Source organism: Grampus griseus (genome assembly GCF_964374135.1).
Source record: "Grampus griseus genome assembly, chromosome: 5".
NCBI classification, from domain to species: Eukaryota; Metazoa; Chordata; class Mammalia; order Artiodactyla; family Delphinidae; genus Grampus; species Grampus griseus.
In genome coordinates, this window is record NC_138998.1 from 127,943,769 (window position 1) to 128,206,159 (window position 262,391).

The 262,391-nt window shown below is 38.4% G+C and overlaps 5 protein-coding genes across 16 annotated transcripts; 2 read left to right on the forward strand and 3 right to left on the reverse strand.

Moving 5' to 3' along the window:
- The first annotated feature begins 34,413 nt into the window (after positions 1 to 34,413).
- HEMK2 (HemK methyltransferase 2, ETF1 glutamine and histone H4 lysine) lies at positions 34,414 to 49,263 on the forward strand. Its single transcript, XM_082654260.1, has 6 exons — positions 34,414 to 34,556; positions 36,763 to 36,849; positions 38,822 to 38,912; positions 42,599 to 42,682; positions 47,117 to 47,258; positions 48,335 to 49,263. The coding sequence occupies exons 1-6, from the start codon at positions 34,423 to 34,425 to the stop codon at positions 48,439 to 48,441; spliced, it is 645 nt and encodes a 214-aa protein (XP_082510386.1). The 5' UTR covers positions 34,414 to 34,422; the 3' UTR covers positions 48,442 to 49,263.
- Positions 49,264 to 77,476: 28,213 nt separating this feature from the next.
- Positions 77,477 to 143,253, reverse strand: LTN1 (listerin E3 ubiquitin protein ligase 1). Of its 4 annotated transcripts, none has more exons than XM_082654439.1 (30): positions 143,197 to 143,253; positions 136,790 to 136,993; positions 136,170 to 136,268; positions 135,438 to 135,668; positions 133,013 to 133,065; positions 132,128 to 132,308; positions 116,853 to 117,026; positions 115,659 to 115,849; positions 114,791 to 114,926; positions 113,136 to 113,945; positions 112,576 to 112,617; positions 109,842 to 110,031; positions 109,077 to 109,316; positions 108,084 to 108,237; positions 106,923 to 107,067; positions 106,274 to 106,460; positions 104,260 to 104,419; positions 103,219 to 103,323; positions 98,194 to 98,336; positions 94,231 to 94,366; positions 93,891 to 94,035; positions 92,762 to 92,975; positions 92,044 to 92,281; positions 91,636 to 91,710; positions 88,477 to 88,663; positions 84,827 to 84,998; positions 83,734 to 83,954; positions 81,840 to 82,034; positions 80,400 to 80,567; positions 77,477 to 79,806 (listed from the first exon to the last, which is right to left on the reverse strand). In XM_082654439.1, exons 2-30 carry the CDS (start codon positions 136,835 to 136,837, stop codon positions 79,744 to 79,746), a joined length of 5,103 nt encoding a protein of 1,700 aa, XP_082510565.1. In that variant the 5' UTR covers positions 136,838 to 136,993; positions 143,197 to 143,253; the 3' UTR covers positions 77,477 to 79,743. The 4 variants fall into 4 exon arrangements, with proteins under 4 accessions (XP_082510565.1, XP_082510564.1, XP_082510563.1 ...); XM_082654438.1 differs by lacking the exon at positions 143,197 to 143,253 and adding an exon at positions 142,055 to 142,156 and having other exon boundaries at positions 80,400 to 80,440; XM_082654437.1 differs by lacking the exon at positions 143,197 to 143,253 and adding an exon at positions 142,055 to 142,156.
- An 8,078-nt stretch (positions 143,254 to 151,331) lies between these two features.
- On the reverse strand, positions 151,332 to 162,560 carry RWDD2B (RWD domain containing 2B). 3 transcript variants are annotated; one of them, XM_082654300.1, is made up of 7 exons: positions 162,433 to 162,560; positions 157,952 to 158,126; positions 154,447 to 154,528; positions 152,988 to 153,214; positions 152,806 to 152,873; positions 152,318 to 152,680; positions 151,332 to 151,746 (listed from the first exon to the last, which is right to left on the reverse strand). In XM_082654300.1, the coding sequence occupies exons 4-7, from the start codon at positions 153,192 to 153,194 to the stop codon at positions 151,500 to 151,502; spliced, it is 885 nt and encodes a 294-aa protein (XP_082510426.1). In that variant the 5' UTR covers positions 153,195 to 153,214; positions 154,447 to 154,528; positions 157,952 to 158,126; positions 162,433 to 162,560; the 3' UTR covers positions 151,332 to 151,499. The 3 variants fall into 3 exon arrangements, with proteins under 3 accessions (XP_082510426.1, XP_082510425.1, XP_082510427.1); XM_082654299.1 differs by lacking the exon at positions 154,447 to 154,528; XM_082654301.1 differs by lacking the exons at positions 154,447 to 154,528; positions 157,952 to 158,126; positions 162,433 to 162,560 and adding an exon at positions 155,707 to 155,775.
- Positions 162,561 to 162,767: 207 nt separating this feature from the next.
- USP16 (ubiquitin specific peptidase 16) lies at positions 162,768 to 193,972 on the forward strand. Of its 6 annotated transcripts, XM_082654291.1 has the most exons (19): positions 165,890 to 165,998; positions 167,127 to 167,315; positions 169,570 to 169,671; positions 171,327 to 171,505; positions 174,641 to 174,744; positions 175,509 to 175,612; positions 176,505 to 176,692; positions 177,257 to 177,352; positions 177,937 to 178,067; positions 178,378 to 178,465; positions 179,515 to 179,593; positions 180,945 to 181,036; positions 181,389 to 181,445; positions 182,365 to 182,541; positions 184,726 to 185,386; positions 187,023 to 187,117; positions 188,329 to 188,415; positions 192,258 to 192,414; positions 192,531 to 193,972. In XM_082654291.1, exons 3-19 carry the CDS (start codon positions 169,611 to 169,613, stop codon positions 192,653 to 192,655), a joined length of 2,481 nt encoding a protein of 826 aa, XP_082510417.1. In that variant the 5' UTR covers positions 165,890 to 165,998; positions 167,127 to 167,315; positions 169,570 to 169,610; the 3' UTR covers positions 192,656 to 193,972. The 6 variants fall into 6 exon arrangements, with proteins under 6 accessions (XP_082510418.1, XP_082510421.1, XP_082510417.1 ...); XM_082654292.1 differs by lacking the exons at positions 165,890 to 165,998; positions 167,127 to 167,315 and adding an exon at positions 162,768 to 162,861; XM_082654290.1 differs by lacking the exon at positions 167,127 to 167,315.
- Positions 193,973 to 194,109: 137 nt separating this feature from the next.
- On the reverse strand, positions 194,110 to 208,370 carry CCT8 (chaperonin containing TCP1 subunit 8). Of its 2 annotated transcripts, XM_082654297.1 has the most exons (16): positions 208,226 to 208,370; positions 205,743 to 205,833; positions 204,938 to 205,017; positions 203,344 to 203,493; positions 202,696 to 202,876; positions 202,522 to 202,583; positions 201,481 to 201,618; positions 200,148 to 200,326; positions 199,360 to 199,426; positions 199,195 to 199,282; positions 198,990 to 199,105; positions 198,140 to 198,211; positions 197,895 to 198,059; positions 197,459 to 197,578; positions 194,648 to 194,752; positions 194,110 to 194,338 (listed from the first exon to the last, which is right to left on the reverse strand). In XM_082654297.1, the coding sequence occupies exons 1-15, from the start codon at positions 208,283 to 208,285 to the stop codon at positions 194,660 to 194,662; spliced, it is 1,662 nt and encodes a 553-aa protein (XP_082510423.1). In that variant the 5' UTR covers positions 208,286 to 208,370; the 3' UTR covers positions 194,110 to 194,338; positions 194,648 to 194,659. The 2 variants fall into 2 exon arrangements, with proteins under 2 accessions (XP_082510423.1, XP_082510424.1); XM_082654298.1 differs by lacking the exon at positions 194,648 to 194,752.
- Positions 208,371 to 262,391: the final 54,021 nt, after the last annotated feature.

A 262,391-nucleotide genomic window follows, 5' to 3' on the forward strand; every position in this document is an offset into this window, starting at 1 on the left:
CCCATAGGCCTCTTCACTAGAATCCATCTTGGCTAGGAGATGCTCCCATGCACACAGGGGAGGACCCTGAGATAAACCAAATACGAACTCAGGATTGGCCAAAGGAAACCCAGAAGAAATGCCCCATATAAGTGATTTAAACTACCACAACTGTGCGACTCTCTCTCTGAGTCTGCCAGTGTGTGCCTATTCACACATACTCTTTTTCCTCCTAATAAACACTTTTCTTGTTTCACTACAAAATAAATAATTAAAAATTTTAAAAAATAAAGTTATTGAAGTTTTCTGAGACCAAGTACAGTACAAGAGCAAGATCTACTTTGTAAATGTTCTGTAAATATGTGAAAAATATTTATTCTCCCTTAGAAGTATGTAAGGTTTAATACACATCTATTAAATAAAGTTTATTGATTGTATCATTCTTTCTATGTCCTTTTTCTGTTTTTAACTAGAGTTGTCCCAGTATGTAAGATGAATATTTTGTCTTCCAAATAATTTTATTTTTTTCAAATTTTGCCTTTATTCCTAAAATATTTTACTTTGTATAGTTAGCTGCTATGTTATTTGGTGTAATATACTCTTCATAAACATTATTACATAATGTACTTCTTCCATGCATTTAATTTTAAATTTGACCTTGTCTGTCATTAATATTGCCATTTGTTGCATAAAATAAATTGTACTTGTGTCAGAAAATAGATGTTCTGGGTTTTGTAAAGAATGGCCAAAGAACGCTCTCCTTTTGGAAAAAGGATCCTATGAGATACTGTCGATGTTAAGTCTTTATACTGTTTAGCCTGCATTCATGTCACAAAGCTATATATGTTCTAGAAACAGTGTTCTTGAATGGTCAGATGCTCATTAAAAACTTTTCAGATTGTGTCAGGTATTGTGGTTGGTTTTGACTTTTAGACAGTAACAGACTCTTGTTTTACAGGTCACGCTGACACAACTCAGCCTGTAATCCCACTATTAAGACCCTCTATCTTTGTTCTTATCTTCTTGCAACTGGACCACAAAACAGCTGCAAATTTCCACCACACACTCCTTTCCTTTTATTTGAATTTGTCTCATATCTCTTTGTTCAGTCTTCAATTTTAGCCATTAACACTGCCTAAATGAGGTTTTATTTTCTTGTAAATAGCATATAACTAGGTGTTATTTTTACCCCAGTCTATGCTCTCTGTCAATGATGTCCCTAACTGCTCTTTTCCCCCACCAGGATGCTCTAGCTCATCTCTACTTCCTTCTCAACCCTGATAAGATGAGGCCCATAGAATATCTTCATTCCCCTCACTCCTCTCCTCCTGCACCCTCTGCCTCCAGTGAGAACCTTGGAGTGCTTCTACTTCCCACTGTTCTCCACAGTCCCAAACTCCTAGGTCTTTCTGAGTTAGTGTCATACATATTAGAAATTTCAAATTTAAAAACTTCTACACAGCAAAGGAAACAATCCACAAAGTGAAAAGGCAATCTATAGGATGGAAGGAAATATTTGCAAATCTTATAGATAAAGGGTTAATATCCATAATGTATAAGGAACTCAAAGCACAAAATAGCAAAAAACAAAACAAACAAAAACCCCTCAAAAAATCCAATTTAAAAATGGACAAATGACCTGAATAGTCATTTCTCCAAAGAAGACGTACAAATGGTCAATGTGTATATGAAAATGTTCTCGACGTCACTGATCATCAGAGAAATACAAATCACAACCACTATGAGATATCACCTCACACATGTTAGGATGGCTATTATCAATAAAAGAAATGATAACAAGTATTCGTGAGGATATGGAGAAAAGGAAATCTTTTTATGTTGTTGGTGGGAATTTAAATTGATATAGCCACTATGGAAAAACAGTATGGCAGTTCCTCAAAAAGTTAAAAATAGAAATAAATTTGCTTCAGCAATCTCATGTCTGGGCATATATCCAAAAGAATTGAAATCAGGATCTCAAAGAGATATCTGCATTTCCATGTTCATTGCAGCATTATTCACAATCGCCAAGACATGGAAACAACCTGCATGTCATCAACAGATGAATAGACAAAGAAATGTATATACACACAATGGGATGTTATTCCACCTTACAAAGAAGGAAATCTGGGACTTCCCTGGTGGCGCAGTGATTAAGAATCCACCTGCCAATGCAGGGCACACGGGTTCGATCCCTGGTCCAGGAAGATACCACATGCCATGGAGCAACTAAGCCTGTGCACCACAGCTACTGAGACTGCACTCTAGAGCCCGAGTGCCACAACTACTGAAGCCCACACACCTAGAGCCCGTGCTCTGCAATAAAAGAAGCCACTGCAATGAGAAGCATGTGCACCGCAATGTAGCCCCATTTGCCGAAACTAGAGAAAGCCCGCACGCAGCCACGAAGACCCAACACACCCAAAAATAAAATAAATAAAATAAAATAAATAAATTTATAAAAAATAAAAAAAGAAGAAGGAAATCCTATCACACATAACACCGTGGTGAACTTGGAGGACGTTATGCTAAGTGAAATAAGCCAGACACAGAAGAAAAAATACTACATGATCCCACTTACAGGAGGAATTTCAAATAGTCAAACTCATAAAAGCTGAGTGCAGAGGGTGGCACTAGGTGCTGGGGGGAGGGGAAAACAAGAAGGTACTGGTCAAAGCATACAAAGTTTCACTTATGCAAGATGAATAAATCCTAGAGATCTTCTGTACATCATTGTGTCTATAGTTAACAATACTGTATTCTCTACTTGAAACCTTACTAAGAGGCTAAGTGTCCTTATCACAAAAATAAAAAATAAAAATAAATAAAGGGGGCAGGAGGAAACTTTTGGAAGTGATGGATGTATTTATGGTATTCTTTACGGTGATGGTTCCACAAGTATGTATCTCCAAACTCATCAAGTTTTATACATTAAATGTGTATACACAATAAAGTGGTTTAAAAAAAAGAAAGGACATTTACTTAAAGCTTATTCTTCCTGTTTCAAAGACCTTGCATGGTACATATGGATCACATTTTGAGCTATCATATTCTTATTCAGGTAGATGTATAGAGGGAAACAAGGGAGGGAGGGAGGGAGGGAAGGAGGAAGGAAGGAAGGAAGGGAGGGAGGGAGGGAGGGAGGGAGGGAGGGAGAGAGGAAGGAAGGAAGGGAGGAAGGAAGGAAAAAGACATTTACTGCTGCTCACCACTGTTACCTTGCCGCTATATTTTCTCCATCTTAAGACTTCTGTTGTGGTTCATTTGTTGTTCAGTTAGAGGATTTCCACAAGTACTTTTCTTAAAGAGGTGTATGGTTGATATACTCTCTGAATTCTTGTTTATGCTCACATATATTTCTTTCACTCTGACAGGCCAATGATATCTTATTTGAGAATACTTTGGGTTGCAACTCTTTGATTGGTGCTACTCCACTATCTATCAGCATTCAGTAAATTAATTTGAAATATAAATAAAGGATGTCATTTGTCCAGTGCTTCCTGGATATTTGCTTTGGCTGATTGTTTGTTCCTCCTGCCTAGAACATTATAATATTCTCTTCATTATTAAAGTTGGGAGGACTTTATCAGTATATGTGTCTCTCTCTTTATCAGTAATTGTGTCTTTTCTCATCAGTAAAGCCTGTAATTTGGGCAGTCCTTACAACTGACAGTCTCAAGACTTTATTTATTTCAGATAAATATTTTACTAGTATTTGTTTAATTATGCTTTTCTTCCATCTGCTCTTTTTTCCCTTTAGGAATGTTGATTGTTTCCATGATAGTGATCCTCAAATTATATATCCAGGTTGCCTACATTTTCAATTAGGGCTTTCATTTGTGCTTTGAGAGACTCCTTTCAGCTGATCATCAGCTGACCAATTCAAACATCCACAACAACCATCCTTATCTTCAACTCATCTACTGAGTTGTTTATTTCAGAAATCATGTTGTCAAGTTCAAAGAAGCCTTTTATCTGCTGCTCTTAAGCACATTTCCTTTTTTAATTTAATTATTCTTCTGCTCTTCCAACAATTCGCTTCTGCTGAATTTGTGCTCTAGGATTTCCTCCTGATATTTTTTTCTCTCTCACTTATGAGAACCTTAGATTTGTTGTTCTTTATCTTTGACAGTTCACTGGGACCCCAGTCATGGTGTGGAGAATTCTGAATGGCTGGACTCTCATGAGTATTGGAAGGAGAAGCATCCTCTGGCCCCCTAGGCCTGAGTGTGGAAACCTCAGCCTCTTATCCCCCACAGTGTCTCCTTGTAGAGAGAAAAGGAACCAAATTCATGTCACCATGTCCCCAAAAGCCCTACTGCTATCTATCCTTTTCCTCAATGTTTGTTTGTTTTTAATGTATTAATAAATGAACTCTTTGAACTTTAGCTTTTGAAAAAAGGTATACTGAGGTTCCACTTTATTCTATTGGGTTGCAACACTGGGTTGCAATAAGCCTTTATCACCAGGCTTTAGGGAAATAAAGGGTCCTTAACTTCTGGAGGATAACAGGCATCAGGGAGAAACTGAACAAAGCTAGACACTCTTTCTCTAGAAGAAAATGCCCTCTTGGACATTCAGATGGTCACCAGATCTCTAGAAGTACATGAACTTCAGGTTAAGAGATCTCTTTTATAAGGGCACTCATCCCCTTCATGAGGACTCCACCCTCATGAGTTAATCACCTCCCAAAAGCCCCACCTCCTGACACCTTTGCCTTGTGAGTCAGAATTTCAATATATGAATTGAAAACTCAATTTTTATTCATAAGTCAATGACTTATTCATTGAATTTGTGTTTTAATTCATATGGTCAACTGACACCATAGCATTCAGTATGAAGGGAGAAAATAAAACATATAAAAGGAGTGAGCCTGTCATGTCAGTTACAAATATAAGGAGCTGAATCATTTTAAGTTTTCACTAAATTGCTTTTTTAACAATGAAGATTAGGTAGGTGATCTCTAAGATGTCTTTCAGTTATAAAACGTGCTGTATTTGATTCATGCTCTAAAGTTCTGTTATTTCTGTATCAAATATTGTTTTGCAAATCAAATTGTGAAGTCTTTGGAAACAGCAGCTGTGCCTTACACTTGTTTTTATCTGCCACAGAATCTATGGAAATGTCATATACAGAATAGACATTTACACAATGATTGGTCATTCAATATTTTAGTCTCTGGATTTCTCCATATTCCCTTAATTATTTCAATAATTGACATTACCCAAAACAACCAAACTCGATTATTTTTGGCAGATGAAAATGTGAGTGTACTATTTCTTATTCATTTACTCTTTTACATATAAACCATTCATTTATCCTGTTTATTTGTTGAACATTGGCAGCTCCATCTATTTCATGTAAATTTTTGGAGTTATTATGCCTACTCACAATTATGACTTTTTTGTTGAAGAATTACTTTGGCTATAAGACTTGGCTCAGGGAAATTTCTGGGGAATAATAGTCAACTGCAAGGAATTGGTGACCTAAAATGAGTTGGTCATTAATTTTGTTGAAATGCCAAAGCTCATTTCTGAAAATGGTGGGCAAAATAAGCAAATAGGTAACTTTTAATAGGTAGTACACTTTTAATGCTGTTCACATAGAGACTTTAATGAATTTTCACAACCAAAATGACTTATTAGCATTCCATCCAATAAAGAAAATAATTTTTGTTAGTTTCTAAGTAGCTCTCGTATCCAGAGACTATTTAAAGAGTTTACATCTGATTTAAGATTTATTTGTTTTTTTGGTGTCACTTAAGTATTTCAATTTGTACAGTAATGTTATGGACTAGAAGGAGAATTTGTAACAGATGATTCCGATTATGGTCTTGGTCACACCAGAGAGTAGCTATTGGCCTTCATGAAGCTACTGATCCCCTTGTACTCTTTGGCAAAATAGGAATAATAACCTCCCACTCCAGAATAATAGTATAAACTCTAATGACATGAAGAATTTTTACAGATTTGTCTTTCCTGGAAGACATCTCCTAAAGACATAATATTCTTTCTAGAATTCTGTGTTTCTAATGACAGAGAAAGTCTTGCATTTATTTTGTCAATTAAATCTGTTAGAATAATTAAGTTTATCACAAATATGCCTGTAGAGACAAAGGTCACTGATGTTCTAATGAAGTCACAGATTCAAATGAGAAATGATGGATAGTGAGCTAAGGATTATAGTGCTGGCATGTATATTATAAGGTTTGGTGGATAAATGTAACTCCTATAACAAACACATTCTAATAAATATAATTTACTTTAACCAACATATGCAACGCCACATAACAAACCATGATGATAAACACACAGGTTACATTCTACAACCACATTTAAAGTCAGAAGCTCACAAACTTAGAAATTATTGGTCTTTAAAACTATTAAACAAAACTTCTTTCTATTATAGGGAAGCTCTTTTCCATTCTTAGCAAACAGACTTGAAAAAGAAAATTCAATGTTATTATAAAAAGAAACTAGATACAGATAGATATAATTTAGATTTCATACATTAAACTAATTGATTCATTAAACTAACTGACACATAGCTGCTAGATTGAGTTATAATTTCTAGTTAGGACTGAATTAAAATTTGAGGCTTATAATTCTCTATTACTGACCTAGTATGCCAATAATAATCACTATAACAATAATAATAATAAAGTACGTAACACTTACTGAGTACTTACGATGTGCCAGGATTTTTTTTTTTTTTTTTTTTTTTTGGCTGTGTCGGGTCTTAGTTGCAGCACGTGGGATCTTTTGTTGGGGCATGCGGGCTTCTCTCTAGTTGTAGCGTGTGGGTTCCAGTGTAGCGTGGGCTCAGTAGTTGCGGCACACGGCTTAGTTGCCTCATGGCATGTGGGATCTTAGCTCCCAGACTAGGGATCGAACCCGAGTTCCCTGCATTGGAAGGTGAATTCTTAACCACTGGACAACCAGGGAAGTCCCCAGAATTTTAACTATGAATATTTTATTTAATCCCCAGAACACCAACGGATGTAGCTACTATTATGACACTCATTTCACAAATGAGGAAATGACAGTTTAAAGAAGTTAAGGTACCAGAGCTAGGAAGAGGGTGGATTCTCATCCAAGCCATGCCCTTAAGAGTTAAACCATTTGTACTTCTCATAAGTCAACAACCTGAAATGCCCTTTTTTCATAATATAATTTAATATGACAGTGCTGTTTTTAATGAAGTAATCTGCATTGCTGAGGTGGGGTCATCACAGGCTACTTTCCGCAAAATACTACTTTCCAATCTCTTTCTCCTCAGCATACTGCCTTCCTTTATTTCTCTCTCCTTTATCTCTTTTATCGATTATTCCTTCCCTTTACCAATTTCCATTTTCCCAACTTTTCTCCAATTATCCTTGTCTGTGCAATAAGCTTGCCAGGAGCACCCAGAAATACTGAACAATTCCTGAAAGGGGATCCTTGGGGCTTCAGAGGCTGATGATCCTTGAGCCAGAAATTGGAATCAATAAACAGAAGCTGGGAAAACAGAACTGCTTTCCCTGCATTTTCTTTCTTTCTCTCACTGCTTCCATTTATCTGGGCGTAACTTAAAACAAAAAACTGCCTAATATAAAATGAATGGGCTATGGGAATTCCCTCGTGGTCCAATGGTAAAGAATCCACCTTACAATGCAGGGGATGCGGGTTTGATCCCTGGTCAGGGAACTAAGATCCCACATGCCACGCGGCAACTAGAGAGCCTATGTGCCGCAAACTACAGAGCTCGTTTTCTCTGGAACACACATGCCACAACTAGAGAGAAGCCCATGCGCACCAGAAGGAGAGATCCCATATGCCTCAACGAAGATCCCACGTGCTGCAACTAAGACCCTACACAGCCAAAAATAAATAATAAAATAAATTTTTAAAAAATGAATGGGTTATTTGTAAACTTATTTGAATTGGGGGGTTAGAATATTCTGACAAAATAAAGATAGAGTTTGAAGGGGTCATTTATTTTAGCTCATGCCTTCTGTCTGATACACAAGTTATTATTGTACTATATCCAGGTCAACCCCCTTATTTTATACATAAGAAAGCTAAGGCTCAGAGAAGTGAGGTTAAACTCAAGGTGAAATAAACAAGACAATGGGATTTCAAATGGCTGGGAGAGAAGGGGAGAATCACTTTAGAAAAGGTAGTGGGTTATATTAGTTTCCTGTTGTATTAGTTTCCTCTAACAACAAATTGCCAAAATCAGAAATTTATTTCCTTACAATTCTAGAGGCCAGAAGCCTGGAATCAAGGTGCCAGTAGGGCCATACTCACTCTGAGGCCTCTAGGGGTGAATTTGTTCCTTACCTCTTTCATCTTCTGGTGGCTCCAGACATTCCTTGGCTCATGGCTGCATCAATCACTGCAATCTCTGCTGCTATGCCCACTTTGCCTTCTCCTCTGTGTGTCTGTGTGTAATCTCCTGCTGTCTCACTCTTATAAGGACACTTGTTACGGGATTTAAGGTCCACATTTTGGCCTGCTGAAAACAAGGAGGGGGCCCAACCCTCTGAAACCAAGGAGGAAGCAGCCTTGCCCCCCTGGTCCTGTGGTGGGAGTGGCAGCCCTGATGGTCTCTGAATCACCTTCAGGGTTTCAACAGCGTGGATCCATTTACACGCAGATTTTTTTCACTGAATATGATCAGAAGTTGGTTGAACTCGAGGATGCAGGACTGTGGATACAGAGGATCCACTGTAAAAGTTATACTTGATTTTTGACTACAGGGAGGGTCAGTGCCCCTAACTCCCCATGTTGTTCAAGGTCAACTGTACTTCCCTTTTCTTGAAGAGTAAACCACGTTTGCCGCTGAATCATCCAGTCCTGTAGAATCCTAGAAGTATAACAGCCTTCGTTCTGTTTTACTTTCTCTGTCCCCTTTAGTTCAAACTGGCAGTGTCTCTGTTAGTATAATCTCATCGCTATTCCTGTCTTCTGCTGAGATAGTTGATCAAATCTGGAGGCACCCATTATCTCTTTATCAAATGGTTGTTCAGCCACACACTTATTGTTCTTTTCAGAATGCAGTTCCTCATTTTTTGCAACATGAATAAGCTGAGATTTTCCAAATCTTCAAGTTCTGGTTGCTTTTTGCTTAACAATTCCTTAAGTTTATCTCTGTCCTCTCCGATTTTACTATACATGGTAAAGAGAAAGCAAGCTGCTCTCCCAATCCTTTACTTAGAAACCTCCTCAGCTAAATATCCAATTTCATTGCTCACACTGAAACATAATTCAGCCAATTATTTGCCACTTTATAACAAGGTTTGCCTTGCCTCCAGTTTCTAATAATCTGTTCCTCCTTTGCGTTTGAGATCTCACTGAAATTGCCTGTAGCGTCTGTACTTATACCAGTCCTCCATTCACACAATCTAGGCTTTTTCTAGCATGCACCTCAAAACTCTCCCATCCTCTGACTACTACCCAGGCCCAAAGCCACTTCCACATGTTCAGGTTTTTGTTACAGCAGCACCCTTACCTCACAGTGCCAAAATCTGTATCAGTCAGCTTCAGCTGCCATAACAAAATATCATCAACTGGGTGGCTTAAATAAGAAAAACTTATTTTCCCACAGTTCTGGAGGCTGGGAAGTCCAAGATTAAGGTTCCTGGTTATAGCTCTCTTCCTAGCTCATAGATTTTCATCTTCTTGCTGTGTCCTCACATGGCTTTTTCTCTGGGTACAAGCAGAGAAAAAGAGAGCAAGCTCTCTGAGGTCTCTTCTTATAAGGACACTAATCCTATCAGATCAGGGCCCCACCTTTAAAACCTCATTTAACCTTAATTACTTCCTTATGAAAATGAGCAGGACCTTGTGGGGCTCCTGGGCATGGAAGCCTTTCTGTGTCCCACATTGCTTGTTTGTAGGGAGCAGACTCCAGCCTCCATGACCTTCCCTGAGTTCCAAAGGGCAGATTTGAACAGTTGCTAATCAGAGAAGGGAGTGAATGCAGAGACAAGGGAGGAACAGCCAAGAAACAATAGTGCAGCCTTGGGGCAGGGTCCTGGTTCAGCCTCAAGGGATACACATATCAATACCTTTGAGCTCTTTATAGAACTAAAACCCCCAACAAATGGAAGATGTAGCATTCTTCATTCCAGAGAAGACGACCTGAGGCCAGATTAAAGGAATCAGAGAAGCTCATCAAAAGATTACCTGAGACCAGATTAGAGGACTGCAGGCCCTGCACACACCCTAATCTTATCAGCAACCCCTCCCTTGAACCATTGCTATAAAATTCCTCACCAAAACCTCCCGGGTTGGGACACACAGTTTTTCAAGAGCTCGAGCCTGCTGTGTCTCCCTTTGCCTGGCAAAGCAATAAAGCTATTCTTTTTTACTTCACCCAAAAATCTGTCTGCGAGATTCGATTCGCCACCGGTCACAGAGTTTTCAACATCACTTAGAGGCCCCATCTCCAAGTACAGCCACACTGGGGGTTAGGACTTCAGCATGTGTCTCTGGGTGGGAGGAAGAAACATTCTGTCCATGACATACACCTTAACCAAAAAGAAAAAAAAAAAAAAACAGAAAGAGTAAAAGTAAAATGATGGACAAAGCTAAAACATGATAAACACCAAACAAAGCCTAGTGTAGCTATACTACTATCACACAAAACAGACTTTCAGGTAAGAAGCTTTACCAAAGATGAAAAGGAACATTTCACAATGATAAAGATTCAATTCCCCAAGAATACATAATTATTCTGAACTTGGTTGTCTATTAACATAGGTTGAAAATCTATAATGCAAAAATTGAAAAATCTAAAACAAAAAATAGAATATTCACAATCGTAATGAGAGATTTTAACATACCTCTTTCATAACTGATAGAACAAGCAAACAAAAACAATCAGGGCAGAGAAGACTTAAACAACATGAAAGTTGTCTTTAAAAGGCTAGGACCAGGAATTCCCTGGTGGTCCAGTGGTTAGGACTCAGTGCTTTCACTGCCAGGGCCCAGGTTTGATCCCTAGTCAGGGAGCTAAGATCCCACATGCTGCGTGGTGTGGCCAAAAGAAAAAAAAAAAAAAAAAAGGCTAGAACCAAAGAAAAAAAAGATAATATTTGCCCTTAGTGACCTAGAATTATTCTAGAGAATATCAGCATAAGATGTGGGGTAGTGATGGGGGAAGAGAACAAAGTGACATGAGAGCATTACTTGTCTGGTTCAGGGGAAATACAGACACTGAAAATTTTCAGCACTCAATAGAAAAAAATAAATATGACAGGAAGTTCCCTGGTGGCCTAGTGGTTAGGATTCCAGGCTTTCACTGCCATGGCCTGGGTTCAATCCCTGGTTGGGGAGATCCGAGCAAGCCACATGTCCATAAAAGGATAAATAAATATGACAATAAGCTTAGGCAAAGGAGTAACCACCATAAGAATGAAAATAGAATGTACAGCTTTTTTTTTTTAAAAAAAACATCTTTATTTGGGGCTTCCCTGGTGGCGCAGTGGTTGAGAATCCACCTGCTGATGCAGGGGACACAGGCTCGTGCCCCGGTCCGGGAAGATCCCACATGCCACGGAGCAGCTGGGCCCGTGAGCCATGGCCGCTGAGCCTGCATGTCCAGAGCCTGTGCTCTGCAACGGGAGAGGACACAGCAGTGAGAGGACCGTGTACCGAAAAAAAAAAAATCTTTATTGGAGTATAATTGCTTTACAGTGGTGTGTTAGTTTCTGCTTTGTAACAAAGTGAATCAGTTATACATATACATATATCCCCATATCTCTTCCCTCTTGCGTCACCCTCCCTCCCACCCTCCCTATGAATGTACAGCTTTTAAGCACAGAGAAGAAAACTCAATGTATCCAATGGAAAGTGGGAAATTGAAATGATATTCACAAACTTCCCCTCTTAAAAAAACACATCCAGATGGTGAGTTCTGCTAAACTTTAAATAAAAATGCATTTCCCAGCTCCACCACTGGGACTGTGTGAGCTTTGGGAGAGGTTATTTTGCCTCTCTGAGTTTTAATTTCTTCTTCTGTAAAAGGAAGTTATTGCACATAAAGAAACTAGCATAATGTCAGGGTTAGGCATTCAGTAAACATTAACTACATCTTTTACCATTCCTACCAATTTTTACTATTATTTTTACTACTGTTTCTACTCCCATTATTCATGTTTCTTTATAGTCTCCTGAATCCCAGACATAATGAATGAACTCATGATAAGACTATCAGTATTTGTTTTAGCCTGACTTACGCAAATAGGTATAATTAGATCTTGCAGACATGGGGAGTGGCTCTTTGCAAGATGAGATCCAGACCAAGAAAAAAGTTTGTGTGAACTCCAAAGTAAGCCAGAAGTAGTACATGGTGGCACCGTTGTGGTGCAGAATGCATTAAAGTGTCAGTTACAAAGACCCACTGATTTGCATGTGGAAGTCAAATTCTTGCCCAGTTGAAGTAAGTTAGAACAGCAAGCTGAGAAGAGTTCATTCTTGTCCGTGATTTGCTGGTAGGGAATCAGGAAACACATCACTAAGGAGGTCTGTACATCAAGCCCCTACATCCTCACCTCTGTTTAATGGATAGCAAATCTCAAGTTGAAGTTGGCTTTGCATATAGTCGGTGCTCAAGAAATGTTTATTTATCAATTTAAAAACTTTGGTCCTTCTGTCAATTTAGCAATTTCAGTCATTTTATCAACCTGTCAGTTACGTCATACATAGCCTGCCACTCTTCTTCAGATCCCAGGCATTTCCAAAACTGACTTGTTTATCAACATCAAACCTTCAGACTAAGGAGATCATACTCAGTGGAGTAAAATTCAAACCAGGAGCTTGTGTTATTCATTATGGATTAACAAAAGAAAATATGCTTTTATTATTAGTCTCTACAGAGATATGGTGAACCAGTCCTACCTTTCAGGAAGTGTGCCTTGAAAATTTAGTGGAATATTTATTGGCAACAAGAAAAATGAACACCTGAAGAAGCTGGAAAACATATCGAGGACAAATGCCTAAGTTCATAGCAAAATATCTGGCAAGAAAAAGAATATTAATGGTAGTGTGAAATACACAATGGATTCAGTTATGAATTTTCCCGTCAAAGTTTCACTTCAAAAAACAAACAGTGCAGGGACTTCCCTGGTGGCGCAGTGGTTAAGAATCCACCTGCCAATGCAGGGGACACGGGTTCAAGCCCTGGTGCGGGAACATTCCCACATGCCGCGGATCAACTAAGCCCGTGCACCACAACTACTGAGGCTGCGTGCCACAACTACTGAAGCCCACGTGCCTAGAGCCCATGCTACGCAACAAGAGAAGCCACCGCAATGAGAAGCCTGCACGCTGAAACAGAGTAGCCCCTGCTCGCTGCAACTAGAGAAAGACCACGCACAGCAACGAAGACACAATGCAGCCAAAAATAAATATATATATATATTTTTTAAAAAAAACAGTGCAGACTAGTCAGTGTTTCATAATGGAAAAAAGGCATATCTTAGGAACTAGTTCGGGGAGATATTTTAGTCTCCTTGCTTTGTTTTTCAATTACTCATTTGACTATTTTGTGCACTTCCTTTCCTTGGGGAGATATTCTGAATCTGATCTGATTGTTTTCTTAAACTTATTACATGTGTGCAAAATACTTTTGGTATTTGCAAATTTACAAAATGTTCTTAGCCTCAAGAGAAAATAAATAAGTTAGAGAAAATTAAAACAAGGTCCAATCATTAAGCACATTTTTTGAAATCCCTCAAGTGTAGGAAGAATGTAGGTAGAAGAGAACAACAGTCAGACTTGGGCCAGAACCTAGAGAAATCTCTGAAGATGTCAAAAATGATTTCATATGAGTAATTGTGTTTGTGTTCTTTTCTGAGGATTTCTTAAAAAGAAGAGTTGGAGAAAAGCATGAAAGAGGCAAGCTTATCAGAATTCAAATTTGGCAAGGGTATTTTGGTGTAGCTAGCTTTCTCCAGCCCATCAAGTTACCACCTAGTGATAATTCAATTTCTTTCAAATCAATGGGAAGGGACCCAACCTAGCACTAAGGGGGCATAGAAAGATGAACAAGACTGGATTCTCACCCACGCTAACTAGTTAAGATGATGAAACTGGTTAAAATTTTTAAATAATACTATAATATTGTATAAGATTATAACATAACCATATTATAAAGAGAATTTCCAAGGTCATCTTCTCCTAGAAGTCAAAGAGAGATGAATTCTACTTCTCATCTGTTTAAATCCTTCTTACCCCTTAGGCTTTGGTCCTACATCTGTTTCTTACTCTACAAAACTTTCCAGCTTTCTTGTTGTTAATGCTGCATATGTGATTCCATTATAAATACCCTTTGATTTTTAAAAATTTTTTTGGAGTATAGTTGATTTACAATGTTGTATTAGTTTCAGATGTACAGCAAAGTGATTCAGTCATACATATATATATAGTCATTCTTTTTCAATTCTTTTCTCATGTAGGTTACCACAGAATACTGAGTAGAGTTCCCTGTGCCATACAGCAGGTCCTTGTTGGTTATCTATCTTACATAGATAGATATGTGTGTGCATGTTAATCCCAAGCTCCTGATTTATCCCTCACCCATACAACACTCCTTGATTTTAGTTCTAAAAATCATGGAAGGAGTGTCTTTAGCCCTAAGGAAGCATAACATGCAGGGGCAACAGAGCATAGTGGTTAAGAACACAGACTTCAGAGCCAGATGATTTTGAAATAAATCTCAGCATCACCAGTGTGAAACTTTGGCATAGTTACTTAATCTCTCTAAGCCTCAGTTTCCCCATCCTCAAAATGGGTGTATTAATAGTTCCTACCTCATAGAGTTGTGAAGATCAAATGAAGTAGCAATTGTACTTGGAAAACTAGTGGGCGTAAATATTAGCTACATAAGTATTAGCTATAATTAACGTTTGATATAGGTATATTCGTTCATGCATTCCACAAATATTTCCTGAGTGTCTATTCTGTGCCAGATAATGGTCTACGCACTGAACTCCAACAGTGAATAAGACAGATAAGGTCCCATGGAGCTTCTGCTCTTATCTCAACAAGGAAATGGGTTCCTTTAGGAAAGAGAGTATCAAATACCATTTTGTATATCCCATGGTGCTTTGCACAAAATAGACAATAGGTGTTTGTGAGGAAATTATAATCAGTGGAAGAAAAAAGACATGCTTTGAAAATCTTGCACTCCTGGACAAAGAAAATAACAATTATGTATAGACAAACCAATTGTATTCTGCTAAGAAACTCTGGAATCTAGTCCTTTAGCATTTCTTAAAAGAATTCCTTGGTAATTGAAAATATAGAGGATTACACGAAGTTTCCACTGAACCATGCCACATTTTGCTCACAAGACAAAGGAATGCATGGCACAGAGCACACTTCGGCCAGGTGAGCCCAGATCACCTTGGGTTTTGTGGTCGTTCAGTCTGAAGCATCTGACTGTCAATTAGAAGGCTTGGCATTGCTCTCAGCCTTAGAGCCACAGGAGGAAATCATGTGGCCAGAGTGACTGTAAGAGGCCAGGGAGGCCCAGGAATGCCTAGTTAAGGAGTTTCACTTCTCTAAGACTTGAGTTACTAAACACATGTTCACCTAGGACAGTAATTTATTTAACTTTAATTCATTCTTCACAGTAAATAAGAATCAGATATTTTCTTTTTTTAAAAAAAAAATAACCTTGGGAATTTCTACTCTAATTATAAAAATATGTTTTGTTCATTTAAGAAACTAGAAGATATAACTTTGCACACCTACACAGTCTTTCTAAAGAGCAAGTTTTGAGAATTGTGGAGAAACTTAGAGGGAATTTGCAAACACATTGGCCTGGGAAATCAGGAGACCTGGGGTCTAGTTTTGACTGCAATTAAGTAGCTGGTTGAACTTAAACAAGTGAAATAACATCTCTGGACCCCAGTTCCCACATCTATAAAATAAGAGCTCTTAGGTGCCCCTTCGACCTCTGATTTTTTAAAGTATTTATTAAACAATCATGTACCGTATGCCCATCACTTTCACACGGTAGAAAAAACAACCTTGTATGATAGTTGCATTTTACAATGAGGAATTTAAGGCTCAGAGAAGCTCGTTTATTTACCCAAGGCACAGGATATGGGTCAAAGGTGCGATTTAAGCATATCTTCTGATTCTAAGTCACATCCTCTTCTTACCAAACTACAGCTGCCTTTAATGTAATGGGGTATAAAATGGCTCTGGGTTGGAGAAGAAAGAAGGTTCCTGATAACAAAACTTCATTGCCCACTTGACCCTTTTGCCCAGGATTAGCTCTGCTCTGTCACTTCCCTGTAGGAAAACCTCTATGCTTTACATTTGTGAAGTGAATAGTTTAAAAAGTTGAGTCTTTCCTAGAGACGGTCTCTGAGTTTCACTGAATGGACATTCAGAAGATGTGTTCTCAAATAAAGGCCTTTGCCTTATTTCCACCTGTGCCTCAGTGATGGTGGAGAAATGTAATCAGAAAACAGGATGGCATGTAGATCAAATCCAACCATAACAATCTCCCAGGAACCATCAGACATATCAGTCATTGTGCCAGTTATACCAACAACCCCAGCAAAAGTAAGATATCCACCCATTCTCCCTGCTAAAGGGATAGTCCCTTAATTACCACCCAAGTTTGGGGCAAAGACCTGTCCTATGGCTGGCCAATCCATAGTCTTGTCATTGGACTACAATATGGCCTGGCCAGTAAATGCTTATCCAGAACAGAATGCCTGTTCTAGGAATCTGAGTAGTGAAATACAGAAAAAGTAGGTCATTTGGTAGCCATAGAGAAGGTACTGGATATAGAGTGTCTTCATATGGACACATGGTGCCTTCATATTAAAGTTGGACACCCAACAAAATACATCAGGAGCTGGGGTGCCGGTTCTGGCCAAGCAGGTGGGGCCTGCTGAAGGTCCACAGCCTCTTCCCCATGGCTGTGCTCCTTAGACAGTTCCTGGGCCTTGGCAGATGATGGCCATGGCAATACCCACATAACTGTCCTGTGCATCCTGGGTCACTGGTACCAACTGTGGTCCCAGCCCCCACTTACCCACACCAGGATTGCAGCCCCCAGCAGATTACCACACCAGTTCCATAGCCTGTGAAAGGAGATGCGTTCACAATGCAAATGAAAGTCATGGGTGCTCCATCTGGGCAGAGGGAGCCAGAGACAAAAAAAAACTTAGGCACCCAGATCGAAATGAACAGACCCAGGACCTGTTCTGAGAATCCCAGACTTGTGTTAGGTTCCAAATCATTTCCCAGTTCCTCTTCCATTTTCTATAGAGATTCTTCTACTGTGAACCCTGTGCTTGGGTTTCTGAGAGGCTATTTTTCCAAACAATATATGTATACTGCTACATTAAAACTTTTTATATTATTGGAATAGATGACTCTCTAGTCTTTACAACCAAAAGAGCTGAATAAAACTCTGCACAATTATTTTAGTATACTATATACTACTAAATTCTATTTAGTAGAATAGAATTCTATTTAGTAGAATAAAGTCTATTGGGTAGAATAGTAAACTATTTTGTTATACTCTATACTACTAAATTCTGCTATGTTAAATAAGACAGACATTAACAGGGATTTGGTAACCGGTTTGCTGATTTCAAGGCCTAATTAATTTGCTGCATTATACTGCCTTGTCATTCTTTGGGCTGATCGGACTGGCTCAATGATAACCATTGAGATTCTTAAGAATTCAGTAGGATATACCAGGAAGAGACATCTAAAACCATGCTTTATCTATCAGCCCAAAGATCACATTCTTCTAAGGCCAATTCCATAATCTCTGGGAGCAAATTTTGGGCATTTGGTTTTAATTCATCTATACCTTCTATACCAATAAGAAGTTTTTTCAAATGTGATGAAACTATATGTAGAAATATGTGTATTGATTATTTATGAAAGTAATAAATATTCTCACAGTAGGTCAAGCAAGCTTCTCTTTAGAGAAATTTTTTGGCCAATAAAGTTGAGTCAAAGGGTTTCCAGCCTCTGACTTATTCAAGGCACTCAGCCCTGTAAATTTCATTTCCATCAAGAATAATGAGCTCTGCATGACTTAGAAAAGAACAAAACACTTTGTTCTTTCCCTGAATTCTGACTCTCAATGCCCCTAATGCATCTAGCTCTTCTGATGCTCATAGGAACCTTCTTCACATATTTTAATTTAATGTTAACATTTCCCTCATTGGCTCATTAACTGCCCTCCAGTGCAGGTTAACCAATGAACTCTGAAAGAGGTCTCCAGTTGCTCTGCAAGGATGATGAGCAATTCTCACCCTGCACTTCAGCCAACAAAAATGTTCGGCCTTTTTACAAGGAGCAGAAGTCCCAGAAGGTCACACAGTTCCGTGGCATAATATATGCAGAAAAAATAGTAAAAAGTTTTATGGCTCTAGGAGAGCCAGCTGGTCTCAGTAATGCCCCAAGGCAGGTAAACTTGCCGTGTCCTCACTCAGCCTCATGCCTTGACAACGTTAACCAAGGGCACTTAGACTTGAAGTGCTATTTGGGATAACTCCTTGCACCAGGTTCTTCATAAGTGCATTTATATTTAATTGGTGTGTTATCTAAGAAATCAGGAGAATTATTTATTTAAAACATGAAAGTTAAGTTCTTTTAATGAATGAGATGTTTTTGTACTCTTGGCAAGCCAAGAAATATACATTCCACTTTTCACTGGGAAAGAAACAAGACCTTTTGCCAATAGAATTTCAGTTGGATGTTAGCTTCTGGTAGTTGACTTCCATCCAATACAAGTATTCCTTGAAAAGCTTTCCCTACTTCCTGAACATATACCACAATGATAAGCGTACACAGGAATATTATCAGAAAGTGGGGAAACCCCTTCAAAGGTTACCATTTCATTACAGACCGCTTTAGATGGTCAATACTCACACCAAGCAGGAGATACTGGGTGTGGTAGCCCCTACAAAATACAGGGGAGAACTGGAGGTAGGGAAGGATTATCCAAGTAATTTAAGGAGAAATCAACCCACTAAGAATCATTTACAACATTTACTCACTTATTGAAATTGTAATGTTTGTATAAATTTCCTTAATACATAGATTTGCTCAGGTTGAGGGTCAAACCATGAACATCTTGTCCTAGGTGATATTTGGCACCCCAAAATGTCATGGAGTGCCCAGAAGGCAAAGTCTTTGCCTTTTATCAAATATTCATCACTTTGGTTTTGCATTTATATAACTATATATGTATGTGTATTAGGAATATGTGTGTGTATATATAATGTATATATACACATAATATATGTATATTACATAATATATAGGTACTGATATACATATACATAACATATAACACATGTGTTACATAACACATATACTGATATATATATATATACATAACACATATACATAACACATAACACATGCATTCTTTATGCATAATTATGTATATATACATAATATATGTATTTATATACATTACATATATATTCTTAACACACACATATATAGTTTTTTCTTCACTGAACTCTAAGGTAATCATCACCCAAAATATAATTGCTTACAGATTCTGTTTAGTTTCCTAAGATTTCTTGATCCTACAAACATTAATCTGGTCCAGGAAATTACACTGGCTAGATGCCTTTATGAAACACTGACTGGATTTCAAAAGAAATTCTATTTCTTCAGAAAAAGAAAGATGCGATGTCCATGGGGTCTTTGGGAGAAGACAAAAAAAAATCTAAGCGATTCAAAACTATCCTTACTGCCTGCAGGTAAAAAGGCGCATGTATCCCAAATGTCGAATCTGATTATGGAGATCAGACTCTAGGAGGATGCGACTATAAAAAATGGAGATATTAATTGTAAAATGCATTAAATGTATATAAATAAACCTATTAACTCTCGACTGCATTTGCATATTCATTACTCAATAATACATTAATTGGCATGTAAATAATCTATATCTTGTTAATTACATCATTAATAGCATTATCTGTTTAGAGCAGCACTATCCAATAAAAACATATGACTCGGGCTTCCCTGGTGGCGCAGTGGTTGACAGTCCGCCTGCCGATGCAGGGGACGCAGGTTCGTGCCCCGGTCCGGGAAGATCCCACATGCTGCGGAGCGGCTGGGCCCGTGAGCCATGGCCGCTGAGCCTGCGCATCCGGAGCCTGTGCTCCGCAACGGGAGAGGCCACGACAGTGAGAGGCCCGCGTACCGCCAAAAAAAAAAAAAAAAAATATGACTCACCCATATATTTGTAATGAAAATGTTTTCATTTCCCAATCAAGAAGTAAAAAGAAATTGAAGTTTAATTTAATACTATATTTTACCCAATATATTCAAAACAGTAATGTTTCAACATGTGATCAATATTTTTAAATTATTAATGAAATATGTTACAGTCTTCTTTAAAATTCATGGTGTATTTTACACTTGCAGCACGTTTCATTTCACACTGGCTGAATTTTCAGGGCTCAGTAGCCCCAGGTGGGTAGACGGTGCAGGTCTAAGGGTGCTGGATATTAAAGGGCTGCACACTATACCCACTACCATCTCCCCCAGCTTTCAACTGGGGGCCAGTACATGTTAGAACTTTAAATTAGCCTGTCTTTTACATCCGCCATGCTTGTGTCTTTAGAGGTTCGAAATAGGGTCTAAAGTTTAAACTGCTTTTAATTATTAGTTGTACCACACTAAGAAAATAAAATCAATGGTAATTGATGTATTATTTCCCTATTGCGGCTATAACAAATTACCACAAACTTAGTGGCTTAAAACAACACAAATCTATTATCTTATAATTCAGGAGATCAGAAGTCTAAAGTGGGTTGGCAGCCTTCCTTCTGGAGGCTCCGGGGGAGAATCCATCTCTTGGCCATTCCCAGCTTCTAGAGGCCACATATGTTCCTTGGCTTGTTCTCTTCTTCCATCTTCAAAACCAGCATCTTCAAATCTCTCTCAATCTGACTGCTACATCCATCACCACATTTCCTACCTGTACTCTGACTCTGTTCCCTCCCTCTTAGAAGGAGCTTTATGATTACATTAAGTCCACTTGGATAATCTCCCTATTGCAAGATCATTAATTTAATCACATATGTAAAGTCCCCTTTTGCCAGGTAAGTTAAAATTGTCACAGGCTCTGGGGATTAGGATGTTGACATCTTTGGGGGACCATTATTCTGTCCACCACAATTGAATGTAGGCAACTCAGGCCTACAGGGAAAATTCTGTCACAACACATTTAGTTGTGACATAGATCTACATGTGACAAAAACTAGCTATGTCCTAGCTAGCTGTTTCAAGCAATATTTCAAAAGCATAAATATGTAGTACAATAAATATTAGACATGTGCTCGACATTTGTTTTTAATTAGTAGGATTTGGCAATTTCTAGAAGTAACTTAAGCTGGAAGCTTGTACTTTTTGATCACCTTCACCCAATTTAAAAGGTACAAAAGGTCAAATGGTGCAAACTTCCACCTTAAATTACTTCTAAAAACTGCCAAATCCTACTTATTAAAGACAAATGCCAGGCATTTAAGTTCTGGGATGTAATGTACAACATGATGACTATAGATAATAATGCTGTAGTGTATATTTGGAAGTTGCCAAGAGAGTCGATTTTAAAAGTTCTCAGCACAAGAAAAAAAATGTGTGATTATGTGAGGTGATGGATGTTAACTACATTTATTGTGGTGATCATTTCCCAATATACACATATATCAGATTATGATGTTGTACACATTAAAATTATACAATGTTATATGGCAATTACATCTCAGTAAAACTGGGGGAAAACAGAAGTAATTTACATTTATGCTCTGATGACTTACAGAAAGTCAAGATAATAAGTGCCTGAGTCAAGACTGGAGAGAAAAACTCTCCATGTGTATATGAGCTTTTTTTTTTTTTCTTTTTTTTGGCTGCACTGGGTCTTCGTTGCTATGCGCAGGCTTTCTCCAGTTGCAGTGAGCGGGGGTTACTCTTCAGTGCAGTGTGCAGGCTTCTCACCGCGGTGGTGTCCCTTGTTGTGGAGCATGGGCTCTAGGTGCGTGACCTTCAATAGTTGTGGCATGCAGGCACAGTAGTTGTGGCGCACAGGCTTAGTTGCTCTGTGTCATGTGGGATCTTCCCGGACTAGGGCTCGAACCCATGTCCCCTGCATTGGCAGGCAGATTCTTAACCACAGCACCACCAGGGAAGTCCCTATATGAGCTATTTTAACCTGCTTTTCCAAATTTGCCAGGGAAAATTTTCACTCACATTCCCAAGTAATTAGTGCCACTTCTAGTATAAGTGAGCCATAAAGGTATACTCTCTCACAAGAATGTAATAAAGTTTCTGAATAGGCCTCCTATTCTTTGCTAAATTTATGCCATGAAGTAGAAAACATTTTTAATAAAATCAACAAATATTTAATGAGAATAATATGAGGAAGGCATAGGGCCCAGCTCAGAACATTCCATAACTTAAACTATCAATTCAACTTTCTTAAGAATAACAACTACTTTAAGAATTTCATTAGCAATCAGTATAGGCAAAAATGATAATTTTACTTACAAACTGTTAATTGATCCTGCTGGAATGCTGTCCTCTTAAGGCTCTCTCTTCAGCTTAACCATCTTCTGAGGTTCTATTTATACACTAAAAGAGGCAGTAATTGAAATTGTAAAACATGTGTTCCTGAACTGCCTGGAACACCACCTGAATTCCCCACCAGACCCTTTGTGTGTGCTCTGGCTCCAAGTATCTTATCCTTGGAGGACATATTAGTAAGCTAGGGCTACCATAACAAAATATCACTGACCGAGAGTCTTAAACAACATATTTCTCACAGTTTTGGAGGCTGAATGTCTGAGATCAGGGTGCCAGCATGGTTGAGTTCTGGTGAGAGCCGTTTTCCTGGCTTGTGATGGCTGACTTCTCACGAGGTACTCACATGGCAGGGAGAGAGAGAGACAGCAAACTCTCCGATGTCTCTCCTTACAAGGACATTAAGCCCATCATGAAGGCCTGCCCTCTCCTGACCTCATTTAAGCCCAATTATCTCCCAAAGGCCTCACCTCCAAATACCATCACATTGGGGGTTATGGCTTCTACCTAAGAATTGTGGGGAGGGGGCACCACAATTTGGTCCATAGGAGGGGATGTGCAAGATCAGGCAGAGAAAAGTCTCAGAGTGATGGTACATGTTCTGGCAACCATGATCAAAGTCAGCCCTTTAGTCATCCTCCAGCTCTCGTGGGGACTTCTTCCAGACTGGGGACAAAGTAAATGTGATTACTGCTAAAAACTCATTTCTCCAGATCTCTAAACATGGCTTCAATGTACAACCTCCAAAGGGTGTTTTCTACCCAAAAGTGGAGCTTTGGGCTTCCCTGGTAGCGCAGTGGTTGAGAGTCCGCCTGCCGATGCAAAGGACACGGGTTCGTGCCCCGGTCTGGGAAGATCCCACATGCCGCAGAGCGTCTAGGCCCGTGAGCCATGGCCATTGAGCCTGCGCGTCCAGAGCCTGTGCTCCGCAACAGGAGAGGCCACAACAGTGAGAGGCCGCGCGTACTGCAAAAAAAAGGAAAAAAATGTGTAGCTTTGCAGTTAAACAATTACATTCTTGAAATGAGGTTGTAACAGAGAAGAACAAACCTGACTCCATATTGGATGTATTCCTTTAGCTCTAATCTTTGTGCTCTGTTGCCTGTGCTTAGTCATGCTGTCTCTGCACCTTTTGTAAAAGAAAGTTGCCTATAGCCTGAAACATACAGGATAGCTCATTCTCAAGGCTCTAATCTTTAAAGGTACAGTAAGTCCCCTACATATGAACGAGTTCCATTCTGATAGCACATTCATTAAGACCAATTTGTTTGTAAGTCCAACAAAGTTAGCCTAGGTACCCAACTGACACAATCGGCTATATAGTACTGTACTGTAATAGGTTTATAATACTTCACACACAAATAATACATAAAAAACAAACAAAAAAATAAAGAAAACATTTTTAATCTTACAGTACAGTACCTTGAAAAGTACAGCAGTACAGTACAACAGCTGGCATATAGGGGCTGGCATCGAGTGAACAGGCAAGAAGAGTTACTGACTGGAGGAGGGAGAGGAGGTGGGAGATGGTAGAGCTGAAGGATTGTCAGCAATAGGAGATGGAAGGCAAGCTGCAATTTCACTCACTCACATCCTGGGCTTGAAATAAAGATACTGTACTCTACACAGTACTGTAAAGAACACAAAAGCACAACCACTTGGAGAGGATGCACACACGTGACAATGTACACCAGACACGTGAACTAATTTACGTGATTGGACATGGGAGCACAGGTTCGCATCTTTGAAAGTTCACAACTTGAAGGTTCATATGTAGGGGACAATGTATAACACTTTTTCATTCATATAGAGAAAAAATGTTGCAGAACAAAGAATAATTTGTCTTGATTTAGGAACATTGTGACCAGACCTACCATGGACAGCCGCAAGAACAAAGAATTACAGCACCAAGAAGTTTGCAACAATCAGTCACACCCCCTCCCTTTTACTATAAAAGAAGTCTGAATTCTAACTCAAGTAAGATGGTTCTTTGGGACACTAGTCCACCATCTTCTCAGACTGATGGCTTTCTGAATAAAGCTGCTATTCCTGAACTCTTCTCTAGATTTATTGGCTTGTCATGCAGTGAACTGTATGAGCTTGGGACTCAGTAACAATGTCGAGATTGAGTTTTCTTGAATTGACATCTCTACGGAGAAACCAAAAGCCTAGGTAGGAATATGACTTTCTTACCTAACCTCACTTTAAATAGAAATGGATGGGGTAAAGTTTCATAAGCCAGGGGAAAGATTCAGTTTATGATTCCTAAACTAAAATATCACTGTGCAGAAAAGAGAAGTGAATGATGAGTATCCATGATGACCATTTTCATGAAAACTTAGTTTCAAAAAGACCCTGAATTTTATTCATGATTTGTCTTTTTTTACAAAAAAAGGAAAGGGTAATCATTAACCACAGAGATTAACTGGAAATGTTGTCTATTTCTGTGCTTTATCCTGTATAAACACAATGTAATTATGACTTCTGTTGGGAACTTCAATAAAACATGACTTAAGACTACAGCAAGGGTGCCATTAAAATGTGAATATTAACTTTCCAATAATTTCTAGAAATTGAAATGGAATCTGTTTGGCAATAACATGACATTTTGACACCAATGAAAATATTTTATGTGGTTATGTAAGTGATAAAAATGAATGTTTTATAAAAATTTACCCAGAAGGACTTATAACTAGGAAAAACAGTCATAATTAACAAGATTTCATAAAGTACACAGCAGCCAAAGATAATTTTTAGACCAGCTGAAGGTGATGAGGTCATTGCTGATCCTAAGTTCATAAGATCTGAGCACATGTAGAGATTTTTTAAAGCAGTTAAAAGAATTAATTTTCCAACATAGAGAGGCTGAGAGAGTCTCCCTCTTCTACGTGACTTTGCATTGTGCCAAAGTAATGGAATTGAATGCATACTTGAGCTTTTCTAGCAGCCGTTCCTATGGTGCAGAAGTAAATGTGTCAACCCTGGTACTGACCAGCTGGAAAAGAGACGTGAGTCTACTATTTCTGAATGTATTATGGAGCCTAGATTTTGTTTCCAGGGTAGAATGTGTCCAAAGCAACCAAATTTAAGAAGAGGGTTGTGAAATTATCCAGTGGATGAGTAACCATCTTAACAGTTCAACTGGCTGATGCAAAAAGAGCTGTATTGGCAGGTAACCATACCGCTTACTGTGCTGGCTGTGCAGTATTGGAGAGATTCTTTTTAACATTTTTAACTGAGATTTTTATAGCATAAGAATATTAACAACAGCAATGTCAGAAGAACAAAAATCAATTCTGTCAAGTATATATATATGTATTTTTCAATATGAACATCATTGATCACTAAATTTATAAGGTCTACTGAGGATTTTTAAGTCAATAATAATTATGATAATAGTAATAATAATAGAAGGCATTTCATTAATTAAAACATGCTTATCTTTGACTCCACATTTAACTGTAATTTTCATTAAAATATTTAAAATTATACTTCTAAATCTAACCAATAACAAATATATATATATATATGTATTTTAGTGTGTCATAGTATGTTTTTAAAACTGTTTTAGATTCACAGCAAAATTGAGTGGAAAGTACAGAGTTTAAATATACCCCCTTCCCCTACACACATACTGCTTGCCCACAATCAACATCCCCCACCAAAGCGAGATATTTGCTACAATCAATGAACCTTCACTGACACATTATCACCCAAAGTCCATAGTTTACAATTCGGCTTCAGTCTTAGTGTTGCACATGCTATGGGCTTTGATGAATGTATAATGCCATGTATCCACCATTTTGTATCATACAGAATAGTTTCACTGCCCTAAAAATCCTCTAGCCTCTGTCTGTTCACCCTCCTTCCCCACTAAACCCTGGCAACCACTGATATTTTACTGTTTCTATAGTTTTGCCTTTTCCAGAATGCCATATAGTTAGAATCATGCCATATATCACCTTTTCAGTTTGGCTTCTTTCCCTTCAAAATATACATTTAATTTTCCTCCATGTCTTTTCATGGCTTGATAGTTCATTTCTTTCGAGAGCTGAATAATATTCCATTGTCTGCAACGTATCACAGTTTATATATCCACTCACCTACTGAAGGACATCTTGGTTGCTTCCAAATGTGGGCGATTATGAATAAAGCTGCTTTTGTTTGGATATAAGTTCTCCATTCCTTTGGATAAATATCAATGATTGCTGGATCATATGGTAAGAGTATGTTTAGTTTTGTAAGAAACCACAAAACTGTCTTCCAAAGTAGCTGTACCATTTTGCGTTCCCACCAGCAACATATGAAGGTTCTTATTGCTCCACATCTTTACCAGCATTTGGTGTTATCAGTGTTTTGGATTTTGGCCATTCTAATAGGTGTATACTCATACCTCATCATTTTAATTTGAGATTTCCTAACTATACTTACTTACAATCTGTATGTCTTCTTTGGTGAGGTGTCTGTTCAGATTTTTGCTCAGCTTTTAATTAGGTTGTTTGTTTTCTTATCGTTGAGTTTTGAGAGTTCTTTGTATATCTTGGATAACAGTACTTTATGTGTCTTTTGCAAATATTTTCTCCCAGTCTGTGTCATAGTGTTTTAAGTGTAGTGAACAACCCTGAAATGTTGATGCTTTATGAAAACAAACAAACAAAAATTTTTGAAAAGAATTCTTTTGTTGGAAAGATTTAGAGTCATTCTTGAAGATGCACTAAAAATGTTCTATTTTCGACTCGTGTGTTATTTCACTAACTACTAAACTATAGTGGAATTAACTTAAATAATCTACATAACCCCCTTACACCAAGAGGAGACTTGTAAACTAATCAAGGTTGGTTCCACTCTTGGATATCATGAAGAGAGCCAGCTGCAACTTGTGGTTTCTATTAAAATGCAAGCCAGGCTAAGATGAGACAAGAACCAGCTAAATATATCTTGCCAGAAAAAACGAGGAGATATTCTCTCTTATGTAAGAGGCTTATACCAAAGCCTTTTTAAGAGTAGAAATATACCTTGTTGCAATATGCTATTAGACTCCATTGCCACTGAGAAAAAAGAATTCTCACTAAGAAGATGAAATCAAAATGCCTAAGCATTTGATTTTACTACCATACCACCAAAACCACCAGTAATGATGGGACCAAATATCCTTAAAATAACAAATGTAAAACATCTCTGAAATAAGAAGGTATTATCACAACATACCAGAAAATGCAGGGAATCCCCATGTATCAGTGAGGGTTTTGTTGCATACCATAGGATCCACTCCAGTTAGTTCAAGCTAAAAGGAATTTTTTTTAATATGATATCCAATGGGTATTATAATCATTGAAAGGCTTAAAGATCAGCTCTGAGCTGAACTTCCAGGAACACCTCCTAAAGGCACATTACAGAACTGAGCTACTGGCCCTGCCACAGTCAGGAAACCATGGAATCAGGAATCAGCTGCTGCAGCTGCTAACTGCAGACTCAACTCACATATACCCCCATCTACAGCTGCCAAATGAAGGAACTGTGCTCTGCCTCTCGATACCCATGAAGCTAGAGGCCTAACACTGAGAATCCTGTCACAGTTGTTGCAAAAAAATCAAACTCCTCTACAACTCAGCTTGCCAGCAGAAATAACACAGGCAAGAAGTCAGCCTCTACATCAGAGTGTTCCACTCTTCCTTCCAAAACTTACGTGGTTGTAAATGATTGGTGGGATTTAAATCACATCTAAAACTGGAGCTTCAGGGGAATCTAAAAAATGTAGTTTTTGAGGGTTGCAGCCTCAGTAATCCAGGAAGACTTACTATAAGGAAGATGGAAAGGATACAGGGAGTGAGGTGACACAGTGTCCCACTCATCCTAAAAAGGGAGCAGGAAGGATGTGACTGTCAGAGGAAAGTCAGGAGTGACTAGAGAATGCCAAGTGTACAGGTTGTGGACACTAGGAGTTGGAGGGAATCCTGGAGCAACCACCAGGGTGGCTGATTCCATCAATATCAGAGCAGTAGGCAGGCGATTTCTAACTCCCCTCTAACTCCCTCTGTTGAGTAGATAACAGACACAGACTGGAGTATTGGGTATGAGTGTTGGGCCAGAGGCCATGCTTAAGAGAAACAGGGAGCTCCACTTCCTTAAGAGAAGTTACCGGTATGCCCTGCCTGGCAGCACAACACCTCATCTTCTCAAAATCCCTGGAGGCTAACTGTGGTATGCATACTGCTTTCATACGTGGGCTAACAGAACGTCAACTACAAAGATGAGCATGCAACTGAAAATTAAACAACTGAGGTAAACAAACACCATGAAAGAGAAACATACAACATAATGAAAAGAGGAAACTTCACCAAATTCGAATTTATACAGCAAACAAATGGAAACTTCAAAAAAAAGTAAATCTCAAAGGGATGAGAATAGATATTGCCTCCATGAAACAAAAGATTATAATTTTTTAAAACCCTATACTAGGAAGAAAAAGGCTTACCAAATAAAAATCTCACTAGAGAAGGCAAAAAGCAAAATACGTTCAACTAAAGAGAGGACACATTAGCTGGAAGCCTAAATTTCCCTCAAAATGACAGAGATGGTGTAGAGAGTGCTGTAGTATGTCACCCAGATTCCCCCTTAGGGACCAAGGCACTCCACCACCTTTGGCTGCTGACAGCTCACAGCCAAGTCTCTCTGCAGGAATTGTCCTTAGGAAAGAGAACTGCCTGCCCAAGGTTATATGTCCTTTCCCCAAAGGCACACAAGTCCCCTTGCTAGAATTTGGGACAATCTGAAGGGTCATCCCAGCTCCAGAGCTCCATGTAAGGTCAGCTGAGGCCTTGGTTGCAACTGCATCATGGCTCAACTTCTCCCTTTTCCCTACCTTGCCTCTCTCCCCCTCACAGATATTGTTTCTTAGAGAACTTTGGCAGTAAACTCCCTGTACACACACCACAGAGTCCATTTCAGGTAGCCCAATCTAAGACAGATTGAAAGAAGAAAAATAAAAAGACCTGAAGACACCTAGGTGTATCTCCATCTATATGACTGGATTTCCAGGAGACAAGAACAGAGAATGAAGGAGAGGGAAAATCAAAGAAAACATAGAAATACACTTCCCAAAACTGATGGAAGAAAGACTGATAACATTGAAAGAGTCCACCAAGTATTTAACAAAATGAAAAGTATATATACACATATAGTATTAGTTGGTGTTCTCCAGAGAAACAGAACCAGGATGTGTATATATAGGAAGAGTTCTATTTCAAGGCATTGTCTTGCAGAATTACAGAGGCTGACAAGTCCCAAGATATGCAAGGTGGTCCAGCAAGCTGGAGACCCCAGAAGAGCTGATGTGGTAGTGTACATTCAAAGGTTATCTGGTGCAGAATTCCCTTTTGCTCTGGGGAGGTCAGTCTTTTACTCTATTCAGACCTTCAACTGATTGGGTGTCAGCCCACCCACATTGGGGAGAGCAATCTGCTTTAATACAAGTGAACTGATTTAAATATTAATCTCATCTGAAAACACCCTCACAGAAACATCCAGAATAAAGTTTGACCAAGTTTCTGGGCACCATGTCTCAACCAAGCTGACACATAAAATTAACCATCACACAGATAGATATACTTACGGATATGCATCTCCTACCTTGAGTCTTTCAGAAAACCAAAAATATACATTTCCAGGGCCAAAATTAAATTTTCCATAAAGGAATAAGACTCAGATTGGCACTACATCTCATCAGCAGCACTGGATGTTAGGAAGACACCGGAGAAATATTTTCAAAATCCTAAGGGAAAGTGATTCTCAACCTAGAATTCCTTATACACACAAACTACTTCTTAGGTTGAAGAGTAAAATAAAGATATTTGGGATATTACCATCAGTAATCATTAATAAAGGATGTATTCCAGCTAAATATGAGTCCTAGGAAAAAACATGGGATACTATAAATATGTGGGTCAGAGAGCCAGTAGAGTCATTAAATTAAAATCACTGTCAGCTGTTTTTAAAAAAACAAAAGTATCATCTAAATTCTCAGGTGATCCCAACATGGGAAGTGGGGTTGGGAGACATTAGGAGAAACCAGTGAAAACATGCTAAACTTTTTATCTTTATTAAGAGAGGATATGATGCTGATCAGTGGGAACACCGTGAGAACATAATGTCTTTGTGCGCATGTGTGTGTTTCAAAGTTTAAGGGTGAAAAAATTACAGTGAAAAAAGGACAAAGGCATAGTAAGCAAATGGAAACAAAAAGAAAGCAGTGCTGTGTTCTTAATCTTAAGCAAGGTTGAATTCACAACAAAAAGCAGTAAGCAAGACAAAGACATTTTATAGTAAACATAATCCTCAGATAAGATATATTGATCATAAATATCAATGACCCAACTGGTATATCATGAAAAACTACCAAAAAATATATAAGTAGACAGAAGCATGCTAATAATGAAAGACTTTTGATTGCGTCAATTATAAACAATTAAATCACTTCATTCAGGCCATAGAAAATCAAGTACATATAAAATAAGATTCTAGAAGATCTAACGACCTAACTAATAAGGTAGATCCAATTAATATAGTGAAGTCTATACTTTAAAACCAGAAAACAAAGTGCAGAGAGTGGGAAAGACATTACTAAGCACAATGCAAGAATCAGAAACTTTAAAAGTAGATTCAATAAATATTTTTAAATATCTGCATAGCAAAAAATACTGAAAATCAAAATGCAATAACAAACTGAAGGCAAATAATTACCAAACATATGAAAAACTTTCATGTAGTAGACAGGTCATGTTTTTTGCCCAGCATCTATATCAGTACCACAATTTTGCTTGGTGGATCATTCTGGCTCTCTGGTTGTGTTGGGCCCCCCCGCCTCTGCGTCCCAAGAGAGGCGGGGGAGCTCATGTCATCTACCTGGTCACAGGATCAAGTCAATCATTAGCACATGACCTATTCGGAGCCAGTAAGAAAGAGCGAATGACAAGGACTTCTGTGCAAGCAACTGGAAAAAAAGACTCTTCCACTGAATTTGGTGGCATGAAGCTGTAAAGATGCAGCCATCCTGGTACCAAAAGGAGGATTAGCCTGAGAATGAAGCTGAAGAGGCAAAACTAAGGAATGAACCCCAGAGCCATATACTGGTGCCTAAACAGATTAGATAGAAATAATCAGTATTCTCAATGTCTTTAAATATATGTGGGGCGGGGTGGTGGGCAGGCAGAGGATAAACAATTAGAAGAGACTTTGAGGCTGAACTTTGATATGCAGAAAACTATGCAAGTGAAAAAGTACTTATCACTAGGTGTTGTGGGTTGAATCATATTCCCTCAAAAGACATGCTGAGGTCCTAAGCCATCCACTCACCCCCACCTCTGTGTATATGCCCTTATTTGCAAATAGAATCTTTCCAAATATAATCAAGTTAAAATGAGGTCATACTAGAATAGGTAGGGCCCTAAATCTAATGACTGGTGTCCTAATAAGGAAAGATTGGGAGATACAAAGACATACAGGAAAGAAGGCCATGTGAAGACTAAGGGAGAGATGGGCGCTACACTGCCACAAGCCAAGGAAGGTCAAGGATTGCTGGTAACCCCCAGAAGTTAGGAGAGGCAAGGAAGGAGTCTTACCTAGAGGCTTCATGGAGAGCATGGCCTGTCGAACAACTTGATTTTGAGTTTCTCACTTCCAGAACTACGGGAGAATAAATTTCTGTTCTTTTAAACCCCTTAGTTTGTAGTAATTTGTTATGACAGGCCTAAGAAACTAATACACTGGATAATTATTAACTTTAAGGAAAAGCAAAAAGTTGTACAAGAAAGCAAATGTAACTAGTATATTACACATCTGTTTTGAGTAGCATTTATATAAAAAAATAATGTAAAAAAATCACGATATAATCATATTGAGAACATGGGGAGAGAGGGAGTGGCAATTACATTTGTTTATTTGAGGCAGAAGAATTAAATTCTTGCCTTCTATCATGAGAACTTTACCTCCTACTATGGGAACTCAACAGATAATGCTAAAGTTGAGAAATCAAGTAATATCATTATAAGCTTGGTATATAGAAAGATGGGAATAGATGGCCAAAGAAACAGCTAAAAGTTGAAAATGGCCTCCCCTGGGAAATGAGACATGAGAAGTTGGGTGCTGGGGTGCTAGAGTGGATTGTTTTTTCATAATAAATCATGTAGAATTATTTGGCCTATGTATGTTATCAACCTCGGTAAAAATAAAAACAAAACCAAAAAGGAAAAATATGCAAAAATGAACAGACAATTCACAAAAGAAGAAACTCAAATGATGAAAATATGAACACATGCCTAACCTCAGTTACCAATTAGAACAATTTAATTTAAAATAAACAAAAAATAAATCTAACAATATTAAAATCTGCCACAAAGAGGTGGCAGAAATATAAATAAGTACAATTAGCTTGGGGAGAAATTTTGAAATTTGAAAATGTCAAGTAAATTTTAAAATGTGTACACATTACAACCCTGCTGATCCACTCTGGGTTGAATCCCAGGAAATTTCTGTAAAAGACCAGAAAAAGCCATGTTTAAGAAAGTTGATTACAGTGTCACTCATAACAGTGAAAACCTGGAAAAAACTAAATGTTTACCAATTGATATTTATCCATGCCAGGTAGCAATTGTTTTATAATTTCCAAAAACCTATGTGGCAATTAAGAGCAGTAAACTAACTTTACATACCAAAACACAAATCCCAGATAATGTTGAGTGAAAAGGAAATTTGAAGAACAATACATCCAACCTATCACCAGTTACACAAATATGAAAACACATAAACCAGATGTTGTCTATGAATGTATGAATAAAAGCATGAAAACATGGGTTAGACGGATCCTAAATCCATGAAATAAGTTATTTTGGATTGAGGATTACAAAATGGAACTGAAGGTGAGTACAGAAAGAACACCCACGTCACTTGTAATATTTTAGTTCTTATATTTTAGAACTATTTTAAGGAAACATGAGAAAATACTACCAATTGTCAATTCTGGGTGTTGGATATTCAAGGTTTTTAAAAAATGTTATCCAAGTACTTTGTATTTTTATTTCTCAAATTTAAATATTTTAGTGAGAAAGAAATTTCAAAAACTGACTCGAAAAGAATGCAAATACCTGAATAGTCTAATAACCTATAGAAGATTCCCCCAAACACCAGAGAACCACCCACTAAAAGCACCAAGCACAATCAGTTTTATGTGTAGTTCTATCAAATGCTCCAGAAACGATGTCCTAAGGAAGCATAACCCTGATACAAAACAGAGCTACATCATTAGCATTTCAAATTTAACAGTGTATTAAATAAAAGAAAAATGCATCGTTTTGCTCGAGTGAGGTTTATAAAAAGAGAGCATTCATGATTCAACATAAGAAAGGCAATTTCTGTACTATATTGCACTACTAAAAAATGAAATAAGGAAAACAAATCTTAATCTTAAGCCTCAACGTTGAAAGTTCAATGGATGTAAAAGAAAAAAAAAAAGGTTAAATTTAGTAACCATTACATTATGTATTTTTTCAAATCTTTGCCAACTAGGAATAGAAGGAAACTTCTAAGTGTAGAATAGAGAGAGAAAACATTCCCCTTAATCAAAAACAATAGACGCTGCCTCTATCCGGTGCTAGTCCACAAAATAAAACAAATTTTAATACTCTAAAGAAGAAAGTAAATGTTAGTAGCTGCAGATTATATAACCGTCTAATTAGACATTCCAGGTGCATCTGCTGACAACCCGTAAGCGAGGTGACCCTCCGGCCCCCGGTGCTCCGCCCCCACTGCAGGGCCTGCGCCCTTGCACGTACGCATGCGCATTGCGCATAAGCGTGGGCCGGAGGAGCGAAAGATGGCGGCGCCTTGTTTCCCTACGCCATTGTACAGGCATGTGGGCCGTGGCTCCTTCAGCGACGTGTACGAGCCCGCGGAGGACACATTTCTGCTGCTGGACGCGCTCGAGGCGGCGGCAGCCGAACTCACGGGGTGCGAGGAGGGCGAGGGTCCCCGCGGGAGAGGGCTCGGGAGTCCTGGAGAGGCGGCCGCGGGCGATCAAGGCAAGGACTGTCGCCGCCGTCCCCGAGAGGAGGCGGTGTCGGTCCACTTGGCGACAGTTGACACCAGAACACCGTAACTGAGGATTTTTTCCGTGGATACACGTAGTCAGTTTAGCGGGGATCTGTCCGCAGTTGCCAAGGTGGTGTTTTGGTTTCAGGGGCTCCATGCTTCCTCACCACGCCGAGATGTATCTTTTCCTATCAGCTGTTAACTGAGGACCCTAAGCCCCTGAGAGTAGCGATATTATAACACGTTCAAAAGCAAAACATTCTGAAAACGCTGCGTCTTAATATTACAACTTTTAGTAGATAACAGTGTCGCATGGCATTAATTTACTCAGTGCATAAAAGCATCCTCTAGCAATGGAAGGGCACAAAAAGGAAATGAGGTTGTAAAATATTGGAGTAGGGGAGTGTATTTAAACCCACTGAATAGCATACTCAGCTATCTAGCAACAGCCATTAGCCCCATGTGACTACTGAGCACTTGAGATGTGACTAGTACTGATTTTTTCATTTAACTGTAAAAAATTTAAAGTTACATGCAGCTAGCTGCCTATAGAATATACCCTAGCTCCTAATAAGTATTAAAATTGATTTGTTGACGTGCTCATATAAGTTTTAAATTAATAATATAAAAAGAGTAAATACTTTACATTGTCATTTTTTAAATGAAGGAAACTTGGATAATTAGATTTATGTAAAGATCAAGAGTTGAAATGGGTTTTCTCAGGATGAAACAAAGAGTTGTCAGGCTTCAAAGATCCATATTGTGTTTATTTATCCCTCTTGGTCAGATTTTTCCACGTGTAAAATGCCCCAACTATTATTAAACTAGTTTTTCATTGTGAACGATGGAACTTTTGGATTTACTGGAATATAGAATGGAACAGTACTGTTTTATAACTTGTCTTTTACTATCAAGATATCACAGAAAGATTTACAAGCACAAAGTGCCTTGCAAAGTGTGCTGTAAAAGGAACTGATTTTGTTTTAAAGTCTTGGGTATTTCTGGTCTTGGAGTTTTAATTATTTATGAGGCCACAATAGTTATTTTCAAGTAGAAGCCGCCTGGTAAGATTCAACAGACCTTCCTACAGCACAGTAAAGGCTTGTCAGATGTGTAGAAATGGTTCCAAAAGTGAGAAACCCCTGGAGTTTGTTGTTTTTGAATAGTTGTTTGGAAAGTTAGGTGCTAGAGAGCCCCCTATATCCTATCAAACCTATTTCTGTAATGGGGATAATTCGTGCCTTTGATGTATATATATGATTATAGGGAAGGACAAGTACAGTAGAATCAAGAATTTATTATATTCAATAGCATTCTTAGGAGTATTATTAATATTCTAAGATCAGATACTCAGATATTTTCCCAATTCAGTGTAAAGCTGTTCAAATATGGAATTTCTTTGCTGCTCTAAATCTATTATCAGTAGAATGGGGGAACTTTTCTTTCCCTGGGATATGCTGATGGACTTATGAATTACTTCAAAGTGACAGAGAAAATGTTTTTCATAAATAAATATTGTAATAATATCCTATCATTTTAGGAAATACCAAACTAGAAGCTCCTTGTGGGAAGGGCTGATGTCTTCCATCTTAATATTTCCAACCCTAAATTAACATTCCATGGTTTATGTAATGTTTTATAGAAATTAATTGAAAGCTACCTGTTATATTACTATTTTACAGACTTAAAATAAATTACATACCCCCAAACAGTTTTGAACTATGCAGTATTAAGCACAAAGTGGTTGTCGGAAATTAGCTTATTTATAAATTTCTTTTATATTTCCATATATTTGTAGGTGAGGGATGATGCTGGAGAAACAGACATAAAAGTAGCATGAGTTATTTTCCGAGATGTGTATTTTTTTTTTTTTTTTCCCGGTACGCGGGCCTCTCACTGTCGTGGCCTCTCCCGTTGCACAGCACAGGCTCTGGACGCACAGGCTCAGCGGCTATGGCTCATGGGCCTAGCCGCTCCGCGGCATGTGGGATCTTCCCGGACTGAGGCACGAACCCGTGTCCCCTGCATTGGCAGGTGGACTCTCAACCACTGCACCACCAGGGAAGCCCCCCGAGATGTGTATTTTAATACCACTACTAATACTTGTTTTATTTTGTTTTTTTAGAGTGGAAATATGCCTTGAAGTAGGGTCAGGGTCTGGAGTGGTATCTGCATTCCTAGCCTCTATGATAGGTCCTCAAGCATTGTACATGTAAGTATACAAATTCATCCACATCTTGGTCTAAGAGATTCACTATGGATATAACTGCTTGAATTAAATCATTTTTGTAAGTAAATAATATGTATCTGATAGTGTCTATTTAAGCGTAGTAAGTATTCAGATGCAAGTTATGCTTCCCTAAAAGTTATAATTGCGTGTTCAAAACCATTCCATCATACTGCATAATTATATAAGAAGCATAATAATTTTAGGTCATCTCTAAATTTGAATCTTTTTTTAAAAATTTATTTATTTATTTTTGGCTGCATTGGGTCTTCGTTGCTGCGCATGGGCTTTCTCTAGTTGTGGCGAGTGGGGGCTACTCTTGCAGTACGCGGGCTTCTCATTGCAGTGGCTTCTCGTTGCAGAGCACAGGCTCTAGGAGTGTGGGCTTCAGTATTTGTGGCATGCAGCCTCAGTAGTTGTGGCTTGCAGGCTCTAGAGAGCAGGCTCAGTAGTTGTGGTGCATGGGCTTAGTTGCTACACGGCATGTGGGATCTTCCTGGGCCAGGGGTCAAACCCGTGTCCCCTGCATTGGCAGGTGGATTCTTAACCACTGCACCCAAGCTACTGGGACCCAGTCCCTCGCTCTCTTCCTCCCCTTCCGAGACCTTTGCCCCAGCTTTGCTGGCCAAGTCGTGGGTCTTTCTTCCATCCCTTCATTGCATGTTACAGTTCACTTTGGCCCTTTTCCATCCATTCCCACCTCATTGCTAACCACACAGTACATTCCAGCCCCTCCCCTCAGAGGCCTTCAGAAGGCCTACACTGGTTCCCTCATCCCCATCCTTGTCCTGCCCTCTTCCCTCACCAGCTGGTTTAGAAGGATTTAGAATTCCCTTTGGTTTTTTTAGTACATTGTACGCACCAAAGTGTCAAGCCAGCCGTTGATAACACCCACCACATTCTGAGCTGCCTCCTCACCATTGTGCAGGGCAGTTTGCCTCCCTCCTGCTTCCCCACCTTCCTCCCTACCTCCTTAACTTTGTACTAGGCCGGCCTGGGCCTGCACCAGCTCAGCATCTTCTCAATTTTTTTCATATTATATATTATTTTAATTTTCTATTAAATTATTGGAATAAAAAAATGAATCTTATTTCAGATAAATAAGTTGATTATCAGAAAAAATTGGAAGTTAATAAAATTTCTCTTTAGAATATTTGAGAATATAGAAAATATAAAGAAGAAAATAAAAATCACCTTGGTGGTTCAGTGTTTAAAACTCCACGCTCCCAATGCAGGGAGCCTGTGTTCGATCCCTGGTCAGGGAACTAGATCCCACCTGCATGCCGCAACTAAGAGTTTGCATGCCACACCTAAGGAACCCACCTGCCGCAACTAAGGAGCCCACGTGCCACAACTCGTAAGACCAGGTGCAACCAAATAATTTTTTTTAATCACCTATAAATTTTACCACACATGGTCCAACTGTGTTTCCTCTATTGTTTTTTCATTTCCCATGTTTTTCATTTAATATTGTATGATGAGCATTTTCCTTTTAAATTTCAGTTTTGGTAGCTACATAGTATTCTCCTGCTGGATTCATAATTTCATAAATTCCTTCAGATATGTGTGCATGTAAGTGTATTCTTCTACTCTTGGACATTATATCAATATAACAATTTTTTTTTTTGCGGTACGTGAGCCTCTCACTGTTGTGGCCTCTCCCGTTGCGGAGCACAGGCTCTGGACGCACAGGCTCAGTGGCCGTGGTTCACGGGCCCAGCCGCTGCGTGGCATGTGGGATCTTCCCAGACCGGGGCACGAACCCGTGTCCCCTGCATCGGCAGGCGGACTCCCAACCACTGCGCCACCAGGGAAGCCCCTGAGTTCTTTTTTTTAATTCACCATTATTAAAGCATTCCAATTTTTTTTATAGATCTACTTTATGTAAAAGGAGTAGAGCATTCCTTGAATTTTTGTCCGTAGACACAGGATGTAGTTGGTTTTTTTCTGTTTATAGGTGCACTGATGTCAACCCTGAGGCAGCAGCATGTACCCTGGAGACAGCACGCTGTAACAAAGTCCACATTCAACCAATAATTACTGATTTGGTAAGCTGTTAGTCCTTGTCCAGTACTGTAATAATTAATTTTCTTTTCAAGTAAGTTAAGGTCAAGGTGATTTAGGTCAAAGAAACTTGAGTCATTAATTAACTTTTAACCTGCTGAACAAAGTAAATTCTTGACTGAGATAATCCATCTTTTCCACAATTCAAGGGAACTTTCTCTTGGCCTGTATAGATCAGGTATCTTTCAGTCAGAAGAATGCTCAAACTGGCTTTAATAAAAAGAGTGAACAGTTTCAGGAACTCAAATGATGTTACAGGCATCTTTTTCTTAACTGTAAACTTCTCTCTAGTGGCTGTATTCCTCAGCAGTCGTTCCCTTCATGGTAACAAGATGCTTGCATGTATGTATCTTGTTTCTCAGCAACTTCACAGGGAAAGAAACACTTTCTATTCAGTTACTCTAGCAGAAGCCCCAGAATGAGTGCCATTTATATCAGCTTTAGTCATACGCCTATCTCTCAAGGGGGATTGGAATATGCACATGATTGGCTTGAGCCTGAGTCATAGTCCCACTCCAGCAGCTCGGTTGGGATAATCCAAGCCACTTGGATTGAGAATGAGAGGAGGTAGAGTTTCCCCAATGAAAGTCAAGGACATGTAATCAGATGAAAGGCAGAATGGGTCCTGGGCAGGTAAAAACAACAAATGACGACTACAGAACCATCATTTTAAGTTACACATCGTACGTTTTTCAGTTCCAGTTTTTAAAACATTTTACATTATATTAGTAAGATTTGGATGATTCTGAACTTTTTTTCAGTTATAAATGTGAATGCCTTTTTATAAGCAAAAATCATAATAGTATGTACAGGTGGGCATAAGAAATATAAAATGCTTTCCATGCTTCTTGACATGTATTATTCTTGTACTGGTAAGGGTATTGAGCTTTTCTCTTTTTTAAACTCACAAATGATTTTGCAGCTTAGAAGGAATTAAGCCAAAGATCTAAGAAGTTCTATACATACCACTAGAAGTTGTTACTGCCATTAAAAATTAGACTATCAAGAAAGATACTCAATCAGTGTGGTGATTTTACTCTTTAAATTTTTATTTTATTTATTTTTTAATTAATTTACTAATTTTTGGCTGCGTTGGGTCTTTGTTGCTGTGCGCGGGCTTTCTCTAGTTGCAGCGAGCGGGGGCTACTCTTCGTTACGGTGCACAGGCTTCTCATTGCAGTGGCTTCCCTTGTTGCAGTACATGGGCTCTAGGCATGCGGGCTTCAGTAGTTGCAGCACATGGGCCCTAGAGCACGCGGGTTTCAGTAGTTGTGGCTTGCGAGCTTAGTTGCTCCGCAGCATGTGGGATCCTCCTGGACCCAGGGATCAAACCCATTTCCCCTGCATTGGCAGGCGGATTCTTAACCACTGTGCCACCAGGGAAGTCCCTAAATTTTTAAAGTTGTTTCTTTAATGTGTCCATAATTAGTATTATATTTTTTTGATAGAACAATAAAACTTTAGAGATACAAGAAATTCAGAATATCTATTTTTGTTAACAGAGGTAAGGGACACTTTTGAAAGTCACATAACTAATAAAGTGATAAATCCAGAATTTAAGCCCACATCTTCTGAATCAAAGTTGAGAGGTCTCACAGCTGTTTTATAACATGACTGGTGGTAGTCAGTTCTAAAGCTGTCAGAATCCATTCTTTCAGTAATGAAAGCTGACCATGATGCGGAGTGTTGACTTGTGGCAAAGAAGGTAGGAAGAGATAGGTATGAGCATGGGTATTGTGATCAGATTACAAAACTCTTTACATTTGCTTGTATTCTGAACACTGGACATAGGGTGTCACAGCTATCATATAAAAGAGAATCATTGTTTTGGTTAACTGAGTTTGTTCACAAAGTAGTACTTTCATTGTATTTCTTTTGTAGTTTTAGAAAAAAACCTTTTTCAAATGTGTCTTATGCATTTCCTTACATTCTTAAAACAAAATGAACATAATTTTACCTTTTAGTGATTCAGGGTCATTAATATGAATATCAGTTATTATTCTGTACTATACGTGATAATGACTAAGGTTTATTCAGGTGTTTCTGCCTTTACATTAAGTAGCTATAGCCTGCAGTGATTTTGAGTTTTTATTTTCTCTCCTCTTTGTCTGTCTTTTCACTTGCTTTATGTTGTCATGTTTCACTGCTACCCATTGATAGCACTTTCCTGGCTCTTTTCATGTGCTTTGTGCTAGAATACCAAACAATTAATTTAGTTAGACTTGTATTTAAACTAAGAGTTAAGGGATTCTGAATAAGTGCTTCTCACACAGAGTACCTTTTGCTGTATGGATTTAAAACTTGCTGTCAGAGGCCTTTTTTGCTTACTTCTTAATTCTTGGGTTTATTCTAGTGCTGTGAGACTATTCAAAAGGTAGATATGGATGAGTGAGGGTTGCCTGTAATTAGATTTTATATCCAGTCCACAGTGACTTCTCATTTAAATCCATTTTCTTTTTAACTCCGTAATTTTCTATTTTTTTAGTATCAATTTGTTCCTTTATTTGAAGTCCAGTACTGAAATGATTATTAGTATATAGTACCTCAGGGCTTACACAGCAAATTCTTTTCTAATTTCCTTACTCAGCATTTCCTGAAAATTACATTTTTGAATTCTTTTTACAATTGGGAAACTTAATTTCTTTATGGAATTGAAAATAAAGCTTTTGGTTATTTCAAATGTACTTCCTCACCAATGTTATTACTAGAAAGAACAGCAGATTAACTAGTCGCCTTTCTACTTGCAGAAGATACACCTGAATTATGTTCCACAAAATAGTTATCTGTTCTCTTTTTAAATGAGTAGAGAAAGAAATTACCTTTGAAGAATAACAGGGTTGGAATTCGTGAGTGAGAGTCAGTGTGAAGTAATATTTGAAGGAAATGGCTTTAGGGGTGAGAACTCATCCGGATACAGCATTTTTACTTTACTGTGCCTGCGAAGGTATAGGATGACATCATCAGACATAATTTTTTAAATACTTAGTTATTTAATTCAATCAGAGGGATGCTTTAAATGACATTTTGCCCTAAATATACTTTCTTTAAAAAGACATTTTTCTTATTCTATAGAAAGTTGTATCAGTTCAAATATTTATAAAATGCCAAACAACTGATGTTTTCAGGTCTCTTCCCACTATTTTTAGTCCTTTGTTTCTTTGATATCTAATTGTTTTAGCCAATACATATACAAGTAATTAAAGACGTAGAAAGAAAAACAAAATTCTGTCTTCTGATATTTTTGTCATTCATGTATGTTTTCTGTCATCTTGTAAAATATTTCCCTTGGTTATAGAAAATAAATGTTTAAGTTAGCAGCTATAACTTTAAAGTTGTGCACAAATCTATGCAGAATATGTGAGAGCTTGCCTCCGTCTTCTAAAAGTGAGCCCAGAATGTAAACATGTGAGCTGTTGAAGAGCAGAGTGTTCATTCTGATAAATAGTTTATTTTCCCTATTTTTAGGTAAATGCATATAATCTTTATCTGAATGAAAGTGTGAAGATATTTATCTCCATTTCTGTCTTAAATTTGGCTCTCTAACACATTTTTTCTAAAAACATGAGGGACTTTATTTAAAGATTGATTAGATGGATATCTATCTATCCATCTACTTATTTATTATTTCTGGGTCCAGCTTAAAATTCTGACTATTTTGAACATTTTTTAGGTCAAAGGCTTGCTACCAAGATTGAAGGAAAAAGTTGATCTTCTGGTGTTTAATCCTCCCTATGTAGTGACTCCACCTGAAGAGGTAAGACATACAACAAAATTTAATTACTAATATTTTCAGCTTTTTTCTACCTAAAAGTCAAACATACTTCATCATATGACATCAGTCAGCCGCTAATAACACAGACTGCTCTCATTTTACTTGTAATTGTCAATTATTGGATACTATTGGTAGACATAGGAAAGGAACCTGAAACTAATGGAAATACAAACTGTGGTCCATATCTATTCTTTAAAATCCCATCCAAATCAAGCCATGGTGTTTAAATTCATGTATCTGTGTGTACCTTTATCATGAATAACAAATTTGCAAAAAAAAAATATTTTTAATCACCTTAAATTCACATAGGAATTATTTCTGAAAGCCTTAGCTTTCCTCCTTTCACAGGTGTCAGGAAGTGGGGTTGGGGGAAAGCAGTCCTCATCTCAGGTAGGAAAAAGCTATAACCCTGACATGCATTGCTGTAGCATTTCCAGTGATGAAGAGGAAAACCGCAGTAACCATTTCCCAGTTTAAAGAAAGAATGGTCAAAGCAGACAAAAGTTTAGTGATGGACTAGCTAGCTTTCCTCTGAATTATTGTACCTATTTTATTCTTTGATGATCACTCTCTGGCAAGGCTGATAAATATTACATTCACCTTTACCAAGATGGGAAGGGTCTATATTGCTGCTGTTACTACTGAGAAGTTGTTGCTCCCCTGACATATGAACTCATGTGAGAAGGAAAGTCATTGTCATAAGGTGAACAGCAGTGGAGGGAAATGCAGCTTAATAAAACTTTTTTTAATATATAAATTTATTTATTTTTGGCTGCGTTGGGTCTTCATTGCTGCGCGCGGGCTTTCTCTAGTTGCGGCGAGTGGGGGCTACTCTTTGTTGTGGTACGCGGGCTTCTCATTGTGGTGGCTTCTCGTTGCAGAGCAAGGGCTCAAGGCACGTGGGCTTCGGTAGTTGTGGCATGTGGGCTCAGTAGTTGTGGCTTGCAGGCTCTAGAGCGCAGGCTCAGTAGTTGAGGCGCACGGGCTTAGTTGCTCCTCTGCATGTGGGAACTTCCCGGACCAGGGATTGAACCCGTCTCCCCTGCACTGGCAGGAGGATTCTTAATCACTGCACCACCAGGGAAGTCCCTGCAGCTTAATAAAACTCTTTAGAAAAGCACTATGGAAATAAATATCAAGCGTGACCAATAATCTCAGTCTTTGAGATCTAATTTAGGAAAATGATTAACAATAGAATATAAACTGTAATTTACAAAAATATGTTTAGTGCACCTTTATTTATGATAACAAGTAATATGAACCTATATATGTAACAGAAGAGAGACAGTTAAGTAAATCATGGTTTATCAGGTCTACAGACTACTGGGAAGACTAGTGAATGAGGAGGAGATTCTGGGAACATGGTGAGATGAATGGGCTTCCTTTCTCCCACATTCCTACTCCTAAGCTGTGTGTGTAATTATGTACATAATTGAGTGTGGGCAATGACTTGGGCTTTGTCACAGTTGCAACAGAGAGAGCTAGTGTCATAATTTCCATTAGCTGAGCAATTAGCTGGAGAGCAGGGTTAAATACAGCACAACAAAGATTTTCTGGAGCCTGAAAATACGTTTTACTATGTAAAACATTAGGAAATGAATTTAAAGATAATGTAGTCTCTGTCAAGACCTGAATCAGTGGTATGGAAACCAAATGAAAATATTTCAGTGCATTGAGCATGAAGATAAAAAAAAGGAAACAATGAAGGTAAAAGTTAAGAGACTTAGAGGTTAGATCCAGGAGACATACAAATAATAGGAGTTTGTAAAAAGTTGTGGCTATACTTACTATTACATCCCTCAACATGAGGTTAGGTACTGTTGGTTTGTACCTGTGACTTATAAAGGATCAGGGGAAGGCACAGCAAAGCCCAGGTAGTAGGCAGTCAGCAGACCACCGAACGTGACTCCTTCCAGAGATGAAAACTTCCCCTCCATGGCCTGTGAGAATGTGCTTGTCGCCAGGAGATCCTCCTGGAGGGTGGTCTCTAGTGCAAGCAGACAAACCTGGCTGAGCATCCCTGGGGGGCGTGTAAACAGGGTCCAGCACAGAGGGCTCCTAGTCCACACTGAAACAGAAGTGACAAGGGACAGGCTTGGCAAAAGCTGTCATCACCATGCACTCTTTCCATGGGTAACTTTACACTGTGAAACATCCAGAGAATGGGCTCCACCAAAATAAGGGAGTAAGCCAAGAAACGGGAAGATATGGGCCCCAGAAAAAGGGAATTCTTGGAATGTTAGAAAAGGGAAGTCTCCAGGATGAAAGGCATGACAAAAAAAGCAGAGGAACTGATAAATTCCCTAGTATTATTAACTATGTGGGAAATTATATTGAGGAGCTTATGATAAATATGAGAATAATTTAAATTAGATACAAAAAAATTAAGCAAATGGACATGCTGAATGCCCATCAATAGCTAAATAAGAAATGATACTCTAACACAATAAAATATTATGCAGCCATTAAAAAGGAAATTGAACTATACCTGATCACATGAAGAGATTTCCATATGGTACTGTTGAGAAAAGCAAGATACAGGCAAGAATGTAGATATAATCCTTTTTTTGTAAAACACGGACAAAAAGGAAAAACGTGTGTGTGTGTATGTAAGATGGGAGGGTAGCAGACAAGCAAAACAGAAAAGGGAAAAGTAGTTTTTTTTTTAAAAGGAGGTATACGAACATATTTCTCTTAATTGTACATGTATATGGTTATAGGTATAAAGAAATTCATTTTTACGGGCTTGTGGGATCTTAGTTCCCCAACCAGGGATCAAACCTATGCCCCCTGCAGCAGAAGTGTGGAGCCCTAACCACTGGACCGCCAGGCAATTCCCAAGAAATTATTTTTAATGGGGAAATATATGCCATGATAAATGAATAAAAGCAGAATGTATAATTGTATGGAAATAATTTAAACTAAAATGTGGACAAAAACCATTAAAGGGATTAGGAAGAAAATAATTGTATTAGGGTTTAAGTAGTTTTTGAGTGATTTCATCAAGATATTCTTTTTTTTAACATTTTTATTGGAGTATAATTGCTTTACAATGGTGTGTTGGTTTCTGCTTTATAACAAAGTGAATCAGTTATACATATACATATATCCCCATATCTCTTCCCTCTTGCGTCTCCCTCCCTCCCACCCTCCCTATCCCACCCCTCTAGGTGGTCACAAACCACCTAGCTGATCTCCCTGTGCTGTGTGACTGCTTCCCACTAGCTATCTATTTTACATTTGGTAGTGTATATATGTCCATATATACACTACCACTCTCTCACTTTGTCCCCTTCCCTGTGTCCTCAAGTCCATTCTCGAGTAGGTCTGCATCTTTATTCCTGTCCTGACCCTAAGTTCTTCATGACCACTTTTTTTTTTTCTTAGATTCCATATATATGTGTTAGCATACGGTATTTATTTTTCTCTTTCTGACTTACTTCACTCTGTATGACAGACTCTAGGTCCATCCACCTCACTACAAATAACTCAATTTCATTTCTTTTTATGGCTGAGTAATATTCCATTGTATATATGTGCCACATCTTCTTTATCCATTCATCTCTCGATGTATTCTTAAGTTTTAGAAACAATATACAGTGTTAAGCATCTAAAGATTTTTAATGCTATATAAACTCATGGGTTTTGTTTCTATACTATAATTAGATCATTGTAGGAAAAAATGCTTCAATGTACTTTTATGTAATAAGTGGGTTCCTGAAAAAGGGCTGTAGTACTCTCAGTAATCTAGAAGACAGCCAGATACAGTGGGACATTTTGAAACTTTGTTTCTGCAAAGTAGATCTCTTATAATACAAGTTCTCCCTTTTAGTTTCTTCCTAATTGTTCTATATTAAGAATTTAAACATTGTATTAATAGTATCAACTATTATTAAACCACATTATTATGCACAGAGCACTGTTCTCAAACTTTAAATATACTTCCTCATTTATTCCTAAAGGACAAAAATAATTTTTTACCATTTTCCTAATTTTACAGATAAAACTGTTGTTTTTCTAATTTTACAGGTAAGAGAGGAAACTAATTCATCAAGATTACAGACTTATCTATATAAGATTTGGAGACATGAAGGGTTCTGTAAGGGAGTTTTCTCCTGTAGTGCCAGCTGCCATAATTAAATGTGAAATGGTGACAGATATTTAGGACCTTTAGCTTTATGTTGCTAATCACACAAAGATTTATCCCAAGGGCAAAAGAAAAAAAAGATTACAGGCTTATGCAAGGTCACACATGCTAGGAAATGATGGGGCTCAGATTCAGCTTTACTGCTGCCTCCTCATCAGCAGTAAAATAAAAAGTACATTACTGTTTGGTGAACGTTACTTGTCAAAAAGATTCAGTTTTTTTTAATGTAACTTAAGTCAAAACAGAACAATCTTTCTAATTGGTCACAGGTAAGGAGTCACGGGATAGAGGCAGCTTGGGCTGGTGGCCAAAATGGTCGTGAAGTCATGGACAGATTGTTTCCACTGGCTCCAGAGCTCCTTTCACCAAGAGGATTGTTCTATTTAGTCACCATTAAAGAAAACAATCCAGGTAATACAGACCAGTTTATCTTTTAACCATTTACTTTGCTGAAATCAAGGCTAATTATGTCAAAGATGGTAGTAACCCAGAATGTTAATGAATGTAATCACTGACAACAGATAATACAGACATAACATTCATGTTGAAAGAGGAGAGAGATTTTTTAGAGGTAGATTTTTCTGATTTTAAAGAGTATTGTCTTTTTTGGAGTGAGGGAGATTTTTTTCCCTAATTTATCAACTAATATTCAAATACAGAATCTATAATCTTCTTAAAACACCTCACCCTCAGTTCACTCTGTGAATTTTCTCTCTATATTCTAGTCTTCATGTCTTGGCAGTTCTGCTGCATACTCTTTAGTTCATCTGAAGTTTTATCATGAAAGGTATCTCCTGATAGGATTTTTATATCTTGGTTTTCAGATTACTTGGTTAACTAAATCGACCATAATCTCTCTTCTCTTTTCTGTACATCTCAGGTTTGATTATTATCTTATATGTTACATTCTCAGCCCCTCAAATCACATCATAATTAACTAGGGTTTTCGGATTGTTTGGTTTTGAGGGTTTGTTTTTTGTGACCCCAGTTTCTTGGTTTCATCTTTTTAGTGTTAGTTATTTAGAAAGAGAAGGTCTTGCTTTTTTCAGTACCTTTAAAGAAATAAGCTACTTCATTTACTACCACTTTTCAATGTCAGTATATGATTTGCACACACGCTCGTTGGCATTTTTCATCCAAAAGGGAGGATATAGGGCAGAGATTAGAGCCAAGCAACTAAAAAATGAATCATTTACTGTAATAGTAAGTATAACTAACGTTTCTGTTGAGTCCAGAGTAGGCTACCACTGCAAAGCAGTTATTCAGTCTGATTAGAATTCTCAGCAACACCCTGAAAATCCAAGGTGCTCTCATCTGTCTGAAGTCCAAGTTCACTTCAATAGAAATTACATGGTATATGCTATTTTCTTAGATAAATAGAATTTGTAAATAGTCTGTCTATCATCTTATTAAACTGTTTAGTGATAATATGTACTTCACCATATGATTTAATTGGATTTTACCTTTTGTTTTAATTTTCGTTTTAGAAGAAATTTTGAAAATAATGAAGACAAAAGGTCTACAAGGGACCACTGCACTTTCCAGGCAAGCAGGCCAAGAAATCCTTTCAGTCCTCAAGTTCACCAAGTCCTAATCTATAGTGTGTGCTACTGAGAGCTGCATGCGTTTGGCATATTTTGAAACAGAAGTCATTTCTTAGTTAACAAATAAAGTCAGAAATTTGTCATATAGAAAAAGGCAGAAGAGTAAGGCATTTCCTTTTGCCCAGGAATCAGGCCTACAGAAATATTTGCACAAATGCAAGTAAATATATATAATATATATATAATTTGAATTTTATATATTACATATATGTGGAGAATATATAATAAATTATATTTGTAGGGCTTCCCTGGTGGCGCAGTGGTTGAGAGTCCGCCTGCCGATGCAGGGGACACGGGTTCGTGCCCCGGTCCGGGAAGATCCCACATGCCGGCGGAGCGGCTAGGCCCATGAACCATGGCCTCTGAGCCTGCACGTCCGGAGCCTGTGCTCTGCAACGGACGAGGCTACAACAGTGAGAGGCCCGCGTATCGCAAAATATATATATATATATATATATGTATATTTGTATATGAAGAGGATGTTCATTTCAGCATTACTTGTAATGGCAAAACAATGAAGTTAACCTAAATGTCCATCAGCAAAGGGATTGGTAAAATAAATTACAGTATGTTCATGTTACTGAACATGAGTGACATATCCAGCCATTAAACACAAGTAAGTTCTGTATATACTGAACCAGAAGAGGTTCATGATGTGCTACTGAGTAGTGAAAAAAATCAAGTTGCAAAATAGTACTAACCTATATGTATATTTTTGAAAAACTAACAAAGAAAGTTTGTGTGTATGTGTGTATAAGAAATTCTCAAAAGGTAAATAACAGGTGGGAATAGAGGAACTTTCATTCTTTTGTGTTGGCATTTGTACAATCATAGTGTATTCTGTAATTAAACACAATCGTTTATTTAAAATGTTTTAAGTTTACCTTTACTTATTGTCTCCATTCTCTTTCTATTATTTAGAATGGCTTCTTCCTCCATTCTTCTCCTTGGTCACGTTTTTCCTACTTTTTATCCTCTATCATATATTTCTGTTTTCTTCTTGCATATATATTGCAGACTGCTTTCATTTTTTTCTTAGGTCCCGGAGAGTTGTATGTAAATAAACCCAGCACTCAAATTAATCACATTTTTAAGAGCCCACATGTATCTTTCAAGAAATGTCAAATTACCTTTACTAAATTTAGGAACCTCTTCTGTAACTTCCCCACCATTTAAAATATACAGTTGACCCTTGAACAACATGGGTTTGAACTGTACGGGTCCACTTATACACAGATCTTTTTCAATAAAGACACACTACAGTATTTCACTATCAGGGGTTGGTTAAAGCCATGGATGCCATGGAGGGCTGACTGTAGAGTTATATGTGGATTTTTGACTGTGAGGGGGGTCAGTGCCCTAACCCCGGTGGTGTTCAAGGGTCAGCTGTATTTATCAAAATCAATTAGCAGGACTGTGTAGGACCAGAGTGAGAGCAATCTATAATTTTTTAATTTGGCTACATTCAGAATCACCTGAGGAAGTTAAAGATTATGCATTCCTAAGCCCCACCATAAACCCATGGAATATTCTGCTGACCAGACCTAAAAACTGTATTTTTTAAAATGTACTTCTCAACATTCTTTAGTCACCCTGTCAAATTTTAGAACTATTGCTTTAGATGGCATGCTCATTTAATCCTTTGGATAATCCACAGAAAGAATAGAATTATCCACCTTTGATGTTCAGAAAGGTTAAATAATTTGTTCAAAGAAGCACAGTAGTAAAGAGTGAAAACAGTATGGCAACATTTCAAACACAGATCTGACTCCAAAAGCTGTCTTTTTCTTTGCTTATGCTGCTTTCAGCAGCAAAAATGTCAAAATTAGTATTATCTTAAATCTGATATCTGTAAATAAATTTCCATTCCCAGAAACAGTGCCATCTGAATGAAGTCTTATAGTAAATAACCTCTTGTATCCCAGGAGAAAAAAAAATTAACCTTAGAATTTTATTGTGGGCTCTTAGTCATAGTTTTGGGGAATGAGGTCCTGAATACTTTTTCAAATAATGTTTGAAATACTTTTAAATGAGTATAGAGGACTTCTATCAACATAGGAAACTAAACATAGAAATGCTATATAAAACACCAAGGACTTCACATACATAGCTGTTGCAGACTGAATTGTGTCTCCCCCGCTACCCCACCCCTGTCACCACCACCAAATGCATGTGTTGAAGCCCTAATCCCCTCTTACCTCAGAATATGACTGTATTTAGAGATAGGGCCTTAAGAGAGGTAGTTAAATAAAAAGGCCATTAGGGTGGGCCTTAATCCAATCTGGTGTTCTTTTTTTTTCTTACTGGGGTATAGTTATTTTACAATGTTGTTAGTTTCTACTGTACAGTGAAGTGGAGTTCCCTGTGCTATACAGCAGGTTCTCATTAGTTATCTGTTTTATACATATTAGTGTATGTATGTCAATCCAAATTTCCCAATTCATCCCACCCCCCCTTTCCCCTTTGGTGTCCATGCATTTGTTCTCTACATCTGTGTCTCTATTTCTGCCTTGCAAACTGGTTCATCTGTACCATTTTTCTAGATTCCACATATATGTGTTAATATATGATACTTGTTTTTCTTTTTCTGACTTACTTCACTCATATGACAGTCTCTAGGTCCATCCACGTCTCTACAAATGACCAATTTTGCTCCTTTTTATGGCTGAGTAATATTCCATTGTATGTATGCACCACATCGTCTTTATCCATTGGTCTGTCGATGGACATCCATTCGTCTGTCGATGAAGGACATTTGCTTCCATGACCTGGCTATTGTAAATAGTGCTGCAGTGAACATTGGGATGCATGTGTGACTGGTGTCCTTTTAAGGAAAGGAGATTAAAAAACATCAGGAATGCTTGCACACAGAGGAAAGACCATGTGAGGACACAGAAGGTGGCCACCTTCAGGCCAAGGAAAGAGGTCTGAGGAGAAAACAACCTGCTTCTACCTTGATCTTGGACTCCTAGACTCCAGAACAGTGAGGAAATAAATGTCTGCTGTTTAAGCCATTCATCCTGTGTTATTTTGTCATGGCAACCCTAGCAAGCTAATAGCCAAAGCCAGGGAAATACCCATATTCTGCAAACAGTCAATTAGAGCGGAGGGAAAAAAATTAACTCAGAATTGGTCACCCAAGGAATGCAGATACTGGAATTGTTATATAGAATATTTGAAATATTTAGAGCTAACATAGTCACGAAGGAGACACACAAGAAGATACTGTTTGGAAAGAAGAAATTCAAGGCAACTTTTAGAAATGAGAAATAGAATTCCTGAAATCAAAAGCCACTATGGGGACTTCCCTGGTGGTGCAATGGTTAAGAATCTGCCTGCCAATGCAGGGGACATGGGTTCAAGCCCTGGTCTGGGAAGATCCCACATGCCATGGAGCAACTAAGCCCACGTGCTGCAACTACTGAAGCCTGCGCGCCTAGAGCCTGTACTCCGCAACAAGAGAAGCCACCGCAATGAGAAGCCCATACACTGCAATGAAGTTTAACCCCTGCTCGCTGCAACTAGAGAAAGCCCGCACACAGCAACAAAAACACAATGCAGCCAAAAATAATTTTTTTTAAAGAAGCTACTGTGGAGAGGGTAAAAAAGATAGCTAACAAGAGAGTTAATGAACTGAAAGAAACTCACAGAATGTAGCTCTGAGAGACAAAAAGAAAACATGAAGAAAAATGATTATGGAGGATAGAATGCAAAGGTCTAGCAAAACAAGAATCCCAAAAAGAATGTAAGAAAGAGACTGTTTGGAAAGGTAATGGCTAATGTTTTTCCTGAACTGACCTTTTAAAAAGAAGATGAGGCCTCTCTCATCTTCTGAGATGGACCACACTCTGTCTTTGGAGTGTGTATCTCCCTGTATAAACCTTTCACTTTACTATGGCTCGCTCTTGGATTCTTTCTGCAACAATGTGAAGAAATCAGGAAAATATAGACCATAACCAGGGGAAAATCAATCAGTAGAAACAGACCCAACAATGATAGATTATAAACTACTAAACAAGGACTTTAAGATAGTTATTATAAATATTATGAATAAGTACAAAGATATAAAGAAAAACTTGAATATAATGAGAAGTAAACATTTTAAAAGAACTAAGTGGAACTTCTAAAGATCAAAAATATGATATCTGAAGTAAAATTATCACTACAAGGGATTAGCAGAGGAAAAGATCAGTGAATGAGAAAACAGTGACAGCATGATCCAAATACAAAAAGGGAGATTTAAAACCAAACAAAAAACACTGAAAATATAGGAACAAAACCTCAGTGATCTGTGGGACAATATAAAGCAGGACAGTATATATGCAGTCAAATTCCCAGAAAGAGAAGAGAAAGAGTAGGAGAACTGAAAAAAAAGTGTTTAAAGAGCTGATAGCCAAAATTTTTCAAAGTGATAGAAATTATAGGTCTTCCCTGGTGGCACAGTGGTTAAGAATCCCCCTGCCAATGCAGGGGACATGGGTTTGGGCCCAGATTCAGGCCCTGGTCCGGGAAGATCCCACATGCTGTGGAGCAACTAAGCCCATGTGCCACAACAACTGAGCCTGCACTCTAGAGCCTGTGAGCCTCAACTACTGAGCCCATGCACCACAACTACTGAGCCCATGCACCACAACTACTGAAGCCTGCATTCTAGAGCCCATGCTCCGCAACAAGAGAAGCCACCGCAATGAGAAGCCCACGCATTGCAACGAAGAGTAGCCCCTGCTTGCCATAACTAGAGAGAGCCCTTGCGCAGCAACAAAGACCCAACACAGCCAAGAATAAATTAATTAATTAATTAAAAAGAAGATGAATCCTGGAAGCAAAAAATGGATAAAGGAGAATCCACACCTAGACATATAGTAGTGATATTGCAAAACACCAAAGACAAAGAGATTTTAGAAAGCAATCAAAGAGAAGGAAGGTACACATCACTATAAAGCAGATGTTGACAAACTGTGTTTGTAAATAAAATGTTAGGACACAGCCACTCCGGTTCATTTCTGCATTGCCTGTGGCTGCTTTGGACTTCAGTGGCAGAATTGAGTAACTGCAACAGTTACCATTGAAACCATATGGCCCACAAACCACAAAATATTTACTCTTTGTTCCTTTAATATGTTTGCCAACCCCTGCTATAAAAGAACTATAATTGAAACAACAACAGAATTCTTAAACAGCTACAGTGGAAGCCAGAAGCCAGTGGAGTAAGATCTTCAAAATGTTGAGAGTAGTGGTCCACCTATTGTGTTTCCAGCAAAACTCTTACAAGTGAGGTTTTAAAAAGTAACATTTACAGGTAAAAATGAAGGCGTTTACCAATAAGAGATCTACAGTAAAGGAACTTCTAAAAACGTATTTCAGAAAAAAAGGAAAAACATCCCAGGGGTCTCAAATGGAAAAAATAACTGATAGCAAATAAAATGTGAAAGATGTACATAAATGCAAACAAACATTATATAAAATACTACTAGTAATTACAGTGTGATTTAATTGGTTTGAAAATAGAAATAATAAATATTGAACAGCTGTGTTAAATTAGGTAGGGCATTTTGATTAGGGTGAAAGTGTTCTAAATTCTTTGCGATGTTCAGGAGGTAAAAGTAGTACTTAATATGTATGTGTGGTAGGCTGAATAATGGTCCCCAAAGATATCTATATTCTAACCCCTAGAACCCTTTGAATGTTACTTTATACAACAAAAGGAACTTGGCAGAAGTGATTAAGGATTTTGAGATGGGAAGATTATCCCGGATTATCTAGGTAGGCCCTAAGTGTAATCACAAGTGTATTATAAGAGAGAGGCAGGGGCTTCCCTGGTGGCACAGTGGTTGAGAGTCCGCCTGCTGATGCAGGGGACACGGGTTCGTGCCCCAGTCTGGGAAGATCCTATATGCTGCAGAGCGGCTAGGCCCTTGAGCCATGGCCGCTGAGCCTGCGCGTCCGGAGACTGTGCTCCACAATGGGAGAGGCCACAACAGTGAGAGGCCCGCGTACCACAAGAAAAACAAAAGAGAGAGGCAGAGGGATATTTTAATACAAAAGAGGAGAAGTTTATTATGACGATGCTGCTGGCTTTGAAGGTGGAACAGGGGACCACGAACTAAAGGATCGCAAGGAATCAGCCCTGGAAGCTAGAAAAGGCAAGGAAATGATTCTCTCCTAAAGCCTTCCAAGGGAGTGAGACCCTGCTGACACCTTGATTTTGGCCCAGAGAACCCCATTTCAGACTTCTGGCCACCAGAACTGCAAGAGAATAAGTTCCTGTTGTTCTAAGCCACTAAGGTTACGGTAATTTGTTCCAGCAGCCATAGGAAGCTAATACAGTATGGTCAAAGTTCAAGGGTAACCACCAAAATACTAGAAACAGGAGAGAAAAACAGAAAATTATAAAAAAAAAGACAAATAGGGCTTCCCTGGTGGTGCAGTGGTTGAGAATCTGCCTGCCAATGCAGGGACACGGGTTCGGGCCCTGGTCTGGGAGGATCCCACATGGCGCGGAACAACTAAGCCCATGAGCCACAACTACTGAGCCTGCGCATCTGGAGCTTGTGCTCCGCAACAAGAGAGGCCGCGACAGTGAGAGGCCCGTGCACTGCGATGAAGAGTGGCCCCCGCTCACCGCAACTAGAGAAAGCCCTCGCACAGAAACGAAGACCCAACACAGCCAAAAATAAAATAAATTAATTTAAAAAAAATTTTTTTTAAGCTAAAAAAAAGACAAATAAAAAAAGGGGGTAAATCAAGGTAATGAGATATAATTTAGAATATCTCAGTTATCCAAGTAATTGAATTAAACTCACTAGCTAAAAGAAAATGTTATAATTTTTTAATTTCAATTATACAGTGATTCTAAGAGACTTACCTGAAGTATAGTACATTTTAAGATTGGAAATAAAAGGATGGGAAAAGATATATTAGACAAATCAACAAGCTGAGATAGCTACATTAATAGTTGACTATACTGGGTTGAATAGTGTTCCCCCCAAAATTCACGTCCATCCAGAACCTGTGAATGTGACCTTATTGGGAAATAGGGTCTTTGCAGATGTAATTAAGGTGACATCATACTGGACTAGGGTGGGCCCTAAATCCAATGTGATGGTTGTCTTTGTAAGAAGAAGGATATTTGGATGTAGAGACACAGGCACAGGGAAAATACCACATGAAGATGAGGCAGAGATTGGAGTGATGAGTCTACAAGCCAAGGAGTGTCAAGGATTGCCACCAACTACCAGAAGCTGGAAGAGGCAAGAAAGGATTCTTCCCCAAAGCCCTCATGGGGAGCATGGTCCTGCTGACACCTTGACTTCAGACTTCTAGCCTCCAGAACTCTGAGAGAATAAATTTCTATTGTTTTAAGCCACCCAGCTGTGTGGTATTTTGTTACAGCAGCTTTGGGAAGCTAATACACTGACAATAAGTTACAAGCGTTACTAGGGATAGAAATGAACACTAAAGAATGATAAAAGGTGTACAGGCAGATATTCACAGTTATAAACTTGAATGTAACTGTAAAAGAGCCTCATACTATATAAAATAAAAAGAGAAATGCAAGTTTAAGCTGACTAATCAGTCATACAGGAAGATTTCAAATCCCCTCTCAATTACCACAACATCAAGATTTACAAAAAACATAAAGGTAGATTTGAACAATAGAAATGTTTGATTTATAGACTAACGTACAATAGAGCTCTGGAGCCAACAATTAGAGAATACATAAGCATACATGGGATGTTTACAAACATAATTACCTATTAGGCCAAAAGCAAGTCCCTGTAATAATCAAAGAATCAGTATCATATAGCTCATATTCTCTGATTATAAAGTAATTAGGTTATAAATCACTAAGAAAAAGATAAATTTTAAAACTCTTCATACATTTGCAAAATTTAAAACATGCTTCTAAATAATTTATAGGTCAAAATTAAGTGATAATGGGCATTTTTTAAATGACTGAATTATATGAAAATTTCAACATCAGAACTTAGGGAATTCAGTGGAAGTAAAACTTAGAAGGAAATTTACAGCCTTAAATGCTTATAAAAGAAAAGAAGAAAGGCTTAGAATTAATATACTAGGTATCCAATTTGAGAAGCTAGAATAAATTCTCTAAAAAAGTAGGAAAATTGGCAATATGATATAGATGAGAGCAAAAATTGACTTCATTTTTATTTATTAATTTATTTTGGCCGCACTGTGCAGCCTGTGGGATCTTAGTTCCCTGACCAGGGATTGAACCCAGGCCCTCGGCAGTGAAAGCGCTGAGTCCTAACAACTGGACTGCCAGGGAATTCCCAAAAATTGATTTTAAAAGAAAGATACAATAATATATCAAAGGACAAATATCTGAAAAATGAGAAATTCTGATTATATTGATAATGAAAAAGAGAAGTCACAAATGAAAAATATGAACACTTGGATGCCACTAATTTTTACATAGAGATGAAATGGACCACTTCCTAGAACTTTCTCAAGCTTCAGTATTCACTACAATATCCTGCATGGGTTGTTAAACCACAAGATAAAGGTAGCACATGTTTGCATCTGAGTCGTTTTCTCAGGCTGGTCCCTGCTTATAGATGTTTAGAGGTCCAAAATCTCTTTTCATTTTGGATGGTCTCAGTCCAAGTTGTATTTCCACTGACATAGTTCTCTTTAAAACTTTAAGTTCTCCTGAAAATCATTTTGGGGTTAACTCGATTAGATATATGCCACACACATAAATCTTTTCAAGATAAGCTCTGCTCTACCTTGGGCTTCTGTTGAGATATCTTAGGGTTAATGCCCTTAAGCTTCCTAGAGGCCCTATTATTTAAGAGAATCTGTGAGGCTCATCCTTAAAATATTTAAAGAGCCTTTATTCTGACTGAAAATGCTCTAAGACACCACCTTTGATCTTTCCGAGGTCTTAGTGAAGGATTTTATAGTCATGCCTTTAATTTCATCTTTAGGCCATGAATTTGATTTTTGCTCCAAATGGCAAAGTGAAAACAACTTAGGCTGAGTTTCACTGTCATTCTCACAGATCTATAAACTCCAACTAGATTGGCTTAGCTCATTGGCATAGGCAGTAGAATTGGTAAGAAAAACCTCATGATTTAAGTGAAGAGTGGGAAAGGAGTGTGAAGTACAGGTCACCAGGGAGACTTGTTTCCAACCTATAGCTCTTGGCTGTGGGTCCTATGACAGTAATTTTGCAAACGTGCCATAACAACATTTTGGGGAGTGGATTACCGTATGAAGGCCCATTGGCTCCAGTAAGCCAGCACTAATGGCGGTTCCACAGAAAACACTGCAGGACATGGCACTGTCAAGAAATGTAAAGGATCTGAGATTTTACCCTACTTGTAAGCTAACAGGTTAACCTGACACACTCTCACTGTTGGCAGAAGAAAGAATGCTTCTCGATCAGAGACAGAGAACTTTACTCCTCAGCTTATCAATTAATACGAGCATCAGCATATTTTCATCAGCTTCTCCTTGCCCTGGAGTCCTATGGGAGTAACATGGATGGACCCAGAAGGATAACTAGTATACACAGTGGGTTGCATTATAGAAGAGAAACCCTGAACTTAAGGGAACCCCAATTTTTCCGTGTGGGCATTAAGCATGCCTTCCCTTTGCTGTGGAGACACTGTGTTTATTAGACTGGACGGTAAGAGTAACTGCTCTTTGAGAAATGTCTTCTCTCTGCTTTGGAGAGAGACACTATCACTATTTTCTAAAGGATTGTCGCTCTACAAATGTATTTTAAAAAATTATTTATTTATTTATTTTTGGCTCCGTTGGGTCTTCGTTGCTGCGCGCGGGCTTTCTCTAGTTGCGGTGAGCAGGGGCTACTCTTCATTGCAGTGCATGGGCTTCTCATTGCAGTGGCTTCTCTTGTTGCAGAACATGGACTCCAGGCATACGGGCTTCAGTAGTTGTGGCACGCAGGCTCAGTAGTTGTGGCTGTGGGCTCTAGAGCGCAGGCTCAGTAGTTGTGGCACATGGGCTTAATTGTTCCATGGCATATGGGATCTTCCTGGACCAGGGCTCAAACCCATGTCCCCTGCATTGGCAGGCAGATCTTTAACCACTGCGCCACCAGGGAAGCCCTATACAAATATTCTTGAAGAGATAATCCAGAACAAAGGGAAGTTAGTGCCTTAATTTCAAGACATGAAGAAACACAAGAGATCCATGAAGATTTATCTTCCAACATGCATCTTCAGCCAAGTGGGGGAGATACCAGGGACTAAGAACAGTGATTGCATGTCCACAGGGCCTTCTGCTGAGACACTGCAGTGAATATCATAGCTCGTGTGACAAAAGAGTCCCACAGACTGGGTCTTCTGGCTCAGAGCCCCTGAGCATAACTGCCACAATAGGGTGATAGTTGAGATTTTGGTTAAAGGTTAGGTCCTACGGGTCCAATCCTATTCAAGACACTACAGCTAGGGCTATGATAACCAGCTGGTTTCAAACAGGTGACAACCAGTGAAATTTAACCATTCACCATTGCCAGAATTCAGAATACATTAGTGAGTCTCCTGAAGTTTGGTGGCACTGACAGAGGCTTCTGTTAACAGCTTTGGGGTGCTATTCATGTTGTGTTGATCTAGTTCAAGGGCTGGCAAACTACAGCCCACAGGTGAAATCTAGCCCACTACCTGCTTTTGTAAATAAAGTTTTATTGGACCACAGCTTTTCATTCATTCATTTGCTTTTGCGATACACTGGCAGAGTTAAATAGTTGCCCATAAAGCCTAAAATATTTACTACTTGGCCCTTTACAGAAAGTTTGACAACCCCTGTTCGAGTTAACCAGGGAGAAAATCGAGCAATGCTTCTTAACCCTCACTGCAGACTATAATTGCCTGAATGTAGTTCAAAATATAATGATGCCAGGAGCCCCACCATACACCATCAAATCAGAATCTTGAGGGATGAGAGCTGGATATCAGTATATTTTTAAAACTCCCCATATGACTCTAATATGGAGCCAGGATTGATAACCACAGGAATAGAGGCTTTGGTAAGGGATGCCCATCCCCCTTCATAGGTGCAGTAATGGTTGTAGAAGTCTGAGCAACTCCCCTGTCTCAGCAGAGGAAAAGGGGGCCCCTACACTGGCAAGGGCTGGGCTTACCCTGAACTGGCCCTAGGAATACAGACACTGGACCTAAGAAGAGAACATGAACCAGTGGCCATTACATCCCTTGCTTCAGTGCTAGCTGAGCATCTCACTAGAGCAGTTTACACAAGAGTCAGAGAACTGGCTGATGGTGCCAACCTCTGCTTTCAGAAGGAAGGCATAACCTACGTTGATGGGCTAAGTCAGTCCTTGATGACCTGGTAGACCTATTCTTTCTAAGGTACAAGTAATCATTAGTGAAGTATGCTCAAATGGAGGGCACAAGATACAGTGACTGGCATGTGTAACATGGCACTAGTGCAGAGTGGGGCTAAACATGCCACAGCTAGGAGTGTAAGTATTAGAGAGCCCAAAAGTGATGAGGTAGACTTTTCAGAGTTGGCCATAAAAGGTATTACAGCTTCTGTCTTACTGTCTTGGGTCACTCTCTCTGGAGGAATTCAGATGCCATGTTTGTAAGAAAACTCAACCCCTTGAAGACACCTAAGTGGTGAGAGGCCACAGTCTCCTGCCCACAGCCATGTGAGTGAATCATTTGGAAGAGTATCCTCAGACCCCGATCAAGCCTTCAGATGATAACTGCAGCCACAGCCAACATCTTGACCTCAGCTTCATGACAGACCCCAAAATAGAGCCACCCAGTTATGCCAGCCTCAAATTCCTGACCCATAGAAATTGTGTTAGAAAATAAATGTTTGTTTTAAATTAAGGTTTGGGGTGATTTGTTACACAGTAATAACTAATAAAACCGTCAAACAGCTTTCTATTCAATGTGGAGCTTTTTAACTTAATTTGTAACATGCACAATGTTGTCAGATGTTGGTTGTATCTTCAACGGAATGAATATCCAAGAGGTTTATTCAGTTCCTTGAATTGAATTTTAAAATTTTTGGACCAATTTTGGCATTGACTTAACTGATTTCTTTTGACATAGCTGATGATATTGACATTATTTAACTGCAACACATCAACAATGATAGCTTTGCTTTTCATGTGTGAAATAAAAATGAGAACAGAAAATAATGAAATTACTTGAGAATAATCACTTAATTTAAATGGAAAGTCATGCTTCACAGACTGAGTGATATATAAATGCACTTTTTGCAGTAGCATGTAATAAAACAATTGTCTATGAGCAGTCACTTTAAAATAATTATACATTTTTGAAGTAGGTGGATGGCTCCCACAGTGTATTGTAAATATCATATTTTTAAAATTAATTTTTATTTTTTGTTTTAATATTAGCTTAAATGTTTAATAGTTCAGTTAGTGTAAAGTGTATGTGTGTGTAAATTAACTACAGGGCTATTTGGCAGTATATCACACTTTAGTTGTTATAATAAATAATACAGTCACTGCAACCAATTTCAAATTCACTTCTGCTTCATAGCTTTGATAAATTAGAAAGAACACTGTTTTTAGCACAACATTGTGCTCCACCAAAATCTGTATGTGCATTATCTCCACTGTGGGGATTTTAAAGTATGTCCACAAATTCTTTGACACTCCTCCTTTCAAAACGTGGAGTCTACTTTTTAACCCCTCGAGTGTGAGCTGGTCTTAGTGATTCACTTCTAAGGATTAGAGTATGCAAAGGGAAAAACAGTAACCACAACAAAGTAGAAATAATAAACACAATGAAGTATACATAGAAATTTATTTCAAAAAGTGAAAATAAAAATGAAGGCCAAAATGCTTTGTATATTTTTTAAACAACAACAAAAAAAATTTAAACTCTCACTTTTAGATAACTGAGTCAAATTAACAGTCATATTGAAAATTATGAAATGAAAAAGTACCACATATCAATACTTGTGGAAAAGGGTTCAAGTAATATAAAGAGAGAAATATATCTCTCAAATACATCTATTAGAAAACAAAAACTATAGAAGATCAATGAATAACTCAAGAAGTTACAAAAAGAATAAACTATTACAAGTATAACAAAATAACAGAAAAAAATTAATGAAACATAAAAGAATCTGAGTGGTTAAACAAAACAAAGACCTGTTCTCTGAAAAGATTACCTAGATATATCTTTAGTTAGGTTGATCAAGAAAAAAGAGAGGGCTTCCCTGGTGGCGCAGTGGTTGAGAGTCCACCTGCCGATGCAGGGGACGCGGGTTCATGCCCTGGTCTGGGAGGCTCCCACATGCCACGGAGCGGCTGGGCCCGTGAGCCATGGCCGCTGAGCCTGCGTGTCCGGAGCCTGCGCGTCCGGAGCCTGTGCTCTGCAACGGGAGAGGCCACAACAGTGAGAGGCCCGCATACCGCAAAAAAAAAAAAGAAAAAAAAAAGAAAAAAGAGAAATAAGGCACAAATCAATAATATTAGGGATGAAAAATCATACAAATAGTGTATAAATACTAAAAATCATAAGAAAATACCATGAATAACTTTATACCAATCCATTTAAAAACAGATGAATAATTTCCTAAGAAAATAAAACTTACTAACTTGTGAAAAAATAGAACATTTTAAAGAGTCTATGACCATTAAAGAAAGTTAGTTGAGTATCTGCCCACTCCACTCCACAAAACAAAAGCACCAGGCCCAGGTGACTTTACAAGTGAGTTTTATCAAACACTCAAGAACCCTAACTCATTTTTTTAATATGAGGTATTATATCATTGATATACTAGTATATCATTGATACCAAAACCAAACAGAAACAGTATAAGAAAGAAAATTATAGGTTAATCTCACTTATGAATATAAATACAGTACAATAAAAATTATCATAGGGTGGTTTGTGAACAAAGAAGCAGACTTTGAAAAAATATCTTTAAAATCCACAAATATATTATTAGTAATAATAGTATTGATCATGACCAAGTAGAGTTTATACTAAGAATGCAAGGATGGTTCAAGATTAGAAAATCTATTTAGGTAATCACCACAAGGATAAAGAGAATGAAAAAAGAAAACCTTGTCATTTAATTAGATGTAGAAAAGTATTTGCTTAAACTCACCATCCATTCAGGACTTAAGATGAGGAAACAAGATGTGAAATTCTATAGGACTGTTCTCAGAACTACTGTCAAGCAGATTATGACAAACCTTGAGTTACACAGGCATGAAAGGGTATTAAATTAAGGAAAGTGCTTTCCAAAAAATGTAACTACTTAATTGTAATCTTGTGACAACTAAAAACTCACTTCTAGTAAGATGTCAAAATGTATACTCTTTTGCTGATAGAAAATGTAACCTTTACATACCTGTGTGGGGCTAGTTTTGTTTTGTTTTTTTTAAAATATACTTCAACCAAAACAACAGATGGCAGCCAATTGAAAGCAGAAGCAGACATGAGAATCCAGCTGCCTTCTAACAAGTCAGACATTAAAGAAATTTGCAAAAATTGTAAAACTATGTTGCTCTCTCACTAAACATTTTATTTCGGAAAATATAATTATTTGTCATAAAAACATGCCAGTTCTATATTAACAGGTGATGGATTTGCTATTGTTATTTAACATAAATTAATAAATATGTATTTTTTAAAAAAAAGAAAATGTAAACTTTTCACTTTGTAAGAGCTGTCTATTCTGTTATTATGGAAGAATTAGGCTTTGACTACATAGAGTTCTGTTTGATTTCTCTCTTTTTTCAGGCAACGGCTAGAATCTTAGCAATGTAGCCTTTGAAAGATCTGACCCAAGCAGTACAGAAGTTTCTTCAACATTTCTAGCACCATGACTTGACTGGCTCACCTGGAAGATAGTGTGACATGCTATTCCTGACAAACTCTCTAGCACCAAATCTAAAATTAAGAAACATTTTAAAATGTCTCTAAAACTATCAATAAAGAGCTGTCTGTGTAGGTCTGTTTAACTTGTATGGGAACCTGCTGCCAACCTTTCTGTTTCCATCTGCCAGAACAGAATTTCCCAAACAAATTTTGGGAAAGTATGTACCACTTCACATATTTTAAAATTGATAACTAAAGTTTATCATCGTAAGTTTAAATAGGTATAAATAAGATAATTTCCAGGGGCATACTATAAACACTTGCATTTTTAAAAATAGAAACTGTTATATCATTCTCTTAAATATACCTAATAGAATCTAAATGCTATAGCAATTTGATTCCCATCATCAATAAAATAATACAAGAAAACTCTTCAACAGTCAGACATTTAACATCATTCACTGGATCTGTATTTTTACTCCATTTCCCTTATAGAATTATAGTATATTTGGAATGCTTAAAATATTTTCTTTATCCCCCTATAATACTGCTGTATAGTAAAAATATGAATATAAATTTAAAAATTTAAATATTGATTTCCTGTGACTAAGCTATAGGTATTAAAAATATTTTTCTAGATTGTTATTAAATAACTATTAGAACACAAATAATAAAAACATAAACATTAAAAATTTTATAGGTAATTAAGCATAAAATATTTTAAATCTTACTGGAAATTCATCTCTTATTAGAGTTGAGACTGGTTTGTAGTTTTATATTTTTTAGTTCATAGTTCCACAGATATATATATATATATATATATATTACTTATAACTATATATTACTATAATTACTTATAAATATATAACTAAGATAGCAGTTGACATAAATTCTATCCCTATTTTTCCTATTTATAAATAAAATCTCTGAGAAAACTCTTCATGTCAATAAGTAGATGAAAATGGAGTTTTATAGTAACTCAGTCTTTGTTACTCAATGTCATTGCATTCATTAAATTTTTCTGAGTAATATGCTAAACATGAAATAATTTCTAATGATGTATTGACTGACAGCTCTATTAGGCGGCACGCAGGATCTTAGTTCCCCGACCAGGGGTCAAACCCATGCTCCCAGCTGTGGAAGTGCGGAGTCCTAACCACTGGACCGCCAGGGAAGTCCCTCTATTAGGCTTTTATTTTATCAAAAGTAAGCAACTGAAAACCACTGAGTTGCAAGAAAGGATTTGTTAGCCCTTACAAACATCTTTCTCAACATATTTAAAATTACCTCTCTAGGCTCCCGGGGGTTTTCTGTTTTCCCTACCTTGGCCACTGTAAAATTAGAGATAGATGGGTGAGAATTATTTCTTAATTCTGTAAACAGAAGGACAAATATGCCAAGAGATGGCAGGAAAGAGAATCAGTCTGAGACAGGTATATTAACAGGAAGATTGATTTTTGGAGAGTACATGGGAGTTGAGAAAATGAAAATAGATTCATTTAAAATTCTCCATGTACAAGTACCTCTTGAAAAGTCTTGGTGTGTTCTATTTGTTAAATTCTGTTTTAGGTAAAATTAGGCTAATTGCTGTATCTCGGATTTAGGAGTAAATGTAGTATCAATGAGGGTCTCTGCTTATGAATTAAAATGCAGCCACTTCTGCATATTGTCCCAAGTTATACTGATAAATTTATCTGAAGGAGAGATGGAGGAGGTGGACAGTGAAAGGCACCCATCATTCAGGAAGCCTTTTCACACTGGTGAGCATTTGGGAGGAAAAAAAGAAAAAAAAAGGTTTAACTCAAGGATTGACTTGGCATATCTATGTTCTTCCCGGCAACAAACTGAATATATACTGCCTCTCAGGGTGAGTCACTTTTGTGAACTAAAATCGATATAGAGTCTACACCAGGCGAAAAGACTAAGCTAAATGCAAAGTAAAACACACAGTGAAAGTTCCTGAACCAAGACAGATCGGATTCTAGTTTGAGATCAAATGAAAACGGAAAGTGTAATCTGCAGCTGGCTTTGCCAGTGCTTCTGCATCACAGCCTCTCTCCATCCAAGCATGAGTTGGTGAAAGTATATAAAAGCTCTACATAGACTGAGACATGACATAGAGGGGTAAAGGGTTCCAGAGCGTGCTCAAGCAGAGATACCCAAATATTGCATGTGTATAGAGTATTGCTATGAAGGCTATAAAGTTTTTAAAAGAAGAGAGAGGAGAAAATGAATGGAATTGATATTCTAGGAATAATCTAGGTACCTGCTTTCCTCTAGTAGGAGTTTTTGTCATGGAACAGATTATGGGGACTTCTGCTTTTGGCTACAGTAGACTAACTTTTATCAGGCCAACTACCCTAGCCAAAAATTAGATATAATTATAGATACAGATATAAAGATGGAGATCTCTGTGGTCTGCTTGAAAAGACCAGGGCCACCAAGGCAGTAAGGACCTGAAGAATCCAGATCATGTGCAGAAGGGAAGCATGGAAGTGAGACTGATATTTAGCATTTGTTTTCCCCTTAAGGCAACGGCCTATTCATAAGCAGGGGCCCAAGGCTGAAAAGCTAAAGGTGGGAAAAGCTGAGCAGAAAGTGGCAGCCCAGAGGTTGAAAAGGTAAGTAGAGTTTAAGGCATTCTTAGAGGTGTGGGGATATAAAAATTGGAGTTCAGGATCAGCCAAGGTAAAAGAGCGCTAGATGAAATGTAAATATACCAACCCTCAAAAGGACTGAAGATCGGACTTCCCTGGTGGCACAGTGGTTGAGAATCCACCTGCCAATACAGGGGACACAGGTTCGATCCCTGGCCCAGGAAGATCCCACATGCCACAGAGCAACTAAGCCCATGCATCACAACTACTAAGCCTGTACTCTAGAGCCCACGAGCCACAACTACTGAGCCCTCACACAACTACTGAAGCCCATGCACCGCAACTACTGAGCCTGCATGCTGCAACTACTGAAGCCCATGTGCCTAGAGCCCATGCTCTGCAACGAGAAGCCACCGCAATGAGAAGCCCACGCACTGCAAGGAAGAGTAGCCCCACTCGCCGCAACTAGAGAAAGCCCACATGCAGCAATGAAGACCCAATGCAGCCAAAGAAAAAATAAAATTAAAAAAAAAAGGGGGGCCAAAGATCAGCTTTGAACCAGCTAATTCTTACACTGATCTGTTCTTATACGAACTGCCTGCTAGAAGCAAAAAAGTAAATCCTTTGTGAAAGAAGATAACATCATCAAGAGTTAATATCACCATCTCAATAATTTTTCATGTACAATGTCAGGCATTCAGGCAAGAATTACCTACCATACCAGGAGGCAACAACAAATGATTGAAAATCAAGAGAAAAAGAGAAACTGGCATTAAGAATTATCAAACATGGGCTTCCAAATAACTTCTAAGTAACTGTAATATGTTCAAGAAAAGACACAGGATGAAGAATTTTAGCAGTGTTCAAATCAATAAAAGAATTAAATAGATATTATAAAATTGAAAAATAATGCAACTGAAATTAAGAACTCAGTAGATGAGTTAAACAGCAGATTAGACACAGCTGAAGAGAAGACTGGCGAATTAGAAGATAGGTCAATAGAAAAAAATCCAGGCTGAACATGAAAAGAAAAAGAATAAAACAACAACAAAACAGAAGAGAATCTAAGACACATATGGTTCATTGTGAAAGTCCTAATTAAGTAGGAGTGGAAAGAAGAATAGAGCAAACATGATATTTGAAGAATTCATGCCTAAGAATTGTCCCAAAATGACTAAAAAAATCAAATTGCAGATTCAAGTACATTTGCAACTCCTAGCAGAAAAGATCTGACACCATAAACAAAACAAAGAGAAAAATCTTAAAAGCAGCTGGGGGTAGGGTGGGGCAAGGGTGACATTTCTTTAAAACGAATAAGAGCACTTACAGATTTTTTGCAACAGAACAATGGAACTCCAAAAGACAAATGAATGATACTGTCAAGGTGATGAAAGAAAAGAACTGCCAAAGATGCAGAAAAGAGTGAAAAGCAATACAAATAGTAATGATGACACATATAAATTAATATACAGACTTAAAAAACAATAACATCTTATGTTTTGTTTTTTGGCTGTGCCATGCAGTTTGCAGGATCTTAGTTTCCCAACCAGGGATCAAACCTGGGCCATGGCAGTGAAAGCGCCAAGTCCTAACCACTGGACCACCAGGGAATTCTCGTTATTAGTTTTAATACATAAAGAAAAATAAAATACTTGAAAATAGCAGTACAGAAAACAATAGTACTGAAGTTATATAAAGGTCCTTGAATTGTCCAGGAAGCGGTAAAGGTATTAATATATGAGATGTTGTTAAGTCAAGTATGAACGTTATAATCTCTAGAATGACCTTAAATAATAAGCTAATACGGATTTTATTTATAATGTAAAATAGGACAATAGGAGGCAATGAAAATAAGTATTCATTAAACCAAAAGGCAGAAAAAGAGAGACAAAGGAACAAGAGACGAGACAACCAGTAAACTAATTATAAAATATATCCACAACTGTATTATGTAAATGAGCTAAATATTACAATTAAAAAACAAAGACTTAAATTGGATAGAAAAGATTGTACTTTTTTTTTTTTTTTTTTGTGGTACACGGGCCCCTCACCGTTGTGGCCTCACCCGTTGCGGAGCACAGGCTCCGGACGCGCAGGCTCAGCGGCCACGGCTCACAGGCCCAGCCGCTCCGCGGCATGTGGGACCTTCACGGACCAGGTCATGAACCCGTGTCCCCTGCATCGGCAGGCAGACTCTCAACCACTGTGTCACCAGGGAAGCCCAAGATTGTACATTTTAATGGCATATGCAACAACAGTGCTTACACAAATACCAGAGGAGCTGCAAGAGACACTGTTAGTTGTCCTCCCATATCTGTTCTCCCCATCTTCCTCAACAATAGAACTCTTGATTTTTAGCTGGATATGTGGCTGCTTGGAATAAAGATTATATTTTCCAGCTTCTCTTGCAGCTAGTGGTGAACATAAGAACAAATTCTTTCCAATGAGAAATAAATGTGTTGTGTGCGACTTATGAGGACAGTCCCTAAGGCAAGCGAGCATGCTCCTCTTCATCTTTCTTCCTTTGTGCTGAGTGTAAAGTACCCAAAATGGCTGGTGCTTGAGCAGTCACCTTGGACCATGAAGTGGAGTCACATATTGAGAATAGTGGAGCAACAACATAAGAATCCTAGGTCTATATTCATACATAAGAAACCTAGGTCCATATATAGACATAAGAAGCCAAGGTCCATATACATACATAAGAAACCTAGGTCCCTGAACTGCTTATGTCTAGACTTCATTTACAAAAGAGATCAATTTCTTTCTTGTGTAAACCATATTTACTTTGAATCTTTTGTCACTCAGAGCCAAACCTGATCAATACTGAATTCTCAAGGACTTCTCCCAAAATTAAAGAATATTAACATCCTTCTAAGCTAGATCTTGGTCTCGTATCCAGAATATATTAAAAAGTCTTAACAACTCAGTACCAACAAAAACAAAACTTTACCCTGATTTAAAAATGAGGAAAGGATTTGAATAGATATTTCTCCAAAGAAGATATACAATCAACAAGTATATGAATAGACAGATGCTCAACATCATTAGTCATTAGGGAAATTCAAATCAAAACCACAATGAGGGCTTCCCTGGTGGCGCAGTGGTTGAGAGTCCGCCTGCCGATGCAGGGGACACGGGTTCGTGCCCCGGGCCGGGAAGATCCCACATGCCGCGGAATGGCTGGGCCCATGAGCCATGGCCGCTGAGCCTCCGCGTCCGGAGCCTGTGCTCCGCAACGGGAGAGGCCACAACAGTGAGAGGCCCGCATACTGCAAAAAAAAAAATACAATGAAATAATATTACATATCCACTAGGATGGCTATATATAATTTTTAAAAATGCAAAATAACAAGTGTGGGAGAGACTGTAAAGAAACTGGAACCCTCATACCTGGCTGAGTGGGAATGTAAAACGTGGCAGCTGCTGTGGAAAACAGTTTGGTGTTTCCTTAGAAAGTTAAACACAGAATCACCGGCAATTCTACTTCTATGTATATACCCAAAATAATTGAAGACAACTACTCATAAAAATAATTGTACACGAACGTCCAAAGAAGTACTATTCACAATAGTGAAAAAGTGAAAACAACCCAAACGTCTATCAACAAAAGAATAACAAGCCAATTGTGGTATATACATGCTATGGAATGTTATTCACCCATAAAAAAGGAATGAAGTACTGATACATGCTACAATGTGGAGGAACCTCAGAAACATGCTAAGTGAAAGAAGACAGGCATAACAGGTCACATGTTATACAATTCCATTTATATGAAATGTCCAGAAAAGGTAAATCCATAGAGACAGAAAGCAGGTTGGTGGTTACTAGGGGTAGGGTGGGAGGTTGGGAAGTCACTGTTTAATGTACTGAATGCTACTAAACTGTCCACTTTATTTTATTTTTTGGCCATGCCCCAAGGCCTGCAGGATCTTAGTTCCCTGACCAGGGATCAAACCCAGGCCCACAGCACTGAAAGCGCTGCATCCTAACCACTGGACTGCCAGGGAATTCCCACTGTCCACTTAAAAATAGTTAATTTTGGGAATTCCCTGGCAGTCCAGTAGTTAGAACTCCACGCTCTCACTGCTGAGGGGCTGGGTTCAAACCCTGGTTGGGACACTAAGATCCCACAAGCCACATGGCACAGCCAAAAATTAAAACTAAACTTTAAAACACTAAAATAAAGTGGTTAATTTTATGTTATGTGGATTTCACCTAATTAAAAAAAAAAACTATACAACCAACAAACCTGTTAGGAATAAAAAAGCCTCTCTCTCCAGTCTTGATAACAGACTGACTGTTCTACAGCCAGTAACAAGTAAATTAGAACCAATTCAAAATCTATGTAATCAACAATAACTTGATTCAGCAACCTTGCCTCTGCAAGCCAATCATTCAGTGACAGTCTCACACTTTTGAAGGTCAACCAGTCAACAATAAACTTATCACTAAATCTTCTGAAAGCCAGCTGGCCAGAATAACCATGACTGTAAGAGTGACATCAACCCACTCCACCTCTGTAACCAACACAACACCAGAACAATACCCGAGTCAAAAACCTTATGTAAAATTAGCAATTGGATTTGCTCAAAATGACGGGCCAAACCAGCATAACTCTCCCTTTCTTAAGTAATATAGGCTTTGTTTCAGATATCAAGTAGTAATCTTGATCTCTTCCTTGGACAATTCTCACATCAAGATTATTTATAATACCTCACTTGGCAATATCCCAGTGGACCCCTGGACCAACAGGAAAGATCAGCGGCCTCTTGAGTCCCAAACTCCAACAGTCCTCACATCTGTTGCCAGGTGAGTTTCTCAAAAACAATCTGAACTTTGACTAGGGTTCACTGAGCTCTAATTGCTGAATTTATTTTATCTAAGAGTTCTAAACAAATAGATCTTCATATAAGGTTACTTAGTACACTTAGTTCTGTCTTTATGATAATCAGACCCACTGCTTGGTTTGCTTTCACTTTCCTGTTCATCTATTTATACAAATTCTTGTCTTATGTTTTCTTATTTTGTCCCTTACTGTCTTGTGTCTGTTGAACATATAAGGAAGTACTTCATAGGGAACAGATGGAGGCATAAACTAAGTCTCCAAATCAACACAAGTTGGCCCTAAAGACTAATGATTCATTAGACTGATGAAAACTGGCTGTTAAAATGATGGGTCAAACTTTGCTTTGGGTCCCCTGTGAGATCCTCTTAAGAGTTCTCCCCAAGACCTGGCAATTTGTGAAAGAAGTTCACTTTGTTTAGTCCATATTTCAGGATCAGTTGTTGGGGTCACTGATCACTTGGCTCCTTCCTATCCTCTGCTTCCTTGAAGAACCTCATCTATCATTAACAAACACACTCGATGAACATAGTTCCTTTTTCTTTTTGTCACTGATTTGTCTGTGTCAAAGACACAACCTCCTCCTGGCACAATTTTCCCTATAATCCTAACTCTTGTGCTTAACTTGATAAAGGCAAATTTTTTTGCTAAAAATGTCTTAGAATTACAATAGCCATTATAGGGAACTTCTGATATATCAAAATTAATACATTTCAAAGGAGCTCTAGAGAAATTAGGGGGAAAAAAGCCTAAAGCATTCAACAGTCAACTTTTGATTGGTATGCTGTGGCCTCAAAATGAAACAATGACTCTTAGAAAGCCTCTGTGAAAGAAATACCAGTTTGTTCCCATTCAAACCTTCTAAACCCATCCTGCTTGCACCTTTCTCTCTACCCAGCTGTAGCTTTACCATCCACTAAAACCCCTTCTATCCTTCTGCACCTTCTTTTACCTCCCAAACAAGTAATCCTTTCCTCAAAGGTTTTCTTAACACAGATCATTTACATTATATATATTCCTTCAAAACTATTAGACCAGAATGCAGAGCTAAACAAACTGATATTTGAACCTTGATCTAGAGTCAAGTTGAGAGCTTTAATCAAGAATTTTCTTACCCTTAGGAAGACAAATTTATGCAGAATTCAGAATTTTTTTTTTAAATACATGGACTCCCATATTTTTTTTTTTAATTAATTTATTTTTGGCTGTGTTGGGTCTTCGTTTCTGTGCGAGGGCTTTCTCTAGTTGTGGCGAGCGGGGGCCACTCTTCATTGCAGTGCGCGGGCCTCTCACTATCGCAGCCTCTCTTCTGGCGGAGCACAGGCTCCAGACACGCAGGCTCAGTAGTTGTGGCTCACGGGCCTAGTTGCTCCGCGGCATGTGGGATCTTCCCAGACCAGGGCTCGAACCTGTGTCCCCTGCATTGGCAGGCAGATTCTCAACCACTGCGCCACCAGGGAAGCCCCAGAATTTTGTTTGATATTTATTGTCCTGGACTACCAGGTTTGTACCAACCAGTTCACTTAATTGTCAGCCCCTCAGATGAGGGTAAAAAGCTTAAAAGCAGCAAAAACAATGACAACAAAAAAACACAAAAAATTAGGTGATGGTTTAAATAACTCAGCTCTTCATAATTCAAGAAATAACCTTGAAAGGGTAAGCAAACAGGAAATGCACTACCAAGGCCAGTTCAGATGCCTTTCCCTTAGGAAAAGTCTTAACAACTCAACAGCAACAACAAAAATTCAAAACTATGAACAAACAAACAAGATGAATAAGTAGCAGACTCCAAAACAAACCCAGAAAAAATTTCAAACAATATTCTGGAGTATCCTCAAGAGCTAATGTAAAGACAGACAGGCTTGTCCTTTTTTCTCTTTTTTCATTTTCAAAAAACAAAAAAAAAAAGGACAAGCCTATTTGTTCATAGTTTTGAATTTTTGTTGTTGCCCTTAAGACTTTTCCTAAGGGAAAGGCATCTGAAATGGCCTTAGTAGTGCATTTCCTGTTTGCTTACCCTTTCAAGGTCATTTCTTGAATTTTTCTGTCTGAAAAAGAAATTCCCTGGCAGTCCAGTGGTTAGGACGCAGGGCTTTCACTGCCCAGGGCATGCGTTTGCTCAGAAATGCCAATTTAGATGATCTCCAACATGTCGTTAAACATTTCAAAAATCTAGAAATCAAAACAAACTTCTGACCTTCAAGATAAAGCAACTGATAATCAAAACAAAAATAAGACCAAAATGTTCTCTGTTCTATGAGAAATGGGCAGTTGTGGCTAGGAATACCATAAGCAGAAGGGCTAGGAAAAGAATTAATGTTCAGTCATGGCTAAGAAACAGGACAACTATCCAAAACCTCTCTAGTAATGTTATTCCAGTAAACACTAGCACTTAACAATTCCCCGACCTTCTTCTAGACCCCTAAGGAGGAAGATCTATAAATACAGATGGACAACAATATACTGATATGGGTAACTTACCTACTACTAACTTTACCTACTAATAATTCTATTTCCATAGTACATCAGACCCATCAGAGTACTGAAACCACTCAAATAATGGAAATGTCCAATAATCTATAACTATTATTTCAGGACCATTATCAGAATATAGTACTTTCCTCATGGTAAAACCATTTAATAAATGGAACTGCCAGTTAAAATTTACTGCAGAATTATTTTTTAAAATTCTGGAAAATGCTACATGTGACCAAAGTATAGCTGATTTTGACATATGACTACACTATGTGTGATTCAAAAATTAACCAAAGGATAAGCTATGATCCCAGAATTTTACGGGTAAAAGGCTCTCAAGACATAGGTAAAAGTATTTGTAGCGGAGTTTGAGTCCAGAGTGATTCTTCTTAGATTATCAAGAACCTTTCTTTTTTTATGTACATGTAAGTTTAGGCCTGCACTGTCCAATACAATAGCCACTAGCCACATGTGGCTAATGATCACTTGAAATGTGGTAAGTGTGACTAAGGAACTAAATTTCAAATTTTTATTTAATTTTTATTAATTAAAATTTCAAAATAGATCCAGTTATTGGAAAACTGTTAAGTGTGTTTGGAGAAAACTTGGGTATATGAATTTACTTTTTTAACAGTAAATTTCCTGACATCTAAATACAGATAAAGTATTTCTGATGAAAATTTCCTATCTAAATTGAAATGCTATAAATTTAAAGTACACTGGATTTCAAAAACTTAATATGAAAAAAGAATGTAAAATAGCTAAACTTTTTAGTTGATTATATGTTGAAATAGTATTTTGGATACCAAGTTAAACAAATTGTGTTATTAAAATTTCACCTATTCTTACATTTTTGGCTACTAGCAAAACTTAAAATACCATATGTGGCTCACACTATATTTCTATTGAATGGTGCCTGATTAGTCCATGCTCTAAGGTAAGTGTTGCCAACTGGGGACAATTTTATCACCTAGGTGACATTTAGCAATGTTTGGACTTTGCTAAATCTTTGGTTCTCATAACTGGGACACTGCACTGGCATCTAGTAAACAGAGGCCAGGGATGCTGCTAAACATCCTACAATGCACAGGACAGTCCCCAGAACAAAGAATTTTGCAGCTCAAAATGCCAACAGTAGTGAGATTGAGAAACTCTGCTTTAATGGTTTTTCAACAGCATCACATACATCAAAAATTTGTTGCCTCTTACAGCCTATCCTTTGATACAATAGCTTACTTTCTCTTGCACTGAGAAACTGCAGCCTAGAGTAATTAGTTGAAGTATCTTCAGAATTTGTACTTAGTTCACCTTTAAATCTGACTTTATCAATAACAGCTAACATCACAATGCTGAAAGACTGAAAGCTTACCCCCTAAGATCAGGAACAAAAAAAAGATATCTGCTCTCACTACTTCTATTCAACACTGGAGTTTCTAGCCAGATGCCTAATAAGGCATCCAGAATGGAAAAGAAATAAAACTGTCTCTACGGCCAATGACAAGATCTTATATATAGAAAATTCTAAGGAATACACACACACTATTAGAACTAGTAAACAAATTCAGCAAGGTTGCAGGGTAAAAGATCAATATGCAAAAGTAAATCTGATGATACTATATAATGTATATTTTCACTTTCTCTCTTTTTTTTTTTTTTTTTTTTTGCGGTACGCTGGCCTCTCACTGTTGTGGCCTCTCCCGTTGCGGAGCACAGGCTCTGGACGCGCTGGCTCAGCGCGGCCATGGCTCACGGGCCCAGCCGCTCCGCGGCATGTGGGATCTTCCCGGACCGGGGGCACGAACTCGTGTCTCCCGCATCGGCAGGCGGACTCTCAACCACTGCGCCACCAGGGAAGCCCTCTCCTTCTCATTTTATCAACCGTACACCAGAACTGTATGCCTTCTCAAATCCAGAAACTCTCTTAACTTTAGCTGATAAAAGAGATTCCCACGATTATGATTCTGCAGTTCAAGAAGTCCGTGCCCAGAACAGAAATTTTGAATACTCCACTACTAAGTTCCTACAGATGTCGATCGTTAATGGGTCTTATCTTAAAGAATGAATGTTATCTGGCTATATAATAGTATCCAGGACTTAACCAGATAGGCTCAAGTGGTCCAACTTATGGTCTTCTATAGGGTACATCACATTACTAAAAATAAAAGAGTAAATCGATATACTGTAGCTACTTTTTTGAAATAGCACATCAATTTGGAATGCCATGGAAACTGAAGTTTCTTAACCTCCTCAGGTACCCCTATAAAATCTGGACAACAAATATACAAATTATTTGATGCCTTGGTGCTACACAAAGAACTTGCTGTCCTTAAAAAGAAAACCACAGATTAAAAAAAAAAAGACTTTAATTGGAAATAGCTGACCCACATGCCAAACACTCTGCTCAGTCCAAAGTCCTTTTTGCAAGGAACTTTTACAAAACAGAAAGAAAAATTCATGGAGAGGTTCAAGGATTCCACCATAAATACACAAAATTTTGGCCTCTACTTTTGAAAACCAAACAAGCAAACAGAATAACTGGACTTTAAAACCTAAAGTATAAAATCTGGTGAAGCCCAAAGAGCCTCCTAAGTTCCACCAGATAAAACCTAGGATGGACACCTGCCAAAATCTTCCATAAGACAACTCACTGTAGTAAGGACAAATTGGCCATGATAGGAAACAAGCAGAAGGAAAGGGAGTTCTTGGATGCAGAGGATGTGACTATCCAAGAAAAGTCTTAAAGGAGAGCAAGAGTAAAAGACTACTCGCCTACTCTTCAAGATTAATTATAAAGCAGTTTTTTAAATTAAAAAAAATTTGTGTAGAATTAACACAGATAAATAGACCAATGGAATAGAATACAGAGGCCAGAAACCAATACACATACAAGATTCGGTAATATAAGAGAGGAGGCACTACAGAGTCAATGGGCAATGGGTGGACTATTTAACAAATAATATTATGAAAACTGGCTATCAATATGGGGCAGGACTTCTACCTTACAACAGTCACAAAATTTAGTTTCAGGTGAATTCGGTATATTTCGAAATTCATAACTTTTAGAACAAAATATGTATAAAAGAATTTTTTTAAGCCTCAGGGAAGGAACCAATTTTTTAAACCTAACACAGAAAAAGCTCAAGCGTAAAGGAAAAGAATGATCAATTTAACTGAAAAATTCTGTATAATTAAAGACAGCTACAGACCATGTTAAAGTCAAGGCACCTACTTGAAGAATCCCTGTAAGAGATACAGCATTAGGATCAAAATAATAATATATAAAATCCATGAGAAAAATAGGCACATAGATAATATATTCACAAAATAATGACCAATAAATATATGGAATAAAGCTAAGATTCATGGTAGCCAGGGAAATATAAACTAAAACAAACAGCTACTATCTCACATCTCTGACTGGAAAACTTCAAAAGTGGTGAGGGCTTCCCTGGTGGCGCAGTGGTTGGGAGTCCGCCTGCCGATACAGGGGACGCGGGTTCGTGCCCCGGTCCGGGAGGATCCCACATGCCGCGGAGCGGCTGGGCCCGGCTGGGCCCGGCTGGGCCCGTGAGCCATGACCGATGGGCCTGCGCGTCCGGAGCCTGTGCTCCGCGGCGGGAGAGGCCGCAACAGTGAGAGGCCCGCATACCACAAAAAAAAAAAAAAAAAAAAAAAAGTGGTGAGACTAAGTGTTTTAGTGATGACTTAGGAAAACCAGAATTCTCTTACACTACCACTGGGAGTGCAAACTTGCACACCACTTTGGAGAGCAACTTGACAACATCTAAAGTCACAGAGCATACATCTAAAATCATAGAGTATCTACCACCTTAAATTCCATGTGGGTGCATATGTCCAGAATATCTAGCACATTTCATTTGCATGAGAAAATATTATCAAGAATGTACACTTGCAGCACGGTTCAAAATGGCAAACAGTAACAATTGACATGACCATTAGTGAGGGAAATGGTAAGCAAACTGATATAATGATACTAAACAGCAGTTATGTTGAATGAGAAAGCAAATTACAAAAGAGCACTTGTGATAGGCTATCATAAACTTTTAAAAAGCTGCTATATATTATTTATGGATGTAAACACATGGTAAAGTATAAAATCTTAAGTAGAAAGGAGTCACACCAACTTCAGAATAGTGGGTTAGCTCTATGGAGGGAAGGAGGAGATGGCCTCAGGGAAGAGTACAAAAGAGTAACATTTTATTTCTTTAAAAATCAGAAGCATATATGGCAAAATAGTTTATGAAGAGTACAAGGGCATTTATATTATTATTATTATGTATATTTGAAGTATTTTGCAATTAAAAAGAATTTTAATGGGCACATATGGTATAACAGTCAAATAATAACATTAAGTATTCACACCACAAAAACTTGTCAAGTAATAATATTAATTATTTTAAGCCACAGAACTTATGTACATACATTACAGCATGTGATAAATATGAGTTAAAAATAAATTCTAAAATTTGCAATTTACATTAGGGTTTTAAATTAATAATTTTCCTAATGAGCTTTGAATCTCATGCAATTTTAAAATGTCCTTATGCTAGAATTTTAAGGGATGCTCTCGAGTTAACAAAGATATATAAATAAACTTTAATTAATGTGATATTCTGAATTTCAGTCTTATTTTGGAAAGCTTTTTCTTTAGCATATAAACAATAACAAGCTTTACATTTATATTTACAAGTCTCAAAGAAATGTGCTAAGAGTCCTAAGTATGAAGAGTAGGTATCCCACTTAATTATACTGTTTCACCAAGACCCTGATGCCCTAAATAATAATGTGGAAAAACAATGCTCCATTATTCCCTTTTCTTTTCTACTTGGGGTTTGGGTCAGAAATCAAGATGCACCAATCCTGGAAAAGTTATAAACAAAGTCTTACTATAAAACAATTTTTAAAGGAAAAGTGTGTAATTTTCACAGAGGAGTAACACAATCCTTTGGGTTTACCATGTCAGAGAGAGACACAGAAAAAGAGAGAATATTTTAAGAAAGGGGTTAAGAAGAGGTAGTAGCATTTTGCTATCTGTACTTCACTTACTGACTCCTTGAGCCTCAAGACTATAAGATAATAAATACTACAGAGAAAAATTTAGGAGACAGACAAAACTGGGCCGGACACTGCGTCTACAAATACAACTCGAGATCTTTAACTCACACGTAATACTTCACTCTCCACTACGATACTCTGACCACATTCATACTATTTCAATAATAACCATTTTACCCAGTTGATGGTAAGCAGTAATTTTATTTAACATGAGTTGCTTTTTGCCAATTAAACATTTGCAACAGAGATGATTAGCTGATTCTTCAAGTAACCTTGCTAGTAAAGATGCTAATATTTCCCATGTGATGGAAGACTGCAATAAAATTATTCCAAGTTCCAAACTTCCACACTTTTATATTTTGGGCACGATTTTTAAGGGCAATAGTGCTGTGGCAAAAGGCAGGTTTTCACCTACCCCATTTCAGCCTGTTAAACTGAATTTTACTTGGTATTAAAATTCTTAACTTGTACTTCGGAAGGCTAGAAAAAATCACCTCCCCGCAACTCTCTAATTTAGTGTAACTTTGACCCGTAAGAATAGCAAAATTTGCTTACAAAATTGAAAGGCTCCTACTACATTTTTATATTTTTTGTTTTTTCCACCACTTAAGTTTCAGAAATAACTCATTTATTTCTTTGCTCTTGATAGAGGAATAACTACCACGCTGCTTCACGAATAAAATAATCTAACTCCTGTTTCTCTCAAATTCTCACCCTCTGGAGACTCATTCCAACTGAGTACTAAATTCACTGACAAGTCTGCAATTCAAATTTCACTAGTACAAGGAAATTCTTCTTCTACAGTAAAAGGTCCGTGTTGTGAATTTAATTTTCTGAATTTCATAACCCTTTACAAATGGAGGCACCTTAAAGTTCAGTTTATATTCTTTTATATAGGATTTCAGAGCATGCTTTAAATAGCTTAAGATAAGCTATATTAATAGCTTAATGTCATTTATCATTAAAATAATCTATAAATATCAGAATACTAATTAATTTTGTTGTCATAACTAATAAATAAGTCTTAAAATATCTGTAAATGTAAATCAACCCTCTCAATTCATTTACCTCACTCAGACTGTTCTAGAACATAGATAACAAACTGAATGGGTTTATCAGTATAATACAGTTGTAGAACGCTTTCACAAATTCCAGTTCTGTAATTTAGGGTTTTTCCCTGTTTATTTTTAAATGTACAAAGAGATTAAACTATTAATATAAATATTTTCTCTCCAGTATGTAATATTCTTATGTAAAAGAAAAGGTTTCCGAACATTTACAAAGCAATCTAAAGGTAAGTAAACCTGATTTTAGGATCATTACATTAACCAAAATAATTTTCCAGAGAAGGTCCTATTTGAAAGAATGCTCACTGGCCTTCTCACATCAACACTTCAAGATGAATCCAAATCCACTGCCTTTGCTTGATTTACTTCAGGGATCAATTCCAATGGGGAAAAGAAAAAAATCTCAGAAAAAGGTCTCACGACAGAGAGGACAAGTGGATTTGTTGCTAGACGTAAACCATTTGTACTGAAAAAGAGAAGTGTATTTAAATGTTAAAAACTTTTAAAATTGCCATTTTACATACACATCTAAAGTTACCTTCAAATGATAAAGTAAGACAAGGGAGAATACTGAAATGTTTGCTCCCCTCTGCTCATCCCCAAAATCAACACAACTCAGTATTCCTTCCAAAGGCCACACTGTGACGCTTTCCACCTAGGCTCATGCACACAACCACGAAGATGTGTGAGGAAGACCTCCTGTGAAGGAACTGAACATAGGGTGGCTTTCTTTCCAATACGCTGTTTAAAAAGAGCAAAAAGCTCTGATGCCAGATGGCTCTCAGTTCCAATATTTTCAGTCTCCTTTACGGTGTAGATCTTACAAGACCATCTATTTTTTGAGTGCCGAGAGCTATTTTAGAAACATCCACTTATTAAAGGGCTTTGATGCCACCAGTCTCAGTAAATTACTATCTTTCACAAATTTTGAAAAATCATTTTTAATATGTCTCCCATTTACCACAATTAAGAGTTTAACATCTACTGTTTTCCAAGGTTAGATATCATATATATATATTATATATAAGATATAAATAAGTTAATTTCTCTTTAGCTTACCAAGCAGGCTGAATGGAACTTTTTCTTGCATGTTCTACAGGCTTTTTTGGGAAGAGAATAGTTGAAACCATGAATGACTGAGAAACAAATCATACAATCTTCAACACCCTCAAAACGTTTGTCTACATTATTTTTCCATAATGCTAAGCCTTCCATAATACTGCCATTCTGTTAACAAGAAAAATAGATAAATAAAGTCAATACACACTGAAGACCACCAGTATTATTTTTATTCAGTTTCACAAATTTTAAAGTTGTATTATAATTTGGAGAGAAGAGAATCTGCTTGGCTATATTCACGATTCTAAGTTTTAAGAATACTCGTTTTTAAAATGACCTCCCAGGTTTTAGGAACCAGATGTAATTTTTCTACATTAAAGGCAGACTTGAAAGAAAGGCTCCTGCCCCAATTTTCAAGTTTTATAGTCTTAGCTTATTGTTTGATGAAACTTTTTAAATAATTAAATCATTTGGATCAGCTCTCCTAACTTTTAACTAAAAATGATGAAATTAACTATCTCACCTACTCAAATGCTGATTTGTTCCAGCTCTACAATATTGGTGAATATACTTGTTTTAAAATAATTTTTCTTTACTGTAGAATGTCTGAGATACATGACAATGTGCAAACAAAACTAGAAACTTACAATCTGTTTAAAAGGCAAAGGTCTTTGAAAGTACTGGGATTTCTCTAACCACAGAAGGAAGGTTGAAATGTTAAAGTAAAGTAGCTCAGAAGACATTCATCTGTCCCATGTCTCACAAAATGATTCCCTCTCAAACTTTAATACCATGTATTGTTCTGTATCATCTACAATGTCAATGAAGTGAAGTCAATTCTTCTCAAACACCAGAAGAGAAAAAGCTGTAGAGCCTGAAAAATTAAAACTGCTTGGCAGGGGACCTCCCTGGTGGCACAGTGGTTAAGAATCCACCTGCCAATGCAGGGGACATGGGTTTGATCCCTGGTCTGGGAAGATCCCACATGCCGCAGAGCAGCTAAGCCCGTGTGCCACAACTACTGAGCCCATGTGCCACAAATACTGAGCCCATGTGCCACAAACTATGGAAGCCTGCATGCTCTAGGGCCCACGTGCTGCAACTACTGAAGCCCACGCACCTAGAGCCCGTGCTCCGAAACAAGAGAAGCCACCACAATGAGAAGCCCGCGCACCACAACAAAGAATAGCGCCCACTCACTGCAACTAGAGAAAGCTCGTGCGCAGCAAGGAAGACCCAAAGCAGCGGGAAAAAAACAAAAAAAACCCCACCAGCTTGGCAGATTCAAATCATTTAGGCATGTATCTGTTTATCTAACAAAATACAATATCTATTTCTACTTAAGCAGAAGAGATATATTTTTGTTTTATTGCCCTTTCAAATAGTAAATCAGCAATCTTTCTCTAGTTTAGAAAGCCAAATGTGTACACAGACACTTACTTGATGGGTAAGGTAAGTGCTTAGCTGCAGCATCCAGTTTCGCCACTGCTGAACAGCTACTCCAACTCTTTTCCCACTTTCTACTGTTATTGAACCCAATGGATAATTTGAAGGCAGCTGTATTATAAGTTCAATAACTATATCTTCAATAGTATAAGTGGCCATGACTTCTCGAGTAGTAGCTCGAGCTTTAACCTGCAACACATGGAAGGTAATATTTTTTTTGCCAAATTTCTTTTCTTCCCTTTCATTCAAAAACCATCTTGACAGGTTGACTGCTAGCAGCCAGTCCTCATTCAAACAAAACACAGGTAAACAGTGTTCACTTATCTGACATGAGATGTTTAATAAATAGGTTCAAATACCTGAAATGTTTTATAGTGATGTTATGACATTCAAAGATGTTTCAAAAAGAAATGCACTACTCATTAAAAAGTATGTTTTAGTATATTAGGCTTGTCACATCATAGTTTTTGCATAGACCAATAACAGAATGGGTTATTATTATTCTTTCTTTTCCAAAGCTAACATATCAAATATCACTTCTATTTAGATGTTTTTCAAGTCTTTCTCTACCACAGAATTCTCCTGAGCTTTAGAGCCAACCAGCAACTGCCAGAATATTTATACCTGATCTTGATTTTCTTACTAGCATTGCAAATTCAACATAAAACACAAATTATCATCCTTTAAAGATTTATTCCTCTGGCTTTCCTATTTCCACGCTAAAAACCGTAGCATCTTCTTAAAATTCTCCTTCTACCACATTCCAGATATTAACTAGTTGCAAGTTTGGATAAATCACCATAAAATTTCTCACATCCCCTCCCCCTTTAAGGACTATTCTCACTGATACTGCCTTCCCTGGGCCCTCCTCATAATGTCTACACATTACAAGTCTCCCTAACTATTCACCTGAACCCAAGCTCCATGCCAACAGCCCATGTTATAAGACTTCAGTCACAGAAATTTCACAGACTATAACTCTGACAGTGTCACTGCCCCGAAAGCAAAATTTCAGAGAATTCCCTGGTGGTCCAGTGGTTAGGACTCCACACTTTCACTGTTGAGGGCACGGGTTCAATCCCTGGTTAGGGAACTAAGGTCCATAAGTCACGCGACACAGACAGAAAAAAAAAAGAAAAAAAAGAAAAGAAAAATTTCAGTGGCTACATAGGCCCAAATATTTTAGACTGTTACTTGAGGCCTTTCCCAGTATGTCCCCAATTCATCATAGAAGCAGTTTGTTCTCTATTTACCTTCATGAATCCTACTCCATATGAATACTGGGCTATTCATCATTTCTTAGGCCATCACAGAAATTACATTCCCATCTTCAAGCTTTTTGCTTTTACCACACTGTTTTCTCTATATTAAATGCTTTTCCCCATAAGAAAATCCTGCCTATCTCAAAGTAAAATTCCTCCATAAAGTCTCACCTAATCCCCTCAGCCAGATGAACTTTTCCCACTCTGACCGCAGAGCATTATTCCTCTTAATGTGCCACCTTCCAGTTTCCAATGCAAAAAAACCATTATCAGTATCGCTCTTTTCCCTTTATTAGACTGTACGTTATTACAGGACAGGAATCTGACCCTTCTAAACTGTTCATTTTGCAGGTGACTGGCACACAGTGCCTGGCATCTGTAAGCATTCCAATATATATTTTGAATTAACTAATGAATGTCCAAGAACTATTTGGTGGGGGTAAATAAAATTATAACATCATTTTAACCTATGCATTGAGATCTGATATCCAATAATCCGAAAATAAAGTGGACAATTTCTGTAAATTCTGAACCAAGAGTTACAATTGTGATGATACTCACTACAACAGATAGACATAACCAATACTGAAACAACTTTTCTAGAAAAAATCCAAGACAATACTAACCGTCATGCCATTAAATAGCTGTGTACTTGTTTGCACAGAAGATATTTCTTGAAAAGAAAGAACACTGCTAACATACTTGCTTGTAAATCTATCTACAATATTGAAAACACGCTTCTCACTACTATTCCACCACAGCCTAACCATGGCGGGCAAGTCTTTTAATGTCATGTGATAGACTGAACAAGCCAAATGTGGAATATGGTATGGAAGAGTTGAGGTATCTGAGGAAAAAACAAATTCTTAGTTAGTAACATATATTTCTTACATAGAATAACAGACTAATATTAGTATTTTCTTAGAAAATCATTTTCAATTCCTTAACACTAGTGCTCATAAAACAAACATACCAAAGAAACCAGAACTCGAGTATTAGCTTTTTCTCACACATTCAAAATGAACAATTAGAATTGTAAAAATAATGAAAATCCTGAATGACACTGAAAAATCTGCTTAGAAATAGCACTCTTTATTTCACATGAAAGATCACAAATACAGTGAAACACACACACTTCAAAGAGGAGGAAGAATTATAAAGATTCTTTTTCTTATAAATTATGAAAAAGAGTCTGGCCTCCTTTACTTTTCCCAGAGCTCACTGATGTGTTATGCAAAAGTTCTAGAATCCCACCTCAGTACTCACAAGACAAAGTCCCATCCTCAGATCTCCAAGGCATTTAAAAAATTCCTATTCTCAGGAAATCACTTAGAACACTGCGGCCCAGCTAGATGCATGCATGTCTATTCCTTCAGCTAAAATGTGAGCTCCCGGAGTGAAAAATAAATTTTACTTATCTTTGTTTCCCCAACTGAAGACTATTTATTTACAGGCCTACAAAACATATTGCGTAACAAATACTTGTTTACTTAGTAAAAGATAATAGTCTCAACAAAGTAAACTTCAAAAATTAATTAAATTCTTAACAACCTTATGCACAAAATCTAATTATATGTCCTATTTAGAGAAATATGGAAAATCTGGCACTTCAACACTCTCATAGCCAGGACACACATCTGGGATTATTCTCCATGCCCTCAGGATAACCTGATCTGAACCTAGTCTCTAAGAAAGAACACAAACACACATCATACTGACCTCTAATACCCAACTGGAGTTCTTCTGTAAAGAATGTTTTAGGGTCCTTATTGGAGAGCTCAACAGCTGTCTCTGCAAAGGTCGGATTTTCTGGCATAAGCCTGAACAGGTGATAGAGCAATTTATTCAAGCTTTTTGTTTTTCGAAGGTACATTGAATACAGAGCTCGAAGCTGGTGGAGAGTAAACAATTTTTGTTAGGAAACCCAATTAAATGAAGAAAATCAGTAGATATGAACAAACTAACGTGTAACAGACTGTACAAGAACACAATACAAAAATGAATTCATTTGAACACTGAGAATGACATGGAAGAGTCCTATAAAATATATGCCACAGTTTTACTTTCCAGTTGTGTCATTTGAAGGCACTGCTCCCGCTTCTCATAAACTAGCAGAAGTTTTCACTATCCCCTCATTATCAGACATATGCCTCTAACATCTTTCTCAAACTGTCTCCCTGTTGATAAGTTCACATCCACTTGGAGTCTCTGAGCTGAGAAAAATCTATTCACCATTCCCCAGAGACGATTTGCTCACTCTCCTCCCAAATCTTCCACAAGTTCCTTCCGCAACATAATCCCTAATCTTTCAAAATTCTGTTTAAAACGAATCCCATTTTTATGGCTGACCTCATGCTATATCAAACATTTCAGCATCCCTTTATGACAGCACAAACTAGTATTTCAAAATGTCTTGGGGTCTTCTCATTAGTTGTTTTATAAATCAGGACATTTCACAAAAAATATGGATTCTTTTTCTGGTTTCTTTTTAAAAAAACAGGAAAATTTGGCACCGTTGGGTGTACTATAGGTATCTATGTGAGACATGTGCTTTAGACTTGTTCCTCAGTAATGTAGTTTTCATTCATTAACATTTACCTTGTAGCTCTTTGGTATTTGTACCCGTTTTAAAATTATTTCTTACACTATGTTTCTTCATAGTACAAATATACCATTTTCTGAACACTATGAATGGTCAAATACAAAGATCAAGCCATAGTATTTGGAACTGATTCTTAAAAAAATGATCAAAGAACCTTTACAATGAAGAAATCTGGAGGACACTACCTTTACCAAGTAACCAAACTTAACATCACCAATAAAAGGACAGATGACATTCTGTGCTCCTGAGGTGAGGCACTGAGAATACATCACCACTGTGCAGTAAATACTCTTGATGAAAAGCAACCAGAATCTAATGTTGAGGAAACTGCCAGACAAATCCAAACTGGAAGACAGTCTACAAAATAACTGATCCGGTGAATGACACCAAAGAAAAGTAGAGGAATTATAAGCTAAAGAAATATGACAGACAAATGCAAACATGACCCTTGATTGAAACCTCAATATAGAAGGAAATAAAACTATAAAGGACATCTGACAACTGGGAAAATTTAAATACAAATTAGATAATATTACTGCATTGAAATCAAATTTGAGTGTAATATTTATATTACATTTATGTTGAAACATGTCTTGTTCTTAGGAGACACATGTTTAAATACTTTTGGTAAAGCATCATGATGTCTGCTGTCCACCTTCTCTGTAAATCCGAATATTTTTCAAAATAAAAAGTTGGAAGCAAAGTAGAATTTCTTAAAAAACTTAATACATATAGCATTGGGCTTTTAAAAACACATGTCTATTACCCAGCAATCACACTCTTAGGTATACAACGCAAGAGAAATGAGAAATATATGTACACCAAAAAAATTTATGCACAAATGCTCACAGCTGCTTTATTCACAATAGGCAAAAAGTGGAAACAACCTAAATGCCCACTGGATGACTGGATAAACAAAATGTGGTATAGTCATACAACGCAATATTATTTAAGCATAAAAAGTAATGCCATACCGATACATGCTATACTACGAATGAATCTTGAAAACATTATGCCATATGAAATAAGCCAGACACAAAAGGCCACATATGTGAAAGGTCCACAGTAGGCAAATCCATAGAGACAGAAAATAGATTAGTGGTTGCCAGTGGCTGGGGAGTTTGAAAGGAAATGGGAAGTGACTGCAGATAGGTAAGGGATTTTTTTGGGGGGTGGAAGGATGTTGAAACTATTCTAAATTTAGATAGTGGTGATAGGTGTACAATTCTGTGAATACACTAGAAACACCAAGCTGTACACTTTAAATAAATTTGATGATATGTGAAATATATCTCAACAAAACTATAAAAAACATACATACAGGTGCGTGCACATGCGCGTGCGTGAACACACACACACCTTTGCTTCTAATGCAATCTGATTCACTAGTTTTAAGAAGAACGTTAAAAACAACTCAGATTAAGGACCAAAGTTTTTTAAAATTTTTCGGTTTGTTTTAAGGATTCCTCTAATTAGTGTTATTTACTGGGTTATGCTGGTTTATCTGTTGACAGCTCAGTTCAATTTCTAGGCTCAGTAAATGCTGCTGTAATGCTTTGTGCCCCTCCCCCTCCCCCACTCTGGCCTAATGGGAAAGATGAGGCGTGGCCAGATTCCTAATTTCTGAATATACGATAACGAGAACGAAATTCTTACACATAAAAACTTCAATTTGCTGTAGTTTTTTAGAGACCAATAATATTTTAAGAAACAAATTTAAAAGCTTAACAAGGAGCTCTTGAAATACATCATACAGCGAATTAAAATTAGCTCAAATCACAAACATAAGTGGTAGGACTGAAAAGAAATAAAATAATTTGAACATCTAGATCAGTGCTGCCTCTGTGATTTGATTTTCCCCTTAAAAAAATGCAAAAGTGCTTATGTTTCTATATTTATACCAAGGTATGGGTTATTAGCAACATAAATTATAACTTAAGGATTCTAAAAAATTACATTGGAAATGAATGCCAAGATGTTTAGTCACACTTTAAATATGTAATAATTAAGTCTTTTTGTATTAACCTGTCAAAGAAGCCACCTACTTTATTAAACTGATTCAATCAATGTGTTAATCTTTTTAAAAGTGGGAATCTGTCAAAAGAATTTTTAAAAATGGAGTAGATTTCTCCAACTTCCTTCATAAACATGAGACAACAGAGACACCTAGTGCCTGCTAAAATAATTTGGTCAAAATAATTACAATAGGATATTTTCTATATTTAGCAATAATAGTCTGAATTATATAAGGTAGTATTTCACAGATCTTTCTCTGAACACTGATTTTCAAGTAAGGCAATTTCCAATGATGTAGTAATTGACATCTCCACAAGAGTCAGAAGTTGACCAAAGGAAAAAGAATAGCAAGATCCGATTCTTTTGAAACTCTTTACTGTGGTAGCACAAAATTAAATTATAGAAATCTGGTTTCCTGCAATAAAAGGACTTGGTGGCTACATTCAGTTAGAAAAAAAAAATTAATCTAAGCACATTCCAGAGATTAATTACTTTTGCAAAAAAACTGTGTGTGTGTGTGTGTGTGTGTGTGCGTGTGCGTGTGCGTGTGTGTGTAAAAACCTGTAGGAGGATGAGGAAGCAGAGAGAGAAATAAATTTAGCAGAATGTCTGAAATTAGCCAGATAAGATTAGATTAAAATGTGAGGCATTTCCCCTTTTTTTCCAAAAGGAGGGGAAGAAAAGGGTTTAGGACAGTAACAGAGAAATACATATAGGACAGAACTGCCAAAAGTCGTCTCATTTTATTTACCTGAGATGCAGCAGCTTTGAAGAAAGTAAGTATTAATTTCCAAGTGAGGAGGTATCCCAGAACATAGCAGAAGTCTTCACTCAGTGGCTTAATAGTAACTATCTGTCCAACAGGAATACATCCCAAAACATTTTCTAGTAAGTCTTCTTGAGTGCTAAGAAGAGACATCAGTGCTGCTGGTGGTGACCTAAGAATCAATGATTAAGCACCACAATTTTCTTCATAACTTGTCCCTTAACAAATTGACAGCACGTACGAATTTCAAGCATTTAGAAAAAAATCTTTATTTTCCAAAAAACATTTTAAAAGTCCCCCTTTATAGATTCAGTTTTGACCCCTAATTCACATAGAGGCAGTTACAGAATTTGAAAGACATAAAGTATTATATAAATATATACCTACATTTCCATATTTATAAATATAAAAAAATAAAAATATAATTTTTATATTTATAAATATATAAAATATGCTATAAAATATGAACTCTAGAAGTTAGCACTTAAAGGAAAGACCCTTTTAGAAAACATATATTTCAACCTTCTGTTTTATAGATGAAAAAAAAAATCAGATACCCAGAGAAGCTAAATTATTAGTCTGAAGTCCCTTGGCTAGTCAGGGGAATGATTAGGGCTAACAAATTCTATCAGGTCCTTTATCATCCTATAAAGGGTAAAAAGATCATAAGACTCTATGTTTCTTCAATGAAGTAAATTTTAACATTCACATTAATTCATGACAATGTGAAGTAATTTTCTTCTTTACGGAAGTACTGCACTCATTAACACTTACAGATGAGCTTACAAGATTCTCAAAAAGTGAAATACTTGCGTGCATCTCCTGTCAAACTCTCTTCTCTCTGACATTCTAGCTTGGTTCTCTCCTTTCACCTCTGTGATCTTTCTTCCCTTGTGGCTTCCTACTACCAGTCCATAAACAAGTCTTCTTTAAGCTTCTACCCTTAAGTTTTTACCTTCAATACCACCGTCTCATGTACCAACCCTTTTCCATTCCATACCAACCGTCACTAGATTTTACAAACAACAGCTCTCCACTTTCTACACTAACCTCCATGCACTGCTACGACTTCTGGCATGGCGTCCCCCTCTGCTTGCTTCTTCGTACAGTTTAGGCTTTATACTGTTGCCAGAATCAGCTGGTAGTATCCCATCTTCTACCAAACAATGCCCCGACTCCTAGAAGATGTCATTTTGAAGGCCCTTCATTACCCTTCCAGCTTCATCTTCCACTCTACCCTCCTTGCCTACTCCACACATATTCATTTATACTTTTATTCAACAAATGAGCACTATTTATGACTGTTTTAGGCCAAAAAACCTGGGTCTGTGAATACAGTCAGGAACAAGAGACAAAAATGTCTGCCTGCACAGAGCTTATATTCCAGTGGAAGAAGATCTAGACAATTAAAAAATACGTTAAATGGCAACTACTCAATATTCCCCAAGCATTTCCTGAACACTCATGCCTCAATGCCTTTGCACATGGTGTTCACACAACTTTTCCCTGACCTACTAAAGTGCTCCCTAATCTGAAATGTCCAGCATAAATGTCTCTTCCTCACGAGAATGTCTTCTCTTCCTGGCACAGCAGTTGTGTCCCTCTAACATCATCCTTTTTCTTAGCACTTGTCATACACTGTCTTCTATTATAGGGTAATATCATCTAAATTAGATTATAAACTCTTTAAGAAAAATACTGTTTACCTAACACTGTATTCTCCCCTCAATGTTTAATTAATACTTTGCACAAAGGGGTGCACAATGGATTTTTGAATTGATATACTCTTTCCACAGCTCCCATGTGGCCAAAGACAGTTTTACTAAACAGTAGCAAACTGAAAATGATTTAGGAACAATTAAGAAGAGAGAGCAACTATCTCTTTGGGTGAACTCTAAATTTCATTTGTATCTCACAGATAAACTTACAAGATCTGAAGGAACATATACTCTAAATTTAGAGCTTTTGTATTGCCTCAGTCTTCTAAAGTCATTATGATGGATTATGAGAATTTAATAAAGCAAACTACAGATGGTCCCCAACTTACGATGGTTTGACTTACAATTTTTCAACTTTGCAATAGTGTGAAAGCAATAAGCAATCAATAGAAACCATACTAAGAATTTTGGTCATTTCCCAGACTGGCGATATGCAGTGCACTACTCTCTTATGATGCTGGGCAGTGGTGGCGAACTGCAGCTCCCAGTCAGCCACGCGATCACACGGGTTAACAACCAATACGCTCACAACCATTCTTACCCGCTTTTCACTTTCTGTATCCAATAAATTACATGAGATATTTAACACTTTATAAGATGTCTCTGTGTTAGATGATTTTTTTTTTTTTTTGGCTGCCTTGGGTCTTCGTTGCTGCGTGCGGGCTTTCTCTAGTTGCAGTGAGCGGGGGACACTCTTCGATGCGGTGCGCAGGTTTCTCACTGCAGTGGCTTCTCTCGTGGAGCACGGGCTCTAGGCGCGCGGGCTTCAGCAGTTGTGGCGCACGGGCTTAGTTGCTCCGCGGCATGTGGGATCTTCCAGGACGAGGGCTTGAATCCGTGTCCCCTGCATTGGCAGGTGGGTTCTTAACCACTGCGCCACCAGGGAAGTCCCCGTGTTAGATGATTGTGCCCAACTGTGGGCTCATGTAAAGTGTTCTGAGGCTGAGTAGGTGAGGTTAAGCTGATGTTCGGTAGGTTAGGGGTGTCAAATGAATTTTTTAAGATTAATTAATCAATTAATTTATTTTCGGCTGTGTTGGGTCTTCGTTGCTGCGCGTGGGCTTCCTCTAGTTGCGGCAAGTGGGGGCTACTCTTTGCTGCGGTGCGTGGGCTTCTCATTGCGGTGGCTTCTCTTGTTGGGGAGCACGGGCTCCAGGCACACGGGCTCAGTAGTTGTGACTCACGGGCTCTAGAGCGCAGGCTCAGTAATTGTGGTGCACGGGCTTAGTTGCTCCACGGCATGTGGGATCTTCCCGGACCAGGGCTGGAACCCGTGTCCCCTGCATTGGCAGGCAGATCCTTAACCACTGCACCACCAGGGAAGCCCTCAAATACATTTTTGACTCAACACAATTTTCAACTTACAATGACTTTATTGGGATATAACCCCGTAAGTCAAAGAAGCTTTGTATTAAAAAAAACTTACAAGGCTGGTTCTTCTTCTTCATCTCCATATGACTTTAGATTATCCTGATCATATTGTGGGAATTCAGGCATCAATCTGGAAGTTAGAATATTTAAATTATATTAAATGGTTCATTGTTAAATCATGCTTAAAAGCAAAAAGACCAATACTTATTCTGTAATGAGTATTTTTACTGAGTTTTTTCTGAAATAACCCATTATGGCCAGGACTATCTAAATGTAAACTGTGCATGGAGAACCGTGACCTAAAAGATCAAAAACTTGGCATCCCTGTTATTGAAATGCATAGTCAAGCTTACTCTGTTGTTGTTTTAACTGTGACTTTTTTTAATGACTAAAAGTTAAAGCTAAATATATATTCCATTTTTTTAGAACACCACGGCACTGATTCAATTGAAAGAATTCTTACTTGTATAGCATGTGATAAACAGCAATTTGCACAGGCCGAGCTCTGTAAAGGAGTAATGGGGCTAATGTATTTAACAAAGTCTGGAGATACTCTGGCAAGTTTGTTTTTTGGCCAGCAACCAATCTTGCAGGGAGTTTTTGACTCAATAGCTGATCCTTTGGGATATAAGTTAATGTTTCACACATGGGCTTCAGCATTGCATTCTGAAATGATGTTTCAGATGTATCTTTGCTTTCTCCTGATGACAAAAAGGAAAGAAATATTCATACCCCAAAACAAAGTGAGTAATACAGCTTGACCCATTCACAGACAACCAAATGTTACTTAAGAAAATGAAATAAAAACTTGACAAACATTAAAGCAGTCCTAACTAGAAACATGAACTGAATATATATTTCAGATAATCTCAACTATTTAATGACTTCTATTATCTCATCCTTAAAAAAAAAAAAAGACATGTGAGTTAAAAAAATCTATTCTTGTTATCTGAATTAGTATTATTTTAATTTTCAATGGTCTTCGGATGTCTTGCCATTTTTCAATTCTTGTCTGTAAAGCAGAAGCATATACGATGCTTCTGAGATGCCAAGCTTTCTCTCTGGCTCTTTTACTATTTTGTACTGTGTGACTTAAACATCCAGAGTTGTTTTTTTTTTTTTTTTAACTTTTCAACAAGTCATTTTCAATGAATCTCACTATTATTCCCTTTTTCACTTGCCTGTAACAGTCACCAAAAGAGGTAAAAGCAAACTGTGGATGCCTGGAGAAAAAAATTCTTTCCATTCACTGATTAGATTTACAGGAAGACTGCCAGTGGTATCCAGAGTTGTGGAATCAAAAAAAGCACTGAGTTCACAGGTCAAATCACAGCTGACACAGGCAAACAGTTGTACAAGTGGAACAGAATACAATGTCTGATTCTCATTTGTTGTCTGAAGAAACAAAAATTAAATAAGTAAGCAGACTTCTAGAATACTACAAATCAAGGCAATAAAGAAAAGTCCCTTTCATTTCTCTAAACTTGAAAAGAAGCAGGTGAAATGCATAGTCTCAGAAGACATTTATATATTTTACATCAAAATAACTTCGTTTCAAAACTAAATATTAGGAATTATCGGTAGAATCAATCCATTTATTCTAAAATGTTTTTTATTTCTAAAACTATGAAAGAAAATATTATCAATTACCATTTACCAAGTTGAGTACATTAAAAGCACATTTATAATCTTCTCAGGATCCCTATAGGAGCTCTAGTAATTGGGTATTGTTAAACTATTCTAAAATAAGGAAACTGAGGCTCAACTAGGTAAACTTTAATACTCTAAGCCACACAGCTGACAGCAGGCAAAGCAGAGATTCAGACAAATTCAACTCTGACTGACTTGCTATGTGACAGCCCATAAGTATTACACATCTGGTTGCTTTGGGTCATAAAAAGAACACTAATTCCCTCTGAATTTGCTTAATCTTTAATGCATTACTCTGGCAATACTGAAACAGTACATTTTAAGAATAATTTAATTAGAACCAAAAGACCTAAAAACTTGTCATGAAAAGATAAAACCTTAATGGGCTGTACTGCAAATATTATACCAGGATGAGCTAACGGAGAGAACATTTTAAAAGCAATTAGCAGATTTGTTACTGAATGATTTTGACAGACATTAAACCTCAATCATTTTACTGATCTGTCAAGTAGTAGCTGGTGTGGAACATATCTATAAAGTGTTTAAACATTTGCAAAGGAGCTAACTACAATCATTACTTGAAGAAGATTAGCGAATAGTTCTGGTACACAGATATGCACGAAGACCCAGTAGCTGTGATGACCCAGCAGGTTAATTTACCTCCAACCAAGCCAACATGGAGCACATGATGAAGTCCCATTCACTCTCTGCCAAAGGAGATGAGCAGTATTTCAGAAATAGGGAAAGGAACCGGATTATTTCTATATTTACACCGAGTATCTCTGGACTTACTTCTGACAGATTACTGTGATAAAGACAAAAACAAAACACTGAAGAATTATATAGACATTCAATTGGAAACATTTAAATCTCATATATTTACAATAGACTGACTGAAATGTCTACCATCTTATTGCTCTACAAAACTGTGACTATAAGATACATAATCTCAGTCCACATCATAAATAGAGGGAAAAAAACTGTATAAAGTATTACCTACCAACTGAAAAGAAAAATATCTTCATGATCTTTCTTCCAGGTTATCAGAATTTTTAATATACCATGTAATAGCTCTCCATCATCTATGCTTTTGGTTTGCAGACAAGAATTGAAAATGGCGAGATGTCCAAAACCTCCTAAAGCAAAATAAAAAATTAAAAATGTTTTAAATTGTATTGCTACTATAAAAAAGAAAGTCTACTTTGAGATAGGTTAAAAACTTTCTTCAGAAGTGTCCAGGTTAAGAACCCTGAAAATTAGGGCTTACATGAAAGAGTCAACAAATGAGCTTATAAACTCCACAGGGCAGGGACCCTGTCTCCACACCCAGTGCAGAAAAGAAAGTGTGGAGGGGAAGCTGGGAAGCAAGTAAATGATACTGTGCATTAAACTAACCTATGCTACTTTTTTGTTTTCTTAAGTATAGTACTTATTCAGCATACCTACCTCTCAAAAAACAAACAAACCCTAGATAGAGTGCTAAGTTAAATAAAGTTGGAAGATAGAACATCCTATTTCATAATTCATACATTCACTCAGTAAGCATCTGCTATGTCTGGAAAGTTCTTAAGGGTTCCCTACTCTTTAGTATCCCTGATTGCTCCTTATCCTTCAACTCTCAGCTTAAATACTGCCTCCACACTGAAATTCCCAAGTATACAAAGTATGAACCTCCTCATTTCTCTAATATCCCTTATTTGTTGCCTTTATAGCACTAATGTTTACTTGTTTGTTTATTTATTTATTTTGGGGGGAGGAGCTCTACTTTTTTATTATTAAAATTAATAATGTTATATTAGTTTCAGGTATACAACATAGCTTTTCTGCTATTTTTATACATTATAAAATGATCACCACTGCAGTAAGACCAGTTACCATCCATCACCATACAAGGTTGTTAAAATATTATTGACCTTATTCCCTAGCTGTACATGTTTACTTATTTATTATCTTAATTAGAAAGTAAGCTCCGTGAAAGCAGGAACCTTGTCTGTTTTACTTACCACTAGCCTATGTCCCCCTAGCATGATGCTTGAGATCCAGAGACATTTATTTTGACTGACTAAATGAAGAAGAACAAATAAATGAGTGAATACAAGGTACACTGTTAGATGCTGGGGAGAGAAAGCTGAACAAAATCCAGTCTCTGAAGGGACTCATCTAGCAATATTGGCAGACTTAAAAACAAATTAGAATATAATATGGACACAAACTGAGAGCCCAGAACAGGAAATCAGATTTGAGTCAGAAGAGGCTTCCTAAAGTTGGTGTGTGAACTGGGATTTATCAAAAGATCAAAGTCTGCAAGCCTAGAAAAGGGACACTCCAAGGAATGCTAAGGCACAAAGTTGTAAGAAAGTATAGTGTTCAAAATTCATGAGAATTTAGCGTGGTCAGGGTCCAGGATGGAAGCAAAAGAGGTAAAACCGGAGAAATCAGTTGCAGTAAGATTGTAAAATGTCTTATAGGCCAAACTAAGGACTTAGGTTTTTATCCTGCAGGTAAATGGGAACCAAGGAAAAAAGCAAAAATTAATTAATTAATAACAACGTAATCTTCCTTTAAAGGCTGAGGAAGAATTTTTTTAAAAAATCTTCCTGACAAAATAGAAGAGGCTCAAGTTCAATCAGAAACAACTGATTTTCTAATTAACTGAAAAGCATTTCTTAGCTAATTCTGTTTTGTCACTTTGGCTGGAAGAGCAAAATTGACTGTCAAATCTTAAAAACATTCCCCTTCCTGTTGGCCTCTGCACAGCTGGGCACCTCTGGTCTGTGCGAACAGCACATAATTGTGTGGCACCGCGGTCCTGTCTCCTGCCCCTTCCCCCTCTCTGCCATCCTTCAGTTATAACCCGTGCTGGAGAAATAACCTACACCTCCATCAGGTAATCCTCTCTTCCATGCACAATAAGTTCAACTGTTCCAGAACTGCAAATCCCAACCTAATCCCACAGTTTAACTACATAAGGGAGCTCAACGGTAAAGCTTAATGCCACAAAAGTTTATTTTTGACACCGGCTGGCCCTTTGTGCTATCAAGGCAATTCTGTTTCATTATGTTCTTTGATGGACATATTCTTCTTCCACTATTTCAAACTTTCTCTACCCTTCTTAAAATCTACAATCCAGTTTTTACTTATTAAATGACCTAAAGAGACATGAAGCCATGAAGTTCCCAACCCCCTCTATACCTACATGTGCGTCCATCCTACACCTCTCCTTATCTTGTCTCCACCTATACGTGGTTGGTATCTTCTAACTGCTCTAGATCCAGCCCTACATGCCCTCCCCTCTCACCTTCTCAGTGGGAGCTATCATCAGTTATTCCGTCTCTATTTTCTATTCCCCGTCCGTCCCCACAACATGTATTTCCCCTTTGACCTTGTGTTCATCTCCAGCTTTCACCTCTTTCAACGTCCCTTTCTGCCAAACACGCAGAACAGACTATCTGCTCCCATTTTCTCACCACTATTCATTCCAACAATGCCAAAGCCAATGGCTGAACTGTGGCATTTAACGGGTGATGAATATTACCTAAAACTCTGCTTTTGCTTATCTTTTTTTATCTTTAGTCCTTATTCTCAAATGTGCCTCCATCCACATACCTATTAAATCTATGTACTGGTGTTCCCTTGATGTTCTTTTCACTCTTCACTCTCCCTAAACAAGCTCATACTCATTTACAGGTTATACTATCACCTACATGACATGAACTTTGAAAGCAGTATTTCCATCCAGCCAATAGTCTATTGCTTACTGACAATCTCCATTTTAGTATTTATTCCAAAGACCCCTTAACCTAATGTGTCTGAAACTCAACATTAGCTCCCTGTATACTCCTTCCCCATGCTCCTTCCAATACTCAAGTCTCCTATAGGGTTTTCTATAAGGCCTAAAGGTACTTCCATATACCCAATCCAGAAATATAATCACAGAACCCCATCAATTCTACTTCCTGCATCTTTCATTTCCATCTCTTTTCCATCTGTGCCTTGATTCAAGCTCTCTTATCTCTCATCATGATTATTCCCATAGCTCTCTACCTAGTCTTCTGCCCCTAATCTCTCTTCTCTCACATTCACCCTTCACACAGTTGTCAAAATAATCTTTCTAACGTAAATGTGATAGTCTTACTACCTTCCTATCTAACTTGGGCCAATAGCTCCTTACCTCCTACCACTTAAAGTCCAAACTCCATAACTGACAAAACTAGGCCTTTATGATCTGTTCTTCAAAAATCCATATTCTTGTGAACCCTAACAGCTCTGTCCCCAACTTTCTACCTTAAATGCCAACCAAAATGAACTATCTACATTCTCCTATGTTTTTGTGTACCTGGAATACCTTTCCCAGTCGTGTCCATACGGAAAACTATCTTTCATCACTCCGTTGAAATATTTCTCTTTGTGAAATAGCCAGAACACCTCAAAGCAAAGTGGAAAACTCCTTTTCTGCACTTCCACACATATGACATCTTTTTGCTACGTCAGTTATCATACAACTTTATGTCTACCTTCTCTACAAAAGGAACTGCCACATAGCCAGGGTCAGTAAGTGCTTGTTAAATTAATAAGCAAATGAACTAATAGAGTACAGAATGTCCGAAAAGTTGAAAATACAACAAAAGCTGTTCCCTCTTTTGCCTTTGTAAGTTCAATCACTGGTTGACTAGGGAGAGATGACGCACAGCTAAAATAAGCTATACATGGAAAAGAAATGATTAGAGGATATCTGTGGTTATGAATCTTCCCGTAAGGCAGCAGCATTTCTGACCTGCAAAATGGTAACAGCCACTCTCCAATGACACTCGTCCTACTGAGTCAACTTGTTATATAGCAAAAGTATAAACTAGGAAAAAAATTAACTATAATTCATCTCTGCTAGATTTGGATTTAGATATTAAGAAACACTTCTTTCATCTCAAGCAATAATTAGTGAAATATTTATTACCAAGCAACTAACCATTAATACTGCAAACATCTTCCTTGGTCCAGGCCAAAAGGGCAGGTATACATTGAGCAATGAATTCTTTCTTGTCTTCTTTTGACAAAAATGGACAGAGACTTTGAATGGTATGCATATTACCTTCTGTTAGTGGAAAAAAACTGTTTAAAGAACAAAAAAAAGGTATGAATTATATTTATCCTAAATAGTTATTTCAGAAAATTCTTCTTATTCAGACTATTCAGAAAGACTAGTATTTCCACTATATAAAATAATTGTAGAGAAAAAAAAGAAACTAGGAAAGAGACTGACACTTGCTGAGTCTGGATGACGAACTGTGGATAATTATTTTTTGCTGCTTCTTTCTCTTTTTCACATGTTTCTAATTTTTAAAATAACTTTCACCATGTATAATTTTTTTAAATTATACATGATTATGCTCTCTTTAAGAGTCTACTGATTCAATTTAAAGAGTACCAGTTGCATGTTGTTTGTATGAACTGATATTCATATATGTGCATATATAGTTGGGTTTTATTTACCTAAGTTTTGTATTATTTGCCACTTATATACTTTGTAGATTGTTTTTTATATCTTTATTGGAGTATAATTGTTTTACAACGTTGTGTTAGTTTCTGTTGTACAACTAAGTGAATCAGCTATACATATACATATATCCCCATATCCCCTCCCTCTTGAGCCTCCCTCCCATCCTCCCTGGACCAGGGAAGTCCATTCTTTCCACTTTAAAGCTATATAACTAGATTAAAAACAAAACCAGGGACTTCCCTGGTGGCGCAGTGATTAAAGATCTGCCTGCCAATGCAGGGGACACGGGTTCGAGCCCGGGTCCGGGAAGATCCCACGTGCCGCGGAGCAACTAAGCCGGTGCAACACAGCTACTGAGCCTGCGCTCTAGAGCCCGTGAGCCACAACTACAGAGCCCGCGTGCCACAACTACTGAAGCCCGAGTGCCTAGAGCCCGTGTTCTGCAAAAAGAGAAGCCACTGCAATGAGAAGCCTGCGCACCGCAAGGAAGAGTAGCCCCCGCTCACTGCAACTACGGAAAGCCCATGAGCAGCAATGAAGACCCAACGCAGCCAAAAATAAATTAAAAAAGAAACCCCCCAATATTCCACACTATCATAATTTAACTATTTCCCTGTTAGTGGACATTTAGGTTTTTCCCCCAAAATTTCTGCTCTTACAAATAATGCTGTAATAACTGTCTTCGAGCAGATACTATTCTGCATATGTGCAAATACCTCTTCAGGCTAGATTCCTGGAAGTAGAATTGCAAAATCAAAGGATTTGAGTGTATTATATTTTGATAATTTCAAGTTGCTTTTCAAAAAAGCATAATCAATTTACATTTTCACTAAAAATGTACAAGCTTGGTTTGCTACACACTTAATGACTCTTTTTAATTCCTGGCAATATGGTAGATAAAATGTACTACTTTTAATTTGTATTTCTTTCGTATCTCACATTTCATAAATGAATTATCTTTGCCTATTTCACCTATGAATTACCTGTTCAAGTCCTAGACACATTCTTCAATTTGAATAGTTTTATTAATAGAAGCTATTTATATATTATGAATATTAATTCTTTATTAATTTGCAAGTGTTTTCTTCCATTTTGCGACCTGCCCTTTAACCTTTGCTTACTGTACTTTTATCATACAGAAGTTTTCTTTTTAAACTGTGGTAAAGTACACATTATGTAAAATTTACCATATTAAAGTGTACAGTTCAGCAGTGTTATGTTCATTCACATGGTTGTGCAACCAATCCCCAGAACATTTTCATTCACAAAACTGAAACTCTATCCATTAATTAAGAACTCTCCATCTCCCTTCCCTTCAGCCCCTGACAACCATCATTCTACTTTCTGTCTCTATGAATTTGACTATGCTACGTACCTCATATAAGTGGAATCATACAGTATTTGTCTTTTTGTGACTGTTTTATTTCACTGAGCTTATGTCCTCAAGGTTCATCCACATTTTTTTTAACATCTTTATTCGAGTATAATTGCTCTACAATGGTGTTAGTTTCTGCTGTATAACAAAGTGAACCAGCCATACATATACAAATATCCCCGTATCTCCTCCCTCTGGAGTCTCCCGCCCACCCTCCCCATCTACATTTTAACATGTCAGAATTTCCTTCCTTTTTAAGGCAGAATAATATTCCATTATATCCATTATATGTATATACCACATTTTTGTTTATCCATTTATCTGTTGATGGGCACAAAGGTTTTTGTTTTTACAAAATCAGGTATCTATTGTTTCTTTTATGGATTCTGGGTTTGTGCTTTGCTTAAGATCTTCCCCATGCCAAGATTATACAGTCTCATTTTCCCCTAATACTTTTATAGGTCTGTTCTTTACATTTAGTTTTCATCTGTGCTTTACTTTTATGTATAATGTAAGGGAGTGGGTCTCACAATTTTTTTCAAACACATGTCCAATTTTCCTAATGTCATTTATTATTGACTCATCTCACCGATTTGAAAGACCACCTGTATCAAAAACTAAATTTTCATATATGTGTGGACTGGTTTCTGGACTCTATTTTGATCCAGTGATCTGCGTGTTCACCAATTTCATAGTGCTTAATTATTATTTTGGTAGGGCAAGTCCTTTTCACTTTTCTCTTTCATAAATGTCCCAGCTATTCTTAAGCATTTTCTTCCTTCAAATGCATACTATGTTTAGAACAGTTTGTCAAGTTTTTCAAAAAATGGTGCTGAAATTTTGATTGACATTACACTGAAATTATAGATACAACAATTTTTATAATGTATCTTCCCACCTTCTTTTGTGATCTTAAGTTTTACAATTTTAAATTTTTGTTAAATTTATTTCTGGGTATTTACAGTTTTGTTGTCATTGTGAACAGAATTTCTTTTTTCCTATGCCCTTTTTTAACTGATTATTACTGGTGAATAAGAAAGATATTGACTTCTGTATGTCAAGTATATGTCCATCTCATTTGCAATTACTTTTAACAGTTATTTAGTTAATTCCCTATGACTTTTATAATCAGAAAAATATTAAAAATTATGCTGAATAAAAAAAGCTAACATCAGGACTTCCCTGGTGGCGGTGGTTAAGAATCTGCCTGTCAATGCAGGGCACACGGGTTTGACCCCTGGTCCAGGAAGATCCCACATGCCGTGGAGCAACTAAGCCCGTGTGCCACAACTACTGAGCCTGCGCTCTAGAGCCCGCGAGCCACACCTACTGAAGCCCACGCACCTAGAGCCCGTGCTCTGCAAAAAGAGAAGCCACTGCAATAAGAAGCCCACGCACCGCAATGCAGAGTAGCCCCCGCTCCCCACAACTAGAAAAAGCCCACGCACAGCAACGAAGGCCCAACGTAGCCAAAAATAAATTAAATTACTTAAAAAAAAAAGCTAACATCAAAAGATCATATGCTATATGACTCTGTTTATATAACATTCCCAAATGATAAAATTATATAGAGAACAGATTATTGTTTGCCAGAGGTGAGGAGAATGGTAAGAGGGGAGGTGGCTGAGGCAAGAAAGGGTAACATAGGGGATCCTTATGATAAAACTATTCTGTAGCTTGTAATGTGGTGGTGGTAACCCACACAGAACACACACACAAACACGTGAGTGCAAGTAAACTTGGTCAGTGAATTGTATCAATGCCATTCTCTTGGTTGTGAAATTGTACTAAAGTTATACAAACTGGTACCACTGGAAGAAACTGAATGAAAGGTACACAGAATTTCTTTGTATTTTTTATAATTGCATGTGAACCTATAATCCACATTAATAACTGAACTCAAAATAATATATTTAGGACTTCCCTGGTGGCACAGTGGTTAAGAATCCACCTGCCAATGCAGAGGACACAGGTTCGAGCCCTGGTCCGGGAAGATCCCACATGCCGCGGAGCAACTAAGCCCATGTGCCACAACTACTGAGCCCACGCTCTAGAGCCGGCGAGCCACACCTACTGAGCCCATGTGCCACAACTACTGAAGCCTGTGCACCTAGACCTGTTTTCTGCAAAAAGAGAAGTCACCACAATGAGAAGCCTGTGCACCACAATGAAGGGTAGCCCATGCTCATCACCAACTAGAGAAAGCCTGCGTGCAGCAACAAAAACCCAATGCAGCCAAATAAATAAATTTATATATATATATAAATTCTTCTAAAATATAGTTTTAAATTTTTAAATAAGATTAAAAATATCAAAATTTAGCTTACAACTCTACTGCACCAGAATACATACACACACACACACACACACACACATAATTTCTGAATTCTTCTTGGTAAATCAGTAAATTCAAAATGCCTCTTGGTAAATTTCAGCTAGGTGTTTAATCCGAATGTTCAGCTTCTCTAGTATGATCAACTCTAGTACATCTCTAGTATGTCCAACCTCACTATTTGTCTTAAGAACACATTTATTGCATTTTTAGAATATTCTTCAATAGGATGATCCTTATTTAAGAGTAAGTAACCTTTTTTTTAATTTAGTTCTTTTAATTTATTTTTTATTGAAGTACAGTTGAATTACAATGTTGTGTTTATTACTGCTGTTCAGCAAAATGACTCAGTTATACATATATATACATTCTTTTCATATTCTTTTCCATTATGGCTTATCACAGGATATTGAATAAAGTTAAGAGTAAGTAACTTTCCTTATCATTTCCATTTAGAAAATAAAATGATGCAAGAAGGATAGGGAAGGGGAAAAGATAGATTTTACCAGAGAGATTTCTGGGGAAAATAGAACATGTTTATGAAATGTTAATTATTTAAAGCACGTATAAAATTCCTCAACAAAATGTTATAAGGTTAAAAATGCTTATTAAAAAAAAGACGTGTCGCAACCTAATGCAATTTAAATTGTTAAGTCTCATTTTCTTTAATTTCCTCATTTCCTAAGTCTTGTTTTCCTGACTCATTAGAGACTGTTTGTTAGTTTGGGGTTGCCAAAGTGACCACTCATAATAAATTTCAAAGTAAAAGTATTTTCAATAAGAATACCCTTCTTTTCTCCTATAATGCCGTTTTACTTCATCAGATGAAACACTTCGGGAAAGGATCAACTTAGCAATAATAAGAGACCAAAGGGTGCCATTTTCCCTGGATCTAAAAGAGGAAAAAAAATTCCGTTTTTAAAGTGTACTTAAGAGTTTTAAACAATGCTTACCTGGATTCCTTATACAGAACTAAATAAATCACCTTGTAAGGGTATCAATTCACACAGCACTTCTGCACCCAAACAACTGCTGTTACCAAAAGGACTGGGAACTTAACTTCTGAAACTCCTTTACAGCTGATATTGAGCTCTCATCCAAGGCAATCCCAAAGCCCCTCAAGTTCCAATAGGGGAGACGACCTTAAAGATTAAGCTTGAGGACCAGAGGTTGCAGCTGGAAAGAGGACATATCCCAGAGGACACCGAGGATTGTTGAAGTTGAGAAAGCAAGGAGGTATTGATATCCACTGAGGAAAGTTCTGAGTGTCAAGTATGTAGAGTGGGACTGGAAAGGAAGACCTGTTCAGCCTGGGGCCTCTGATACTGCAAAGCATACGAAAAATACTACAGGCAAGTGAAAAACTCTTCAAGAGAGCAGTTCAACACAGTAATTTCAATGAGCTAACCATCAAACTGCTATAACCTCTACAATAACTCTGTTTTCATACCTACTTCCTCGTCTAGGGGAGAGGGTGTTGTGGTTATGATATTAAGACACACCTGCAACAACATGCAAGGTAAAAGGTTAAATTTAGAGTAGTGGAAGGATGGGTTACATATGTCAAATTAAAATAACTTCTACAGGATTGTCATCTGGCCCTTGAATGTATTTATGGATTTAATAACACAGGCAAAGTCCAAATATCTCACCAGAAGAGTAAATCAAGTACTTAGTATCCACAAAGTATTTATCATTAAGAATTGGGATTAATTTAGATAAACTCTCTGATTCAAAGATTAGCATGAAGTGGGCTTACATTTTAAAGACACAAGCCATAAACTAGCAAAACAGTCATAAAAAAATGGAAATTGAAAGAGATTCTTACCTGTTAAATAACAGCTGTAAAAGGCCAGAAGTATTACCAAGTCCACATAAGTTATCATATGTAATATTCATTTTTTGAAGCATTTCACAAAATCCAGTTAGAAAAATAGGTGGATTGTCTAATTCTTCATACCACTGCAATGAATAGAGCAGTTCTGCAACTAACAGAATGGACAACACATTATTGAGTATACTTTGTGAACAGACCTTTGAACTGTTTTCACTTGTCCCCCCCATTCCCTAACATTGTTATGCCCACTAATTTCAAAATATCTATGAACTGGGACTTCCCTGGTGGTCCAGTGGTTAAGATTCTGCACTTCCAATGCAGGGGTCACTGGTTTGATCCGTGGTCGGGGAACTAAGATCCCACATGCTACGTAGCGCAATCAAGCAATCAATAATCTGTGAACTGATTTTCCACTATTTGATGTTCAAGTACGGGGAACTAAGATCCCACATGCCGCATAGCACAGCCAATCAATCAATCAATCAATATCTATGAACTGATTTTCAACTATTTGATGTTCAACTATAATGAAAGCTGAGAATACCTAATACAAAATATCACTCCTCTCCCAAACATTACTTGGTCCCTTTTCTGATTAGTTAAGAATGTGACAGTAACCTAAGTTATCAGAGAGAGATACTGGAAGAATCTTCCTACTATTTTTGCCACAAATGATAAGAAGTTGCATCCAGGATAAACAATTAAGTGACCCAAGACCTGAGAAGTTCAAGTCAATGTGTTAAGAAATGGGAGAGGGGCTTCCCTGGTGGCGCAGTGGTTGAGAGTCCGCCTGCCAATGCAGGGGACACGGGTTCATGCCCCGGTCCGGGAAGATCCCACATGCTGCGGAGCGGCTGGGCCCGTGAACCATGGCCGCTGAGCCTGCGCGTCCGGAGCCTGTGCTCTGCAACGGGACAGGCCAAAACAGTGAGAGGCCCGCGTACCGCAAAAAAAAAAAAAAGAAAAAAGAAATGGGAGAGAGCACGATCTAGTACACAGGGCATGGGCCTAGGTGACAGACTAGTCTGGATTCAAATGAGCTGCACACATCGTTATCAGCTAGGATAATACAAATCTACCTCACGGGACTACTGTGAGAAGTAAATGACCAAGTATCACAAAACCTGGCATGTCACAGGTTTTCAATACATAATTAGTCACAACTCTCTTTTATAAAGCCAGGTATGGATTTTGGAGTTAGAAGACTTGAAACCTGGTTCAAAAATCAAATCCCATCCCTTGCAAGTTCCAGATAAGAAAAACAACAAAAATTATTACTCTAATTTCCATTGTTGTTTTTGGACAGATTCACTCTATGAGTAAAGTAAAGAGCAGGCTAATCTCCTCGACCTCAACTGCACGTGGAGTTCGCTCACCACGAGAGGTGTTCCAGCTTTCTTCCACAGAGCACAATATTCTCCTCTGCTAGTAACTGTACTCAGCTGAGGGCTCACAATCAAAACTGATACAGGAATTATGCAAGTCCTTTCAGGCCATTTTGTACAGGTCACACTGCTACCTACAATTCTACACCATTTCCTGGAATGGGGGAATTTTTAAATCCTTTTGAAATTCAACATTTGAAGCTCCACTTGCTGGGAAAAAAAATTATTGCCCTATACAAAGGTAGATTGATTCAAAGTTAATTGAAAATTCAGAATCCTTGATGAAACACAAGACTCACTTAACCATTTTCTTTAGGGTTATGTGCCATAGGATGCGCTTATATTGATGTCATGCCAACTAGAGTAACATCTTATATCAAATTCTGCTCTATTGCTAACAAGACTACAGCAAGATATTCAGTATGATTCCATTTGATTTGCAATTTAACATTCATCTCTTAAGTGTCCTCAAGTTTCTCATTGCTAAAATAATTAAAAGGAGCTGAGGATTTTTGATTCTTTAAAGATTTAGATTGAAGTATAATCAAAATTATTTCAAAATTACATTTTAATTACTTCAAGGTTTATATGTATTTATCTGAATGCTCATATATACTTACTTATTTTCTCAAGCTCATTATTTTCTAGGACTATTTCCTTTTTCAGTGCAACTAATATCATTTTGCTCAATAATGCTGAAGTACACAAATGGCTGGGAAGTTTCTTTGTATCTTGTTCTTTAAAATCTGTTTTGAAACACTCATAATTCAAACTCAGTCTTCCTTCTAAAAGAGGTCTATGCAACCACTATAAAAAAAGAATACATTAAATTATACACAAAAGCATTCAATAGTTCAATTAATTACTACTTCTGCAATTAAGAAGGGAACAAAAATAAAGTTATTAAAATATCTTCAAAATGTTATTAGAATAACTTCAAAAATGAAGCTATTGCTAGTTTACTAGTAAAACCACAGAAGCCTAGAAGTTTGGTTTCTACGAACAGAAATTATCAACGTGTGTGTTTCTTTAGGATTCCTTCAGGACAGAACAAGGTCTTATTTACCTTGTACCATGGCAACTGCCAAGTGTCAACTGGTAACTTGCAAACAGCAAACACCCAACACAGGAGCATTCAAAGGCAGAAACGCAAAGTAAGATACTCATTTCATTTACTTTTTTTCTTCCCCAGAATAAAATTAAAATATTTAAGCTTGCATGAAATCCAAACTTCAGAATAAAATAAGTACTCTCCAATCTCAAACATACCTGCATAGGAAGAGACTGTCTCATCTTTTCCCATTCGCTGTTGTCTGGCATTACACTTTCTATATAAACTCCCAGAAGATAAGTATCTTCACTCTCTAGAAGCGCATTTAGCAAATCATCAACAGCAGACAAGAGGACCTGAAGACTGAAAATAATGCAAATAACTTAACCACTACAGTTATGTTATAACCAATTTGAATATCCTGGTATACATTAAATACCCTACGGAAGATAGGGTATTTAATGAACAAAAAAGACAATTCAAAATAAAAGTAAATCGTCTCTCTCTCCACCCTCCCCTCGTGACTTACACACAATCAAACAGGGGATTTTATCCAACATTTTATAATTGAAATCAAGTGCTGCTTCTAGTTCAGAAAGAAGGTGAATGACCTATTTCAGATCAGATATTTCTGAAATATAGCTACTTTATTCCATTAAAAGAGTATGATAATCAGAAAAAGATTTAACCCAACCCCAGTAGCTCTGGATGCATTCTCTTAGTTTTCATTTTTATATATGGATTTAGGCATGAAATGTGAAATACATCTGCAATTCAACGCCTTACAACAGTGGCTACCAGATTCCCCCCAAAAATAAACAATGAAGGACAATCATTGTCCGTGGTGGCCATAAGAGTTTACAGTTACAATCCATACCAGCCTAAGACACAGGACAGCACCCCTATCACATCACTAACCATAAATTATTATGGTCAAAACAAATCACTCTCCAATTAATTGAGCTTAAATGCATGATCATTAAAACAAAATCCTTTTGAAAAAATCTGTTTGGATCTTCCCTTAGAATCCTGTAGATTTCTTACATAACAAGTCTTTTTTTTTTTTTTTTTTTTTTTTTTTTGCGGTACGCGGGCGTCTCACTGTTGTGGCCTCTCCCGTTGCGGAGCACAGGCTCCAGACACGCAGGCTCAGCGACCATGGTTCACGGGTCCAGATGCTCTGCGGCATGTGGGATCTTCCCGGACCGGGGCACGAACCCGCGTCCCCTGCATCGGCAGGTGGACTCTCAACCACTGTGCCACCAGCTAAGCCCAACAAGTCATTTTTCATAGGCATTCACACTAATCATAGAACCTTATTAAGGACAATGATCAATTACTAAAGAGACACTCTGCAACTGAGCACAAAAAAAGGTTACCTTGTGATATCCAATGATGAAGACTGAACTTGGTTTTTCAGCCACAGAGCAGATAAACGTAGGAAGGTACTCTGTTTATATGTGTCGCCAGTTTGATGGACCAATAAATTCACACCAGAGAGCCAAGTATTTTTCAGTTTACTGATAAGAAAGTCTAAAATCAAGATGTCAACAGTGATTCATAATCCCTATGAAGTAACTATAATCAGTACAAAATGTCTGAAAGAACTCATTGCAGATCTGAGATTTGTAAGGTACCATTAAGAAAACATAAAATTACTATTCAACGGCTAAAACAAAATAACTATGTCATAAATACACAATAATGTAAGCTAACTCATGCCATATAAATGTAAAAATGCTAAGATTTTTAAAGTCAGCTTTTTTCTGCTCTGAACTTATTTATAAGAGAGTTGACCTTTTGGAGATATAAAAAATATTATACCATTTTCAAATAGAAAAGTTAGTATTAAAGAAAGGGTTGGGGAGGAGGCTTTTCCATTAAAACCTTTTTTTTTTTAAGAGTATTTTTTACATTCCTTTCACAAATAAGTCTGAATTAACATATAAGACAGGAATATAGTCCTTAAAAAGGGAATCTCAATTTCATTTTACTATACACCAAGATTGAATGTCTTTAACTATAAGAGAAGAAGGTATTAATGTCCCCCTTTATAAATATGGAAACTGAGGCAACAAGAAATTAAGCAACTTGTGAGAGCTACTGAGTGAAGGAGCTAAGATGCTAACTCACCTATCATGGCCCCTTTCAAAACCGTTTCCTTGATATCAAGTAAAAACTTTAGACATAATGTCTACATACACCTTTAACTTGGTTTCTAAAGCTGAAAGTGTTTAAGATTTGTAGTCCTTTACTCAAAATGCTTTCAAAGTTCAAACACATTATGATTCAATTAATAAAGCCTGGGCACTTACACTATGAAGATCAGAGCTGGAGATTCCCAACAAAACATTTGAGCAGTAGGCTATTACCTGGCAAATGTGTTTTTTCTTTGCTCTCAGCACACAACTGAAAGAGAGTTAACAATAAATCTTCAGATGATGGCATTAGCAAGCATCCTTTTGCTGAGCTGAAATAGTTATAGGCCACATCACAGATAAAAGACACTGATGAGTCATTATTTTCAGCTTCTGACAATTTCTTTGCTTTGGATAAAGTTTCATGAAGTTTAACAATAATTCTTTCAACATATACTTCTCCAATCAAGTAATCTACAGAAAAAAATTCAAACAGACAAAATACAAGAAATATTAACAGTGTGTTTTCCTTTTTTTAATCTTTGTTTTTAATTTTTTAACCAATGTATTTTAATACTTTACTTGGGGTTAACATTCCATCTTGGTCTCGCCATGTGTTTTTTTTTTTTTTAAAAAGTTGCTTATGTTTTATATAAAAGAAAATCACATCAACAAATCAATCTGTTCCCCACACATAAAAGCCCTCACATTAAAAAAAGCTATTTTAAATTAAGTAAAAAAGCAATGCTAGACAAAATTAGAGTGAATGGCTAAATTCAAAACCCTTTAAAATATAAAACTAAAAGTATTAAATATCTTCCAAGTCATGTTACAGAGATTTATAAACATTTAGGGTGCTTACAAAATTCAGATATTTGAGTGAACTAAATCTTGTTATTCTCAACTAATATTATGCAAACTGAGCAGCATGGAATCCTCCCAAAAGGTGAAAAAACTACTCCCTCCCTACTAAAAAACAAAAGCCATATTTTTACCTACCATTTTTAACATGTTGGGATAATACCAAGCTTAAAAGAGACCATCTTTCTGAGAAGTAAGATTCAGAAGGTACTGTGGATTCCAAGTCCTTATTACAAAGATGATCTGCCAAGGTTACCAATTTCTCGCCAAGGATATCTCCTTTTAGCCAAGGAGTTACTAAAGCATGTTTATCTGAACTAGAACATGCCTAAAACCATAAAATTAAAGCAAAGATTAGAAGCAAGATCAAAAAGTAGACTTGCCAAAATATTACTTGTACCGTATTACCTCCTTTCATCATCGTGGCCTCAACATCGTCCCCCATGCCTCCTCCTCAAGTTCTAAGAAGGCTGGTATCTTCCCTATTCCCCACTAAGCCTTGCTTATGTATGCTTCCATGCTTTGTTCATTCTATCTTCCCAACCATAAATATTCCCCTTCTTCTTTATTTATGAAAATCACATCCATTATTTGAGATTTAGTATAAATCCCACCTGCTTTGTGAAGTCTCCCCCATCCATGCCAGCCCATACTCATCATTGCTTTTCTCTGAATCTCTAGAGCACTCACTAGGTTGTATTATTATTTATAATGTTTCATCTGTGTATGTGTTATTTCCAATGAAACTGTAAGTTCCTTGAGAGCAGAGACTGTCTTAAACTTCTTTGATACCTGCTATCAACACTGCAGATATATTCAATGAATAATGAATGAACTTTAAAGACAGATTTTAAAATGCTCTACAAATATTAAATTTTTGTTCATTAATTTTGCTAAAGAACAATTAACATATAATAGTGGTAAATTACTTCAATATGAACAATGGGACTTATCATTTGCCCAAATCTTCTGAAATAGTTACTGGGGTAGATAGCTGACAGCAACTGGTTTATTTTCGTGGGGTGGGGAAGCAAGGAAAAAAACTGTAAATCCACCCCCAAAAGCATGGTGATCCATGTTCCCAGAGCTTCTTTTGGTTTAAGGGCTGAGAAGAAAGGAATTTGCAACTTGGCTCATTTCAAAGCAATCTGGAAAAAAAAAAAAAAATCCAAGTGCAGATTGGGTAGTGCCCCCAAAACTGTTTTATCTCCTTATTTAAAAAATTGTAGGTAATGAGAGCTTCTATTTTAGTCCAAGCTTTACCACTATTCTGGCTTTATGACCTTAGACAAAGCTCTTAACCAAAGCTCTTAACCAACCTGGGCCTATTTCCTAATTTGAAAAATGAAGGTTAACTTAGAAAATCTCTAAGGTTCTTTCTGGTTACAAAAGTCAGGTTTGTTTTTAAGGAAGCTGACTTTAGGACTCTGCTCATAAAGTATGATGTTGCATAAAAGCAAGAAAAACTAGAACTTAGATGGCTATAATATTGGCTTTCCTACGATAGCTTACCAAATAAAACCAATCTATTTTATAGAATCCTACAGAATCCAAAAAGCAAACTTCTGAATAAAATGTCTCTCAGGTTAATAAGACATGAAGTCCAACTTCTCAATGTTTTAACATATCCACAGAAAGAATCTAACAGGGGTTAGGGAGACTAGTTAGTCACAGAAGTACAGGAAGCAAACACTGGCTATGAACTTCCAAACACTGCCCAGGAAGAGTCTTCCAAACAGATGTACCTGAACTACAGATGTACCTGAACCTGGCAGGTACATTCCTAAGTTGGAAATGGATATATCCATCTTTATCTTATCAAATTATTAACTATATACTTTTGCTCTGATTCTAGACTTATCAAGCAGCTTTCTCATAATCTGGCTTTTCACGTAGCCTGCCTATAGGGAGAGGAGGTACTGAATAAAGTAATTCAAAATGGTGTGCCAGTAAGTTATATTTCCCATTGAAAAAGAGTAAATTAATACTCTGTATTTATTTTGTAAAAATAAACTATTGGGGGAAATAGGGAGTTATTGTTTAATGGGTATAGTTTCTATTTTACAAGGTGAAAAAGTTCTGGAGATTGGTTGACCAATAATGTGAATAAACAACACTACTGTACGCTTAGAAATGGTTACTCTGGCAAATTATATGTTTTTTTCAACATAATTTAAAAAGACAGAAAAAAAGAAACTTGTAAATTAGAGTTATGTAAGTAAAATTTTAAAATAATGAAAAAATTCTTTAAGAAAAGGAAGACTTTTAGGCAGCTAGCCATAACATTTCTATGGTTGGAAAAGTGTTACATTATATCATTTACATCTTCATTAGGAAAGAATACTTAAGCCATTTAAAAATTTTTCTGAATTATGTTTCTTGATTTCTTTGTATTATTTTCATCACTAATTTTCTTACTTAGTCAAATGGCAATTAAATAAAGGTGGGAAGACTTTAGTTTGCCTGTATAGTATTCCAGGGTAAAACAAACTTAATTTCCTGATGCGTTCTACTCAAAGCTAGAACCATTCAATCCATTTCTACAGAAGAAAAAATAACTAGGATAACAGCAGAAACCTTAGTTTAAAAGATAAACTAAGATAAATGCTTAACTCTTCCTCTGTTACCCACTAGGGAAGAGACGCTGGATCTTCCAGAACCTGTTCATTCTTCCCTGATACTCCTAACCAGAAAAATAATACTATAGAAAGGTGAACACCATGGCTTCTCAAATTATGAGAAGAAAGTTACAATAATAAGGAAGTTCTCTAACAGAGACACCTAATCACATACCATTATGTGAATATAGCTGTGGTTTAATTTTTGTATACCTATAAATACAAAAAAAAAAAGAGAAAAATCTCTAAGATACCTTTTCAATGACCTGAAGAATAGAATTCCATTTCAGATCCACCTAAAAGAAGAAAAAGAGAAACAATCTGCTAGAAAAAACAGTAACTGGTAAAATTTTTTATAAGTAAATGAAGTGACCATGGAACCACTACAAAACTAAAACATTTTTTTAGCAAGTCCAGCTTTAAAAAGTATGGACTGAAAGAACTTACCCTTTTATTACCAAGCTTTTGTCATCTTAACATATTTACTCTTACTGAACAGCTACCCAGAAGTCTCACATACTTCCCAATCCCAATCAAGAATATATTGTCTTTAAACTGACATTCATAGTTAAGAAACAGTCCCCAAATAACTCCCATACAGGTCTCGTTCTACTCATCCATAATCAGTGTGCCAGTGTAAACCATTATAGTTTAAAAAGATACAGGGAACTCCCTGGTGATCCAGTGGTTAGGGCTCCATGCTTCCACTGTAGGGGGCACGGGTTTGATCCCTGGTCGGGGAAGAAAGACCCTGCATGCAGGCATGCATGAATGAATGAATAAATGAAAATAAAAAGATACAGAACAGTAATACCTCAATTAGATCATCCAAGACAGCTTTTCTTTCCATATGACTATCACAGCAACAAAGGGCACTGTACAAAATGTCCACCAAGAAACTAGCATCCTTCCTTTGATCTTCATTTAGCCAACCTATTACTTTCTGGTATAAAAACTGTATCGCGGGATTTTTTTGTGCCAGTTTGGCTATTTCAAGAGGTTTGGCTTTGACAATACTCTGTTTTTCATCACCTAACAGCACTTTAAATACTTGGCTTGAAGAGAAGGAGTTGAGCAGAGTGGAAAGAAACCTTAGATGTTGCTCTGACTTTTGTTCATTGACATAATTAACACTCATTTCTGCTAGTTTACAGACTAAGTCTTCCAAAGGTTTTTTCCTTAGGGGTGATATAAGGTCTGAGCAACTGTGAGTGAGAGAAGGTTCAGCCATTAATTCAGAGCCTCCACTATTCTCTCCTTCTGAGGAGACATATTTCTCATCCTCTTTATTACTTTCAGGCATCTCATCAGCAAATCTAACCTTACCAATGTTTTTTTTATTTAACTTCAAGGAGCTCTTTGGCTTCTGAAGGACCTGTAATAGGTTAGAAACACCCAAAACTGACTTAACATCGGTTTCAGGCTCATTGATTTTCTCAACACAGATCTCTGACAGTCTTTCCCAGAAATTCAGTAGCACTTTCTCCAAACTGTAAGCTGTTTTATCATCTTTATCCAAATCTGCTTTGGCTTCCCATGAACTTAAAGTTTCTGCCAAATGGTTAAATAGCTGCTCATCTTGCAATCTTGGGTCTTTGAGAACTGCATCAATAAAAGGAATCAACTAAAAGAGAAGGTAGACATATTAAAGTTCAGTTGTCAGGGAAAATGAAATTTAAACAAGGTATTTGTAAAACATTATAAATTTTCATATTTAATAACTGAAAAACATGAATTTTTTCCCAGAACTATGAAAAGAGTTAATTTGAACCTGAAAATCATCTCCATATCATTCAGAGAGCCTAACGATTTCACTGTATCTCCCCGAATTACTTCTTTTTTATGATATAATTGACGAAGATCATTGGTCATCAACTCTTTGGATCTTCTGAACTTATTCAAAGTGTTTTGCTTTTTTCTAAACCAATATGAAAGACATATAGGACCCACAGAATTCAGAATGCTTTCTCTTAAATTACAAAGATAAGAGAAATTAACTATCTGAGACATCAACTAGGATCTAGGCTTATGTAATCATATTAATTTCCTACCATAAGGAACCATATTCCAGGACCCGCTCTCATCACTAGTTCTAAAAGCCAAGCACAATTGCTCACAAAAGGATAAATGTACTACATATTTTAGAAGGAACAAGATGATTATAATATAAACTAAAATACAAAATGTTGAAAATTGCATCTTCTAAATTGTTTTGCATTGTGACTCTCTAAAACAGAGTTTGTAGAACCAGAGAGTGACAAGTACTTAGGCATTATGGTATCATGATAACAACTAACAATACAGAAATTTTCGCTTATTGGTCAGCAATACACATTACCTAATTTGTAAATCATAAAAATGAAATCTTTACAAGGAAGGCTAATTAATAAAAATGGCAACAAGACACAATGAGCTTGATTCTTTATAGTTAGTGTGCAAAGGCACTGATGATTTTTACATTATAAATACCTGATCATTGACGAGCATCTCTTCTATCTCTTCCTCACCTAAGTTTTGCTGCATTATAAAACGTAAGCATTCAAAAAAAGCAGATATTACTGCTGAGCACTCTGAAAAGCTGGTTTTGGTTCTTTCTGTTGATAGCCTAAGAAATAATAAATACCTGTGGCTTATTCCTTCATGAAAAAGAAAATAAGCAATACAAAAATACCAAAATAAAGGCATGGAAAAGAATTTCTAAAAATAATTTCTTCAATGAAAAACTAAGAACAACCAAAATACAGCCCGATTAGAATATAAACTTGAAGAACTATGAAAAATAGCATATCTTCAAAAATGTATCAACAAAAGATAACATATTTATTTTCTATTCATGGACCAATTCATGTGCAAATTTCAAAGAGAGGACTTAACCAAATAAAGATAATACTGTAGTGGAAAAAAAAATTTTAATCATTAATAAAACTGGGTATCTTTTACTAAGTTCAACAAATACGCTGAAATGACGTTTTAAGTGTGACTTTAAACAGCTATTATATTTAAGTTAATGGAAAAGTTCACTGGTTCATTTTCTGCACTTGGGCATTTGTATTTATCAACATACCAAAAAATGGGTCATTGAAAAAGAGCCTATTTCCACCTAAGGGCCTTGCCATAATTTATCTCACTTTCTGCTGCATACTACCACTGAAGTGTTGAAAGTACCCAAAAAAAGAATTCCAATTGTAATTCTCTGAAAACTTTAAAAGTGTTTAATGAACAGCAAAACAATTTGGGGAAATTTACATATGATAATAACAAGTATGTCGTTCTGCCCATTTATGAAAATAAGAAAAAATCTATTTTGCTTTAAAGGTCAAGAATTTAAATTCCTTACCCTGCAACTAGGGAGGTGAGAAAATTTTTGAAGAAATCCAACTTTGGATCTGTAATAGACTGAGGGAGTTTGCTGATAAATGGCAGAAGATAAGGATATATGACAGCAGCCAGACCCCGACCTCCTTCACGAACCATAGCTGACAGCTTGGGAAACACACTTTTTTTTGCATTTACATGAAGCCAACAGTCCTTCCCAAAAAAAAAAAAAAAAAAAAAAAAAAGATTATAATAATAATTAGAGATCATAAACATACATTTCCCAATTAAGAGAGAAGACATATAGACTCTCAAAAATAAAAATCAAGTATTCTAACTAAAGAGGGTCAAAATCTCTCACCACCATTAAAAACTAAAAGTCTGAAATTATAAGAAATTTATTACATTTAGTAATTGTGTATACAACATACTTCCAGGACAATATTGATCAGAAATAACTATTTAGGGACTTCCCTGGTGGTCCAGTGGTAAAGAATCCACCTTACAATGCAGGGGACGTGGGTGTGATCCCTGGTCAGGGAACTAAGATCACACATACTGCGGGGCAACTAAGCCCGCACGCCACAACTACTGAGCTCGCACACCTCAACTAGAGAGCCTGTGTGCAGCAAACTACAGAGCTTGCACACACTGGAATCCGTGTGCCACAACTACAGAGCCCACGTGCCCTGAAGCCTGCGCACCGCAACTAGAGAAGAGAAAACAACCCGCACGACATAACTAGAGAGAAGCGCGCACATAGCAATGAAAGATCCTGCATGACTCAATGAAGATCCCACGTGCTGCAACTAAGGTCTGAGGCAGCCAAAAAAGAAGTAATATTTAACTGAAAAGACTTCTATAAAAGCTGCTTTCTAAACAAACAAAAAAAAAAAACCTGCTTTCTAAAAGGGACAGCAATATTTAATCTTAAATATAATATTCAGATATGTTGATTTCATTGGGCCATATAAGTTTTAAAGGATATTGATATTGACTAAACTGAAAGTAAAATAAAAATGCTATACCATTTTATAGTCAGTTTAAGATTTATACAAAGCTTTGGATTAAATATTTTATTCCCAGGAAAGCACTTTTCTAGCAAGTTTTAAATATTACAATCTGATAGGCTCTCTCACATGGTATCTAAGGCTTCTAAAATACAACTAAGAAGACAAATATTCCCAGCTGTACTAAATGTACCTCTTTAACCTACCTCAATAGTTGTAAGTGTGTAAAGCACAGCTTCCCAGAGAGCAGGGCATACAATGGGGTCACTGTCATCAATGCTAAGAAGGACAGATGGGCTCACTTTGGATGCTTCATCTTTCATTAACTGTGGAGTACGCTGGCACAAAGCAGAAACTAACTCAAAATAGGCTGAGCGGATCTGAAAGAAAAAATGGAAAGCTGAATTAAACTAAAGCCTAGTCAAGGTATGATAAAATTTTATTTATGGTAATGGCAGGTAGGCTATTCATACTAACCCTTCCATTAATAAAACTAAAGAGGCTAGAAAAAATACTTTTTAAAAATCTGAAGACCACCACAGAGCTTAAAAGACATTAGGAATTACCAAGCCAAAAGTGAAGGCAGAAAGAATTCAACTTTCTATTTCTTTGGCTCAAGCAAATACAAATCCTCTCTAGTGTAAGAAGCCTTCATCTGGGGGCTCAAATTACCCCTATGAATATACTAGTCAGCACAAAGTTAAATACAGCCAAACAAAAAATAAGACACCATGAGCCACTATGCAGAAACAAAAGATAACACAGAGACCTGAGGCTTTAAATCTTATAATTATCTATCAGTTACAAGCTCCATATCAACAATGTTTATTATATTTAAAGAAACAAAAGTTTAAAGAAATTTGAACGGAAAACGATCTTAGAAAAAGCACAGCAGATCTGAAAAAGAACCAAGCACAATTCCTAAACTAAAAATAAATACACAAATAAATAAGAGCACAATTCATAGTTTAACAGCGTCATACTCAACATTAAGAGTTTACAACTATTTCCATTAAAGTAAGAAACAAGAAAAGGAAGCCCGCTACCACCACTTCTATTCAACGTGGTACTGAGAACCTAATTAATACAGAGAAAAGGGGAAAAAAAGAAACTAGAAAGTAACCCAAATTACTGTTTATAATCATAGCAAAATAAAAGGCTATAAAAAATATTCCAAAAAATCTAAAGACAGGACTTCCCTGGTGGCACAGTGGTTAAGAATCTGCCTGCCAATGCAGGGGACATGGGTTCGAGCCCTGGTCTGGGAAGATCCCACATGCCATGGAGCAACCAAGCCCGTGCACCACAACTACTGAGCCTGCGCTCTAGAGCCTGTGAGCCATGACTACTGAGCCTGCACACCACAACTAGTGAAGCCTGCGTGCCTAGAGCCCATGTTCCGCAACAAGAGAAGCCACTGGAATGAGAAGCCCGCGCACTTCAATGAAGAATAGCCCCCGCTCGCAGCAACTAGAGAAAGCCCACGCCCAGCAATGAAGACCAAAAGCAGCCAAAATATAAATTAATTAGTATTTTTTTTTTAAATTTAGGAAAAGGAAAGCTAAAGACAAATAATAAGAACAGGAGGAAGAGGAGCTTCAAGATGGCGGAGGAGTAAGACATGGAGATCACCTTCCTCCCCACAGATACATCAGAAATACATCTGCATGTGGAACAACTCCTACAGAACACCTACTGAACGCTGGCAGAAGACCTCAGACCTCCCAAAAGGCAAGAAACTCCCCACGTACCTGGGTAGGGCAAAAGAAAAAAGAAAAAGCAAAGACAAAAGAATAGGGACGGGACCTGCACCAGTGGGAGGGAGCCGTGAAGGAGGAAAGGTTTCCACACACTAGGAAGCCCCTTCGCGGGCAGAGACTGCGGGTGGCGGAGGGGGAAAGCTTCGGAGCCACGGAAGAGAGCGCAGCCACAGGGGTGCAGAGGGCAAAGCGGGGAGATTCCCGCACGGAGGATCGGTACCGACCGGCACGCACCAGCCGGAGAGGCTTGTCTGCTCACCCGCCGGGGTGGGCGGGGCTGGGAGCTGAGGCTCGGGCTTCGGAGCTTAGATCCGCAGGGAGAGGACTGGGGTTGGCGGCATGAACACAGCCTGAAGGGGTTAGTGCACCACAGCTAGCCAGGAGGGAGTCCGGGAAAAAGTCTGGACCTGCCGAAGAGGCAAGAGACTTTTTCTTGCCTCTTTGTTTCCTGGTGCGCGAGGAGAAGCAATTAAGAGCGCTGCTTAAACGAGCTCCAGAGACGGGCGCGAGCCGCGGCTATCAGCATGGACCCCAGAGACGGGCATGAGACGCTAAGGCTGCTGCTGCTGACACCAAGAAGCCTCTGTGCGAGCACAGGTCACTCCCCACACCGCAGGAACCTGTGCAGCCCACCACTACCAGGGTCCCGTGATCCAGGGACAACTTACCCGGGAGAACGCACAGCGCCTCAGGCTGGTGCAATGTCACGCCAGCCTCTGCCGCAGCAGGCTCGCCCCGCATTCGTGCCCCTCCCTCCCGCCCCCCACCCCCGCCCCGGCATGAGTGAGCCAGTGCCCTCGAATCAGCTGTTCCTTTAACCCTGTCCTGTCGGAGCGAAGAGCAGACGCCCTCCGGCAACCTACACACAGAGGTGGGTCCAAATCCAAAGCTGAGCCCCGGGAGCTGTGCAAACAAAGAAGAGAAAGGGAAACCTCTCCCAGCAGCCTCAGAAGCAGCGGATTAAAGCTCCACTATCAACTTGATGTACCCTGCATCTGTGGAATACCTGAATAGACAACGAATCATCCCAAATTGAGGAGGTGGACTTTGGGAGGAACGATATATTTTTTTTTTCCCTTTTTCTCTTTTCGTGTGTATGTGTATGCTTCTGTGTGTGATTTTGTCTGTCTAGTTTTGCCTTTACCATTTGTCCTAGGGTTCTGTTTGTCCGTTTTTGTTTTTTTTTTAAGTATAGTTTTTAGTGCTTGTTATCATTGGTGAATTTTTTTTGGTTTGGTTGCTTTCTTTCCTTTTTTTTTAATTACTTTAAATTTTCTTTTAATAATTATTTTTTATTTTAATTATTTTATTTTACTTTATTTTATCTTCTTTTTTTCTTTCTTTTATTTTCTCCCTTTTATTCTGAGCCGTGTGGATGAAAGGCTCTTGATGCTCCAGCCAGACATCAGGCCTGTGCCTCTGAGGTGGGAGAGCAAAGTTCAGGACACTGGTCCACAAGAGACCTCCCAGCTCCACATAATATCAAACGGCGAAAATCTCCCAGAGATCTCCATCTCAACACCAAGACCCAGCTCCACTCAACGACCAGAAAGCTGCAGTGCTGGACACCCTATGCCAAACAACTACCAAGACAGAAACATAACCCCACCCATTAGCACAGAGGCTGCCTAAAATCATAATAAGGCCGCAGACACCCCAAAACACACCACCAGACGTGGAGCTGCCCACCAGAAAGACAAGATCCAGCCTCATCCACCAGAACACAGGCACTAGTCCCCTCCACCAGGAAGCCTGCACAACCCACTGAACCAACCTTAGCCACTGGGGACAGACACCAAAAACAACGGGAACTACAAACCTGCAGGCTGCAAAAAGGAGAACCCAAAAACAGTAAGTTAAGCAAAGTGAGAAGACAGAGAAACACACAGCAGATGAAGGAACAAGGCAAAAACCCACCACACCTAAAAAATGAAGAGGAAATAGGCAGTCTACCAGAAACAGAATTCAGAATAATGATAGTAAAGATGATCAAAACTCTTGTAAATACAATGGAGAAAATACAAGAAACGTTTAACAAGGATCTAGAAGAACTAAAGAGCAAACAAACAGTGATGAACAACACAATAAATGAAATTAAAAATTCTCTAGAAGGGATCAATAGCAGAATAACTGAGGCAAAAGAACAGATAAGTGACCTGGAAGACAAAACAGTGGAAATAACTACTGCAGAGCAGAATAAAGAAAAAGAATGAAAAGAATTGAGGACAGTATCAGAGACCCCTGGGACAACATTAAACACACCAACATTCGAATTATAGGGGTCCCAGAAGAAGAAGAGAAAAAGAAAGTGACTGAGAAAATATTTGAGGAGATTATAGTTGAAAACTTCCCTAATATGGGAAAGGAAATAGTTAATCAAGTCCAGGAAGCACAGAGAGTCCCATATAGGATAAATCCAAGGAGAAACATGCCAAGACACATATTAATCAAACTATCAAAAATTAAATACAAAGAAAAAATATTAAAAGCAGCAAGGGAAAAATAACAAACAAGGGATCAGGTTAACAGCTGATCTTTCAGCAGAAACTCTGCAAGCCAGAAGAGAGTGGCAGGACATATTTAAAGCGATGAAGGAGAAAAACCTACAACCAAGATTACTCTACCCAGCAAGGATCTCATTCAGATTTGACAGAGAAATCAAAACCTTTACAGACAAGCAAAAGCTAAGAGAATTCAGCACCATCAAACCAACTTTACAACAAATGCTAAAGGAACTTCTCTACGCAAGAAGCACAAGAGAAGGAAAAGACCTACAATAACAAACCCAAAACAATTTAGATAATGGGAATAGGAACATACATATCGATAATTACCTTAAATGTAAGTGGATTAAATGCTCCAACCAAAAGACACAGACTGGCTGAATGGATACAAAAACAAGACCCGTATATATGCTGTCTGACCTAGGTCTGACCCACTTCAGACCTAGGGACACATACAGACTGGAAGTGAGGGGATGGAAAAAGATATTCCATGCAAATGGAAATCAAAAGAAAGCTGGAGTAGCAATTCTCATATCAGACAAAATAGACTTTAAAACAAAGACTATTACAAGAGACAAAGAGGGACATTACATAATGATCAAGGGATCAATCTAAGAGGAAAATATAACAATTGTAAATATTTATGCACCCAACACAGGAGCACCTCAATACATAAGGCAAATACTAACAGCCATAAAAGGGGAAATGGACAGTAACACAATCATAGTAGGGGACTTTAACACCCCACTTTCACCAATGGACAGATCATCCAAAATGAAAATAAATAAGGAAACACAAGCTTTAAATGATACATTAAACAAGATAGATTTGATTGATATTTATAGGACATTCCATCCAAAAACAACAGAATACACATTATTCTCAAGTGCTCATGGAACATTCTCCAGGATAGATCATATCTTGGGTCACAAATCAAGCTTTAGTAAATTTAAGAAAATTGAAATTGTATCAAGTATCTTTTCCGACAACAACGCTATGAAACTAGATATCAATTACAGGAAAAAATCTGTAAAAAATACAAACACGTGGAGGCTAAACAATACACTACTTAATAACCAAGAGACCATTGAAGAAATCAAAGAGGAAATCAAAAAATACCTAGAAACAAATGACAATGAAAACACGATGACCCAAAACCTATGGAATGCAGCAAAAGCAGTTCTAAGAAGGAAGTTTATAGCAATACAATCCTACCTAAGAAACAAGAAACAGGGGCTTCCCTGGTGGTGCAGTGGTTAAGAATCCGCCTGCCAATGACGAGACACGGGCTCAAGCCCTGGTCCGGGAAGATCCCACATGCTGCAGAGCAACTAAGCTCAAGCGCGACAACTACTGAGCCTGCACACCTAGAGCTGGTGCTCTGCAACAAGAGAAGCCAGGACAATGAGAAGCCCGCGCACCGCAATGAAGAGTAGCCCCTGCTCAAGAGTAGCCCCCACTCACCGCAGCTAGAGAAAGCCCGTGCATAGCAACAAAGACCCAACACAGCTATAAATAAATAAATAAATAAATAAATAAATAAAGTTTAAAAAAAAAGAAACATCTCAAATAAACAAACTAACCTTCCACCTAAAGCAATTAGAGAAAGAACAACAAAAAAACCCAAAAGTTAGCAGAAGGAAAGAAATCATAAAGATCAGGTCACATATAAATGAAAAAGAAATGAAGGAAATGATAGCAAAGATCAATAAAACTAAAAGCTGGTTCTTTGAGCAGATAAATGAAAATGATAAACAATTAGCCAGACATCAAGAAAAAAAGGGAGAAGACTCAAATCAACAGAATTAGAAATGAAAAAGGAGAAGTAACTGACACAGCAGAAACACAAAGGTTGAGAGATTACTACAAGCAACTCTATGCCAATAAAATGGACAACCTGGAAGAAATGGACAAATTCTTAGAAATGTACAACCTTCCAAGACGGAAGCAGGAAGAAATAGAAAATATGAACAGACCAATCACCAGCACTGAAATTGAAACAGTGATTAAAAATCTTCCAACAGTGGTGCAATGGTTAAGAATCTGCCTGCCAATGCAGTGGACACGGGTTTGAGCCCTGGTCTGGGAAGATCCCACATGCCATGGAGCAACTAGGCCCGTGAGCCACAACTACTGAGCCTGCGCGTCTGGAGCCTGTGCTCCGCAACAGGAGAGGCTGCGACAGTGAGAGGCCCGCGGACTGCGATGAAGAGTGGCCCCCGCTCGCCACAACTGGAGAAAGCCCTTGCACAGAAATGAAGACCCAAAACAGCCAAAAATTAAAAAAAAAAAAAAAAAATCTTCCAACAAACAAAAGTCCAGGACCAGATGGCTTCACAGGCAAATTCTATCAAACATTTAGAGAAGAGCTAACACCTAACCTTCTCAAACTCTTCCAAATTACAGCAGAGGGAGGAACACTCCCAAACTCGTTCTACAAGGCCACCATCACCCTGATACCAAAACCAGACAAAGCTGTCATGAAGAAAGAAAACTACAGGCCAATGTCACTGATGAACATAGATGCAAAAATCCTCAACAAAATACTAACAAACAGAATCCAACAGCACATTGAAAGGATCATACACCATGATCAAATGGGGTTTATCCTAGGAATGCAAGGATTCAATATACGCAAATCAATCAATGTGATACACCATATTAACAAATTGAAGGAGAAAAACCATATGATCATCTCAATAGATGCAGAGAAAGCTTTCAACAAAATTCAACACCCATTTATGATAAAAACCCTTCAGAAAGTAGGCATAGAGGGGGCTAACCTCAACATAATAAAGGCCATATATGACAAACCCGCAGCTAACATCATCCTCAACAGTGAAAAACTGAAAGCATTTCCACTAAGATCAGGAACAAGACAAGGTTGCCCAGTCTCATCACTATTATTCAACATAGTTTTGGAAGTTTTAGCCACAGCAATCAGAGAAGAAAAAGAAATAAAAGGAATCCAAATCAGAAAAGAAGAAGCAAAGCTGTCACTATTTGCAGATGACCTGATACTGTACATAGAGAATCCTAAGGATGCTACCAGAAAACTACTAGAGCTAATCAATGAATTTCGTAAAGCAGCAGGGTACAAAATTAATGTAAAGAAATCTCTTGCATTCCTATACACTAACGATGAAAAATCTGAAAGTGAAATTAAGAAAACACTCCCATTTACCACTGCAACAAAAAGAATAAAATCTAGGAATAAACCTACCTAGGGAGACAAAAGACCTGTATGGAGAAAATTATAAGACACTGATGAAAGAAATTAAAGATGATACAAATAGATGGAGAGATGTACCATGTTCTTGGATTGGAAGAATCAACATTGTGAAAATGACTCTACTACCCAAAGCAATCTACAGATTCAATGAAACCCCTATCAAACTACCACTGGCATTTTTCACAGAACTAGAACAAAAAATTTCACACTTTGTATGGAATCACAAAAGACCCTGAGTAGGCGAAGCAATCTTGAGAAAGAAAAACAGAGCTGGAGGAATCAGGCTCCCTGACTTCAGACTATACTACAAAGCTACAGTAACCAAGACAGTATGGTACTGGCACAAAAACAGAAATATAGATCAATGGAACAGGATAGAAAGCACAGAGATAAACCCACGCACATATGGTCACCTCATCTTTGATAAAGGAGGCAAGAATATACAATGGAGAAAAGACAGCCTTTTCAATAAGTGGTGCTGGGAAAACTGGACAGCTACATGTAAAAGAATGAAATTAGAACACTCCCTAACACCATATACAAAAATAAACTCAAAATGGATTAAAGACCTAAATGTAAGGCCAGACACTATCAAACTCTTAGAGGAAAACATAGGCAGAACACTCTATGACATAAATCACAGCAAGATCCTTTTTGACCCATCTCCTAGAGAAATGGAAATAAAAACAAAAAGAAACAGATGGGACCAAATGAAACTTAAAAGCTTTTGCACAGCAAAGGAAACCATAAACAAGACGAAAAGACAACCCTCAGAATCGGAGAAAATATTTGCAAATGAAGCAACTGACAAAGGATTAATCTCCAAAATTTACAAGCAGCTCATGCAGCTCAATATCAAAAAAACAAACAACCCAATCCAAAAATGGGCAGAAGACCTAAATAGACATTTCTCCAAAGAAGATATACAGATTGCCAAGAAACATATGAAAGAACGCTCAACATCATTAATCATTAGAGAAACGCAAATCCAAACTATGAGATATCATCTGACACCGGTCAGAATGGCCATCATCAAAAAGTCTACAAACAATAAATGCTGGAAAGGGTGTGGAGAAAAGGGAACCCTCTTGCACTGTTGGTGGGAATGTAAATTGATACAGCCACTATGGAGAACAGTATGGAAGTTCCTTAAAGAACTAAAAACAGAACTACCATATGACCCAACAATGTCACTACTGGGCATATACCCTGGGAAAACCATCATTCAAAAAGAGTCATGTACCACACTGTTCACTGCAGGTCTATTTACAATAGCCAGGACATGGAAGCACCCTAAGTGTCCATCAACAGATGAATGGATAAAGAAGATGTGGCACATATATACAATGGGATATTAGTCAGCCATAAAAAGAAACGAAATTGAGTTATTTGTAGTGAGGTGGATGGACCTAGAATGTGTCATACAGAGTGAAGTAAGTCAGAAAGAGAAAAACAAATACCGTATGCTAACACACATATACGGAATATTAAAAAAAAAAAAGTTCTGAAGAACCTAGGGGCAAGATGGGAATAAAGACACAGACCTACTAGAGAATGGACTTGAGGATATGGGGAGGGGGAAGGGTAAGCTGGGACAAAGTGAGACAGTGGCATGGACATATATACACTACGAAACGTAAAATAGCTAGCTAGTGGGAAGCAGCCGCATAGCATAGGGAGATCAGCTTGGTGCTTTGTGACCATGTAGAGGGGTGGGAGAGGGAGGGTGGGAGGGAGGGAGATGTAAGAGGGAGGAGATATGGGGATATATGTATACATATAGCTGATTCACTTTGTTACAAAGCAGAAACTAACACAACATTGTAAAGCAATTATACTCCAATAAAGATGTAAAAAAAATAAGAATATATCAGAACAAATTTGGCAGAAATTATCAAAATATTGTTGTAAATAATAAAAGGATTAAAAAAAAAATAACAGGAGCTCAGAAGAGTTGCTGGATACAAAATTAATGCACAAAAGCATAGCATTCCTATACCACAGTAGAAACAAAATAGAAAATGGAATCAAAAAAGGAACCCCATTTCGCAATAGTAACAGAAACCATGAAGTCATGTTCAGTATGCAGTATATTATAAAATACTATTCCAGGATGGCAAGGGCCTAATATAGGCTAAATAATTTTGAGAAAGAAGAACCAAGTTGGAGGGTTTCAGGACTTACCGTAAAACAGTAACAATCAAGAAAGTGTGGTAATGGTGTAAAGATAGACATAAAATGTAAGGGAGTAAGAGTCCAAAATTAAAATCTCGTATGTTCAACTTAATTTTGCCAAAGGTGCCAGGGTGGTGGGGTGAGGAGGAGCTGATAGTCTTTCAAGAAATGGATACCTATGTGAAAAAAATCTGACTCTCACCTTTATGCCATACACAAAAATTAACTCTAAATAAACCTAAAATATAAAACTTCCAGAATAAAATATAAAAACATCTTTGCAACCTTCAAGTAGGCAAAGACTCCTTATATAAGAAATGAAAAGTATGAAGTGTAAAAAAAAAAAATTGATAACTGGGACTTTAAAACACCTACTCTCCAAAAACCATGGGAAAAAAGTGAAAAGGCAAGCCACAAACTATAATAAAACATTCATGATACTTTACCTGACAAAATACTTGTATCCAGAATAACTAAAGCATATTCATAACTCACAAAAACCAAAAACCCAACTTAAAAATAGGCAAAAGAATATCAAGTAGTGACAGACTGATACATTGATCTTCCTGCAAAGAACAACTATAGACTCTGTGAACCCGACACAAAAAAACTATCCAAGGGCTCTGAAGACTGAAATACACATTTTGGAGCCGGTATCATAACTTGGAGTAAGCAATCACACATACTGAGTTCCCATTTTGTGCAGTTTTGCCCTGAAGGTGGATGCAGTCACCACCACAGAGGCACTGGGGCAGCTACAACTGCAACAGAAAGCCTGACATCCCTCTGGTTGGAGGAACTGAAAGAACGAGGAAAAGGAGCCCAGGGTAACCAAGATGGCAAGAGAGTAGTAGGGAACTCCAGAAAGAAGAGAACCAAAGAAAAGAACCCCCACGTTCTGTGTTTAAACAGTCTAAATCTACAGCTGACACTTGAACCATGCCCGCTGCAGGCATGAGAGTTTGTTGAGTCTAACCAAGTTGATTGCCCACTAACACAAAGACATCAACGCCCTTTGGAGCAATATAAAATAACCCTGTCTCCAAAACATAACATTCCAAGATACAATCTAAATATATACGTCTAGGATGCAATCTAAATATTTATGTGTAGGATACAATCTAAAATCCCTCAACATATGAAAGCCAAGAAAATGTGATCTCAGATGTTATTATCAGACATGTACTTTACAGCAGCTATTATAACTATACTCAGGTAAAGAAAAATATGCTAACAATGAATGAAAAAACAGGAAACAGATACATGTCATTATACATTTGTCCAAACCTACAGAATATACAACATCAACAGTGAACCCTAATGTAAATTATGGATTCTGGACGATAATGATGTATCAACATAGGTTCGTCAATTGTTTAAAAAAAAAACACAGGTACCACTCTGGTGAGAGGATGTTGATAATGGGGGAAGCTATGTATGTGAGGGTCAGGAGATATATGGGAAATCTTGGTACTTTTTCCTCAATTTTGCTGTGAACCTAAAACTGCTCTTAAAAGAAGTCTTAAAAAAGTAGAAAATTTCATCAAAGAAATAGAAAATACAAAAACCAAGTTGAAATTTTAGATATAAAAACTACAACATATTAAATTAAAAATGAGCAAAAGGGTTAAACAGACACCTCAAAAAAACAGAAGATAGGGAATTCCTTGACAGTCCAGAGATTAGGACTCAGCACTTTCACTGCTGGTACCCTGGTTCAATCCCTGGTTGGGGAACTATGGTCCCACAAGCCAAGTGGTGCGCCCAAATAAAAATAAAAAAAAAAAAGAAGAAGAAATACAAATGGCCAATAAACACATTAAAAGATGTTCAATACCATTAGCCATCAGGGAAATGCAAATTAAAACCACAATGTAAAGTCTCTACCCCAGAGGTCAGCAAACATTTTCTTTAAAGAGCCAGAAAACAAATATTTTAAGCTTTGCAAGCCATACAGACTGTGTTGCAACTACTTTGTTCTGCTATGTTAGCACAAAGCAGCCACATACAATACAAAAACAATTTACAAAAACAGGTCACGGGGCTTCCCTGGTGGTGCAGTGGTTGAGAGTCCGCCTGCCGATGCAGGGGACACGGGTTCGTGCCCCGGTCCGGGAAGATCCCACATGCCACAGAGCGGCTGGGCCCGTGAGCCATGGCCGCTGAGGCTGTGCGTCCAGAGCCTGTGCTCCGCAACGGGAGAGGCCACAACAGTGAGAGGCCCGTGTACCACAAAAAAAACACAACAACAACAACAAAAAAAAACAGGTCAGGTGTGCCAGATTTTGACCCATGAGCTGTAATTTGCCGATCCCCGATGCCACACCCAAGAGAATGACTTAAAACAACGGACAATATTGAAGTAAAGATATGGAACTAAAAATTTCATACACTGCTGATTAAGAGTGTAAAATAGTATAACCACTTTGAAATACTGATACAAGCAACAACAAAGAATCTTAAAAACATTACGCTGAGCAAAAGAAAGCCAGATACAGGGAAGTCCCTGGTGGTCCAGTGGTTAGGACTCTGCACTCTCACTGGCGAGGGCCCAGGTTCAATCCCTGGTTGGGAAACTAAAATCCCACAAGCTGTGCAGCACGGCAAGAAAAGAAAAGAGAAGAAAAGAAAAGAAGCCAGATACAGAGTAATATATGGCTCCATTTATATGAAAACCTAAAAAAGACAAATCGAATCTCTAAGTGACAGAAAAGTAGATAAATAGTTGCCTAGGTTAAGGGAGAGGATGACTTGCAGGGACACAAGGAACCAATTTTTGAGTGATAAAGATGTTTTACTTCTTGATTTTAGTGGTTATGTGGGTATGTACATGAAGATGAGTATATACATCTGTCAAATCTTAAACTGTAAGCTTAAAATGACTGCATTTTATTGTATGTAAATCATACCTTAATAAAAGTTGTTTAAAAAGATATTCTAGGATATTTTTTAAATACCTGAATAAATTGTGAGATAATTTTAACATCAGGTTCAATAACCTAAAAACAGCAAGTCTCCCCAAATCATTCAGTGGAACCCCAATCAAAATTCCAGTTAGATGTTCTTTTTGAGGAATTCAATAAATTTACTTAAATTTATACAGAAGAATAAAGTTCTAAAACAACTTAGTCTTGAAGATGAAGAAAAGAGTGCCTCCCCTGAGCAATTATTAGGACATATCATAATGTCATTTTAACAGTGGTACTGGTGTAAGAAGAAACAAAGACTAATAGATCAGAAGACAGAGTTTTGAGAAAAACTCATGAACATATGGGAACTTAATATACCGTAATGGCAGGACCATAAATCAATAGGGAGAGAATGAACAGTTTAACTAGGTGATGTTAGGAAAAGTGGCTCACTGTACATGAAGAGAAATGTAAATAGATCTCCACTTAACACCACATAAAAAGGTGGGTTACTGATGGATTAAAAACTTCATATGAAAGATAAAACTAAAGCGATTAAAAGATATAACTGTTAAGAAAGATATAACTATTAAAAAAGGATATAGCTGTTTAAAAAGATATAACTATTAAATATAACAATATTTTTATGGTTTAAAAGTGAGAAAGGCCTTCATAAGGCAAAATCAGTGGTTTTGATTACATCAAAATTAAGATTTCTTTATAAAAGAGGACACATGAAAGGTGACAGAATGGGAGATTATTTACAATGCCTAACAATGACAAAAGGACTAATATTTAAAATATACAAGGAACTCCAGTAAAATAAGAAAAAGAGTACTCCAACAGAAAAAAAGGGGTGAAAGATATGAATAAATAATTTACAGAGGAAACATAAAAATCTAAAAAGCTTATGAAGAGATGTTAAAAGTCACTAGTTAGCAGAGTAATTAAAATTAAAGAAAGGTATCATTTGAACTCCTAATTAGACTATTGAAAAATAGGAAGTTGAATGATGCCCAGCCCTGGCTACAGTATAAGGATATATAGTAGTCATCATGTATTGATAGTTGAGCCTAGACTAATGCAGCCAATCAGGTAAGCAATCTGGCACTACTTCAGAAAATTAAGTACGCCTATACTCTTTGACTCAGCAATTCAGAAATTAAGAGAATTTCAGAAAAAGAAATTCTCACAGATCTGGGGATACATGAATGAAGATGCTCACTGCTGCCTTATTTGTGAGAGCAGGGAGTCGAAGGCAATCAGGGTGTCTACCACTGGGAGAATGAACAGGTAAAATGGAATGTATGCAAACTTCTGAGTACTACACATCAGTTAGAAGCCATGGGCCAGATATACATACAGGAATGTAATGGATTTAAATATCTTAGTACTTCTTAAAAAACTACTGGGACTTCCCTGGTGGTCCAGTGGGTAAGACCCCGTGCTCCCAATGCAGGGGGCCTGGGTTTGATCCCCGGTCGGGGAACTAGATCCTGCATGCATGTCACAACTAAGAGCTCACATGCTGCAACTAAAAGACCCTGTGAGCTTGGGACTTCCCTGGTGGTGCAGTGGTTAAGAATCTGCCTCCCAATGCAGGCGACACAGGTTCGAGCCCTCACCCAGGAAGATCCCACATGCTGCAGAGCAACTAAGCCCGTGCGCTACAACTACTGAGCCTGTGCTCTAGAGCCCGCGTGCCGCAACTACTGAAGCCCTCGCACCTACAGTGCAAGGAAGAGTAGCCCCCACTCGCCGCAACTAGAGAAAGCCCACGCGCAGCAAAGAAAACCCAACACGGCCAAAAAAAATAATTAATTAATTAATTAATTTAAAAAAAGATCCCGCATGCCACAACTAAGACCTGGCGCAGCCTAAATAAATAAATAAATATTTCTTTAAACAAACAAACAAAAAGTACATGTATAAAAATTAAAGGGCTTCCCTGGTGGCGCAGTGGTTGACAGTCTGCCTGCCGATGCAGGGGACACGGGTTCGTGCCCCGGTCCGGGAAGATCCCACATGCCGCGGAGCGGCTGGGCCCGTGAGCCATGGCCGCTGAGCCTGCGCATCCGGAGCCTGTGCTCCGCAGCGGGAGAGGCCACAACAGTGAGAGGCCCGCGTACCACAAAAAAAAAAAAAATTGAAAAAACTACTAAGTAAAAAGCAATAAATGGGATGAAATATAACACAGTATCATTAGTATCATTTATGTGAATTAAAAACACATGCAAAAAGGCTGTGACATGCCTAACAGAGAAAATTAGATAAACTTCATTCAGGCATGATGTCTAGTGCTGTTGTGTGGGAATTCAAAGTTAGTGAATCAACAATATACATTAAATAAGGTGTCTTTAAACAGATACACATAAAACAAGGTTATGTACTAACCATCAAAAATGTCGTGACAAGAGACTAACAGGAGCCTAAGCCTGCATTTCCCCTAAGAGCAATGCTTCGGTGTTCACTAATTCAGTGTTCATGGACTTCACAGAATATAATCACAGTAAGTAATGAGAATCGACTGCACAGACGAAAGCACATACATTAATCACACTTAGAATGGGCAGCTGGTGGAGGTGGAAAATGGAGACAGACAGACAAAAGGGAAAAAATAAATACATTAAAAGGAAGAGACTTGCACACACCCAGCAGTTTTAAGGTGCCATGAACAGAGGAAGATCATGATTCAACTCTGAATCTGAGGTCCAAACTACTAAATAAAAAAATGAAAATACAAGAACATTCTAGTAAGAGAGGTAATTCAGTCCCACCACAAAAATGTGTCTGCAGAATTTTAAACATAAACAATAAACATGAAGCCTAAATAAAAAATAACAAGATCAGGGGAGAAAAAGGAATCAGAGGAATGTCTTAAAAAAAAAAAGATTACGATACCTGAGGTATACTGTGTTTTCCATACTTCCAAAACTTATTCTGTGATAAAAGAGACTTAAATTTCTCCTCCAGAGAATCAAACTCATTATCGGGTAGGAGGCAAAGCAATTTTTTCAATGCCAATAAGGAACAAGTTACAACCCGATAGAATTTAGCTTCTCTTTCTTCCTCTGGAATAGTTCTTGATGTAAAAAGAAAATAAATACATATAAGGATTGAGAATAAGACAAACTTCTATTTTAAACGTTTTATCGTTGAATATCTACCAAAGTTGCTTTATCTCTATATTCATTCTCTCTGTGCCAAACCCCCACAAAATGCCAATATACATAGAATTTTAATCACATATTATTCGAATAATAAAAGGTGAAAGTAAATCAAGAGTTGTGGCTTGAAATAATGTGCATGTACACTGCTCTCAGTAGCAGTTAATTGGATGATTAGAGAATAAATAACACTGCACCTAAGAGTACTTTCCCTTACAGATTCTTAATAGTTTGATTAGAACACAAGAGTAAAAAGTAAATGGAACATCTTACTATTCTTACAATAGAACTATTCATAGTTCTTCAACTATTTTCATCCAGACCTTAAAATGGTTCCTGCTATGACTGTCAAAAGGCAAATGTGGAAAAAACCTAAAAACATCTCTTTGTAAAAGAACCAAACACATGTGCTCCCAGATAATTCAAGTTAAATAGCGGGACAACTTGCAGGTAAAAGCACTTAAAACAGCACCTGGAAAATAACACTATATTAAGTATTTTCACCTCTACATTTAGCATCCCTTTTTTAAAAAATGTCACATTGAAATTATCATCTTATTACCTATGAGAGAAACATAGTTTCACTTAACCTGAGTTACACAGAAACAATACAACTTACTGTGGGTCACTGAGTGTATCAGGTGTTTCTTTTATAAGATGATCCTGCAGCACCTATGGGGGGAAAAATGCCATAGACTTGAGATTTTATTGAATTGTCAGTGGTGAAGAGACAGAACATAAACTTCATCTTAACTAAAAGTTTTTATCCCCTTTCTCACAAAAGTAGCAAAATTAAGTAGCAAAACTAAAAGGTTTGAATTTTACCAATTTTTTTCCCCTATCAATCCCCAAGGTTGGCACCTGCTGGGGTAAAGAAGGATAAGGTACTTCTTCCAAACACCTCCAGTTTCCACTGAGAGGAATTTTCCCTTAAATACTCCTGGCCTCTTGCTTCTCCATTCCTCTTGCACACAGCAGTGAAGTGAATGGGATGTCCGATTAGTAAGTTTGGGAGTGAATTAGGCTCTGCTTTCCTCGCCCCTCTTTTTTGAGCACCTCCCTGCTCACAGAGTACACACATTGTGCTCTGCTCCATCATGGAGGAAGGTTTAAGGCTCCATTTGAAATGCTGAGTAAGTCTGCTTACTTCTGGGGTACAGTACTAGCAAGTCCACTGTTCCAGTATCAATTTTATCAGCAATAATAATAACCAATATTTACTGAGTTTTTCCATTTACCATGTATTGCTTTGAGCACATTCCATGCATTAATGAAATCCTCAAAACAACTCGATGAAGTACAAGTTAATTCCTACTTTAACAGATGAGGAAATGGAAGCACAGAAACTTGCCCATGGTCAAAGACCCCAACTAATGGCAGAGTGGACTAGAACCCAGTGGTATGACTCAGAGCCCATGTTCTCTTACAGACACTATGACATTTTGATCTCATTTGCCTAACTCCTCTCTAATAAATTTGTTTTGAACTTAGGAAAGTTCAAACCCAATATCTGTATATCTGTGACACAGCCAACTAAAGGTAAAATAATGGAGGAAATAATCCACATATCCAATGATCAGTTACCCATCCATAATAAAACCAAGAACAAAAAAACAACCAAATAAACAAAACTATGAATAGCCAAATTAATTATCTCAAAATCCATTTTCTAAAACTCTTAAGTGTCCAAACTCATGATACTTCACTCATAACATTCATCACTTGATATTTTAAAGAAACCAATGATATTTAATTTATAGTTGGGATAGAGAACTCCCTTTGAGAGTATGATTAAACCTACAAACCCTAGGGAATTCCCTCGCAGTCCAGTGACTCGGACTCAGCGCTTTCAAGGCTGGGGCCCTGGTTCAATCCCTGGTGCGGGAACTAAGATCCTACAAGCCGCGCAGTGTGGCCAAAAAAACCCACACAACTACAAACCATCACCCTAGAAAAACAACTCTGGTACAACAGAAAAATAAAGAATGTAAGAACCAAGAACTTAAAGGGGGAACTAGAATGCATGTGTGTGTAGAGAGATGTTGGGTGAAGAGATCAGATAGGTAAGACGGGACCATATCATGCAGAGCCTTGTAGGCCAAGATAAGAAATCTAGACTTGTAAGTATAATGGGAAGCCACAGAAAGGTCGACTAACTGAAAGGAGGGAAGCAGGGAGAAAACAAGGGAGGAGGAGGGAAGGTGTTTAAGTAGGATTATACATAGGGTGCTATGGAAATATAAGAGTACTAAATAGAGAAATAAATGCAAGCATTATCTTTTTTAAAAAAATTTTTACTTCTCAATGGACTCACAGCCCATCTATTTTTATTTCTTGGTATAATACTAACAAATTGGCGTCTAGTTTTTTCCAGTCCATATATAAGGAAGAAAAGAAGGAGAGAAAAAATGAGGAAGGACAGTATTGTGTACAAACTAAAAGCCACAAAAGTTATGGCTGATATCGGTCTGGCAAAACTGCTGGCCAAGTGTTGGAGAAACGTGTATCTGTTAATGGGAGTATCATAAAAAACCGGGTAAATAAATATTTTAAAAAATAATAAATAAATAAACCTATTCTTAAAAAAAAACTGGGGAAAAATCCCAAATGTGTATTAAAATGAAAGAAGTTAAATAAACTGTTGTATATCTATATATACAAAGGAATACCAGGATGAAACAGATCTGTATTGATTTGAAAATATGGGGAAAAAAAGTTTAGATTTGATTTATAGATGTATTCTTTTTTTAGATTATATATTACAAAGCACATATCTAAATATTTTTAGATACAGTAAATTAGAACATTAAAATAAACAGGGAAAACTTAAATCATTTAGAAAGATCCAATCCAAAAAGTTAATTATGTTTTAAAAAGCCAAAACGGTCAACTTTGATAAACACCATTTAAAAAACGCAATCTTCCACTGAAAATATTTCACTTCTCATACCCTCACAATGCTAGGTAAAAGAGCTGCCTTTGTAATACGCTTTATATCCCTTAAATACTTTAAAAATAGATACAGAAAGGTTCCAAGGACTTACACTTGTAATTTCATCCTTACAAAATGCTATGGCTTCAGGCTGCTTGCTTGGAGGGAAAGCTGCTTCAAAGGCATCTTTTGCTGCAGATGCAGCTGGTGTGTAAGTATCACACTGAGCCATTAGCCAATAGCCCATTAAACTTTTTAAGTAAGGAGCCAAGTGTTTCTTAACTTTAAGGATAAGTTTTTCAAAAGCTTGCTGTGTGGCTTCTCGAACCCGGCGGTCATGATCCTATTGAAAATATAATATGGTTTAAAACAGCTCTAACCCATAAAAATAAATACTGACATTTCTGGGTATGTGATGAAGACCCATTAATAAGAATTCACCTATGCACAAAGCTAAACTAAAATCAATAATTATATTAAAAAACTGATTAATTTTTCCTTTTCCCAATGAGATAAAAATGACTGTATTCAAAGAGTCAGGGCTAAACCTGGAATAAATAAGCAATTCATTCTCATTCTTCTGCAGCAAGTATACAAAGAAATTACATTGTCAAAATTTACTATGGCTTAAAAGTATCTAGGTAATTCTATTGTAAGGACCTAACAGACTCCTTTTTACAACCCAACATGATCCAATCTGCATAATAATATTGACATAACATTCCATAACCCTCACCAAAAATGAATCATATAAATTTGACAGTCCCCACAACTTCAACCAAAAACAAAAACAAAAAACAAAAAAACCACAACAGAAATAAACTAGTCAAGTCTTAATACTTACTAGTGAAATTTTGCAGAAAATTCTTGGCCAATATGGAAGAACTCCTTTTACAATTTCCGTGTCTCTCTCTGTACACATGGTTCCAAATTCCTGCATAGCCTAAAATAAATTATTAAAATCATTAAGGATCAACAGCCATAATATTGGCTGTTGATTATATTTATGCTGTTCTAGAAGCTTAGTCTATTTTATGTAACGTGAGAATACACCATCCCTGTTTGTGTCACATGGGACTAATCCGAAGAGTTCTTTATAGGTTACTATGGTAGAAACTTTTCAGTTGTTTTAAAAAATATATAAAACGTACACAAACAAAAAAAACCCCATTTAAAATTATAGAGTCAAAATTACATTACTTAATAGGAAAAAATGTAAAGCCAGAATTCCAAAGTGATTCTAAAAAGTGCAGAACAACAAACTAACTTATAACCCAGAAGATAAGTATAACCTAAAGTCTGTATCAGCAAAAAGTACAATTGTAAAAGTACTTATTAGTGATGATTCTTCATTTAAAAGTACTTATTAGTGATGATTCTTCATTCTTCTTTACATAAAATATGCCAATGACATTTTAACAAAAAGATTTTCTTGATCATTTTAATGAAAACAATAAAACTTGCTTTTAGTTTTGTCGTGACATCTTTCTTTGAAAGTTTTCGCAGCACCATTCGGAAATCAGAATCCACAAGACTGTCTATTTCTTCAGCTCCTTGAATAGCAGGAACATAGCCTAGGTCACTGTGAAATGTTCCAAAACCAATAAATCCAGGCACTGTTCCCTGTTCCTTGGCAAGGAGTTCTGCAGCTCGGCCACTGTTTGAAGGCTGGTAAGAAAGTAGGGAGAAAAAAAGTTAGAGTCAAGGAAAAGTTCAAAATTTAACTTTGAGTTCTTTGGAGTAATTACTTGACAATTCCCACAATGAAGCAAACTTCTATTTGAGGGCTTTTTCCCCCTAGCCTATGCATCTATTGCAATGTCTGCCAAAGATAAATATTTTTGTCACCAAGAATTTAACAATAATGATCCTAGGAGCTATTTCCTAGTTTCCTAAACATCAGAACCATGTTTTTAAAGTTGCGATTACAAGCCATTAGAGGCTCATGGGCCATGACAACATTTTAAAGAAATAGAACAAAATTTTAAAAATCAGAATGCATCACATATGGTAAGAATAAGTACTGTTTTATGAAATTTTTTATTTCCAACTTTTGTATAAATAGTATGTATACACATATATGTATACTGTGTAGTGATGCAAAATTAACTCATAAATGGATATCTCTTTATTCATCCACTCATTCAACAAATATTTATTAAGCAACTACCCTAGGACAACTCTAATGATAGCAACTTCTAGACCAGGAGTTCCTTGTGGGCAGACACACTCATTTCCACATACCCAAAGCCAAACCAAGTCTCTTTGGGCTAAAATGGTTACAAATTACATTAGTATGTACATAAAAATCAATACAATGATCAGGATATAAGATACACTCCTTTGTTTTGAAACAGTCAGTGGCTTGTTTGATTGATACACAATATAGTAGCTTCCAGTACTAAACATTAAAGGATTCTTTGTGACAAAGAAAGAAAGTACTTGAACTGTTGAAAGAAATTAATGTATTCATTGTCATCTAATAGGAAAATGTCTCAGTTCAATGTCCAGGATGACATCACAACCCATCTAAACTCACCTATTTCTTATTCCTCCGTAAGAATGTCTGAAAATCCAAATGTGTGATTCAGTTTGTTCATACCTAGCAAAACTGTGTTTGGGAAAATCATTTATCAAGGAATAATAATCTGTACTACTTTCTAAACTGAAATGAGTGACCAGAAATGAAAATGATGGACTAGATATTTTTTCAAAACAGTGGCACTTGGCCTAATTTCAAAAAAGGTTCTCTATTTTAAAACTTTATTAAAATGAACTAACATTATTCAGTTTACCTTTCTCAATATTGATACATGAATAAAGAGCTACAAAGGAAGTTAGTGAATTATAATTCTGAAAACTATGATGACATTAAGACATTGGAGTTTTACCTATAATCTCATGTGTAAACAGTTTTATTATGAAACAGAATAATGCAATAGTATAAAAAGCTAAAAGCTAAAGGAGTCAACGCTGAATTCTGAACTGACCTGAAGACCAGAACTGACAGTGATAACTAAGTACAGAAAAGATATCAGATGTCCAGTTTCACAGAAACAAATTATTTTCAACTAATTGTATCTTTTTTTCAATGTCTACTTTGAACTTAAAATGTAGTTACTGTTTCTTGTTACCTTCTCCACTGTACGTTAGATGCTCATACCCACAGTTCAAAAATTAAGAACCTCGATACTATTTCTGGCAGTTAATTGTCTCTTTTTTTTTTTTTTTTTTTTTTTTTGCGGTACGCGGGCCTCTCACTGTTGTGGCCTCTCCCGCTGCGGGAGCACAGGCTCCGGACGCGCAGGCTCAGCGGCCATGGCTCACGAGCCCAGCCGCTCCGCGGCATGTGGGATCTTCCCGGACCGGGCACGAACCCGCGTCCCGTGCATCGGCAGGCGGACTCTCAACCACTGCGCCACGAGGGAAGCCCTTAGTTAATTTTCTTATACTACACCTACTTCATTCTTTTGTGCCTGGCTTCTAGAGGTATAACATTTGAGGTGGCAATCCTGAGTCTACAGTTTAAAGACCAAATTCAGGAAGCTTTCGGGATCTTTCACCATCTGGCCTCGACCTCTCCAGTCATCTTTCTAACACTTTTTTCTTCCCTTGTCCCACTTCCTCCTCCCTGCTCCCTTTTGTTCCCACCATTTATGTTCTAGTTCCAAACTCAATACAAAGTTCCCCAAATATGTCATGCCTTTTCACAATCTGGTCTTTTTATTCATTTTTTTCAAACAGCAAACACATTTTTTTTTAAAAAAATTTTATTGGAGTATAGTTGATTTACAATGTTGTGTTAGTTTCAGGTGTACAGCGAAGTGAATCAATTATACATATACATATATCCACTTTTTTTTTTTTTTAAGATTCTTTTCCCATACAGGCCATTACAGAGTATGTGAGTAGAGTTCCTTGTGCTACACAGCATGTTCTTATTAGTTATCCACAATTTGGTCTTTGTGTAATCTTTTCTCTCCCTGACAAACTCCCACTTATCCCTGAAAACACATTCATGTTTTCAACATTTGCCTCTCCGGTCAATCACCATTCTTTTCTGTTCTCCCACTTTGCTTCTGATACCTGTATCATAATTCGTTAATATATTATAATTATTTGCTTACTTATCTATCATCAAACTAATAGTTCAAGAACAGAAAATTTCTCTGTCATCTTGGAAAACACGGCATTCAGTATTCAAACTCTTCTGTTGAATGAATGACTGCCACTCTGAAGTTCAAATCCCAACTCCACAACTTCCTGACTACATGAATTTAGGCAAGTTAATTCTCAAAGCCTCAGAATCATCATCTTTAAAATGAGACAACAGTCACTAAATCATTACTTAGGTGTAGTCAAGATTAAACATAAGTTTTCAAACCACCATAATAATAATTGATTCCAGCAAGAATTATCAAAGGATGCTAAAAACCATTAAGTGAAAGTTTATGAGAGAACAGGTTATTCTGAAATTACTACTCCACATATTATTTGTTAATAGCCAATAAAAAGAGACACTTATACAATGGACATCACCTTAATCAAGTGATTACACATATACCACCAATAATGGGATTATGTGTCTCATTAATAAACAGACATTATGTGTCCCCGTGGTGTGAGAGGCACTGAGAAATTACACATCATCTATGAAGCATTTCTGTCAAATACTGTTTAACCTGAATGTAATTATAAGGAACAATTAGACAAATCTAAGTTAAGGAAATCAATTGCCTAGACTCTTCCAAATTGTCCATGTCATAAAAGAATCTTCCTCCAAAAAAAGGCACTAGGAAAACTGCCTAGATCTAAATGATAGCTAAATGGAATGAGTGATCCTTTCATGGATCTTGGATGTTTTTTAAAATGCTATATCTAGGGACTTCCCTGGTGGTTCAGAGGTTAAGAATCCGCCTGCCAATGCAGGGCAGGCACATGGGTTCGGTCCCTGGTCCGGGAAGATCCCACATACCGCAGAGCAACTAAGCCCGTGCACCACAACTACTGAGCCCGTGCTCTAGAACCCACAAGCCACAACTACTGAGCCCACGTGCCTCAACTCCTGAAGCCCGCGTGCCTAGAGCCCGTGCTCTGCAACAGAAGCCACTGCAATGAGAAGCCCGTGCACCGCAACGAAGTGTAGCCCCTGCTCACTGCAACTAGAGAAAGCCCACGTGTACCAAGAGCCAAAAATAAATTTAAAAAAATTTTTAAATGCTATATCTAAATAAAACTTATAGAGAACAATATTGAGATGACTACAGAAATCTGAATACAATAATGTGTACTATTAGATAATAGTATTATACTGAAGTTGAATTTTCTGCATGTTATAATTGCTCACGGTTATGTAGAAGAATGGCGCTGTTTTTAGAATATACATGCTGAAGTATTTAGAAGTTAAGGGTCATGATTTCTGCAACTACTTCTCATACGGTTCAGCAAAATACATATATTTAGAAAGAAAAAGCAAAAGTGACCAAAGATTAACAATTGGTAATTCTAGGTAAAGAATTATGAGTTGTTGCTAATATTTGGAATATTTCAAAAGTAAACATTGAGAACATTTTTTAAAGTTAAATGAGGATGCAAGTAAAGCATTTAGGAGAGTACTAAGGTAAGTTACTATTATCACTGTTACTATTATTAACCTCCAAAACAGATTAAGTGACAGATCTAAGAAAATGTGGTACTGGAATCACAAGAATTGTTTCACAAACAGGAAAAAAGCATCCTCATAAAATTAGACTGTGCCATAATAAACCTAGTACTATAAAAAATATCATTACGGCATCCCCAATCTTGTAGGTTTAGTCCACTCTGGGGTTTAAACAAGTATTTAGTGAACTTCTACTATATGCTAATCCTTGTTCCAGGCTCCGAGGATAACAGCAGCAGATAAAAACGCCTGCCTTCATGATACTTATATCCTATACTAATATCCTAGTGAAGCAAGACAGTAAATGAAGCGGGACAGTCAACTAATATGTTAGAAGTCATAAATGCAACGGAAGAAAATAAAGCAGGAAAGGAGAAAAGGGAGCGGGGTGGAGGGCTACAACTTAAAATAGGGTGATCACCGGAGACCTCACTGAGATATCTCGGGCAAAATTTGGAGGAACCTAACAAAAGAGCGTCGGGGAGCCTGCCAGGCAAGGTCAAGTTTCGGTGATGAGATAAGCGTGGCCAGATGGAGTGAGCGAGGCGGAGGGAGTTGAAGATGGGGTCGGAGGTGGAAAGGGGCCGCAGCAGACCATGCACCGTGTATGTATCGTCGTAACGGCTTTAGCCTTTACCCCGAGGGATGTGGGCAGCCACAGCAGGTTTATGAGCGAAGGAGCGACACGATCCGAGATACCCTGCACACCAGGCTCACCTTAACTGCTTCCCACCCAATTCCCTTGTTCACCCCTGCCACCCTGGGCAGATAACCTTCCTCTTGAAGCCGATACGGAACCAATTCTTAATAAAAATGTTGGGCGGGGGGGATGTGCTCGGGTGGGGACAGCTCTGGCACGGAACATCTTTTCTCTTACGACTCCCCAATCTGCTCAGAGATAATCCACCCCGCCCGCGGGGACGCACACACAACAGAGAGGTCACACTCGACACGCAAACACACGCCTCCCCACTGCCGCGCTGCACACATCCTCCGGCCCTGCGCCGGGCGGAGCCAGCCACTGCGAGGCGAGGACTCCTAGGTTGGCTGGGCCACCCCGCACTCACCCTCAGGTTTCCCTTGGTCCTCTGCTTGTTCTTCCCGCCCATGGTCGCGGTCTCAGCGGCACTCTCGAACCTCAGCCCCCCAGTTGACACGACCGGGCCACAACTTCCGGCCCCTTGCACCGGAAAAGGGCCCATAGGAACGCCTTCCCCTGGCCCTCCCCTTCCGTCACCCACATGCCGCCCCACTTCCGCTCCCGCCTTCTGCCGCGTCCCTGGCCATCCGTGGCGGGATATGTCGCACTTGGAGCCACGCCCATCTGAGTTGACGTGACCCCTGCCCAATAGGAAGCCAAGCATAGCGCTAAATCCTGCTTCTTCCCTTTCCTGCAGCAAAGATTTGTTCCCTGCTTAGCGGGTAGGTAATCGGTATGGGCCATAAGGGAGGTGTTTTCATACAAGGGTAGCAATAGAATGACACAGTAGTGGCTGAAGGAAGATGGGACAATGTTAGACTTTTTAAAATGCAATTATCGGGACTTCCCTGGTGGTCCAGTGGTAAAGAATCCGCCTTCCAGTGCACAGGGCGAGGGTTCCATCCGTGATCGGGGAACTAAGATTCCCACATGCCAGAGGGCAGCCAAGCCCTCGTGCCACACTACTGAGCTCGCTGAGCTCGAGAGAGGCAGCGTGCCACAAAGCACAGAGCCCACGCGCCCTGGAGCTGGCGAGCCACAACTAGAGAGAAAACCCGCAGGCCACAACTGGAGATGACCCCGCGTGCCGCAACGAAAAGATCCCGCACGTCTCAAGGAAGATCCCGCGTGCCGCAACTAAAACCTAACGCAGCCCCCGCCCCCCAAAAAAGCAATTATCGGTATCACCTGGGTGTTTCTTAGAAATGCAGACTGTCAGGCCCACTTTGGGACTATTAAATCAGATTTTGCATTTTTAACAATGTTCCCAGGTTTTGTTAAAATTTGCAAAGTAGTGCTCTAGGCAATATTCTCTAAATCCGCCCCCCCCGCGTTTTTTCCCCCCATATCAAAAGTGTTAGTGCAGCTTTTCGAAAAGAGGGTAGTGTGGTAGTCTCTCTTAAAATTTGAAGTTTACAGGTTTTGTAGTTAGTGATTTTGCTCCTCAGAATCACAGCACAGAAACATAAGCACATGTTGCTGGTTATTATCTCATGCGCACACACTCACCCTATTATAATCGACTCCATGACACGGAGGCTCTGCAGACTATTTCTCCTTTAGTCAGCCGTCTTCCTGTTAGGTTCCTTCAACGTGGGGGGGGGGGGGGCGGCGGGGCGGGGGACAATGGACTAGAAGGAGACGGAAAGAGAAGAGGAAGAAGCGACTTTCTGCATACTGCTAGCATCATCTCAGCAGCAGCTCTTTGCCCTGGTAGCAGCAATTGGTATAGGCAGCAGTTGTTTTCCGTCTCCATCTTTTTTTCGACCACCAGAGTCAACCTAATTGCACACCTCAGAGGTACCAGCAGCAGCCAGGCAGGACCTTTCCCCTCCGAAGTATGAGTCCTAGCTCCATGGGCCCTCTCCTTTGAGCTCTTAAGACGGCCAGTGGTGCCCCCTTCTCAGAAGTGAGAGGCCCAGCATCACGGAGTACCTTCTTTGAGCTCCGGAGAGCAACTACAGCCAGGCACCACCCTCTCTTCAGAGGCTTGAACTGAGCCCCAGCTTTTCCAGGCCCTCCTCCAAACTTCTAAATTCGAATTACCCCAACCTCTTCTTTCCTTCTTTCCTTTACTAGCCCTAGTGATAGTAACTGCTGTGCAGTAATCACCTCTGTTACCTCAGGATTCTCCTTTTGCTTTTATACTCGTTTTTAACCAATCTCCCATGTTAAATTTTTTTCTCTTTAAATAAGTAGTGAAGTTTCTGTTTTCCTGACTGGACCCTGATTAAAAAAAACATACAGAGACATGCTGCAGGATGTTCCCTAAAACACTATAATAGCAAGATAATTGAAAACAACCTAGTGTCTATCCATTGGGGGAATGGCTAAGTAAATTATATCTATTCTATGGACTATTAGGCAGCAGTTAAGAGGTTTATCTGTACGTACATGGGAAGAATTCTAAGACATTCTTAAATTGAAAGCAAATAGAGTAATATGTACAGCATAATACCATTTGTGTCTAAAAAATTTATAAAACAGTATTATATGGATACATATATATTATGTAAATACACAGAAAAAAAGCCTTCAAGGATCATACCAATCTGATAATTGAAGTTAATCCTTAGAGGAAAGAGGTGGCAAGAAAAGAGATTAGGGTTAAGAATTATAGTCAAAGGAAATTAAGCCTTCCCTGTAAGATTTTATTTTATACAAGGAGAATATATTCATGTATTTATTATGTAATTTTTTTTTTTTTTTTTTTTTTTTTTTCGGTACGCGGGCCTCTCACTGTTGTGGCCTCTCCCGTTGCGGAGCACAGGCTCCGGACGCGCAGACTCAGCGGCCATGGCTCACGGGCCCAGCTGCTCCACGGCATGTGGGATCTTCCTAGACCGGGGCACGAACCCGTGTCCCCTGCATCGGCAGGCGGAGTCTCAACCACTGCGCCACCAGGGAAGCCCCTTAGAACACCATTTTATAATTGGTTTGGGCATTCGAAAATAGTCTCCGTTACGTAACAGTTCCCAGTGGTTGTCTCTTTTGAAGATGAGACCCTCGTAAACCAGAGTACTCTAAACAGTGCCTACCAAAGTGGTAATGTTATGTCAATTCTAATCAAAATATCCATAACTCTAATGTAAACCAAAGTCTTAATGAACTTTGGACACATGACTTAAAAGTTTATCTGGAAGAATAAAAGGAGAATCAAAAGGATATTTTTGGTAAACAATGAAGAGAGAAGTCTGTCCTATCTGATTGTAACATCAATTTTGATGTTATAAAATAATAAACAAGTTCTAAAATAAAAGACCTAATTAAAGATAATTATAAAATCCAAAATACATAAAAATTAAACAATATATATGTGCAGTACGTAGAGGAAAAAAGCTACAAAAATTTAAAGAGTTATAACTAGAGAGAGGATGGGAAATTACAATAGCTGAGATGTCAAATCTTGAAAGTTAAGTTTGTAACTTATGTACTCCCAAAAGAATTCTCAGTAAGATTTTGTTTTCAGATATCACAAAACTATCTCAAAAGTTCACATGAAAGAATAACATGAAAGAATAGCTAAAGATATTTTGAAAAGCAGGCATAGCAATGATTTGTCCTTCTAAACTTCAAAACTCAAGATATTGCCGTAACAATCCTAACAGTGTTGTTAGGAATAAGCTGAAATAGAATGGCAAATCCAGAACCCACATTCAGGCTCTGATAAAAGTGGCATCTCAAATGTCTGAAGAATATGGATTATCCAGCAAATATCATTGGAACAACTGCTTACCTTCTGAGAAAATAACTTTAGTACCTACTTCATGCAGCACTCTAAAATGAATTGCTGATGACTGAATGTTAAAAATGAAGCCATAAGATGTGGTACAGGGATACACACACACGTCATTAAAGTACAAAGAAATATATGGGGGGACTTCCCTGGTGGCGTAGTCGTTAAGAATCCGCCTGCCAATGCAGAGGACACGGGTTCGAGCCCTGGTCCAGGAAGATCCCATATGCCGCGGAGCAGCTAAGCCCCTGCGCCACAACTACTGAGACTGCGATCTAGAGCCCGTGAGCCACAACTACTGAGCCTGTGTGTCACAACTGCTGAAGCCCACGTGCCTAGAGCCTGTACTCTGCAACAAAAGAAGCCACCACAATGGGAAGCCCATGCACTGCAATGAAGACCCAACGCAGCCAAAAATTTAATTAATTAATTAATTTAAAAAAAAGAAATATATGGGAATGATAAATACTTTAGGGTGGGGTTAATACTGCTAAGGAACAGAACTGTAATCAGCAGAAGTACACAAGAGGATTTCAACCACACTTGTGTAGTAGAGTGGTAAAGTTTTACTTGTCGGTAAAGTTTTCTTAAACTAGTTGGTAAGATTATGACTATTCATTTTTTACTTCTTTTTACCTTTTTGTATAAGGTAAATATTCATAGTAAGATAAATAGTATGAATGTTACATATCTACTTCACAATAAGATTTTTTAAAACAAAAAATGTTATAAGGTTATATAGACATATTTTAAAATTATCCTGGAGTAGGGAAAGCATTCCCAGTCAATGCTCCAAAGACAGAAAACCATAAAGAAAATGATTGATACATTTCAGTAACATTAATTTGAAAGTTTTTTTTTTCTATGTCAGAAAAAACAAATAGACAAACATGGGAAACATCTGCAACATTAACTAGGTGTTAATATGCTTACTGTTAAAAAAAAGTTCTTACAAATAAATATTTTAAGCCTTCTCATTTAGGTATAAATAAGGCATAAACAGGCAATTCACCACGGAGGAAATATAATTGACCAGTACACGTGTAAAAAGTATTAGCCCATTCTAAAAGTCAACTGAAATAACATAAACCAATGTAGATTTTTCAATCTATTAAACTGGCAAAATAATAATCAGTGTTGGTAAAAATCTAGGGCAAAGTAAATTTTAGAGGTCTTGCAATGTTCATTTCTCAACCTTTCACAAGTGCAATCGGCAAGACAAATCCAGAGTTTAAGAGTGAATTTCCACTTCTAGAAATCTAACTTGAAGGGATAATAATGGACGCTCAGAGCAGCTTTGTTTTTGAAACTAAACTAAACCAAACCAAACCAAACCAAAAATGTTACGATCTCACGACCAAAACAGTGAACTGCTGAAATCAATTATGGTACACTCAGACAACCGAATACAAGACAGTCTTGACAATATTTAATATAATGGAAATGTTTACAACCTATTGTTTAATTAAAGGTAGATACAAAGCAGCATGTACAGTATGACTTGTTTAAAAAAGGAAGACGACATACACATATATGCAAAAGTAATATACTAAAAAATAAAACATAAAACGAAAATTTGTCTTCTTAGGCAGGAGATTATGGGTGAGTTTTACATCCAGTTATTTGTACATTTTCTACAATGGTCATCTTTTCTAGTAAAAATATATTGCTTACACTTATTTACATATATTTTGGGGGGTGGGGAAAAGCAAGAGAACAAGTTTACAAAATCCAAAATGCCAAACACCCTGGGGAGGGGGGGGGGAATTAAGCCTCCATACGGTATGAGCAAAATGCCTATATTCAATCATCCAAAGCAAATTATTATTTAGGAACTATTTGAAAATAGATAATTTGAAAATATTTTAAGAACAAAAGTGATGGTGTATCAAAAATTACTTTTTCCAAGAATGTATGTATATGTATAACTGAATCACTTTGCTGTAAAGTAGAAGTTAACACAACATTGTAAATCAACTATACTTCAAAAAATAAATTTTTAAAAAAGAACTCAGGTAAAATAAGAACTTTAGGCCAATGAACTTAAGAATTTTCTTTATGAAAAAAATCACTTTTTCCTATCATTTGCATTTTGGGTTAAACTTAGTGTTATTTAAAGAATCATAAATTAGAACCTCAAACTATCTCAGGAAGACAATAGTGTTGAGAACACATGTCATTTAAACTTCTCTGAAACTACTTAAATTTCTTTCAAAAAATATATCAGTTTAAAACCAAATATATATATTTTTAATATTAAAAAAATTAATCCTTCATTTCAGTAATTCCCTGGTTAAAATCGGGGGACACCCTGAACCTCGAAGGTGCCACTCAGGTCCCAGAGAGCATCATTCCTCCAATCATCCCAGCTGTTAGCAACATCCGGGAAATCCCAAGAGAGTAAAAGATAAGTATTAAAAAACAACAACAACAACAACAACCCAACAAAAACCGTATCTCAGTGCCAGGGCTGCAACTGGCACGGTTGCAGGAACCCCGTCCGAAAGACAAGCGCAGGACTCAAGCCAGGGTCAGAATCCTTTCACCAGACCCGAATCCAGCTGTCCCAGCTGCGGTTACGCTACCTGCGCTCACCACGTCTCCCACCCTCACGGGCTAGTGCTTCTGGGGCGCGCCGACGAAGGCGGGGCGCATGCGTGAAGAGTCCTAGGGCCCCTCCCAGCTGCGTTCTGTAGCTGCATGTGCGGCGGTCCTGCACGGGGGAGGTGCGGGGTTGTAGGAGAAGGCCGTGGTGTCCGTTAAGGCCCAGCGCTCTTGGGAGCCGCTCGGGACCCCGGTTTCCGTAGGTAGCCAGGCACCTGCCTTTCATTATGAGCCGGAATCTTCCCTCGCCAGGCCCTGTTCCTCGAAGTGGTCCGCAAAGGTCATTAAGGCCTCCATCCTTCCTCGACGCGGTGGGATCAGATTGCCAGATTGTGCTTAAGTGGAAGCACATGCTCCTTGTACCCCCTTTTGCAGAATTTTTGTGGGCCCAGTTTGTACTATGTAGTTGTAATAATTGTTTTGGGGGGCAGCGGACTGGCAAGTTATGTATGTGCACCTGCCCTTATATGCCTTTAACTCTTGGCTGCCTTGTAGCTTTAATGGAATTTCACGAATGATACGTTATGTTGGGTTTCCCTGATACACAGCTAAAACCAAAACCAAAAACAAAACGGTGTCACAGTTATTTTTATACAAGTGCCGAAAGTAATCATCCGTTGTGCACCACAGCAGATGTGGTATTTTTGTTGTTTTAATGCAGTTTATCAAATTAATGTGCAGATGGTAGGACTGGCTTTGACTTTGTTACTCCAAACTGAACACTTGGGCTTGTGGGATTAATTTTAGAATGTTTAAATTTTGTTTTGTTTTACTCGACTCAATAATACTATTGTTTGTACAGGAATTACTTTTACAAATAAAAAATGGACATGTAGCCAATGTTTCCTGCCTCCACTCTTGCTTTCTATAGATCTTTTAATTTTTAAACATGATTTGATTTGGGACTAAGTTTCTTTTAAAGGTTTGTCATTATTTCTTTATAGATGATTCCAGTTCAAGATATTTTTCAGATTAATACATGACAAACTGTCACTGTGGAATAAAGATACATACTGAACAATTTTACATTTAAGGATGTCTATATATGAAGTACATAATCATTGGTAAAAGTCTAAGAAAGCTATGTTGCCTCTAACATTTAACTATAGTTTCTTACAGCTTTTATTGTGTCTCTTACATTATATAATGTAGGCAGGACCATCTAATTTGCTGTTTTCTAATACTTCCATCCACTCTCCAAAAAAATTTATTGATCATGAGGTTGGAAAATCTGTACTTTTCTTGGTCACTGTGTTGATAGTCCAATGTCTAAATTTGACAGGTCTGTCTGGGAAGAAAACTTATAATGCTACATTATTGTAGTCTATGTTTTTATATTATACTTGAGATCTATATATTTACACATAACAATGTGTTTTTAATTAAAATAATGTATAAAGACTAAAAAAATTATAGCAATTTAGTCCTACTGAAAGTAACATGTGCATCATTTGGCCCCTTTGGTGGCCTCTAGGGATGTCAGTCTCACGCGCTGTGGGGTATTTCACCCAAATCTGGAAGTGGCTGGAGGGAGTCAGAAACTAAACATCCAGCTGGTCCAGCTGGCTGTGTGGTGGCAGCAGAGGAAGGACTAGTATTTCCAGGCCAACTGACAGGGCACTGGGGAGGTGGGCAGCATGGAGGGAATCTGAGGAGGCACCGTGAGATATGCAGCCAATATAGGCACTGTGCTATGAATACCACTCGGATTCTTATTTGTGTTTATATTTAAGATCTATCCACATTGCCTTGTTAGTTCCACTTTATTACTTTTGATTTTTACTTGGATAGTATGTAGCATAATGTATTTACTAATTCACTTAGTGATGGGCACGGTACATTGCCTCCAACTTTTTACTAAGATAAACAATGCATTATGTCCCCCATGCCCACTCCTCTATCCAAGTCTGACTTTTCAAGGAATACCCAACACACAGTACCAAGCTGAGTGCTAGCAATTAGTAAATATTTAATAAACACTTTGGAAACTGATTTATGGAGGGCCTCAAAATCCAGATAGTGGGGCTTCCCTGGTGGCGCAGTGGTTGAGAGTCCGCCTGCCGATGCAGGGGACACGGGTTCGTGCCCCGGTCCAGGAAGATCCCACATGCCGCGGAGCGGCTGGGCCTGTGAGCCATGGCCGCTGAGCCTGCGCGTCCGGAGCCTGTGCTCTGCAACGGGAGAGGCCACAGCAGTGAGAGGCCCGTGTACCGCCAAAAAAAAAAAAAAAAAAAATCCAGATAGTGTGTTTATTTGACTCTAAGTCAATTTGCTGAAAATAAATTTACAGAAAGCCACTTCCAGAGAGAAAAATTTGTCAAAATCCAATTTTCCAAAAACGAATGCTTTAAATTACCAGTTTGATGAATAGTTGAGGCCTATTAAAAAGTCTGAGCTCTGCTCGTGCTTCAAAGCCTTCTGTGAGGTGAGCCAAGGAGCAGAGGCAGAGCATGAGTATACAAAAATAGAGATGAACTGAAAACTCCGTTTAAGAAAAATTTCACTAATCTTTGTATCAAGTGCCTGGGGCAGATGCAAAACTAATGCTTTGAAAAAAATCTATTTGGCAAACTCGCTTTTAACTGCTAGTAACAGACACAGAAATATAAATAAACTGGTTTTATTTCATAATAAGCTGTCTAGAGATAGGCAGCGGCTAGTGTCCGATCAGTAGTTTAACAGCTTGAGGACTGGCATCTCTGTGGCTCTTTTGGCCCTTCCTTCCCTCGTGGTTGAAAGGACTACTGCAGCTCCAGCCATCACTCTGGTATTTCGGACAGAAGGAGAGGGAAGAGGTGCCCTAGCTGCATCTATCATTTTAATCAGGGAAGCAAAAGTTTTCCCAAAGGTTCCCTGGCCCCCCCACCAGCTGCAAGAGAGCCTGGAGAGAGTGAGCATTAAGCTTTCCCAGGTTCTTAGTGGAGGCAGATAAAGGGGAAGGGGATTGGGAATAAGTGGCAAGTTAACACCAACTCTATCGTCCTCAAATATAATTAACTTCTCTTTCAAAATAGGTAGTTTATATGTCAAGACATGTCTATAAACAATTTTAAGATTATAATTTAAAACTCAGTTCTGGGCTTCCCTGGTGGTGCAGTGGTTGAGAGTCCGCCTGCCAATGCAGGGGACACGGGTTCGTGCCCTGGTCCAGGAAGATCCCACATGGCGCGGAGCGGCTGGGCCCGTGAGCCATGGCCGCTGAGCCTGCGCGTCCGGAGCCTGTGCTCCGCAACAGGAGAGGCCACAACAGTGAGAAGCCCGCGTACCGCAAAACAAACAAACAAACAAAAAAAACCAAACTCAGTTCCGCATTCAATCATGAATATTTTTAACAGATGCATTTCAGCTATACTACTTTTCCTCTTTTTCTCCCCCTTAACATTTTAGAATGGGACTAAAGGGAAATTACTTAATCTTTCAAGAAAGAGTCGGGGAGAAAGTCAAAAGACCAACAGTAGCAAAACACTTTCAACTACTCTTCTGCTCCTTGTCCTTCCACACCAAAGAGCATCTGGAAAACATCCCCACATCCTTTGGCATTTAAAAACTGATACAGTTGACCAAAGTCCATGTGGTTTCCTCTGGCTCCATTAACACTGAATACTTTTTCTTCAAAAACTGAAAATTTTCTTTGTCTTTCCATTTCCTCATTTGTACCATCAAAAGCAATGTCTTCTCGATGGCGAATTAAAATTCTCTTCCAGTTTAATTTTCTGAGTCTGAAAGAAATTTTCAGAGTAGAAATTTTGAAAATGTGTTGTGTATTCTAAGGCACTGAAAATAGAAGTTATGAAACAGATTTCTCAGTGCCTTTTCCTAGAAGTAAAGAAATCTACTTTTATCTCACATGGATTTTATTTTAATCAAATATGATTCTGGTTATAATCCCACCCCCAAACTCACTTATTGCCATTATCACTGCCTTGTATTAGCATTTTAGAAATGTGGAAATTGCTGAATCTCGACCTCCCAAAGGGACTTCTCAGAAATGAGAAGATTAGAAACCCCCTTGTTTCACAGGGTTCACAATTTACAGCATCACTAAGATGAGGGGAGAATCAGATCCATAGACATGGAGAGAACAGTAGACACCATCTTGGGCAGGGGCTCGATTTAACATCTATCTACAGAGCATCTTCTTTGCGCCCTGTATCAGGTGAAGGGAGTGATGCTGATCATATGTGAGTGCTGTTTTAGACTGAGTCCCCATACATACTGATTTCCACATCTCTAGTATCGTGCTTAGTACTAAAATTATTGACAAGGCATACAAAAGTTGTGAAAGCCAACCTTGACCAGAATTCTTCACAGGCACTTTGTGGGCCTTCCACACAAACAATACCAGGTTTCCCAGGCATGCTAAACCCAGATAGGGAAAGCTCCTTTGCCCACTCTAGAATGTTCTTTCTTTTGCATTTGTTGTAGATGTGATGGCTGTAGATCCAGAGTCTTGTGAGAATGAGGTCAACTGGCTGGACTGTACTTCCTGGAACAGGGGAAGGTGTGTTGTCTTTGCTGACATAGTCAGAAGCGTGTTCTCTAACCCACTCTGTGGCATTCAATATACAGACATCTCCAAGACAATTCTTTTGTAGGTATGTGGTCAGATCTGTATTCAGCTGTGCCTGCTGGGATCTACTTAATAATACTGATCTGATGGAAAAGATATGGGATTAAAAAATTAAATCAATTTTCTTGGAACAGAAAACAAACTTGAGAATTGCTTTTATTCTCAGATTAGTTTTGACCTCTAGAATTGGCCAGTTTCTGTAACATACCTGACAGTAATTTCAGGCAGAACTGCAGGGTATTTAAAGGGAAGAACACAGGCCAGAGAAAACATCACCTGATAAAAAACAAAAAAAGAGAGAGAAAAAAAAATGCCGTAAGGGCTGTTTTAAGTTGAGACATGTTTCAAAAGTAAACATGAAACATGCTTCCAAAAGTAAAACTGAATTACCACTGCTTCCTCAGATATGTCCAGGTTCATAGTGATAGTAAAGTAAACTTTTGAAGATCGTCCTTCCATTGTCCTCTTTTCAATACAATCTTTTAGTTCTGCTAAAGCCAGCTGGTCATTCACTATGAGCTCATTCACACCGGGGAACATACTGGCTAGCAGGTCTAACTCAGAGAGCTGGGCCTCTGCCTGTTCAATCTCAATCATTTTTGGATATCTGTAGGGTTCTAGGAAGATAGGATAATAGAGACATTTACAAGTATTATACAATCTTGGGAGAACTCAATATGGGTACTTACTGAATATGGAAACTTATTGAAAATTTGATTTCTTCATAAAATATGAAAGTTAATCAGAATACCTTCTGGCTATTCTACTTTCAGATGTAATATGCTAAGGACCCAAAGAACAGGACAATCCAATGAGAGCCATAAAACTCTAATAATAAGCAGGCACCAAATTCCTCTGTTTCTAGATAGTTGATGTGGCATCTTGAGCTGCCACAATGAGCAATTACATTGAAATAAACTAATTATGTAGTCAAACACCATATCAATGATATAACAAGGACAGAGGCTCTGACTGGTTACCTTGGAAAATTAGAATGAAAAGAATAAGGAAGAGAGTTAGTTATGTGGACGGTTAATTTTTCCTTCTTAATATTAGTTAGTTTTTTAAAAAGTAGAAGAATGTGAAAAAGGGAGAATAAAGGCTAATTATCCCACAGCTCAAGTAACCCATGTTAACATTAAAAAAAGAAGTACAAGATTATAAAATTCAAATGGCAGAGAAAGGTTATAAAATGAAGATACAGTTTGCTGCTGGTGACTGCTTCCCCTATCTGTCCAAGTCCCCGATCCAAGGCAGAGTTTTAGGTGTTTCAGAAACAGAAAACATTTTAGGCATTATACATATATGGAAAACACATGTTGGTATGTGTAAATAAATTAAATATATAATTAAAATGTATCTACGGGGATCATATATGCACATCTTTTTTCCTTACTTCCTATCCCTCTTCCCCCCAAATATATTTTGCAGATCTATTCACTGTCAGCACATATTGTTTTATCTCATTCTTTCTAGTGGTTGACTGTCATACTGAATCATGTAGATATGTCATAATTTATTGTGTTTGTTATCTACTGATGGGCACTTGGGTTGCTTCCAGATTTTTTCTATTATGAATACTTCTATAATGGTAGTTTATATATATTGCATGTTGAACTGTGAATACTGTATATTCAAGAATCAGTTTGTACAGGTGGCTGGTTGATAACAGCATTTAAAAATTTTGGTAGATATTGCCAAGTTGCCTTCCAGAAAGTTGCTACATGGAAGTTTAAAATTTTTACACAGTCCCCTCCTTTAAAAAAATTCTTAATACATAGTCTTTTTATGGTGTTTTGTGTCTGTGTGTGCCATTCATGAGTTTTTATTTTTAAGGATGCAAACTCACCAGCCTTTTCTTTTACAGATTCTGGACTTTGAATCTTTGTTAGAAAAGTCTTCCCCACTCCAAGGTTATAAAGGTTACCAATCTGCTAATTAAAATATGATTTAAAAAAATTTTTTAGAATTTGATAAATTGATTTTAATTTCATTTGCAAGAAAAATTGTGGGGCTTTCTAATAAAACACGAAGGCTGAGCACAGGTATTTATTTCTCTTTCTCTATTTTTCCCCCATTTAAACTAGAGTAAAGGAACAGATTCTTAAAGACAAAGGGAGAGGAAATAATAGATAAAAGCTGTCAACAAAATTCTGGAAGATGGAAAGGGGTGAATGAATTATAACTGACAGATTTCAGCTTTCTTCCCTCTGTTAACTTGGTCAGGTGGGGAAGGGAGCTGCAGAACTTCAGAAAGGCTCAGTACTGTCAACACCAGCTACCTTGGAAAGCAGCAGTGTGTATGCAGTAGAAAACATGAATTTGTTGAAAGTCTAGGGTCTAGACTTTAATTAGACTCAGTTCAGCATCTCTTAATATTGGCACTATTGACATTTTGGATGAGATAACTCTGTGTGTATGTGTGTGGCAATCTCTATATTTTAATTATAGTATTTAGACATTTACATTTAATGCAATATTAATATGTTATGTCTTAAGTCAACCATTTTGTTTTCTATTTCTTTGGGGGTTTTTTCCTGCCTTTTTGAAAATATTTTGCAATTCCATTTTGGTTAATCTATAATGTTTTTGCATGTATTTCTTTTTATAGCTTTTTTAGTGGTTACTCTAAATTATATATATATAATATTATATATATATAATTACACACATATGTATATACAAATTATAACAGTCTACTGGTATCATATTTTACCAGTGTCAGTAACATACAGAAAACTTATGTCACTTTTACTTTTACCTTCCTCCGTTAATAATATAGTGATCTTAGGGAGGGAGGGAGACGCAAGAGGGAGATATGGGAACATATGTATATGTATGACTGATTCACTTTGTTATAAAGCAGAAACTAACACACCATTGTAAAGCAATTATACCCCAATAAAGATGTTAAAAAAATAATAATATAGTGATCTTAAATTTTTCTTCTACATATATTTAGAACAACAGTGTAATAATTTTTGATTCAGCCATCAAATATGATGTAGAAAACTCAAGGAAAATCCATTTTATTCATTTATATTTTTGCTCAGTCATGATATTTCCTCCATAATTCCTTTATTGTTTCTTTTCTGTTTAGAAAACTTACTTTAGCCATTCTTTTAGGGTAAGTCTTACAAATTCTCTTAGTTTTCCTTTATCATAGAATGTCTTGATTTCTCCTTCATTCCTGAAGCATATTTTCACTGGATATAAGTATTCTGGGATGATAGTTCTTTACTTTCAGCATTTGAACAGTATTATGCCTCTTCCTTCTGGTCTCCATAGTTTCTGATGAAAAATGCTCTGTTATTTGAATTGTTTACCCTTATAGCTAAGGTTCATTTTGCTCTTGCTGCTTTCAAGATATCTTTCTTTTAGTTTTCGGAACTTTGACTATGATGTGTCTTAATGTGGATTTCTTTGGGTTCATCTTGCTTGACATTAATCTGGTCTCTTGAATCTGTTTATACCTTTTGACAAATTTGGGGAATTTTCAGCCATTATTTCTTCAAGTACATTTTCAGTTCAGTCCTCTTTCTCCTCTCCTTCTCGGATGACATGAATGTCAGATCTTTTGTTATAGTCTCACATGTCCCTAAAACTCTATTTATTTTTGGTCTATTTTCTCTCTGTTATTCAGATTGGGTAATTTTTGTTGTAACTTCCAGTTTGCTGATTCTTTCCTTTGCTCCTTTCCTTCTGGTGTTGATTCTATCTACTGTGTTTTTAATTTTGGTTGTTATATTTTTCATTTCTAACATTTCTTTTTAGTTCTTCTTTCTGTCTTCTGTTTCTCTACTGAGACTCTATTTTTTTCATTTGCTTCAAGTGTGTTTGTAATTGCCTGTTGAAAATTTTTATGATAGGGGTTTTAAAATCTTTGTCAGATAATTCTCCCATCTCTGTCATTCTAGTATTGGCATCTATTGATTTTCTTTTTTCATTTAGTTTGAGATTGTCATTGTCCTTGGTATGATGAGCGATTTTGATTGAAACTTGGACATATGGGGTATTAAGAGACTCTGGATATTATTTAAATCTTCCAATTTAGCATGCTTTATCTGATACTGCTTCAGGAGGGGAAGAGGTGGGTGCTGCTTCATTACTACCAAGTGTGATAGAAATCCAGGTTCCCTACTCAGCTTTTATTGACATCTAAGGTAAGCAGGGAGTGGAGAGAGTTCTTCATTACTGCTGGGTGAGGATGGGAGTTCTAGTGCCACTGTAGACCTCTAAGGATACCTCCCTGGTTGGGAGTGATAGGAGTGCCTCATTATTGCTCCCCAGGTGGCCTCCACTAACATCAGGGTTAGGGGTGGCTTTGTTAATGGTAGGTGGTGTTGAGAGCTCTGACTTTCCACTAGACCTCTCTGACAACACCCCAGAAGGGGATAAAAGAGGGTCCCTTGTTATTGCTGCATCACGCAGACATACAAACTCTTCATGTGGTCTGACATGGACCTGACATGGGGCTGACACTGACACTGTAGTGCAGTCCTTGTTACTGCCTAGCAGGGAGGAAAGTCCTGGGTCCCAACTCAGACATTTTTGGCACCTTTCTGACAAGGGGTGGGCATTAGGTGCTTATTACAGCTCAGTGAAGATGGAATCTAGGCTCCCTTTGCTGGTGTTAGTAGGGGAGAGGCCACAGTGTTTTTGTGGGATTTGCCTGGTATACAGTATTTATTATTTAAATGTTTTCTGTCTTGCTAGACTGTACTTTTCTTGATACCTTATTAGATACAGCAGGTTTTTGTTAGGGCTTAAATTTTTCTTTTTTTTTTTTTCTGGTTGGTACCCTTGGATTTCTGGATACCAATCTAAAGATGACAGAGAGACACAAAGTGAGCAAATGCTGTTGGAAAAATGGCACCAATAGATGTGCTCAACGGTTGCCACAAACCTTCAATTTGTAAAAATCACAGTATCTGCAAAGTGCAATAAAATGAGGTATGCCTGTATATTCAAACAGTAGAATATTATGAGATAATATTAAAAATGGATATTAACACTGATGTTCATTTTATATGGTTACCTAAAATAGTAGATTGTAGAGCAATATAAATAATCTTAATCAATAAATAATGATATTACTATTCATTCTTATACCATCACACATACTTGAAAAAAAATCACAAAGAGAATTCACCAAACTATTAACAGTTGGCTAAATGTGGGTAGAGGGAAGAAGATAAGGATTTTCACTTTTTAATTTGTGTGCTTCTATATTGTTTGACGTTTTATGATTAGCATGTAGTACTTCTAAATTCACCAGAAAAAAAATAAGGGTTACTCTTCCGAATGGAAAAGAAGAGCTCAATCCCACTGTTGCACAGGAAAACATGGCTTACCTTCTCAATGAGAATTTACTCCGTGAAATCAAACACCATTATTTCAGCTACTGGTGTCTTCATGGAATTCCTTTTAATCTTTGGTAAAGGTTTATCAAGCAGCTACTATATGTAGAGCTTCATCCTTCACTCCTTCTTGGAACTTTCTATTTAGTTCAAAGATCAGGACTTATATCTAATAAAATATAGAACAATGAAGGTAAAAAGGCCAAGTGCTTAATGACCAGTATAGGTATTATCACGAGGATTAAGATAAGAGCATAATCAATGAAATAGGTCATCAGGAAAGATTTGAGGAAGGCAGCAAGATATGGGTTGAGCCTTGAAGGAAGGGTAAGACTTAGACAAGGGAGGAGGAGGCATAGTGGGGAGAGAGAACAGGTGTGCAAGGCAGGAAAGCACAAGAAAAACAGCATAGGCCGGAACCTGTCCCTTCTTCACAAGCTCAACTACCAAGGTCTAATTCAGGGACACATCGTTTGGAATATTTCTTCTTGGGCTGATTACTTTCTGATTATCCTCTAAATCCATTCTTGGCCCTTCTTTTCCCTGCCCTGGACTCTGGACAGCTGACCTCTATAGCCTATAGCACCCAAGTCTTCTGCCTTCCTTGTGGTTGGGTTCAGCCAATGCTCCGGCAGGAAGTGGGAGGATGGGAGGAGAAAGAGGCTAGGGTATTTCCTCACTACTCCTTCCTTGCTTTGGTGGTATTCTGACAATGGCTGTGACCCTCTATGACCAAGCTTCTGCAGGCAGCCCTTCTTCTTTAGCTCCAGCAGAACTTTCAGCCAAGGGATAGTCATGGTTCCTTTAAACGTGGCCACACCTCTGTAAATAGCCCCTTTATGAAACAGCCTATTCAGTTTCAAAGTTGAGTGTGCATCTATTTCCTTCCAGAACCATGACTCCTCTTACCTGGCCTCCGCCTCTAATCTCTCCATCAACCATCAATTCACACTCCACATTGTCATCATACTGATTGTATGCAGTGTCTGATAGAAGTATACTGAAACAAGCAAGAGGGCGCCAACTATCTATTAGGGAAAAGGTCACATAATCGGTGATTGGGCAACAGTGTTGTGGTCTGGGAGAATGGGGTGGAGGTGTGTTAGGTTCCCGGCGGATGGGGGGAAAGGCATACTGGCTAACAACCCTGACAGCTACCCAATAGAGTTGAGACAGGCTGGGACCTGGGACCTTTTGCTGCAGTGCCTGCAGGCGGACAAATGTCTCCTCGAGCAAAAAAATACAAAGAAACTATAAGGGACTAAAAATTTGACTACATGCAGGCGCAACTGGGGCAAATTATGAACAACATACAAAAAGACCAAAAAGCCACACAGCACCACCAAGGGGATAGGCAGACCACCCCGACCCCTGGACCCACCCCTATCCTCACCCCATATAAGGAAACAGCTCCCCTGCCCCCGGAGTGAGCAAGGGAACTTGTTACTTGTTTTCACTCCCTCCTGCTGCAGCAGGGGTTCCAATAAAGCCCTGCCTGAATTTCTTGTCTGGCCTCTTATCAATTTCTATTGATTAAGGAAGCCAAGAACCCTGGTCAGTAACAGAGTGAATTTATCCCAGTTCACCATCTGGCTGTTAGTTTCAAAGACACAGTATCACAAAATGCCAGCGTATTGAGAGCGGATCCACTTCCCAAAGGGTGTCTTGCATGATCCATTATAAGCTCTCTAAGAACACGTCTATTTATTCAAGTCTTCTTTATTTCATCCAATATAGTTGGGTCATTTCTTTAACATCAGAAAATGGTATTTGGCCAACAATTTAGCTAGTTCACTCTATGGTACTTTTAAAGAGCAAAAAAAGTTCTTCCACTTAAAAAGAAATGCAAACTACTCAGAGGTGTCAGGTCAGTAGCTGCAGTGGGTCCTGTCAAAAACACCAAAGATTATGGGAATGATTAATGTGGTGGGGTGTTGACTTCATTAGGATTAACTGGACACGAATCAGGAAAATATGAAAATAATGCCTTGTATACTATAGGCAGTCTCCACAGATCAGAGTATAAACCAATGCCAACACCACCTAATCATTCCCAATCCCAGTGGTTTTCAACTCATGTCCTTAAAATGCCTTACCAGGGTGTCAATGCCATGCTGGGGAAAAAAAATACATAAAGCATTGTGTTCTTAAATAAGTTCTTGAAATGCTAAATGACACAAAGCTCAATAGGTTTCTCTAGGGTGACCATGGGTCATCTTCTTGTCCTGACTGGTTTAGTATTTATCCTAGACAAAAGTGACCCCATTTGTACAATAAACTCTTTTTTTTTTTTTGGCCACACCTCGCTGCATGTGGAACTTCCCCAGCCAGGGACTGAATCCGTGCCTCCTGCATTGGAAGCATGGAGTGTTAACCACTGGATCACCAGAGAAGTCTAGGACAATAAATTATATGGCACACTTTTTGTGTGTGATTTCTCAGAGTCTTTATTGTTAGATGCCAATATGCACCATGAATTTCTAACAAGAGGGTTTAGTATGCATAGTATCCCAACCTATCTGACCCCCAAACATTTTTTCCAGACCTAATGATATTTGCTCTTCTCTACACAGTTAGAACTGCACATGCCTCCCTCCATTAAATATAATGTTTGCTTTACTCTCTAGAGACTTTGTATACATATATTTTTGTGTGTGTGTGTGTGTGTGCGTGTGTGTGTGTGTGGTACACGGGCCTCTCACTGTTGTGGCCTCTCCCGTTGTGGAGCACAGGCTCCAGACGCGCAGGCTCAGTGGCCATGGCTCACGGGCCCAGTTGCTCCGCGGCATGTGGGATCCTCCCAGACCAGGGCTCGAACCCATGTCCCCTGCATTAGCAGGCAGATTCTCAACCACTGCGCCACCAGGGAAGCCCAACAAATGTTTCCTGAGCACCTATTGTGTGTCAAGCACTAAGACTATAACAATGGATAAACGTAACAAAAAAAACTCCGCTCTCAGAGATTTAATCTAGTGGGAGAAGACCATGACAACAAAACCCACACATATATGTATGTCCAGTGAATAACGGTTATGAAGAAGATAAAGAAGATAAGGCTCAAGTTGCAGGGTGGGTGGTTGAATTTTACACGGGGTGGTCAGGGACAGCCTCTCTGCTAAGGTGACTGCAGGGAAGAGACCTGAAGGCACTGAAGAAGAAAGCCATGTGTTTAACTGGGCAAAAAGTTTTCCAGGCAAAAGGAACAGCATGTCCAAAGTCCATGAAAGAGGATGGTGCTACACCAGGCGGCTGGGGCCGAATGAGCCAGGGGCAGGGTTTTATAAGGACACAAGGTTAGAAAGGAAATATGGGGCAGTTCATGTTGGAACTCATAGGGATGGCTAGGATTTGGGATTTTATCCTGACTGATATGGAAGGCCACTGGAGGGGTCTGACTTACTTATGAAGAGGCCCGCACTCACTGCTGGGAAGAGGGTAGGGGAACAACGATGGAAGCAGGGTGACCAGGTAGGCACTACAATGATAGGAGGAGAGGGGATAGTGGCTTGGATTAAGGTATGGCGATGGAGGTGGTAAGCAACTGTTCATGTTCTGGACATAGATTTCCTATAGAACCAATAGGATTATTGATGAATTATATGTGATATGTAAGAATAACTCGAAGGCTTTAAGAAACTGGAAGAATGGATCTGCCATTTACTTAGATGGGGAAGATGATGGAAATCTGAAGTTTGGTTTTAGACATACTAGGTAATGAAGTGCCGATCAGGACACCTACAAGCAGAGATGTCCAGCAGGCAGTTAGATGTACAATTATGAGATCCGGCTGAAGATATAATTTGGGGAGTAATCGACATTTATTTAAAGGCACGTTTGTTTACTCAGTCAGGGAGTGAGTGAATTTGGGAGGAGGCCTCATTGAGTTTAGAGGTCTGGAAGATGAAATGGAACCAGTAAAGTTTGGGACTAATAGACCTACGGGTGGACAACTACGCGAGTGATGTCACAATAAGTGATTTGTCAAATTATTTTCGTAGATGAGATTTCAGTCCCAGAAACACCCTTATGAGAAGTTTCTGACTCGAGATTTTAATGAATGTTGTAAGAACGCAGAATGAACCTTGAGTTTCCTGAGCGGAATCCTTTTCACCCCCCCACCAAGTTTTTTGTTTTTTTTTTTTTTTTTTTTTTAAGGGAGGAGCGCGTCTCGCTGCCCGAGTCCTAACCGTCTCAGAAAGTTGCCAGGGCCACTACCGAAGCCAGATACGCAGGCACCCTCGCCCCTAACGACTGACCAGGCCGGGGGTGGGGGTGAGGGGAAGGGCGAGGGTAGCGGGGTGGTGCTGGGAGGGTGGGCGGGGCCATGAAACCCCGAAGCTAGCTCTAACCAATGAGCGGTGAGAAGGTCGTGGGAAGGGGGTGCCACCAGGTAGCCAACTTCCCGGGACGTGGAAGGGGCCGCTGCGGCGAGGGACCCTTCCAATCCCGCTGAGCACCAGTGGACAGGGACTCACCTCGAGCCATGGACCCCCTCGGTGCTGTAACCCCGAGTGTCCTGGCTGTACGGACAGCTCAATTCGCATGCGGAGGGAGCCTCAAAATTCTAGGGCTACGCAACCGGAAGTCTACGAACCGCTCTGGCCCGGCAGCCTGGGAGAGCGAGACCGACTCCTCCGGGGCTGGCGCATGCGCACTTGTAGGCCCGCTCTTCCCGGAAGCCCGAGCAGAGACCAGTGGGATTCCTGGGCCCAGCCTCCTTCTTCTCGGTCGCGGAGTTTTTGTTCTCCCGGATTGGCGTTTCCCAGCTGCTGCCACTGTCAGTGAGAAGCATAGCCGGCAAGTTTCCTGAGTCAGGAAATGGTCCTTTAAAATAACGCTCTTCAAATTTGAACTTGCAGCGGAATCTTTCGGGGATCTTGGTATATAATGCAGCTCGGGATTCGGTAGGTAGTGGTGGGGTCCCACTTTCTGCATTCCTAAGGTCTTCCCGAGCAGTAACGATCCTCTTGGGCCCTGAAGGACGCTGAGTAGCAAGGCAATAGGAACAGTTGAGCGTGGATGCTGGCCTTGGCGACCTTAGGAAGGACCCTGTGCATGCACAGAAACTTGTCCCGGCTAATAAAAGGACAGTTTGAACGCGACTCCAACACGAGAGTAATTAAAAATGTTTTTCTTCACGAACTAAATATACACAATGCACTTTTTCCTTTATGTTACATATTCATTGTAGAAATCTCATAAATGAGGTTTGTAAACTGATATCCATTGATGTCAGGTACTACTGAAACTGCTAGGTGGCGTTTTCTTTTTTTTGGCGGGGGGCGCTCCCAGGAGCTCTGCTCCTTTATGTCTCAGGGCAGAAAGAATTCAGCCAGAGGCAAAGTGATGGATAAGAAGTGACTTATTAGAATAGGACGCTTGTGAGGCTTACAGGCGGGCAGGCGAGCGTTGTGCTGCCCCGAGTACTTCGTGGGTTACATTTTTATAATCAAAGGAAAAGTGGGGAGGGGAAAAAGACCACCTTCTTCCTCATTCTTGAGTAGATGTCATGTTTCCATCATCAGCTCCTCCTCCAGGTTGGGCAGGGGAGTTTTTCTTGTCCCTACATGGTCAAGCCGGGACTGTTATGGCACTATGGAAAATTATTTTAGGTCTCAGTACAATGAGGGTCTTTCACTTTGAAGTGTCACCTTTCCATAAATTATTGTTTTTTATGTGTGCAGAGAGCATGTCCTAGGAGTCATTAACTTACTGAGCTCACTGGGCAGGATGTGAGTCTCATGCTACCATTGTTTTATTGTTTTGAGGCATGCCTCATACTTCTGTTGTATGGTTTTGTGGTTAGGCAAACCTGCATTCTTGAGTGATCATTAACTTACTGTGGTCTCCCAAAGCCCCCTAAAGTTCCCTCTTTATCTGCAATCCCCTAATGGGATTTCTGAGCTATTTGATTATCCTACTCTATCCCTATCAGTTTTTTCTTTTGAAGTAAAAATGAAATGAACATCTTAAATGTATATTTGCTGAGTTTTGACAAACTCAGACACCTTTGTAACTCAAATCCTATTGAGATATAGAACATTACCAGCACCCCAGAAAGTTCCTAAATGCTCCTTCCCAGTCAGTCCCCACCCAACCCAAGAGGCAACCACTACTCTGATTTTTTCTCCCACCACAATTAGTTTTGTCTGTTCCAAAACTTCATATGGATGGAATTATACAGTAGGTACATTTGTGTAAGGCTTCTTTCAGTATAAAGATTCATCCATGTTTTTGTGTGTATCAGTAATTTCTTTTTTTTGCTTAGTTGTATTCCACTGTGACTATACCACAGTGACTGCTGTAGTCCACTGTGACTATACCAGTTCTTCCATTCCTCTTTTGATGGAAATGTGGGCTGTTTGCAGTTTTTAAACTATTATGAATAAGGCTGCTATGAACATTCTTGTACAAGCATTTCTCATGACTATATTTCTTCAGTATTTATTAAGCACCGTGTTCCAAACACTTCCAGGTATTAGAGATACAGCTATGAACAAGACAAAGATGTCCCATTTCTCAAAGAGCTTATATCTCCTTGTTTCTGTGTATCTATGGAGGCAAAGGGATAGGCTGGGGGAGGAGGTAATGTAGGTAACTATGAAAGAAAAATACCAGATAGTGATAATTGCTGGGTAGAGAAGTAAAATAAGGTGATGTGAGTGATCGGGTAGCTATGTTTCCTAGATTGTGCAGCCAATTTCTTTGTGAGGAAGTGACTTTTAAAGTGTGAACAAAATTAGAATAAGATCAAAAGGGAACAGCATTCTAGGAAGAGGAAGCAGGTGGTACAATGGCCCTAAGCCTGTTTTAGGATAGAAAAAAAAAAAAAAAGCCTATGTGCTGAATGAAGAAAACTTATAGCAGTAAAGAGCAGGAGAGCCAGTTTCCCCCCAAATTTAACCACCGTTACTCTGGCCCATTGGACAGATTAGGATGCCACTTTCTTTTTATTTATTTATTTACTTATTTATTTTGGCTGTGTTGGGTCTTCTTGCTGCGCACAGGCTTTCTCTAGTTGCAACGAGCAGGGGCTACTTTTCGTTTCAGTGCTTGGGCTTCTCATTGCGGTGGCTTCTCTTGTTGTGGAGCCCGGGCTCTAGGTACGCGGGCTTCAGTAGTTGTGGTTCACAGGTTTTAGAGCGCAGGCTTAGTAGTTGTGGCTCATGGGCTTAGTTGCTCCGCGGCATGTGGGATCCTCCCAGACCAGGGATCGAACCCGTGTCCCCTGTATTGGCAGGCGGATACTTAGCCACTGCGCCACCAGGGAAGTACCTAGGATGCCACTTTAACCTAGTTTTATCAGATTACTAATAAGGATGAATATTTCTTAATATCATGCTCTTTTATTGTGAATTACCTGTTTATATCCCTTGCCTGCTTTTCTATTGCCACCTGCATCTTTTTTTCCTAGCAATTATTGTGTCTTCTGCATAAGACTATAGTCCAGGGCGATGAGGCCTATGTTTATTTCACTTTACAGAGGGCTTGGCACTTACCTATTTCTAACGAGTAAACAGTAAATATTTGTAAATTTTACCCTGTGTCGGCAAGGTTAGTTCAAGACTATTTACATATTCAACTTTAGAAGTCGACTGGACAGAATTAGGGAAAAAAGCGTGAACTTTAAATGTCCCCTCTTAGCCAGCCTTCAGATGCGATGTGTTTGAGTAAGGTATCTATCCAGGAGACTCCAAAGGGCTGACCACCACCACCTGGTACCCATACTTTAGAAGTATTTCAGTAACCCCAGAGTCACACGCGAGCGGGAAATACTCATTGACAGCCAAGCTTCCAGGGGCTGCCGCGTTCAGACTTCCGGTGTGAGCCCCGCGCAGGCGCTGATTAACTGTCGTTAGTGCCGCCGGACCCTGGGGCCAAAGCCACTTCCCATAATGCTGCGTAACGGAAGTTGTTGCTTTCTAGGGGTCACGCTGGCTTCCGCTCTGTCGCTCTCAATTCGTCACCCGGAGGAAGACGGAGCAGGCTGCCCAGACCGAGGGCCCATTAAGGGATGCAGTTATGGGCGCTGTCGCCGTGGGTGAGTTCTGCTCCCACTGCCTCGCAGTCACCGCTCGCACGACTTCCTGCGCGCCGGGAGTCCGAATTTCCTGCCCGACTTCGTTCTCCTCTTGAAGGCCCTCGTCCTTAAGCACGTTCCCTGGCCTCGGCCCGGTACCGCGTTCTTATTGGCCTCATGTCCTGTCCGTTCCAGGAGCTGACCAATGAGTTGTTGGTGCTGGCGCCCTCCTCGACCCGGTGGACCCCGAGGTTCCCCAGTGGGTGCGGAGCAGTTGGAAGGGAAAGGGAGGTGTGGCGAGCGCCGCGCGGCTAGGGGCACCTTATGGGTTGGGGCTGAGTTGGCTGCCGCGTCCGTGTGGTGGTTAGTAGGATAGGCAGCATCTGTCACCTAACCAATTCAGTGCTCCCAGGGTAGGATAAATGTACGCAAAACTTGAAAGCTGTGTTCTAGTCTTGCAAAGTTTTCCAGACGTTTGCATTTTTAATGGAACCGAGGGAAGACTGGGAGGGCGGAGAGGGAAGGGAACTGGATAATATGAGAGCCGGCAAAACCAGCTCTGATTTAAATTTTGTGTGGAGTCCTGCAAAAAGTAACGCTCATCTGAAGACTCGTCTGAAAAATTGTATAGATTTATTGATGTATTATAGCTGATGGTACTCACAGTACTCTCTTCTCACGACTCATTAGATGCCCTTTATAGTTGTCAAAAATTTATTGGAGGGGCTTCCCTGGTGGCGCAGTGGTTAAAAATCCGCCTGCCAATGCAGGGGACGTGGGTTCGAGCCCTGGTCCGGGAAGATCCCACATGCCGCGGAGCAACTAAGCCGGTGCACCACAGCTACTGAGCCTGCGCTCTAGAGCCCGCGCTCTAGAGCCCGCGAGCCACAACTACTGAGCCCACGTGCCATAACTACTGAAGCCCGCGCGCCTAGAGCCCGTGCTCCGCAACAAGAGAAGCCACTGCAATGAGCAGCCCACGCACCACACGGAAAGTAGTCCCTGCTCGCCACAACTAGAGAAAGCCCGCACACAGCAATGAATACCCAACACAGCCAAAAAATAAAAATAAATAAAATAAATTAAAAATAATTTATTGGAGCTTTTCCCCATCATTGAAGCAACCCCCTTACTGTCCTCTGCCTGCAGCAATTACAGTTCGTCTTTCAAGTTTTACTTTGGAGTCTGGGCTACTGCAGACCTCAAACCAGATTTGCTAGTGCTGTCTTCATTACTGCAGATTTCTTCATTCTTTACCTTTCTCTTTTTCACTGGAACTTGTGTGCTTCATTCTTATGTACCTACCTTTGCACCTTATAATCATCCTTAATTCCTCAGGTACTATTATCTTTTTCTATTTCAATGCAAGAAGTATTTCTTGACCTACTATGTACTAACACTATGCTAAATGCTATAGGCGATTCAGAAGTAACACTGAAAACCATTTCTTGCTTCTAGAACTTTAGATTCCAGATAGGGAAATAACACATGTCCAGGTTAAAGATTTAAGAAGCAGCCCATTTATGTATCTGATTAGGGTACAAGATGAATAGTGCACACTAGCTGGGGAAGTAGAGTTGAGTGGTTCATTTAGAGTAGAATGGTTGCCTAAGTCTCCATTGAAGTGGAAATCTTGGAGAAATTGGGAAGATTTGGATAGATGGAGAGAACTATCTGGAGATCAAAGGCTTAGAGGTAGGGGCAGGGTGTTTTGGAGTGAAGGATACTGAAGAGACTGGCTTGATTCTGTGTTGGAACCAAAATATCGGCGTTTTAGTTCCATCTCTGCCACCCTGTGATCTTTCATCGTTTTGCTTGAGTTTCCTTCTTTAGCGAAATGCTCCATTTAAAGGGTTTTGTGAAAATCAAATGAGATAATACTTATGAAAAGGTTTTGAAGATCAGAAGCACTATATGATCAAACATTAGTGGTTCTTTGTTGAGAAGTAATGAGAGTAAGGATTACCACAGCGGTGGGAACAATTTATAAGGGACCATGAGTGCACAGCATAGGAGGGTGGGTTGAAAAACTGTTAAATACTTTGAATCAACAGGGTGATATGATGGGGCTTCCCTGGTGGCAAAGTGGTTGAGAGTCCACCTGCCGATGCATGGGACACAGGGACACAGGTTCCTGCCCCGGTCTGGGAAGATCCCACATGCCGCGGAGAGGTTAGGACCGTGAGCCATGGCCACTGAGCCTGCGCGTCCGGAGCCTGTGCTCCGCAAGGGGAGAGGCCACAACAGTGAGAGGCCCGCGTACCCCGCAAAAAAAAAAAAAAAAGAGGGTGATATGAGGAAAATGGCATTATTGGAAGATATGTCTGGTACTGGCATGCAGCACAGATTAGAGGGAGTTGGATTGGAGGCAAGAACTTGGATGCTGTTTTTTTCCCCTAAAATCTGCAATTCTAGATAAGAGAAATTATGTTAAATATTATCTTGGGGTGAGAAAATTACATAAAATATACGCTCATTTTATATATACCCATATAGTTGTGTTCTTTTGTTAGTAGTTAATTTATTTTGTAAACATGAAACTTTGTTACGTTTTATATTATCTTTGAAAAGGTTAACAGTTATTTAATTTGCCACTCATTCTTCATACAAACCTTTTGGAATTACCTTTAGTTACCCTAACCCATTAAGAGCTAAAGGAGGAATACTTCTAATACTCTAAGCCAGAGCACGCTGACAGCTAAGTATCAATTAATTGGCAAGTGTTTTAAAAACGTATGTCCCAGGTCCTACTTTCCATTTATGCAATCAGAATTTTAATAAGCATCCCAGGTAAAATAATTATTTTAGTCAATTAAGTGATTTTGACACTAAGTTATTCTAATGTATGTAAAATATACTTTTCAAAACCGCTATTAGGTAGACATGTATGTACTTTCAGTATTTTTCATGTTTTCTAACTTTTAATTGTTGACTAAGGAGGTGATTTGATATGAACTAGATTTATCATAATAGTCCAAACTGATTTTGTCAAGAATATAATGTAAATGGTTGAGAATGCAGATGTAATCGATTTTCAGCTAACATCCGTAGGAAATCCTGGTGTGGAAAAATGCAGAACCGTGTGTCACTTTTTATATTTGGCTTTGAATTATTTTGTGAATTTTCTAACTCCCTCTAGGAGATTGTTTTCAGAATTATTTTTAATTTTCTTTGAGAAATATCAATCAAATTGCATTCCCTGCAGGAGCTAAGAAAGATGGCTTTGAAGGACGAGAAATTATCTTGTTTCAAAGTGCCACCACCATTCCACATTTATCTAGTGAGAAGTTGAATTCCTAATAATATAAGGGGCTGAGACTTTTCAAGATCTGTGTAAGAAGGTGTAGGTTCTCTCCTGACCTTTACATTTATTGAAAACCTTTTAACCTTACTTAGAATCAGATTCCTAGGCTATGAAAAACAGAGGTAATACCCTACTTCAGGGTTCTTACTGAAAACTGGATGATACATGTGAATGGTTTTTGTAACTTAATAGACACACAAAATTATGTGGTTTAGTTATGTTACTGTCTCCAAGAGAACTGTAAAACATACTTTTTTTTTGTCAAGCTAACTTTATCTTGTTTTCTAGATTGTTATTTTGTGTCAGTAAGTAATCCATAAAGTGCCAACATGGGAAAGAAACGGACAAAGGGAAAAACTGTTCCAATTGATGATTCTTCTGAATCTTTAGGTATATTTCACAAACTAAATCTTTAAAGTACTGTTTGTATCCCTAAATGGACATCTATTTTAATATGCAAAAATGGGATCAAAGTGTACATTATTCTGTAATTTGCATTTTAACTTAATCTTTGTATAGACATGTCATTTAATAGCACAACATTTTTAATGGCGTGATGTTTATTCCATTGATGTAAAAGACCATGGTTGCACATTTCATAATTTATTTAGGTAATCCCCTACTGTTACAAATGTAGATAAATCTTTAACTTTTCAGTGTTATGAATAGAGTCATAGTAAACATTTTTGTAGCTAAAACTGTGCACATCTGGTTATCTTCTTCTTGGTACAGATCCTAGAATTAGAATTGCTGAATTAAGTGGTGTAAACGTGTTCAAGGCTCTTTTGGATCTATTGCCAAATTGCCCTTCAGAAATGTTTTACTAATTTACAGGCCCCCTTGCAGCGTAACACAGTGCCCATTTCTCTGAACCTTTATTGACACAGGTTAGTATCATTTGTAAAAATCTTTTCCTGATTTGCTAGTTGAAAAAGAGTATTTTCTTTTTCCAGTCTGTGTTTTTTTGATGACTTACTGGGATTTAGTAGTTTTTCATATGATCTCACTTGCATTTATATTCTCTTGGTGCACATTCATTGGACATAAAGCTAATTGTGTCACTTGATGAGTTTCTAAACCTCCAGGGGCCCTCAAAGAACTGAAGCCCTTTAGAGTGGCTTGTGAAGCCTGTTAGTGATCTAGCCCCAGCGGGGGTTTTCAGTTTCAGGTCCAGCTGCTCGTTTTTAAACATGCGTGACTGCCATTCTCAGGAGACAGCATGCACTTTTACATTTTACGCCGCCATCCCTTTGTTCATGAGATGTGGCCTTTTCAGATTGTTCTTTACTCCATGAGGTCATAGTTTAAAGTATGAGCGTGAAATAAGAAAGACTTGAATCCAAATTCTGGCATAGCTGTTAAGTAGTTATGTGACCTTGGGCACTAACTTTGAGGTTTCTTATCAGTCATTGGGGATAGTAGAGGCTTCCTTCTGGGGTGGTTGTGTGGATTAAATGAGATAATGTAGCACAGTGTCACACTCATAGTTAAGTGCTTAATTAATATGAATTTTTGTTACTGTAAATATCTTCCAAGATTATACAGACATTACCTCCCCTGTGAAACTTTCGTTGACATCAACCTTCTCGTGCTGCTATAGCATGTTTCAGAGATTCTTGTACATTTATTTATTTATTTGCTTCTCCTGCCAGAATGTGTGCTGCTTAAAGAAAGAGCTGTGAGTTGGTCACTTTTTAGGTTCCGTGGCATCTGTCACAGTGCCAGGTGTGCAGTAGTTGTATTGTTGACTGAATGAGGGACTTTCTCTACAAACCTTTTAAAATAAAGAGAATAATAGATGTGATAAATAAATTGAAGTGATTTGGGGTGGCGGTAGTTATACCAAGGACTTCAAAATTTGTATAACATCCCTTTCTTACGTAATCGTCTTATAATCAAATATCAAACAAAAATTTAACTTTTCAGGTTATCTAAAAATTTGTTTATAAATTCATTTTTGAAGTTCAAATCAAGTGTAAGTTTTGAGATTAACTGAAGAAAGACATATTTTACCTCACGTACTCCTTTATTATTTGTTTTAATAGAACCTATGTGCAGACACATTAGAAAAGGATTGGAACAAGGTAATTTGAAAAAGGCTTTAGTGAATGTGGAATGGAACATTTGCCAAGATTGTAAGACAGACAATAAAGTAAAAGATAAATCTGAAGAAGAAACGGAAGAAAATTCTTCAGTTTGGCTGTGTCTTAAATGTGGCCATCAGGTATGCTTAGATTTTGATTGATATGGAATTTTATTATTTAAGTATGAACTTACAAATTTATATAAGTATGAACTTCTTTTAGAAGATATTACCTAAAAGTACAGTATGGGTGACCAGAATGCTAGCTGGCATAGGTCATGTTCCCTGGGGAACAGATTCTGAGAGTGAGATTTGTGTGTAGGTGGTTTATTGGGGGGTGTTCTCAGGTACCACCCAAGGAAAACAGTGAGGGAAGCAAGTTTAGGCAGAGGGAGAGCAAAGAGGCAGTGCTACGGGGTCTCAGCTGATCCCACAGTGAACTCTGGCCTTCAGAGAGGTCCTGAATTGAGGCAAGAGGCCAGGCCTTTGTACTTGTACATAGACCAGCCATTGGATATGGGCTGACCTTGGGGAGGGGAACTAACCTTGGGCAAGGCGGCTTCCTTCCACTGAGGATAATTCTTGGGGGTCGACGGACTGAGCTGTGAGCTGTCACCAGGCCACATTTCTGGCTGCTGGGGGAATGAATACCTTGGGGTTGGGTGGTATCTGGGTTGCAGAACAGCTCACAGGTATTACCTTGGTACTAGAGGTCAGGAGAGCCTCTTAGTCAGCCTTAGTGGTGGTAAGTTTATATGTTAGGAAACTGGACTACTGGGCAGTGGTAACATTTTATAAAACTATAGTATAATATCACAACCAGGATACTAACATTGATGCAATCCATCAGTCTTAATCAGGTCTCCCCAGTTTTACTTCTCTTCGTTTGTGTGGGTATATGTGTGTTGTGCATGTGAGTATGTGTGTATTAAGTTCTGTACAGTTTGTCACCTATGTAGTTTCGTGTATCCACCACCACAGTCAAGGTATTGAATAGTTCCAACATTACATGGACCTCGTGTTGCGTTTCTAAAATCATACTCACTTCTCCACTGCCATCCCTCCCCCCAGTCCCTCGCAACCACTAGTCTGTTCTCTGTTTCTAAAATTTTGTCATTTTAAAAATGTTATATAAATGGAATCATGTAATATACAACATTTTAGGATTGGCTTTTTTCACTTAGCCTAATCACCTGAGGGTTTACCCAAGTTGTGTGTATCAATAGTTCTTTTTTATTGCTGAGTGGTATTACATGGTATGGACGTACCACACCTTAACTGTTCACCTGTTGAAGGACATTGGGGCTTATCTCACTTTTCTGGTGATTATGAATAAAGCTGCTATGAACATTTGTGTACACGTTTTTGCGTGAACTTAAGATTGCATTTCTCTGGGGACAATGTCCAAGAGTGCAATTGCTGGGTGATATGATAATTAAATGTTTAGTTTTTTGGGTTTTTTTGGCTGCCCCACGTAGCATGTGATCCTAGTTCCCGGACCAGGGACTGAACCCATACCCCCCGCAGTGGAAGTGCAGAGTCCCAACCACTGGACCACCAGGGAAATCCCCTTAAATGTTTAGTTTTTAAGAAACTCCCAGACTTTTCCAGAATGGCTGTACCATTTTATATCCCTACCAGTAGCATGTGTGATCCACTTTCTCCACATCCTTGTCAGCATTTAGTATTGTCACAGTTTTTTATTTTAAACATTCTGATAGGTGGTACCTTATTGTGGTCAGACAGTTAAAAAAATTTTATATACTAGTAAAGAACATATTTATTGTTTATTTATATTTGAAAAGTTTTCATTTAACCTGTTAGATACATATGATGAGGGTGAATATATTTTACTACTTCAAATTTTCCACAATACATTTCTTATTATAAATTTTATCTATTTTGCTATCTTTTTAATTCCTAAGGGTAAGACAATGTCAGTATTAACTGTAAACTTTTATCCCAGTAGAGTTATCTTTTGCACTGTTAGCAAGGGATTCTCACCTGTTGTCTTATGATAACTCATGTCATGTTTAAGTTTCAGATAATCTCAAATGGTGTTAAAATTTTCAAAATTAATATCAAATGTTAGTTTATTTTAGATTTAAATGTTGAGCAGGATAAATTGAGTCAGTAGGTTTGATATCATAGTTGAAGGATTAGAAGCCATTGATAAATATTTCCCCTCTGAAGGATATTTTTAGTAGCTACAATAGAAACAGGACCACTTATTGTAGTGCTATCCAAGAGAGTTGGAAGCCTGGTTCAGATAGATACACAGTGAAGATGTATTTCTTAGCTGTGATTTAATCACCTGGAGACACACAATATGGTCGTGTTCTTTTATGAATATGCCTATGCAGATGTAGGTGAAAATCTCCCATTTACTTGTTCAATTAATGCTTATTGACCTCCTTCACTTTGCTAGGTTCTTGGTAATAGGTTAATTCTGTTTTTCATGCCTTCAGGATTTACACTCCAAGGGAGGAAGGATATCAACATTAACAACTTTAATATAAGGTAGAAAATAAGGAATGCCACCAGGAATTTATACCATGTTTTGTAGGAGTGTGTTTAGAGGAAGAATATAGTGTTTTCTTATCTTGAAGGATAAGCACAGGCTTCTGAGAGGAAGTGACCTTTGAGCAAGATCCTGAAGACTGGGTGGGATTTGATCAGTGGCAGTAACAGTAAAGAATTTCAAGGCAAATGGAATAATGTGAACAAAATTGTATTGTGGAAGGGCTGTGGTTTTAGCTGGTAGATGATATTCAAATAGGAGATTATGGGGGATAATCCTGAAAAGGTGGATTGGGATCAGAGGGTATCAGGTTTGGTGAGTAGGAGTTTAAGAGCAATTCATCACTTTTGAATTGAGTATATGAACAGAGCTTTGTTTTAGGAATATTAAACTAAAAAATATGTATATGAAGAAAGGTTGAAGTTAGGAAAATACTTAGGAAGATGTTAAGGAGTCTAAACTAGAACTAGTGAATGACTACATTAGCATGGTTTAGTTGGGACTGGAAATGACAAGTTGGAGTGGAAGAGTCCTTCTAGTGCTTGGGTTTATAAATACCTTCTTCCTTAAATGTCCTCAGCTGCCTATTCATATTTAAGTTTTAACAAAATCTGGGCTCTATAGAGTCTAAAGTTTTATTTTCAATATTATAAGAATGGCAGAATTTCTTGACCCACTTCCTTATTCATTGTAGATTATGAATTCTCTCCTGGTGAATTTTTGTGGCTTTGAGGTTTATGATTATGATTCTCTAGGGCTGCGGCAGAAATTCTCAGGAGCAGCATGCCTTGAAGCACTATATGACTCCGAGATCTGAACCTCATTGTCTGGTTCTTAGTTTGGACAACTGGAGTGTATGGTGAGTTTCAACTCCTGTGCCCATTTGCTGGAAATCATTTGAAATGTTGGAGAATGGAGGTGTTTGAAATGTTTAAAGAGCAAGAAGGTTAAAATTTTTGTAGTATTTGTTTAAATACCATCACTTTCAGAAGGCTAGAGAATGTGATGTTATGAGAAGCTTTTGCTTAGTATTGTACAAACACAAAAATTATAGCATGGAAAAGACATAGGAATTTTCACACTTGTTTTTCTTTCTTGTGATATTACAAAGTGTATGGTAGATTGTTTTTAGTTTAAAAATTGGGACACTAAGAACAAATTCCAGATAAACTGAGAATATAGTAAATTTTGGCAATGAATTTGCATGAAAATGTCAGGCTGGTATTTCTTTTAACCTCATTAAAATAAAATTTTACATCTTTAAAAACCATTTACATAGCAGTGTTCACTGAACATTTGTCAGTTGTAAAATTTGTTAATTTTGATGATGTAGGTCTGTGATTTGAAATATTAGAAAAAACTTTCACTTTAATGTTATAAATAGCCATTTCAGTAAAATATTTGGAGTATTTTCACAGTATTTATATGTAGCTATAATTCAGGCTAACCTTATTTAACAGTAAACCAGAGTTAATATGTATAGTCTCCTTCAAAACAGAATTTTCAGTTTCTTTAGTAGAATAATTTGAGGGTTACACACTTTGGGTTCCATGAATTAAAATTAGTGCCCTTCTGTGGTTGTCAGTTTGTTACTTTTCTTCTCTGGGATCTTTTGGGACACAGGTGTTACCTATGTGATGATGAGGTCCAGTATTGTAATTCAAACCGATTGGGTCAGGTGGTTGATTATGTTAGAAAACAAGCCGGTATTACAGCTCCAAAATCAGGTAAAATCATTTGTTTCTTAATATATACTGTAATGTTGATTTATATAATCTGCTGATATTTAGTTTAACATACCATAGCATTACATATAGCTGAATAACATTAATTATGATTGATTTCAAACTATTTTTGGTTAAGAATGTAAAACAGTGAGAATATAGATAATTATAAGGAGTTAGAAGGGAATCTGAGAAACAATAGTCAAATGTGATGTAGAGTCTGGACTAAGTAATGGGCAGTAACACCCTATTCCCATACCCTGGCACAGGGGCTTAAGGGAGACCTGCCTTATAATGAATTTATTTTGTTACATTTGTTTGGATGATGTGAAAGTAAAGTGCCTGTAACTCCTTCAAAAGGCCAGATACTTCTCAGGTTTTTTTCATACATAATTAAATTAATTGGGTTGGCTTTCATCATTTGCTTTAAAAGCTTGTTTACATTTTTACTGTCACAGTGGTATCTTTTGTGGAGCCAGAATTGTTTGTTCCTAACTTCAGGATTGGTTTTTGACCCTCAGACTTCATTTAAAAATTTATTTCATGTCCACATTCTTTATTTGATTGCTTTATACTCTGATTTCACAGGGTAATATATGCTCATTTGTAGAAAACATTTGTGCATTAAAAAGGGATTTATATTGAAGCATATACTGTTTGGTTTCATTTGTCAAAGTAATGCTTACATCAGTTCTGAATATTTTTTGTTTATTGGTTTTTCTCTCTTGATGGTAATTTACTTATATTTGTAAGAAAACATTTAAAATCAAACAGGTGGCAAATCATGTTATTAGGTAAAATTCACAAATTCTGGTCCCCAGTATAACTTTGCATTTGGTATGGCTGTGTTATACATTTTGCTAATAAGTCTTTTCTTCTTCTTTTTTTTTTAAAGCAGCAAAAGATAGTGGTAATATTGAACTTGAAAATAAAAAACTAGAAAAGGAGAGTAAAAATGAACAAGAGAGAGAAAAAAAGGAAAACGTGGCTAAAGAAAATCCTTCCATGAATTCTACTTCCCAAATAACTGTGAAAGGACTCAGTAATTTGGGAAATACATGTTTCTTCAATGCAGTTATGCAGGTGCCAATATTAATTTTTCCCCCTTTAAGGAAATCTAGTGTTTTCCTCATAGGGTGTTTTTGCTTATTTGCTACTTGTAGGCTTGAGCTTTTCCCTTGTAAGTAGTTTATTTCTGTGTTTTCAAAAAAAAACTCAAGGGAATGTTTACTTTGCATGACAGTAAAACACTGTGCTAAGCACTGGGGTGCAATAGGGCTCAAAACAAACATGGCCCTTGCCTTCAAAGAACTTTCACTTGGGTGGGGGAAACAGGAGAACCAAGTACAGAAACAAACGCCTAGTTGCACGTAGTGGTAAGTAGTGGTGGTGGTAGGGTAGCTACTTCATATTGGGTGGTTGGGAGAATGACCTTCTGAGGTGATAAAGCAGCTCAGAACTGAAGTATTTATGAACCAATTAGGGTGGGGGGAAGAGCATGAAGTTACTTTTTGTTTGACAGTCGCAATAAAAATTGCAGTGTTGATAATGATTTTCTGTTTTGGTAGAATAGGCACTTAAAAAACATTTGAATGAATTGGTTTGCCTTTAAATAATTTTCCCTTTCTTTTCCATACTACATTCCAGAATTTGTCACAAACACCCGTGCTTAGAGAACTACTAAAAGAAGTAAAAATGTCTGGAACAATTGTAAAAATTGAACCACCTGATTTGGCATTAACAGTACGTACTTTAAAATTTTCTTTTATTCAGTACTTTTCCTCTCTGAATAGCAGCATTTTAAATTATTTTTAAGAATTGATGCTCATTTTCACCTCTTTTGTTTATTTGGTTTTAAGCTACCAAGTTAAGGATTTTCAGGCTATTGGAAATTTATAAGGGGCCTTTACATTTATTTGCTCTATGTATGCCATGTACTGCTGTGCTGAGTGTTTGGCTTCTTTCTTGGGAATGCTGTTGATGTGTGTGAAGCCCTAGGCATGCATTCTTATTTTTGACATCTTTTCAGGTGACTTAAATGCTATAGAGCCAAATGAATTTTACCTTATCCATTTTTATTATTTACATTTTGCTTTGGCTCTTTCAGTTCCTAGGTAGTAAGTTCCTGATAATCTAAAACAGTAGAACTGAATTCTTTATCAAAGTCTATGACCAGAAGCCTTCTCCATCTTTTGATGTACATTTTGAGAATTTAATTGGGACAGCTCTGTCAGGAACATAGGAATAAAGGTTGACTAGTTACATTTTGATAAAATAAATGATTCCAAAATTTGACTGAAAAAAGTAATTTTTATTCCCATATTCAGGAACCCTTAGAAATAAACCTTGAGCCTCCAGGCCCTCTTACTTTAGCCATGAGCCAGTTTCTTAATGAGATGCAAGAGACCAAAAAGGGAATCGTGACACCTAGAGAACTCTTTTCTCAGGTCTGTAAAAAGTGAGTATCTGTTTTGATTGTGCTTTCAGTGCATCAGTAGGATGCTGGGAAATAATATGAAAAAATTATTAGCTTTAGAGTTAATTCAGTAGATATATTAAAGCATGGTTTATTTCATTTGGATTAAAAAATACGTACTTTGTATGAAAATTAAATCTACTAAGGATGTTGTTGGACTAAACAAACTTTTGAGAAACTAGTGAACACTCCAAGATTTGGGATATGATCCTGAGATTTTATAAAAAAATAGTTTCCTTTTAGTAGACTCACCGTTGTTTTTCTTTTTTCTTTCTTTTTCTTTTTTCTGTAGAGCAGTGCGATTTAAAGGCTATCAGCAGCAAGACAGCCAGGAGCTGCTTCGCTATTTATTGGATGGAATGAGAGCAGAAGAACATCAAGTTAGCATATTTTGACCAGTGTATTTTATAATCTGATCTTCATTAACTTCTTTGTCATTTGATGTCTTAACAGTTATTAGAGCAGTGAAAACTAGTTGAGGCCATTATATTAAAAATTTTTTTTTTCTTCACCAGCCTTTTCAACCAGTATATTTTAATTATTAGAATGAATGAAGGGAATTAGAAATGAGTCTCCTTTTCATAATGCTCTACTTTGCTTGATGTTTACAGCGTTATTGTTCTTTAAGGGTTCTATTGTACTAGCCTATACCAGGAGAGCTATAAGGTACTGGAAAATGTGTGTCCCCCAAACGATTCCCAGTTGCAGCGCACCCTTACTCTTCATTCTGAGTGTGATTTAACACTGCTTTTTGAATCTAAGAAGTATTTTTATTTTGTAAGAATCAGGGAACATTTGTATCTTAATTTTTTTGTTAATTACCAGGATATAAAGTAATTTGGGGGGATGTGGATATAATTAATAATAGTAATAACACAGTGATAACAACTAATATTTATGTTGCTCTTATTTTTTGTCAAGCACTGTTCTCAGTATTTTGTAAGCATTACCTTACTCAGGTCCTCACAACCATTCTGTGAGTCATTTTCTCACTTCATAGATTATGAAACTAGAGTATAGAGAAGTTCAGTGCCTGGTTGAGGGTCATCCAGTAGTGATGGAGCTAGACTTTGAGCACTGGAGTTTGTCCCTGTAGCTCTCATTATCCACTCTGCTTCTAGGACATGGTATTTCAGTGGTCTTTTCAAAGGAGGTGGGCATGTTCTGAAAAGCTTTGGTTTGAGTAGGTTAAAATCTTGAAATGATAAGATGGTGCCTTTGCTCAGGGGTTACTGATTGTTTTTTTAAGTATAATTCTTTTTAGCTCCTGGAATTAATTTTGAAAATGTGATTTTAGAAATATTAAGTTTTATTCAGTAAGTTTGGAGAGCTAATTAATTCTTGATCACTTTCTTGACTTGATTACATACTTTTTAAGGAAAATAACTATAAAATTTAATGGTATATATATCTATTTTATTACTTTTAGAGAGTGAGTAAAGGAATTCTTAAAGCATTTGGTAATTCTACTGAAAAATTGGATGAAGAGCTAAAAAATAAAGTTAAAGGTAATGTCTGAATTTTTGAACTAAAGCACTATAGTTGAATTCCTCTGTACTTTAGGACAAGATCGCTAACACATGTATTTCAAATCCACAGTTATTAATAATTTATATTATTTATATTATCCACAGTTATTATAATTTCTCTTTATCTTCGTTGATTTAAAACAATTATTCAATACTCCAAAGGTAAATACTTTAGAAAAATTTAACTTCTGGTGTATTCTTTTTATGCAATATTATGGTAAAATTTATAAACATAGAGCTAAGATGACATCACAATTTTATTTTTCAAAAAGTTAGACTTTATTTATTTGGCCGCACCGTATGGCTTGTGGGATCTTAGTCGGAACAGCTAGTTCTCTGACTAGGGATTGAACCCGGGCCCTGGCAGTGAAAGCGCCTCATCCTAACCACTGGACCACCAGGGAATTCCCTCAAAAGCTTAGACTTTAATTAGCAGTGATTGTCTTTGAGAGTTGTCAGCTCGTTTATTAATCATGGAGGTAACTTTTTTCTTATTATGTGACCCTTGAAATGTGACTGGTGCAACTGAGGAGCTAAATTTTATTTTCATTTAATTCTAACTAATTTAAATGTAGGTGGCCCCAATGACTAGCAACTACTGTATTGTAAAGCACAGTTCAGAATCAACACATAGCAACTGTTTACCTCCTTGGTGCCCTTGGTGCTGGCCTGGCCAGCAACAGAGAGGGAATCAAGCCTGTTTGCACTGTCTGTCATAAAATGTGTTTCTGTATAAATGACACCTGTCATTTGAATAAGGCCTACACATTTCATGTGATTAGAAAGTTGAACTACTAGGTAGTTAAATTATGTCACCTTATGCTAAACTTATCAAGGTTATTTCTGGGAACATAGAAAAATAAAAGGAGGATTTTGTCTGAAATACTCTCCTGAGGGCTTTTTGTTTTTGTTTTAAGTGGAGTTCACAAAGCAAGTTACTCCCAAACTTGCCGCCGGTGTTAGAATGTTAGAGCTAGAAGCGAGCTAAAATAGCATTCTGTGTGTAGCTCGATCTGCTTGTTTTACTAGGTAAGATACTGATATACAGAAAGTCTCATTGACTCGCAAAATTTATTTTCCACTGACTAGATCTTGGATAAGAACTTTTTTTTTCTTTTTCACAAGATGTGATTATGTTAAAATGTGTTATGCTTAGAAGTGGAGTATACGCTGCTGACTGTAGCATAAAAATAAAATTGTGGTAATTATGAATAGAGAAAACTCAATAGGATAGGAAATTAAAATTAAATTTTAGAGTTAGATTGGTAAGTAGTTTTGATTTATTTCATTAATTATATAAGGATAACTGATAGACTTTTTCCCCTTATAGATTATGAAAAGAAAAAATCAGTACCAAGTTTTGTGGACCGAGTATTTGGTGGTGAACTAACTAGTACAATCATGTGTGATGAATGCAGAACTGTAAGTAGATGTAGTGCAGACTGGATTTATGCATTAATATTAATAATGTACAGTTTATCAATTGTTTCTTTCAAAAACAGAAATGTCTAGTTAGTTTTATAAGATATTCTTTTTGAACTGTCCAAGTATGCATAGTTTTTTCCTGGAACTATGAGCACTCCTTATATCAGGAAGAAGTTATTTAATATTTTAATTGATTTCCCCTAATCCAGAGTCCTCAACACTGTGTAATTTTTCATTTCATTTTCCTAAGCCTTTATTTTAAAATTTAGCACCCCCCCATGATTTTACTATATAATGTTTAAAATGAATCTTTTCCTCCTTTTTACGTTTTCTTTTTTGGTTGGTTAAGGTCTCCTTGGTTCATGAATCGTTCCTTGATTTGTCTCTACCGGTTTTAGACGATCAGGTAAGACTTACATTTATTTTATTTAAGTAGAGTTTTTTCTTTCCTGAGCTAGATTTATGGGGGAGGGCTTGCTACCTTTTCCAAGCTGTACATTACTAGGCCAAGCATGGAGAAATTTTTCTTAGTGTATATGAGACAGAAGAATTTTAAAGATTTGAAAAGAGAATGGGATAAATATATATATATATATATTTAAAGAGTGTGTCTGGAATTATTTATAGATAATTAACTTGATTAGTTTACATATCAGGAAATATTTACTTCATATAAATTACTATTTATTTTCATTATTTAAGATTAGCCACAAATCCCTTATAGACTTAAGTTTATAAATGTTAAGAGAGTATCTCAGTTTTAAGCCATATTAATTTAGTTCCTATCAAGTAGTCATAGGAAAAAGAGAACATATTATGAGTATTGGATAAATCGTTATTCAACTTAATATGAATTGGGGGTCCCTTTAAATCAGTTACTTAGTGATTAAAGTCTTACTAAACTTGCTCTGTTTTTTCTTTCTTTAAAACTGTCATTTGCATTCAAAGAAAGAAAAGAATGAAAAGGAATACCTGTAGTGGGACATGTAAATCACTTACCAACAGAGAGTGCATTTAGAAATAGACGTAATTACAGCATGATACAGTATGTGTCTAATATAACTCATTAAATTCCTTTCTATTACACTCATATGTTAAGTTGCCTTTTTTACTGTTTTACTTGTTTGTTTGCTTGTTTTCTCAGTATGTGAAGATTGCTTTCTGGTGTTTGAGATGAATGAATTTTGTCCTGGACATGTTTCCAAACATTGTGAAAAATAAATCTGGTGTAAAATAGGAGTAGAAAACTGTTTAGGTAACATGAAATCTCTTCACCAACAATAGTAAAGTTTTATTTTTGGCCCATATTCTCTCCATATTTTAAGAGTGGTAAGAAAAGTATAAATGATAAAAATCTGAAAAAGACCATGGATGATGAAGATAAAGAAAGTGAGGAAGAAAAAGATAATGACAGTTACATAAAGGAGAGAAATGATATTCTTTCAGGAACAAGTAAGCACTTACAGAAAAAAGCAAAGAAGCAAGCCAAAAAGCAAGCCAAGGTGGGTAATTAGGAGGAAAACCATACTTTTCTCATTTTAATTTTTTGAACTATTGAGTTTAAAGTCTGAGTGACATTGGTAGACATGTCTGTTATTTTATATACAGCACTTTCATTGGGCAATTACAGAATTAGCTCATTTAGTATTCTCTGCAGTGAAGTTTCTCTGAGTATATGTGAAGAAAATGTGCTTTTTAAAAAAAATTCTGCATTACTTGTGACACCTTTAAAAAAACTTTAGTTCATTTTCAATAATTTTTTGAGTTGCTAATACATTGACATTCAAAAAATTTTAAATATATAATACAAATGTGTACAATAAAAATCTCCCTCCTTGTGTGACATAGATACTACTTTCATTAGTTTCTTACGTGTCCTCTAGGTTTTTTTGGAAAATATGATCAAGTACAATACAAATATGTAGTCTTGTTTTTCACTCCTTTTAAAAATTATGCACAGTGTTCTGGACCTTGCTTTTTGTTTGTTTCTGCTTAGATTGTTGGAGATCTTTACATTTCAGGACACAAAGATTCCTTTTTTAACAGCTGTATGGTATTCTATTTTAGTAGTAAACATACTACTAAATATAGTATAATAGATGTACTATAGTTCATGTAACCATTTCTCTTTTGATTTAGGTATACGAACACCTATAGTCTTTTGCTATGATGGCCAGTGCTGCTGTGAATCACCCTATACATATGTCATTGATTGGGCATATTTTGAGAAGAGGGATTGTATTTGTGGTTTGATAAATTAATTGCCCTCCACAAAAGTTGTACCAATTTATAGTCTCACCAGCAACATATGAGACTTGCTGTTTCTCCTTATCCTTGACAGCAGAATATTAAACTTTTAGATTTCTGCCAGTCTGATAGATGGAAAATAGTATCTCAGTGCAGTTTTATTTTCTATTTATTTTAATGTAAGTGAAGTTAAGCATGTTTTTATGTTTAAGGGCTGTTTGTATTTCCTTTCCTTTGAAGTATTTGCTTATATCCTTACCCCATTTTTCTTTCATGTGTACTATTTTTAACTGAAGCATATCAGAAAATTTTTTTGTCCAGAGCCCTATGTGCTGCCCTTTAGCTTTCTGGTATTACGAATTAGCCTCACAGGGACTATCCTTTTAGTGACAACTCAAAATGCTAACCCCTTGAGTCTTTAGGCATTCCAGTAACAGAAATCTGGATAAAATGCAACTCCCCTGCCCCGCACTTGGACATAGGCAGCAAATGGCAAAGAACGTGTTTTAAGTGGGTAGAGTATTTTATTGTCCTCTGTATATGTGGCTTCCTTGCTTCTCTAGTTTTGGGCCATTTGTTTCCTGGAATGTTTTCCTCCATCCCTCTGCCCATCCTTGAATTTTTGGTTTGTTTTTATACATCCTTGTGTTTTCAGTTTATTTTTATTTTATTATTTTTATTATAACTCACATGGATATATCCCTTCCTGGTGTGTGTGTAGACACTCGCCCCCTGCTTTAATACATGGCTACTTGGGTTCAACAGCCTTACTGCTCTGTCTAGATCAGAGACCATGTCTTGCACATTTTTATTTGCCCCCATGTGACAATTTTTTGATGATTGGTGATGTTTTATCCCTGCTTTCAATCAAAGAACTTTTCTTTTAAATTTATTTATTAAATTTATTTATTTTTGGCTACGTTGGATCTTCCTTGCTGTACATGAGCTTTCTCTAGTTGCAACGAGCGGGGGCTAGGCTACTCTTCATTGCGGTGCACGGGCTTTTCATTGTGGTGGTGACTTCTCGTTGCAGAGTGCAGGCTCTAGGCATGTAGGCTTCAGTAGTTGTGGCATGTGGGCTCAGTAATTGTGGCTTGCGGGCTCTAGAGCACAGGCTCAGTAGTTGTGGTACGCGGGCTTAGTTGCTCCGCGGCATGTGCGATCTTCCCGGACCAGGGCTCGAACCTGTGTCCCCTGCATTGGCAAGTAGATTCTTAACCGTTGCACCACGAGGGAAGCCCCAAAGAACTTTTCTCTATAATTTATTTGACCCCTGATAGTAAAGGAACTTTTAGGGTTGGAATTCTGGGAGTGAACTCTTCCTTATTAACTTATTTATTTTTGATTGATAAACAGGAAAACCTGATGTGATACGTGTACGCTTTTTCTCTTCCTCTCTCTCGTTGTTTTTTTTTTAATGTTTTGTACTTTTTACACAGAACCAACGAAGGCAACAAAAAATTCAAGGAAAGGTTCTTCATTTAAATGATATCTATGCCATTGACCATCCTGAAGGTAATGAATGTGAAGTTGAAATGTCACTTCAGCGAGAAGTGGATATTAAATCCAACCATATTTCACAAGAGGAAGTTATACATAAAGAATATTGTGTTAATCAGAAAGATTTGAATGGCCATGAAAAAATGATAGAAAGTGTAACTGACAATCAAAAATCCACAGAGGAAGTAGATATGAAAAATGTCAACATGGATAATGATCTGAAGGTTTTGGCATCTCCTGCTGAATGTACTAGGAATTTAAATGGTGCCTACATGAAGGAAGGGAGCAATGGAGAAGTGGACATTTCCAGTGGATTTAAGAACCTTAACTTGAATGCTGCTCTTCAACCTGACGAAATAAATTTAGAGATTCTGAATGACGATCATACTCCCGGGACGAAAGTATATGAGGTTGTAAACGAAGATCCAGAAACTGCTTTCTGTACTCTTGCAAACAGGGAAGCTTTCAGTACTGATGAATGTTCAATCCAACATTGTTTATATCAGTTCACCCGAAATGAGAAACTTCGAGATGCTAATAAACTGCTTTGTGAAGTGTGCACACGGAGACAATATAGTGGACCAAAGGCAAATATAAAAGGTATTCAGATTTTTTCACAGAAAGTAAAATTAATGTTTAGGGGTACATTTTGCACTGTATCAGTAGAGTACTACTGTTTTAATTGTATCAGGGTTTGGATGGTGTCAATAAGTTCCCTTTTCCCAAAATACTGTGTAAATTTTTTTTTTTTTTTAGAAGATGTTGGGGGTAGGAGTTTATTAATTTATTTTTGCTGTGTTGGGTCTTCGTTTCTGTGCGAGGGCTTTCTCTAGTTGTGGCAAGCGGGGGCCACTCTTCATCACAGTGCGCGGGCCTCTCACTATCACGGCCTCTCGTTGCGGAGCACAGGCTCCAGACGCACAGGCTCAGTAGTTATGGCTCACGGGCCTAGTTGCTCCGTGGCATGTGGGATCCTCCCAGAACAGGGCTCGAACCCGTGTCCCCTGCATTAGCAGGCAGATTCCCAACCACTGCGCCACCAGGGAAGCCCCCTGTGTAAATATTTTAATAGAAGGATGGATAAGCAGAACTTTGTTGATGTGGCTAGTACTCTGTGGCATCCCAGCAGCAGTTAAAGTGGGGCAGTTTGCTCTCTGATACCACTCCCTGTAGGGAAATCATCCCAGTGAGATGTTATCACAGCAGGCTCCTTAACAGATAGGGGCTGTTTCTTTGTATCCTCAGTTTCCTGTCATTTGTGATGAGCCTCATCTCTCTTGCATCCAGAAAACCACACTTTAATTCTTCAGCGTGCTGAAGTGACGTGCCCAGTGCAAGGTACTGGGAAGACAGTGCTTTCTTACCATCTTCTTCAAATACAGAACAGAAAGATATTAATAATCCCCCTCCTACCCTTGCCCCCACCTTGTTTTTTTTTTTGATCTTGGGTAAGTGGGATAGGGAGGCATCATAGATTCCTAAGGATTCTTACTAGAATTGCTGAAACATTTAGAAAGTCTAGCTTTTTATTTATTTACTTGTTGATACAAAAAGTAAATCGTGTTGATTTTATAGCATTTCTGTTTGCTTTAGATCCGGTGTAAGTGAACTGTGGTTTGCAGGCTAAATTTGGCCTGCTTGTTTTTGTGCGATCTCCGAGCTAAAAATATTTTTTACAGATGAACATTTGAAAATGATTTTATAGTAGAAAACATGAACTTTGAACCCTAATTGTTACCTCTCCAAAAATGATTCCATTCTTCTTTTCAGTAGATTGCAATCATACTCAATTATTTTATTATAGTTTGAATTCTATAAAATTTGTGTATTAATGCGTACAAAATATCCTTGATTTTGCCTCTTGGTCCAAAAAGCCTAAAATATTTATTATTTGGTTTTTTCCAGAAAGCGTACTGATCCTTGCTTTAGATGTTTGGAATGATTTTTTTTTTTTTTTTTTTGCTGTACGCGGGCCTCTCACTGCTGTGGCCTCTCCTGTTGCGGAGCACAGGCTCCGGACGTGCAGGCTCAGCAGCCGTGGCTCACGGGCCCAGCCGCTCCGTGGCATGTGGGATCCTCCCAGACCGGGGCACGAACCTGTGTCCCCTGCATCGGCAGGCAGACTCTCAACCACTGCGCCACCAGGGAAGCCCCTGGAATGATTTATAGCAGATGTGAATGCTATATAGAGGTCTAAAATGATCCTCACACTGCTAAAATTGCTTTCTTTCTGTAGGTGAGAAGAAACACGTTTACACCAATGCTAAGAAGCAGATGCTAATTTCCCTTGCTCCTCCTGTTCTCACTCTTCACTTAAAGAGATTTCAGCAGGTACCCCTTGTTCGTTACCTAAAATTTGTTTTAAATATGTGACACCTGCTTTATTTGTTACTGTCTCAACATATTACTATATTTTTTGGCTTTCTGTTATTTCTTAATTCTAACTTCAAAGAAGTAGGAAAGTAAAATAATACATATGTTTATGTTACCACACAAAAGGGGTTTGATGAAGATGCATGTCAAGGTGGAAGAGAAATTTAGGCACAATCACGCCTCAGTTTTACTAGAACTCATGTTGCTCTTTTTAGATATATTAGCATTTTACTTTAATCTTATTTTCAGGTTAGAGAAAGAAGACCAGTTTACTAGTTATATCTCACACTTGGGAAATTTAGTGATCTGTGTGGTATCTTATTTTTACTGACCCTTGATAAAAAGGCATTGATTGGTACCTTGGCTTTTCATCATTTTGGTGACTCCATCTTTTCTGGAAGACTTTTTCCTATGAGCAGTACAAGTTGTAAATTCAGTTCGAGTCCCAAAGTACCTTTGTAGTGTTTTCTCTTCTGTATGAGTTTGACTAATTGGGTGGGTCTCTATGAACAGTTCACCAAGCTTGGTTAGAAAGTGAGGCTGAAAGTGTATGCTTCACAGAAGAGTATTCTGCTGTTGCCGAGTTGGGTTTTTTTTAATGTTTATTTTTTATTTGTTTTATTTTTGACTGATTCGGGTCTTAGTTGTGGCACATGGGCCCTGTAGTTGTGGCATGCGGACTTAGTTGCCCCGTGGCTTATGGGATCTTAGTTCCCCGACCAGGAATGGAACCTGCGTCTCCTGCATTAGAAGGCAGATTCTTAACCACTGGACCACCAGGGAAGTTCCTGCTATTGCTGAGTTTTAAGCACTCAAAACCTGTTGTCTAATCTGGCTTTTCCAGATGCTTAAAGCAGAAACATTGAGAGTTTTCTTATAGGAGCAGGTATCTCAACGTGTTGGACTCTGTGTGTGTGTGTGTGTGTGTGTGTGTGTGTGTGTGTGTGTGTGTGTGTGTGTGTGTGTGTGTGTGTGTGTGTGTCTGTTGCACTTAGCAAAAACAAATCAACTGGAAATCAATTAGTAGTCGGGGGATAGAGTCTTCTAAGCAGATTGAACTAGGGCTAGATGTTAGTGTTCTTCTGGGCATTGGGGTGGGACTATAGTTTTTACATAACATGTACAGCTTTTCCAGGAAGAGAACTTAATGTATTATCCTTCTTTTATAGGCTGGTTTTAACCTACGCAAAGTTAACAGACACATAAAATTTCCAGAAATCTTAGATTTGGCTCCTTTTTGTACCCTTAAATGTAAGGTAGGTGGAACTTGCCTTTTTGGGAAAATCCTTTAAAGGGAAATCATAGCTTATTACCAAATACTCCAACAGCAACTCACATATATATGAAGTTGATAGGAACTACTGAGTAGACTGGGTCTTTGATCTTTGTACCTTTATAATGTCAAGATCTGTGATGAATCATGTTGAACATTAGGTGGTTATTTCGGTTCAACATTTTTTTGAACCCCCATTATTGTGGCAGACGTCTTGGGAGCTGAGGGCATATAACTAAAGATGAGCAGATATATTAATGGATAATCTCAGTTTAATATGGTTGAGTGATAGGATTGGTATACACAGAGCAGGGGTGATATGCACTTAACCCAGCATGTTGGTGGTTCAGGGAAGGCTCTGGAGGCTCTGCCTCAGAGGCTCTGCCTCAACTGCTACTTCAAGGAGTAAGACTTAGTATAATGAATCAAGAGGAAGCACGTTTTCCAGGCAGAGGGGACAGCAGGAGCAAAGGCAGGGCATGTAAAGTGGCACGGCGGGTGCCGGGGACTGTCTGTATAAGCAGGTCTAGAGCTTACAGTACAAGGTCTGGGAACGTTAGGAGATGAAGCCAGAGAAGTGAGAGAGGAATGAGGTTTTGGAAGATTATCGTGATGAGAAACTTGGGCTTTATTAGGTATGCGGTGGGGAGCCACTGAAGAACTTAAAGCAACAGGGTGACACAGCCAGGTCTGTATATTACATAGGTTACTTGCTGAAGCAATGGAGGCTGGATTTTAGGAGGACAAGAGTAGAGGCAGGGAAGTTAGGAGGCTGTTGAGTTAATTGTCAGTAGATGATGACAGCCTAAACTAGGGCTGGAGATGGGGAGATTGAAGGAATATTTCAGGAGGTAAAATTAAGACTTTTGATCTCTTTCCTCTGGAAGATGAGGCAGAGGCCTTTAAATGGATGCTGAGGGTGCTACAGAAGGAGTTGAGTATGATTCCCAGGGCCTGATTTGAGTGTCTGTGCAGTTGGGAGTGCCATAAATTGAGGTAAGAAACACAGGAAGAAGAGCAGGTTGGGAGGCGGAGAAAGGAATAATAATAAGTTCAGTTTTGGAAACATTGAGTTTCAGATAGTTTTGAGATATTCATGTGGCTATGTTTAGAAAACATTTGGATGTACATGTCTGAGGGCCAGAATAGAGGGGTTAGTGCTGGAGATAAGGATTCGGAAATCAATAAATAGGTGGTGGTTAAAACTATGAGAGGATAGGATCTCTTGTGTAAACAAGGAGAAAGAAGAGATGCTTAATGACAAAACTCTGGCGAGCATCGGAGTGTAAGAGGTGTAGGTGGAAGAAGACACCACCGAGGATATCAGCGAATCTCCATGTTGAAGAATTTGGAGAATAAAAGAAGCTATACTGTTGTTCTTTATCCAGATTTTAAATACTTCAGTGAATTGTCATTCTTTTTATGTTACTACCATAGGCCAGGGCCACTTTTGCTGGTATATGCATACTTCAGATATTTTGGCTTCCGTTCCAGACCACAATAAAGCAAATATTGCAATAAAGCAAGTCACACGAATTTCTTGGTTTAGTGCATATAAAAGCTATGCTTACACTGTATTGCAACCTGTTAACTGTGTAATAGCATTGTGTCTAAAAAAACAGTGTGCATATCTTAGTTAAAAAATATTGCTAAAAAATGCTAACCATCATCTCAGCCTTCAGTGTGAGTTGTGAGCTTTTTGCTGATGGAGGGTTTGAAATATTTTGAGAATTATCTGTGACACCGAGACACCAGGTGAGCAAATGCTATTAAAAAAATTGGCACCGATAGACTTGCTCAGTGCAGGATTGCCGCAGACCTTCAATTTATAAAAAAACGCAGTCTTTGTGAAGCACAATAAAGCAAAGTACAATAAAATGAGATATGCCTGTAAATAGAAATAGCTCTGGTTGGATTAGTTTTGAATACAGGGTCATCAGGAATCCATCTTTTGCCTAAAATGCCATTGTCCTGTGTTCAGTTTTCAAGGAAAGGATTAAGTGGCCTCAGTGTCAGAATATCAGAGAAAAAAACTAGAACGTGTTAGACAGTATAGAGGTCATGGTAAATTTTTTAAGAAGTGTTGGTAACTTCAGTAGGTTGAGAAATGAATGAGAATATTGGAGATAGAGCATATAGATACATTAGAGCTTTTGCTGAAAAGGAAACGTGGTGCATCAATGAAGATTTTTTTTTTTTAATACTAGGAGACTTAATTAGGTTTGTAGGCAAAGAGGAAAATCTAGAAGTAAAAGATACAGAAAAGAGAGATAACTGAGCAAAGATCCTGGAGAAGACCAGAAAGGCTGGGATAAGGACACGAAGTTGGAGAATCTCTGAACCAAAGGGAGAGGAGACTTCACATTCCTGAGAGCGGGCAACATGCAGCTGGGTGGGTGGTGTCTCAGTTTTCCTGAAGTGGGAGGTGAGGTCACCTCTTAAGGAGAGGCTACAGGCGAGCGGTGGAAGTTTGGTCTAGTTGCTGTGAAGGACATCCATGGAAGAGGCAGCTGAGGACACATTATAAATTATACAGTCACATCGAGGACCTGGTGAGGTAGAAAATCATGAATTTTCGAGGCTGCATGGTTACAGAATTGTTTCCTAGCAATGGCAGCTGTCTGTGTATGGGGTCGGGGAAGGTGCGTCATGGAATTCAGAGCTGGGTTATATGATGAGCTGGATGTGGTGGGTGTTGAGAGGTTGTCTGTAAGAATGACATGTGCATGTGAATCACATGGAAATCAGTAGGTGTGAGGCGGGGTCTGAGACTCTGCCTTCCAGTAAGCTCTCAGGTAATGTGATGTTGCTGTTCCATTACATTTTGAGAGGTGAAGAGGCTTTTTTTGGGAATGAGGCCAAAACAGGCCTCATAGGCCAGGAGAAAACGAGGGTTGGAGGATCCTGTTAGGTTGACTAGTATAGGTGAGGTGAGAGTTGGAAGAATGGAATTGTAGACTGAGACTAGAAAATTAGTAAGATTTTTGAAGTTAAAGGGTTCTGAGTGATGACCAATTCCAGAATGTAGTCCTGGCTGTGGTTGGTTAAAATGGAATGGCAGGGAAAATTCTGTGAGGTTCATTGGCCACTGAAATCCCTGAGGAAGCTGACAGGATTTGGGGTGATGTAATAAGAGTTCTTTAGCAAATAGGGAGGCAAAGATTAGAGTGTAGTGACAGTACTGTTGAAGGGCAGTGATGCTTGTTCAGGAAGACTTTTTACAAGAGAACGCAAGTGGGGTAGTTGTCTGCGAGTGGCCCCCAGCTGGAACACCTGTCCCTGTTGCTGACCAGCCCTACAGCACATGTGATCTTAAAATAAGCAGCCTCCATGTTAGATGGGGAATGTGAGCTTCTGAGAGGTCACATGTCCTTCTCACCAAATCTGCAGGGGGTATTTGAAAATGTTAAGGAGTGGTCTTGGGTGTGACCTAAATGCTATCCTCTTGCTGTTAAAGGCGTACATTTTGGGCTGGAAATAGGATGATGAGTTGTTGAGGTATTATCTGATCCCAGACTCCTAAAGAAGCTTTGGCAAGTTCAGTTATTTAAGTATCTGGGCCAGGAAACTGTGATTATAGCAGGTAGACCCTGGTTTATGGTTCTTCCAGCAGGGCAAGAGCAATGGCAACTTTCTACTAAAAACATAAGCGTGCTACCACTCAGTAGGCTGAGAAAAGGTAGGGAGAAAATAATAGTCCATTTCAGACTCGACTTCTGCATTCTCGAAGGTTAGAGACCCTCTGCATAGTTGAAAATTGTCTTGTTGATGGCATCTGTATAAATGGGACTAGAACTAACTTTTGATTCCTGTTCATTTTTAAAGAATGTTGCTGAAGAAAATACAAGGGTACTATATTCCTTATATGGAGTCGTTGAACACAGTGGTACCATGAGGTCGGGGCATTACACTGCCTATGCCAAGGCAAGATCTGCAAACAGTCATCTCTCTAATCTTGTTCTCCACGGTGATATTCTACAGGGTAAGAAAGAGGTCTTACAGAATTCTGGTATTCAGCAGATATTTATGGCAAAACCAAAAAAGGATGAACTTGAATCTTTCCATTTATATATTTAATTTTACATTTCCTCCTGACAGATTTTGAAATGGACTCAACCAAAGGACAGTGGTTTCACATCAGCGACACACATGTGCAAGCTGTGCCTACAACTAAAGTACTAAATTCACAGGCTTACCTCCTATTTTATGAGAGAATACTGTAACAATTTCAAAAAGTGCTTTCTCTGGAAACATGTTTATGGCTTTTATAATGGCTGTAGTAATAAAAAAGTAAAGACTAACTGTAAGTCATGTTAACTTAAAATTAAATACATGCCAGAAGAAATCATGTTTATTGAAATACTGAAGGGAAAATACCTAAAAATTTACAGTGGTTTTGTATTGTCACAGTGGTTTTTATTCCTGCTTCCAGTTTCTGGAAAGGATTCTGAATTACTTAAGTCCTCTGTGCTTATTAATACGTCTGGGTGGTGGTTTGCAACACATCAATAAAATGAATTACCCCCCAAACTTGTTTTATTACTTAGAAGATTTTAAGTTGTACTGACATACACTACTAGAAAACATTTAGAAGAAAAAGTTTCAGACTGAAACTTCAAGTGTGTTCGTTAAAGCAAAAAAGTGTCAATTTTATAAGCATAGGTATTTGACCTTGGTGGTAACATATATAATGCTTCTGATGCCATGCAGTGTGCATAAGCTGGGGTGTAAGCTGAACTCTGCACTTGTTCTGTGCAATTGTTGATCGACCCAAGGAAGACATTCATTGAAATCCCCTTAATGCCAGCCTCTGGCCAGAAAGTCTGTGAACTGTCCTAATAAATTCCTTTTTTTTTTACCCAAGCCAGCCACTGTTTCCAAGTTGCAAACAACCTTAAGAGCCTTAAGAATACCAAACCTGTCTAAACTTCCTGTAAGGTTCTCTATTAGGAATTCCTTGATGAGTTTACCTAAGACCTAGTCAGCCATACTGCATCCAAATTCCTTTGAAATACCAAAAACAGTATAAAATTTCAAAATGTTACTCAAAGACCTTATATAACCAAAACATACAGTAGCACATGTTCTGTAAAATAAGTTAAATTAACTTTTTACTATGGTCTTTGCTTTTTTCAAAACTCCACTGTATAAAAACTGACTTGCTTCATTTATATGTCAGGAGGCATGTTTTCAGCTGCATCACAAGTATCTTTGTTCTTTGCTACCAGAATATATGTATTTTAAGTCAGCTATTTAACACATCATTTAATGTTACTGAAACAAGTCACCTCAGTCTTAGGGATTTTCAGAGCTGTGAAAAAATACATCTAGTCCAGGGACTGACAGACTTCCTATAGGTAGTAAATGTCTTAGGCCTAAGTAAATGTCAAGGCCTAAATGTGTTAGGCCTTGAAGGCCACTTGGTCTCTGTCACAGCTATGCAACTCTGCCATTCCCTTGTAAAAAGCAGCCATAGGCAATATATAAATATACCTGATCATGGCTGTGTTCCAATAAAACTTACGTATAAAAACAGGCAGCAGGCCAGATTTATATTGCCAACAGGCCCCTCATAACTTAGGTGACTTGCCTCAAGTGCCACAGTTCATTTCATTAACAAGGTTGAGACAAAACAGGTCATCCAGATCCAAGAACAGTGGTCCTCAGACAAAGAGGCTTTGATAGTAACAACATGTTTATTGTATCATCCAGCCGAGAATACAAGATAACACAAAACACTTCTTAATTTAGGAGAATATGAAAACATCAGGCAATTCCTAGAGTACTACTACAAACACAGCCTTCACCTACAGTAAAAATCTAGCCATTCAGTCATTTTGGTCATCATCCCAGTCTTTCTTCCCACTTGGAGGCTTGGGCCCACCGGCTGGTTTTGCCATGATGATCTGCAAAACAAAATCCACACGAGTATACTTATAAACTCAAGCTCCAGAGTGAAGAGAAAGAATATTTCTCTATTACCCTGCTTCATTATTAGGCAATCATCACCAATGAGCAATCTGTTACTACACTGCATATGAAACACTAGCATATTGTTATTGTCCAGCAGGTGAGTTTTCCGCTTTTGTGGACATTAATAGCAACAAAATTCACACACATTAGCGAGGGGCATTCTAAGACATGCACTTCAACAACCCAATGCTCGGAATGTGAAAAATATCTGCATGCATCACTGGCATAAATCAGTTTGGCACCTGATTTGCTATTTATATATGAGATTCGTCTTGCCAACCATCTTTATCCCAATTTCCTTGTGGTTTAGAAGCTTTAGGTCCACCTGCCAGTTTTGCCATTATAATCTAAAGTGGTCGATACGTAAAATATATATAAAGTTCAACAATGACATTTTCTAGTACCTATAAATGAGAGCCATTCAAATACAGGAAATGTGTGTTCATAAACGAAAAAATCCAAGCACCTAGTTGCCTGGAAACATGCTAGAAGCCTCATTTATCTAGAATGCACTAATCCAGCATTTTCCAAGTATAATCATATAGCATGTTTAAAGGATTTATGTTTGGGCAAAAAAAAAAAGGTGTTGGGGGTGCATGGTAGCTTTGGGCTCAAATAAATTTGGGAGAAGTTAAAGTCAGTTGGCTTTCCCCACAGTAGAACTGTAAAACTCTGATATACATTCTAAATCTCAAAATTGGATACAGTATTCACTGCTTCCCAAATTTATAATTAAGAGATCTTTCTGTATAACATCAAGGGGTTTGGCTTGAGTCTCATGCAACACAAACCGTAAAATATCTTCACCTTCAATAGATTTCCCACCCCTTTTCAGAAGCTGCTTTCATAAAACAACCTAACCTGAAATTCTTGGAGGAACATTTTACCAAATGAGGATAAATTCAGATTGAATTAAAGGCAGTAAGTATAATTTTAGAACCCAAGTATAGTTTAAGAAAAAAGTACCTAAAAACAGTTCTCAAACTTTAGTGGGCATCACAATCACCTGAAGGGCTTATTTAAAACAGACTGATTCTTTCCAGAGTTTCACTCAGTGGGTCTGGAAATTTGTATTTTTATTAAGTTCTTCAGTGATGTTGATGCTATTGACTAGGAGGCAATTTGAGAACTAGTGAAATAAACACTTGAACAAGATTAATCCAGCCCTACTACATTTTCCAATGCTTAAAACTTGATTTACAAGTCCTTTTCCAGAATATGTACTATGCAAAATAGGTACAACTATATTGCAGAGTGTTCATTAGACAGTTGGATGGGTTCTTCAGATACATATTTCATGTACAGAGTGCTAAGGGCACATAACAATGAACATCCTCCCCTAGGGTAAAACAAAACACAGCCTTCCCAGTTTAAAACCGAAATTCAGAAGTACCTGTGTGAGCAAGGCACTTACTTGTGTTATTAACATTACTGTCTTGCTTGGACACTGACATTCAAAAAGTTCCTTAGGAACTTCTACTATTAGAATTTCTGCTTACCTCATGCTTCAGTCTACTTAGCTTCTCCTGTCCCCTTATACTTTTGGTCCTCCTTTTTATTCTTAGCCACATGTTAACTTATAGAACAAACATTTCCTTAAGGCATTTAAACATTATCCTTGTTTAAAAACTCCAAAAACATATTCTTCCACTAAAAACTATTTGAGGCACTGATATAAAAATACACTATTAATAAATCCAGTACATAGATATCCAGTCTGATTATTTTCAATGTGTTGAAACTGGATCTCCAGGTTCCATTTTTGGTCATCTTACCTAAGAAAAAGTTCTTCCTTTACCGAAGTGAAATTTGTTTTGCTATAATTACAACCAACCGATCTGAGAATAAGTCTAATTTCCTTTCCATTTCTACCTAAAACTTGCTTCTATTAATTTGGCATGATTTTCATTTAATGGACTTATACTGTGCCCCTAGCAATTAAAATTTTCTACTCAGTATTTAAAAATTATTCATTGGTTAATAATCACTTCTAGAATTTTGTAGGAAAATACATTTCATTAAGTTTAGAAAACACCTTTTTGAAAAACTATGAATTCTGGTTTATCTGTGAATCCAAAGTAGTCTTCACCACTTTTCTTCTCTGCCATAATTCCTCAAAAATATTGGCAGAAATACTATGATTTTTTATACCTTAAGATCTTAGTACCCCAAGACATAATCTGTCACAGAAGAAAAAAATTTAAATGCCAGGTCCTATCATCTCCACACTTCCTTGAAGGTGATACAGTAGTTCCCCCTTAGATGCCTTCCAAGAATCCCAGTGGATGCCTGAAACTGAGCATAGTAATGAACCCTGTATCTGTGCTTTTTCCCATACATACATACCTATGATAAAATATATAAATTAGGCACAATAAGAGAATATCTGATTGGTAGCATCACTACTCTTGCACTTTGGGACCAGTAAGTAAAACATGTTGACCTGATAATCGAAATGGCTAACAGACAGTGCACACAGCGTGGATATGCTGGACGAAGAGATGATTCACGTCCTGGACCAGGACAGTGTGAGATTTCATCACATAGTATACTTATAATGGCACACAATTTAAAATTTATGAATTACTTATTTCTAGGATTTTCTTTCTTATATTCTAGGATTGCAGGTGACTTGTGGGTAAACTCAAACCACAGAAAGTAAAACTGCATGTAAGGGAGGGAATACTGTAGTCTGCAATATCCGCCTCAGATCTTTATGGCCCTTCCATATTCCATCTTAAATTTCCTCTCTAGATTATGTGTACAAAGGCGTTCTTAGTCTAAAAAGTCTTGAAAACTATGAATCTGTATCAGATTTTACCCACTCCAGTTCCCAAATGGCAAAGGATTCTTTCACTGGCAAAATCTTCATTTTAAATTAGCTGAAATACATTCAAAACAATTTAAAACTGTAATAGAATTAAAACAATTTTTTTTGGGGGGGGTACTTTGAATAGAATGAGAACTGTGCTATATTCTAGTTCCATGAAAATATACTTCCAACTACATAAAAATTAGTATTTTTAAAGATCAAAATTTCACTTCTCACTCACCTGATCCACTCTAAGTACAGTGACAGCAGCATTAGTAGCCAGTTTGATAGCCCAGTATTTTCCCAGGTAAGTATCTAGAACACCAGCTTCCAACATGTCCTTTACAGCAGGAACTTCAGCCTGTCAACACAAAACTATTTTTATTCTTTCACTTTAAATGTTTATGTGAAAATATCTGGACTCAATAGAAACATGGCTACTTAAATAAAACTAGAATAAGTAGCTAGGAAAAAGTACTACCTCATCTACACTATAAAACAAATTTTAATAAAATACTAAATTCTCTATCAGATAAACTATGAAAAAGCTAACTGTTATGAAAATCATTTGTTCACAAATCAGAACATTTTCTGATTTTCCTTTTAAACTTAATACGTCTATTTTTAGGTTGTGCATTCACAAAATAAAACAAGTTCATAGTGTTTTTTTCAGATACCTCAATATCTAATCCAACATTCTTATTTCCTTCTTGATGTACTGCATAAAGTTTAGAGATTACTTCATTGGCCTTAACTCCAGAGTTTTCCGCCAGTGCCCGGGGAATAGCTTCAAATGCCTCAGCAAATTTCTTAATGGCATACTGTTCAAGTCCAGGACATGTCTAAAACAAAAATGTGCTTATTACTCAATTTTATTCGAACAATGACAACAAAGTCAGTTTGTACATAGAAAGCCATATACCTCTCCATACGATGTGATCTGTTTGGCTAACTCAATTTCTGTTGCTCCACCTCCAGGTACAAGACGTTTATCCTATAATACGTAGTTTAAACAAAAAAACAACAGAAGTCACCAAGAAGCAATTTCCAGTTTTTTAAATCTTTTCAGATTCCAGTACTCCACCAGACTAGAGGTTTTAATCAGATTCAATTACAAGTTTTATAAAATTCAAATTCCAATTATGAATGTCATAAAAATGGCGTGATTTGAACCAACTACCTTACTGCACCATAGTGTCTGGTATACGAAAAAGGACCAAAGTTAAGAATGGGAACATCACTATGTGGTTATCTGTATTTCCAGATATAGCACTAAGAATAGTGCTGAAGCAACTGAAGGTATATTATAATTGAAAACCACCATAAACCATCTCTTTAAAACAGTTATATATAAAAAAAAAAAAGTCTTGGGCTTCCCTGGTGGCACAGTGGTTGAGTCCCCCTGCCAATGCAGGGGACGCGGGTTCACGCCCCAGTCCGGGAGGATCCTGCATGCCGCGGAGCAGCTGGGTCTTTGGGCCGTGGCCGCTGGGCCTGCGCGTCTGGAGCCTGTGCTCCGTGGCAGGAGAGGCCACAACAGTGAAAGGCCCGTGTACCGCAGGAAAAAAAAAAAAAAAAGAAGCCTTGATTTGCTATTTACTCCTTTTCATTTCATTTTAGAAAATTCATCAGCAACAAATACTTAAGTGGAGCCTTAAGGAGGAAGGTGCTTTGCTTTACACAAGCCATTCATTTTCAAGTTCTCAGAATGTCTGCCAACTGTGTTTTTGAGGATTTACAAATACTAAATTAAGAAGAATGCTGATACTGACCCTTGTGAGAACTTTGAAAGTATTAACACCATCATCTACTGCCCTCTCTATATCATCCATCAGATTGTCTGTAGAGCCTCGAAGCACTATGGTAGAAATGGCACCATCTTCCTTTTCTGTCAATAAATTAAATATATTTGGGGATTAGTAAAAGCAAATGAACTCCCCACACTTCACATACATATAGTTTACCACTACTACTTACCATGCTTAAAAACCACCACCTGCGTATCTCCAACCTCTGAGAGGTAAACACTGTCACAATGTCCCATTTCTTCAAGGACAGGAGGAGTCTGCGAAAAAATGACTCTTGTAATAAAAATAATTCAAATAGGTTCAACTCTCTTTTAATATTGTCCAAAATACATACCAATCTAGGAAGAGCTGTAGCACCAACTGTTTTACATAATCTTCTGAGATCCCATTTTGAGTTCAGCCTTTAAAAAACAAAACAAAGACCGTAACAGAAGTTTTAATTCCATGAGATACCAAAGTAAAACACAAGAGATTAAACAGGAAACTGTACATTGGGCCTCAGGTCACCTTCTTTTGACCCTGAAGGTTCAAGCTCAGAATGGGTCTGGACTGCACTGTGCAATCCAGTCACAGGTGTTTAGGGCATTATTCTAGAACTGGGAGAGTTCCAGTCTCCTTAGGATGTCAAGGGTTCATAGTTCTGAAATACTAAGGAAGCCCTGGTACACAGAAAACTTTTGCTTTACTTTGGGCAACTGCACGTTCCGTGAGGAGAAGAGTGATTTACTCTGCACGTTATATTATGTGCTCGGAGAGGTGGGAACGGGTGGGTGAACTGTCTAGTGTAAGCCACAAACGTGTTCATAAATTTAAAGCTATGTTCCTGACCCCACGCTCCAGCTGGCAGTGTGTACCAGGTCTGTGTCTGGTCTCTTAAGCTCCTCCCTCTCCCTCTTCAATTAACATCTGCTAACTGGTCCTTCAGCTCTCGGCCTAAAGGTAAGTTTTCTCAGATCTGCTTCCTGTTCCCCTAGATCAAGTTAAGTCCTCTTGCCATGCAATCTAATACCTCATACTTTCCCCCTTTTAACAGTCTTCATGTTGTGTTGAATTTATCTGCTTGGTGTTTCACCACTCAAAGCCATTTACAATCCAGGTTAATAGAATGCAGTCCCCTCTTACCTCACCAACATGATATTGTATTTGTTTGCATAATGAAGAGCCATGTCTGCCACTTTGCCACCTGTTACGACGACATTTGCACCACTACCAGCAATAGCTCTGACTTGCGTATCCATGAGGTTTTCTTCTCCCTTACTAAAATTCATCAATTCTTCAGCAGTCTTTATCAATACCGTTCCCTAGCAAAATAAGTAAGGATTTTCTTTAAAACCATTTCACCACGTTGCTGTTCAAAGTCACAGAATAACACTTTATTGAAGAAATAATTTAAAGATTTGGGAGAAAAATATGAAGATAAACATAAACATGAAGCAGAATACAAAATTTGTATGAAATTAACAAATTCAGCTTGTTCCTAGACCAATGCCCCTGCCCCCAACACTGATGCATTTGCTCTTTGACAGGCACTTTGATGGAAAAACTGGAGAAATACACTGTACTTTTAGATGTTAGACAGGTATCCTGACATCTGTCTTTTGATGAATGTCAACCAAAAGAATGTTGTGGTTCTCAAACTTTTTCTAAAACGTGGACTAAGTGACCAGCCCCACCCCACCCCACCCCTGCAAAACTTCAAAAACCGTCCACAACTCAGATTTCAAGAATTCTAGGGATGCAATCAACAGTGACCTATAAACATATGCTTCAAACTTCTTAACATGTGTTTTTAAAAACAAACTTCAGGGACTTCCCTGGTGGCGCAAGGGTTAAGAATCCGCCTGCCAATGCAGGGGACACGGGTTCGAGCCCTGGTCCGGGAAGATCCCACATGCCAAGGAGCAACTAAGCCCGTGAACCACAACTACTGAGCCTGCGCTCTAGAGCCCGTGAACCACAACTACTGAGCCCACGCACCTAGAGCCCATGCTCCGCAACGAGGGAAGCCACCGCAATGAGAGGCCTGTGCACCACAATGAAGAGTAGCCCCCGCTCGCCGCAAGTAGAGAAAGGCCGCACGCGGCAATGAAGACCCAACACAGCCAAAAATAAAAATAAATGTTATTAAAAAAATTTTAATGAACAGCACACACTCATTTTCTTCACTGAACATTTAACCTGCTGAATTGTGTAAGTTCTACTAGAAGTCAAGAGCTGTTTATTAGAATATAAACAATACTGTCATCATCTAATGTTCCAAGTTTTGTACTTAGTATTTGAATTAGATATTCAAATATAAGTCTGATTAAAAAATAAACATGACCCGGCAATTTTCAATAATTATGCAGTATTCACTGGATTAAGAGGAAACTCTACCTCAAAATTTTAGAATCATTAAAACTATCTGAAAGGATAACCGCAAATTTTTACCTTTAAGGTTCTGAAATCTACATACCTTAGTTTCTGTTATCATTCCATCAAAAGGACAAGAGTACACTGCTATTTTTGCATCTTTGACAGATGTTACATCACCTTCAGTTTCCTTCTTAAAAACCATGCCATGCAATACTGAAGAGGAATGGATACCAGAGCCCTAAGGAGTTGGATATCAAAATCACCAGTGATTTCATGAAAATAACATCAGGGCTAATTTGTTGATTCTGCATGCACCAAAAATATTCATTTCTAAATAATATAATATACAAAGGCAGTGACTCCTGGGGATGAGTAGGGTGGTGGACATAAAGCATACCAGTCTGCTCAATGCAGGAATCACTGTGGCAACGAGCCACTGTTATGGACGGGGGTCCTTCAGTGTACTGGGAAGTATCAAAGAACAACTGCTCTAAGCCATTCACTCACTCTGTACCAATGTACCAGGCAGAATAGGGATCAAAGCCAAGTTTCTGATTTCACAAGCTTACCATGTAATGGCGAAGGGGAAGGCAGTGCATGGATAAAGTCAGAAAACACCCAGCACGTATATTAATACACACACATTTACAGCTAACACATGTACTAATGTAAGCTAAACTCAGCTACATTAACAATCACAGGTGTAAAATCACTACAGTTATAGGTTTTACTGCATCAAGCACCATATTTTTATCAAATACATACTCTTTAAATATTAAAAGTATGAATTTTATTATTATAGAGCAACAGAAAAACTTGAACCTCATTCAAAATTGCCTTCTAAGCTCATTTTTATAAGTCAGCATATATCAAGATTGCAAATAATATTTTGTTTATGCACTATTCTCAACCTTCCAGCTATCATGGAAAAATGATGACTTAAGAAGATAATATGTTGATATCCTTTTAAATTTAACAAGTGGTGTATTACAATCTAGCAATATCCAAATGCTACAACAAAGGCAGGAAGTCCTAAGTGCCTAAAACCCACAAGATAAAATTTAGATTAACAGAAATTTTTTTTTTTTGCAAAAAAAAATCTGATCTATCTAGATAACATTAATGCATTTTCTAAACTTACCAGAATCTTACAAACTCTGATATTATCAACATTGAAGTGGCCAGAGTCAGGAAAAATAGATACTGTTAAGAAAACGAGACATATCAAAAGATATGTTGGGACAACAGAGAAAATATCTTAATCACATTAAGACATTTTAATTTTGGATCTTTTCATTTACTGATATTTACTCACCACATGCCTGAGCAATAAGTTTGGCCAGAAATGCTTCATTACCATATTGTTTACTCATTATGGAGGTATGAAGTAGAGATGACACTTCGTCAACATCCCGAAGATTTTTTGCAGAACAACATACCAAGTCAGGGAGAATCTCATGGGCTTTTTTGCAGGCTATTTCATAACCTTCTATGACCTTAAATGTAAAAAGCAAAAATGTTTCCTCAAAAGATGTAATTTTGACATGACTTGATAAGGTAGCTTATTTTGGTAACCCAATGAATACCAATCTTTATTTTCAATAGAAAAAAACAAAGCACACTTCCAGAATAACATTCACGGCACAGCCTACTATTTAAGGGTGCAGGCTTTGGTGAGAGCCCAAATTTGAATCCTAACTGCCATCACTAGCTACTTGCACAAGGTTTTTCTAACTTAAGGCTCACTTTCCTTATCTGAAACAAAACAGGATTACTTCTAATAGGCCCCACTCATAGGGTTCTTGTAAGGATAGAATGAGATACTGCATGTGAAGCATATGTACTACAATGCCTGGCACAGAGAAAACTGCTCAAAATCAGCTATTACTAATGACTTTTATTTAGTAGGTATATATACATAAGCAAATATGAAACAGGGGTAGATTATAAAATGAACACTCACCTCTGAAACTGACAGGCCGAGTCTCAGAAGCTCTTCAGCTAATTCTAGAAGAGCTCCAGCAAAAACCAGAACAAAGTTTGTGCCATCTCCAACCTCTTGCTCTTGCATGTGAGAGGCCATTACAATCATTTTTGCAGCAGGATGCTGTACCTGACAGAAGGGGTTTGAATTTGAATATCAAGCTAAAACATTTGATCCTTAAAGCAAAATAAAATTGTTCATTTCCATTTCTTCTTAAATTAATAGACTCCAATCTCCCTATGGGTGATACCTGTCAGACAGACAGGTAACTGTCTGACAAGCAACAGTTACCTGTCAGACAGGTAACTCATGTGATCACACTGCTACACACTACTTATAGTGTAGTCACAAGAAGACAATCCAAGTCCACCTAGGCCTATGAACACGAATGCATCACCATAAATGACAATAACTTCACAGGCACTTTCTTTTAATGGTCAGTCACCCAGTATGTACACCTGCATACATAAGGTTCATAACTTTATTATATATTCACTAAATTAAAAAACAAAGTAATTCCAACCACTAAACCTAAGGCACTTTTAAAAAAGGCTTCAGAAGTGCTAAAATAGATGTCATTTAACTTCATCACAAGTCTCAATTTTTATGTATTCTTTTTGTAAGGGGTTATCAATTATGGTTTAAAAGGAGGGGAATATAAAACATTTCTTAAAAACAGCATATCAAAATTTTAAGTGATCGTTTCTTAGGATTTACATGCTTTCTAAGAAATAATCAGAGTAACAGCTGATAGCACTGAGAAAACTAAAAAGCTGACATTATAGTTTATTATGAGGACAGTATCCCCGTCACACTTGGAACTCCTGAGAACATCACAGAGTACAACATTCACATTCACAATAAGCCCCTCTATAAATATCTTGTGGAATTAAATTTGTTTTGTTCAATATTATTACTTCAAGACTATACTGTTATTTAAGAAGTTGAAGAAATGTTAACTTATCTATGGAGTTCTGTCTAAAAGCATTAAGCTCTGGTGCTTTAAGAGCTAAGTTCAAGAAAATTCCCTGAGATTGAACATATGCTTCAATTAGCAGCTGGCTGAGGAATGGTGCTCTATGTGTTCAGGTGCCAGGCTGTCCTCATACCTCGGCTGGCAGTATCTATTCTACAGATTCTATAACATCAAAACTGCAGGTGAACAAAGCAAAATTCCACAAACTGATTGTTTTATCTTCACAAAGACAATTAAAAAAAAAACACACCACTATTTTCAAGTATCAGATGTTTCTACATTATGGAATAATTCACTTCAGTGTTACACTCTACAGAACAAGACAACATATTCAATTTGATATGATTATGAGCAAATATATTTTTTATCACAACCAATCATTCCATAAATTAATAATTTAGGAGATTTAAAATTTGAGTTGCTAAGATGTTAAACATAAAGAGGACTCTTTATAATTAGGAAAATAATGAATTTTCAAGTTGGGAATAAAAAAATCCCTTATTATTCAATTTGAAATAAAGGTTCTTTTACATTAAAATATACTGAATTTTTGATGTCACCAAAACATTTCTTGGCTTTTTTAAAGAAATAACTTACTTCTAGCTCTCTTAAAACAGTTGCTGCATCATTTGTCACAAACAACTTCTCCAGGTGGTTGATAATCATTTTGTTCATTCCTCAAAACAATTAGAAAAAGAAATCCATTATTACTCAAACCCTTCTCCAAATACTGGGAAAATCTAGTCAAGAAATATAAATTTATATCCATTCCTAAAAATAACTTTGTAAGAACTCAAAACATTATCTATTCTTTAAGGTTATCTCATAGCCCTATGGCTTTGCCTGACTGCACACCTGTACTCTTTCCTTTTTAATCTCTGATAATGTTTATTAGCGAGGATGCCAATTTTGTCATATTTTTATTCAATCAACACAGCATATTAACATGTACAAAGACTAAAATAATCTATTTAAAAGTACACTTATTTTTTTGCTTATTCCATAAATCTGTATCAATTAATTCAGTCGATGGTAGGAGACAAGAGAGAATTTTTCTCCCTTAAATTATAATGTCGCTCTATGTAAAAGATCTGTTCCACATCTACAACCGTGAACACTAGGTACTGCCTCAATGGTGAAAGCACTATAACTTTTCTATCCTCTCAATAGGACAAAACGTAACATTTGGATTCCAACTTTTCTAAAAAGATATGAATTGCTGACTAAAGATTAGAAACACTGTACTGGTGTCACTGAGCTATGAAATAAATTTCAATGCCATACTATATTATGGCGAAAACTCTCAATTTACATATAATATCCTCAGAACAAGTTTGAAAGAGCTAGTGCACAAAATTCTATTACAGTACTGTATCTTTTAAAACATGAATTTAGAAATTACCATTTGGTCCATATGCTGTACGAGTTGTCTGGGCAAGCTCCTTGCAAGCCTGTATGTTCCTGTACACAGCCTCTTCCAACCCTGAAAAATGCTGTCAAAAAAAACTTCTGATTAGGCAGGACAGTGAATCTCAATAATTTCTTCATCTGTAAAATGGGGTAATATAATAGTACCTGTTTCAGAGGATTGTTAAAACTATCAAGCAAGATTTATATATGTAAAGTATGATGCCTGGTATTCACAAATGATCCATAGATTTGTCCACTAGTTGAATGAATAAAGCAAGACATTTTTAGGGACCACAGGCACCTACTTACACATCAAAACATAAAACCTGTAATTTTTTAAAAATGTAGTGAAAAGTGCAGGGAAGAGTGCTAAGATTGATTAGAGAAAGCAAATGAGCTCTTGCAGATAAAAATACCTTTTCAGAGTTTATCAGTACTTTCTAAAAGTTGAAATGTGGTCATGAATATTTATTGTGTTAAAACCTGAGCACTGTAAATCCAGCAGTTCTATGTCCCCTGGGAATTAACATATCTGCCTCATAAATTTTTAGGAACCAAAGCATACAGATTTTGAATGCTCATTTGAACTGCAATATAATTCCAACATGCACACATTGAAAACTACTGAATTGGTCACAGTACTAAAATTCTCAAGTTTTACACTGGACTTCTTTTAGACTTAGAATTTACCTGTGGTCTCAGATAAATTTCAAGAGCCTACTGTTCATGTGAACATTTTTCTAGAGCTGCTTTGCCCAAGAGAGTAGCCACTTGCCACAAGTGGCTATTTAAATTTTAAGTAATTAATTAAAAATTCAGTCCCTCAATTGCACTAGGCACAACTCAAGTGCCCAGTAGCTACTTGTGACTAGTGGGTACCCTACTGGACAGTCCTGATATAGAACACTTCCATCACAGCAGACAGACAATACTGTTCTAAAGATCTCCTGCCTTACATTGTTTTTCCCCCATCCCCATTCTCTGAGGAACAGTCATCTCTGATCATAAATTAGATCCTGTCAAACCCTTTAATGACTTCCCATCACTTAGGAAAAAATGTAAAGCCCCTGTCAGGGATAAATGTGTAGGCACATTCTAACCCTTGCCTACAACTCTTCTCAATTCATCTCTTACCGTTCCGTTGGTAAGTTTCAGCCCTATTACCTTTCTTGCTTTCTTTTAGCAGGTGACACTCATTCCATCCTCAGGGCCTTTGTACTCACTGGTCCCTCAGCCTGGAACACTTCTGCCTTTAATCTTCGCCACTAAGCACAGAGCTGAGAGTTCTTTCCTGAACATCTTAATTGTTCTATCTACCCCAACCCTTCCTTTTTAATTTTTTTTTAGAGGCAGATTTTATTTCCTTTATCATTATTTGAAATTATCCTTTTTGTTCATTTGGCCATTTATTATTTCTGCCTCAGAAAAATAAAAACCATGGACGTTCTTCAGCCTTTTAAAAAAGTGAGCAATGTCATTTTCAGCGAAGCTCTTTCACCAATATTTACATTAAACCTTGATATTTACTATATTCACAACATCCCAAAAGTGCATCATGCCAACAAGAACCTAGTTCCCTAAACCTGTTACCATAAATGGAACCACACTATCTACATACCTTTAACTAAGCACAGAAAATATGGGGGACAAATAAAGGAACACTACCATTTGAACACAAGAGACACATTTATCAGTAGTGCTTTAAGATATTTTTAAAAAACTAAGCTTCTGAAATTACGTCCAAGATCTCGCCATAAAACAAAGCAGTTTTATTTAGGCCAGGGTGTCACTTACCTTGTGGGTTACAACTGTGATCGTTACAACCCTTTTTGTCCAATCTGCTCAATTTAATAATGAGAAAAGCAAGACCCAGAGGGGTAAGTTTTACATCAAGCTAGCTAACCTAAGTTGCGACCAGAATCCATTCGCATTGTAACCACTGTTTATCCTACTATAACGCACTGCTTCTGCGAACTAAATGGGGAGCCTGCTATTTCTCATTTAGAAAAAAGTTGCCAAGACAGGCCTTTGTCCCTCTCTTAACCGCACCACCCACTCCCCGAACTGTGGCAATCAGCTTCGCAGTTCCCAAAGCAATTTCACCTACGTTGTTTCACCTGTGTCGCCTTCTAAAAGAGAGACTCATCACCCCCGTTTTACGGATGGAGGTAAAATGCAGGAGCGGCCTTACATCTGTCCGACAACCAAGTACAGAACACGGTGTCTGCGGCCTCGTCCCCCACTCGCCGTCTCTGCCCGCTCGACCCTTCCCGGCGTCCGTAAAGAACCAAAATGCCCGCGGGCCTCCGCGGCAGAGCCCTCCCGAGAACACCTCCCTTTCTGGAATCTTCTCTCCCTCCGACCGCAGTGTCGGGGGAGCACGCCCGGCCCGTTAGTACACCCTTCTCCTTCGCCGCGGCCGCCGCTGCCCAACGCCGACTCTCCCACCTCACTCCTCCTTCCTCCTTTCCTTACCTTCGCTCCCTCCTTGAGCATCTGGGCAAAGCCCGGGGCCTTGGGGACGTGGAGAGCCATGACCACTACGCAGGAAGCAGTTCACGCGCCCGCTCAGACTGTCCCGGAGGAAGCAAGGAGCGCGCACAGCCTCCTGGGAACGCAGCGTGCGTTGGCTTCACGCTCCTCCTCTCTCTCCAACCGGGTCCGCCCCTTCCCCCAGCCGCCTGGACTGAAGCCTCGCGAGAAGGAGCACTTTGAGCAGTCAGAACTGTCTTGACGATCCTCGATATGGTCGATAGATCGGGCGGGTCGCGGAGCGCGCCATCTGTCTTCCGGCCGACGCACGCGCAGCCAGCCGGGCCGTTGTGGCACGCTGGCGATTTTTCCCTTTGACTAGGCTCGGTGCTCTGGACCTTTGAATTCCGGTGGTTCTGACCTGGAAGCCACACCTTCCAAGATTACCTTACTTGTAATCTTGCAGACCCTCGCATAACGTCGGTGCAGGTGTGCGCCGCCTCCCCCTTTTTTTTTAACCAAGGCAGGGCACCTGCCTTCATCCCCAAAATCTATTCGTTGAGCGTGTGCTCTGACTTGGGTGCTGTAGCAGCTCTGGGGACTTGAAGGTGATAATTAAAATCTGTAAGGATAACTGTATACTGAGTACTCCTATGTGCCAGGCTCTGTTACTTGTTTTATGTGCGGTATCTTAGCTAATGGTCAATCTTACGAGTTAATTCTTATTATTTACATTTGGTAGAAGAGGAATTTGCAATTTACAAACGGTAATTTGTACAAGATCACAGCGCTAGTAATGTTAAAGCTAGGATTCCTACCCAGATCAGATTGACTGCAAAATGCACGTTAACCAGCTACCTTTCTCTTTCCTGCTTTTCCTTGGAAATATAACTCCCTTTTACTCTTCCAGAATCCTTTGAAACCTGACCTCTATGTCATCCCACATCAGCACGTGACTGATTTCAAAAGAATTGAATGGTAATAGAATACTTTAAAGAATAATTTCACACGGTGAAAGTAATCCACTCTCCTTGTAGAAAATATGGAAAACTTGAGCAGAACGTTTGACTTGTCTTTTGTTCTTTGATTGGACACTTGCAAATGACTTATTTTCCTTAACTTGGGGCAGATTTAATGTGTCTTAAGGAATTATCACGTGTCAAATGTATTATAACATTCTAATGAGCACTTAAAATACATAATTATTAAAAAATACTTTTGCCACCTCAAAGCAAGTGGTATGTGAACCACCTGTTGGGAAACATTACAAGAGATCAGTGATTCTCAAAGGGACAATACAAGATTTTCTCATGGATTAGCTAAGAAATAAATAAAAACTCATTCATCTAACTCAAAGAGAGCATTGCTTATAAATATAACCAACAACAATAACAACAAAAACTGAAAGGGATTAAAGATGACACTTGATGAAATTTTAATAAAAATGATTGTCTCAAGTCTTGATAAGGACCATTGAAGATAACTTGAGGATAAAACTATTGATGAATCGAGTTTCCATGGAAAATTTATAATAAAAAATGGATCTTAATTTTAGTAAATTAAAAAGGAAATGGAAATCTGTATGGTAATTTATCAAGAATTAAATTGATTTAATTGCTAAGAAGACTGCTTTTTAGATAAAAATTCATTTATTTTGTATTATTTGGGTTAGATGGTGTATTCATAATTACAGAATCAAAACATTAAGGGCAAAATTTCCACTGGCTCCAAATAGTAGGTCAAATATTCCTCACCCAGAATAGAAAATAAACACAAATCCTCAATGTGGCTTCAAGGACTAAGTTCTGGTCCCTGCTTTCAGCACATGTATCTTTGCCCTCTTGGCCTTAGTTTATCTCTGTTTCTATGGCTTCCACCAAGGTGGCACCTGATTCTCTTTACCTCTTTCAACTGCTTTTTCTTCTTTCTACATCTTAGCTTTGGCTGGCATCCTTTTCTCTGTGTCTCTTAGTTTCCTGACCCCCTTCAGGTTGGCCTCAGTGTGTTTCATACTTAAACATACCAAGAAAAAAATCTGGTTCATTCAATTTATTGCCATCTAACGAAAAGCCCCCAGGTCCTGTCAAATTCTCATCAAGGATACTACAAATCTCTATGGCTGCCTTGCATGAAGCAAGAATTCCTGGTGCACTTAATGTTGACCAGGGGGCCAGGATCATCTGTGACCTTAGTGTAAGGAATGCTTTGTGGCTGTTTTGTATGAAAATGAGCTGTACACGTGGCCAACATTCGGAGTTTCATCAGTAGTCTAGTCAGTCTGTCCAAGGCTATGCTGTAGTTAGTAGCTCTCCTAAAGCTTTCTGGATCAGGGCAAAGTAAAAAGTAATGAACTATATAGTTAGTTAATTACTCCCTGGTTATTACCATTCTGAGAATGGAGATCTTGGACAGGATGAAAGTGATCATTTCCCCCTCACTTTAAATGTTGGCTTAGTTGTCCCAGTGACTATTGGTGCCTGGCCATGATTGAGCTGGTTAGGTTATGGGGATGAGAAAGGTGAAATGGAGTGAGACAGTGCATTTAAATTCTATTAGTGATGCCTTAGATCTCTGAAGGTTGATGAAATCTCGTAGAGGACTTCAGAGAGAAGTTTCCCTTCAGCTGTTATGAATGGATTGTCGATCAACTAAAACTGTGTTTATCAGTCCCTCTTTTAGTAAAATTAGAAGTTACTGCCTTAGTTCCTCTGATGGATGTGCTAGACTGGCACACTTGTGCAGTCCTGTATTGCAGAGGCCAGAGAGCTGAAATTATTTCCCAGGTTCCCTTGCTGTTATGGTTCAGGATAGAAATAAGTCTCCACCAGTAAGATACCTTCATGTGAGGGTTTGAAGGTGGTAGGGAGACAAAGTCTATTTTCAAGCTGCTCTGGTAGTTCTTCCAGCAAGCAGAATTATGAGAGGATGCTGTTTTGGCATTACTATTCCAGTAGTTACTCTGTGTGGAGGGGCAGCTGTGGTGATAGCGAAGGCTTCTTATCCTGTCTTCCTGCTCTCTGCATCACAGCTGTGGTGGTGTGTTCTTGATCTCAGGCTGTCCAGTGGTGATTCCTCATTCCCACCTTTCTGATCATACAGAAAGTATGGCTCCCAAGGTGGGTCAGTTCTGTGACATCTGGGGTTTATTCTTGGAGGCCCACCTGAGAACCTGTTTCTCCATCCATCCATGGTAGATTTTTTTGTTTTTCTTAGAAGATGTTGGGGGTAGGAGTTTATTAATTAATTAATTTATTTTTGCTGTGTTGGGTCTTCATTTCTGTGTGAGGGCTTTTTCTAGTTGTGGCAAGCGGGGGCCACTCTTCATCGCGGTGCGTGGGCCTCTCATTATCGCGGCCTCTCTTATTGCAGAGCACAGGCTCCAGACGCGCAGACTCAGTAGTTGTGGCTCACAGGCCTAGTTGCTCCGCGGCATGTGGGATCCTCCCAGACCAGGGCTTGAACCCGTGTCCCCTGCATTAGCAGGCAGATTCTCAACCACTGCACCACCAGGGAAGCCCCCATGGTAGATTTCTGAAGCATCTGATTCCTTGTATGAAAACCCTTTCTGCTTCTAAAACCTAGAGTGGTTTCTGTTTCCTACACGGGATGCTGATTGAGACAATTCCTGTGTTTATGATTGTTAGGAAGCTAAAAACAGTCACGGCCAGGCTTGTGAGCTAACATGTGAGATGAAATTCAGAAGTCATTCAGGATCTTGCCAAAACTAATTTTTACTCTTGATTTAAAAAAAAAAATGGTTTTTAAAAATCAATTCTTTTTGGCTGGCCCAGAACTGAGAGTCAGAAAAGATTTTGAGATGAACCTGATGAGGAAGATTGAGGAAGGCTCAATATCGAGGAAGACTGAAGAAGGCCCAATATCAAGTGATATAAGAGACCACCCTTTTTCTCACGTTTATAATTTGAAATAAATTGCTTCTCTCTAGTACATGCAGAAAACATTTCTTTTCATAGTCTTACTGATTAAAAAGGTTAAATTAAATATGCTACCCAGTGAAGATTTTCTGTTATTAAAATTGTTTATGGTCTGCTAGTAACTAGCCTTTCTAACTTTGTTCTAATGGATCAAAGTATAGCATATCACTCCCCACCTTCCCCCCTTCTGGAAAAAATAGATTATTTATTATCTGAATTATGGCTTTATCAGATCACTTTTTTTTTTTTTTTTTTTTTTACATTTTAGCCAGTTTCCCATGACAAATTGCAAACCGGATTTCTCAAGCTAGTATTTTAAGCAAGGAGCAAGATTTTGACAAGGCTATTCCACAGTAAACTACTTTTTCCTTTCTGTATGTTTTATGCAGAAATTTTCAAGAACAAGATAAGATTGTTTATAGCTTTTATTGCTCTTTACTCAGTATTTGACTCTGTGGTTAGGAACCAGGTGTAGCCTAAACTGTGTAATATTGAGCTTTTAGTCCTGATTCTTATGTAGAATTTACATCTTTAACACCAGTGCAAAGATTTGGGTTTGGAAGGACAGTCTCCTGAAAAGTAATTATTTCAAGATGAGTAAAATAGAGATTTTTGACTACCCCCTTTCCTTTTACTTGTTTCTTAAGATTCAGTATTACTTTTAGATAAACCAGTTGAATCCCTCCCTACTCCCCCTGAGAGTAAAAGTAATACATATTATCTGCTAATATCATCAAGCTCTAGAAATGACTTTACCAGCTCTTGATTCTCTTTCCCATTACCTAAAGGATTAGCTTAAGTTCAGGCACTGTAGCTGTTAGCAACTGCTGTATCAGTTAGCAAAAACAAACCACTCCACAACTTAGTGGCTTAAAGCAACAGCCACTAATTATTCCTCACAAACCTAGGACTGGTTGGACACTTTGGCTGATCTGGACCAGATATTGCTGTATTAGGTGGGGATTGCTTATGTATCTGCAGTCAGCTGGCAGGTGGACTGAGCATTGGTAGGTTAGGAGGCCTCAACTGGGACAGTCCTCATGCTTCAGCAGGCTACCTCGACTGGTGCTGATGGAAATGAGGGTTCCAAGAAAGCAAGCAGAAATGTGCAAGTACCTTGTCAAATTTGCTACTATCCCGTTGGCCAAAGTAGGTCATAAGGCCAAGCCCAGAGTCAGTGTAGGAGGGCAGTATCAAAGAGTGCAGGCACAAGGAGCATGAAAATTGAGGACAATAGTGCAGTCAATCTACCATAGCTATTCAACCCCAACTATCCTTTTTGCAAGTTTTCCAATATTGATTTTCTTTGTATTCAACAATTCCACTCAGAAAGTTATCTTAGGAAAATATCAGAACCAATTTACCTTGTAGGATTCACTAGAAAGCAACATTACTTAAATTAAAATTTTCTTTTGGTGTGCTACTGAGATTTTCTTTTTTTAATCCTTGAGCCACAGTGAATGGCTGGTAATATCTATATTGAAAAGATTCAGGCTAAAAATCAGTGTGGTTGTTCTTTGCGTTGTAGAGCTTTGGTGTCTTACTTTTCCTTTTATTTGTATTTTGAAATAAATGAAGAACTTTTGGGAAGGCACAAATTGGTACTTTCTAAAGATATTTAGGTGTTTGCCTCAGTTAGTTCCTCAACTTTCTCGACTTTACAGAATATCTGCACCCTGGATTCTAGTTTGAGAATATAACTTTTAACCATCTCTTATCAAGTTCTTATCAAAAGCCTAACTGCAAAAATTAACATTTGAGGGAAATTCCCTAAATTCCATGCACTCTCATTTAGATAATAAATTTTGCCCTTGGATCAAGCCAGAGCATCAACATTCTAGTTCTTTGGAGAACTGAGTTTGAAAAAACGCATTTTGATACCTTACCATTGTCTTATAACAAGGAATATTAAAGGAATGGCCAGAGGTAAGGGACTCTTATCTTTACTCTAGGCCTGTTTTTGTGGATGTCAAACATTTCGTTACACAGTATCCTTTTTATATGACCTGTGGGGAAAACTTACCATCCAACAATTGTCTTTATTTTGTGATCTCTATGAATCTTACAACTTCTTTGTTTCTCTCTTAAATTACTAGAAACTTTGAGCCAATGTGTAGCCCAGCTCTACCACCTATATGACTATGGTGTGACATTTCTGTGTACTACTCACTAGTTTGTTTTATTTTCTTGCTTCTTCTTTCTTATTTTGTCCAGACCATCTCAACTTAAAAATTTTTTTTATCAATTTTATTTGTTTTATAAGTCACATCAAATCCTTTATGGAATGAGATGGGGTATAAATATATTTTTTAAGTGCTAATTTATGGATTTACAGATGGTTTGGGGATAATTAAAGGGGTTAGAAGCTTTTCTGTAGAGTGACCTTTCCCCTCCCTCCCTCCCTTCCATCCTCCTTCCCTCCCTCCCTCTCTTTTCCTTCCTTCCTTCCTTCCTTCCTTCCTTCCTTTCTCTCTCTCTCCCTTTCTTTATCTCCTTCTTTCTTTCTCTTTCATTCTTTCTTTTCTTACTAATTTAAACTGAGGAGTTTACATTTTTGCTAGAAACACAACCACACTGAAAGTACCACAAAACCAAAGTATAAAACAAGTCTGAGGGCTTCCCTGGTAGCGCAGTGGTTGGGAATCCGCCTGCCGATGCAGAGGACACAGGTTCGTGCCCCGATCCGGGAGGATCCACGTGCGCAAAGCGGCTGGGCCTGTGAGCCATGGCCACTGAGCCTGCGCGTCCGGAGCCTGTGCTCTGCAACCGGAGAGGCCACAACAGTGAGAGACCCGCGTACGGCAAAAAAAAAAAAAAAAAAGTCTGAGACCTTATTATATTACTATACATTGATTCCATTAAAAACAGTAAGGGGAATCAAAGATTGTTGTAGAAATTTTTTCCTTAAGGTACACACATTAACTGATTCAGGTAAGATGGTCCCCGATTTCTTTTAGTTATTTAGCCCATGAGCTAGTACTTATTTTTGTGGTTGGATTAGCAAGGATGCTTGATGGTTCAAATGTTTATCAGCCATTGTCATTCTCACTTGTCCTATTCTTAATGTTTTGGCTATTTTTGTTACAATGATTTCTACTAGGATTTTCAATAGGGTCAGTCATTAGTCTCAGGGGAATTAAATTAAGAAGGATCTTCATGTCTATTTATGTAATGGTTGGCTACAGCAATTATGTTTTCTCATTGCTATCTGAGCTGTTTTCTGTTCCTTAACAGATATTCACTTTTCTGACTCTGTTCCAAACTGCACTGCAGAGGTGAAAGTTAAGCTACCTCAGGAATCCTGATGAAGAAAGAGGGGAATGGCTACCAAAAATCCCTTCCAAGAGATCTTTTTATCCCCATACATCATCATAACAGGGCTTTTGACAACTTAGGAAAACAGTCGAACAACAGTTAGAAATTAACTTCCTGAGATGAATAAGAAAATTTATTTAGAAAGAAGAGATACAAGGCAATATGTATTAGAAAATACAAGGCAAAATTTAGAAAATGTGAAAATATGCAATCACTTATCTCACGATGACTCTCAAACTTTGCAAAAAATTACAAAGGAAAAAGGAAAAACACATTAGCACAATTTAGAAAATGTGAAAATACGCAATCACTTATCTCAAGATGACTCTCAAACTTTGCAAAAAATTATAAAGGAAAAAGGAAAAAAAAAATTAGCAAGGAAAATACCTGTCTCCAAGCCCATGCACTTTCTCCTTATTTGAAATATGGAATGACTCTTAGGCCCTTACCTGGGGGCCTTTGGACTGAGAATTGCGAAATAATGCAGCTCATTGCCATAAACTTTATCATCTGATTTCTCAGATAGAGCAAATGGGAACAGGTGTGAGAAAGCACAACCTAAGAACAGTCAGACCAACAGATAATAGCCAGACAGAAAAAGGGCCTGAAATACTTAAAGGAGACTTGAAGAACTAGAGCAACATAATCGGTGCTGTTAAGAGAAGCCACTGTGTGTATCAGTGTTTTGCATTTAAAAATGGTGATCATTGGCTATAAGTAAGCAAAATAAATAATGATGCTTGCATCTTGTTTAAGTGGTCATTGAATATGTGAAACATATTTAAGTTCTATCAAAAATGATGGCAAAATTTGAACATCTTTTGGTTCTTGATGGGGGGGCTTCAGTTGTCTGGAAAATTCATTTATAAAAACAACTCATTCCTCCGATATTATTTACGACGGAAAGGCCATTATATTTAACATTAATTGAGTGCTAGTGACACGGTTAGTGTGTTGTTCGAAGCAATGTCGTGATGGTTTTGATGCAGAATCATAACTCTTTATCACTCTCTGTGAAAGACACCTCAGGTAGTTAAATCGCTTCCTTGCAAGGTAACCGAACATTTCAGATACTTGTATTCAGTAGTTATGTGGGAGGTGGCGACAGATTTTACCCCATGCCCTTCTCCAACCTCTTCCTATAAGACTGACAACTGTATTTCATCAGAAATAGGGTAAGGAAAATGTAGAAAAGTAGCAGAGGGAAATGAACCTTGGAAGTCTCTGAGTCAACTGCTGCTGTTGGCAACCTCTGGGCCATCTGGGGCAGGTCAGTCGCCTATTTGTTGATGTGCTGATTGAAACTCTGGGACTGGTTCTTTCCCTTAATACAAAACCAATTTTGAGCCAAGCCATTTAAGACCTTTTGAAAACTGACTCTAGAATAGCATGTGATATCCTGAGGAAAAAATAAACCATGATTTAGTAAACAGAGTGATCCACGGAGTAAGGATTGCTTTATATGGTGTTCTCACAGAAACAGAAGGCACAGAGGATCGAGTGTGGCCAGGAAAAAAATCCTTGACACACCCATGTGAGTTCCAACTTGACATGGATTTCTGAAAATTCCCAGCCTAGTGCTTGCTGCCCACCTGCTTTGGGAAGTGGGTGGAAGAATTCTCACCAAGCCTGGGAAATAGAAATTCCACTTACCCGATGAGGTGGTAGGAGAAATTAAGAAATGGTTGTGTCATTTCATAGTGACCACTGTGTTTGGGATTGTTCCTTCATATTCCTTTTGCCATAGGCAGATGGCAAAAATCAAGAATGGTGGAGAGTGCTGGCCTAAGATTTGACTTCAGTTTGGTTGATGATAACGATGACAAGAAAGATAGTACAGTAAAACACGCCCCACAGTGATGAGAATTTGGCTTTATGGTGATTGGCAATGGAGTCCTATCCCCTGCTTGAGCCCTGTTCTTGCTACATTAATCTTCCTATATCTTGACTCTGAATTTTATAAGAATGAATATTTTGGACCTTCCAATATTATATGTCAGGGTTTAAGGGTGATGATGATGAGGTCACCTCTTGTTGCGTGTTTACTCTGTGCCATGCGTTCCTTGTACTGAGCCCTTCATGTTTGTTGTCTCGTTTAATCTTCACAGCCAGCCTGATGGAAAGCCTCTAATGACTTCACATTGGACTTAAAATAAAAACCACGGTTTACACCAGGGCTTCTAAGGCCCAGCATGATTGGTCCCCATCTACTGCTTGTCCTGCTTCTTCTTTTTTTTTTTTTTTTTTGCGGTACGCGGGCCTCTCACCGTTGTGGCCTCTCCCGCTGCAGAGCACAGGCTCCGGACGCGCAGGCTCAGCGGCCATGGCTCACGGGCCCAGCCGCTCCGCGGCATGTGGGATCCTCCCGGACCAGGGCACGAACCCGTGTCCCCTTCATCGGCAGACGGACTCCCAACCACTGCGCCACCAGGGAAGCCCCGTCCTGCTTCTTTTTCACTCACTCTGCCACAGACACATAGGCCTCTGTTTTGTTCTTGGAACATGCGAACTCCTTCCCTCCTTAGGGCTTTTCTACCAGCTGTTCCCTCCGCCTGGACGTCTCTTCTCCTAGACCTAAGCATGGATGACTCCACTTGTCATTCAGGTCCCAGATTAAATCTTACCTCCCAGAAAGTGTTTCCTTGACAACTCCAATCTAAAGCATCTCCTCTATACCTCCTTCACATCACTCTGTTTTATTTTCATCACAACACCTAATGGTCCCTGAAAATTTTCATGTTGCTTAATTAAAACTATCTCTACCAATGTAATGTAAGAATTACTTTCTCAGGCATGTAATCTTCCTGAGAATTTGGACCAAACATGTTCTTTGTTTTTATGTTTCCAGCTCTTAGAACAGTGCTTGGCACACAGAAGGTATTCAATCAATAAATCAATGAACCTCAATGTTTGGATCAGGAAGCTGAAGCACAGAGAGGTTACCTATTTTAGGCCACCCAGCTTCTAAAGGCTTATGCAGTATTTATTCAGGCTTAATCCCAAAGCTCATTTTCTTAACCACCATGCTTTAAGACACTGATTAAGAGATCTCTTTACATCAAACCTGGACTCATGTAGAGGTAATAGCTGAAAACTAAACTTAGATGCCCAGGAGAGGGATTCTGGTTGTGTTGTAATCTACTAACTAAGTTAATTAGTTAACTTATTGAACCACTTTATTGAACCACTATGCATTAAATAGTGCCCATATTTCTCAAAAGTGCTGAATTTCAAGACTATGCACTCAGGAAAGAGCAGAGCTGGAAAAATATTTCAATTTTGTTCTAATACTTTTGATCAACATAGATGCTTTTATCTTCTTCAGCAGTTTAACTATGAAAAGTGAAGCTTGGGGCTTCCCAGGTGGCGCAGTGGTTGAGAGTCCGCCTGCCAATGCAGGGGACACGGGTTCGTGTCCCGGTCCGTGAAGATCCCACATGTCACGGAGCGGCTGGGCCCGTGAGCCATGGCTGCTGAGCCTGTGCTTCTGGAGCCTGTGCTCCGCAACGGGAGAGGCCACAGCAGTGAGAGGCCGCGTACTGCAAAAAAAAAAAAAAAAAAAGAAAAAGAAAAGTGAAGCTTAAATAGACACACAATTTAGGCTGTTCTAAATATGATTAAGAAGTTTAAGCATAAGCATAAACAGCAAATAACAAATACTGTCACTTTTTGTTATGTTTTCCTGCAAGTGTTTATTTTAAAATATGTAATCCATTTTTGACAAAAAGCACACAAGTTTGCAGGCTTGCATTACATTTGTGTCATTGAAAATAATTTGTTTTGAATTATGTGTAAGGAATAAATGTAATTTCTGGGTTCCTGTAAGTGCCCTGTCATAAGCTCTCCTTAAGTTATTTCACACCCTGCAAAGTTTAATTTAAGCATGCTAGTTTTATTTGATAGGTTAAAAGGAATTAAATTAGTTTTAAAATAAATTATGCTGCAAATAATATAAATGCTAATAGGAAATGTATTCCATAACACTAACGCTATATTTCTTGAGGCTGCTGAAGCCCAGTTATTATTATCATTACAGGCAATCTTAGCCTACAATTGATCAACTTAGGAAATGAGTTTTGGTGACACAGAGGAAAGCATGTGTGTGTGTGTGTGTGTGTGTTGAGGAAGGTAGGGACAGTCCACCTTTTGTGGTCCTGCTTTCTCTGATCTCATGATGATGTGAACTTTCCTTTGTTTCCTTGTTCTTCAGCTTGGAATCTTGGGGTGCAACTGTCCCAGTGAGTTAGCTACCTTTTTTTGCAACAGAGAGAACCAACAAGAAACTGGTGCTGGTGCAGAGGGAACTAACAAGATATTGGAGTGTTGGGCGTATGTCTCCCAGAGATACCTCTCCTCCCTAAATGAAGAAGCTGTGGACGGCTGCTCATACTGCTTGGGGAAAGTAGGATGGGCTCCTTAGATCCCACGTTGGGACTTTTATTTTGCCATAAAAATACTGTTGTATATTATTTTGAGAGAGTAGAAATAATGGTGTTAGTAGTCTGCCTCAAATACATTCTAGGTTAATGTGTATTTGTATATTTGCAAACTGGCCCAGGAACAAATGAGAAAAAGATGTCTAATTCTAAACAACCAGCATATAAACTTCCTCTGGGAAGATAACCCTTTCCTAAGTTGATGGCTGCTTGTCATTCTGCACTTGACACCATTAAGTTGTAGCTGGTGAATGTTTGTGGTCTTATAATTTCTTTTTTTTTTTTTAACTATTTATTTGGTTACGCCGGGTCTTAGTTGCGGCATGCAGGATCTAGTTCCCTGACCAGGGATTGAACCCGGGTCCCCTGCATTGGGGGCGTGGAGTCTTAACCACTGGACCACCAGGGAAGTCCTAAGTGGTCTTATAATTTCTTGGCCTTGTCTGCCAGGTTGGTCTTAGACACAGGAACAAAGTATTAACCTCATAAAGAAATCGTATTGAAATAAGCAGCATAGATTTCTAAGGTGAAACCTCATACTTTCTGTCTTTACATAGGATTTACAAAAAGGGACTTACAAAAAGGGTCTGAGCTATTCAAAGGGTGAAAGAAAAAAAAAGATGGAAGGGAGGAGGGAGGGAAAGACCGAAGGAAGGAAGGAAGAAAAAGACAGTTGGAGGGAAGAAAAAAAGAAAGAGTTGGACATGGCCTAATAATAGTTTTCACATTATTAAACCTGTTTCCTTGCCCTAATTTCCATATCATGGCATTCATGGTGAAAGCTGTAAGTTCAACAATGTGAAATGTAACTCATTCATTCATTTGTTTATTCTGTATTATTTTTAGAGACCCCTCTGTGCCTATTTTTCTCTTAAAATGTTACTAAGTAGCCAGCAGAGGGTGCTCTTTCCTTAATTTAAGTCTTTCCAACCACTTCCCAAAAGGGAACAAGCTGTTTTTATGAGATCAAAAACTGTTATCCAGTGAAAAGAGCTGAAGGACCTGTAACCTCTCTTTTCTTTCCTCTTCCAAATGTTACAAAATGGAATATGTAAAAGGCATAGGGGATGCAGTCTCTTTCAGCTTTTTTTGCTAATAGTAAAATCTAATCTTGATGCCTTCCTTTCTTTAGTGGAGCTAGGATTATCAAGCCTGTATCCTCCTTCATGAATTGATGTTTTTTTCAGTTTGCTACATTCTTGAAGATTCCTTTTTTCCTCAATTTGTGTGTGTGTGTTTGTATTCTTCCTTTCTTTCTATACCAACGTTGTCCAATAGAGATATAATGCAATCTGCACGTGTAATTTAAGTTTTTTGTAGTCACATTAGAAAAGTAAAATGAAACAGGTGAAGTTAATTTTAGATATATTTTATTTACTCCAGTGTATCTAGTTTTCATCATTTTAATGTATAGCCAAAATAAAAATATTAATAAGAAATTTTACGGGGTTTTTTTGGGTACTGAGTCTTTGAAATTCGATGTGTATTTTATGGCACAACTTAACGGCACAACTCAACTTGGCCTGTCACTTTCAACTGCTCAATAATTACATGTGACCAATGGCTACAGTATTGGACAGTCAGCTCTACACCTCCCCCCTTTCTTTCATCATTTCCCCATCTCTACCTAAACTGGCAGAAATCAGTGTATTACAAAATGATGCTATGTGTGCAGGGACTCTTTAGGTCTAATTATCTACTAATTTGGATCATGAAGGAAACATGACAAATGACCTGCATTGCTTTGAGAGACTGTCATCTACCAGTTTTGAGATCTTTTAATAGAATGTAATAATATTTTTTAGCCTGTTGATTTTTAAGTGGCTCTAATTCTCTCTAGCACAATAGGAGGTGTAGATTTGACTCAAAACTTTCAATTTTATTTTTCTGACTTTGTTTTCAAATACGTGATAATAATTACAATCTACTGTGTATTTCCTATATGCCGAGGACTGTGTGCTAATTATTTACCCAGATGATTCCATTTAATTGTCACAATAGCCCTTTGGGTTAGTTACTATTATTATCACTTCTATTTTGAAGATTAGGAAACTGAGGAGGGGAAGGGCTAGGGAATTGTCCAATGTGACCCAGCTAGAACACAGCAGAGGAAAGCTTTCATGCTGGGTCTGCAGGGCTCCAAATCCCAGCTTCTTTAACTTTATGCATGGTATTTTCCCAAGTTGTGAGTATATTAACTGCAAGTTTAGGATGTCAGTAAAAAGTAGAATTCTGCAAATGGAAGTAATCCTAGAGTTCCTGTAATCACACCTTTCTGTTTTATAGGAAACACACACACACACACACAAAACCAAACCTGAGGCTGAGGGAGGCTGAGTAGTTTCTCCTTTGGATATTCAGGTCTAGAACCCAGGCCTTCTGATTCCAAACTCAGCGCTCTTTCCTCTGATTAGAAATGTTTCCAGATTTGGACTCCAGTTTATAGGACCATTAACAGTCCTCTCTAAAAATGAGGCAAGAGGTTTCAAATTCTTCTCAGGGCAAAACAGAACTGACATCAAAAGATTTGTTTGGGGTCATTTGTTTCATCATGACTTTGATTTGGCCTTGGTCTTTATTTAGCATTTCAGTTTTATGCTCTGCGACAAGTTTGGCCATGTCGGAGGACCGTCCAAAGGTCAGAGAGCTGGCTGCTGACGATTGGATGCTCCCTCAGAAGCCAAAGTCTATAACTGTGCAGTGGAAATCCCCAGCTCACCTCTGCAGGAGTATTGTATCCACTCTCTGGAAGTCGTGGGCATTGCAGGCTTTTCGCACCCTGCTCCCTGGGAGCCTGACGCTGGCCATCAGCACTTCATCCTGCTGGGACCTGGGTCACGGCAGGTGGATGGCTCTCTGGTGTTCTGGGCATCCTCTTTCTCTCTCATTCAGTCAATGATTCTGATTCTCTTTCACTTTCTCATCAGGGGCTGTGGTCTAGAGGAGAAAGACTATTCCTGAATTTGTTAATTGTGCTATTTTTTTTTCTTCTCTGATTTGAGTACCGATCTCCCCAACATCTTGCCTAAGGCTCATGATAACTCTCATAAAGATTTTGTTTCCAAGTAATAGTTCATGCCAACATGTATAAATAGGCTTCCTCTAATCTTGGATATACAACACATTTTTCATATTAAACAGTATATTTAAGAATTCTTCCAACTATTACTTCTCAGCTAATATTGAATTTGTTCCAAGAGTGACGATATTATTCAAGGCTAGAAATATCCCATCCGTAACCTGTTTAATTAGATAATTCTCTTTATTTTTGTGAAAAAGGATGATCTGGGTTTAAGTTCCAGCTCTGCCACTTAGCAGGCAATGACCTTGGGCACATCGAGTAACCTCTATGAGTTTCAGTTTCCTTACCAGTAATATGAGACTGATGATAATTACCTTCCTCATAGGATTAATATGAAGAACAAATGACACATATGAAAGTGCTTTGTAAAGTACAAACTATTCAAACCTTAGTTTATGTCACATTTTCACGTATCTGTGAACATATGAACACATATATGTTGTGGACATGATTGTTTATATGTCATGATGTAGACTTGGACCAGTCCAGGTCATAGTTATCACTCTAGGGCAGTGGTTCTCAACTGGGGGCAATTTTGTATCCCAGGGGATATCTAGCAATGTCTGGAGATATTTTAGAGTGTCACTTTAGGGAGATGGTGTAGAAGTTTAGTAGGTAGAGGCCTGAGACTCATCTAAACGTATCCTACAATGCACAGGTTAGCTCCCACAACAAAGAATTAACTGTTTGAGAAACCCTCCTTTAGGGCATTGTTTCTCAAACTTTAGCATCTATCAGTGTCACCTGGGAAGCTCGTTACAACACAAATTGCTGGACTCTATCCCTACATTTTCTGATTCAGAGGGTCCAGGGTGGGGTCCAAGAATTTGCATTTCTAAGATGTTCCCAGGTGATGATGATGTCTCTGGTCCAGGAACCACACCCTGAGAACCACTGCTGGAGATGATTCTATCAATATGCACTGGTTGATTTCAGAGGCTGCTTTGCTTAGCCTACCAAGTAAGCTAGTGTTTTTACTTGTTAAAAGGTACAAAATTTGTACCAGCTAGTGGAGGAGTCTGGCTTCAGGTCCAAATCCCTTGTGTGATCTCTGTGTGACTAGAAGCAATTACAAAGCTTTGCTTGGCAGGCCTCATGGAGGGAAGCTGCCCTCCCCACTCCAGACTTGGTGCATTACAGTTTTCTGGAGGGAGTTGCATGCAAGGACTCAGGTCCCCCCACCTCTCCATGATCATAGACATAGCTGCCTTCCTAGCCCAGGTGCCTCCATTCTACTGCCTCTTTACTGAGGGTCTTGGCTAAGACACTTCTCCCCTCGACTCACCTTTCCATTCCTAGCCTTTCCCCTTCCCCCTTTCTCCAGCTTATGGGGTCCATAAAGAGGGAGGAGCCTTTGGTTTAGGGCTTCTTTTGCTTGTGAGTTGATTTCTCTGACTGTCCTGCATGTCGTATGAGCCTCACCTGTGTTGTTTCCTGGCGGAAAATGGAACAGAGGGCAGCTGAAGCTTTTCTCTTTTGCCTCTTACTTGCACTGTCATAGTAAGTGAATAAAGCCTTGATTGTTACTCTCAGTTTGACTCATCGTCCTAATCGACCCCCTTGAAACCTGATTGTTCAACGGTAAGTATTAAGTATTTTCCTTTACCTGTAGTCTCCCCTCAACCCATGTGCTGTCAATACAAATGTTATAGTAAAAATATGTGGTGTCACTGCCTACTCCAGAGAAGCAATTCTCAACCTTGGCTGTACATTGATATTACCTGGGGATCTTATTAAAATGCAGTTTCTAACTCAGTAGGTCTGAGGTGGGGCTTGAGATTCTGCATTTCTGCAAAGCTCCAAAGTGATGTCAATTCTGCTGGTCCAGGGACCACACTTTGAGGGGCAAGACTAAAGTTTCAAGGAAGTAATGATTTCATTAAGAGAATTACCGTAAATACACAGACATACAAAACAATTACAGTGATGCCACTCAGTGGTATCAGCTGTTTCTAATATTAAAAAATGAGGTGATTTTAGAACAGTGGTGCTCAACCCAGGTGCATTTGAGGAGCTTACAATTTTTAGTATGGAAACTCAAACAGAATGTTTGAGTATGGCTGGAGCCTGGAGAGTGGAGGAAAGTGTGAATTCTTATGAATCTGGACAGGTACTATATTCAGGACTCATTTGGTTACAGGCAGTAGAAGCCCAACTTAAGGAGTTGAAGTATAAAAGGGAAATTGTTGGCTGGTTGAAGTCCATGAGTGGAGCTGGCCTTAAGGGCAGTGAAATGAGACCATCAGGTCTGTTTCTTTGCTCTCTTACTCTACTTTCCTCTGTGTGTTAGTCTTACTCTCCTCCATTTCAGAGGCATGTCCTTCATATGGATGGGAAATGGCAGGGCATGATTAGAGGCAGCTCAAGGTTTACAGCATCCCAGTTTAGCTACTAAAAAGGAAAGGGAGGTCTTCTTTCTTCCAGAATATGTATAAAATCCCAGATAAGAACTCTATTTACAACATATGCCATTCTAGCCAATGACTGTGGCTGGGGATGGAAGGCTTACTGTGATTGTGTGGCCACCAAAAGCACAGGTAGTGGGGAAGGGATATTACCTTAGGGAGAAAAGAGTTGCTTTTATCTAGAAAAAAAGGACAAGGGGAGGCTGAGCAGACGGAACCAAAAGATATTCACTAGATATATCTAGTAGGAATATGGAGGGAGTATACACACCACAATAAGACCTTGAACTTTTCCCTAAAGGTAGCTTAGATGAAAAGTTTAGTTTTGAATACATTGTTGAACTGTATTGTAGCCAGCAGATATTTGGAGCTCACCTAAGGAGAATGGGAAAAGAAGAGAAAGGAAGAAAAGAAAAAGAAAAGATTTTCAAATAAATTGAAAATATTACTATTGCACACAAAATATGAGATAGAACAAAATTAAAATTTGCTTTCAATTTTAATAACACCACTGCAATCCCCTTATGTTGACCTTGAGATGTTCGCTAAGTACCTGTGGTTTGATGACAACTCCAGTTCTTAGGCTAGAAAACAGTCAGATTTATTACCCGTTTGTTTAGGTCATAGCCTTCCTTCTGCATCGTTTTGAAATTAGTCATTTCTCCTATAGGCATATGGTCAACCACATGATATGTAGTTACCACAGCAACTGAGTTCACATGAATTAGGCAGGGGAGCAATATTCCAACTTAATTAAAACATGCAAGGATATAATTTATATGATGATGTCAAAATGGATTACCCATTAATGTTATAATATTGGGATTAATAGAAGCAGAATTGTCTTTTTTTAAAAATTTATTTATTTTATTTATTTATTTTTGGCTGTGTTGGGTCTTCGTTCCTGCGCCCGGGCTTTCTCTAGTTGCAGTGAGCAGGGGCTACTCTTCATTGCGGTGCGTGGGCTTCTCATTGCGGTGACTTCTCTTGTTGTGGAGCACGGGCTCTAGGCACACGGGCTTCTGTAGTTGTGGTGCACTGGCTTAGTTGCTCTATGGCACGTGGGGTCCTCCCAGACCAGGGATCAAACCCATGTACCCTGCATTGGCAGGCGGATTCTTAACCACTGCACCACCAAGGAAGTCCCATAAGCAGAAGAGTCTTGCTAGTGTTTTTCAGGTTTTAGCTCAGTCAACAGAAACTGGTCAAGCAGTTAAGATTAGATAAGATCATAAAAATGTATACGAAAACAAATTGTAGGTTCTGTAAATTGTGTCTGTGTAACTTGAAGGGATTATGGAGGAAAACATAATCTAGTGGGTCTATTACCTAGATTTGTGCTGTCCAATATGGTAACTATATAAATTTAAATTAAGTAATATTAAATAATATCAAAAATTCAGTTCCTTAGTCACATTAGACACACTTCAAGTGCTTAATAGGCATATGTGGCTACTGTCTAACATATTGGACAACACCTGTAAAGAACATTCCTATCTTCATGGAAAGTTCTACTGGACAACACTAATCTCGACACCATCAATGGGTCAAGTTCCCTTTCTTTGGGATGAAATAAGCCAAATACAAATTTTAAAAGGGATTTTTCTCTCTCTTCGTGCCCCAAAGTAAGTTCTGTCAGCTCCACCTTAAAACACACTCCCAGATCTAACCTCTTCGCTCCTTTTTTTTTAATTAAAAAAATTTTCTTTTAGCTGCACTGGGTCTTCATTGTGGCACGTGAGCTCCAGATCACACGCGCTCAGTAGTTGCAGCGTGCAGGCTTAGTTGCCCTGCGGCATGTGGGATCGTAGTTCCCCAACCAGGGATTGAACCCATGTCCCCTGCACTGGAAGGCAGATTCTTAACCACTGGACCACCAGGGAAGTCCCTTCTCTCCTCTTCTGCTGCTATCCTCTGAGTCCAAATCATTATTAACTCCCATTTGCACAACTGCTGTTGCCTCCTGAACTCACCTGGTTTCCATTCATTCCATTTATATGTGGTCACCATAGACCAGCAGGGTGATTTTTTAAAAATAGATCAGGGCTGGGCTTCCCTCGTGGTGCAGTGGTTGAGAGTCCGCCTGCCGATGCAGGGGACACGGGTTCATGCCCCGGTCCAGGAAGATCCCACATGCCGCCGAGCGGCTGGGCCTGTGAGCCATGGCCACTGAGCCTACGCGTCCGGAGCCTGTGCTCTGCAACGGGAGAGCCCACAACAGTGAAAAAAAAAAAAAAAAAAAAAAAAAAAAAAAAAAAAAGATCAAATGTAATTTTTTTTTAAAAAAAGGAATGCAAAAGAAGGAAATTGAACATTTATTGAATTACCATTATTTGCACTACTGTGCGCTGTTCTTTTAAGTAAACTATCTTCTTTAATCTTTACAATAATACATGAGGGAGATATTTCTTTCTTCTTGCAAAGGTGGATGTTAAGGTTCAGAGAAGGCAAATAACTTGTGTGTGTTTACCTGGCTGGTAAGTGGCAGAGCTGTTGAAGAAATGAGTGAATGATCAGACAGCAAAGTCCACAAGCTTCCAATGAGACTGACTTGCCAAACGTTGTTAAACCCTAAAGGAGATTTGTTATTGAGCTTCTTTCTTTTGAGGAAGAGAGGGACTCTTTGTATCTTTATCTACTGTATATCTTTATTTATCTGGACTTTGCATCTTTAGTTGAGAACACCAGTCTCTTGATCAGATTAGGGTTGAAGGTCTCTATTCCTTTAACTTCCAAATATGCCAAAGTGACCGGCAGAGTTTTGATATGACTTATACTGAAAGGGTTCTCTCCCTGACATCATCCTAGGGTTTAAAGCAGTGGCTCTCCACTTTTCTGGGTTTGAGGTATACTAGAATTTTTGAAAGCATACAAAAAGAAGTTGAGAGATTAAAAACAACATACACACAGAAAGCCAGTAAAAATGATAATGGAGCATAATAAAGTAAAACATCTCAATATATGTAAGTACAACCACAACTATCACACTGTCAGTCATGGCGTCCCTCTTTGACACTATGCCACCTCTTTCTCTGCGTTGGACTACGTGTTCCATCTGTCACATCACTGTGTTCAGAGTATGCATGCCACAGCAAGAGTAAGTCTTATTACTTTTACTATCTTTGTTGTTGCTGGGGGATCTTTGCTGTTGCTGTGAAGAGACTGCAACACAGCAGTTGGTCAGAGTAGGAGGCTCTTTGTTTTCTCCTGAGAAACAGACTTCACCCCCATTTTATCCTCTGAGTGGCAACGTTGGGATGTACGGGAAGCTGTCTGCATCAGCTTCTTAAACAATGGAGATTCCCAAGACTCAGTGGTCTTGGACTTCATGTCTTGGGTTGGATTTTAACTCAAAACAGCTCTGTGGCTCTTTCTCTTACAAAAGACATCTCTTGCTTGTTTTCCCAGTAAGAAACCCTGAGTTCCAGGGGTCATATGATACATGAATATCAGAGGATATTAAGGATATCAGAGGATATTTCTGTATGTCTCTCTTAGGCCCCTTTGCCAAATTCCTCTGTATTACACAGGTCCTCATCCTTCCCAGGTTTCCAACCGTCTGGCCATGCAGCGGTTCTAATTTATGTGGAGCGTTCCCATCAGCACAAACTCTTGCCATGATGCTGTTTACATTTTTTTTCCTTCTTGATACACATTTCCCCCCGCAAACCAGTCTCAGACCTTGTATCCCCCAAGGCCATGCTACTCAGAGGGTGAGTGTCAACATCAAGTCAAATGATCCTGTAAAAACAACAGATAATTCCACTCTGGGTATTTATTAGAAGGAAATGAAAACACTCATTCAAAAAGATATCTGTACCCCCAAGTTCATTGCAGCATTATTTACAATAGTTAAGACATAGAAACAACCTAGGTGTTCATTGATGGGTGAATGGATAAAGAAAATGTGATACATATAATGGAATATTATTCAGCCATAGAAAAAAAAGAAATCTTGCCATTTGTGACAACATGGATGGACCTTAAGGGCATTATGCTAAATGAACTAAGTCAGACAGAGAAAGACAAATACTGTATGATCTCACTTATATGTGGAATCTAAAACGAAAAACAAAAAACAAAAAAACAATTGAGTTCATAGATACAGGGAACAGATTGGTGGTTGCCAGAGGCAGAAGGAGAGGGGTGGGTGAAATGGGTGAAGGTGGTCAAAGGTACAAACTTCCAGTTACAAAAGAAATAAGTCCTGGGGGGCTTCCCTGGTGGCACAGTGGTTAAGAATCCGCCTGCCAATGCAGGGGACATGGGTTCGAGCTCTGGTCCAGGAAGATCCCACGTGCCGCGGAGCAACGAAGCCTGTGAGCCACAACTACTGAGCCCACGTGCCACAACTACAGAAGCCCGTGTGCCTAGAGCCCGTGCTCCACAACAAGAGAAGCCGCCGCAATGAGAAGCCCATGCACCACAACCAAGAGTAGCCCCTGTTCACCGCAACTAGAGAAAGCCCACCACAGCAACGAAGACGCAATGCAGCCAAAAATAATAAATAAAATAAATAAATTTAAAAAAAAAGAAAGAAGTCCTGGGGATGTAATGTACATCATAGTGACTGTAGTTAATAATACTGTGCTGTATATTTGAAAGTTGGTAAGCGAGTGGGTCTTAAAGGTTCTCCTCATACACACAAAATTGTAACTGTGTGTGGTGATGGATGTTAATTAGACTTACTGTGGTAACCATTCCAAAACATATACTAATATCGAATCATGTTGTCTACCTGAAACTAATATCATGTTATATGTCAATTACATCTCAATTAAAAAAAAACCAAAACTTTTTTTCCTGTCAAGTTTCCTTCTGTTCTACTTTCAGAAACATTCTCCACGTCTCCTCTCAACCAGAGCTATGGTTTACATTTAAACTATTGCTGTCCCAGTAGAAAAACCCCTTTGCACCCCCTTAAATGTGTTCACTATTCCCCACCCCGTCATAAGAAGCGTGAGTTGGGAAGCTCACAGTAGTCATTGCATTTCCAACGGCACCGCAGACTGACCCATAAGCAAATTCTCCACATGGAGGCGAGCTTTGCTGTTTTCCACTCTGCGCTGACCAGACTTACCCACATATGCTAATTTGAGAACCTCCTTTGCTCAAAGGGAAAGCTTGTCTGGATTAGAAAAGTCCTGTGTAGAAACCTGACACTGTCCCGGGCCGGCAGTATTTGGAATCACACACAGGAAAGGGCTGTGTATTTGTTGACCTGCCTGCATGACAGAATGTGTGTGTGGCCGTCTCTAATTACAGCCCTCCAGGAAGCATCACCCCCAAAGTACGACTGCTATGAACTCCGGTTCATCCTCATTAACTGAGGTGGAGATTCTCCTTCTGCCTGTATTGTCTTCTAAACCATATCCTTCCTGCAGTCTTTTTTCATGCCTTGGAGACTCACTGGCCATCCTCTGGGGGCACATGGGCCTAGCTTTGCCCCGATCAGATACATTCAATAGTTATTCGATAGCTTTTGTGAATAACCAGCTCTCCTTAGTCAAACACTGGGTCCCATTGAAGTGCCATGCACAGGGCCCTAGAGAGCCCCAGGTATGATTTGTCACACTGAGAAAAATGTGTTCAGAGGGGGAGGGAAGAAGCTAACCTGTAGCCGTTTGATTTCCACCCAGGTATCCAGGTCCAGTGGGATTAGAGTCTGATTAACTTCTGGGCCAATCCTGATCTTCTGCTTTGCCTCTAGGATCCCAACACTGGAAGTAGAGCTTGCCCTGGAGGATTTTAGGTTTAAGAGGCCTTTCTCTCTGATCCTTCTCAATCCTCCTGTAGGTGGTTTGTAGCTTCTCTTCCACCCCTCCCCCCACACCATGCTAATTTATTAACCTTCAACAGGTCAGGTGCTGCCCTTCATTCTGATCCTGGCTCAATCCATGGAGTTTCTTGTGCTCTGAGCTGAAAGTTGAAATGATAAGGATGAGGTCTTTGGCCGGGAGGAGGGCCTGCTTGGTTGCTGAGTCATATCTGTAAACTCATAATCCCAGTGAAATCTGATTAATGAGCTAAAGGACATTCAAGTTGAATCCTTAAGGAAGGAGCAAGTAATTGTTTACCTGGAGAAGTGGGGTAGGGGGAGATTCCAGGCCATGGGGATAAACATCACATATAGAGGTACAGGGGCACAAAAACACATGGTACACTCAGGAAAGCTATAAGAAATTCCCTGACAGGGACATTCTTTTCATAGATCTTATTCTGGAAGTTCAGTGTAGATGGGCCAGCGGAGGAATAGGGGTGGTGACGTTCAAGAGTGCTTTAAACCACCTACCCATGCTGCCTAGGACTGAGGGTGTGTCCTGTCCAGAGTTACCACTTGGCTGGAAGGCATATGGCCCTGCACTCTAGCTTTGTTGGAGGAAGGAGGCTACATGGAGGGAGTTTCTGTTTTATGGTAGCACAGAAAGAAATTTTTTTCCTTAAAATATTGCTGAAGGTAGCTCTCTGAAAGTAGGCTCTAGACAGTCCTTGCCTGCCTCCTGACCTTTTCTTCCCACCACTGGGGTCCCTTGAATCTCTCTGTCTTCCCATTGGTAGGCACATGCCAGTCCCCAGTCTCTAGGATCAAGCCAGACAGGGCTACAGGTAGCCCATATGGAATCTCCACTAGTATTAGAAAGAAGCACTTTCCTGTGGGTGGTCCAGGGCTTAGCAAGCCTAAGCCTTCTTTGTGAGCACCAAAAGGTGGCCCTTCTGAAGAAGAAGATGCTCCCTTCTTCAGGTAGAAGGAGCTCAGCAGTGGGGTCATGGCTTAGAGAGCAGAGCTGAGCTGGGTTTTGGTCCCTATCCACTTCTTTTGGTCTAGGGCCCTTGTACTGATCACAGTCTGCACAACTACAAGAGGCAGCTCTGAAGCATGACCTATGGTGGAGAGTCCAGAATTGTAAGACTTGTTTGTAATCGAATCACCCCTCCCACTAGTTCCCCTCTAGTCTGATGCCCCAGCTTTGAGCAGGATTTTGCACTAGGATTTAGGGTAGGTGTGTGACCCAATTCTGGGGAAATCTGCTGAGGGCTTCTGGGGAGGATTTTCCTCCCTCACCACCTAACTTTGGAAGTTGTCATGTGGGGATGTGGGCTATAGAGCTGCAGCAGCCATCTTGAGGCCATGAAGAAATAAAGTTATTAAAAACAGCAGCAAAGCTAATAAAAAGCCTTGACTTTACTGAGATGCTAAACTAACTAATCCTGTTTCTGGACTTCTTGTTATTTGAGAGAATAAATGTCCATTGATTAAACCATTTTTGTTGAGTGTGCTGTTAATGGCTAGTGAAAATATCTGATAAGGAAACTATGACTTGCCAGGTACTGTACTAGAGCTTCATAATATTCATAACAACTCTAAGCAGTATGTACTGCTATTATCTCTCGTTTTGGATATGAAGTTCAGAAATATAATGTGTTTTTCCCAACAACACTGAATTTCTGTTGTTTAAGCCCCTCAGTCTATGGTATTTTGTTATGACAGCTCTAGTTAAGACACCAATTTTTTTTTTTTTTGGCCTTGCTGCATGACTTTCAGGATCTTAGTTCCCTGACCAGGGATGGAACCCAGGCCCCCGCAGTGAAAGCTCAGAGTCCTAACCACTGGACCACCAGGGAATTCCCTAGACACCCATTTTAAGGATGTTGATACCTATTGCCAAATTGTCCTCCAGAAACATTGTAGCAATTGGCAGCCACATCAGTAACATACAAAAATACACATTCCCTGTACTTATACCAATACTGCATGTAATCTTAGAAGACCTGAATTTGAATGGCAGTCAACCTTCCAGCACCTGGGTATGCTTGGGCACGTCACTTTCCCCTCTGAGTCCCAGTATTCCCATTTGTCAAATTAACATAACGATAATTATCCCAGCTTTATTAGTGCCATCTCACAGGCCCATTGAGAGTGCCAACAAGAGAAAGAATGAGAAGACATTTTGTAAACTGTAAACAAGAGAAAGAATGAGAAGACATTTTGTAAACTGTAAAGTAAAACACCTGTGATAGTGGTTGTATTAATTCATCTTACTGCCTCAGTAAACAAACCATAGAATGTTTTGGAGGTCAAACAAAACAGTCTGAAATAATACTGCAGTGTTTAATTGACTCAAATTGTGTGAAATTTAGTCAAAATGAAACATGAAAAGATACTTAGGTAAGTCCCAAAGTTCAAGATGAATCTGAATTCAATGTAGGCTGGCCCAAACCATTTTCTGATTCCAGAAGTGTAGCTCAAGAGTCCAAGAACTTCCCTTTCTTCATTGAAGAATTATATTCCTGTGCTGCTAGTTTGTATCTTCCTTCGAGGCTGACATTCTTACCCTCCATGGACCCCATCCGAGAAACTTCATCTGTCATCCCATCTCCAAATTACAACCACCACTGGGACTGGGAGAGGATGCTTATTCCCTCCTCTTTTCTAACCTCTTTTGCTCTAGACCTTTCCTAGAGAAAGCTCTGTGGACCTAGGAAGGGGTCTGGATGAGTATTAAGTGCTGTGAATTCCAAGAAAGAAGAAATCCCGTTACACACAATGACAGTGCACATTTGAGTAATGCTTATTTTACACCCATTTAATTAATGTCATTATTACTATTTCCTCTAGTAATTAATTTAATTTTGATTAGTAATAGAAAGGTAGGCTAAGTCTATTTTCCCTTGAAATTAGAGAAATCTTACAAATTTAAAAAAATGTTTGGCCAGGAGGTGTAAAGGTTTTCATATGTGTGAGACCTTGGTCAAAGGTCTTACCAATTGTTCTCTCTTGGTCAATGGGTGTAGACATAAATTTAGGAATGGATTTTGACTGGTGATTCCATAAGACTCTCACTTTACTGAAATCCATTTCTTGATTTACAAATTGCATATCTAACTTAACGCAATTTTCCTTTACACACAGAATTAGTATAGTAATCATGTGTGTTTATAAGTGATAGTACCCTGAATTTGCAGATAAACTGCAATTTATACAGTTGGCCCTTGAACAATGCCGGGGTTAGGGTGGTCAACCCTCTGCACAGTTGAAAGTTCGCTGTTGGCCCTCTGTATCTGAGATTTCTCTGTATCTGAGGTCCTGCATCTGCAAATTCAACAAACCACCGATCATATATACTAATGTAGTATTTACTATTGAGAAAAACCTGCGTATAAGTGGACCTGCACAGTGGACCCTCAACAGCTCCTGTTGTTGAAGAGCCAACTTTATAAACAGTTGTGCCTCAAGCTGGCCCTATGCAAAATGGTAAACTCCTTCAGCTTTAGTTTTCTCCTTGTCTTTTCTACACCTCTTCTGTTATTCATAATTCCTCTTCTGCACAATGCCCAGGGAATCCTCTAGATCCCAATATTAAAATGTCATCTGAGACATGACACTTAAACCAAATCCTCAACCTTTGCCCTCACAATCGAAACTTACCAAGTCAGGATGTCAAATCATGAGATTTTCTGTGCTTCACAAAGTGACAGTGAATTCATCTTATCGAATCAGTCTCTCCCTTTCTTGAAAATAAAGCAGTTTTTTTCCCTATAAATTAAAAAAATGTATACACCTGTGCATAAATGTATAAAGGTGATCAAAGGTTGCTTCTGTTTTTAAGTGAATTTCTTTTCTTTTTTGCTTAGTTTCCCCTCTCCCCCTCACTAGTATCCCCACATTACCCACTTCTCCCAATCCATGTTAACAAGTGTCCTTTCACATTTTCCTCCAACCTCACATGGTCCTACTCAAATATATACATGCAGAAGCCCACATATCTCTATGCATGTATTTTATACAAAGCAATCATACTATACATGCTTTTCACTCAACAGCTCCAGGTACTTGTCCCTCCAAGCCAGTTTCCATGGCTTGGATCCATTCTTTCAAATGGCTATAGACCATTCCCTCATATAAAAATAATATGAGTGAATCTACCGTTCTGTTACTGATGGGCATTCACTTTGTTTCTATTTTTGCCATCATGTGCTGTGGTCCAATAAGCTATCTTTCACATAAATCCTCTGTACTGCAGCTTTCCGATTTTATAATTCAGACTCCCAGGAGTGAGGTTTCTGGGCCAAAGGGTATGGAGAATTAAATTTTAATTGATGTTGTCAGACTGCTCTCCAAGAAGACATTAATCTGTCAATGCATAACTGTGTGTTTTTCTTGTAACCCTGCTAACAAGAGATGTTATCTGTTTTCAGAGGTTATCAGTCCAGTGATGTATAGAGTGGTATTGTATTGTGCATTTAATTTGCATTTCCTTGACTCAGTAAATTTGAGCATATTTTTACTTTACTTCAAACCTTCTACAACTTGTATCCATTCAAGTTTTTTTTTTTCTTTTGCTACCTTCCATTAAATTATGGGATGAGACATTTTACTTTAAATACAAAATTAATCTAGTTTTTCCTTCATAAAAAACCACATTCATTATATGAACATATATTCATATTTCTCTGCAATTATATACTTCAATCACCCATATTAATTACAAATTTTAACTAAAGTCATTAATTTTGAGGTACATTTTCTACTTTTTCACCTTCTGAAACTCCTTTATTCAAAGTTGGTGGCACTAGTTCTCAGATTTTCTTATGTCCCCCACCTCTGCTTTTCATTTTTCTTCTCTGTGTCTTTTTCCTCTATTTGCTGGTAGGCCTTAAACTTTCTATTCTACCCTTTCTACATAGTTTTTTCATTTCTACTTTCATGTTCTTAATTTCAAAGAACTTCTTTTCCTCTCTGAATGTTTCTTTTTTTATGCTATCCATTTTGTTTCATGGATGGATTATCTTCTTTTAAATCTGAATATATATATAGAGAGAATATTCTCTCTCTATAAATATAACCTGAATGTGTGTGTGTGTGTATATATATATATATATATATATATATATATATGTATATTTTAAAGTATTTTTTCCTCTCTCATCACTCATCAGTCTCTGTTTCTTCCAAGATGCCTTCTTTGTGGGATTTTTTTTTTTTTTTTAGAGTATAGTTGATTTACAATGTTGCATTAGTTTCTGCTGTACAGCAAAGTGTATCAGTTATACATATCCATATTTGATCTTTGTCTTCCACATTAGAGATGTTCCTCAGGTATCTGGTAATCCTCCGTGGTCTGCCCCTGTTTAAAAGTGGGGAGCTGAAATCCTGGAGGGCAGCTCTGAGTGCACTCTCAGGCTGGCAGGCTGGAGGTGATCTAGCTGTGGAATTTGTTGGGAACTCTCCCTCCTCCTATATCAGTATCTTTAGATCTGTCTTCTTGGGCCCGTCAGGTTCCCCTGAGAAGACTCTTCCAGTCTCCTGCCTGTCTGGAGAGCAAGGGCTCATCAGCATTGTGGAAGTTGAGAAGGGCAGGAACACTGTGTACTTTGACTTAATCCCTCCGTTTCCAGTTCGTGCACCCACATAGCCTCTCTTCCCCCTTCTCCAGAGAACAAAGCCCCACTCTTCCACTGGTGGGGGGGGGCGGGATAGGAGTGTGGAGTAGAAAAGGGACTTCAGGGCCTGCCTGTGTCTCAAGCAGATTTCAACACATCCTCTTATTTTAGTTTCTTGCTTTGTCCCCACTTCCAGAGGTACCTGCTGCCACCAATTCCTGAGCCTTTGGAGGATTCTGCATTGTATCAAGTTGGTTCTTTTTTTAAAAATAAATTTATTTATTTTTGGCTGCGTTGGGTCTTCGTTGCTGCGCGCGGGCTTTCTCTGGTTGCGGCGAGCGGGGGCTACTCTTTGTTGCGGTGTACGGGCTTCTCACTGCGGTGGCTTCTCTTGCTGTGATTGTTACAGAGCACCGGCTCTAGGCATGCGGGCTTCAGTAGTTGTGGCGCACGGGCTTAGTTGCTCCGTGGGATCTTCCTGGACCAGGGCTCGAACCTATATCCCGTCCATTGGCAACCCCGTCCATTGGCAACTGGATTCTTTTTTTTTTTTTTTTTTATCATTAATGGGTGTTGTTTGAATGAGTTTCTTTCTTTTTCTTTTCTTTTTTTAAATTAATTTATTTATTTTGGCTGTGCTGGGTCTTCATTTCTGTGCGAGGGCTTTCTCTAGTTGTGGCAAGCGGGGGCTACTCTTCATCGCGGTGCGCGGGCCTCTCACTTATCGCGGCCTCTCTTGCTGCGGAGCACAGGCTCCAGACGTGCAGGCTCAGTAGTTGTGGCTCACGGGCCTAGTTGCTCCGTGGCATGTGGGATCCTCCCAGACCAGGGCTCGAACCCGTGTCCCCTGCATTAGCAGGCAGACTCTCAACCACTGCGCCACCAGGGAAGCCCCAGCGACTGGATTCTTAACCACTGTGCCAACAGGAAAGTCCTCAAGTTGGTTCCTGACCTTCTCTGCTGATGGCTTACCACTTCCGGTGAGCCAAGCCATCTGTTTTTCTCACATCTGGATACTTCCAAACCCAAACTTTGTGTTGCTGCCTCTCCAATTCTCCATCTCCTTAAGGTTCTGTGCTCATTCATTACAAGACCTTTTGCTGTAGTTTTGGAAGAATTGAAATTAGATGCAATCCTCTATCCTTATAGAGGCAAACCTTTCTTAATCACTTTGCTTTGTGTGTCTTTCTTATAATTAGTATACAGCTAGGATTTCTTTTTTAACCCAATCTGACAATCTCTGCTTTGTAGTTTAATGATTGAGGCATTCTATTTATTCCACACCTAATTTTATATTTTTTATTTATTTTAGATTTCTATTTTTTTCTTTTTTGTTTCTTTGTTAGATCTGATCATATTGCAATTCATTCCTTTTTCTTTGATAATGACTATACTTTTCCATTGTATCTTCTCTATGTGGTCCTCATAATTATATATGTACTTCTTTACCATTGCTGGAAACAAGATATCACTTATTTCTCTTATCAAGTTGTTCTTTATACTTTACCATACATCCCTCCCATCTTGATTAGCCGACTCCTCCGGAATATTTTACTCTTCCTTCCACCTTCCCTCCCAGCAAATGAGACCTCTGGAAGTTTTACTGTAAATCCTCCCTACCTCCCAGCTTTAATTCTCAACTCCACTACTTTGGGGTGAAATAGTTGAGAACTTTTGATTTTACACTCCTGTTAGAATTTCTCCTTGCCATATATTTCTTCTTCAAGTGTCCCTTTTTGAGAATGATGCAGGGTTGTTGTGTTTAAAAACATTGGGATCCGGAGCCTGGGTTTGAATCCTGGTTCTGCCCCTTCCTTGTTTTGTGACTGTGGTAAAAGTCACAAGTTAAGTAAACTTAATCACTCTGTGCCTCAGTTTCTTCCTTGGTGAAGTGGGGGTGATACTAGTGCTGTCCTCATAAGGGACTTTACAAATGTTTAGTTACTGCGTGACAAGAACTTAAAACAGCACCTCTTTCATAGTTAAGTAAATGTTAACCTATATTTTAAAATAAATTTATTTTATTTATTTATTTATTTTTGGCTGTGCTGGGTCTTCGTTGCTGCCCACGGGCTTTTCTCTGGTTTCAGCAAGCGGGGGCTACTCTTTGTTGATGTGCACAGGCTTCTCATTGCGGTGGCTTCTCTTGTTGCAGAGCACGGGCTCTAGGAGCACAGGCTTCAGTAGTTGCAGCACACGGGCTTGGTGGCTCTGTGGCATGTGGGGTCTTCCCAGACCTGGACTCAAACCCATATCCCCTGCATTGGCAGGTGGATTCTTAACCACTGTGCCACCAGGGAAGCCCAATGTTGACTTATTAATACTTTTAACTCATTCTTAGATATTAAATCATTGTTCATTTACATATATATTATCAAGATATATACGTATGTAACTACGTGTGTGTGTGTGTATATATATATATATATATATATATATACAGATACATATATATATAATGTTTTAGTGCTTATATTGACCTATCTATATTATGTATGTATGTATGTATATATTCATAGTTTATTACTCATTTGTTTTTCCTCTTTTTATCTCCCTCTGTGTCTTGGAACCTCTGTTATTGTTTTTACTGGCAGGATATTTGATTATAGAATTCTTGGATTGTAGCCATTTTCTCTCCAAATTCTTTATTTTTCTTTCATGATTTCCACCTATTTATGTTTTTGCTTTGTGCTTTAAGATTTTTATTCCATTAGATATTTTATACCACTATTTTGAATCTCAACATGGCTTTCTTTTCCTCCAACTCATCTCATGAAATGTCAGCTGGAAATGATCATTTTTAGCTTGAGATTGTTTTTGAACCTGATTTGGGACTTTTTTCATTTCTTTTCCCTAGGCATTCTCCTCCACCTCTATTTCTCCTGGCCTGTGCTAAATTGGAACAATCCAATTGATTGCTCTCTCTTTCTCTGACCACTAAGCCTCTTACGTGTGTCAGTTTTTCTTCATTACCCGCTGTGGCGTAGTTCTGCTTGTGGAGGTCTCCAAATGGCAGCAGCCAAGCCTCCTAGGAAAGCAGAATAAATGCAGGCAGACCACTGGCCCATTGCTGAGACACCTGGGACAGTCTCGATTCCTTCTGTCTCATGCTTTCCCAGCTTTGTGATCTGTGAGTGCTTAGCTCATCTCTCGAGGGCCAGGGAGACGGTCTCCCTGGGGTCCATAGATCCCTGCAGGCCAAGCTGGGTTCTCCAGCTCTGATTGCCAAGTCCTCTTCCAACCCACAGGAAGAAAGCCCTGCACCACTTCTCTCCTCTGCAACCCCCCACAGAGCCCAAGGCTTTCCTTGGGTTGCTTATTACTCGGCATCGTGTGAGCGGGGGAGAAAAACGGGTTGGAGTTGGTAGTGGAAGGGAAGGGAATATTGATGACTGACTCCCTGAAAGGAGCCTCCAAAAATGTGGATAAAGCAAAGCAGAGTCTAAGAAGCTTCCTGGGGGTAAGATGGTAAAGGTGGGGTATTTAGGGGGTCTGGGTAAAGTGGGTCTTTCCATGCGGCAGGGGTTGACTGGGCTTGGGCAAAGTTTGTAATATAGTAACTGAGACTTGGGAAACATAAAAAGAGTTGTGAAAACAGTCAGGAAGCATAAACATTCATCTGATAAACCTGGTTAAGGAAACTGTTGCTCTGAGAAGGGGATATTTGCTCTGAAGAGGACCAGTGAAAGGTCTAGTGCTTGGATAAATGAATTTTTTGAGGAGGTTCCTGAAATGCTCAAGTTATTTGCAACTTCATCTTCCAAGTTTCCTGGAATAGTAGAGTGATGTTAATGTAGATAGTAAGATGTGTGGTTGCAGATGGTTCCTGGGTTCAGGGGTCAAGATCAGACAACCATTCTCCCATACTTGTCTGCTACTAGCCACAGCCTTCACAGGTGTGTCTTCAGCTCTGCTTTTTGAGGGTCAGTGTTTCTGACTTTTGGTTGCACACAGAGCAATGATGCCACTAAAAGGAATTCTAGGCCAGATTGGAGGGACAGGTTGTCTCACAAAAAACAAATGAAGAATGGATTTGAGGTTGGGGAAGACATTTCCGGAATCCTTACCTGGTCCCTGGTAGTTCTAAGCAGGGAGACGGGCTGGGAGACCTCCTAAAGGACACTGCTGTTGGTTAATTGACTAAATATTAAAAGTCATAGAGGCTCTGTGCCCTAGAGCCACGAGCCACAACCACTGAGCCCATGTGCCACAACTACTGAAGCCCGTGCGCCTAGAGCCCATGCTCTGCAACAACAGAAGCTACTGCAGTGAGAAGCCCACACACAGCAACGAAGAGTAGCTCCCACTCGCCACAACTAGAGAAAGCCCGTGCACAGCAACGAAGACCCAACACAGCCAAAAATAAATAAATAAATTTATTTAAAAAAAAATGTCATAGAGGCTCATATCAATTAAGCAGAAAATCATAAACTAGTCTAAGAACTATGGGATTCCATTGCCTTTACCGAATCCAATCAGAAAATAACATGATTGGATTTATTTATTTAATATGGTTTATCAGAGAATGCTAAGGTTCTTCAAAACCATTCGTTTCTTATAAGACTACACCATCAATTTCTGGGTCTGTTCAGTGTTGCTCACACGGTTCTAGTCCACGCTGGGCAAGGGCATTTGGCAATGAGGAGTATACTCGGTTTAGGATAGCAGCTTCCGGGCATCACTCGTGGCGTAGTGGTTGCGAGTCCGCTTGCCGACGCAGGGGACACCGGTACGTGCCCCGGTTCGGAAAATCCCACATGCCGAGCAGCGGCTGGGCCCATGAGCCATGGCCACTGATCCTGCGCGTCCAGAGTCTGTGCTCCGCAACGGGAGAAGCCACAACAGTGAGAGGCCCACGTACCACAAAAAAAAAAAAAAAAAAAAAAAAAAAGCCCTGAGAGGGAACATAAGATAGCAGCTTCAGTGGTTCTCCTTGGAGATATCATTCTTGTCCAAGTCTGGGGGGCTTTTTTTACGACTTGGGGGGCTTTTTTTTTTTACACTAAATTAATTATTTTTTACTTAAAAACTTGGGTGGCTTTTTTTTAGTGGACTATATTTGGAAGTTAGTTTTACAATTAATAAAACAAAAGATTTTTATTTTGATTTAAAAAAACCAGAAGCAGAATGCAGATAGAAAGCTAAACATTAGCAAATGATGATGATGATGATAACTTTCAGAGCTTACGTGATATGGATCAGGCCCTGGACTCATGAGGAATGTCTGCAGTCCATTCCCTTGAGCTCATAGATTTTAGTCCAAGCAAAACACCCACAGTTCCCTTAGATAGAAGATGAAGATGGAAAGGGTCAGGCAGGAAACTCTGAAAGCTGAAGGATGCAAATGCTTCTCTCAACGGGTTACTTGACCTTTGACTCTTTGACTCGGAGCCCTCAGGCAGTCTTGACTCTTTTCTTTAGTATTTGATCCTTAGCTGATGCAAGCCTTTTATTTATGTTTGTCCATTGGACCACAGGGCAGTTAGGCTGTTTTCACCTCTATAAAAGGAAGCGCAGAGTGTTTCCTTTGATCTGACCCACCCCTGCTGTGGCATCGCCATTCTCAGCTAACTTGGTCTTCCCCATGTAGGGCTCTGGATCCCACTCCTAAAAGCTCTAATTTAGGGATCAGAGCTTGAAATAGCCAAAAGGTATCCTGTTTAGCTGGTCATTTAAATAGCTAAGTCCCTGCCATGGCCATTTAAAACCCTCTCACCTTTCATTTAGCTAAGCAGTTCTTTTTTCAAATTAGGCTTTTTTGTGAATGCAGCATCTCTTTTTCTTTATCCACTGCAATTCTGCATCTATAAAAAGCATTGACTGAAGGAGGAGAGAGTGAAATCAACATTCCTTTTAGTAAATCACTTTAGTTGGAATTGTAGAACTAGCAGGGAACTGAGCATAATGGCTTCCGATGTCTCCCCCGTGAGTTCAGAGGCATGTAGGGTATGAATCCTGGCTCCAGTGATGACTAGCTTTTTGACCTCTGGCAAGTTACTTAACCTCTCTTTGTCTCAGTTTCCGGATCTATAAAATGGGAGTGAGAATAGTGTTAATCCTCTAGACAGGACTGGTTATATAACTTGCAGAGCCCCTTGTTCAAATTCCAGTGTTATGAAAATGCTGTGCCCATTGATCCAATTTCAAGATGGTGGGAACAGAGCATTAAACCAAGTGTGGGGTCCTTTGGAGCATGAGGCCTGGTGTTGCTTCCCAGGGAGCTGGCCCTGCTCTTAGGACTGTTGTGAGGATTAAATGAATTATTGTGTTTAAAGTCCTTAGAGTAGTGTCTGGCACATATGCAATCTATGTAAATATTAGTTAAATCTAAAAAATGGCAGTGGGTTGATCTGGGAACTGAAGAGCTTGTTACCAGCTCAGGGAAACAGTGAGTTGGTGGTAAAGTGAGGCTTAGCAGGGTCTGTGCTATGGCTCCCTGCCTAGTTTATTTACATATACTCCATGCTTTCTTCAGTGAAGTTCAGTCCTTCAATCAGTATTTTTGAATGCTTTTAATGTTCCATGCACAGTGGTAGAAAGTGACAATATGTAGCTCATGAGTTTTTTAAATTTATTTGGTATTTGTTCTTTATTGACAGTGCTGCAGAACTCTAGAATAGACCCCAAGCTATTCTAACTCTGTCATTGGACAAGCCATGAGATTCTTACCTCATTATGCCATAAGAATTTAGAAGAGTCAAGGAAATGACATTGGGATCTTGTCATTAAAATATGAACAAAAGTTGTGAGTATAAATTATTTTAAAAATATAAATATAAATTATGGATGAGTTTTCTCATGGGTTAAACCCGGGGGTAATTTAGGCGATCTAAAAGAAATCTTCCAATTGCATGGCGGCCTGGCCCGGGCTCGCCGCCTCTCAGAGTCTTGGTGCTCCTGGGTGCGCGTTTCGCCCTTACCCGCCCAGTTGTTGCCGCCTCGCCCCCTCCCCCTTCCAGGTACCTGGAAACCTCGGGCTGGGGAGCCAATTCTTGCCGGGGACGTGGGCCTGGGAGGCCGCGGGAAGCCAAGGATACAGTATTACATTTAGTCTTCATGTCTCAATAGGCTCCTCTTGGCTGTGACAATTTCTCATACTTTCTTCATTTTTGATGACCTCGACAATGTTGAGGAGTACTGCTCTGTTCTAAAGCCTCAGAGTTTTCTGCTTCAGTTGGCAGAAAGGGAAAGAGACAGTGGAGGAGCCACTTCAGATTCATAAAAACCCAAGCTTGGAGGTAAAGATCAAGATTCTCCTTATGAATAGCCAATTATTTCTCCGCTATTTGTTGAAAAGGCTTTCCTTCCTCCCATTGAATTGATTTTTGCCTTGGTCAGAAATCTTTAGAACATATAAGGGAGCTGTCCTTCCTTCTTTATTTCTGGTATGGAACGATGGAGATCTCCTCTAGCACCTAGTGCTAAGGCAACATTTTCAATTTGAATATTCCATTGGTCAGGCTGCTGCTGGCGGCCTGGCTTTAGAAGACTAGCTGCGCGGCTGACAGAGTCTTGGTGCTCCAGCTGGGTGTCAGACCTGAACCTCTGAGGTGGGAGAGCCAAGTTTAGGACATTGGTCCACCAGAGACCTCTCAGCCCACGTAATATCAAATGGCAAAAGCTGTCTCAGAGATCTCCATCTCAAGGCTAAGACACAGCTCCAATCAATGACCAGCAAGCTACAGTGCTGGACACCCTATGCCAAACAACTAGCAAAACAGGAACACAACCCCACCCATTAGCAGACAGGCTGCCTAAAAAATCATAATAAGTTCACAGACATCTGAAACATACCACGAAATGCAGATCTGCTCAACAGAGGGACAGGATCCAGCCTCATCCTCAAGAACACAGGCACTGGTCCCCTCCAACAGGAAGCCTACACAACCCACTGAGCCAAATTTACCCACTGGGGAAAGACACCAAAAACAATGGGAACTATGAACCTGCAGCCTGCAAAAAGGAGACCCCAAACACAGTAAGTTAAGCAAAATGAGAAGACAGAGGAATATGCAGCAGATGAAAGAGCAAGGTAAAAACCCACCAGACCAAACAAATGAAGAGGAAATAGGTGGTCTACCTGAAAAAAATTCAGAGGAATGATAGTAAAGATGATACAAGACAATAAATGAAATTTAAAATTCTCTAGAAGGAATCAATAGCAGAATAACTGAGGCAGAAGAACAGATAAGTGATCTGGAAGATAAAATAGTGGAAATAACTACTGCAGAGCAGAAGAAAGAAAAAAGAATGAAAAGAATTGAGGACAGTCTCAGAGACCTCTGAGACAAAATTAAACACACCAACATTCGAATTATAGGGGTCCCAGAAGAAGAATAGACAAAGAAAGGGACTGAGAAAATATTTGAAGAGATTATAGTTGAAAACTCCCCTAATATGGGAAAGGAAATAGTCAATTAAGTCCAGGAAGCACAAAGAGAAAATTCAAGGAGAAACATGCCAAGGCATATATTAATCAAACTATCAAAAATTAAATACAAAGAAAAAATATTAAAGGCAGCAAGGGAAAAGCAACAAATAACATACAAGGGAATCCCCATAAGGTTAACAGCTTATCTTTCAGTAGAAACTCTGCAAGCCAGAAAGGAGAGGCAGGACATATTTAAAGTGATGAAAGAGAAAAACCCTGCAACAAAGATTAGTCTACCCAGCGAGGATCTCATTCAGATATGATGGAGAAATTAAAACCTTTACAGACAAGCAGAAGTTAAGAGAATTCAGCACCACCAAACCAGCCTTACAGCAAATCCTAAAGGAACTTCTCTAGGCAGGAAACACAAGAGAAGGAAAAAACCGACAAAAACAAACCCAAAACAATTAAGAAAATGGTAATAGGAAAACATATATTGATAATTACCTTAAATGTAAATGGATTAAATGCTCCAACCAAAAGACATAGACTGGCTGAATGGATACAAAAACAAGACCCATATATATGCTATCTACAAGAGACCCACTTCAGACCTAGGGACACATACAGACTGAAAGTGAAGAGATGGAAAAAGATATTCCATGCAAATGGAACTCAAAAAAAGCTGGAGTAGCAATTCTCACATCAGACAAAATAGACTTTAAAATAAAGACTATTATAAGAGGCAAAAAATGACATTACATAATGTTCAAGGGATCAATCCAAGAAGAAGATATAAACATTGTAAATATTTATGCACCCAACATAGGGGCACCTCAATACTTAAGGCAAAGGCTAACAGCCATAAAAGGGGAAATCGACAGTAACACAGTCATAAGAGGGGACTTTAACACCCCACTTTCACCAATGGACCAAAATGAAAATAAATAAGGAAACACAAGCTTTAAATGATACATTAAACAAGATGGACTTAATTGATATTTGTAGGACATTCTATCCAAAAACAACAAAATACACATTCTTCTCAAGTGTTCATGGAACATTCTCCAGGATAGATCATATCTTGAATCACAAATCAAGCCTCGGTAAATTTAAGAAAGTTGAAATTGTATCAAGTATCTTTTCCGGCCACAATGCTATAAGACTAGATATCAATTACAGGAAAAAAATCTTAAAAAAAACCCTATCCTTCTCAAACTCTTCCAAAATATAGCAGAGGGAGGAACATTCCCCAATGCGTTCTATGAGACCACCATCACCCTGATACAAAAACCAGACAAAGATGTCACAAAAAAAGAAAACTACAGACCAATATCACTGATGAACATAGATGCAAAACTCCTCAACAAAATACTAGCAAACAGAATCCAACAGCACATTAAAAAGTTCATACACCACGATCAAGTGGAGTTTATCCTAGGAATGCAAGGATTCTTCAATATACGCAAATCAGTCAATGTGATACACCATATTAACAAATTGAAGGAGAAAAACCATATGATCATCTCAATCGATGCAGAAAAAGCTTTTGACAAAATTCAACACCCATTTATGATAAAACCCTTCAGAAAGTATGCATAGAGGGAACTTACCTCAACATAATAAAGGCCATATATGACAAACCCACAGCCAACATCATTCTCAATGGTGAAACACTGAAGCCATTTCCACTAAGATCAGGAACAAGACAAGGTTGCCCACTCTCACCACTATTATTCAACATAGTTTTGGAAGTTTTAGCCACAGCAATCAGAAAAGAAAAAGGAATAAAAGGAATCCAAATCCGAAAAGAAGAAGTAAATTTGTCACTGTTTGCAGATTATGTGATACTCTACATAGAGAATCCCAAAGATTCTACCAGAAAACTACTAGAGCTAGTCAATGAATTTGGTAAAGTAGCAGGATATAAAATTAATGCACAGAAATCTCTTGCATTCTTATGCATTAACAACAAAAAATCTGAAAGAGAAATTTAGGAAACACTCCCATTTACCATTGCAACAAAAAGAATAAAATTCCTAGGAATAAATCTATCTAAGGAGTCAAAAGACCTGTATGCAGAAAACTATAAGACACTGATGGAAGAAATTAAAGGTGATACAAACAGATGGAGAGATATACCATGGTCTTGGATTGGAAGAATCAACATTGTGAAAATGGCTATACTACCCAAAGCAATCTACAGATTCAATACAATCCCTGTCAAACTACCAATGGCATTTTTCACAGAACTAGAACAAAAAATTTCACAATTTGTATGGAAACACAAAAAACCCCGACTAGCCAAAGCAATCTTGAGAAAGAAAAACAGAGCTGGAAGAATCAGGGTCCTAGACTTCAGACTATGCTACAAAGATACAGTAATCAAGACAGTATGGTACTTGGACAAAAAACAAATATAGATCAATGGAACAGGATAGAAAGCACAGAGATAAACCCACACACACATGGTCACCTTATCTTTGATAAAGGAAGCAAGAATATACAATGGAGAAAGGACAGCCTCTTCTATAAGTGATGCTGAGAAAACTGGACAGCTACATGTTAAAGAATGAAATTAGAACACTCCCTAACACCATACACAGAAATAAACTCAAAATGGATTAAAGACCTAAATGTAAGGCCAGACACTATAAAACTCTTAGAGGAAAACACAGGCAGAACACTCTATGACATAAATCACAGCAAAATCCTTTTTGACCCATCTCCTAGAGAAATGGAAATAAACACAAAAGTAAACAAATATGACCTAATGAAACTTAAAACCTTTTGCACAGTAAAGGAAACCATAAACAAGACGAAAAGACAACCTTTAGAACGGGAGAAAGTATTTGCAAATGAAGCAATGGAGAAAGGATTAATCTCCAAAATATACAGGCAGCTCAAGCAGCTCAATATTAAAAAATCAAACAACCCAATCCAAAAATGGGCAGAAGATCTAAACAGACATTTCTCCAAATAAGATATACAGATTCCCACAAACGCATGAAAGAATGCTCAACATCACTAATCATTAAAGAAATGCAAATCAAATCTACAATAAGGTATCACCGCACACCAGTCAGAATGGCCATCACCAAAAAATCTACAAACAATGAATGCTGGAGAGGATGTGGAGAAAAGGGAACCTTGCACTGTTGGTGGGAATGTAAATTGATACAGCCACTATGGAGAACAGTATGGAAATTCCTTAGAAAACTAAAAATAGAACTACCATATGACCCAGCAATCCCACTACTGGGCATATATCCTGAGAAAACCATAAAATCATGTACTGCAATGTTCACTGCAGCTCTATTTATAATAGCCAGGACATGGAAGCAACTTAAGTGTCCATTGAGAGATGAATGGATAAAGAAGATGTGGCACATATATACAATGGAATATTACTTAGCCATAAAAAGAAACGAAATAGAGTTATTTGTAGTGAGGTGGATGGACCTAGAGTCTGTCATACAGAGTGAAGTAAGTCCGAAAGAGAAAAGCTAATACTGTACGCTAACAAATATATATGGGATCTAAAAAAAAAAAAAGTGGTTCTGAAGATCCTAGAGGTAAGACAGGAATAAAGATGCAGTTGTAGAAAATGGACTTGAGGACATGGGGAGGGGGAAGGGTAAGCTGGGACAAAGTGAGAGAGTGGCATGGACAAATATACACTACCAAATATATAATGGATAGCTCGTGGGAAACAGCCACATAGCACAGGGAGATCAGCTCAGTGCTTCGTGACCATCTAGAGGGATGGAATAGGAAGGGTGGGAGGGAGTTGCAAGAGGGAGGAGATATGGGGATATATGTTTATGTTTAGCTGAATCACTTTGTTATACAGCAGAAACTAACACACCATTGTAAAGCAATTATACTCCAATAAAGATGTTAAAAGAATTTTTTTAAAATAAAAGAAATCTTCTAGTTCTAACATTAGTAATATACTTACATGTGCCCTAATTCTTCTTTCTTACTGCCCATGTAGACACAGTGGAAAGGCCTAGTTGAAATTACTCTACTTTTTGTTCTTAATGTGCCCTTCAAGAAAATTATTATAAACAGATCAATGGCAGATAAAATTTTCTTAAAATCTTAGTTTAAAAACTTAAACGAGGGCTTCCCTGGTGGCGCATTGTTTGAGAGTCCGCCTGCCAATGCAGGGGACACGGGTTCGTGCCCTGGTCCGGGAAGATCCCACATGCCGCAGAGCGGCTGGGCCCGTGAGCCATGGCCACTGAGCCTGCGCGTCTGGAGCCTGTGCTCCGCAAGGGGAGAGGCCACAACAGTGAGCGGCCCGTGTACCGCAAAAAAAAAAGAAAAGAAAGAAAAAAAAACAAGTTAAACGGAGTAAAAATTACTATTCTGTCGATATTCTTATTTATCTTCATTTACTTTTTCTTGGTAAAAAGGGAATATCATTCTTCTTCATTGTGAATTTCAGAATCTAAATTTGGAAATAGAATTCTAAAGGCATGCTAATTAGACTCTGAAGAGAGTTCTTTAAGATTTTGAATATATAAATAATTTGACCATTCAAAGTGTGAATTGGTTATAGTTAGTCTAGCGGGCTTTTTAAAGTAATACACTTTTTTCATGTTCAGGAGTGTTTTTCTGCCATTTGTGTGGAACTCAGACCATACAGAGCCCTGTAGTACAGACTTGTCTAATGTGAATTGTTTGGATTAATTTGGCAGTCTGTGAAGTACCACTTTGATTCTTATCTTGGTTATGCTCACCTTAAGGAAGGCATTTTGTTGGTTAATAATGCAAGCTCTCATTTTATCGCAAAAGCATTTGTGAACCCTGTCCTAACTATTGATAGATTTCTTATATTTAATGTATTCTTAAGTCTCATAAGGAGGTGATCTCCTGTCGTTCACTGGGATTTTTCTGTTCCAAGAAAATGTCAGTTTCTATTTGTAGACTCTTATAGGAAATCTTCATTCTCCTTTAGCTGGAGCAATGATGGGAAACTGCCCCTTCTCTGATGGACTTAACAATGCTATTTCTGCAACTCATTTGAGAGGCTGGCCAGCCATTCATTTGTGGTTAGTACTGTAATTCTTAAAATGTATTTTTAAGAAGGGGATGGAAATAACTGAAACTCCATTTTAATTTGAATGCTATCACTGCTCAAGCACATACAGAACTGTCAGCAAAATGTTTGTGTTGAGCAACTCCTATGAATTGAAAGTAGCTAAGCTAAAAAAAGGGAAATTGACAGGTGTCTTATTAGGCCTTAGCTATTAGTCATTTTTGTATCTGCACAAGTAATTGACACTCCACTTCTAAACTAGGAGTGTGCATTTGCATGCTTTCAGGAAGAAGTCCTGCTGGGTGATTCTAATCCACTATTTTAGGATGTGATGGTTTAATTTGAAAAATGTTTTGATGAACAAAACATGATCTCTTCGTGTCACTCTTCTGGAAGTCCTCGGGGTTCACAGTATAATCAGGGACTAAATGGATTTTGCTCGGGTATGAAATATCTGATGACTAAGGGAGTTTAGCAGTAAAATTGGGGGTGGTGTTGGTAACCGGCTTCAACAGGAAAAGGAAGAAGGATTATCTTCATTCTGTTCTTTTCTGGACGATTGCTGTAAATGTATTTTTGGTTTATTACAAACCATTTGACTCTTTACTAAATCAAAACTAGGGAAAGAATTCTGAGGATAATTCCTTTTTCAATTAGGGGCTGTTCCACCTCCTAAAATGAAAGCGTTTAGAACTGTAAAGAATTTCAGGGCATCAGTTTTAAATCTTTTGCTTCCAGATGAGAAACTGTTGTCCAGAGACATGAAGTGACAATCTCGATGGGGCTAAATGAGTTAGAGACAGAACCAAGATGAAAAGATTACTAAACCAGTTTGATGCCATTTATGGATCTAGACTCCTCTTTCTTCTGTCTTTGTGACTTTTCCCACAAATAGATGAATTGCTAAACCACATCCCACTCCCCACCCACTGCACTTCTGTGTTGTTTTGCTTTTGACCCTACCTCTGAAAACATGGAGTACATCTAAACTGATCATCGAATGGAAAAGTTTGAGTTAGTGATTTGATGAATTAAATACCACTGCCTCAACGATAAAATGTTTCCCTACCAGCAGCTTCTCATTTAGGTGATTGTTGCAACTCACCATGCTATTGGTCTTTGTGACACTATTCAGGAATCGTGTCATACCTAAAAGTGACTGTGCCCTTTGGGTAACCTCTGTTGTCTCCCCACAACCAGCCTATAAGGGGGGTGTGGGGAGACAACAGAGGTTACTCAAAGTGGGGAAAGGGTTCAAACTATAGTGAAATCACCAATGCCCTCTAGGACACATTAATACTGTTGAGCTGACTGATGGCCCTGAACCTTTGTGCTGTCATGCTGTGTGAGTTGGCACAGTGGGCAGTGGGGTAATTTTGGTAGGGATTTCTACACTGGCTTGGCCAGCAACACACTCTATATTGAGATAGAGAACCACATAAATATATGGACATTAATGTATCCCCAACTCAACTTCCATTTAGCCAAATTCTCACACCTTCTCCATTTTCACCCATTGCGGGTGTGGAAGTGTGACAGAGGGGAAGTTGGAATGGTAAGAGACAAAAGTCTTAACCCATGCAATGAAAATATCTTACTTTTGCAAAGTTTACAAAGACATATGACCATATGAACCCATTGTAAGGGTCCCACCCAGGGCTTTGGAAGTGGTCTGTGTGAGTGAGGGTCCCTGAAAGCTGCCTCTGCTCAAGAGATGCTTTCCACAGAGAATGATATTGACCCAGTCCTCTCTTTTTAAAGAAAGGTAAACAGTGGTGGCTGTGGGGAGAATGATCTAGAAGAGAGTCAAGGTAGTTTAGTGATGAAGCCATCACGTGGATGTTGTGAAGATCTTTGAGGAAGAATTCCCCCCATTTGGTTGCCAATTCTGCATGCAGAGATGATGGAGAGGAAGTCCTGTTTGAGAAGGATTGGTGAGATTAGGAATTTTTCCTACCTCACTTCTACCTTTCTTTCAAAATCTAAATGTTATAAATCCCTGCCTTCTCAGAGTCTCATTCTGCTTTCAAAGGTATTATTTGGATAGTATTACTGTACTTCTGTATAAATTAAGCTAAAAAACGGAGAATGATGCTGCTGCAACAGGCATAAACTTTTAGCACTAATCTCTTTCCTTTTTGTTCTCCAGTTCAAAGGCATAACAGTTTTGCTGGGCCTGTTTCCTCAAGAAGGAGGTAGATTAAGATCCTATTCTATTCTAATATTCTGTGTTTTTCTGATTGCTAATTATATGGACTTCATATTAATTCCTTGCACAAGGAATAACTCATGGTCTTATTCATTGGATGAGGTGATCAGATTTGTACCTACCGGTATTAAATTACTAAAATAAACAAATCTCTTTGCATTTCCTGAGACTTTGCACCTCATTGCTTTTTGAGACTCCCAGTCTGGCAATAGGAAAAGGTATCTCTTACAAAAGCAATTTTAGCCGTATGCTTTAAACAGATTTTGGTTTGTAGATGAAGAGATTTATTTTGGCAAACAAATTGGCTCCAATGCTTTATTAGCTCTGGAACTCTGGAGAGATTACTAAAACTTTCTGAATCTCAGTTTGTTCTTCTATAAAACAGGAATGACAGTAGCTATTTTAAAGGGATGTTTTCAGAATTAAATGGTATCATATGTATGAAAAGAGCTTAGCTGAGTGTCTGGCCCCATCAAGGTCATTTTTAATCATCATCTTGGAGCTAGAATATTTTCATGGGACACAGACACATCCTACTTATGAGGATATTAGCATAGGATTTTTTTTTTTTTTCTTGCGGTACTCGGGCCTCTCACTGTTGTGGCCTCTCCCGTTGCGGAGCACAGGCTCCGGACGCACAGGCTCAGCGGCCATGGCTCACGGGCCCAGCCGCTCTGCGGCATGTGGGATCCTCCCGGGCCGGGGCTCGAACCCACGTCCCCTGCATCAGCAGGCAGACTCTCAACCACTGCGCCACCAGGGAAGCCCTAGGATTTTTTTAATAGATCTTTATTGGAGTATAATTGCTTCACAATACTGTGTTAGTTTCTGTTGCACAACAAGGCAAATCAGCCATATGCATACACATGTCCCCATATCCCCTCCCTCTTGAGCCTCCCTCCCACCCTCCCTATCCCACCCCTCTAGGTCATCGCAAAGCACTGGTCCCATCTCCCTGTGCTATGCTGCTTCTTCCCACAAGCCAACTATTTTACATTCGGTAGTGTATATATGTTGATGCTACTCTCACTTTGCCCCAGCTTCACCCTCCCAGCCCATGTCCTCAAGTCCATTTTCTGTGTCTACCTCTTTATTCCTGCCCTACAACTCGATTCATCAGTACCATTTTTTTTTTAGATTCCATATATATGCGTTAGCATACAGTATTTATTTTTCTCTTTTTGACTTACTTCACTCTGTATGACAGACTCTCTAGGTCCATTCACCTCACTACAAATAACTCAATTTTGTTTCTTTTTATGGCTGAGTAATATTCCATTGTATATATGTGCCACATCTTGTTTATCCATTCATCTGTCGATGGACATTTAGGTTGGTTCCATGTCCTGGGGCATAGGATTTTTAAGTGGCCTTTTCCTTTCTTCCCTCCCTCCTTCTTTCCCTCTTTTCTTCCCCCCTCCCTCCCTCCCTCTCTCTCTCTCTCTCTCTCTCTTTTTTTCATATGCCCAACATTAATTTATCAATTTGGAGAATTATTCTCTCTCTACTCATGACACCGTCCAAGTGCTCTACTCCTTTTCCACAGCAATGGACATGGCACTCAAGCTTGACCAGTGACTATTCTAACCAAGTGTTCTGAGGGAAATGATATTCTCCTTCTGTTGGGCTTTTGAGCTGGGGGTATGTAAGTTTAGGCAGCTGGTAGCTACCTCATGGGGACACTCCATCTGAGAACGAAGTTAACATAGGAGAAAGCTGACCCAGGAGGTGGAGAAAGACCGATTCCTGATGTCTTTTTGCCTTTGAATAAATCCATTTCTGAAACAAGAAGCCTTCCGGATTTCCTAGTGATGTGAGCCTGTAAATACTCTTTGTTATTCAAGCCAGTGTTGAATTGGCTTTTGACTCTTGCAACTAAAAGAATCCTAAATCAGATCTAAAACTTTTTTCTTTCCTCTCATTCACACGGGAGGTTTGCCTGGCATTTGGTCCTCTCTTGCACAGAAGGTTTTTGAAGTAAAGACCTACACTGAAAGGGCAGAAAGCCACCATATTTAATGGATCATGCAGCTCAGTATTTGGGATTTTTAGAAATAGTTCAATGAGTTTCCTTAATAATTTTAGTAAAAATGTGACCTTAAAGTTGAAGCTCATTTGAGAAATGTCAGAAAGGCATTTGGGATACATCGCTTTAGGCCTTTTGATTTTAACAGGCTTGTGTTCATGCGTTAATATGGTACAAATGAAGCAGTTGTGGTACATGTGGTACAATAAAGGTACAATAAATACATGTGGTACAATAAAGGAGGCCAACGTTTACAGACCCCAGGTGTTCAGCACTTTCCTTAAACGTGTGCTTGTTGTATGAAGGCCAAGAATGTCATGGGTACCACTCAAACATGAGTTTCAAAGCAGGTCACAGAAGAAAAGTCCCACAAGGAACCAGTCATCATGCCCATGTCAGGGTGGAGAGGAGGAGCCCTAATGTATCAGCACTCGAGGAGTCCTATGTTCAAGCTGTGTGTACTTGCTTATTTTCAGGAAAGCATTCTGTCATGTTACATTAATGTGGTCAAATTCTATTTTAGCTTTGGTGCTTTATTTGTATTCAATTTGTAAACTTGGTTTTATAAGAGCCTTATAAATTTGGTTTTATAAAAGTTTTGTAAGAAGGTTACACATAGTTTTATGCTGTTCTTACTTAAATAACATTATTATCAAAATCACCTAAGGTCTTCATCGCTGTGCGTGGGCTTTCTCTAGCTGCAGCAAGTGGGGGCTACTCTTCGTTGTGGTGCACGGTTTTCTCATTGCGGTGGCTTCTCTTATTGTGGAGCACGGGCTCTAGGTGTGCGGGCTTCAGTAATTGTGGCTCACTGGTTCTAGAGCGCAGGCTCAGTAGTTGTGGCGCACGGGCTTAGTTGCTCCGCAGCCTGTGGGATCTTCCCGGACCAGGGCTCGAACCCGTGTCCCCTGCATTGGCAAGGGGATTCTCAACGACTGTGCCACCAGAGAAGTCCTCTGTTTTCTTTTAAGAATATTATTCACTGCTTATGAAGTTGTCCTGCAAAAAAAAAAAAAAAAAAAAAAAAAAATCAGGCTTGAACCTGATCAAGTTTCTGGATCTCATTGTCAATTTACAGGTAATCTAGAGGACAGAGAGGCATGTTAAATGACATGATGGGGGTGCAATTGTGGGAAACTCTATGGTTTTTAAAACAAATAAATTTCCAAAAACTTAGTTGGAGGTGGTGCCTATAGATTTTTAAAAATGTAAGAATAGTAGGAATCAATTATATATTTGAAACTTGTTTGGGCCTTGATTGACCTAAATGGTAAGGAAATCCAAAAAACAGGGGATACATGTATACATATAGCTGATTCATTTTGCTGTACAGTAGAAACTAAGACAACATTGTAAAGCAACTATACTCCAATAAAAATTAATTAAAAGCAAAAAAAAAATACTAAAAACAAAAACGGTAACTCAAAAAAATAATTTAAGACATTTGTGAGAAAACTGGAGGTTTGAATGTTGTTTGGATAGTCGATGATGTTGGGGAGAGTTATGACTGTGGTAGTTGTTGTTTGGTATGACAGTGTTTTTGGTTGTGTTAAAGACGGGAGTGGTCTCGCCTGTTGGGGTGCACGATGGGAATTTTACAAATAATAAGTTTATGTTTTCCTTAGGATAACATGAAAACAATAAGCTAAATCTATCTGTACTATAGTGACAAGTTATAAAACTTGGTTTTAGTAATCCTTCCAGATTGTATTCTTGGGAAAGATGCAAATGTTGATATATAAGATAAATATGATTTCTCATAGTCAACAATATTAAAGGAAATTTCATTGTCTCTCCAAGAGCCTGATGTCTAAGTTATTTTAGAAATAGGAACATGTGAGTCAAATCTAATCAACTATATATGATATGCTTATAATATAAAACCATACAAATTCTACATAAGGTTAAAAGGCAAAACAATGGCTACACACACACACACACACACACACACACACACACACACACACTATATTATTCCAATTTGGGAAACCTTAACTTTTCCTTTGCTTGCTTGTTGGCTAATTCTATAGGTTAAGGGTCTGAAAACTATGGACCTTGGTTCAGATCTGGCCCACTATCTCTTTTGGTGTGGTCCATGAGCTAAAAATGCTTTTTAAATTTTTAAACCATTGACAAATATTAATAAGAGAATAATATTTGGTGACATTTGGGAATTGTGTGAAATTCTAATTTCAGTGTCTATAAATACAATTTTACTGGAATACAGATGTGCCCATTTATTTACTATTTTTGTAAATGAAGTTTTATTGGCATCCATCCATCCATTTATATATTGTCTATTGCTGCTTTCCACAATAGAAATGGCAGAGATGAGTATAGTCTTATCCCTCAGCAGTGGATTGGTTCTAGGACCAGCCCCCCCATACCCAAATCCATGGATGCTTTAGTCCCTTATATAAAATAGTGTGGTACAGCATCTGTATCCACGGGTTCTGTATCTCCTTGTTCTGCATCTGAATCCACGTATGTGGAACCCGGAGATATGGAGGGTCCACTGGAAATGCCACAGAGATTGTACCGCTTCCTAAGTCTAAAATATTTACCCTCTGGCCCTTTACAGCAAAAGTTTGCAGACCGCTGGTATAGATGAAAAAACAGATCCCAGAGATGTAAAGTGTCTGTTCTAAACTCACACAGCTTTTGAAGGCAGAATCATAATTCAAACCTAGATCTTCTAACTCTTCTAATACTGTTGGGTGTGGTTTTCCCTATGTTTTTTGCCCCCATGAATTAATAATTTCTACTTACATAGTGCTTATTGTCTTTCTGGCATTGTTGTAAGTACTTTACTTAGAAATAGAACTCTTCGAGTGGTTTAAAGGTTCTAATCCTACTCACACCTCTCTTGAGCTTTAGGGCAAAAATGATAGAAAGTTGGTCACTCTGCTATCTTAAGGCTGAAGCAAACTTGGACTACGAAAGTGGCTCCCAGTCACCTTTAAAATGAAAGGCTGTGGTAGTGTATGATCAGAAGTTCTTGGAGGAGGGCTACCTTGTTTTTGCTTTGGAGCTTCAGTCCTCGCTTTGTGATCTTTCACTGTATTACCCTGACAAGGAGGTTTGGGAAGGAATGGCAACACCACTGGAAGTAAGAATTGCAAAGAGACTTCTTTGGCACCGTGGGAAATCTTAGCTGAGGCCTGACTGGGGTCAGGAGGAGAGGAAGAGACCACTCAAAAGAACAGTGGCATGAGACCATCTCACAGCACACAACAGGTCCTCACAATGCTTTCCCGCCCTTCACTTGCAGTCCCGTGAACAAAGGGAAGCATCTCATCGACTGAATCTCTACAGCTTTATTGTGGTGCATCTCATAAAAGTTTGCCTTCCCCTCATTAGACCAAGGAAACATGCTAAATCCTTGTACTTATTTGCTTATTTAAGTATTTATTCCCCTGTGTTTGTTTCAAACAGATGTATCTGTGCTTTATAGAACAGCAGAGTTAAGAAAGAACTTTGGGAAAACCACAATTCAAAAAGAGACATGTACCACAATGTTCATTGCAGCTCTATTTACAATAGCCAGGACCTGGAAGCAGCCTAAGTGTCCATCGACAGATGAATGGATAAAGAAGATGTGACACATATATACAATGGAATATTACCCAGCCATAAAAACAATGAAATTGAGTTATTTCTAATGAGGTGGGTGGACCTAGGGTCTGTCATACAGAGTGAGGTAAGTCAGAAAGAGAAAAACAAGTACCAGTTGCCAACGCACATATATGGAATCTAAAAAAATGGTTCTCATGAACCTAGGGGCAGGACAGGAATAAAGACACAGATGTAGAGAATGGACTTGAGGACACAGTGGGGGAAGGGTAAGCTGGGACGAAGTGAGAGAGAGGCATGGACATATATACACTACCAAATGTAAAATAGCTAGTGGGAAGCAGCTGCAAAGCACAGGAAGATCAGCTTGGTGCTTTGTGACCACCTAGAGGGGTGGGATAGGGAGGGTGGGAGGGAGGAAGATGCAAGAGGGAGGAGATATGGGGATATATGTATATGTATAGCTGATTCACTTTGTTATACAGCGGAAACTAACACACCATTGTAAAGCAATTATACTCCAATAAAGATGTTAAAAGAAAGAAAGGAAGAACTTTGGGGCTGTTGTGAAGGAAAGTCTGACATGTAAGAGTTTTTCTGTGGGGATGGAGTTGGGAGGGATGAATAGAAGAGAGGCAACTGAGAGCGGCAAAAAATGAAAAGTTAATTTTCTCCAAGGAGACTCTGCCCTGCCCCTCTGGGAGAGGTATGTCCACTGGAGCTTCAGACTGTGGTGAGGTGAGATAGGAGCTGGTAAACTATGGCTGTGGGCCAAATCCAGGATGCTGTCTGTTTCTGTAAATAAAGTTTTATTGGAACACAGACACGTCCATTTTTTTCCCGTTTTTGTAAATAAAGTTGGAGCACCTCCATTCAAATACATCTTGTCTGTGGCTGCTTTTGTGCTACAATGGCAGAGATGAGTAATTCTGAGAGAGATTGTAAGAGTTCATTCAGTGTAAAACATTTAGTATCTGATCCTTTACAGAAAAAAAACTGCTGTTTTTTTTTTAATAAAAACTGTTTTTTTTTTTTTTTTTATAAAAACTGACGGTTATAAGGGAAAACTCATTACTTCACCATGGTGAAACATTTCTTTTGGAGATTATAGGCTACCTACATCACGCAGCAGTGGAGAGCTAACTTTAAAGTATTGATGAAAATGTCTTCTAAACCATTCTTTAAATGCTGTACACAAATATTAGCACTTCTTGTTTAAATTTATAAAACCCTGGACCTACCCCAGCCCTACTGAGTCACCCCCATGGCAGAGCCTGGGAATAGGTATTTTTAAAAGGCATGAACCCACAATGAGGCAAATTTGGGAAATGCTAGACTGGCACATACCAAGTCTTCCCAAGATGCTTATTGAATTGTACCAAGAAATTGAGATCACATTAATTGTGATAACAGTCTGTACCATGAGCTGCTGTGTGTATTATAGACCATAATTCAGAAGCAAGTCAAGGATTCATCATTTGAAAAGCTCCTTGAATTCCATTAAAAATAACTTTCCATGTAACAGTAAAAATCCATTTACTGTTGAAAAGGAGAAAATAAAAAGTTTACATATTGCTTCTATCCAGAGACATACTGTTAATCTGTTAATATTTTGATGTACACATACTGTCCTTTCTGGATTGAATTAGTATAATTCTATTGAATTCTTAAAATACCATGTAGTTATTTTGGGTTACATTTGTGGGAAGGGATTTCACTTGAGTTTCAGATTTGTTATCCTCTTGGAAGTGTTTAGATAAAGAGCCAAGAAATACATCACTGCTCCCATGGGAACAGAAGAACTGGTGAATATTATTATTAAAGCCTTGAATTTATGTGATCAGGCTTGGACAGAGCACATTTAGACTATTTAGATGTATTCTTTTTGTTTCTTTCTTGTTGTTGTTGTCATATTATCCTTTAATGACATCTTTTCCTTTGTATCTCTTTACCAACTGGCATCACCATACCACTGTTGATGTCATGAGGATGCAGCCACTGACATTGCAGCCCACACAATGGATGGTCCCCAGGATTGCTGTAAAGGTGCTGGAGAATCCTCTGGATAAAGATCTATGCTGCATCTGTCAGGTGCTTTTGATAATATCATAAGAGGTGATATTTCCATTGTATTTAATATATAACTGTCGTGTTCTATCTCTGGTTGGTTCGCCAAGGGCTTTTATGATCAGGGCAGAGGAGGAAGGTGGTACCTCATTCTGGGCCTTTCCATTCTGAAGGGTCAGTTTCACTGGAATCCAGATGCTTCCAGTTATGGATTTCCTTGGCAATGTCCTTGTCACCACCAGCTTTTCTGAAGTCACACCCATGGGCTGATTTGGGAGCCAGTGCAGAATTGGTATCCACTTCCCCACCAGCACACACAAGATCCACAACTTCGGTTTCCTTGAGGTTGAATTTAGGTGTCACGGTAAAGATAGCTGGTGTCGGATGAACCTGGATGCTAACAGATCATGAAGAAAGTTATAACTTTGTCTCCTTCACTCCAAAAGTTGAGTGTCAGACATCGATAATGAAACAACTCAATTTGATATTTCATACACAGTGCATCCTGGTATAGTGGAAATAGCATGAACTAAAAATTGGAAAACCTGGATCTTATCTGGGTCATTATTCCATAATGATCATTTATCCTTGAACCTTTTACTTAAATTGTTTGAGTCTCAGTTTCCTCATCTGTTAAATAGGGCTGACAGTATTGGCCATGTTTATTTCATAGGATTATTGGGAAGATGAAGATAAACTCTTTTGAATAAGACTCTTTCTGGGGCTTCCCTGGTGGTGCAGTGGTTAAGAATCCTTCTGCCAATGCAGCAGACACAGGTTTGAGCCCTGGTCCAGGAAGATTCCACATGCCACGGAGCAACTGAGCCCACAAGCCACAACTACTGAAGCCCGTGCACCTAGAGCCCATGCTCCACAACAAGAGAAGCCACCACAATGAGAAGCCTGGGCACCCCAACGAAGAGTAGCTCCCGCTCGCCGCAACTACAGAAAGCCTGTGCTCAGCAATGAAGACCCAACACAGCCAAAAATAAATAAATAAAAATAAATAAATTTATTAAAACAAGAGTCTTTTTAATCAATTTTAATGCAATACGTAAGACGATATTATTATCCATAAAATAACATCAAACAGTAATAATAATTCCTGGAAAGATTTGCAGTTAGAAATGCAAATAGGTTTATATGTGAATGTTTTTAATCATCTGAATCTATGCCCCTTATTACTGTGGATAGCATAACAAATTAACCTTTTATTCATTAGACCAAGGAAACCTGCTAAATCGTTTTACTTATTTAACATTGTTTGAGCAGTTTAAGGTTTACAGAAAAAAAAATGAGTGAAAAGCACAGAGTTCCCTTCTATTCCCTCCCCCCCACTTCTCCTCCCCTATTTCCCCAATTATTAACATCTTGCATTAGCGTGGTACATTTGTTACAATTGATGAGTCAATATAGACACAGTCTTATTAACTAAAGTCTGTAGTTTATAACTCTTGGTGTTGTACATTTTATGGGTTTTGACAAACATATGACATATATTCACCATTATAGTGTCACACAGAATAGTTTCACTGCCCTAAAAATCCTATGCTCCCTATTCATCTCTCTCTCCCTCTCTTTAAACCCCTGGCAACTACTGATCTTTTTCCTGTCTCCATAATGGTGCCTTTTCCAGAATGTTGTATAGTTGGAATCATGCAATATGTAGCCTTTTCACATTGGCTTCTTTCACTTAGTAATATACATGTAAGTTTTCTCCATGTGTTTTATGGCTTGATAGCTCATTTCTTTTTATTATTGAATAATATTTCATTGTCTGGATGTACTACAGTTTGTTTATCCATTCACCTATGAAAGGACCTCTTGTTTGCCTCCAAGTTTTGGCAATCATGAATAAAGCTGCTATAAACATCTGTGTGTAAGTCTTTGTGTGGACATAAGTTTTAGTTCCTTTGGGTAAATACCAAGGAGTGTGATGGCTGGATCATAATGGTAAGTACATATTTAGTTTTGTAGGAAGCTGCCAAACTGTCTTCCAAAGTGGCCACACCATTTTTCACCCTCACCAGTATTTGGTGTTGTTAGTGTTTTGGATTTTGGCCATTCTAAGAGGGATGTAGTGGAATATCAATGTTGTTTTAATTTGCAATTTCCTCATGACGTATGGTGTTCAGCATTTTTTCATATGATTATTTGCCATCTCTATATCTTCTTTTGTGAGGTGTCTGGTCATATCTTTTGCCCATTTTTTTTTTTTTTTTTTTTTGCGGTACGTGGGCCTCTCACCGCTGTGGCCTCTCCCATTGCGGAGCACAGGCTCCGGACATGCAGGCTCAGCGGCCATGGCCCACGGGCCCAGG

Coding starts and splice junctions, on each gene's coding strand:
- HEMK2 (XM_082654260.1), top strand. CDS start 34,423: ATGGCGGCGCCTTGTTTCCCTACGCCATTGTACAGGCATGTGGGCCGT. Junction 38,913..42,598: donor AACCAATAATTACTGATTTG/GTAAGCTGTTAG, acceptor AACATTTTTTAG/GTCAAAGGCTTGCTACCAAG. Junction 47,259..48,334: donor CATTAAAGAAAACAATCCAG/GTAATACAGACC, acceptor TTTTCGTTTTAG/AAGAAATTTTGAAAATAATG.
- LTN1 (XM_082654437.1), bottom strand. CDS start 142,096: ATGGGCGGGAAGAACAAGCAGAGGACCAAGGGAAACCTGAGG. Junction 117,027..132,127: donor GAAAACACAGTATACCTCAG/GTATCGTAATCT, acceptor TTTTTCTTTCAG/ATCCGCTCAGCCTATTTTGA. Junction 109,317..109,841: donor ATCCCAACATGTTAAAAATG/GTAGGTAAAAAT, acceptor TTTTTTCTGTAG/ATTACTTGATTGGAGAAGTA.
- RWDD2B (XM_082654299.1), bottom strand. CDS start 153,194: ATGATTGAGATTGAACAGGCAGAGGCCCAGCTCTCTGAGTTAGACCTG. Junction 152,874..152,987: donor ACATATCTGAGGAAGCAGTG/GTAATTCAGTTT, acceptor GTTTTTTATCAG/GTGATGTTTTCTCTGGCCTG. Junction 152,681..152,805: donor CTGCCTGAAATTACTGTCAG/GTATGTTACAGA, acceptor CTTTTCCATCAG/ATCAGTATTATTAAGTAGAT.
- USP16 (XM_082654292.1), top strand. CDS start 169,611: ATGGGAAAGAAACGGACAAAGGGAAAAACTGTTCCAATTGATGATTCT. Junction 176,693..177,256: donor TCTTCAATGCAGTTATGCAG/GTGCCAATATTA, acceptor ACTACATTCCAG/AATTTGTCACAAACACCCGT. Junction 188,416..192,257: donor TTTGTACCCTTAAATGTAAG/GTAGGTGGAACT, acceptor TCATTTTTAAAG/AATGTTGCTGAAGAAAATAC.
- CCT8 (XM_082654297.1), bottom strand. CDS start 208,285: ATGGCTCTCCACGTCCCCAAGGCCCCGGGCTTTGCCCAGATGCTCAAG. Junction 205,834..208,225: donor TGCTCAAGGAGGGAGCGAAG/GTAAGGAAAGGA, acceptor TTTTTTTGACAG/CATTTTTCAGGGTTGGAAGA. Junction 197,579..197,894: donor ATGTTGGATTAGATATTGAG/GTATCTGAAAAA, acceptor TTGTGTTGACAG/GCTGAAGTTCCTGCTGTAAA.